Here is a 262,047-nt window from a genome sequence, read left to right on the forward strand (position 1 = left end):
TCTGCATCTCTGTCTTGGTATAACTTTTATTGTACCCTCATATATATCACAAAATTTGGCATACATCTCATTGATTTCCTTGCCTAACAAATTTTCCCAATCAACTTCATTAAAGAACTTGCAAAGTTTCCCACAGTGTCCTCTTTTTTTTTTTTTTTTTTTTAAATTTAATTTTTCCACTATGTCACTTTCTGCACTCTTTTTCTAGATAATAACACATTATATATTTGATTTCCAAAAGGACATAGTCACTCTTACCTAATGGAGAAAGGAACTGAAAAATCCAGCAACAACTGAGCATCCCCTTCTCTCACGACCCTTTTAACTTGTTCATACATAAGAAGAACATAAGAACAAAGGTAACTGCAGAAGGCCTATTGGCCCATACGAGGCAGCTCCTATTTATAACCACCCAATCCCACTCAAATACATGTCCAACCCACTTTTGAAACAATCGAGGGACCCCACCTCCACCACGTTACGCGGTAATTTGTTCCACAAATCAACAACCCTGTTACCGAACCAGTATTTACCCAGGTCTTTCCTAAATCTAAACTTATCCAATTTAAACCCATTGTTTCGTGTTCTGTCTTGTGTTGATACTTTTAATACCCTATTAATATCCCCTTTGTTATGTCCATTCATCCACTTGTAAACCTCTATCATGTCACCCCTAACTCTTTGCCTTTCCAGTGAATGCAATTTAAGCTTTGTTAATCTTTCTTCATATGACATGTTTCTAATTTGGGGGATTAACTTTGTATACTACACTAGACGTGTTCAAGTGAATTTATATCCATTCTATAATACGTTGACTAAAACTGAACTACATAATCTAAATGGGGCCTAACCAGAGCAAGATATAGCTGAATAACAACACCAGGTGTCTTGTTACTAACACTTCGATTAATAAATCCCTGTGTCCTATTATGAACATTTATGCATTGATTTTTTGGTTTTAAATTCTTACTAATCATAACTCCCAGATCCCTTTCGCAATCCGACTTTGTAATCTCAACACCATCTAGCTCGTATCTTGTAACTCTATCATCATTACCTAGCCTCAGAACTTTACATTTATCAGCATTAAACTGCATCTGCCAATCTTTTGACCATTTCAAAACCCTATTTAGATCAACTTGAAGTGATAGCGAGTCTTCTTCCGTATTAATTTCCCTACCGATTTTTGTATCATCGGCAAATTTGCAAATGTTGCTATTCAAACCTGAATCTAAATCATTTATATATATTATAAACAACAGAGGTCCCAGGACAGAGCCTTGAGGCACTCCACTTACATTTTCCCACTCTGACTTAACCCCATTTATACCAACTCTGTTTCCTTTGGTATAGCCATGCCCTAATCCAACTTAATATAGCACCCCCAATACCATGAGCTTCTATCTTTTTAATCAGTCTTTCATGTGGCACTGTATCAAAAGTTTTGCTAAAGTCAAAGTACACAACATCACAAACCCTACCACTATCAACTGCCTCAACTATGTTGGAATAAAATGATAGCAAATTTGTTAAACATGAACAGCCATTTGTAAAACCATGTTGTGAATCATTTATTAATATATGTTTTTAGAGATGAAGATGAATGGTATTTGGAATTATCGATTGAAGTAATTTTCCCACAATAGACGTTAGGCTAATTGGCTGATAGTTTGACGCAAGTGATCTATCTCTGTTCTTAAAAATTGGTACCACAATAGCAACCTTCCACAACTCTGGCACTCTGCCTGACTCGAATGATTTATTAAATATGGTAGACAGTGGCTCGCAAAGCTCCTCTTTGCATTCTTTAACCACTGCACTGCTCACCCATTTTCGGCAAAAATGTCTTGGTGCAATTCTCAAGGATATATTTGTTATTTTTATAATTGTTCAGGTAAAGTTAATGTCAAAATGTTTCCAAAGTTAACTATTTCCATTTCAAAACAGAAAGAGTAATGAAAACATTTAAAAATATTAAAATATAGCCTAATTAAAAAACAAAAAGCACAAATCTCAGAGCGCCTAAAGGCGCTTTGCGCAGTGCAGTGGTTAAGCACCCTGGCAAACACTTCATCCAGCCCTGGGGATTTGTTTGGTTTCAATTTCACTATTTGTTTAATAACATCCTCATCCTTATTAACATTTAATAACATACAGGTTTAGTCAACATTGCCATTGTTATGTTTTTTTGTTCGATTCTGGTAGCCCTTGCTCTAAATTTCCCCAGATTTGTATCTTCTTTTTTCTTCAATAATTGTATCTCTCCACCTTCTGTTACTAATCTTGGTACTGTATATTTTTAGTATTTTGGACACACTTGTGCACACCTATCCTACGCTACCTGGATAATGAGGTAATCCTCGAGCTTTGAGCTATATGTAATGAGAGTGAGTGAGGATGTGTGCGTGTGTGAATGTGTTTATATACATTTTGCAATGTAACAAAGTATATTTTTTATCCATTGATGTATCACTTAGAATGACAAAATGTAGGAAGAATGTTAAAAGTTATAAACTGGATTCATTGTAATTGTTTCTTTCTATATTTGACATTAGTGTTGAAAGTTTTTTTTTTACAAAGAATGTTTCTATGTGGAGAATTTGAAGTAATGAATGAGTATATATCCCATTACCGGTATATGAACACACACTGGAGAGTTAACAGAGTATAATCAATATATATTTCTCATTAAAGATTTTTTTTAAGCAAGTAACCATAACTTAAAACTGTATAGCAAATATAAACAAAATCAGAGATGGGCATTGGAACTGATACTGTGTAAAAGTTATTAGTGTCTCGGTTATTTAATTTTTTTAGCAAAATATTTGACTAGTTCCCATTTACAGTAAACCAAGTGGAGAGTTATGGCTCTATTTTTATGCTAGTGATCCAGAAAAAAGTTTGTATACCAGTTGAACACATTTTTATAAGTACTGTACAGTAATGAGCATTAAATATTGATCAGAAAGGTTACAGTATAAATTATAATTTTTCCTTAAAAAAATTAATATTAGTAAAATTAATGTATAATTTTCTAAAAAAAAAAAAAGTGTATCATATACATAATAAAACTATTGATTATTTTTAATTTCTTTAACAATTTACACTTCTGCGAGTAATCTGGTATAGATGTGAGTTTTGAAGTAACATAACAGTAATAACTTTGGTTATTTAGTGCCTCATTGCTTCAAGTAGTCTGGGATTACACCATACCTCAGTGTGGTGGTTGTACTCACCTAGTTGTAGACCCTGGTTTTGTGTAGTGCCTGAATGCTTGTACCCTGGGGGGGGGGGGGGGGGGGGGTCACAGTGCCTCAGTGGAAAAATATATGGATGTTCTGTTCGGACAGTCAAGGGAAGGCATTAAGTAAAATTGTCAATACACTGATAAAATAAAAGTACAACAAGGCAGTTAAGACGGTTCCGATCCAATAAGATTCTCAGATGATGAATAAGAATGTGTGGACAGGTTAAGGTATTTAGGAAATGTGTTCCAAAAGGATAATAATGGTGAAACTTAGAGGATAGAAAAGCTACATAGTACTAAATATTGGAGGGGAAACCTCAGATAGCCTTCATAAATAATGAGAGGTTTAACCACTGTGCTGCATTATAATATGACACCTCTGTGGTGTGCTTGAAAGTAAATAATTTAGTTTCTTATATTGTTAAAATGCATTCTATGTTCCCAGGAAACTAAACAAATATTGTACATGACATACTTTAGCCGTTATGGGGCAGAGAAGCTGAACAGTTTATGGACACTGAGTGAGTAGGCGCTCCGAGATGCTTGCCCCAGCAACCCCGTGTGGCGGCAGTTGTCGCGAATATAAATTTTTACCAATTTCAATTGCTCGTTAGTTTTTTCTCTACAAACTTTTGAATATTACAGAAAAAATTTAATGTGAGAAATGTATATAATCAAACGTGTGCAACATCGACTGGACTGGTTGATCAGTCCAGCAACCAGGAGGCCTGGTTGACGACCGGGCCGCGGGGACGCTAAGCCCCGGAAGCACCTCAAGGTAACCTCAAGGTAAGGTAACATTGCTATGCTAAATAATATGGTGCTCATATTGTGACACGTATATTATATTTCTAGCTCAACAGTTTTTGGTGTTAATGCACAAAACACACGTTATATATAACTATATTTTGTGCACCATAGCGAACCACTAATCTGGGTTGTTGAGAATTTATAATCTTGTAACAATTTAAGGTCGGCCTAACAACAGCGATGGGGACTGCTGCAAATACCTTATTACATAATTATTTAAATGTCTTTTTTTTCACTTTCATTTACTGTAATATTATTCAAAAGTGTGTAAATCGAGAAATTTATATATGGTAATCAAATGTGTGGAACATGGCTGTGCTCAAAAGTATGGTGCTCATATAGTGACGTGTATATTATATTCTTAGATAAAAAAAAAAACTTTCTCCTGTTACTGCACAATATTCACTATAAAATTTTGTTTGTACCATAATGAACTGAAAACCAGTTCTGGTGGATGTGGTGATGAAATCAAAACACAGCATAGAGCAAAACTATATAAGCAGATGACGCCAACAATCATGTGATGCAAGAAAATGTGCCCAATATTCTACACATCTCACTGACTAGCCACAGAACTGCTGTTATCACATTCCTGTCACAAAATCTCAAATACGAATCCATTTTCACAAGGTTATATTATGAAGGAGCACAAGGTCGTTTTATGATACGTAGAAGAAACAATAGCTGGGTGCCATCTCTCTCTACCTCATGCTGTGAATATCATAACTAACATTCTTTTCACTGATATCTGAATGTTGTACATAGTCTTAATCACAGTCGGAATCATCTATGACACTATTAATGCAAAATAATTGCAATTACATATTTTATTCATCATCAAGTGGTGCTGTGGCCCTTCTGCACAGCAGTGCCAAGAATTCCTGCTGCATGCACCAGCCTTGGTTGCCCTCGGTACCGAGGCTTTCACAGCCAGTAGATTTTTTTTTTCAAGATGGCATGTATTTACTCGAGTCCCGAGGCACAGGATACAAGTCCATTGTACCCGTGAGTTTTGAATCGTTCCCTACACCTAAAAGCATCTTAAGATGCTATGTGCAGTGGTTAAGAAAGTAGAAGCAAGATGCAGGGGTGCACACTCATTACAATTCTTTTCCATGAGCCCATCTTCTCGAGTTGTCACAATCTCATAAAAATGATGTACTAAATTAACCGATCCTCACCTAACCAAGAACTCAAGAACAGAAAATAACAGCCCATCAATTTTGCGAGCCACTATGCTCTATTATACATTATATTTTGGCCATTGGGGATTTATACGTAAAAAAAAGTGATGTATTCAAGAGGACCGGTTGTTTCTTCATATAACATTAGCTAAACTTTAATACAAAAAAGTATCAATAAAGTATTATATTAAGTATTAAATAATACTTGCTTAATAAGTTTAACACAAAATATTTGATGTATTAAAAAAATTCATATTACAGTATTAATACTTTTATTAAGTATTATTTAATACTACTTTAATTATTATTGATACTTTTTTTTATTAAAGTTTAGCTCATGTTACATGCAGAGGAAAGAACCGGTCCTCTTGAACAATAATAACACTGAAGATGAGAGTGATATCAGAAGGGAAGGAACGGAGACTCTGGATTGCACTGGTGAGAGCTTTATAAATGTAGTATGATGAGTCCCCAGTAGATTATATTGGTGATACAGTACTTTTTGTAAGACACACTAATAAACGTATAAAGTTTTTCAAGGTCTAGTAATGATCCTGCAGTTGCCTAGGAAATGGTTTGATTTTAATGTATTAGAGATGTTCCATGAGAACCAACTGAACAGTGTCTTAAAAGGCATTGTAACTATGAAGACTGTAGATGCAGACTGTAACATTAAGTTACTTGCATACAACTGAAAATGTGATTTCTTTAGAGTTTGTGTAAATTCATCTCATGTCAATATAATTTTGAAGATTAATAATAAAATATAAATTTTGAATTTCATTTTCAATTGATCCCCCAACGCTTAAGATCATATTTCTTAGCTACATAAATGTAAGAATATACAACTTGAAGTTGTGCTATTAAATATGATAACATTTCCAAAAATGTTGGCTCAATGATTCTAGCAAGAATCTTCTATATGCTATTTTTCACTTGGACCCATATCAACTTCCTTCCTGACATATTTCAAAAGCAGAAAGTTAATACCAATATGTAGAGGTGACTATATATTCCATGTAGAATGGAGGCAAGGCATTATCCTCTGTCAAGGGGACTGGGTAATCACGTCTGGCAATCTCATTGGTCAGCTAGGGCACTGTGGTGTAAATTGGTACTTCTTTCTTGGTCTTGTAGATGATAATTTACTTGCTTTGGAATATCCTATCAAAAGAAGGCACCAAGCTAGGGAGACTATGTAGCACCATCAAAATCACAGGAGATTCAAAAGGTGCTAAATATCACTAAGGATCCTAATATGAGAACAAAAGGCCCATGAGGCGAGTGATGTCGGATTCACCAAGGAGTTTATCGAAGGACAATGACTGAGGAACAGTCAGGAAGCAAGACATGAACATCCTGAAAATCAGGACATTCAACAAGATGTACGACCGTAAGAGGGACAATAAGGAGTAGGGCGTCACTCCATTAAGTGCCTGAAAGTTAAATGTGTATGGCCAATACAAAACCTTGCCAGAGCCATTTCCCACTACCTGTTAGTGTTAGGAGGAAGGCCCTGGGGACAAGCTACCCTTAGGAGCATGCAGTTTGCTACCAGTAACAGAAGATCAATGATCCTGCAAATGGGCACAGATTGAGGAATAAATGACAATGAACGGCTGTATTCTAATGATCAGAATACAGGAATCATAATGAACATTTTGTGACCAAAATTAGAAATGTACAACTTTTATCTCTAATCAAACATTAAATGCTTTTCAAGATTTTGTACTGATCACCACAAGCGTGGTGTATCAACAGTAGCCTCCAGCACTACATTCAACTATTCACAGAAAATACATTATGCAATTTGCATTTGCCTTGCACCATACAAAAAATGAATAATTGGTAAATATTTGGTAGCAATACAATACTGTAAATATAGAAAGTATTTTGGAAGGAATCTTGAAGTGAAAACGGTATAAAATATGCTTGCATCAGGGCGATGTAGGAGTGTACACGTCTCAAACCATCTATACAAATCGTCACAAAGTACATTTATAATGTAATCTGCATTTTCCTTCTAGCTTGAGGCAAACATTTAGTATCTAAATTATAAATTCTAAGTATTTCTTTCTGAATTAATGCTTAAAATTATTATGAAGGTTTCTCAACAATATCATGCTCCAGTACCATGAAACAAAACTGATAAGGGTTCAGGACGGACTGAAACATTGTCACTTTCTTTTCATTTCGTGTGTCGGTCAATTTATTTGTTTTCGGCCAATTTACTGTGACATTCTCTGAGTAGTGATCAATTTAGTTTCTAGCAGTATTGCAGTACCTTTATTTCATGTGTGGTGCATTATACAGTACAAAATTAAACAGCTTATCAAACCATAAATAATTTTAAATATAAATTTTCTAAAAATCCTTAACCTGAAGGCATGAATAAGATGGAAAATGGCTCTTGCCTGCTTAAAATGAGGTAGACAAGTATTCACATAATTCTTAGGAGTGTAATGAAGCTGCAAAATGTTGTATCAAATATATAGGGTGATTGTATACAAGAGATAAAGATAAACACAAATGAAATGCCTACAGCATCTGTCCTTGTAGTGTGTCAATCTTCTGGTTTAATTGTCATCCTTTGAGCAAAGATATTTTTGATCAAATTAATCTTCTTAATCATCAGGGAATTTCTTAACAAGATAATTGTGGACATTTTCATATACAATCATCATGATGCCAGCACCAGGTCCTAACCTCAACACCTTGGGTACCAAACCTTTATACAATGCACGGAATCTGCAAGAAATGTGAAAGTTAGTGCAAAGTATAAGTAATCAAACTGAAAGAAAATTTGTTTGGGTATATACCAGTAATATTTACAATGGTGAATGCTTTTGTGCGAGGCTACATTGTGTGCATGATGTAATTACTGAGCAAATGCCTAATGCCTCTGTTTTTTTATTATTCCCCCCCCCTCCATCAAATCCAAAAGCAGAAGATGAAATAAATATATTTACAAATAATATACAGTATCTGTTTAAAAAATGTAACTGTTCCTTCTGTTGACTTTTAAAATTAACCGAGTACCATATACTGCAATTAAAAATTAATGTTCATATGAATAATGACATGAGTGCAATACATAAAGAAATGGTTCTTCACACAAAACACCAGCGTTGAATGTAATGAAACGCCAATTTCTGGGTGAGCCCCGGAGGCTCCCTGAACCTGAAGAAGTAGGGCACTGACCAATGCCCTACCACCAGGTGCCAGGTGCCTGTCGCAGAGTTTTATTTGCCTACTGGGGACCACGAGCCAGAACCTGGCCCCTCAGAGAGGTGCTTCCTGCACCTCTGAAGGGCCAGAGAGCCCCTCAGTGGCTCTCTGGCTTATGAACACCACATTTAAAGTTAATCATACTTGCCACCAACCAGGGAAGGAACCCAGTCTATCTTTCCCTATCTTAACAGGCAAACCAAAACAGACCACTGCATGGTTAAAACCGAAACCGCAGCCCCAAAATTGCCAAAAGAACTCCAACAATGAAAATAAACCAAACTTTTGTGAAACTAGTACCCACTAGTTTACCCAACCACCCCCATTGTTTGTGGGGAGGAGGAAGGCGTACAGGGTCAGCCGGCCCGCCCCACATTCAGTTCTGATGATGATGATGATGATGATGATGACACACCAATGCCCAGGGGAGGGAGGGGTATCAGGGAGCCTCCAGGGCTCGCCCAGAAACCGGCATTTCATTACATCCACTGGTGGTTTTCTGGGGGGGAAGATTACCCCGTTGACTTACCAGGGAGGAGGCAGCACTGCAAGTATCAATTCGAAGATCAACCCATCAACCTCGACACACGTGTCGTGTGCCTAAAGGACCCCTTGGAAGCCAGCCAATTCATTCTTTGCCAGAAAGGAAGGAGCCGGCTGCAATCAAACAATATGGCCACCAGGGATAATGGAGCAAAACACCCGGCACTGGAGAAGAGCATGAAGCTCACCAACCCGACAACTGGAGGCCAAAGAAAACAAAAATAAGCCTTGAAATGAGGACCAAAGGAGCTACTATAAAATGAACAGAAGAGAGAAAAGAAAGAACCCGGTCCAGAGACCAGGCTGACTCAGGCGGCGTATTCACCTAGTTGTGCTTGCGGGGATTGAGCTCTGCTCTTTCAGCCCGCCTCTCGACTGCCATTCAATCAACTATTACTAATTTTTGTCCTTCCCCCCCTCCCCATACACACACCCAGGAAGCAGCCCGTAGCATCTGTAACTCCCAGAATTTACTGCTAGGTAACAGGAGCATCAGGGTGAAAAACTCTGCCCATTTTTGTTTCTGCCATCACCAGGAATCGAATCCGAACCCTAGGATTCGAGTCCAGAGTGCTATTCTCTCAGCTATCAGGCCCCCTCCCATATTTTGAGATAGGTGTATGAGAAGGCTGGAGGAAAAACAAAGTGCGAGAAAGTTTGCAAAATGGGGACGAAGAAGTGACAACCCTGAACGCAAGATGGAGCAGCTCTGCCAACGGCGCACAACAAGAGGCAACAGTATTCGGCATGAGCTGTCAATTGAGAAACGGCCTAGAAGCAAGTAATTATCAAAGAAGGCACCAAGCCAGGAAGGCTATGTAGCACCAAAACGGCAGAGAAAGGACAAAGCAATCAGCTTGGAAACCAAAGAACAATGACAAGGAGAAAAAATGGCGAAAAAACTGCCAAAGGACCTAATACTGTTGCCAGAAAAAATACTGCAGGTGGGACACCATCAGAATAGAACTGAATGTGGCGTGTGCCAGCTGACCCTTTATGCCTCCCTCCTACCCCCAAACAAGGAAAAAGATGGGAAACAAGCAGGCGCTAGTTTCATGAAATTCTAGTGGTTTGCTTCCATTGTTGGGGGGGAATTCTTTTGGCAATTTTGGGGTTGCAGTCTCCATTTTAACTATGCAGTAGTGTGTCTTAGTTTTGTCTATCTTTCTGCGTGCCTTTCCCGGTTGGTGGCAAGCATGTTTAACTTTAAATGTAAAGTGCTCATAGCACCTGCGCCTCTCTGAGTGGCCAGGCTCTGGCTCTTGGTCCTCAGTAGGCCAATAGAACTCTGACTAATGGCACCAAATAGTATGGCACTGATCAGTGTATGATACCTGTAGCTTACCAACATATAACCTACAATAGTCCATCATCCACTCACCCTTCTTCCCTGTAAACAATTGAAATGGATCTAAATGTTGTCCGGTACTTTATCTCTCCTGGAATAGGCTGTGGTCCTTGAATACGGCTCTTTGCTACATCAAAGGGAATGTTGATCAAGCATCCAAGTACACCGGCCACCAGCCCAATGAAGAATTTCTGAAGGTTTTGTTGCCACTTCTCCTGCAATGTTAGATTCAATTCAGAGGCAAGCTTTAAATCATAACAATAAAGATACTTGCAATAGACCTATTGACCCCTACAAGCAGCAGCAGCAGCTCATACATGTAACCTACACTTTAATCCAACAATCCCACATCCATTATGTTACTCAGTACAATAGTTTAACCCCTGCATTGCGCACCTGTTTTTGGCAAAAACTTCATGGTGCAATTGTTAAGGACATATTTTTGTTGCGTTTATAAATGTTCAGCTAAAGTTAATGTCAAAATGTTTCCAAATTCAACCATTTTCATTTCAAAACACAAAGAGTGATGAAGACATTAAAAAACATTCAAATATAGTTTAATTCAAAAAAATAGCACAACTCTCAGAACAAGATATCTTGGCCGGCGCAACACAGTGGTTAATAATATATACCTGGGAACGAATTGACAAAATATTATTTTTATGCAGGAGAGAGAGTGTTTAGTAAGCCAGAAAAGGAAATTCAATATTACAAATATGATAGCCGTATTTTTATTACCATTTGCGAATGATAACATTGAGAACACACCCAACAAGTCAGCTAGAAGGCTGCCAGGTAGGAGGGATAGCAGTGATGGTGCAGTCATATACAGTAATTACTACCTTACCTTGAGGTTGCCTTGAGGTGCTTCCGGGGCTTAGCGTCCCCGCGGCCCGGTCGTCGACCAGGCCTCCTGGTTGCCGGACTGATCAACCAGGCTGTTGGACGCGGCTGCTCGCAGCCTGACGTATGAGTCACAGCCTGGTTGATCAGGTATCCTTTGGAGGTACTATATAACAATGTTTTACCAGTGAATTGTGCATGTTAGTACTATAATGAAAACTAGGTACTGTATATCTATTACATTAACAGTAACAAGATGGCCTACCTTAGGCTGAGTTATTTTTGAGTTGACGGTGTGGAAAAACCCGAAGTACATCATATTGAAGAGGCCATTCCTTCCGATGGTGGCCGTGACACCTTTATTAAGGCCTCTAAATCCTAATCCTTGAGTCTTGACAATTTCTCGTGCAACTGCCCAGGTGCTAGGGGAAACTTTGTGCTTTGATCTGAAGACAAAAATATTTACTACATTTACAAGTAACTATTACAAAATTTATTAAGAATAACTTTTGTTAAACAAAACCTACATGGAATTTTTTGTACACAACTGGATGGGAATACAGTTCCTAATTATCTCTCTATACAACAGGATGGGAATACAGTATTACACCTGGTTATCTTGGTATACAACTGGATGGGGATACAGTACCAAATTATCTTGGTATACAACAGATGGGAATACCTAATTAACTTGGTGGAAAAGTTTAAAGATACAGTATAATAAACATTCAGACAACATTGGTTTTGTGCTTTCCTTTTGTTATATTTAACCCAATTCAAAACAGTTAATGCTGCTCTACAAAAGTTAGAATGGATAAAAGATTATTACCGATATTTGACAAATCTGCCCGAGTATAAGCAATGTCATGGGTGGAAAAGCATCACCAGTTTTTGTTCTACATTGTGGCTATTGAGCTTGAAGCTGTTACCCTGTGTGTGTGTTACACTGGACCTTTTAAAGAAGTGGCCTGGATTAGAGACATCAGCTTACTCGTGCCATGTTTGCAGAGCAGAGTCCCGAGGCCCTCAACTTTTTCTGGTGCGAGTGCTGACTTACATACAGTACTTTTATTTTCCCTTTTTTTTACCATAGTTTCTACTACTTGCTGAGCAGCTTTTTATGGCTGGTGGACCATTCATGTGAGGTCTTTTTTTCTTTTTTCAGCCTGCTGGTGTGTTCTCAACTCACATTTGGGAATTCTGGGATTGAACCCAAGGGTGGGATAAAAGTGGTTGGGTGCATTTCCTATAATCCTATAATGGCGGCCTCGTAGCCTGGTGGATAGCGCGCAGGACTCGTAATTCTGTGGCGCGGGTTCGATTCCCGCACGAGGCAGAAACAAATGGGCAAAGTTTCTTTCACCCTGAATGCCCCTGTTACCTAGCAGTAAAATAGGTACCTGGGAGTTAGTCAGCTGTCACGGGCTGCTTCCTGGGGGTGGAGGCCTGGTTGAGGACCGGGCCGCGGGGACACTAAAGCCCCGAAATCATCTCAAGATAACCTCAAGATAATCTAATTCCCGCTGTTCACCTAGCCATAAATAGGTACCCCTTGAGTTAGTCAGCTTGTTGTGGGGTTGCATTCTGGGAGGTCACAGCAGTTTGACCTGGATGGAAGGGACCTCAATATAAGCCTAACATGTATATATACACTGGCTGCCTGTCCCCCTAACACAATGAGTTATTTATTATTTTTATTTAAATTATTTTATAAGGACTTGCATTTTCAGTATAAGAGTGTACCAGTTTTTGAGACTTTATAAAAAGTTCACGAAGATAATTTTGAATCCAGTTGAAAATTAACAATTTCTGAATCCCCTTGGAGGTTAATACAACCACACAAATTTATGAAAAAAATTATTATTGGGAGAAATATTCAAAATGACTTTTTGTAAAGTGAAGTCAATACTTCACAATACAAGCACAAAACTTACTATCCTGGAGCACAATGATCTACGTCCTGAACTCGTGATGGAGGATACCAGGTTTGATCCCCCTGGGTGGGACATAAATAGTTGGGTATGTTTTCCTTCACCTGATGCTTCTGTTCACCATATATCTATTTACCATGTAGTAAAATAAGTACCTGGGAGTTTGGCAACTGTTGAGAGTTACATCCTGCAGAAGGTCAATAGGGAGGAGGTCACAAGGTCAGTAGGGGGAGGGGGACCTCGACAAGCTTAAGTAGAGGCGTCCTCTTCCTGATAGTGGGTATTGAATTTCCTGTTGGCCTCCACATTATGATAAATCTTTCATCTTCAAAACAGCATTACATACACAAAATTTACTCTAGTTAATGGTTATCTCGACCTGGCTCATCCGAGAGATTTAGTTATGGGAGCCGGTCACCCAAGCAGACAGCACGCTGGACTTGTGATCCTGTGGTCCTGGGTTCGATCCCAGGCGCCAGCAAGAAACTATGGGCAGAGTTTCTTTCACCCTATGCCCCTGTTACCTAGCAGTAAAATAGGTACCTGGGTGTTAGTGAGCTGTCACGGACTGCTTCCTGGGGGTGGAGGCCTGGTCGAGGACCAGGCCGCGGGGACACTAAAAAAGCCCCGAAATCATCTCAAGATAACCTCAAGAGATGGCCATTGAAGGCAATATTTGAAGTGAATGACTTAATTGAGGGGTTACTGTAAGCAACTGAACATGCAAGACTTACCTATTGGCTTGTTGTGCAACTTTGACAACTTCAAAAGGGTTAACTAGAATGGCTTCAGTAGTTCCGGATCCCAATCCAGCTAAGAAATACGTCTGGAAAAAATGACAATGTTATATTTTTACTCTTTCGATTGAAATATAAACATGTTATATCTATTACAAATTCCTCCTTACACCATTCCCATTTATATCTGGTAAGACTGGCAGCCTACACTATGCAGAGGTCATAACAAATAAAATATGCAGTGTACAAATGCATTGTAAAGCACTGGGTAAGACTGACAAACAGTACTAACAAATGGCACCTAACTAAGCTCCATTTATTTTTTAAACTATTACCCTTTTAAACAACTTTATCTGCATTTAGTTACCACTGTATATATTTAAGAATGACTAGCATTTTATTTTTTAATAAATATTTCAAAGATGGAAATATTACCACAAACTGATCTAACTCGGAAAATATCTCGAGATACAAATAATGGAATATGATTATGTTAGTGTTGTGTAAATGCGCACACACCATGCACACTCGTACATTTTTGGCTACCTGATGTAAACTTTATTTCACTGTACGAAGTATGTTAAATAAATTAAAAATCCTGATGCTGTACCAAATTTGGAGGGCACACATGCAAAATGTTGTAAAAAGATCCCAATTTGAGATTCAAATTAAAATTCTGCTAATAGAAACAATTGTCAATGATTAGATGCTTGGTGGCCATAGATGCTTAATGGCCATAAAATCTAGAAATTCCTGGCAGGGAAGGGAAAATCCAAGATATTAGTACTTGCACTCTAATACAGTAGTTTATAATGTACAATAAAACCATACCAAAAAATTGAAGGATTGAACTTATGCATGTGCATAAGTTCAACCCTTAGGTTATGGGGTTGAGACACACACACTCAGATGCCAATTAAGCTAGAACAGGGGACTTTTAGACCTGCAGATTTGTAAACCTCTTGCTGGAGACATTCATGTATCAAGATGTTAAACAAGCTACGAGGATGAGGGAAGGGGGATGTTCCCTCCATCCTGGATTTGGTATTCACCAGGAAAGACGGAGAGATACAGTATATGGCATTCAGTACCTTTACCCCTTGGGCAAAAGTGATCATGTCCTTTTGGGAACAAAGTAAGCAATGCACTATAATATAGGAGGGAATAATTAAGTTGAAGCAGTTGAAAAACCTGATTTCAGGAGAACCATGGGGACCTCTGAAAGTTCTTTAAGAAACTTGATTGGAAGGACTTGCTATCGGGCAAGGAAGTAAATAAGATTTGTCAAGTTTTGTGAAATATATGATAAAGGCAAATTTTTTTATATCAAAACAGATGTAGAAGTAGGAAACAGGATTGGTTCAACAGAAATTGTGAGAGGGCCAGAAACCAAAAAAACACAGTTGAATGTAATGAAACACCATTTTTTGGGCAAGACCCAGAGGCTCCCCGGAACTATCCAGACTGATATGTAACTATTAGCTTTCTGGCATCAGTCAAATTGCATGGAGTTCTTGCCTACCGGGAAAAACGAGCCAGAATCTGGCCCCCCTCAGAGAGGCACAAGGAGCGATGGTCTATAGAAACCCCCGGTGTGGTTGGGAGTATTCTATGTCTGCTATCGACCAGGTCTGGCACCCAGAAAGGTAGGCACCCCAAAACAAACCCATATTCTGGTGAAAATATTGCTACTAAAAGCCGAACGAGTGGACAGAACTCTTGAAACAAAAATTAGCAAACAAACATGACGTCACGTTGCTGCGCCACTGTCTGTGCAACCCCCCTGGGGAAGAAGGGGGAGCACCAGACCCTCGCGCCGGCAATCCAACTGGCAGTTCTTAGGCTGGATGTCAAAAACATCCGAAAACATCGTCGACCAGAGGGAGGGAGGGATACCGGGAAGCCTCCGGGTCTCACCCAGAAAATGGCATTTCATTACATTCAGCGCTGGTTTTCTGAGGAAACCCCATCGGCTCCCTGGAGCTAACTACCCAAAGACAAGGAAAAACACAGGGACTTACCCAGAGGTGGTCAGTCCTAACTCCTCAATGCGAAGTCAAGACAACTGGCTGCAACAGCTGACCCAATGTAGTGCAGGCCCTACCAGATCCTGGGACATTGACAAGGAAGCGAGTGGCCAGGATCTTGTTCGACCTCCAAAAACCCAGTGCTTGAATGTCAAATATAGACTGCAGGCTGGCTAGACTTAATAACCCTGTGGATGACCTTGAAGACCCGAGACCGGGAACATGGAAGGAGGGAAACAGGGTCAACCCAAAGTGCATCCCCAGCCACCGAAGCCATGGCTCGCAAATAATGGCGGAGAGCTGCAACTGGACACAACACATGATGCACACCCGGCCTGACTAACCAAGCATCAACAACCCAAGAACCCCACCGAAAAGCAGCAGACTCATTCTTCATCAGAAAAGAAAGATAACTTCAAACGAACAATCCTACCACCAGGACCGAAGGAGCAGAAATCCCTGCGCCGGAGGAGAGCATGAAGCTTCCCGACCCGATCCCCAGAAACCAATGCCAACAGGAAGAAAGAGCCTTAGACAAACCAATCCTGAACCGAAGGGATCACTACAAACTGAGGAGAAGAGAGCGAAGAGAGAGCTCCCCAGTACAAAGACCAGGACGGCTGAGTAGGCTGGAGGTGAAACAATGCACGAGACAGCTTGCAGGTCATGGCAGAAATAACATCAATATCGAACGCAAGCTGGAGCGGCTCTGCCAATGCCACACGATATGAGGCGACAGTCCACGGCATAAGATGATGGTCCTGGAACAACTACGAATGAAAGGACAAGACAACCCAATCAGAGACCGAAGTACATCTTTGCAATGATAGGAAAAACTGAAAGGACCACCAGGAAACTTCATACTGCTGCCGAGATGAAGCACGCAGGTGGGAGACCAACAACGAAGCCGCCTGCACCCCATACAAGTGATGATAGACTCGAGTTAGACTCGAGTGCGAAGACTCGAGGAGAAGAACTAACCAGCCTCGTACCGGGCTGGACCGATCTACTGAAAGAGGCAGTCGCAGGAAGACCCTGGGGTTCAGATACTGAGCAAGCAGCGCCTGAAACCAAGGCCGGGCCGGCCACCAAGGAGCCAGAAGGACAACTCTCCCCTGGTAAGTCTCCAGGCGAGCCAGGACCAACAGCTGAACTGAAGAGGTACAGGTAACCCCACCTCGCCCAGTCCTGCCTGAAGGCGTCAACCTCAATGGCCTCGCAGTTGGGGAAGGGCTCCACATATACCGAGAGATGCCTTGACCACGCGACATGAAGAGATCCACTTCCAGAGGCCAGAACGTCTGGCAGAGCCAACTGAACGAGTTGGCATCGGCCATTCATTCCGTGGACAGAGAAACGAACCGAGACAGGCCATCTGCCATGACATTGGACATCCCACCCGAACGTGAACTGCCAGGAGAGCCAAACCACAAGAAATCAGCCGACAAGTCACCCGAAGCAACCAGCCCCAAAGAGCCAAGAACCACATGGAACCCCCTCGGTTCAGACAATGAACCACCGGGAAACAGTCCGAACAGAGCTATATCATCGATCAGTGATCACACAGTTAATTTGTTTTCTTCAATGACTAAAGCAGACAATATGTTAAAAAAAAAAAGCCAATGATCCATAAATATTCACATAACAGTTAAAACACTGTTGAAATAACTGTCAACAAGATGATAATCACTTGACACAAGGTGCCAGAAACAGGTCACTAAGCGTACATCAGCCAGACGAGAGTGGACGTGTGGTGGTGTTGACTACACCAATATTACAAATAAAAACTATGGGTCCTATCTATTATCAAAGTTGTTTTCAGAACAATTCACTTGTTAGTACTCTACTAGCATTTTTTATGCTACTTTACTAAAAGTCGTTGACAAGTCCAACTACTAACTAACCTTGAACAGTTACTCCACAGCTACATATGTTGCATGCCGAATTCTTTAGCCTTGGTGTATCTGTTTAGTATTTCAAAACAGCTTCCTTAGCAATTATTGGGTAACATTATTAACCTTAGATGCTATTCAAACTTTTAGATATATAACCTAGACTAATAAACATTTAACACTATAAACTGCATGGTACTTTACTGATGGGAAAATATTAGCTTAAATGCTTACACTTTACAGTGAAAAACCTCTAATGTTAACATTTCAACAGAAAGCTATTAATAATACTATGACAAAGAGAAATAATGTTCATTAGTATTAGAATTCTTTAGAGGAAAACAGTGTATCACCGTACATGACGACGAACACAGCAATACTCACCGTTGGTGTTGGAGTTCCACACATCTGTTTGTAGATTTCAAATGTAAGAAACTGAAAGAAAAATAGTTTTTGACATGCTGTTGCATCACTCTTAACAACACTCAATCACTGGGTACAGTACAATACATGCATATGAATTGTTAGAGAAAATTAGTCGCCTACAGTACAATAACAAAATTCAAACCAAAACTAAATAAACTGATGGCATCTATGCCTTAGAACTTAGAACTTAGAACTTATTAGTAGTACAGTACTGTAACTAGAAGCAGTATGCTTGTACAGTACATGTTTTGAAGGTGCACACATCATCAAACTGCACAATGTTGACTCTCAGTGCAAGCAAGTGGCAACCCATTTAGCACACAGAATTTGTGTCTTGACAAGATGAATGAAATATACTGTATAGCAAAAATTCTACATGAAACTGCCCTTTCAACTTACCCAAGGCAGACACTCTGATGCAATAAGGGTATTTGCATGCTTTAATTAATTAGCAGATTATGTTAGCCATTTCATTTTGGGTACCTGGTAGGGTCTCCCATGTCAAACTGGCTGCTAGAGAGAAGCCTCACTAAGGCTTACTAATAGGACTTTCACATACATGTTGCCAGCAAAGTCTGCAAGAAGGGGTAAACTCATAGGACTGCTCCGGGTTAGATGACTGGGTTGCTGGTCAGAGGGTGTTCAAGATACGGGGATTAAACTCTAGCATAATCAAACTTTATGAGAAGGACCTTCAGTGGCTCCTTGATGGGACGAGGGAACCCCCGAGGATCATTTCAGAAAGAGGAGTTTCATTACATTCCACACTTGATTTTGTATCACAGGCCTCTACAGTATGAAAAGGTTCCTTGGGAAGAGTTACTGCATCTGATGCAGCTACCAATGTCCCCCACATCTTCTAGAAAACAGTGGCCTATAATTTCAGGGCATAACCCATGAAAAAGCCATACTACACATTCTGTTCTCAACTCCTCAAAATAATGACAACTTGGCTACTTCCACAACCCATATGAACACGAGTGCAAAATTCCCCTCCCCCTCCCCAATAAATTACTGGCATATCAATATACTGTATTCTCTACAATAGAATGAATCAATAAAGAGCACAAAACATAACCGATATATCGCTATGGTTATATATAATTGATTAATTGCCCGAGAATATCAAAACTAGAATAACATACCTTTGAACCATTTGAATATCTATAGAGAAATAAGCACAACCACAAATCTACTGAATTTCATTATGAAAACCTTCAACTGTTCAATAAGATAACAGGTTTAGCAGGACAAACTCTGAATCAAACTCAGACAAAACATGAAAATAATTGCAAAACAAACAGAAACATGAACATTTTGTAGCTTCTTCCTGATGGTGGCTCGCGTGAGAACACCTGCCTACACACAAGTACAACAACAGCAAAGACAAAGCTAGGCTGGGACTGACCCAAGGGAAGTAGGTGCCAAGACTGTATACATAAGGTACATTGGCCAATGGTAAGCTAGAGCAGGAAGAAAATAAACTGCCGGCACCCAAGTAAGGGGAACCAGAACCCCCAAAATCCTGAGGGAAGATTTTATACAGGATTTTATAAATATACATGGTGAAAGCAGAGGGTTAAGAGCACAAAGAAGCTGGAACACCACTGGCACAATGGTAGAAAGCAAGTTAGCGGACTAACCTTCACTACTCAGGAGACAAAGTGTATGACACAAGTACAGTATGTAAATAAATACGACAGCCTAAAACGGGAAATGCCAGCATCCATCTTCAAACCCACTGTTGCATGAATTGCAGCCACCAGGTATAATTATATAATAATACTCTTTATTTATATAAAATACATTTGATACATGATAGAGAAGAATGCATAGGTACACAATAATATAATGCCACTAATATGAAGAGGGCATAACTTAACATAAATACTGCAAATTATTTGTAAGTTTAACAGGGATAACACTTAATGGATGGGACCCCACAAAAAGGCAGAAGTTGACTGGCAAGGAAAATAAACCAATGCTTTAACAAAGGACTGGGAGCCGGTCGGCCGAGTGGACAGCACGCTGGACTTGTGATCCTGTGGTCCTGGGTTTGATCCCAGGCGCCGGCGAGAAACAATGGGCAGAGTTTCTTTCACCCTATGCCCCTGTTACCTAGCAGTAAAATAGGTACCTGGGTGTTAGTCAGCTGACACGGGCTGCTTCCTGGGGGTGGAGGCCTGGTCGAGGACCGGGTAGGACCACTAAAAAGCCCCGAAATCATCTCAAGATAATCTCAAGAAGATAAGAAGGAGAAGTACGTCTCCTAAACAGAATGTGAAACTCAACACAAGGAGCAGTATCAAATGACTAACAATATGGTCAGAAAACAGAACCCTCCAAAGAGGGAGCAATCTGCAAATGAGGAGAGAACAAGTCATGAACACCCAGACAAGGTGCCACCCCACCCACAGAGGAGCATGAAATGGTCCCACAAGAAGGAAAGCTCCAGCACCCAAGCCAAAAGATGAGAGGCACCTGCTCCTGGCAAAGCATGTCAGCACAAGGCAGCATCACTGACTCCAGGTGCGAAAGAAACAAAAATACATACATACGTACATTAAAATGTGATAAATTATACTGTATGAAACTGATTGGAAAAATAATAATGAAAAATTCCTTACTATGGTATTGGTCTCATGCATTTACAAAGTAATTAAAAAGAATTGATTTACGGAGTTGCACTCGAAAGCCGATTTTGCAACTGAAGCCCACATGTGTTTGAGGGTGCATTAAATAATGTCACTATGCTGTGACATTATTTATTAATTATTACACAGGCATTACAAATTAATAATATTTGTACATGTACTGGTACATAAAATTAGTAATATTATACTAACAAATTATGTTTGTACAAATTATTCATTAGCATTATATTCACACCAAAGAAAATTACATTTTCTCTTGTCTTGCTAGTTTGACTTTCAGATCCATTTATTACAGGCTCAGGTAACACGTCATAACCCGACTGCTTCTCTGTCACAGTAAAATATTGTATGCGTAACAATCGGCATTTACAACAGAAAAATCTGAATACTGCATTCTGTGTCCAGCAGTTTAAAGGTTAACTGAAGACAATGATTCTTAAGTGAAAATAAAACAAATAATAAAGAAAATGGCTTCATATATTAGTACTGTACTGTTAAAACCCCCAAACCACATAACACACCATGAACATAAAGCTTATGTACATCTTGAGGTTATCTTGAGATGATTTCGGGGCTTTTTTTAGTGTCCCCGCAGCCCGGTCCTCGACCAGGCCTCCACCCCCAGGAAGCAGCCCGTGACAGCTGACTAACACCCAGGTACCTATTTTACTGCTAGGTCACAGGGGCATAGGGTGAAAGAAACTTTGCCCATTGTTTCTCGCCGGCGCCCGGGATCGACCCTGGGACCACAGGATCACAAGTCCAGCGTGCTGTCCGCTCGGCCGACCGGCTCCCCAAAAATGCAAAAAATCAAATGCGATTTAATTATAAAAATTAAGCAAAGACATTCAAGAAAAATCCTCCATGCCCAGTACAATAAGAACAATGAACTTTAAAACTTCCAGTAGAAGTTTACAAAGCCCTAGGACAAAAATGAATTCTATGATCACCAGGTAGGCAAGTGTCAAATTTGAGGTGCAGTAATTCAGTTGATGCATTAGTAAAATATATGGAAAAAACTTGCAGCAGCAAATTTCATTCTCATTGCCAAATATTTATTCTTTCTGTGAATATAATGAACTCTAAAGTATGCAGTGCCCTGCTATGTACCAAGAAATATTTTTATACAGTACAAGTATTTATGTAAAGTGAAACCAATACATGGTAAAGATTTTTCCTTAAATAATTAATTACTCCAAAACTTGTAAAAAAAAATATCTATGAAGCTACTACTATGGTCGTACAGCACCCAAAAGCAATATGGCATGCCACATATTTGCACATCCTGTGTATATCTCAAGTCTGAAGTGAATTCACCCAGGTGTTTTTACACATACAAAACTGTTAATGATCTTCCAAATGAGGGCATTTTATTATAGTTAATATGAAGAAAATTTCACCCATAAAACCAGTTAATACAGGCAAAACATTAGCTAAGAATACTTCTGGAGCCTTGAAATTTGTTTTTCTTTTACAGCTATAGTATTTAAGTCCAATTTATTATATTAATAAAAAAGATCAAAGTTACCTTAACAGCACGCTTGGGTGTCTCGACCAAAACTGGAGGCAAGACACCTTTATAGAGAGACAAAAGCCCTTCATTCTTAGCCATCTTGCGCATGCAGTCAAACACTGAAGTGTAGTAGTTTGGGTCACCTGGAACACCTGTAGTTTGAATCTGGAACCTGGTTTTGACAACATCCAGAGGATGCATGATGCATATCTCAGTGAAGCCTGTAAGTTAAGAGACCAAAATTAGACATTTTCAAAAGGTGATTTTTAGACTAAATAGAGTTACACAGAGAAAAATGACACTAATGTGATATATACCAACGAGCAAATACACTGGGGCTGTGAGGTAATGCGAACCCACGACCAAGGCATTGCCAGCTGTATACTCTACCACTGTACTACCTCAGACTCGATAAAAGTCATAGTATAAAAACTATGACTTAACAAGTCAGCGGTGGAACAGTGTTACAGTATTCCCCTAGTTGCGCTTGCATGGGTTGAGCTCTGCTCTTTCAGCCCGCCTCTCAACTATCAATCAATCAACTGTTACTAAACCCCCCCCCCCAACACACACACACAGTATGTATGCTGGCAATGCCTTTGTCGCAGGTTCACATCGCCTCACAGCCCCAGTGGACATTCGCACTAAATACAGTAGTACTGTATTAAGAGACTGGCAACACTAGGCCACTTAAGTGTGAATTTCTATACAAAATAAGCATGCCACTACACACAGAGATCACACTAACGTGATGCATCAAATGAACAAATCCACAAGGGCCGTGACGAGGATTCGAATCTGCATCTGGGAGCATCCCAGACACTGCCTTAATCGACTGAACCCTGTCGTAGCTCAGTCAATTATGGCAGTGTCCGAGATACTCCTGGACGCAGGTTCGAATCCTCGTCACGGCCCTTGTGGATTTGTTCATAAGCATGCCACTGAATGAAGCACTTGGAACCAAGAAAGTCAGCCAGTTAAAACAATCATTCAATTTCAAATACAATACCAAAGAGAACTAATGGCCGACACTACTGTACCTGCAGATCCTCCTGCAGCCAAATTAAAGGCCACAGTCTTCAGATTCAGACTACTCTTCTTTTCCTTCGACATCCTGAGAGTTGTCACAGATACTGTATATGCTGAAAAAAAGGTTTAGGTAAATCAATTACAGTACATACTGTATAGTGTATATAATTTATGGATGTAACAAAATAGTAAGTAAAGTTAGAGATTCCTATGGCAATGGATAATTTTAAATAACAAGCTCAGGTACACACACAGCAATGACCCACTACCACATTCTGTACAATGGATTACAAAGTATAAATCAAGTGCTAGCCGAGATCTAACATGCTCATCTCACAGGATGGTTAGTCATACTGTACAAGGAATAGGGAGTAATGTTTGAGATGCAAGTTCAGGTAACTAGTCTGCATTTGCAAACTTTGGGTAGATCTCGAAAATACCTTCCAATATTCAAAAGCGCATGAAGTACAGTACGTAGTTACAAAGCTCTAAGTATCACACACCATTTTATCCAAAATCATTGTGTACTCGCCTATATGTGTGCCTGTAAGATATAATTTTAGCTCTCGGAGCCCCACCTTTCCAACCACCGGTTGTCTAATGTAATGACACCTGACATTTTCTATCATCAATTTTTAAAAATATATATGGAGTTCACTTCTACAACCTGCTTGTTTAGTTAATTTAATTAATTTTCTATTTTCTTACTACTATCAAGCTTAAAAAAATGCTATAAACCCAGAACTAAACCTCTTATCAAATATCCATGCCAATCATCACTTTAATGATCAAAATTGCAGGTATTATACAGCAAAGGATGTATTACCACAATCATAATGTTTCTGTAATTAACTTTAATGTAAGACCTCTAAGCAAACACTTTGATAATGTTAGTGCCCCAATTCAAACATTTGACAACAAATTCACCTTTATTATACTTACTGAAACATGGTTGAAAGAGGATACAACACAACTCTAACATATTGTTAGAGAGTTCAGTTGTAGTACAGTAGAGTACAATGGAGAGAGAGTAGAGTACTCTCTACTGTACTTGGCAATTCACAACTGTCGACCAAATTATAGAGGTGGTGGTACTGCTCTTCACTACCACCAAGAACTGACATGCTTAAAAGTAATTAGAACTACTTTTATCTATATCTTTGAGATATATCTTTATATATCTTTGCGCGTTTCAGAGTCAAGGGCGCCGAGGCTGACCTGACTGTGGGAGCAGTTTACAGAATTCCCAACACTGATGTTTGCTGAATTCAACTCCAACCTTAGAAATCTAATACTAGCAAACAAACTTAATAAAAACCAACTAATATTTTCAGAGGATCTTAATACTGACAACCTACCTTGAGGCTACCTAGAGGTGCTTCCGGGGCTTAGTGTCCCCGCGGCCCGGTCGTCGACCAGGCCTCCTGGTTGCTCAGGAGCTGCCCCTTGAGCCTGATAACCCTCAAGTTGCTAGTTTCCTTAACTGTATGAATTCCTACTTGCTCATAATCTTAATCACTAAACCTACTAGAATTACTGATACGACTGCCCCTTGAGCACACCTGTACTAACATAACCTCTCCACTTACTTCAGGGATAATCACTGATAGGACCACAGACCATTACCCCACATTTCTTCTAACCAACATTAATAAACCACCTCTTGATACAATGAAGATAAGCTTTAGGCTGCACAATGAAACTTCTATAGGCAACTTTAGTGCTGTTGTTGCTGTTAATATCAATATTTAGCAGTCTCCGTGGTGTAGTGGTAAGACACTCGCCTGGCGTTCCGCGAGCGCTATGTCATGGGTTCGTATCCTGGCCGGGGAGGATTTACTGGGCGCAATTCCTTAACTGTAGCCTCTGTTTAACGCAACAGTAAAATGTGTACTTGGATGAAAAAACGATTCTTCGCGGCAGGGGATCGTATTCCAGGGACCATAGGCTTAAGGACTTGCCCGAAACGCTACGCGTACTAGTGGCTGTACAAGAATGTAACAACTCTTGTATATATCTCAAAAAAAAAAAAAAAAACTGAAAGACTGAATTATGTAACATAGGGAACATCACCCTAGCAGTGCAAACATTTTTTTTCAGAAAACTCTGAACCTCTATAATATCCACTGTCCAATGCTAACAAATAGCAAGACATAATCAAATATAGCCAGACATTATCACTATAACTATAGCAAGTATGTTTATTTACCAATATGTTATAACATGCAAATATGACAGTACAATAATCATAAATAAGACATAACCAAATGCCAAAAACTTCGCTGAATTTTAAAATCCAGTTAGAAAAAATCTTCAGGGCAAATGTGGGGGGGGGGAGGACCTTTGACAAGCCGCCAGCTTCCTGTCCTAGTCAATGCCACTAGTGCCGGTCGGCCGAGCGGACAGCACGCGGGACTTGTGATCCTGTGGTCCTGGGTTCGATCCCAGGCGCCGGCGAGAAACAATGGGCAGAGTTTCTTTCACCCCATGCCCCTGTTACCTAGCAGTAAAATAGGTACCTGGGTGTTAGTCAGCTGTCACGGGCTGCTTCCTGGGGGTGGAGGCCTTGTCGAGGACCGGGCCGCGGGGACACTAAAGCCCCGAAATCATCTCAAGATAACCTCAAGATAGTGTGTTAGTAGTCCTTGGGTATATTCAGGGGAAATATATCATTAAGGTCGGGGGGCGGCGAGGTCATTTGCCCGAAACGCTGCGCGTACTAGTGGCCTTACAGGAGTGCAATTACTGTACTATGCTATGTATTCTCACAAACCCAATGTACCTTCTTGTATATAAATAAAATAAATAAAAATAAAAATAAAATTTGCAGTTACGAGAGAAAGTAGAACAGGCGAAACTTTACTCATGAATCATAATGGAATAATTATGAAGTACAAGAATGCAATAACTCTTGTATATATATATAAATAAAAAATATAATTTATTCACAAAGTACAATGGATTGGTGAGATTACACAAGATTGGTATTTTTACATTCACGTAAATGTCACAGGTGATTAATCTAACATATCAAGTAACATGAAAACGTCCATTGTAGCAAGGTGTTATATCAGACAGTCAACAACAGCTGTAACAATGTAACATTGTTACTAGTGTAACAATGTAAAAATAGCCATAAATACCTTAGAGAGAAAAGGTAGCCGTAAACAGCTAATGTCAGAGGTGTATTCTCTCACACTACAGCCCTAGCAACAGCCAGTAGCCTCCTGCTTGTCATGGTAGGGTGGGCTGGGCGTGTCGCCGGCATCATCCTCACCATACAGGTCCCTGTGAGGCCCTAGCTGGGGTAATATACTTAGTTTACGTTGAAGAAATAGTTTACATTCTGTCCCCTTTTCACGGTGGTTAAAAACCATTCACGTACCGCGTCGTCCCAAACTTCTCCCAGCAGGTGGAAAATATTTTTCCATAAGTCATTATTAATGTTTCTGGCTGCACTTTCCTATTAAAAAATACTTCATTACTATATAATTTAGTCTAAATAAAAATATCACATCGCTATAAGTATATAGATACAGGTTTATATTGAAGAAACATATTACTAAAGTTTCTATCCAAGCATCCGAACAAGCGAACAGCTGATTATTGCGTAAGTCGACCTTGAGCGTAAATGGCTATACTTAACTGTTTAACTGACACTGGATGGGTGACCATGTATACCCTATATCCCCCTCTCGTCCACTGTATTTACTATTTCTACCTGCAGGATCGACCTGTTACCTCTTGGATCCCCCATTTCTAGCTGTCGGTTGGCTAATGTTAATGTACTAAATGTCTAAATAGCTAATGTCTAAGTAACTCGCGACCTATTTTTCCCCTATCATATCTACTACATATATTTCACACACACACACACACATCCACACAACCACCACTTGGTCCGGGAGACATCTCCCGTCACGCAGGGTGCAGTCGCGCCTCCACAGATCTCCAGTATCAGCTCTTGATACTGGTAATGGCTCAAAAGGGCCACCACTTACGGGCTATTCATGCCCGTGCCACTTCTTGGGTGGCTTAATCTTCATCAATCAATCACATCCACACATCCCCAGGAAGCAGCCCGTAGCAGCTGTCTAACTCCCAGGTGCCTATTAATTGCTTGATTAATAGGGCATCAAGTGAAAGAAACTGCCCATTTGTTTTTGCCTCGACCGGGAATCGAACCCGGGCCCTTAGTACTGCATATTTACCTGAATTTACCTGAGGGCCACTAACACTCTAGTGGCCTCGACAAGGACAGGAAACCGGCGGTTTGTCAAAGGTCCCCATTTGTCCTGATGAATTTTTCCAGTTGGAAATTACAATTAAAGTGTTTTGGCATTTACAGCTTCGGCGGGTAGGCGGTTCCATGGTTTTATAACCCCGTGGGTGAAAAAGCATCTCCTGTTCTCAGTCCTACATTGTGGCTTGTTGAGCTTGAAACTGTTGCTCCTTGTTTGTGTTACATCTGACCTTTTGAAGAAATTGTCTGGATCAACATCCTCCAAATTGTTCAGTATTTTAAAAGTTTCGATGAGATCCGCCCTGTCATGTCTGGCTTGCAGTGTTAGCCCTGAGGCCCTCAACTGTTCCTGGTACGAGGGTTGACTTAGTTCTGGAATGATATTTGTTGTCCGGTGTTGAACTTTCTCAAGAACAGCTGTGTTCTTCTGAAGATGAACTCTTTGTTATGTTGTTGTTTAAGATTCTGCTACTGGGAACACAAAGTTCCAAGTAGCACGGGCTATGGTGAGCCCATGGTGGACTTACCTGGCACAGGAGCAGGGCTGTAACTTTGCAACCGATGAACTCTAGTTTTAGATTCAGCTACTTGGAACAAAAGATGAACTCTCCATGCTAAACGTTTTTATACCTTCATACCTCATCCTAAGTTTCCAGTTTTCCCACCTTGCTTTCCCCCTTTTCCCAGTTTATAAACTTTCAAACTTACCAAATTATTTTGTCCAACAAGTCTGATCGATTTTCATTAGATCGACGTCTCTCAGTGAAGACCTCTCCATTGCTCGCTTTATCAGTCAACACATAACTCTACCCAAGGTGTGCCCAACCACTTGGTGTGGACGGTACAGGGACGCTTTCGCTTTATGTAAGTCGGCGTTCAATCCCCGACCGTTCAAGTGGTTTGGGGGGTAGAAATAGCCTAAGCTACTATACTACATCCCTTTGAGATGTATTTATTGCTTATCTCAATAAACATACTTGAACTTGAACTTGTTCAAGTGGTTGGGCACCATTCCTTTCCCAGTCTCATCCCAAATCCTTATCATGATCTCTTCCAAGTGCTATATAATTGTAATGGCTTGACACACTTTCCCTGAAAATTCCTTCCCTCTCCTCTACCCAAGACGACTCTTGTGTTCCTAACATTATATTCTCCTTACCAATTCAATTTCTTTATTATGCACCCCATACCCATCCCGTGGGCGGTGGTGTAAAGGATTACAGAGGCACATAATCGGTTCAGGAACTGAACCCTCTAGTTCATTTAGCTAAGCAAATAACAATGTTCTTACCATACTTTAACTTATTAATCTCTTTGTGTCTAATCAACCAAATATTTACACGTAAACATATGTTACACATATATTGTTAATTGTTACTGTGTTTCAATTTTTATCTTTCTGGTTATTAAAAGCAAGTTATAGACTTTGGTTGATTGGGACCAGCCTATCCTGGTCCCAATATCTTAAAACAAATTATACACTATTTAAAGAGTTGTAGACAAGCTACTTAAATTTAAGCTGGAGGATGTGGACTTAAAACAATGCTGATATAACCTTTTTCAATTTTAATTAATGATCACAAATTATGGATTACATTTTCATCTTACTGTTGTAATTCTTCTAATACTGGCACTGTAACTGGCTAAACATATCTCCCAGCACGGAGGTGAGTTATAAGCTGGGATGATTTGATTTGATGAAGATTAAACCACCCAAAAGGTGGCACGGGCATGAATAGCCCGTAAGTGGTAACCTTTTGGAACCATTGCCAGTATCATGGGGGGTAGAAATAGCCTAAGCTACTCTATCCCTTTGAGATGTATTTCTTGCTTATCTCAATAAACATACTTTAACTTTAACTTGAACCAGTATCATTAGCTGATACTGGAGATCTGTGGAGGTGCGACTGCACCCTGCGAAGAGGTCGTGACCTCTCGATAAGCTGGGGGACTACTGTTGCATAAATACCTTCCTGGAGGGTGCCTTCAGCCTAGGCGGCGGGCGGTACTCTGGCTGGGCCAGAGCGACAGCCTCCCGGGGCAGGTGGACGTTACCCTGGTAGTTGAAGCACTGTCTGGTAGCCTCTTGTGTGTCGGTGTAGTGCTTCACCGGCTCCACTATGTGGTGGTCCAGGAAGGCTTGGTGGGCCAGCAGCGAGGGCAGGGCACACGATACGTCTCCTTTTTTTAGCTTGTCCAGCGCATCTCTGAAGCTGCTTAACTGTAGTTCTAATTCCTGTAGTAGCTTGGAATACTCTTGTTGGTTGCCACACATGTTGCATTTGGACCGGCTACTAGTGGAGTAGCAGCAAGAGCCGCCGCAAGATGGCGCCGGACACTTGAAGATGAGTGTCTCGGCCGGGTGGTGGGGATATAAAGGCCATATCCACCTGCACGCTTCACACATACACTTAAATTTATATTGATTAAATAGAGCTTCTTGTCTTTCATTGACAGTACTTAAGTAAAAGTGAAAACCGTAATTGTCTAAAACCTCGCTTCCACGGGAAATTGACCTGGTTGCCCTCAGTACACACTGATCACCCACGCTGTAGCGGGTGGCATTGGCGACACAAGAGTGATTGGTGAGAGAGATTGTGGTGTACAAAGCCCCTCCCACCTCAACCATCTTACCAACCGCTACGCCCTCGGGACCAACGTCAAATTCGCCGATCTCGTAAGCATTGCAAGAACCACCTTGTAAGTGTCTGAGCAGCAGACTAGCAGCAAACATGACGTCTTCTTCTTCAACGTTGTCTGAGCCGAAGTAACCAGTGAGCCTGAGACAGTGAGCCAGATACACCGCAGTGATGGCTCGCTTGAGCAGGTCGCCGAATGTCCGTTTCGTCGAGTTGGTTGCTAAATGGAGGACGGTCCTGTAGTCCCGCGGAGAGTACTTTCCTTTCCAAGTGAAGGCCCTCTGGTGTGAAGCTTCCTTGTCAGCCTCTCCAGGATGGTCCTCCCCGCAAGGCGTCTCAACCTCCCTTGGCTCGCTCTCCACCAGATTCAGTATCTCTGGTCGCCACTTCTGTAGCCCTTGCCATGTTACTGTGGTCATCACTCTGGCAAAGAAAATAAACGATGCCATTATCAACTTTCCAACATGATCTGATGGCAGCACACCAGTCAAGTTCATCTGTCGTAATAGGAAGGACAAGCTGTTCACTTGAGACAGATAAGCAAGTCCCAGCTGTGTTTGGGTACAAGTGACAGGATGAACACCCCAGCGGGTTTTCTTCCTATTGGGGAGTGTTGAACATGTTACTAGGGCGATGTGTCCACTCACAGGATGAGTGGCACTGCCCAATAACCTCGCCCTTCGGAGCAAAATTTAAAATTGAAGACATAGTATCTGTTTTTCTGTACTCCAAAATTACATTCGCACTGTTAGTTTCATAGTTCTTTAATTTGTTTACTTTAAAGAAGCAAGGACATACAAGGTTGTGAGGAGTGTATGGGAAGTAGGTGACGAGACCTATGGACTTACCTATAGGCTAGGAGGGCCATCTTGCCTATACCGGGATCCATGATGTGGTTGAGGACGCTACACTCTGAGCAATGAAGCCTACTCCAGGACGACGCCTCACACCCGTCGCTACAGTACCACACCTGCCGCCATAATAACACACTTTACATGGGTGATAGTTTTAGTTAGTTTAGTTCATTTATTATGCACCCCATACCCATCTTGTGGGCGGTAGAGAGGATTACAGAGGCACATAAGGGGCTCAGGGACTGAACCCCACAATTCATTTAGCTAAGCATGTTACAATCTTGATGAGCTAGTTACAAAATTCAATATAAGTCGTCACATCAACAATGGGTTCGAGATCGACCACAAGTACAGTTTCTAAATTAAGCAACTGACATATGTGGAGAGCCTAGTGTCACAATTGACACGTTTGTCCTGCACACCGCCCCCCATCCAGTGGGCAGCGGTGGATAGGTTACAGGCTAAAATTTCTGGTAGCAGATTATTTTGAATGAAATATTTACACATCGCTGGAACATTGGTTATAGAATTGTCTTACATTGGTGATGTGGCGACTTATACTGAATTTTGTAACTAGCTCGTCAAATAAATAAATAAATAATAAATGTTTATTTAGGTAAGGTACATACATACAAGAAATTTTTTTACAAGGATTGGTGGACTTATAGATAGAGCTAGTACATACAATGCCTAAAGCCACTATTACGCAAAGCGTTTCGGGCATATGATTGTAATTGGCTTAGCTAAATGAATTGTGGGGTTCAGTCCCTGAGCCCATTATGTGCCTCTGTAACCCTTTCCACTACCGCCCACAAGATGGGTATGGGGTGCATAATAAATGAACTAAACTAACTTTGCACCACCACCTCTTAGCTTATGTTTTAGTCACGTTGAATACATTAATTGTAAAACAAGTCTGGAAGAGAAAAGAACACAACCTATCATCCTGTTTAGGTAGTACTTAGCACATATATGAGCATACGTAGCATATACATAGTTACATACATACATACATAGCACATACATACTTACATAGCACATAACTATGTGTACCATAGTACAAATATTGACGTACTAAGCAATTAGATGGTAGAATTTGATACTATTCACTTTATAGTCCGAAAAGTAGAAGCTAAAAAACCAACTTAAATATTCCTAGGCCTAATATAGCACACATATGTACTATATGCCTCAGATAGCGTGTATTAGGCCTAAGAAGGTTAGGTAGGTTAGTTTAGTTTGACTTTGCAAAATAAATATAAACTCTTTTTCTGGATTGTCCAGATTCAATAGTACCGATTTCTACTTTCTAATTTCGTTATACGTTGGTATATGTACTGTGGTCCCCATCGTTACTATAAGTACTACCAAAACAGGAGGATATGGCTGGAAATTGAAATTGAAATAAGTTTATCGAGGTAAAATACAGACAAAGGGATGAGGTAGCTTAAGCTATTCTCACCCCGTTCAGTAGATCGTGTTAATACATACATAGACACACATCACAACAATAAACATATTACCAAACATTCTGAGAGATAAACATATACATTTCCTATATGGGCGGGAAGTTCAGTACAGTATCAAAACACAAGCTAGATTTAGGGGGTAGAAATAGCCTAATCTACTCTATCCCTTTGAGATGTACTTTATTGTCTCAATAAACGTACTTGAACAAGCTAGATAGCTACCTCCTATAACGTCTTATTTCAGTGTTACTCCGCAAGCCATAAATACCATTATTCATATTGCTTTCTATTCGCTAAACATTATTATGAGAGGCGGAGACCTTTGCGCAGGCGCGGCAGGGGACGGGGGTGGTGCAGGGGGTGTAGCAATGGAAGCAATGGGTGCTTAGGACCTCGGCGTTCACCATTGTGCAGAACGGACTGTCTACCATCAAGATGTCACCTGTTACCCAAGACAGGAATATTGTAGTGGCTTCCTCACTTAATGATTCAGTGTCATTAATTAGATTAAGGCAAAGCCCTCAACAGTAGCCTAATTTTCATCAAACTGACTACTTTATCTCTGTACATGCAATAAATGTTATTATTAATGACTTTTATTCTAAGAGATATTATATTTTAGACGCTGTTAATTGTGTATCACTAACCTGGCTTTATATCTTTCTTGGCGATGGTGCATCGACCTCTGTCTTCTGTAATAACGAAGTCGAGTACAGACGACGCACTTGGGAAATTCTTGTGTGGTCCGTAGCTGACTTGAGGCACACACTTCCTTTTCTTTGGTTCTTCCTTCGAGACTTTTTTAGACTTTTTGGTTTTGATGGTTTTAAACACCGTCATAACTCTGCCAGTAACTGCTGCTTTGATTTCATTTGTCGCGTTGCTTTTTCGCAGATGATCTAATGCTTTAAGGAAGTAGGACTCGGCTGCCTTGTTGTCGTTTATCCTTGCACTGCAGTAACCCAGGATCTCAAATGAGTTCCATAGCAGTTCCTCTGGACAGTTAAAAGACAAACTCTTCAGAGCATCAACTTTGGCGTCGTCAAAATACTCCAAGAGAAGCGACGCCCAACCTCTCTTCATATACCTGAGGGCCAGGGTGGTGGTATCCGTAACCGGAGTCTTCTGAATACATTTCTTCATCACCTCCAGAGCCTTGCTGGCGGATGCCTCGTTGGGGATGAGCATCTCGTACACCTTTTCGTAACTGATGGCATCTTCCTCACTCTTCTTGGAATAATTTTCTTCTAGTTTCATTGCCCTTATCTCATTCATCTGAGCGACATATTTCACTCTCTCTAAATCTGTTTTAAGATCCTGAAACAATTTTTTTTAACGTCAAAATTGATATAATTCGTTATAGAGATCTCTCTTGCCTTCTCCAGAATACCAAACAAAACAGAAGGGTACAACAATATATATATCGTGCTTTCAATAGAATAATAAAAAGCCCGTGGCGTAAGTCTACAAATACAAATATTTATTCAGGTAAAGTACATACATACAAGGTGAAATACAAAAGTTGATGGATTCATAGATAGAGCTAGTACATACAATGCCTAAAGCCACTATTACGCAAAGCGTTTCGGGCAGACTTTTCGGGCATTTATTTATATATACAAGAGTTCTTACATTCTTGTACAGCCCTAGTATACACAGCGTTTCGGGCAAACCCACCTTCCCTCTCAGGATAGGACTTGAAACCATGCACAATTGCTATAAGTTCATCTCATGCAGATATTCGTGATTTTGGGCGCTTGTTAGAGTTAACCGTAACTTCAAGGGTCTTAGCGCGACACGCAAGAGGCAGCAACTTCAAGCTAGCGAAATCAAAATGCAGAACAGAGAACAAGCAATTTTTCTACTAAGAGTAATAAATCTTTGCTCATCCACAGAAACCGTCAAACTTGACAGAGATTCAGTTTAAAATTCAGCTCGAAATAATAATGAGGCATGATGGGGGTGACCTCTTCAAAATCCACGAGCGTTCTGTCCCGCTAGAGACAGTGGCTAACAGGTATATTAAGAGTACTGATAGAATGCAGTCCTATCCCGCATGGGATCAAAAAACAGTTCATTCATAGTGGTGAATGAAAAACGATTTGACTCAAAACCAGGTTTTCCGGTTTGCGTTATTAAAATATTTAATTGATACAGGAAAATACATATAAAAACACGAATTTACATGTATATAGCTGAAAACGGAAGAAAGCTGTAGTTTTATTAATAAAATGGAAAAGATAGAATCTATTTGATGAAAATGTCAGGACACAACACTATGATTAAGAAACAAATCCACAAGGGAAGGAATTGTGTGAAAACCTGATTAGGCTTCGAAGAAGCTTCAGGATCCTAGTGAGGGCAGTAGCACTCCAGGATGCAATTCTTTTTACCATGTCGTGATACAGTTGACTAAGGCGCAGCTGGGAACATCCCGTGCGTAGATTTGAACCCTAATCACAGCCCTTGTGGATTTGTTCATTTGATATATCACATTAATGTGAGTGCTGTATGTACTATGATTAACATGTTTTGTCTCACTAAGTCACCTCGAAGTCTTTCATAAGGGCGTCGAGTGTGCCAGAAGAGCGAATGCGTTGGCAGATGTCATCATACAGGGCCTGGAATGATGGTGAGGGAGTGCTTTGGGTCTTCCCAAGTTCTGACTGTGAAGGTTGCTGCTGCTGCTGGTGCTGGTGCTGCTGCTGCTGCTGGTGACAGCTTGAGTCTACAGCTGGTTGTTGAGCTGCTTCCTGTTCAGCTTCTTTCAGGCGAAGCCCTTCTTGTATCTTCTTAAGGAACTGTTCATAATCATCCATGTTCCTGTTGAAGATATCTCGTGAGTTCCACCTGTTAATGACATTGTAAGTAAGATTAGGCTAGTGTCTCTCGACTCTCCAGAACATGGACATAGAACATGCTAAGGATAATATTTGTAGAAAATAAATTTTCCTTTGAAGGCAGTATTCAATACCTATTTAGCTAACAGGAAACGAGATATTTGACAGAAACAGTTTCGGCGCCATTTTTTTCAAGATAGTGGCCAAAGCTTGCTTCTCCTGAAGGTGGGGAGGTGGGGGGGGGGGGGGAACTTAGAGTATAACATGGATTTATAATAAAGTATTTAACACAGTCTTCAGGTTTCTTTGGAAGTTTGAAATGTTTAACGACTGGCGTAGGAAATAATTACCACATAACTTTAGTGATAAAATATTAAACTAAAACTTTATGTGAGTTACTCAGTTTAAGTTCCAGCTTTATGTAATTTATACTACCAGAATAAATTAGATGTATAATTTATAGCTGAATAGTTAATGAGCAGAGTTAGCCGCCAATGGGTATAAGGCGACGCCACCCTGGCGCATACCACAGTAAACAATTCAGAGACTGAATTGCTCTTTAAATATAATTTACAATCTATGCTTAGAATAAATTAACCAGTTCTTAAATACCAAACTAAATCAATATTACTGGTCCATGTTTACCAAAGGGAAGGAAGCACCTTGGGATACGTAAATTTAAATAACACGAAAATATCTCGTTCCCACTGGAGGTTGGAGAGGGAGGAAAACTGGAAGCGATTGCACTAGCGTGCAGGACTCTGGAGGGTGAGCACGCGCGCTCTGGACTACCGTAAATAGCTGTTTGCGCTTCTTCTACACATCCATGTTTAACAAAGATCACCTCCGACCCACGCTTAAGGGCAAGTGAACCTCTGTTATGAATATATAGTTCTAGCCAGTATATTGTAGTTATTTGTTGATATAAATTATGAATGAGTCCAAGACAAGCGTGTATCAGATCTTCACAAATTTAATTTAATGTATAGATTATGGTTTCAGATTTATAAACTTTCTATCCCAGAGGCATTAGGGGGTTATGTCCTGTCCCCCAGAGGCATTAGGGGGTTATGTCCTGTCCCCCAGAGGCATTAGGGGGTCGTTTCCTGTCCCCCAGAGGCATTAGGGGTCGTTTCCTGTCCCCCAGAGGCATTAGGGGGTCGTTTCCTGTCCCCCAGAGGCATTAGGGGGTCGTTTCCTGTCCCCCAGAGGCATTAGGGGGTCGTTTCCTGTCCCCCAGAGGCATTAGGGGGTCGTTTCCTGTCCCCCAGAGGCATTAGGGGGTCATTTCCTGTCCCCCAGAGGCATTAGGGGGTCGTTTCCTGTCCCCAGAGGCATTAGGGGGTTATGTCCTGTCCCCCAGAGGCATTAGGGGGTTATGTCCTGTCCCCCAGAGGCATTAGGGGGTCGTTTCCTGTCCCCCAGAGGCATTAGGGGGTCGTTTCCTGTCCCCCAGAGGCATTAGGGGGTCGTTTCCTGTCCCCCAGAGGCATTAGGGGGTCGTTTCCTGTCCCCCAGAGGCATTAGGGGGTCGTTTCCTGTCCCCCAGAGGCATTAGGGGGTCATTTCCTGTCCCCCAGAGGCATTAGGGGGTCGTTTCCTGTCCCCCAGAGGCATTAGGGGGTCGTTTCCAGTCCCCCAGAGGCATTAGGGGGTCATTTCCTGTCCCCCAGAGGCATTAGGGGGTCATTTCCTGTCCCCCAGAGGCATTAGGGGGTCATGTCCTGTCCCCCAGAGGCATTAGGGGGTCATGTCCTGTCCCCCAGAGGCATTAGGGGGTCATGTCCTGTCCCCCAGAGGCATTAGGGGGTCATGTCCTGTCCCCCAGAGGCATTAGGGGGTCATGTCCTGTCCCCCAGAGGCATTAGGGGGTCATGTCCTGTCCCCCAGAGGCATTAGGGGGTCATGTCCTGTCCCCCAGAGGCATTAGGGGGTCATGTCCTGTCCCCCAGAGGCATTAGGGGGTCATGTCCTGTCCCCCAGAGGCATTAGGGGGTCATGTCCTGTCCCCCAGAGGCATTAGGGGGTCATGTCCTGTCCCCCAGAGGCATTAGGGGGTCATGTCCTGTCCCCCAGAGGCATTAGGGGGTCATGTCCCGTCCCCCAGAGGCATTAGGGGGGTCATGTCCCGTCCCCCAGAGGCATTAGGGGGGTCATGTCCCGTCCCCCAGAGGCATTAGGGGGGTCATGTCCCGTCCCCCAGAGGCATTAGGGGGGTCATGTCCCGTCCCCCAGAGGCATTAGGGGGGTCATGTCCCGTCCCCCAGAGGCATTAGGGGGGTCATGTCCCGTCCCCCAGAGGCATTAGGGGGGTCATGTCCCGTCCCCCAGAGGCATTAGGGGGGTCATGTCCCGTCCCCCAGAGGCATTAGGGGGGTCATGTCCCGTCCCCCAGAGGCATTAGGGGGGTCATGTCCCGTCCCCCAGAGGCATTAGGGGGGTCATGTCCCGTCCCCCAGAGGCATTAGGGGGGTCATGTCCCGTCCCCCAGAGGCATTAGGGGGGTCATGTCCCGTCCCCCAGAGGCATTAGGGGGGTCATGTCCCGTCCCCCAGAGGCATTAGGGGGGTCATGTCCCGTCCCCCAGAGGCATTAGGGGGGTCATGTCCCGTCCCCCAGAGGCATTAGGGGGGTCATGTCCCGTCCCCCAGAGGCATTAGGGGGGTCATGTCCCGTCCCCCAGAGGCATTAGGGGGGTCATGTCCCGTCCCCCAGAGGCATTAGGGGGGTCATGTCCCGTCCCCCAGAGGCATTAGGGGGGTCATGTCCCGTCCCCCAGAGGCATTAGGGGGGTCATGTCCCGTCCCCCAGAGGCATTAGGGGGGTCATGTCCCGTCCCCCAGAGGCATTAGGGGGGTCATGTCCCGTCCCCCAGAGGCATTAGGGGGGTCATGTCCCGTCCCCCAGAGGCATTAGGGGGGTCATGTCCCGTCCCCCAGAGGCATTAGGGGGGTCATGTCCCGTCCCCCAGAGGCATTAGGGGGGTCATGTCCCGTCCCCCAGAGGCATTAGGGGGGTCATGTCCCGTCCCCCAGAGGCATTAGGGGGGTCATGTCCCGTCCCCCAGAGGCATTAGGGGGGTCATGTCCCGTCCCCCAGAGGCATTAGGGGGGTCATGTCCCGTCCCCCAGAGGCATTAGGGGGGTCATGTCCCGTCCCCCAGAGGCATTAGGGGGGTCATGTCCCGTCCCCCAGAGGCATTAGGGGGGTCATGTCCCGTCCCCCAGAGGCATTAGGGGGGTCATGTCCCGTCCCCCAGAGGCATTAGGGGGGTCATGTCCCGTCCCCCAGAGGCATTAGGGGGGTCATGTCCCGTCCCCCAGAGGCATTAGGGGGGTCATGTCCCGTCCCCCAGAGGCATTAGGGGGGTCATGTCCCGTCCCCCAGAGGCATTAGGGGGGTCATGTCCCGTCCCCCAGAGGCATTAGGGGGGTCATGTCCCGTCCCCCAGAGGCATTAGGGGGGTCATGTCCCGTCCCCCAGAGGCATTAGGGGGGTCATGTCCCGTCCCCCAGAGGCATTAGGGGGGTCATGTCCCGTCCCCCAGAGGCATTAGGGGGGTCATGTCCCGTCCCCCAGAGGCATTAGGGGGGTCATGTCCCGTCCCCCAGAGGCATTAGGGGGGTCATGTCCCGTCCCCCAGAGGCATTAGGGGGGTCATGTCCCGTCCCCCAGAGGCATTAGGGGGGTCATGTCCCGTCCCCCAGAGGCATTAGGGGGGTCATGTCCCGTCCCCCAGAGGCATTAGGGGGGTCATGTCCCGTCCCCCAGAGGCATTAGGGGGGTCATGTCCCGTCCCCCAGAGGCATTAGGGGGGTCATGTCCCGTCCCCCAGAGGCATTAGGGGGGTCATGTCCCGTCCCCCAGAGGCATTAGGGGGGTCATGTCCCGTCCCCCAGAGGCATTAGGGGGGTCATGTCCCGTCCCCCAGAGGCATTAGGGGGGTCATGTCCCGTCCCCCAGAGGCATTAGGGGGGTCATGTCCCGTCCCCCAGAGGCATTAGGGGGGTCATGTCCCGTCCCCCAGAGGCATTAGGGGGGTCATGTCCCGTCCCCCAGAGGCATTAGGGGGGTCATGTCCCGTCCCCCAGAGGCATTAGGGGGGTCATGTCCCGTCCCCCAGAGGCATTAGGGGGGTCATGTCCCGTCCCCCAGAGGCATTAGGGGGGTCATGTCCCGTCCCCCAGAGGCATTAGGGGGGTCATGTCCCGTCCCCCAGAGGCATTAGGGGGGTCATGTCCCGTCCCCCAGAGGCATTAGGGGGGTCATGTCCCGTCCCCCAGAGGCATTAGGGGGGTCATGTCCCGTCCCCCAGAGGCATTAGGGGGGTCATGTCCCGTCCCCCAGAGGCATTAGGGGGGTCATGTCCCGTCCCCCAGAGGCATTAGGGGGGTCATGTCCCGTCCCCCAGAGGCATTAGGGGGGTCATGTCCCGTCCCCCAGAGGCATTAGGGGGGTCATGTCCCGTCCCCCAGAGGCATTAGGGGGGTCATGTCCCGTCCCCCAGAGGCATTAGGGGGGTCATGTCCCGTCCCCCAGAGGCATTAGGGGGGTCATGTCCCGTCCCCCAGAGGCATTAGGGGGGTCATGTCCCGTCCCCCAGAGGCATTAGGGGGGTCATGTCCCGTCCCCCAGAGGCATTAGGGGGGTCATGTCCCGTCCCCCAGAGGCATTAGGGGGGTCATGTCCCGTCCCCCAGAGGCATTAGGGGGGTCATGTCCCGTCCCCCAGAGGCATTAGGGGGGTCATGTCCCGTCCCCCAGAGGCATTAGGGGGGTCATGTCCCGTCCCCCAGAGGCATTAGGGGGGTCATGTCCCGTCCCCCAGAGGCATTAGGGGGGTCATGTCCCGTCCCCCAGAGGCATTAGGGGGGTCATGTCCCGTCCCCCAGAGGCATTAGGGGGGTCATGTCCCGTCCCCCAGAGGCATTAGGGGGGTCATGTCCCGTCCCCCAGAGGCATTAGGGGGGTCATGTCCCGTCCCCCAGAGGCATTAGGGGGGTCATGTCCCGTCCCCCAGAGGCATTAGGGGGGTCATGTCCCGTCCCCCAGAGGCATTAGGGGGTCCTGTCCCGTCCCCCCAGAGGCATTAGGGGGTCCTGTCCCGTCCCCCCAGAGGCATTAGGGGGTCATGTCCCGTCCCCCAGAGGCATTAGGGGGTCATGTCCCGTCCCCCAGAGGCATTAGGGGGTCATGTCCCGTCCCCCCAGAGGCATTAGGGGGTCATGTCCCGTCCCCCAGAGGCATTAGGGAGTCATGTCCCGTCCCCCAGAGGCATTAGGGGGTCATGTCCCGTCCCCCAGAGGCATTAGGGGGTCCCGTCCCCCCAGAGGCATTAGGGGGTCCCGTCCCGTCCCCCCAGAGGCATTAGGGGGTCCCGTCCCGTCCCCCCAGAGGCATTAGGGGGTCATGTCCTGTCCCATACATGCAGCTGAGCCACTTAATTATTCACTGAGTAATCTTAGATAATTATTAATAATTCACATATTTAGCCCATTCAGTGACGATCATAAATACTCCTAGTAAATGCCAGAGCTGGTCCTTCGAGGGTTAAATAATTTGAGAATTAATTTCTGTTGAGTTGAAGTTCATTAAACAATTTAACACTAAAATACACACACTACCGCTCACAGGAATTGGGAGTGCCTAGTAGCCTAAATTAGCCGCCGCTAACAACAATAAAATCATTACGAAGTTACTAATAATTTAGTAGAGTTCAATCTACTTCTTGCTATTCTGTAGCACATAAATTTATTTACGAATTTCCACTGATAGTGAGTGCCTGTCTTTGACCTGAATTTACCTGTGGACGGCTTGTCAGACGTCATCCACCTACTGTTTCTGAGAATGTTTTCCAACTGGATTTTTGACATTTAGGCCTACGGCGGGTAGGCTGTTCGATGGGTTTATAACTCCATGGGTGAATACTGGCGGCTTAACAGTAACTGTAAACCTACTTCCAAGGCTGGACCTAGGACATGTTCTTAAAGTTGGATAACATTTGTTCATAGGGTTTTTATGCTCGTGAACGATACTCAAGTATTCATGTTCTGGAGACGAATGTATACATTTTATTCTAATGAAATCTAGGAATTGGGAGACGCACTCAAATGTTATTTTGTGTGTATGTATGTGTGTGTGTGTACTCACCTAATTGTGCTTGCGGGGGTTGAGCTTTGGCTCTTTGATCCCGCCTCTCAACTGTCAATCAACTGGTGTACAGATTCCTGAGCCTACTGGGCTCTATCATATCTACATTTGAAACTGTGTATGGAGTCAGCCTCCACCACATCACTTCCTAGTGCATTCCATTTATTAACTACTGACACTGAAAAAAATCTTTCTAACGTCTGTGGCTCATCTGGGTACTAAGTTTCCACCTGTGTCCCCTTGTTCGTGTCCCACCCGTGCTGTGTGTGTGTACTCGCCTAGTTGTGTTTGCGGGGGTTGAGCTCTGGCTCTTTGGTCCCGCCTCTCAACCGTCAATCAACAGGTGTACAGATTCCTGAGCCTATCGGGCTCTATCATATCTACACTGTATGTGTGTGTGTGTGTGTGTGTGTGTGTGTGTGTGTGTGTGTGTGTGTGTGTGTGTGTGTGTGTGTGTGTGTGTGTGATCACAAGACTGTGTAACACAGCCATCCGTGCTGTGTGTGCATTCACCAATGCATAGCCACATTTGGAATATCATTCCTACAATAATATTAAATTTTCAAAAATCATGATTATAATATTTTAACTGGGGGTAAATTTAATCGGCAGCATCAACCCCTCCCCCCCCCACCGAAACATATACATACCTTGTCTTGTCACAGCTTAGATCCCGCGCGGAATATCTAGCCTATCAAAAAATTTAACGTACAGTGTGTAAAGAGCGAAGGTGTTCCTACTACACCTTGTAGAGTACACAAGGGAGACTGATAAGACCACAAACGCGGGTTTTCATCATCTACATATATATATGGAAATTAAGTTGCAGGGGGCTAGAACTGAAGTGGAATATGTTGGTTGAAATGTAAGAGCTCAATACAATAGTTGCATTCTATACAGCAGGGATTGTGCAATGGAACATGTGCTCTGATCAGCTCTGGTAGACTCTTTTTAGTTGCTATGCATGAACAGAAATGTAGGGGGGGTGGATAAGTAATTATAATTATAGAGATATTGGCTAAATGAAACATCTTTTCATAAATCACAAGTACATGTTGATGGTTCGGCGCCATGCTAGCGGTGTAATATCTACGGGCTCACCATAGCCCGTGCTACCTGGAACTATTTGTTCCGGATAGCGAATCTTAAACAGCAGCAGCCATGCTAGCCTGCTTGACTAAAAACAGGCAGCACACCAACCCGTTCTACACAGGCAGTGGGAAGCTTTGCAGGCGATGAGTCACAATAACGTGGCTGATGTATGTTGACCAGACCACACACTAGAAAGTGAACGGACGACGTTTCGGTCCGTCCTGGACCGAAACAATCGACTTGAGAATGGTCCAGGACGGACCGAAACGTTATCGTTCCTTCACTTTCTAGTGTGTGACCTGGTCAGTGGGGGAGCTTTTCTCCCATCGTTCCTCTAACTGGTTCATCTATAATTATGTAGCTTGCTAAGCTAAACTTATATTATGGGTCACTTCCTGAGCCCCTCGTTGAGCCTACGGGATGGGTATAAATAGGTAGTAATAGTAGAAATAGGTAGAAAGTAGAAATAGGTAGAAATAGCCTAAGCTACTCTATCCCTATGAGATGTATATATTTCTTGTCTCAATAAACATACTTGAAATGGGTATATGGGGCATAGTAAATTAACTAAATCAAAATCAATCACGTGCCTCTGTAACCTCTCCATCACCGCTCACAGAATGGGTATAGGGTGCATCTTCTTATCTTGAGGTTATCTTGAGATGATTTCGGGGCTTTAGTGTCCCCGCGGCCCGGTCCTCGACCAGGCCTCCACCCCCAGGAAGCAGCCCGTGACAGCTGACTAACTCCTAGGTACCTATTTACTGCTAGGTAACAGGGGCATTCAGGGTGAAAGAAACTTTGCCCATTTGTTTCTGCCTCGTGCGGGAATCGAACCCGCGCCACAGAATCACGAGTCCTGCGCGCTATCCACCAGGCTACGAGGCCCCTTCAAAGTGAGTGCATGAGTGACCATTCCATCGCTGCTCACAGGGTTAGTTTGGACCGAATGCATTATACATTAAGCTTTTATGAAATGTTTCATATTTCCAAGTGTTAATTCAGAACAGATGACGAACCATTGTGTTACCTTTAATGTAGTCGATGTGAGCTCCGCTGTCACTTCTCTGTATAGATAACTTTATTTCCAATTGGAGTGTTCTTTGTGTTGGGAGAACAGCCGGGAAACACTATAACATTCACTGCACGTAACACAAGTATGAGGAACACATTAGTTTAACACAGCCTAGCCACTGTAGAAGACTCAACTGTGTACCGTAGAATGGTAGAGTAGTGGCAGTAGAGCTGTGAGATGTAGTCGGAGGAAGCAATGCTGGCAGCCTAGTCCTCCCCCCACCTGGCGACCAGACACTATACGAGGGAAGCTTGCTCCTCTGGCTCTGCCTATACCTGCATTTTCTCCATCCACCGATCTCAGAATAACTGCTTATGTAAAATATATATAAAACTTCATGCCACAAAATAAAAAGTAAATGTATCGTTTTCTGAGGTTTACAAAAGCATATGTTTTTGTAAACAAATATAGAGGTGTTAGGGGAATGTGGAGGTGGCAACTGGCACAGGAGTTGGCACAAGGAGACGATGCCACATGGGTGGCCGACCTGATGCCAGCACGTGCGCACGCACGCGCATACACGTACATGTGGTGGAGGCAGCTATACACAGTTTCAAATGTAGATATGATAGAGCCCAATGGGCTCGGGAATCTGTACTGTTACAGTAACTACTGTTAGGTTACCGTTTGGTATCAATAGTGTTCTGATTGAGACAGTTGGCGGTGTCCTCACTAATTTAGTATATGGCGAGTTGTACCGCCTGTTTAGTGTTAATAGTAGTCAGACAATATAGCTCACCATACAACCCGTCCTCTTAAAAATAACGTCACTTTTCGCTGGTATGCGCACTATGGCCAAATTTGGACGTAATTTGAAATGAAATTGACTCACAAAAGTGACGTTCTGTTCCGTTTTCTATTTGAGTCGTCTCGCCTACGCGCAGAGGTTATAAGAGGACACTTTAAATTAACGTTTTTCATAACGTTTTGAAACTTTGAGAATTTCCTGCCCAACTAACCTATCAGAGGACCCTTAACTTACTGTTGTTGAAAAAAAAAATCCCAAATTTATTTTCATTTTTTTTTCATTTTCAAATTACGTCCAAATTCGGCCATACGGGCAAACGGCCAAAAGCGACGTTCTTTTTAAGAGGACAGGTTGCACCATATGCTACAAGAATAAGACTGCCAACATGCTCATGAAAAGTTGCCTTTGGTGATTGGAGCACAACTTGAGGCAAATGTTGTCTATGCCTTTACTTGCCCACTTGGAGGGACTCAACCTGAACGATCTCAATATATAGGCAAGACGACAAAATCTTTCAAAGTATAGACAATGCGTAAACAATAAGGCTATATCAACATAACTAGGTAACATCTATACCCAACCAGGGTATAGGACATGTATATCCTGACTAGCAACATTAAAATAATCTACAGATACAATGACAACAGGAGATTAGATACAGCCGATGCACCTCATATCAGACACTCATTTAATTATCAACAGCCGCTTGCACTGAGCTACGTGTTGCTGTCTATAAGACCAAGAGAGAACTACCAGTTTATCTGCAACCCATTCTCCTGTTTAGATAGTAGTTTTTGTAACTATGTGCGCCATAGTACAGAGATTGTCGTTGTAAGCAATTAGATAGAACTTTGTACTATTCACTTTATAAGAATCTGAAAAAATGAATCTAAAAAACTCAAATATTCTTAGGCCTAGTATAGCGCACATATGTACTATATTACGCCTCAAATATCGTGTATTAGGCCTAGGAAGGTTAGGGTAGTTTAGTTTCACTTTACAACATAAGTAGAAAATAGTTTTCAGATTTGTCCAACTCAATAGTGGCGATTTCTACTTTCCAATTTCGTTGTACGTCGGTATATGTACTACAGTACGTCGGTATATGTACTACAGTACGTCGGTATATGTACCACAGTCTTCATCGTTACTGTAAATACTACCAAAACGGGGGGATATATGGGCTGTTATATCACATATATTGCCCCTACCGACCTATGGGAATTCACTTTCTCGCTGCATCCTGATACGCGAAGATGTGCTTTAGCATCAACGTGTTCTTCAGCGATGCGCCCATGAAAAGTGTAAAATGTACTTTAAACAGTAAATTTTTCAACTACCTTCTCAAACTATGATTTTCCTGCCTGAAACGCTTAGCGTAATAGTGACTTTAGGCATTGTATGTACTAGCTCTATCTATATATCTATAAATTTTTGTAAAACCTCTTGTATGTATGTATACTATACCTGAATAAACATTTATTTATGAAGACGAATTGAACGCCGGGTAATATTTGGTGTGCGCGCGCGCAAAGTTAATCTTGAGCGCTCTGCCGAGTAAATATTGTATTTCTGACATTTGCTTTACAAGGCATTTTGATCACTGCTGCGTCCCCCCCTAGTCCCCCCCCCTAGTCCCCCCCCCTAGTCCCCCCCTCCCTGTCACCTCTTCCCCCTCTCACATCCATCTCCCTTTCCATCCCCCCCTCCTCCTCTCTGCATCGAAACCACACATATATTAGCCACATGCAGGCGATGAGTCACAATAACGTGGCTGAAGTATGTTGACCAGACCACACACTAGAAATTGAAGGGACGACGACGTTTCGGTCCGTCCTGGACCATTCTCAAGTCGATTGTGAGACTTGAGAATGGTCCAGGACGGACCGAAACGTCGTCGTCCCTTCAATTTCTAGTGTGTGGTCTGGTCAAATATATTAGCCACATATATAAAATGCTAATAAATTCTAGCCATGGAGGCATGTGGAGAAGCAGAGGTGTGCTAGGAGGGAGAGGGAGGCGGAGGCGGAGGCGTGGAGGTACCTCGTGTATTCATGCCAGTGGCCACGCACCATTTGTTGTGACGACCGACTGGTCGCTTCGCTTCCGGAGTCGCAGCAGTGGTATTCCTGCTATTTTGTGTAATCGTCTCAGCGTTATCTTTTGATACTGATAACGAGGCGCGTACTACAGCTGATGGTCGAGAGATATTTGGTATGTTTTTTTTTCCGCACAGATAACATACGCATTGCTGAATGAAGTTTACGGAAACGTCAGTGAGAGAGTACGGTGTATGACCGGTGGTGTGTGATTTCCTCAGTGAGTGAGTGTCAATGTCTCAGCATGATGGCGCGTGAAAGCCTTAGTCAATGAGTAGTTATGTCAGTTGTTCAGTGAGTGAGTACGGTGGTTCGTCAACTTGTCTTCCAGTGAGTACGGTGGTGTCAACTCGTCTGCTAGTGAGTACGGTGGTTGCACGAATGCCTCAGCCGGCGAATACAGAGGCATGCGAGTGCTTCACTCGGCGAGTAGTGTTAACGCCCCAGTTAGTGTGTGCGGTACTGTGTCCAGAACGTCAAGCCTGATCTCGGACGTAGGTTCGAATCCTCGTCTCGGCCCTTGTGGATTTATTCATTTGATGCATACGTTATTGTGATTTCTGTGTGTAATGAAATAAGGGCGAAGAGGTAGAACGGCCTATTGACACAGCTCCAGTGTATGGGGGAATTGTGTAGAACCCTGGTTTGTCTCGGAGAGGCTGCAGGATCCAGTAAGTTCAGTAGAACTTTGGTTTCAACTCTTTTGACCATGTCATAGCTCAATCGATAAAGGCAGCGTCTGAGATGATATCGGACGAAAGCTGGCGTCTTAATTGATAATCTCCTTCACACCGCCCCCCATCCAGTGGGCAGCGATGGATAGGTTACAATCCCTCATTTACTACCTACAGTTAGCAAACTGGAGATATTTGGCTAAGATTTCTGGTAGCAGATTATTTTCAATGAAATATTTACACATCTATTGAACATCTATTGAACATTTGTTACAAAATTCTGATTCACGTGTCTGCTGTACATCACATAGTGACGGAGGGTGTGCGAATAATTGACAGTTTACATTTGGTCAGGTCTACATCAGCAGATAATGAAAATTCCCAGATATACTTATAACCGAGTCTAAGCCGAGCAGTAGTAACATCTAGAAGTCTGTCAAGAAAACGGTAATGTAAAGTTTCCTCTCCTAACCTAACAGACTAAGTCAGAGGATCCAAAACAGAAAACGGGACAGAATGTCACTTTCGCCAGCTGCTTCCATTTCCTAGTACGGCAATTTTTGGCCTTACGTAACGCATACGATCGAAAAGCGACGTTTTTTGTAAGAGGACAGGTTGCATAATAAACTAACCTCACAGGATGAGTATGGGGTGCACAATAAACATACCTGTGCCGGTGGCAGTAGCAAAGCGTGGAAGAAAGGATTCATGTATCTGAATTCATGTATCTGAATTCATGTATCTGAATTCATGTATCGGGAGTCTGGGATGCTCCCGGACGCAGGTTCGAATCCTCGTCACGGCCCTTGTGGATTTGTTGATTCGTGTACTGAAGCCTGTCTATGATTTTCTGAATGTGTTAAGTCACTGGGGCCATAAATATGTTGAAGGGATGGAGTTGGAGGCTTAAGGTGAAGTGGTGTGGGGTAGGCGGTGGAGGGGTGGTTAAACACACCGCTGGTTCGATATATTGAGTTCCAGTGGCCCTTGACGTCTCAACTCTCAAATACTGTATGCCATGAAACGATATAAGAATCTATATAGCTTTATACACAGCTGGCCTCCACATTAAACTATTTTAAATGCTTACATTTGTAGGCATATATCTGACTATACTCATGAAGTTGCCGAAACCAACAGCGAGGAAAATTATGGGAGTGAAAAGCTCAGGTGGCAGTTGTATGTTAAGTATAAATGCATTATCAAAGGGCTAGCTAGACTATACTACGTCCTCATTCAGCCCCGCTCCTGTGCCAGGTAAGTCCACTACGGGCTCACCATAGCCCGTGCTACTTGGAACTTGTTCAGAGTAGCTGAATCTATAACAGCAGCTAGACTAATCTATTGAGACTGAGGCCATAAGGGAGAAGGATAAGGCATGTTGACTACTGATGCGCTTCTGTTCAAGCCAGTAGTCGCAGTTCTTGTTCAATAACCTGAATCATTCACAGTGCAGTCCAGAGACGATTGATAAAGATTAAGCCACCCAAAAGGTGGCACGGGCATGAATAGCCCGTAAGTGGTGGCCCTTTTAAGCCATTACCAGTATCAAGAGCTGATACTGGAGATCTGTGGAGGTGCGACTGCACCCTGCGTGACGGGAGATGTCTCCCGTGGGCTTGGGCGCTTTCCTCCGAGGCTAAGGGTCCCCTTCTTCCAGCCAGAGGTGGTATTCCCTTATTTTAAGGAAGTGTTTTTCTTTACCCCGAACGGGAGACATCTCCCGTCACGCAGGGTGCAGTCGCACCTCCACAGATCTCCAGTATCAGCTCTTTATACTGGTAATGGCTCAAAAGGGCCACCACTTACGGGCTATTCATGCCCGTGCCACCTTTTGGGTGGCTTAATCTTCATCAATCAATCAATCTTTACCAGGAGTATGGGGTCTCGCCGGCCGCCGGATGGGTCGCTGGAGCTGGTGTGGGTGTTCGGGTACAATGGCCACACAGCCAGGAACAACGTCTCGGTCAACAAAGGTGGTCAGCTCGTCTACTATGTGGCTGGTGTCGGGGTCGTCCATGATATCGTTAACAAGAAACAAACATTCTACACGGGTCATAATGATGCTATTACTAGGTAGGCAACTTTTCGTTTCCCTGTCCAATAACTATAATATAATTGTAGGCGAGGAGTCACAATAACGTGGTTAAAGTATGTTGACCAGACCACACACTAGAAGGGGAAGGGACGACGACGTTTCGGTCCGTCCTGGACCATTCTCAAGTCGAAAATGTTGGCCTCCACTTGAGAATGGTCCAGGACGGACCGAAACGTCGTCGTCCCTTGACCTTCTAGTGTGGTCTGGTCAATATAATTATTTTTAGGCAAAGATCTCCCACAGCTCATTTGAATACTTATCCACTTGCGGATATGAAGAGATTTAATTCTTTTCCTATTATCACTTTGTTATTAGTCTTGCAGCGACGGGTGAGGGAAGTATGGCAGCCACTGGACAGGTGGGTAAGGATGCCTATATCACGGTCTGGGACACCACCACCTGCAGCCCCGTCAGTGTTTTGAAGGATGGCCATACTCACCGTGTCTCATCTTTAGCCTTCTCTACGGATACTCAGGTGAGACAAACCAACACTCCAGGTCAGGGGACCAGATTCACGAAGCAGTTACGCAAGCACTTGCGAACCTGGGGCCAGATTCACGAAGCAGTTACGCAAGCACTTGCGAACCTGGGGCCAGATTCACGAAGCAGTTACGCAAGCACTTGCGAACCTGGGGCCAGATTCACGAAGCAGTTACGCAAGCACTTACGAACCTGGGGCCAGATTCACGAAGCAGTTACGCCAGCACTTACGAACGTGTACATCTTCCCTCAATCTTTGACGGCTTTGGTTACATTTATTAAACAGTTTACAAGCATGAAAACTTGCCAATCAACTGTTGTTATTGTTATAAACAGCCTCCTGGTGCTTCCGAGATCATTAACTGTTTAATAATTGGAAACAAAGCCGCCAAAGATTGAGAAAAGATGTACACGTTCGTAAGTGCTCTCGTGAATCTGGCCCCAGGCACTTGGGCTGGACGGTAGAGCGACGGTTTCGCTTCATTCAGGTCGGCGTTCAATCCCCGACCGTCCACAAGTTTTTTTTTTTTTTTTTTTTTTTTTTTTTTTTTTTTTTACCACAGACGTGGCCACACATTTACAATGCTAACCAGCATATATACATTTTCTTCTGTCCTCCATGAACAGGGTTAGAGAAGTGTTAAACATATAGTTCAAGGGTTTATTGAACACTCAACCACAGAAGGTGATTCAGTGCTTTTAAAATGCTAAGCTACGCCCACAAGTGGTTGGGCACCATTCCTTTCCCCCGTCCCATCCCAAATCCTTATCCTGACCCCTTCCAAGTGCTGTGTAGTCATAATGGCTTGGCGCTTTTCCCCCTAAGGACGGGTGCAGTCGCGCCTCCACAGATCTCCAGTATCATCTCTTGATACTGGTAATGGCTCAAAAGGGCCACCACTTACGGGCTATTCATGCCCGTGCCACCACTTGGGTGGCTTAATCTTCATCAATCAATCAATCCCCCCAAGGACTAGTTACAGCCCCGCTCCTGTGCCGGGTAAGTCCACTACGGGCTCACCATAGCCCGTGCTACTTGGAACTTTTTGTTCCCAGTAACTGAATCTTAAACAACGGCGCTTTCCTCTGATAATTCCCTCCCTCCCGGGTTAGGCTAGAGGCCCTTGAGAATCCAACCCTACCACACCTTCCTGTAAACAATGTCATAGACCACCAAGTTCACCAACGAATTAACCACAATGTTAATTTCGTGAGCCGCTATCATTTTCTAGTACGACACTTTTTGGCCTTAAAGTATCCGACAAGACGCGACGTACTATGAAAAGGACAAGTTGTTGACCAGACCACACACTAGAAATTGAAGGGACGACGACGTTTCGGTCCGTCCTGGACCATTCTCAAGTCGATTGTGATGAGGAGGTAGGGACAAGTTGCACCATCTTGTGCAGGATGACCATGAGTTATCAACACTATAAACAAATCCTAGCTCATAATACCAATGTTCTTATGTTTAATGTGTGCGTAGCTGGTCGTAGTGCTGCTGTCTGACACTAGAAGTCTGTTGTTGTTATAGATTCAGCTACTCTGAACAAGCTCCAAGTAGCACGGGCTATGGTGAGCCCGTAACTTGGCACAGGAGCGGGGCAAGTAGCACGGGCTATGGTGAGCCCGTAGTGGACTTACCTGGCACAGGAGCGGGGCAAGTAGCACGGGCTATGGCGAGCCCGTAGTGGACTTACCTGGCACAGGAGCGGGGCAAGTAGCACGGGCTATGGTGAGCCCGTAGTGGACTTACCTGGCACAGGAGCGGGGCAAGTAGCACGGGCTATGGTGAGCCCGTAGTGAACTTACCTGGCACAGGAGCGGTGCCTAGAAGTCTGTTAGTGTTTTTTTATAGTTTAAGGCTGCCCCAGTGTGAGCTGCACGTAATTGACGATTGAGCAGGGCTGGGTCTATATATACAGTGCTCATGTTCTTGAACTTTTACGGGCTCACCATAGCCCGTGCTACTGGAACTTGTTGTTCTGAGTAGCGAATCTTAAACAACAACTTCTTGAACTTTACGGACGGGGAAACTTTCAATTACCGTTTTTCATGACGTTTTGAAACTTTAGGAGAACTTCCTGCCCTCCTAACCTACCAGAGGACCCTTAACTTATTGTTTTGGAAAAAAATAAAATTCCTAAATTTTTTTCATATTTTTTCATTTTCAAATTACGTCCATTTTCGGGCAAACTGACAAATTTAGACGTAATTTGTAGGACAGGCTGCGGCCGTGCCTCCACTTGGGTGGATTTAATCTTCCTTTTTGAACTATTTACAAGCCTAGTGTAAAGTACTCACCTAGTTGTGCATGCGGGGGTTGAGCTCTGGCTCTTTGGTCCCGCCTCTCAACTGTCAATCAACTGGTGTACAGGTTCCTGAGCCTATTGGGCTCTATCATGCCTATATTTGAAACTGTGTGTCAAATGTTGCTGCTTAGTCACTTTAGTGGGGGATATGTATGATACCAGCAGTATAATATAATATACTGTGCAGAGAACGTGGGGTATAATTATAATTAACAGGAATGTATAATTTGATGAGGTTGGAAACGCCTAAATATGAGGCTTGGCCAGAGACTGCACCGCGGGGACATTGATCTACGGAACTTCCCCAAGGTAACCTCAGAGAAAAGTTGCCAATTCGCTTGCCCAATCTGTTTATTTGTACGATGGTAATACTTGCTGGCCAATGGTGTCATCAGCTTGTCATAACCTATGTGTCCATAGCATCAGCTTATTGAAAGTGTGTAAGGCCGAGCACTCTTGAGGTGTGTAATTCAGGGTAATTATTATTAGAACTACTTGTATCTACATTGTAAACGACCGAGGCTACTTAAATACCCCCTGATCCATGACACCAACAACCATAGCCCGTGCTTCTTGCCCCGCTCCTGTGCCAGGTAAGTTACGGGCTCACCATAGCCCGTGCTACTTGGAACTTGTTCCGAGTAGCTTAATCTATAACAAGACACCAAAAAGGGGTTAATTGTTCTAAGACGAATTTCGTATTAGTTGTCAGAAGGGGCTTGAATATGGGTACAGTGTGTGTGTGTGTACAATGTCCCACACTGGTAAGGCACTCGATAGCTAAGCAGGTTTGAGTAATTCTTTCAGGGAGACAGCCATACAAGCTGGGCTCGAGCAAGTTGATTTGTATATATCATTAGCGTGCCGAGGACAATCCTCTTGATCTCACGCATAATGGTTATGTCTAGCCGTGACCACAGATTTCAGTCTCAGCATAATGTCCAACGTGTTGATGATTGAAGAAGTCACCCAAGAGGTGGCATGAATAGCCCGTAATGTTGATTGATTTATGAGGATTGAGCCACCCAGGAGGTGGCACGGGCATGAATAGCCCGTAATGTTGATTGATTTATGAGGATTGAGCCATCCAAGAGGTGGCACAGGCTTGAATGACCTGTAAACGTAATGTTGTTGGTAGTGTGGTTATATCTGTAGACACGGTGCCTCACTGGCCTGGTAGGGGTGGTGAAGTACGTCTGGGCTTGTTGGACCTACTCACTACATGCTTTAGCAATCATTCGTGTTGCGGGCTACTCATGCCCATGCCACCTCTTAGGTGGCTTAATCTTCATCAATAAATCACCCGTGGGGAGGTCCGTTGGAAGAATCATTAACATAGAAAAATCACTTTGGTGAACATAATTTAGGTTCAAACGTAGATTTACTATTCAGTTAATTTTCTTCTTGAATGTTAAATAGTACGCTGGTATGCAGGCGATGAGTCACAATAACGTGGCTGAAGTATGTTGACCAGACCACACACTAGAAATTGAAGGGACGACGACGTTTCGGTCCGTCCTGGACCATTCTAAAGTAGATTCGACTTGAGAATGGTCCAGGACGGACCGAAACGTCGTCGTCCCTTCAATTTCTAGTGTGGTCTGGTCAAAGTACGCTGATATGTTTGTTTTCCTGTGTGAAACAGTTGTTGGCATCGGTGGGTGGACCTGACCACAAGCAGGTGCTGATGGTGTGGGAGTGGGAGAAGGGACTACGACTTGCCCACAACGTCGCGTACTCCGGCAAGGTGAGCTCCTCTGGTGGTCACTGTTGTTCTTAAACCTATAAGGTCAACGATCATTATTATTGCTGTGAACTGTTGACATTCTGGTGTACTTACAGTATTATCTGTAGGCTTCCTCGAGCATTTTTTTCCAGTATAGTGTGCCTTAATAGTGTACAGCTTTAGAGGACAGACTGATCCCTTCTCTGATCCCAGGCCAAACCCTCCTTCCACGAATCCCTACATTAATTTATATATATAAGAAGGTACATTGGGATTGTGAGGATACATAGCATAGTAATTACATTCTTGTAAAGCCACTAGTACGCGCAGCGTTTCGGGCAGGACATAGGTTGTGTTTTACGGGGGTTGAGCTTTGCTCTTTCGGCCCGTTTCGGTTTGCCTCTCAACTGTCAATCAACTGTTTTACTAACTTTTTTTTTTTCTCTCCACACCCCACACACACACACACACCCCAGGAAGCAGCCCGTGACAGCTGACTAACTCCCAGGTACCTATTTACTGCTAGGTAGGTAGGTATTGGCTAGGTATTGGCAGGAGGCCTGGTCGACGACCGGGCCGCGGGGACACTAAGCCCCGGAAGCACCTCAAGGTAGCCTCAAGGTAGGTAACAGGGGCATTCAGGGTGAAAGAAACTTTGCCCATTTGTTTCTGCCTCGTGCAGGAATCGAACCCGCGCCACAGAATTACGAATCCTGCGCGCTATCCACCAGGCTACGAGGCCCCTAACTGTGTAGAGGCCTGTGTAGTCCCCTTCCCTTCTAAGCACACATACTGGTATGCTACGTAGTCTATCATAGCCTACCTCCCACCCATTCCCTAGCCCAATACTAAAACATTTGTACACAATAATAATTATAGTGAGAAAATCCGTAGGGGCCGTGATGAAGATTCGAACCGATGCTCTGGGGGTGTTCCCAGATTTTGTGATGCATCACGCTAATGTGATTTCTTTTTTTTTTTTTTTAGTATTGTTATACAAAAGTACATACACGATTCAGTGGAGAATTCGTGTGGCTTTAGGCATAGTATGTATGTGGCTTATACATAGTAGTATGTGGCTTTAGGTCTATTTAAAAATACAACATTGTTTGTAATTCATCTTGTATGTTTGTATGTACTTTTACCTGAATAAACCTTTTATTTTATTTGTTATAAATGGGAGCTACCATTGTACAAATGGGGCTGCCATGGTATAATAGGAGCTCCCATGGTATTAATAGGGGCTACAATGATATAAATTGGAACTCCCATGGTATAAATAAGTTGCTCGTATGGGACAGTAGGCCATTTGCAGTTTCAAATCTTAATCTCATTTTGAATTTGAATCTCAATTAAGAATTTTGATCTCATTGAACTCTACTGCATGGCAATATTCCAAAGATGCATTCATATCTATATATATATATATATATATATATATATATATCACCCTGTGCTTCTTAAAGCTAATTAGAACGACTGAGAAAAGGTTATTGATTGATCGTCTTTTACAAACCAGATATATAATTTTTCTGTGATAGTGCAATTAACAAATGTTCAAGAAATGTGTAAATATTTCACTCGTATGGGCCAACAGGCCTTCTGCAGTTGCCTTTGTTCTTATGTTCTTACACTGATCTTCTACCAGATTTGTTAACCAAATATCCGCAGTTTGCTAAATGTAGTTAGTAAATGCAAGGGATTGTAACATTGCTTGACTATTTTTACTTACATTATTTATTTATATACAAAGTACATTGGGTTTGTGAGGGTACATAGCATGCGTTTACATTCTTGTAAAGCCACTAGTACGCGCAGCGTTTCGGGCAGGTCCTTAATCTAACAGATAATTTACAATCAAACCAATTTATGACAGTAAGTCACCGCATATGTCAGTTGCTTAGCTTAGAGACTGTACTTGTAGTCGTTCTCGAACCCATTAGTGTATTGTTAATTCCTCCCCCAAATTGTGTAAGTAGCTAATCAAGACTGTGACTTGCTTAGCTTAGTTCATTTATCATGCACCCCATACCCAACTTGTGGGCGGTAGTGGAAAGGGTTAGAGGCACATAATGGGCTCAGGGACTGAACCCCACAATTCATTTAGCTAAGCAAGTTACAATCTTGATGAGCTAGTTACAAAATTCAATATAAGTCGTCACATCAACAATGGGTTCGAGATCGACCACAAGTACAGGTTCTAAATTAAGCAACTGACATATGTCGAGAGCCTAGTGTCACAATTGATATGTTTGTCCTGCACACCGCCCCCCATCCAGTGGGCGGCGGTGGAGAGGTTACAATCACTCAGTTACTACCTACAGTTAGCAAACTGGGGATATTTGGCTAAAATTTCTGGTAGCAGATCATTTTGAATGAAATATTGACACATCGTTGGTACATTGGTTATAGAATTGTCTCTGAATTCACGTATCTTTTCGCACACCATCACATAGTGACGAAGGGTGTGCGAATAATTTTGTTGACACAGTTTACATTTGGTCAGGTCTACATCGGCAGATAATGAGAATTCCCAGAGATACTTGTAACCGAGTCTAAGCCGAGCAGTAGTAACGTCTAGAAGTCTGCTGATTTTATTGGATGATCCATAGATGTGTGGCTCCTAAATGAATTTTGGGGTTGCCTCTTAATTCCTGTTTTTATAGTAACTTTTTGCACTACCCCACACAAAATAGGCATGGGGTGCATAATAAGCAAACTAAACAAATTACTCAATGCACTGGGAAAATTGGATTGAGTTGGGTAGAGGTTGAATAATTATACGTTAAATATATAGTCTTCTAATCATGGCAATAATCCAATCTTCCTGTGGGGATACATTGTGGTATAAAAATCTCGTCTTTTCTTAATACTACGAACTAGTTCAGTGTGTTACATGTATTGTTAAACAACTGAACAAAAGTTAGTTAAGCGAAAGTAAATTCTGTTGGAATCTTTTAGTGTTATAAGCAAGCGCCCGGATAGCTCAGTCGGTAGAGCATTAGGCTTTTAACCTAAGGGTCCAGGGTTCGAGTCCCTGTTCGGGCTACATGTTTAGTGATGAAACCTTTGATCAATATTTGTGAGCTTCTAGGTTGTGCTGTTATCTTAACTATTATCAAATATTCTCAGCTAAAATAATTTCAATATGAAGTGACGAAATTATGGATATTAGGCGTCAGAGAACTGGAGCGTTCACAACTGCTCTAAACTAATAACTGGGACATCACGTCAATTTTGCGAGCAGCTATGATTTTTATTTTTGGCCTAAGAGGGTTTATACCTCGAAAAAACAACGTACAGTCCGTCCTTTTGTGTTATCATCAAAACAATAATGCACTAGTTACTAAATCGGGGCTCTAATACCTCACATCTATATTATGAAGTGTTTTGTAGATGTTAGCAGTTTGAAACATTTGGATTTGCTCTCATCACCGTGACATGATTGGAGTATAATTAATTTATTTTGAATTATATCAGTGAATTGTGAATAAATATAAGTGATAGGGATGTACATTTAACACAATAGCAATGGGATATCAATAAGGTTTGAAACATTTCAACACAATAACAGAGGATATCAATAAGGTTTTAAACATTTCGGCACAATAACAATGGGGGATATCAATAAGGTTTGAAACATTTCAATACAATGACAAGGAGATATCAATAAGGTTTGAAACATTTCAACACAATAACAAAGGGGATATTAATAATGTTTTAAACATTTCCACACAAAACAAATTGGATATCAATAATGTTTTAAACATTTCAACACGATACCAAAGAGGATATCATTAAGATTTGAAACATTTCAACACAATAAAACTCCAAACAATGGATATAGACTGCTAAAGTTTAGATTGAAGAAAGACATTAGAGTTTAGACACATTAAGTTAGACATACATTTAGAGAGATTTTAGGTTAGACACATAATAATAATAATTTACTAATAAAATAGGCATAATAACCTATTAATGGTTTATTTGTAGGTTTGAAAGTTGCAAATTAAATGAAGTAACTAACATGCAAGGCATATCCAACCCGTTCTCGCAAATTTAATAAGTCAATATTGACTTATTAACTACGTGCATAGGTGATATACTAAACATAATAGATACCCTTAAAAAGATTCATAGAAAACACCGACCTTACCTAACCTACTTAGTATGTTAAGATACGCATCTTATTGCTTCGTAATTACAATTATTACCTAACCTATAATAGGTATAGGTTAAGTAATAATTGTAATTACGAAACAATAAGATGCTTATCTTAAGATACTAACAAGGTTAGGTAAGGTCGGTGTTTTCTATGAATCTTTTTAAGGGTATCTATTATGTTTAGTATATCACCTATGCACGTAGTTAATAAGTCAATATTGACTTTACGAATTTGCGAGAACGGGTTGGCATATCTGCACTATTGATCGTCTGTGGGAGTAGTTTAGTTGTTAGGAACAATGTAGTTTGTAATTGTTGAGTATGTTGTAGTAGTCTCGGTACTGTGTACATTTGGGAGGTGATCCTGGACGGCATGGGTTCGAATCCTGGTCGGGTTATTTAGAGTTCTTAGTGATCTATCCTGGTGGATAGCGCGCAGGACTCGTAATTCTGTGGCGCGGGTTCGATTCCCGCACGAGGCAGAAACAAATGGGCAAAGTTTCTTTCACCCTAAATGCCCCTGTTACCTAGCAGTAAATAGGTACCTGGGAGTTAGTCAGCTGTCACGGGCTGCTTCCTGGGGGTGGAGGCCTGGTCGAGGACCGGGCCGCGGGGACACTAAAGCCCCGAAATCATCTCAAGATAACCTCAAGAATCTATGGCTTGCGTGTTCCTGCAGCCTTTCTCACAACTGTAAGCTAGACATATATATTAGGTTAAATATATATGAAGTTAGAAATGTATATTGGGTTAAAATGTTAGCTAGACATATTAGGTTAAAACTATATAAAGCTAGACATATATTTTTAAAAATATATGAAGCATTCAAAATATAATAAGCTAGACATATATATTTAAAAATATAGTGAGCAGCAAATATATATTAAGCAAATATAAAAACATGTTAAGCTAGATATATATATTTAGAAATATATTAAGCAATGCACATTAAACAAATATTAAATATATTAAACATATTGATGTAAATATGATCATTATATTGTATATTTAATAAAGTTAAAAAAACTATATGGATAAGTTTAGGAGGATATAAATAGAAGCTACCATATATATGCCAACACACGGGAGACGTCTTCCGTCACGCAGGGTGCAGTCGCACCTCCACAGATCTCCAGTATCATCTATTGATACTGGTAATGGCTCAAAAGGGCCACCACCACTTACGGGCTATTCATGCCCGTGCCACCTTTTGGGTGGCTTAATCTTCATCAATCAATCTATATGCCAGCAGTTGCTTTACTCCCATGTTCACGGGAGACATCTCCCGTCCACGAGGCTAACCATAGCCCGTGCTTCTTGTCCCGCTCCTGTGCCAGGTAAGTTACGGGCTCACCATAGCCCGTGCTACTTGGAACTTGTTCAGAGTAGCTGAATCTATAACAACAACAACATTACTCCCATGTTAACATGTGTCCGTAGGTGGAGGCAGTAGCGTGGGAGCTTGGATCAAGGGCCAGGCTCGTCACTTGCGGCCACAACCATGTCAAGTTCTGGAAACTGAGTGGCAACGTTCTTCAGGTGAGTCCTCCCCCCTCAAGCTTGCCCCAGCCGGGGTTGCCACGGTTATATTGACCTAATAATATTAAGGTCAGAGGGTGATGACCAGACCACACACTAGAATGTGAAGGGACGACGACGTTTCTGTCCGTCCTGGACCATTCTCACAATCGACTTGAGAATGATCCTGGACGGACCGAAACGTCGTCGTCCCTTCACATTCTAGTGTGTGGTCTGGTCAACATACTTTAGCCACGTTATTGTGACTCATCGCCTGCGTCAGTTGGTCACTTGGTGGGGGGGGGGGGCAGTTGTTGTTTAAGATTCAGCTTCTAGGAACAAGTTCCATGTAGCACGGGCTATGGTGAGCCCGTAGTGGACTTACCTGGCACAGGAGCGGGGCTGTAACAGGGGGCAGTTACAGCCCCGTTCTTTTGCCGGGTAAATCCACCACGGGCTCGCCATAGCCCGTGCTACTTGGAACGTTTTGTTCACAGTAGCTGAACCTTGAACAACAACAGTCCCTTGGGCTTACTGATACGCTAAATTGCAGGCTTTTTAGGGACTTGAGAAGGCTAGCCTCAGGAAGATTCTTAAGTATTTTATAACTTTAGAATCAATATTTGAAAGGAAATGAACGATAGCGGAAATGAGATAGCATGTCAAAATGAGCGATAGCGGCATATGACACCATGTTTGACATGAGGTTTGAGTGGGTGGTATGTGTATCAGATATGTTTCTGGGACGAGGCTTTTTAACCTGCGCACATGTTATCGTACATATACACCAGACATGATTGATTGTTGCCGCCAGGGGTGGATATTTTATGCACCCCATACTCATCCTGTGAGTGGTAGTGTATTGTGCACACCATACTCATCCTGTGAGTGGTAGTGTATTGTGCACACCATACTCATCCTGTGAGTGGTAGTGTATTATACACCCCATACTCATCCTGTGAGTGGTAGTGTATTATGCATCCTATATTCATCCTGTTAGTAGTAGTTTGTGCACCCCATACTCATCCTGTGAGCAGTAACTTCCTATGCACCATCAGACCTCAGTAGACGTTTGACATTAGCTCTTACAATTAAAATTTGGCCAAATTTTCAGAGTAAGATGCCGTGCCCTAGTGTGTGTGTGTGTGTTTGTCCACACACACTGTACGCTTCAAGTCATGTACATTCCCCATCTTCGTATTACTATTTATCGGACTTTACTCTACCTGGGAATGAGGGGTGGATGACATTAGATGTTGGGGGAGGTGTAATGCATGAGAGGTGAGGTGGATGATGGCTTGGTGGTACGGCAGGGCAGCTCTGGGGTCTTCGGGGACGAGCCGACCGCCGACCAGACCAGCGTTTCGTACCTGCAGGACGCCAGAGTCGTCACCGGTACCGCCACGGGCCATCTATATGTCTGGAGCCACGCCAAGCTCCTCTCTGCCATCAAGGATGTCCACCCGGTGAGTCTCCTAGGTCTGGTGAGTCTCCTAGCAGCACCATGGAGTTTCCTAGGCCTGGTGAGTCTCCTAGCAGCACCATGGAGTTTCCTAGGCCTGGTGAGTCTCCTAGCAGCACCATTGAGTTTCCTAGGCCTGGTGAGTCTCCTAGCAGCACCATTGAGTTTCCTAGGTCTGGTGAGTCTCCTAGCAGCACCATTGAGTTTCCTAGGCCTGGTGAGTCTCCTAGCAGCACCATTGAGTTTCCTAGGCCTGGTGAGTCTCCTAGCAGCACCATGGAGTTTCCTAGGCCTGGTGAGTCTCCTAGCAGCACCATGGAGTTTCCTAGGCCTGGTGAGTCTCCTAGCAGCACCATGGAGTTTCCTAGGCCTGGTGAGTCTCCTAGCAGCACCATTGAGTTTCCTAGGTCTGGTGAGTCTCCTAGCAGCACCATGGAGTTTCCTGCGAGTGGTGAGTCTCCTAGCAGCACTATTGAGTTTCCTACGAGTGGTGCGTCTCCTAGCAGCACTATTGAGTTTCCTACGAGTGGTGAGTACTAGCAACACCCATTATTTATCCAACACCTGGCGATTTCTAAGCAACACCCGTTGAGTATATGTGGCGTGACTGAGTGAGTCAGCTGCAGCCTTGTGAGTTTCCAAACACCTGATGTGTATTCAGTGAATTTCATGCACGTGTTCCCATTGAATTTTTCAGCATCAGGGTTGTCCGTAGTGTTCAGCTTGCTTTTATTTTATCCACGTTGAGGCTCTCACACCTGATGTCTGGTGAGTTTTTATTTTTTGTTTACCACAGACGTGGCTACACATTTACAATGCTAATCCAGCAGTTATTCATTTTCTTGTCCTCTATTGACAGGGTTAGAGGTCTGTTAAACATGTAATTCAGTGATTTATTGACCAATCACAGGTGATTGTAGTGCTTTTAAAAATGCTAAACTAAGCCACAATCATAAATATACAGATTTACGTCTGTCCTACATAGTGTTCGAGGTGTCTTTTTACATAGTCATTAATGTGCGTTTACAAAGGATAAATGCAGTTCTGACCAGCTTCCACATGCCCTGTGTACATATACACACACACACACACACACACACATACATGTATACACAGTTCTTGAAGCCGTCATACTGTGGGTGTCTTCTGCAGGAAATGTGGCAAATTATACTAATATCCAAGCTCACTCGATACAAAATTTCCATCCTTACTAAGATTCACGTATCATTGTTAGTTAAGATGGAAGGTGATGAATGTAGTTGAGAAGATGGAGAGATATATATATATATATGTCGTACCTAGTAGCCAGAACACACTTCTCAGCCTACTATGCAAGGCCCGATTTGCCTAATAAGCCAAGTTTTCATGAATTAATGTTTTTTCGTCTACCTAACCTACCTAACCTAACCTAGCTTTTTTTGGCTACCTAACCTAACCTTACCTATAAATATAGGTTAGGTTAGGTAGGGTTGGTTAGGTTCGGTCATATATCTACGTTAATTTTAACTCCAATAAAAAAAAAATGACCTCATACATAGAGAAAAGGGTTGCTTTATCATTTCATAAGAAAAAAATTATAGTAAATATATTAATTCAGAAAAACTTGGCTTATTAGGCAAATCGGGCCTTGAATAGTAGGCTGAGAAGTGAGTTCTGGCTACTAGGTACGACATATATATATATATATATATATATATATATATATATATATATATATATATATATATATATATATATATATAATATGCCGATCTGACACTAGGAAGGGGTATCCGGCTGCGCCCGGGTCTCTCTCATCCCCCTCTTTCCCCACTACCTCCCCCCTCTACGAATCTCTTCCTCGCGTCCAGTTACTACCTTCACTCACCTTCACTCATCTTCACTCATCTTCACTCATCTTCACTCACACAAAGTTGTAACCAAGCAAACCATAACATTATAAATCAAATTGATTTTGCATTCTTTTCATTCTTGTCATTCCGTGTTTTTTTTTCCGTCTCGTGCCTTGTGTTGGTCCTTGGCGCCTGTGTGCCGCAGGGCGGGGTGCTGGCGACGCAGGCGTACCCTGGGGGCCTGCTCTCTGGGGGCACCGACGGGGCTATTGCCCTCTTTGATACGAAGCTTAACAGGGTCTCCACCCTCTCAGGTCAGTAGTCAGAGCTTTTCCTCGTATGGTATTTTCATTCGGTTTAATAGAGATGTATACATTATTTAATTGGATGTTTAGCGGGGAATTGAACATTGTCTTGGTTACTCTTAGCATACCTTGAGGTTATCTTGAGGTGCTTCCGGGGCTTAGCGTCCCCGCGGCCCGGTCGTCGACCAGGCCTCCTGGTTGCCGGACTGATCAACCAGGCTTCCTGGTTGCCGGACTGATCAACCAGGCTGTTGGACGCGGCTGCTCGCAGCCTGACGTATCACAGCCTGTCGCAGCATGGAACCAAACAATGTCGCTGTGGATGTGTTCAACAGGGAACTGAACATAATGACCTTGTGTGTGTTCAAAAGGGACCTAACAATACAGCACTACAATTTTTTTTAGAATCCTTGCTGGTAATATTATGTATGAACATGTACTTTTTTTTTCTACCACAGACGTGGCCACACATTTACAATGCTAATCAGCATATATACATTTTCTTCTGTCCTCCATGGACAGGGTTAGAGAAGTGTTAAACATATAGTTCAAGGGTTTATTGAACACTCAACCACAGAAGGTGATTCGGTGCTTTTAAAATGCTAAGCTAACCTACATACTTAAATACATATACACAGATTTACGTCTGCCCTACATAAAGTGTTTGATGTGTCTTTTACATAGTGTCATTAATGTACATTCACAACATGTTGAACTGAACGGGGTGAGAATAGCTTGAGCTACCTCGTCTTTGTGTGTATTTTACCTCAATAAACTTATTTCAATTCAATTTCAATATTGGTAGTACTTTTTGACTGGAAATTGATGTATACTCATGGAACATAAGTTTACCGGGAGCTGCGGAAGGTTTACTGACCCAGGGGCCTGATGGCTGAGTGGACAGCGCTCAAGGTTCGTAGTCCTGTGGTTCCGGGTTTGATCCCGGGTGGAGGCGGAAACAAATGGGCAGAGTTTCTTTCACCCTGAAGCCCCTGTTGACCTAGGAGTAAATAGGTGTCTGGGAGTTAGACAGCTGCTACGGGCTGGTTCCTGGGGATGTGTGACAAAAAGGAGGCCTGGTCGAGGACCGGGCCGCGGGGACGCTAAGCCCCGAAATCATCTCAAGATAACCTATAAGAGGCAGGTCTAATTTATCTCCCCGCCCCCCAGACTCATTCGTATACATGTGTCGCCTACGCTTGAAACAAGCAGGCGATCCTGCGTCTATAATGTTACTAGTCTCGGGCGATTGTGCAGTAACAGTTGAAAGTGATTTTGACTTGAACGATGTAAGCGCCCGGATAGCTCAGTCGGTAGAGCATTAGGCTTTTAACCTAAGGGTCCAGGGTTCGAGTCCCTGTTCGGGCTACATGTTTAGTGATGAAACCTTTGAACATATAAGTCGCTGTTATCTTAATGTAATATAGGTAATGAATTAATGGATCTCCCAATATTGAACATTCCAATTGTAAACTGTTCAACTTTCAAATGTTGAACAGGCTTAAAAATAATGTGAACAAGCTAGTACATACTCTCCAACCTATGTGATAGCCTTGAGGGCGCCTAACAGCTGGGTGGACAGCGCTTTGGATTCGTAGTGCTGAGGTTCCGGGTTCGATCCCCGGTGGAGGTGGAGACAAATGGGTAAAATGTTTTTCACCCTGATACCTCTGTTACCTAGCAGTAAATAGATACCTGAAAGTTACAGTAGCTACGGGCTGCTTCCTGGGGGTGGAGGCCTGGTCGAGGACCGGGCCGCGGGGACACTAAAGCCCCGAAATCATCTCAAGATAACCTCAAGATAGGTAATCAAAAGAATAATAGGCTTAAGAAATATATATTTTTATACATAATTGTGTTCATAATATGTATAATTATACATAATTATCTGTTCAATATATTCAATGAATATCGTTCACCTGTATGTGTAAAATTCATGTTTTAATTAAGCCTTTAATTTAGTATATTCGTTTTGTTTACGGATATTAAATTGATTTGAAAAAAATACATCACATCAATCCCCCGGATGAAAATTATTGATAACATTAATATCTGCTGAAAATAGTCTTGTATTAATGAGGTTATCTTGAGATGATTTCGGGGCTTTAGTGTCCCCGCGGCCCGGTCCTCGACCAGGACTCCACCCCCAGGAGGCTGCCCGTGACAGCTGACTAACACCCAGGTACCTATTTTACTGCTAGGTAACAGGGGCATAGGGTGAAAGAAACTCTGCCCAGTGTTTCTCGTCGGCGCCTGGGATCGAACCCAAGACCACAGGATCACAAGTCAAGCGCCTAGCCGGTCGGGGGGGGGGGACTATTATATGAGGGGGAAACTATTAATACTTAACACTATTACAACACATTTACCAACCAAAACTCTATTACCAACCGAAACACTTACAGCGATAAAACTGTTGGTATGTGATGGATTCTTCCTTTCCAGGAGGTGCAAGCTTAGTGTATAAGACGCCTGGACCAATACATTCCCTGGCTGTCTTTAATGACAAGGTAAGTACAACTTCTGTATGTAGTAAGTAATCAATATTGTTGCTGTAACACAAGGTAAGGTTATTTGAGAAGGCACTCGGCCAGTATGACTATATATTTTACTGCTAGTTATATCTTATAACTGCTAGTTATATCTTTTACTGCTTCACATATCCTATATAGCACTTGGATATGAGGACAAGGAGCTGGTATAGGATGGAGAGAGGGGGAATGGTTATCTTGAGATCTTGAGGTTATCTTGAGATGATTTCGGGGCTTTAGTGTCCCCGCGGCCCGGTCCTCGACCAGGCCTCCACCCCCAGGAAGCAGCCCGTGACAGCTGACTAACATCCAGGTACCTATTTACTGCTAGGTAACAGGGGCATTCAGGGTGAAAGAAACTTTGCCCATTTGCTTCTGCCTCGTGCGGGAATCGAACCCGCGCCACAGAATCACGAGTCCTGCGCGCTATCCACCAGGCTACGAGGCCCCCATAGGTGCTCGATGTGGGGGGGGGGGGGTTTCTTTTTTGCTTTCACGACTGCTATGCGTACGTCGCCAATGTACATGTGGCAGACGCTTCACGATACTGTCGGAATTAGCAGAATAGAAAATACGAGAGCACCCGTACACGGCCTGGGAGCAAGGTCGAGTTAGAGTCCTTGAGGGCCTCTTCTCAGACTAGTCTCACCTGGTCCTGCTCCACGTTGATCGTTGGAATCTCCTCAATGATTTAACACTAAGGGACTCCTAGGGTCCTCATTAATTTTTTTTTTTTTTTTTTTTTTTTTTTTTTTTTTTTTTTTTTTTTTTTTTTTTTTTTTTTTTTTTTTTTTTTTTTTTTGATATATACAAGTTGAGATAAATACAAGTTGTATTTATTGGTTGTATTAATTGGTTAATTGGTTTTGAGATAAATTAATGAATTAATTGAGATAAATTAATGTATTAATTGGTTTTGAGATAAATACAAGTTGTTACATTCTTGTAGAGCCACTAGTACGCGTAGCGTTTCGGGCAAGTCCTTAATCCTATGGTCCCTGGAATACGATCCCCTGCCGCGAAGAATCGTTTTTTCATCCAAGTACACATTTTACTGTTGCGTTAAACAGAGGCTACAGTTAAGGAATTGCGCCCAGTAAATCCTCCCCGGCCAGGATACGAACCCATGACATAGCGCTCGCGGAACGCCAGGCGAGTGTCTTACCACTACACCACATTACATTTATAGTTCAATGAATTAGGCAACTCGGTGTTGAAGACACGTAGAGCTGAAGGCTTGAGTAATGTTGGCAGTATTCAGAAGTGGTTCAACGGAAACACCACATAAAGCTTAACAGTAGTTTATTAACTAACTTAACCACTAATACAAAGGGTGCTTGATTTACTTTAACTTGGCGTCATGCTATGGCCTTTCTGAAGTAAATAAAGTAATTCTTTACTTCTACTTCTTTACTTTATTCTTTACTTTTAATTCTTTACTTTATTACTTGTCTGAAGTAATAGTCTTCGTCTTTAGCGAGATTCTTGACGTCTGACTAATCGACTCGTATCCACTCGTGGAAAAACTTAACACAGTTGACAGCCAATCGTTAACACGGCAAACCTAACTGCCGGTATATCTTGAGGTTATCTTGAGATGATTTCGGGGCTTTTTAGTGTCCCCGGTCCTCGACCAGGCCTCCACCCACAGGAAGCAGCCCGTGACAGCTGACTAACACCCAGGTACCTATTTTACTGCTAGGTAACAGGGGCATAGGGTGAAAGAAACTCTGCCCATTGTTTCTCGCCGGCGCCTGGGATCGAACCCAGGACCACAGGATCACAAGTCCAGCGTGCTGTCCGCTCGGCCGACCGGCTCCCACGCTCGGCCGACCGGCTCCCACGGTATGCAAAGGAATCACAAGAGTTCCAACCGGATACTCGGTAATGATATGCAATAAATCAGAAATACACTGTCAATGGGACATGCAATAACATGCACAATAATATCACACAATAACTAAATGTGTGGTGTATGTGAAGCTCACATTCACAGGCGAGTGAAATGCCGTGATACCACACAGATAACCAACCACGCATACACCGTCGATTCACCTATAACCTGTGACAGGTATGAGAAGGTGAGAAGTGTGGTTGATACCTCACGGGAGACATCTCCCGTCACGCAGGGTGCCGTCGCACCTCCACAGATCTCCAGTATCAGCTCTTGATACTGGTAATGGCTCAAAAGGGCCACCACTTACGGGCTATTCATGCCCGTGCCACCTTTTGGGTGGCTTAATCTTAATCAATCATCGGTTGATACCTCAGATCAACACGCAATACAACAATGACAAGATCTTGTACTTACAGATGGGGGTACCTCTTATTTACTCACTCACTCAGTACGTGCACGTGTTACGGGCTATTCATGCCCGTGCCACCTCTTGGGTGGCTTAATCTTTATCAATCAATCACGTGCACGTGCGTCAGGGGTGTGAGAGGTCGGAACGAGCACCATGCTGTGGGGCTCGGTCTTTTGTTGCGGGGTGGTCAGATAATGGTCTCTCAAGATTCTCCCACAGCTGACTTGAATGGCATTGCAGAGCACAGTGCACAGACCTTCGTGCACAAGCCCATCTCTCTTAACCCTGGAAAGTCGTCCCTTCACCTTCTAGTGTGTGGTCTGGTCAACTTACTTTAGCCACGTTATTGTGACTCGTCACCCTATTCTGCATGAAAGATTGCACACTGTAGATCAAAAAATTGCTACAAGTTCATCTAACCATTAGTAAAATTTGGGTACAGCACAAGAATATCTTCTAATATTGCCGTGTGTATGAAGTAATTACAGAGCTCAAAGTACCTCATACCATTTGGTATGAAATCACTGATAACATGTTGTTGTTTAAGATTCGCTACTTGGAACAAAAAGTTCCAAGTAGCACGGGCTATGGTGAGCCCGTAGTCACTGATAACAGGGCAATCACAGATAGGTTTGAGGGTATATATTAGCTCTTGGTTTACATTTTTTTTCAACCTGTTCAACATTTGAAACTTGTTTAACAGTTTACAATTGGAATGTTAACCATTGGGAGATTCATTACCTATTACATTAAGATAACAGCGATCTAGAAGCTCTCAAACATTGATCAAAGGTTTCATCACTAAACATGTAGCCCGAACAGGGACTCGAACCCTGGACCCTTAGGTTAAAAGCCTAATGCTCTACCGACTGAGCTATCCGGGCGCTTGCTTATAACACTAAAAGTCACTTTATGGTCATCCCCTTGAATACAAATATTCCGCGAAGCTTTTGGGGTAATTCCTTGACACTCGTTTGTCTTGGTCTCCCCATATCTCTTACCTCCGTGTTGAGTGCTCTAAGGCCCTTACCCTCCTTCGGGTCTTGTCCCATACTTCTTGGGGGGCAGATAGGCGCACTCTCCTTGCTTTACATTCCTCTCTCGTCCTGTCTAAGCTCGATTATGGGTGTCCTGCTTACTCGTCTGCTTCTCCTTCTACTCTTCGCCGTCTTGATGCTTTGCACCATACTGGGTTGCGCCTCAGTTCTGGTGCCTTTCGTTCGACTCCCGTCCTTAGCTTGTATGTTGACACTGGCTTCCTGTCTCTCCAGGACCGCCGTGATCGCTACTGTCTTCGCTATCTTGCGCGGTCCTTGCAACATCCTTCCTCTCGTCTCTGTCGTGCTTTAACTTTTACCCCTCCTGCGGTTCCTGTTCCTCTTCACCACCTCCCTCTTTCTGTCAGGTTATCTCGCCTGCAGGATTCTCTTTCCGTTCGTATTTCTGATGTTTCTCCTCGTGTTCCTTCTTTGCCCCCGTGGAGGGTCCCTCTTCCGCGGTTTTGTACATCCTTGACCCGTATCACTAAAGCTTTTACCCCTCCTACGGTTCTAAAACGCCTTTTCCTCGAGCACTTTTCTTCTCACTCCCGCTCCATTTCTGTCTTCACCGATGGGTCTAAGTCAGCGGACGGTGTTGGCTACTCTGTTGTTTTTCCTGATCGCACGTATATGTGTCGCTTACCTCCGGAGACTAGCATCTTTACAGCGGAACTTTATGCTATTCTCTTTGCTCTTCGTCTCCTGCTTTCTCGTTGTCAGTCTTCCTTTGTGGTTGTTGTTGACTCTCGTAGTGCCCTCATGGCTCTCGGGTCCTTTAATCCGGTTCATCCAGTAGTTGTCGAGATCCAGCATTGGCTGTTTCTCGTTCACAGTAAATTTAAGTCGGTTGAGTTTTGTTGGGTTCCCAGCCATATTGGCGTGTCTTTAAATGAGCGTGCGGATGCTGCCGCCAAGGAAGCTGTCCGCTCTTGTCCCATCTCTCGTAAAGGCATTCCGTATTCCGACTTTTACCCGGTTATCCATTCCTCAGTCCTTACCCGTTGGCAGGCTTCTTGGTTGTCTGTTACTGGTAACAAGCTACGTACTCTTAAATGTTGTTTCCTCGTGGCCGTCCTCCTTCCACCGTAACCGGCGATGGGAAACAGCTCTGGCGAGGTTGCGTATTGGCCATACTCGCTTAACCCATGGTCACTTGATGGAGCGCCGCCCTGCTCCTTATTGTCCTAGTTGCATTGTCCCTCTTACGGTCGTGCATGTCCTTCTTGAATGTCCTGACTTCCAGGACGAGCGTGTGTCTTGCTTTCCGACCGCCCCTCGCGGTCACCTGTCCCTCAATAGAATTCTTGGTGACTCGGATACTTTTGATATCGTTCGCCTTATGCGTTTTTGTTCTCGTATTGGCATCCTTGGTGATATTTAGCGCCCTCTGATTATCCCGCACATTTGATGGTGCTACATAGCCTTCCCGGTTTGGTGCCTTCTGTTGATAATTACTTGCTTACCTAAATAAACATTTTATTTTATTTTTTATTGAGTTATCTGATTGTTGTTTAGACCCTAGGATGTTAGAGATGGCTATCCATTATGGCAAGGAGTTTTGGGGTTGCCCCTATTTCTGTTCCTACTAACTTTTTCCACTACCCCACACAGGATAGGCATGGGGTGCATAATAAGCAAACGAAACAAACTACTAAACTGGTTTCTGCCCGAAACGCTGCGTGTACTAGTGGCTTTACAAGATTGTAAATACTATGCTATGTATTCTCACAAACCCAATGTACCTTCTCGTATATAAATAAATACAACTTAATGCACTGGGAAAATGGATTGAGTTGGGTAGAGGTTGAATAATTATACGGATAATATATAGTCTTCTAATCATGGCAATAATCCAATCTTCCTGTGGGGATACATTATGGTATAAAAATCTCGTCTTTTCTTAGTACTACGAACTAGTTCAGTGTTACATGTATTGTTAAACAACTGAACAAAAGTTAGTTAAGCGAAAGTAAATGCTGTTGGAATCTTTTAGTGTTATAAGCAAGCGCCCGGATAGCTCAGTCGGTAGAGCATTAGGCTTTTAACCTAAGGGTCCAGGGTTCGAGTCCCTGTTCGGGCTACATGTTTAGTGATGAAACCTTTGATGAAATTTGTGTGAGCTTGTAGTTTGTGCTGTTATCTTAACTATTATCAAATATTCTCAACTAAAATAATTTCAATATGAAGTGACGAAATTATGGATATTAGGCGTCAGTGAAAACAATTGCCGCCTTATACAGCCCATCGTCCTCTGGAGCGTTCACAACAGCTCTAATGTACCAACCCGTTCTCGCAAATTAAATAAGTCAATATTGACTTATTAAATATGTGCATAGGTGACATACTTAACATAATAGTTTCCCTTGAAAAGCTTCATAGAAAACACCGACCTTACCTAAACCTTAGTATGTTAAGATAAGCATCTTATTGCTTCATAATTACAATTATTACCTAACCTATAATAGGTATAGGTTAAGTAATAATTGTAATTACGAAGCAATAAGATGCTTATCTTAAGATACTAACAAGGTTAGGTAAGGTCGGTGTTTTCTATGAATAATGTACACAGATCACACTAACGTGATGCATCAAATGAACAAATCCACAAGGGCCGTGATTAAGGCAGTGTCTGGGATGCTCCTGGACGCAGGTTCGAATCCTCGTCACGGCCCTTGTGGATTTGTTCATTTAAACTAATGTACTAAATTGCCCGACCCTAACAGAGGACCCACGAATGGAAACTGGGACATCACGTCAATTTTGCGAGCCGCTATGATTTTTATTTTTGCCCCAAGAGGATTTTTACGTCAAAAAACGTATGCGACAGTAATCACACGCATAAGGGAGTATCTAAGCAACAGGAAACAGTGAGTAACGGTGAGGGGGGAGATGTCACCAGCGGAGTCCCACAGGGCTCTGTACTTGGACCCATCCTGTTTCTAATATATGTCAACGATCTTCCAGAATGTATAAACTCATTCCTCTCAATGTTTCCTGATGCAAAAATTGAGAAGAATCAAGACAGATGAAGACACAGACTACGGGATGACCAGGACAAACTGGTGGAATAGTCTAGAAAATGGCTACTAACGACATTTATGCAGGTTTCCCATACTTGAGGTCGATCTCGAACCCATTGTTGTGACGACTTATATTGAATTTTGTAACTAGCTCATCAAGACTGTAACTTGCTTAGCTAAATGAATTGTGGGGTTCAGTCCCTGAGCCCCTTATGTGCCTCTGTAACCCTTTCCACTACCGCCCACAAGATGGGTATGGGGTGCATAATAAGTGAACTAAACTAACTACCCATACTCTATGGGGGTTTAGTTCGTCAGGAGCTAGATCCCCATCTCGTAGGATTGCCACATAATGCAAACTTCTTATATATAATAACTAGGATATCCTCAAGAACACGAAAGTCAATGAAGCCATTACAAACTTCACGGAACATCATACTGGCAGGTCTAATCAATAGGTATTCATTAGTGTAATGTTAGTGACCTAGTTCCTACTTTGAGAGTTTACTTATAGAATGTTTCATGATTTGGAGAGTTGTCACTTGCAACCACCTGTCATAGGTATCTGTAGCACAAGCTGGTCTTGGCAATTACTGTCTTACTCTGTCTAGACTAGAGGAAGTCTGTCTTGCTCTGTCTAGACTAGAGGAAGTCTGTCTTGTTCTGTCTAGACTAGAGGAAGTCTGTCTTGCTCTGTCTAGACTAGAGGAAGTCTGTCTTGCTCTGTCTAGACAGAGGAAGTCTGTCTTGCTCTGTCTAGACTAGAGGAAGTCTGTCTTGCTCTGTCTAGACTAGAGGAAGTCTGCCTTGCTCTGTCTAGACTAGAGGAAGTCTGCCTTGCTCTGTCTAGACTAGAGGAAGTCTGCCTTGCTCTGTCTAGACTAGAGGAAGTCTGCCTTGCTCTGTCTAGACTAGAGGAAGTCTGCCTTGCTCTGTCTAGACTAGAGGAAGTCTGCCTTGCTCTGTCTAGACTAGAGGAAGTCTGCCTTGCTCTGTCTAGACTAGAGGAAGTCTGCCTTGCTCTGTCTAGACTAGAGGAAGTCTGCCTTGCTCTGTCTAGACTAGAGGAAGTCTGCCTTGCTCTGTCTAGACTAGAGGAAGTCTGCCTTGCTCTGTCTAGACTAGAGGAAGTCTGCCTTGCTCTGTCTAGACTAGAGGAAGTCTGCCTTGCTCTGTCTAGACTAGAGGAAGTCTGCCTTGCTCTGTCTAGACTAGAGGAAGTCTGCCTTGCTCTGTCTAGACTAGAGGAAGTCTGCCTTGCTCTGTCTAGACTAGAGGAAGTCTGCCTTGCTCTGTCTAGACTAGAGGAAGTCTGCCTTGCTCTGTCTAGACTAGAGGAAGTCTGCCTTGCTCTGTCTAGACTAGAGGAAGTCTGCCTTGCTCTGTCTAGACTAGAGGAAGTCTGCCTTGCTCTGTCTAGACTAGAGGAAGTCTGCCTTGCTCTGTCTAGACTAGAGGAAGTCTGCCTTGCTCTGTCTAGACTAGAGGAAGTCTGCCTTGCTCTGTCTAGACTAGAGGAAGTCTGCCTTGCTCTGTCTAGACTAGAGGAAGTCTGCCTTGCTCTGTCTAGACTAGAGGAAGTCTGCCTTGCTCTGTCTAGACTAGAGGAAGTCTGCCTTGCTCTGTCTAGACTAGAGGAAGTCTGCCTTGCTCTGTCTAGACTAGAGGAAGTCTGCCTTGCTCTGTCTAGACTAGAGGAAGTCTGCCTTGCTCTGTCTAGACTAGAGGAAGTCTGCCTTGCTCTGTCTAGACTAGAGGAAGTCTGCCTTGCTCTGTCTAGACTAGAGGAAGTCTGCCTTGCTCTGTCTAGACTAGAGGAAGTCTGCCTTGCTCTGTCTAGACTAGAGGAAGTCTGCCTTGCTCTGTCTAGACTAGAGGAAGTCTGCCTTGCTCTGTCTAGACTAGAGGAAGTCTGCCTTGCTCTGTCTAGACTAGAGGAAGTCTGCCTTGCTCTGTCTAGACTAGAGGAAGTCTGCCTTGCTCTGTCTAGACTAGAGGAAGTCTGCCTTGCTCTGTCTAGACTAGAGGAAGTCTGCCTTGCTCTGTCTAGACTAGAGGAAGTCTGCCTTGCTCTGTCTAGACTAGAGGAAGTCTGCCTTGCTCTGTCTAGACTAGAGGAAGTCTGCCTTGCTCTGTCTAGACTAGAGGAAGTCTGCCTTGCTCTGTCTAGACTAGAGGAAGTCTGCCTTGCTCTGTCTAGACTAGAGGAAGTCTGCCTTGCTCTGTCTAGACTAGAGGAAGTCTGCCTTGCTCTGTCTAGACTAGAGGAAGTCTGCCTTGCTCTGTCTAGACTAGAGGAAGTCTGCCTTGCTCTGTCTAGACTAGAGGAAGTCTGCCTTGCTCTGTCTAGACTAGAGGAAGTCTGCCTTGCTCTGTCTAGACTAGAGGAAGTCTGCCTTGCTCTGTCTAGACTAGAGGAAGTCTGCCTTGCTCTGTCTAGACTAGAGGAAGTCTGCCTTGCTCTGTCTAGACTAGAGGAAGTCTGCCTTGCTCTGTCTAGACTAGAGGAAGTCTGCCTTGCTCTGTCTAGACTAGAGGAAGTCTGCCTTGCTCTGTCTAGACTAGAGGAAGTCTGCCTTGCTCTGTCTAGACTAGAGGAAGTCTGTCTTGCTCTGTCTAGAGGAAGTTTCTGTCAGCAGGTCATAGTTGGGACGGAGAGGAACGAGGTATGGACAGTGTTCTTGCCGGGTGACGGAGGACAGGAGCCCGGCTTGGCGGCTGCCAGAGAGGAGAGCGAGTGCGAGGTGCAGGGGCACGGCCTAGGCGAGGTGTGGGGCTTGGCGACGCATCCCACCTTGCCCATAGCAGTCACCACCTCAGACGACCGCACTGTCAGGTTAGTACGGGGCCCAGATTCACGAAGCAATTACGCAAGTACTTACGAACCTGGGGCCAGATTCACGAAGCAGTTACGCAAGTACTTGCGAACCTGGGGCCAGATTCACGAAGCAGTTACGCAAGTACTTACGAACCTGGGGCCAGATTCACGAAGCAGTTACGCAAGTACTTACGAACCTGGGGCCAGATTCACGAAGCAGTTACGCAAGTACTTACGAACCTGGGGCCATATTCACGAAGCAGTTACGCAAGTACTTACGAACCTGGGGTCAGATTCACGAAGCAGTTTCGCAAGTACTTACGAACCTGTACATCTTTCCTTGATCTTTGATGGCTTTGGTTACATTTATTAAACAGTTTACAAGCATGAAAACTTGCCAATCAACTGTTGTTATTGTTATAAACAGCCTCCTGGTGCTTCCGAGCTCATTAACTGTTTAATAATTGTAAACAAAGCCGCCAAAGATTGAGAAAAGATGTACTGGTTCGTAAGTGCTTGCGTAACTGCTTTATGAATCCGAATTGCTTAAGTGTTGGTAAACAGAGCAGCGCATGGATGTAAGTAGTGCTCATGATGTCTGCTAATAATGCTCGTGTGCATGTTGCTTAGTATTATGCCCGAAACGCTGTACGTATTAGTGTTGATGTGTTAGATTCAGCTACTCTGAACCCGTAGTGGACTTACCTGGCACAGGAGCGGGGCAAGTAGCACGGGCTATGGTGAGCCCGTAGTGGACTTACCTGGCACAGGAGCGGGGCAAGTAGCACGGGCTATGGTGAGCCCGTAGTGGACTTACCTGGCACAGGAGCGGGGCAAGTAGCACTGGCTATGGTGAGCCCGTAGTGGACTTACCTGGCACAGGAGCGGGGCAAGTAGCACGGGCTATGGTGAGCCCGTAGTGGACTTACCTGGCACAGGAGCGGGGCAAGTAGCACGGGCTATGGTGAGCCCGTAGTGGACTTACCTGGCACAGGAGCGGGGCAAGCAGCACGGGCTATGGTGAGCCCGTAGTGGACTTACCTGGCACAGGAGCGGGGCAAGTAGCACGGGCTATGGTGAGCCCGTAGTGGACTTACCTGGCACAGGAGCGGGGCAAGTAGCACGGTCTATGGTGAGCCCGTAGTGGACTTACCTGGCACAGAAGCGAGGCCTATATTAGTGGCTTTAGGCATAGTATATACTAACTCTAGAACTCCAACATTGTTTGTAACTCATTTTGTATATAAACTTTTACCTGAATAATCATTAATAATATTATTATGACAGAACTCAAATTATCATGATATATTAATTAAATAATCAATTCATATATTGAATATTGAAATATTCAGGTTGCATTTTTTTTACCATGTCATGACGCAGTGGGCTAGAGCACGCCTGGGAATACCCAGCACATCGGTTCGAGCCCTCGTCACAGCTCCTATTGTTGTTGTTGTTAAAGATTCGCTACTTGGAACAAGCAGTTCCAAGTAGCACGGGCTATGGTGAGCCCGTAGAGCTCCTATTGATTTATTCAATATTATTATTAAACAGAGTATCAAGCGTTGTACACAAGTTGACAATAAGTTGAGGTGTTGGTGTACAATTGTCAAGAACAGGAATCCAATTGGACTTAACAAGGTCCACTTAGCAGAGAGGGAGAGGGGGAGAGAGGGGGACGGGGGGGAGGGAGAAGGGGAGAGGGGGACGGGGGAGAGGGAGGGAGGGAGAGTGGGAGAGTGGGAGGGGGACGGGGGGGAGAGGGAGGGAGCTGTCTCGGTCAACTAACCGGTCACAACTGGTTAAGGGAGTTTGTTTGTTGCCGGCGATGGCGGCTAGTTTATTGTGCACCTCATACCCATCCTGTGAGCGGTAGTTTATTGTGCACCTCATACCCATCCTGTGAGCGGTAGCGCAAAAAGCATTACAGAGGGCACAATATCAGACCTCATCTTAGATTATTACATAAACAATTTCATCTATCTTTCACACCTTATAGTTACAATGTCAGCTAGTTACAGAGAAAGTGCTATTTCAAGAGCTATATATTTACAGTAAGTCGTCATACATTAATGGTAGGTCTTATCGCTAATACGGTACATAATAGTTTGACCAATGGAGATAGTCATAGGGTATTTGACCAGACCACACACTAGAAATTGAAGGGACGACGACGTTTCGGTCCGTCCTGGACCATTCTCAAGTCGATTGTGTGTGGTCTGGTCAACATACTTCAGCCACGTTATTGTGACTCATCGCCTGCATAGTCATAGGGTAGCTTCGTTTATTATTAGTCTTCACAATACACTATTTGTTTCTTAATCTCATATGTCGTTTATCTACTGGAAGCGAAATATGGATACAGTGCAAGGATTTCAGGTAATTTATCCATGGTAATAAGATAGGTTGCCATATCATACAGTGAGAGCTTAGATTTATCTCTAAATGACTCAATTTTACTACAATCCAAGATATAGTGTTCGAGTGTGTGTCCCTGTCTTTGTCCACACTTACTTCATCTAGATCCCTATACAAGCCGAACTGCCAGAGATACTTGTAGCCAAGTCTTATACGAGCTGTGACATCTGTGTGCAGTGGATTTGCCCTTGAGGATTTGTTCATTTGATGCATCACGTTAGTGTGATCTGTGTAGGTTGTAACGGTTCTATTGTTACGTAAAGTATGGTGACAAATAAACACAGACACTAAGATACTATATATATATTTGGTCGAATATACAGAAGTACACAGGTGATACTTTGGTGTGAGTTGAGCGCACTGAGCGTCGGTACAGTATCTCGCAAGTGTCTGCTCTAGACCACACTTGAAAGTAAACTCTGGTTAATGTTTGCTATTCTGCTGCTTATATGCTCGGGCAACACCTCACCTCATTCATCTCCAAAGGTTGACAGGAATATTAACAATGCATTTGGAGCGAGAATATTATTGGGATAATCTACTCGCTACAAGGTGTTAACATTAATCCTGAATCAGGGGCGGGTTGTATCCTGTGAGAGAGACTTCCACAATATAACTGGCGTACTATTCTATGGTGTATGGTGTGTACTATGGTGTACTAGTATGTATTGTACTATTCTCCAAGCACGTCGTCTGCATCTTGCCGCTCCCACTCTTGTCAGCATGAGGCTAGTACACTTATATTGCACCACAAACGTAGTGTCCCCCCCAGTGGCCGCCCTCCTACCACCGTAAACGGCGGTGGGAAACTGCTTTGGCACGGCTGCGGGTTGGCCATACTCGCTTAACCCACGGTCACTTAATGGAGCGCCGCCCTGCTCCTTATTGTCCAAATTGCGTTGTCCCTCTTACAGTTGTGCACATTCTTGTTGAATGTCCTGACTTCCAGGACGAGCGTGTGTCTTGCTTTCCGACCATCCCTCGCGGTCACTTGTCCCTCCATAGAATTCTAGGTGAATCGGATATCGTTCGCCTTGTGCGTTTTTGTTCTCGTATTGGCATTCTTGGTGAGATTTAGCGCCCTCTGATTATTTCGCTCTTTGATGGTGCTACATAACCTTCCCGGTTTGGTGCCTTCTTTTGATAATTACCTTCTTATCTTGAGGTTATCTTGATGATTTCGGGGCTTTTTCTAGTGTCCCCGCGGCCCGGTCCTCGACCAGGCCTCCACCCCCAGGAAGCAGCCCGTGACAGCTGACTAACTCCCAGGTACCTATTTACTGCTAGGTAACAGGGGCATTTAGGGTGAAAGAAACTTTGCCCTTTTGTTTCTGCCTCGTGCGGGAATCGAACCCGCGCCACAGAATTAAGAGTCCTGAGCACTATCCACCAGGCTACGAGGCCCCCCCCTCTTACCTTATGTTGCACCAGACTCACCAGCATGAGGCTATTGCTCTCATATTGGACCTTTACAATCTGTGAGTAGGCTGCCCGTACAGCCATAGAACTGACCACTTCTAGATGTGACCAAGCATGGCTATGGCCTGTCCTGCAGCTGAGCACGTCTACTTGTTAACATACAGACTTGGACCACAGTACAGGTATACTGCACCGACATGAGTACGAGAGGTCACGACCTCTCCGTAGGGTGCAGTCGCACCTCCACAGATCTCCAGTATCAGCTGACGATACTGGTAATGGCTCCAAAGGGCCAACACTTATGGGCTATTCATGCCCGTGCCACCTTTTGGGTGGCTTAATCAATCAATCGACATGAGTAATCACATTTCTTTGGGGCTGTGAACTCGTCCACAGGCTGAGTAGGGCCCCAGCCTGTGAACTCGTCCACAGGCTGAGTAGGGCCCCAGCCTGTGAACTCGTCCACAGGCTGAGTAGGGCCCCAGCCTGTGAACTCGTCCACAGGCTGAGTAGGGCCCCAGCCTGTGAACTCGTCCACAGGCTGAGTAGGGCCCCAGCCTGTGAACTCGTCCACAGGCTGAGTAGGGCCCCAGCCTGTGAACTCGTCCACAGGCTGAGTAGGGCCCCAGCATGCTCTTCCCAGCTTTTGTCATGCTGGGACTTGATTTATTAAACGTCTCCGTGGCGTAGTGGTAAGACTACGAACCCAAGCAAGTAGCAAGTAACCGATTACGGGCTCACCATAGCCCGTGCTACATGGACATTTCGTTCTGAGTAGCTATATCTAAAACAATACAATAATACAATACAATAATACAATACAATACAATTTTATTTAGGTAAGGTACATACATACAATAAATATTTACAAGGATTGTTTGACTTATAGGTAGAGCTAGTACATACAATGCCTAAAGCCACTATTACGCAAAGCGTTTCGGGCATGATAAACTTAAACGATAAACTTAAACGATAAACTTAAACGTTGTTCGTAAAACAACAACAAAGTAACCGATGCAGAGAAAACGCTAGTATTACGATACTAGACTTTTGACTAATACAGCATACGTTTAACGGATTGTAGATTACGAAAAGCATGCGACATATTAGGTGAGAGGCCGGATCGATACCCCTCGCTTTGAGTGGATATAGCTCCTGAAATAGCACTTTCTCTAACTAGCTGACATTGTAACTATAAGGTGTGAAGGATAGATGAAATTGTTTGTAATTATCTAAGATGAGGTCTGATAAAGACCTTTTGTGCCCTCTGTAATGCCTTTTGCGCTACCGCTCACAGGAAGAGTATGGGGTGCACAATAAACTAGCCGCCTTCGGCGACAACAATCAATCAAATCAGAGTGCCGATCCTCGTACATTAACAAGCGAATAAGGCATTGTGTGTGTTTAACCAATGTAAACAAGAATCGCGATATTTCCAGACAAAACTCACGAAGCTTTATTCGTGTAAATTCGTGGCAGCCAGAGAATAGTCTTCGTGGTGTAGTGGTAAGACACTCGCCTGGCGTTCCGCGAGCGCTTTGTCATGGGTTCGTATCCTGGCCGGGGGAGGATTTACTGGGCGCAAATCCTTAACTGTAGCCTCTGTTTAACTCAACAGTAAAATGTGTACTTGGTTGTAAAAGCGATTCTTCGCGGCGGGGATCGTATTCCAGGGACCTGCCCGAAACGCTACGCGTACTAGTGGCTCTACAAGAATGTAACAACTCTTGTATATATCTCAAAAAAAAGTCATAGCTATAACATTTAAATAGTATAAACACCAGATTCTACAAATATGTAAAATTGTCATAGACGCAGACCTGATATTTCCTTATCGTCACATGTTTGCAGGAATTAATACAAATATCTTTCGCAGACTGTGGGACTTGGAGGAGAGGCGGCCAATGGCGACCACTGTGCTGGAACATGCGGGGCGAGCAGCGGCCTTTAGTCCAGATGGTCTGTTTGTGGCAGTGGGCCTGATGCAGGGCACCTTTGTCATCCTCCAGGCAGAGTGAGTCCTTCCATACTTCATCCTCCTCCAGGCAGAGTGAGTCCTTCCATACTTCATCCTCCTCCAGGCAGAGTGAGTCCTTATATACGTCATCCTCGTCCAGGCAGAGTGAGTCCTTATATACGTCATCCTCGTCCAGGCAGAGTGAGTCCTTATGTAGGTCATCCTAGTCCAGGCAGAGTGAGTCCTTCCATACTTCATCCTCCTCCAGGCAGAGCGAGTCCTTGTATAGGTCATCCTCCTCCAGGCAGAGTGAGGTCTTGGACACTATGAACACACAACAAAGCTGGATACAGCCGCCGGACTTGATCTAAGTAAACACAGTTGGTAACCAAGTACCAAAATGAGTGACAGGTACTACGTGTTAATTGTTGTTTAGTATCAGGGTACACGAGTGCCGTGAAGGGTGAGAGCTTACTCAACTTCCTCCAGTTCAAGTAAGTTTATTGAGAAAAGTACGTACGTCTCAAAAGGATAGAGTAGCTTAGGCTATTTCTTCCCTTGATTTCCTCCAGGACAGTTACCCGAGTGCATTAAATCACTGTCTCTGCTTGCTTCTTGCCTCAATTTTGTCCCTGCTTTTTATGAAGACCACACCAGCCATTTTCTTCTCGGGGCCAAACAGTGGGACTGAACCAATTCCACATCTTCAATATTTTCTCATAAAACATCACGTTCTTGTGATTTTAATGTGCACTTTCTTCATTTCATATTGTGGTTAATTGAATGGACGTGAAAGAGAGCTGGAGGTGAAGCATAGCGTGAGTGACCGCCAGGAGCAGCGGAGTGACCTCAAGTATTCGCCCAGTGGCCTCTTCCTCGCTGTTGCTTCTAATGATAACTTTGTAAGTCTCAGTCGTCTCTATAAGACACTCAAAGCTGACAAGTGATGAAACCACCAATTGCCTGGGAGGCCTGGTCGACGACCGGGCCGCGGGGACACTAAGCCCCGGAAGCACCTCAAGGTAGTCTCTTATGGTTTGGTTGGGTATTCCTGGTACGACTTGCAGACGAGGAGTCACAACGTGGCTGAAAAATATGTTGACCAGACGACACACTACCCGCCAAACACACACCGAAACTACGACGTTGGTACAACGATCGAACAAGTTTTAACACCTCCTAACCAGTTATAACAACCAATATATCAAGTTGTAACAACGTTCTAATACGTCATAAACACGTTAAGCCAAGATGTAACAACTTTATTACAAGTTGTAACAAGCGGAAAATAGAGACAGTTTCGGTTTGTGTTTCCAGGGTAGAAAGTGAAGGGACGACGACGTTTCGGTCCGTCCTGGACCATTCTCAAGTCGATTGTTAGACTTGAGAATGGTTCAGGATGGACCGAAACGTCGTCGTCCCTTCACTTTCTAGTGTGTGGTTTAGTCAACGTGTACGACTTTTTTTTTTAAAGTCGTAGGTTCGGGGTTCAGGTTGTAAGTTAAGTTCGTAGGCTCAGGTCAGTTTCAGGTAGGTTCAGGTCACAGGTTCGGGTTGTAGGCTGAGGTTGTAGAGCAGCAGTTTATCAAGGTGAATCAAGATTGGAGAGAAATGTCAATAATTATGACAAGAAAGTGATAAGCTTGGACAAGAGAGGTTATCTTGAGATGATTTCGGGGCTTTAGTGTCCCCGCGGCCCGGTCCTCGACCAGGCCTCCACCCCCAGGAAGCAGCCCGTGACAGCTGACTAACACCCAGGTACCTATTTTACTGCTAGGTAACAGGGACATAGGGTGAAAGAAACTCTGCCCATTGTTTCTCGCCGGCGCCTGGGATCGAACCCAGGACCACAGGATCACAAGTCCAGCGTGCTGTCCGCTCGGCCGACCGGCTTCCCCCAGGAAGCAGCCCGTGACAGCTGACTAACACCCAGGTACCTATTTTACTGCTAGGTAACAGGGGCATAGGGTGAAAGAAATTCTGCCCATTATTTCTCGCCGGCGCCTGGGATCGAACCCAGGACCACAGGATCACAAATCCAGCGTGCTGTCCGCTCGGCCGACCGGCTCCCCCCAAGAGGTGCCAAGAGATAATAACCGCACCTTGTGTAGTACTAGGTGAGTACTAGGTGAGTAATCAAAGTGTACCTTGTCTCAGATACACTGAGTACTCACCTAGTTGTATTCGCCGAGTTGTACTTGCTCTTGGTCTCACCTCTCAACCGTCAATCAACTGGTGTACAGGTTCCTGAGCCTATTGGGCTCTCTCATATCTACACTTGAAACTGTGTATGGAGTCAGCCTCCACCACATCACTGCCTAATGCATTCCATCTGTTAACTACTCTGACACTAAGAAAAAATTGCTTGTAATGTCCCAGTGGCTCAATTGGGTCAATTGTCATAAGTTTCCACCTGTGTCCGTGTTCCTCACGTGATAGTTTTTGTCCACCCTGTCTATTTCCCTGAGAATCTTGCAGGTGGTTATGTCTCCCCTTACTCTTCTGTCTTCCAGCAGGGACGTGAGGTTCAGCTCCCTTAGCCACTAAATATGTAGCCCGAACAGGGACTCGAACCCTGGACCCTTAGGTTAAAAGCCTAATGCTCTACCGACTGAGCTATCCGGGCGCTTGATGGGGTTGTGTGATGTGTTATCTTGTCTCAAGTGCTCCTTGTGTGGGGTGTGTGATGTTAAAATGTCTCGGGTGCAACATGAGTGAAGTTAGTGATGTGTTATCTTTTGTCAGGTGCACCTTAAGTGGGGTTATTGATGTTATCTTGTCTCGGGTGCACCTTGTGTGGGGTATGTTATCTTGTCTCAGGTGCACCTTGTGTGGGTTATGTTATCTTCTCAGGTGCACCTTGTGTGGGGTATGTTATCTTGTCTCAGGTGCACCTTGCGTGGGGTTATTGGTGTTATCTTATCTCAAGTACACTTTGAGTACTCACCTAGTTGTGCTTGGGGTGGGGGGTTGAGCTTTGGCTCTCTGGTCCCGCCTCTCAACTGTCAATCAACTAGTGTACAGGTTCCTAAGCCTATTGGGCTATATCATATTTACTTTTGAAACTGTGTATGGAGTCGGCCTCTACCACATCACTGCCTCATGCATTCCATTTGTTAACTACTGACACTGAAAAAGTTCTTTCTAATGTCTCTGTGGCTCATTTGGGTACTACTTTTCAACCTGTGTCCATGTTCTACCCGTGGTAGAGAGTTTGTCTTTGTTCACCCTGTCTATTCCCCTGAGAATTTTGTAGGTGGTTATCATGTCTCACCTTACTCTTCTGTTTTCCAGCAGGGACGTGAGTTTCAGCTCACCAACCCGTTCTCTACTCAAGTCCATTCCATGCAGCGATCGACCTCACAAACGCATTCATAATTTTTTTCATGCTGTTCATTCAAAACGGGAACATTCTCAGATATAAATTGATATTATAGTATATTAGCATAGTGTGCATATATAGACAAAGGTTAGGTGTTTAGGTTCTGTTAGCGATTATTTGTATTTGTAGTACGTGGGTGAAGCATTTACAGCGTTGTGGTTCAAAGAAAGTTGGTCAGTGAAGCACTTGTTCCGGAAGTGTTCGAACGTTATTAGTCGAGTCGTGTGTAAACCGTTTTTCATTCATGTACTTTCATGAGCTTTGGCTCTTTGGTCCTGCCTCTCAACTGTCAATCATCTGGTGTACAGGTTCCTGAGCCTATTTTGCTTTATCATATTTACATTTGAAACTGTGTATGGAGTTAGCCTCCTACATTTCATAAACAGGAGGTGCATGGATTCACTTTTGGGTCTTTGTTTGGAGGACGGGCTGCATGCAGCTAGTTCCCTTAGCCACTAAATATGTAGCCCGAACAGGGACTCGAACCCTGGACCCTTAGGTTAAAAGCCTAATGCTCTACCGACTGAGCTATCCGGGCGCTTGACGGGGGTATGTGCCATGTGTTATCTTGTCTCAGGTGCTCAATGAGTGGGCTATGTCATGTGTTATCTTGTCTCAGGTGTTCCTTAGTGGGCTATGTCATGTGTTATCTTGTCTCAGGTGCACCATGAGTGAATTTAGTTATATGTTAATCTTGATGATGTGATCTTTAACCAAACTAGAAATGCTCTACAAATCAAGGGACCCAGAATGTGGAATCACCTCCCCAATCATGTCAAAGGCTGTACCCCTCTCAACCAGTTAAGGAGTAGAACTAAGTACTACCTAATTAACTCCCATGTAACCTACCTTACCCCTAAATGTCAACCCATGTCTTGCTTTTGTTAAACAATGCTGTTTCTTCTCCAACTTGTACAATTGCTGATTTCTGTCATGTTTCCCTTCTTTCTTATTCATTTTTTCAACACAATTTATACCTAATCCCAATTACTATTATATTTTAGTCTAAGTGGGGTTTTTCCCCACACCTTGCCCAAATCGCTATGCGTATTAGTGGCTTTAGGTATTGTGTGTACTAGCTCTATATATAAATCAAACATTGTTTGCAAATCAACTATGTATGTACTCTTCCTGAATAAAAATTTATTGTCTTAGGTGGACCTTGGATTGGGTTATTAATGTGTTATCATGTTTCAGATGGACCTTGGATTGGGTTATTGACGTTATCTTCTCAGGTGCACTTTGAGTGGGGTATGTTATCTTGTCTCAGTTGCACCTTGTCTCGGGTGCACCTTGTGTGGGGGTTACTGATGTGTTATCTTGTCTCAGATACACTTTGAGTACTCACCTAGTTGTGCTTGGGGTGGGAGTTGAGCTTTGGCTCTCTGGTCCCGCCTCTCAACTGTCAATCAACAGGTGTACAGGTTCCTGAGCCTATTGGGCTCTATCATATCTACACTTGAAACTGTGTATGGAGTCAGCCTCCACCACATCACTGCCTAATGCATTCCACCTGTTAACTACTCTGACACTGAAAAAATATATTTCTAACGTCCCTGTGGCTCATTTGGGTACTCCACTTGTCCCCCCTTGTTCGCGTACCACCAGTGTTAGTTTCTTTGTCCACCCTGTTTATTTCCCTGAGAATATTGTAGGTGGTTATCATGTCTCCCCTTACTCTTTTGTTTTCCAGCAGGGACGTTTTCAGTTCCTTAGCCATTAAATATGTAGCCCGAACAGGGACTCGAACCCTGGACCCTTAGGTTAAAAGCCTAATGCTCTACCGACTGAGCTATCCGGGCGCTTGATGGGGGTGTGTGTGATGTGTTATCTTGTCTCAGGTGCTCAATGAGTGTACTCGCCTATTTGTGCTTGCGGGGGTTGAGCTTTGGCTCTTTGGTCCCGCCTCTCAACTGTCAATTAGTAATTGTGGTATATGTCATGTGTTATCTTGTCTCTGGTGCTCCTTGTGTGGGGTGTGCGATGTGTTGTCTTATCTCAGGTGCACCTTGAGTGGGGTATGTGTGATGTGTTATTATGTCTGAGGTGCAGCTTGAGTGAGGTTAGTGAAGTGTTACCTTACAACAGGTGGACATCTACAAGGCGGACGCCGGGTACGAGAGGTGCCAGGTGCTGAAGGGCGCCTCCTCCTTCATCACACACCTCGACTGGTCGACAGACTCCGCCTACCTTCAGCTCAACTCCGGCGCAGGAGAGAGACTTATCTTCCATGTTCAAAGTTAGTAACTTCAGTGCAAAAACTAATATAGCGTTAAGAAGGTATGTATATACAAATAATTACCGTGAAATATTTCTTGTACAAATTTAATAATGTATATGTCGACTCTACATATCAGTCGTATCTTAAACTTATTTATAATATTAGCCTCATCTACAGTACTTTCTCCTCTGGTTCATAACATGCACTCACTATCCGCTTAAGACTAAACAGTGTTGTCTTATGGCCATATGACTTATGACTTAAGTTGTAAGTAAGTTATGACTTATGACTGACTTGTCTTTAGCTTCCATCCGTCCCCTCTTGTTCTGCTGTTGCACCTATGAAACATTTCGTCTTTATCTACTTGATCAATACCATTTAGAATCCTATATGTCATAATCATGTCTCCCCTTTCTTGTCTCTTACATAATGTAGTAAGATACAGTTTTCTCAGTATTTCCTCGTTCTTCAATCCGCTCAGTTCTGGGACCAGTCTTACGGCCTCACTCTGGCCTTTCCTGGTTTCATCTTGTGGTTTTGCAGATAGAAGCCCGCCAAACACACAGCGAAACGACGACGTTGGTACAACGTTGGAACAAGTTTTAACACCTCCTAACCAGTTATAACAACCAATATAGCAAGTTGTAACAACGTTCTAATACGTCATAAACATGTTAAGCCAAAATGTAACAACTTTATTACAAGTTGTAACAAGCGGAAAATAGACAGTTTCGGTTTGTGTTTCCAGGGAGCTTCATCACACACAGAGATCACACTAACGTGATGCATCAAATGAACAAATCCACAAGGGCCGTGACGAGGATTCGAACCTGCATCCAGGAGCATCTGGCCTATTGACATAACTCGGGTGCAGGGGGGATTGATTGATTGTTGCCGCCGAAGGCGGCTAGTTTATTGTGCACCCCATACTCATCCTGTGAGCGGTAGCGCAAAAGCATTACAGAGGGCACAAAAGGTCTTTATCAGACCTCATCTTAGATTATTACATAAACAATTTCTTCAATCCTTCACACCTTATAGATACAATGTCAGCTAGTTACAGAGAAAGTGCTATTACAAGAGCTACATATTTACAGTAAGTCATCATACATTAATGGTAGGTCTTGTCGTTAATACATAATAGTTTGGCCAATGGGGATATTACAGAGTCATAGGGGAGCTTCTGTTTATTATTAGTCCTCACAATACACTACTTGTTTCTGAATCTCATATGTCGTTCATCTACTAGAAGCAAAATGTGGGTACAGTGCAAGGATTTCAGGTAATTTATCCATGGTAATAAGATAGGTTGCCATATCATACAGAGTGAGCTTAGATTTATCTCTAAAAGGCTCAATTTTACAACAATCCATGATATAGTGTTCGAGTGTGTGTCCCTGCTTATGTCCACACACTTTACACTTTACTTCATCTAGATCCCTATACAAGCCGAACTGCCAGAGATACTTGTAGCCAAGTCTTATACGAGCTGTGACAACATCTGTTAGTCTACTGACTTTGTTACTTGCCCCATACACATGTTTTACTTCACACATTTCATTGTGATGAACAATGGACCTACTAGTTCCAGTTTGCACTGTTCTACTTTCTTCAAATCCATCTAGGAATTCTCGTCTAATGACACTTTTAAGGGACCTATTTGATAACTCAAGATTCCATTCAATACTGTCTTTATTTACTGCAGGGGGGAGTTGTGTAAAATCCTGGTTTGTGCCTCGGAGTGGCTACGGGATCCAGTAAGTTCAGTAGAATCGTAGCTCAGTCGATTAAGGCAGTGTCGAATCCTCGTCACAACCCTTGTGGATTTATTCAATATTGAGGTATATTATCTTGCGTGTGTCAGAGGAGTGTGTGGTTGACGAGAGCAGCCTGCCAGGGGTGGAGTGGTGGTCGTGGACAGGTGTGCTGGGGACGCAGGTGGCTGGCATCTGGCACAAGTACGCCGACACCTCTGATGTTAACACCTGTGACGCCAACTTCCGTCGTGCCATTATGGTGACTGGAGACGACCATGGCTTTGTCAAACTGTTCCGGTTCCCCTGCACGAAGCGAGGTAAGTCAGGTTCATCCAGCTTTTCAATGATAAAATTCAGCAGTTGTGTGAATACATTGTACGAATAGGAAATGTAAATATGATGCTAACTTTCCGTTTAATCTGGTTGAGTGTAGGATCGAAGAGTCGTATCGCCGTGGGTCACAGCGAACACGTGACCAACGTCCGGTGGACCTGCGACGCTGAACATGTTGTGTCTGTGGGCGGCGCCGACCACGCTGTCTTCCTCTGGAGGCTGGGGCCCTCGCGCCAGACCTCGGCGCCTGAACAAACAGGTTACTCAGCCTAAACCAAGTATTCACTTCTAAAGTAACAGATAAAATAATGACAAAACTAGACGCAACAATGAAGTCAGAATCGAGCCTTGCAAATTGAGTATTCACTTCTAAAGTAACAGATAAAATAATGACAAAACTAGATGCAACAATGAAGTCAGAATCGAGCCTTGCAAATTGCCGCCTTATATAATACATACAAACTTAACCCTGGAAACACAAGCCGTAACTGTCTCTTATTTTCCGCTTGTTACAACTTGTAATAAAGTTGTTACATCTTGGCTTAACGTGTTTATGACGTATTAGAACGTTGTTACAACTTGCTATATTGGTTGTTATAACTGGTTAGGAGGTGTTAAAACTTGTTCGAACGTTGCAGCAACGTCGTAGTTTCGGTGTGTGTTTGGCAGGTTTTAGCTAAATATCAATGTATTGTGACAGTGTCAGACCACGAAGGAAGAATTGAAACGAATTTCCTTAAGTACTTTCGTATTTAATAATACATCATCAGAAGGGTCATTCGTATTTATTAAATACGAAAGTACTTAAGGAAATTCTTGTTTGAATTCTTCCTTCGTGGTCTGACACTGTCACATTTTTCATCACGGGTTAATTTTCGTGATTTACACATATCTATGTATTGTAATATAAAGTAAATTAACTTTTTCACCAGTAACTAAGATACTGTGCAGTACATAGTGACTCTTTTTTTTCTACCACAGACGTGGCCACACATTTACAATGCTAACCAGCATATATACATTTTCTTCTGTCCTCCATGGACAGGGTTAGAGATGTGTTAAACATATAGTTCAGGGATTTATTGAACAAACAACAGAAGGTGATTCGGTACTTTTTAAATAAATAAAAAAATGTTTATTTAGGTAAGGTGCATACATACAAGAGATTTTACAAAGAATGATGGATTTATAGATAGGGCTAGTACATACAATGCCTAAAGCCACTATTACGCAAAGCGTTTCGGCCATGAACAACTTAATTGACTAAAGCTTAATACTAATTGAGCATAAAGAATAAAATGTGTTGAGAACAAATAAAAATAGATAAAAAGGGGGGAACATGGCTGAAAAAGCAGCACAAATACAATTAGGTCGACAAACAGCGTCGTTTAAAAAAAAAAAAAAGGACATGGGTTGACAATAGAAGGGTAAGGTAGGTTACAGGGAATTTATTAGGTAGAGCTTCGTTTTTATCTTAAACTGGTTGAGAGAGGTACAATCTTTAACATGGTTTGGAAGGTCTAAGGTTTAAAATGCTAAGCTAACGAGTTTTGCTTTCCGCCCCCCACACACTCCTCACAGTTAGGCTGCCATCTGCCGTGGAAAAGCAGTCAGACGAGGACACCCTGGACACTGAAGACGAGTTGGAGGGCATCCCGGAACTGACCCAGGAACTGGAGGAGGACCTGGCCGTGAACACAGCCAGCGCCAGGTCAACTATACATGTTCTTACCTTGTAACTGCAGGCGAGGAGTCACAATAACGTGGCTGAAGTATGTTGACCAGACCACACACTAAAAGGTGAATGGACGACGACGTTTCGGTCCGTCCTGGACCATTCTCAAGTAGATTGGGAATGGTCCAGGACGGACCGAAACGTCATCGTCGCTTCACCTTCTAGTGTGTGGTCTGGTCAACATACCTTGTAACTGCTTATCTATATGGTCAAATTTCAATTCACTCTGTATCTCTGCATAGCATACAAATTTACATCAAAGTCTCACTTTCGAACTAGCATATATGACTTCTGACTATCTCGTATACTAGTTTTTATGACTTCTGACTATTTCTTATACTAGTTTGACTTCTGACTATGTCTTATACTAGTTTATATGAAATCTCACCATCTCTCATACTAGTATTAATATCAGTTCCCTGTTCCTTGCAAGCTAGGCTTCATGCGATGGTTACGATGTCAATAGCCAGATATATTTGTAAACATTTAAAGAAAATATGTATTGAGAATGGCCTAGAGCCACCAAATTAGTACAAGATGATGTAAGACTTACTAAAGACAAGTACCGAAGAACTTAACAGTTGGGCGCTGGACTGACACAGATCAACATCCTTCCACCATAGAACATAACATAACAAAGGTAACTGCAGAAGGCCTATTGGCCCATACGAGGCAGCTCCTATCTATAACCACCCAATCCCACTCATATACATGTCCAACCCGCGCTTGAAACAATCGAGCGACCCCACCTCCACCACGTTACGTGGCAATTGGTTCCACAAATCAACAACCCTGTTATCGAACCGGTATTTACCCAAGTCTTTCCTAAATCTAAACTAAACTAATAGGCTTCCAGGCGTGCTTGCTAGACGATGTTTTCTGTTATCTTGAGATAATTTCGGGTATTTAGTGTCCCCGCGGCCCGGTCCTCGACCAGGCCTCCACCCCCAGGAAGCAGCCCGTGACAGCTGACTAACACCCAAGTACCTATTTTACTGCTAAGTAACAGGGGCATAGGGTGAAAGAAACTCTGCCCAGTAACTGCCCAGAAACTCTGAAAGTAACTGTTACTCGCCGGCGCCTGGGATCGAACCCAGGATCACTAGTCCAGCGTGCTGTCCGCTCGGCCGACCGGCTCCCTGATAATTAACTATAGTTACAAAATGTTAATAATAATAATAATAATAATTTTTATTTAGGTAAAGGTACATACATAGAGATTTTACAAAGTTTGTTGGCTTTATAGATAGAGCTAGTACATACAATGCCTAAAGCCACTATTACGCAAAGCGTTTCGGGCAGATATTTAATTTTAAGATAAAATTAGAACTTGGAAATATTAATAAGAACTAATTTCCACTTGTAGACAGCGACGGAAAAAGAAGAAAAGCCGAGACAGTTACATGCCAGGTGTTGAGATAGCTGAAGACTCCACCTTCGCCAAACGTCGTAATGCTACAAGTAGAAAATCTCAAGAAAATATTCAGCCCAATGAGAGTCTTCGTTTGCAACACGTATTTGGGTATGTTTAACTCCATTAATATGTTTAGCTATAAAGTTTGTTGAATTTATAAACAGTTCTCTCAATTTATTAATTTATCGTTTATTATGCAGCTACTGCAAACAAAAAGTTTCAAGTAGCACGGGCTATGGTGAGCCCGTAGTGGACTTGCCTGGCACAGGAGCGGGGCAAGTAGCACGGGCTATGGTGAGCCCGTAGTGGACTTGCCTGGCACAGGAGCGGGGCAAGTAGCACGGGCTATGGTGAGCCCGTAGTGGGCTTACCTGGCACAGGAGCGGGGCCAGTAGCACGGGCTATGGTGAGCCCGTAGTGGACTTACCTGGCACAGGAGCGGGGCCAGTAGCACGGGCTATGGTGAGCCCGTAGTGGACTTACCTGGCACAGGAGCGGGGCCAGTAGCACGGGCTATGGTGAGCCCGTAGTGGACTTACCTGGCACAGGAGCGGGGCAAGTAGCACGGGCTATGGTGAGCCCGTAGTGGACTTACCTGGCACAGGAGCGGGGCTGTAACTGTCATTTTAATGTCATGGTGGAGTTGTTGACGCTGAAAACCTGCCTTTATTTAGCCTATATTAATAACCCCAATCACCCCAGAAGCTCCAGTCATATACCTGCACAGTATTTCCTTGTTCCAGAATCCATGCCCACGAATGTCGAAACAATGCCCACTGGCTCAAGACGAGGCAGGTTGTGTACCACGTTGCTGCCATAGGTGTGGTGTGCGAACCGACCACCGGGGCCCAGCGCCACTACCTCCACCACACTGATGACATTCTCTGTCTCGCTGTTCACCCTGAAGGCACCCTGGTCGCTTCAGGTCAGGTAAGACTCGAGTTTGTTGTGTTGGGAGGTGGGGGGTGGAGAGTTCTTCAGTTACCTGATCAACCAGGTTGACTCATACGTCAGGTTGCGAGCAGCCGCGTCCAACAGCCTGGTTGATTAGTCCAGCAACCAGGAGGCCTGGTCGACGACCGGGCCGCGGGGACGCTAAGCTCCGGAAGCACCTCAAGGTAAGGTACCTTAATTCCGCGAGCTTCCCCTTAAAACTCATTTCTTCATGTGAAGAGTGAGTTTAGTTCTTGAAGTGCAGAATTTAATCTTGTATTTTACCTCTTGTTACTAATTGACAGTTGTTACATATGTGTGTTCTATGGGGGGAGTAGTATAACCTGGGTGTAGGGGCAGTAGTTAGCATTAAGAGTTATCAAATATGGGAGATCTCAAAGGCCCGGCCCCCACTAAATATAGATAAATAGCTTGTAGTGGCTTATTACAGCAATAGTCAGCCTAGAGGTTGATCATAGATCTCCCACACAGGAAAAATGGATACTCCTTTAACTAACTTACTTATTTATTAACCCCTTAACAACCCCCCATATACATTCACACCAATAACAATAATAATTACTTTACCACACTATCTTACGTTAAAAAGCCTTGGTCCACATAGGCAGGCTACAAGGTTTACACTGAGAACAAGCTAGGGTAAAGTACTACTGGTTAAGAACTGAAGCTTGATGCAGTCTCCGTGGTGTAGCGGTAAGACACTCGCCTGGCTTTCCGCGAGCGCTATGTCATGGGTTCGTATCCTGGCCGGGGAGGATTTACTGGGCGCAATTCCTTAACTGTAGCCTCTGTTTAACGCAACAGTAAAATGTGTACTTGGATGAAAAAACGATTCTTCGCGGCAGGGGATCGTATTCCAGGGACCATAGGATTAAGGACTTGCCCGAAACGCTACGCGTACTAGTGGCTCTACAAGAATGTAACAACTCTTGTATATATCTCAAAAAAAAAAAAAAAAAAAAAAAAAAAAAAAACTTAGGGTAGTGAGACCACGTGGTACCCTAATACAACACAACACTTAATCTTACTACCAGAGTAGGCACACTTACAACACAGGATATACTTAAGGGAAATAAGTAAGAGGAAAGGTAGAAGAGGAGAGGTGCAGCCACAGAGTAGATCTCGACACCACGAACGCCAGCCAGAGAGAGAGAGCGCGAGCATCTCCACTCATTTTCCCTCCGTTCACTCGCTGCCAGCAGACTACTCAACTAATCGTACATCATTCCTATCCCAAGTTTACTCAGGTTTACTTTACAAATGATTAGAAAGTATTAGTAAACATAGTTGGTGCCTATTTTATTATTTAATAATCAACCCCAAGCTCAGTCTTTAATTGCTCTTTGAGAAACAAGAATAGTCTTACGTCTGGCAGGGAAGATACAAACAAATGCACCTCGTGATGCGTTTCCCTACTATAAGGCAGTTTATTTAGCTCAATTTTGACCTCTGGTTTCCACTGAGGAACCCAGGGTCGTAACAACAGTATTAGATCAAAATTCACAATATTAATGAATATCGACGATTAGTCTGTTAGTAGTCGATAACAGATTAATAAAACACTTTTAGTAGTCTGTTTCCCCCACAACTTAACTAAAAAGTTACCTGTTTCCCCCACAACTTAACTAAAAAGTTACCTGTTTCCCCCACAACTTAACTAAAAAGTTACCTGTTTCCCCCACAACTTAACTAAAAAGTTACCTGTTTCCCCCCACAACTTAACTAAAAAGTTACCCGTTTCCCCCACAACTTAACTAAAAAGTTACCTGTTTTCCCCACAACTTAACTAAAAAGTTACCTGTTTCCCCCACAACTTAACTAAAAAGTTACCTGTTTCCCCCACAACTTAACTAACAAGTTACCTGTTTCCCCCACAACTTAACTTAAAAGTTACCTGTTTCCCCCACAACTTAACTAAAAAGTTACCTGTTTCCCCCCACAACTTAACTAAAAAGTTACCTGTTTCCCCCACAACTTAACTAAAAAGTTACCTGTTTCCCCCACAACTTAACTAAAAAGTTACCTGTTTCCCCCACAACTTAACTAAAAAGTTACCTGTTTCCCCCCACAACTTAACTAAAAAGTTACCCGTTTCCCCCACAACTTAACTAAAAAGTTACCTGTTTTCCCCACAACTTAACTAAAAAGTTACCTGTTTCCCCCACAACTTAACTAAAAAGTTACCTGTTTCCCCCACAACTTAACTAACAAGTTACCTGTTTCCCCCACAACTTAACTTAAAAGTTACCTGTTTCCCCCCACAACTTAACTAACAAGTTACCTGTTTCCCCCACAACTTAACTTAAAAGTTACCTGTTTCCCCCCACAACTTAACTAACAAGTTACCTGTTTCCCCCACAACTTAACTTAAAAGTTACCTGTTTCCCCCCACAACTTAACAAGTTACCTGTTTCCCCCACAACTTAACTTAAAAGTTACCTGTTTCCCCCCACAACTTAACTAACAAGTTACCTGTTTCCCCCCACAACTTAACTAACAAGTTACCTGTTTCCCCCACAACTTAACTAACAAGTTACCTGTTTCCCCCCACAACTTAACTAAAAAGTTACCTGTTTCCCCCCACAACTTAACAAGTTACCTGTTTCCCCCACAACTTAACTAACAAGTTACCTGTTTCCCCCACAACTTAACTAAAAAGTTACCTGTTTCCCCCACAACTTAACTAACAAGTTATGTTTTCCCCGCTACAAGATAGGACGGGAGACCACTGTGCACGTGTGGGACACAGAGGACATGGGTGTTGTATCGCTGTTGCAAAGTGGTCACACGAGGGGCGTGGTGAATGTTAACTTCAGCCAGGACGGTGAGCGGGTCGCTTCCGTGGGCCTCGACGACTACCACACCGTCGTCGTCTGGAACTGGCGTAAGGGGTACAAGCTGGCTTCAGCCAGGTGAGGGGTACAGGCTGGCTTCAGCCTGGTGAGGGGTACAGGCTGGCTTCAGCCAGGTGAGGGGTACAGGCTGGCTTCAGCCAGGTGAGGGGTACAGGCTGGCTTCAGCCGGGTCAGGGGGGTACAGGCTGGCTTCAGCCGGGTCAGGGGGGTACAGGCTGGCTTCAGCCGGGTCAGGGGGGTAGAGGCTGGCTTCAGCCGGGTCAGGGGGGTAGAGGCTGGCTTCAGCCGGGTCAGGGGGGTAGAGGCTGGCTTCAGCCGGGTCAGGGGGGTAGAGGCTGGCTTCAGCCGGGTCAGGGGGGTAGAGGCTGGCTTCAGCCGGGTCAGGGGGGTAGAGGCTGGCTTCAGCCGGGTCAGGGGGGTAGAGGCTGGCTTCAGCCGGGTCAGGGGGGTACAGGCTGGCTTCAGCCGGGTCAGGGGGGGGTACAGGCTGGCTTCAGCCGGGTCAGGGGGGGGTACAGGCTGGCTTCAGCCGGGTCAGGGGGGGGTACAGGCTGGCTTCAGCCGGGTCAGGGGGGGGTACAGGCTGGCTTCAGCCGGGTCAGGGGGGGGTACAGGCTGGCTTCAGCCGGGTCAGGGGGGGTACAGGCTGGCTTCAGCCGGGTCAGGGGGGGGTACAGGCTGGCTTCAGCCGGGTCAGGGGGGGGTACAGGCTGGCTTCAGCCGGGTCAGGGGGGGTTACAGGCTGGCTTCAGCCGGGTCAGGGGGGGGGTACAGGCTGGCTTCAGCCGGGTCAGGGGGGGGGGTACAGGCTGGCTTCAGCCGGGTCAGGGGGGGTACAGGCTGGCTTCAGCCGGGTCAGGGGGGGTACAGGCTGGCTTCAGCCGGGTCAGGGGGGGGTACAGGCTGGCTTCAGCCGGGTCAGGGGGGGGTACAGGCTGGCTTCAGGGGGGTACAGGCTGGCTTCAGCCGGGTCAGGGGGGGGGGTACAGGCTGGCTTCAGCCGGGTCAGGGGGGTACAGGCTGGCTGTACCGTTATTGTGGCTGAAGCTGGCTGCCCACCTGGCTGAAGCTGGCTGCAGCCAGGTGGGTCTTATAGGAACATAAGATTAATGTCAACTAAAGAAGGCCTATTTCCCACACGAGGCAGCTCTTTCATAGCCCTCCTGATGTTTTCACGTGTATGTCTAACCTACAGTTGAAACAATAGTGATCCAGAGTCTTATTATGCCCAACCACTTGGGCTGGACGGTAGAGCGACGGTCTCGCTTCATGCAGGTCGGCGTTCAATCCCCGACCGTCCACAAGTGGTTGGGCACCATTTCTTTCTCCCCGTCCCATCCCAAGTCCTATCCTGACCCCTTCCAAGTGCTATATAGGCGTAAAGGCTTGGCGCCTTTCCCTGATAACTCTCTTCACAAGTTTATTATATTACCCGATAATTTGATCTATAAATCAACCCCATTTCGAAACCAGTATTTACCCCGGGTCTTTCCTGAATGTAAACTTATTCCGTAGTTACCTTTAAGCTGGCAATAATTTGTGTAATGTGCATATTATTAACGTTACAACTGATATTTTTCCATGATAAATGAGGTTTGCAAAATGATAGCATGGAGTATATAAGTTGACCAGACCACACACTAGAAGGTGAAGGGACGACGACGTTTCGGTCCGTCCTGGACCATTCTGAAGTCGATTGTCAAGTCGACAATCGACTTGAGAATGGTCCAGGACGGACCGAAACGTCGTCGTCCCTTCACCTTCTAGTGTGTGGTCTGGTCAACACACTTTAGCCACGTTATTGTGACTCCTCGTCTGCATATGGAGTATATAACATGTGGTGTATTGCTGGTGTTACATGTTTGTGACGCGTTACACTGGTTGATGACACAGGGGCCACAGTGACAAGGTGTTTGGGGTGAAGTTTAGTCCAAGTAACAACAATCATCTAGTGACCCATGGCGTCAAGCACATAAAGTTCTGGTCGCAAGCTGGAGGAGGCCTCACTTACCGCCAAGTCGTGCTCGGCCAGAAATTCAGACAGGTGAGAAAAGCTTCGAACTCAGTTCACGATATTCAGACAGGTGAGAAAAGCTTCGAACTCGGTTCACGAAATTCAGACAGGTGAGAAAAGCTTCGAACTCGGTTCACGAAATTTAGACAGGTAAGGAAAGCTTCGAACTCAGTTCACGAAATTCAGACAGGTGAGGAAAGCTTCGAACTCAGTTCACGAAATTCAGACAGGTGAGGAAAGCTTCGAACTCAGTTCACGAAATTCAGACAGGTGAGGAAAGCTTCGAACTCAGTTCACGAAATTCAGACAGGTGAGGAAAGCTTCGAACTCAGTTCACGAAATTCAGACAGGTGAGGAAAGCTTCGAACTCAGTTCACGAAATTCAGACAGGTGAGAAAAGCTTCGAACTCGGTTCATGTCGAAGAATTCGGCTCAGAAATGTCAGTATGTGATGAATAAATCAAATTATTGATAAAAAATTAGGTAAACACATTCAGAGATTAGCTAAGTGATAAGAATGTTTGTGTGATAGTAGTTTTGTGTGCTCGTATATCCGTCTCTCTCTTTTTGGTGACCTTTTTTACTTATGTGGATAAAGTCTTTCCGCCTCACAAGCTTGTGGAAATCATCTTAATCTTTCCATCTTATCTTAAGTGTTGCAGATATATTAAAATGTTTAATTAGTATTTCTTTCATTTCAACGTACATCAAAATATATGGTTATTGGAGTTCATTGTGTAAATATAATATTATAAATAAGCTAGTTTTAATTATTGGTAGTTCGGTCCTGTATTTTTACATTAATAATCGTTGTAGAGCAACGTTCTGTAGCCTATTACGGGCTATTCATGCCCGTGCCACCTCTTGGGCGGCTTAATCTTCATTAATCTGTAGTCTACGATACCTTGACGACCATTTGGTCACCACTTGGTCCGGGAGACATCTCCCGTCACGCAGGGTGCAGTTGCGCCTCCACAGATCTCCAGTATCATCTTTTGATACTGGTAATGGCTCGAAAGGGCCACCACTTACGGGCTATTCATGCCCGTGCCACCTCTTGGGTGGCTTAATCTTCATCAATCAATCGATACCTTGACATCACGGGGGAGATCTCCCGTCACGCAGGGTGCAGTCGCACCTCCACAGATCTCCAGTATCAGCTCTTGATACTGGTAATGGCTCAAAAGCGCCACCACTTACGGGCTATTCATGCCTGTGCCACCTCTTGGGTGGCTTAATCTTCATCAATCATCAATCTGTAGCCTACTATACCTTGACATGCCTCTGGCTCTTCGTTTTCAGCGATTATAACGTGACATATTTCTTTGTCTCTGGCCAAGAAAGATGGTTACTGCTCACTGGCAACTTTCAGACTACGGTTCTGTGTAGTGCTGTGGGCGGGGGCGAGGGCGCGTCTGAGTGGTGGCTCCTGGGACTGTCGTCAGGCACTGTACTCGTCGTGAGAGATGCCAAGGTGGAGAGGACGGTTAAAGCCCACAAATTACCAATATACACCATACTTGTAACACAAAAGGTAAGATGCCTGTGGCGTCCATAATGTATTTGAACTTGCTTGCTTTAAATATTTTGTTTAATCGAAAATAAATATTTAAATATAGTCCTCTTGTGCAGACGAGGAGTCACAATAACGTGGCTGAAGTATGTTGACCAGACCACACTAGAAGGTGAAGGGACGACGATGTTTCGGTCCGTCCTGGACCATTCTCAAGTCGATTGTTGATTCTCACGATCGACTTGAGAATGGTCCAGGACGGACAGAAACGTCGTCGACCCTTCACCTTCTAGCGCATGGTCTGGTCAACATAGTCCTCTGGTAATATCTACTCTTGTACTTCGTGGTTAACCTCGTCTGTGGTTAGTTTGTATAATTAACATCAATGTGTTGTGGTATTACATGTACCAGAACGTGTGGACAGCTGGCCAGGGAGGCTACGTATGCAAGTGGGACTCTGAGATGAAGCAGTGCGAGAAGGTGTTGCCGGCCACAGACCATTTCCTGGAGGACGCCGCCTGCGTTGGCCTCAGCTCCTCTCAGCCGGGACTACGAAGTCTCTCCGCGGCCCCGGACACACTGATGCCTCTTCTCGTTGCCACACAGCATGCTGAACTCTTACTTATGGACGCCAATGGAAAGTTCACTATGCTAGTGAAGGTTAGAATATTTTTTTTGGCATCTCTTTTTATCGCAACTGACCTTTTTGCATAAGAACATAAGAACAGAGGTAACTGCAGATGGCCTATTGGCCCATACGAGGCAGCTCCTATCTATAACCACCCAATCCCATTCATATACATGTCCAACCCGCGCTTGAAACAATCGAGGGACCCCACCTCCACCACATTACGTGGTAATTGGATCCACAAATCAACAACCCTGTTACCGAACCAGTATTTACCAAAGTCTTTCCTAAATCTAAACTTATCCAATTTATACCCATTGTTTCGTGTTCTGTCTTGTGTTGATACTTTTAATATCCTATTAATATCTCCATTATGTCAAAATATTTGTATTATATTAAATCATAGCAAAATAGGAGCTATACTTTCTCCTGTGCCCAGCCTGGCTGCTTCCATCGTTTTCTTTCTTCCCAGTTCTGCCACTCTCTCATATTCCCCCAAATTTCCACTGATAAAAATGCAGTTCTTTTGCCTAACCAGAAACATGCAAACAGCCTAACCTATCAACCTCGTTGAACAGAAAATGTAAATTTTTACAAAGCATTCATTTTTATTAAGTCGCATTTTAATGGAGTGTTAGATTCCGCAAAAGTTGTCTATTAGGATAAAATGTGTATAGGGCGATGGTAGGGATTATATTTTTAGTATGAAGAAGAGTAGTTTAAATAACAAACTTTTCCCAGTCATCAGCTTCTTTGCCCCCTCTTGACGAAATTGAAATAAGTTTATTGAGGTAAAATACACACAAAGGGATGAGGTAGCTCAAGCTATTCTCACCCCGTTCAGTACATCGTGTTAATACATACATAGACACACATCACAATAAACATATTACCAAACATTCTGAGAGATAAACATCTACATTTCCTCCTTTACACCTCTTGACGAGGCTGTTGAATACAAGCCCCTGGATGTGTGACTCGCAGGTAGATTGATTTTAATTGTTTACCCCCCCCCCCCCCCGGGAGGTGGCTAGTTTATTGTGCACCCCATACTCATCCTGTGAGCGGTAGCACAAAAAGCATTACAGAGGGCACAAAAGGTCTAACCTCATCTTAAATGAGGTCTGATAAAGACATCTTACATAAACAATTTCATCTATCCTTCACACCGTATAGTTACATGTCAGCTAGTTAAAGTTCTATTTCTAGAGCTATATATTTACAGTAAGTCATTATACATTTATGGTGGGTCTTATCGCTAATACATAATAGTTTGACTAATGGAGATATTAGTCATAAGGGAGCTTCTGTTTATTATTAGTCTTCACAATACACTACTCTCCCATCTTGTCCATCACCCACATAATTCATCATAATTCATCAGTTCCCCCCTCTTTTACCTCTATTTTTATTTGTACTCAACACATTTTATTCTTTTTACCCATTAGTTTTAAGCTTTAGTCATTAGTGTTTTTTCCTGCCCGAAACGCTTTGCGTAATAGTGGCTTTAGGCATTGTATGTACTAGCTCTATCTATAAAGCCAACAAACTTTGTAAAATCTCAATGTATGTACCTTTACCTAAATAAAAATTTATATTATATAGTACTCTGCTCATTTGTTTCTATATATTACTTGAATATCGGGAAAACGGTGCGTTTATGCAGGCGATGAGTCACAATAACGTGGCTGAAGAATGTTGACCAGACCACACACTAGAATGTGAAGGGACGACGACGTTTCGGTCCGTCCTGGACCATTCTCAAGTTGATTGTCTTAAGAATGGTCCATTCTTACAATCGACTTGAGAATGGTCCAGGACGGACCGAAACGTCGTCGTCCCTTCACCTTCTAGTGTGTGGTCTGGTCAACAGTGCGTGTATGTTAAATTAAAGAAACCTCTCATTTAATTAGTTTGCTAAATGCACTACAATTCCTGTTCTCGTCTTCACTCTCATTTACTGTAACATTTACTAATAGTGTAAATTGTCATCCACACTAATGTGGAAACAAACATTTCATTCACCTTCGTCCTCACACGAGTGGGGTCTGCGGTTCGAGTCTCCTAGAACCCAGGTGAATGGAGTACTAATAGTGTATTTTATATTAGTCTTTAGTTCCACTAATTTTAGCAGCATGCTTGTCAGCACTAGATGACCTAATAATACTAGCTTACCCATGTGAGGGGACATAGCAAGGGTGATAGCATTCACCCTCATAGCATTCATAAACAATAATACAAGCTTACATTGTGTAGGGACATAGCAAGGGTGATAGCATTCACCCTCATAGCATTCATGAACAATAATACAAGCTTACATTGTAAAGGGACATAGCAAGGGTGATAGCATTCACCCTCATAGCATTCATGAACAATAATACAAGCTTACATTGTGAGGGGACATAGCAAGGGTGATAGCATTCACCCTCATAGCATTCATGAACAATAATACAAGCTTACATTGTGAGGGGACATAGCAAGGGTGATAGCATTCACCCTCATAGCATTCATGAACAATAATACAAGCTTACATTGTGAGGGGACATAGCAAGGGTGATAGCATTCACCCTCATAGCATTCATGAACAATAATACAAGCTTACATTGTGAGGGGACATAGCAAGGGTGATAGCATTCACCCTCATAGCATTCATGAACAATAATACAAGCTTACCCATGTGAGGGGACATAGCAAGAGTGATAGCATTCACCCTCATAGCATTCATGAACAATAATACAAGCTTACATTGTGTAGGGACATAGCAAGGGTGATAGCATTCACCCTCATAGCATTCATGAACAATAACACAAGCTTACATTGTGAGGGGACATAGCAAGGGTGATAGCATTCACCCTCATAGCATTCATGAACAATAATACAAGCTTACATTGTGTAGGGACAGAGCAAGGGTGATAGCATTCACCCTCATAGCATTCATGAACAATAATACAAGCTTACATTGTGAAGGGACATAGCAAGGGTGATAGCATTCACCCTCATAGCATTCATGAACAATAATACAAGCTTACATTGTGAGGGGACATAGCAAGGGTGATAGCATTCACCCTCATAGCATTCATGAACAATAATACAAGCTTACATTGTGTAGGGACATAGCAAGGGTGATAGCATTCACCCTCATAGCATTCATGAACAATAACACAAGCTTACATTGTGAGGGGACATAGCAAGGGTGATAGCATTCACCCTCATAGCATTCATGAACAATAATACAAGCTTACATTGTGCAGGGACATAGCAAGGGTGATAGCATTCACCCTCATAGCATTCATAAACAATAATACAAGCTTACATTGTGAGGGGACATAGCAAGGGTGATAGCATTCACACTCATAGCATTCATGAACAATAATACAAGCTTACATTGTGTAGGGACATAGCAAGGGTGATAGCATTCACCCTCATAGCATTCATAAACAATAATACAAGCTTACATTGTGTAGGGACATAGCAAGGGTGATAGCATTCACCCTCATAGCATTCATAAACAATAATACAAGCTTACATTGTGTAGGGACATAGCAAGGGTGATAGCATTCACCCTCATAGCATTCATGAACAATAATACAAGCTTACATTGTGTAGGGACATAGCAAGGGTGATAGCATTCACCCTCATAGCATTCATGAACAATAACACAAGCTTACATTGTGAGGGGACATAGCAAGGGTGATAGCATTCACCCTCATAGCATTCATGAACAATAATACAAGCTTACATTGTGTAGGGACAGAGCAAGGGTGATAGCATTCACCCTCATAGCATTCATGAACAATAATACAAGCTTACATTGTGTAGGGACATAGCAAGGGTGATAGCATTCACCCTCATAGCATTCATGAACAATAATACAAGCTTACATTGTGTAGGGACATAGCAAGGGTGATAGCATTCACCCTCATAGCATTCATGAACAATAACACAAGCTTACATTGTGAGGGGACATAGCAAGGGTGATAGCATTCACCCTCATAGCATTCATGAACAATAATACAAGCTTACATTGTGTAGGGACAGAGCAAGGGTGATAGCATTCACCCTCATAGCATTCATGAACAATAATACAAGCTTACATTGTGTAGGGACATAGCAAGGGTGATAGCATTCACCCTCATAGCATTCATGAACAATAATACAAGCTTACATTGAGGGGACATAGCAAAGGTGATAGCATTCACCCTCATAGCATTCATGAACAATAATACAAGCTTACATTGTGCAGGGACATAGCAAGGGTGAAGTGTGGGGTCTGGATACACACCCGCGCCTCAACGAAGCAGTGACAGTAGGCGGCGACAACACCCTCCGACGCTGGGGCCTGGAGGGCCGGGCTCTGGCCTGTGTCACCCTCAGGAAAACTGCACGGTGTCTACACTATCACCCCACTGCCGACCTCCTGGCCGTTGGCTACTTGGATGGTTAGTGTTCCTTCGCTCTCTGCTCACTTAAATTTAATTTTTTTAATTTTGCCCCGAGGGGCGAGTTTATTGGGCAGCGTCACTCATCTTGTGAGTGGACACACCGTCATAGTGACAGTATTGGGCAGCGTCACTCATCCTGTGAGTGGACACACCGTCATAGTGACAGTATTGGGCAGCGTCACTCATCTTGTGAGTGGACACACCGTCATAGTGACAGTATTGGGCAGCGCCACTCATCCTGTGAGTGGACACACCGCCATAGTGACAGTATTGGGCAGCTCCACTCATCCTGTGAGTGGACACACCGTCATAGTGACAGTATTGGGCAGCGCCACTCATCCTGTGAGTGGACACACCGCCATAGTGACAGTATTGGGCAGCGCCACTCATCCTGTGAGTGGACACACCTTGTGCTCACTTTAAGTGGTATTACTCGGTATTTACTAATGTTATCCATTCAATAGTTTCAGGAGATAAATCTTCCTCTTATGCCACTTGCCAGGTGGTGGATAAATTACAATAGGTACATCACTACATGGGTGTTATGCAAATTGTTAGCTTAGCAGATATCTTTTATATAAAATGACACAAAAAGAAAACACTTGTTTCTTTCAAGTGAATGCAGATCAAATTGCACCATAGGATTTTGCTCACAGTTGGATTCCGTAGTACATTTCAAACTTTCTCTTATACGGCCACTGTATATTTTGAACTTCTCTTACAGGAAGTGTTGCGCTGTACCTGTATCCTAGCCTGCAGAAACATGCCGGAGTTCACCATAGATCTGAGGGCATCTCTGACCTGAAGTTCTCTCCTGACGGTCGCTTTCTTGCTGTCGGGTCACACGAGAGCCTCGTTGATATTTATGTAGTGGAGACTGACGCGGAGAGTGGGAGTAAGGAAGGGTCAGGTCTGCGCAGAGTTGGGCTGTGTCGCGGAGCTTCCTCCTGGGTCACTCATCTCACCTGGCATAAGGATTCGCGACTCATCCAGATCAATACGGGTCAGACTTGCTCTATATTTACTGTAGATATTATGTAGATATTCATTTACGGGCTCACCATAGCCCGTGCTACATGGACACCTTGTTCTGAGTAGCCAAATCTGAAACATGTAGATATGATAGAGCCCAGTAGACTCGGGAACCTGTACATCAGTTGAGAGTCGGGGCCAAAGAGCCAGAGCTCAACCCCTGCAAGCATAACTTCGTTAGAGCTTGCAATAAATTAATGTTGATAGCTGAAAGAACATTACGGGCTATTCATGCCCGTGCCACCTCTTGGATGGCTTAATCTTCACCAATCAGTATGAAAGAACAGCTTTCAAACAGTTGACATAAAGGGATTCAAGAAAATAGTCGGTGCAATTTTAAACAAATAATTTTATATTTGGAAAACACAGGTGCGGGAGAACAGCTGTACTACGAAGCTCCACACGGGACCCGTCAGTTAATTCCTGATTCCACCGCCTCTGAATTGGCCTGGGCCTCTCCGATGACGTGCCCACTGGACGCCACCGTCGAGGGTATCTGGGCACCACACATGGACCTAACAGACATTAATGCCATTGCTCCAGCCCATAAGCTGCCTGTAGTGGCTACCGCTGCAGATGACCACGGCCTTGTCAGGCTCTTCAGATTCCCGTGTCAGGTATGTGGAGCAGTGAACCTCTTTCATAAATCCACAAGGGCCGTTGCCAAAAAACTGGCAACTATTTAGGTGTACTAGAGCTGCTGAGTGAATTTGACCCTTATCTTGAGGTTATCTTGAGATGATTTCGGGGCGTTAGTGTCCCCGCGGCACGGTCCTCGACCAGGCCTCCACCCCCAGGAAGTAGCCCGTGACAGCTGACTAACACCCAGGTACCTATTTTACTGCTAGGTAACAGGGGCATAGAGTGAAAGAAACTCTGCCCATTGTTTCTCACCGGCGCCTGGGATCGAACCCAGGACCACAGGATCACAAGTCCAGCGTGCTGTCCGCTCGGCCGACCGGCTCCCCGAGCCGTGATGAGGGTTCGAACCTACGTCCGGGATGATCCCAGACGCGTCTTAGCCGACATGGTAAAAGAATTGCAACCGGGAGTGCTACTGACTTCACACGGATTCGGCCCTTGTGGATTTGTTCATCTGATGTTGACCAGACCACACACTAGAAGTTGAAGGGACGACGACGTTTCGGTCCGTCCTGGACCATTATCAAGTCGATTGTTCAATTGATGTATCACGCTATTGTGATCTGTGTGTGACCCTTTCATCTATCAATAGACCCATATTATGAAGTGCCCTTCTGAAGTTCAGTTGTTATTTTAGGTCTTTGTAATGCTTGTTCTAGATAAGAATTTCTAGTTTGATAATAAATTATTGTTGCAAGGGTAACTGTACTGTTGAAAAGTAATTTCCTTTGAGTGGATAGGTAAGGTAATTATTAGCAGAAAGTACAAAGCAACTGCCACTACATACCACTTGTAAGGAATATGAGGATACGGGTTTAGGATCAGACGGAGGAAAGGAATGGTGCCCAACCACTTGGGCGGTCGGGGATTGAACGCCGACCTGCACGAGTTGTTATAAATTCAGCTACTCGGAACAAGTACCAAGTAGCACGGGCTATGGTGAGCCCGTAGTGGACTTACCTGCCAAAGGAGCGGTGCTGTGACTGCGTGAGGCGAGACCGTCGCTCTACCGTCCAACCCAAGTAGTCGAGTGGAGAGAGAGAGGAATTGTTGCCTAATAAGACCAGCTGTGTTTTCTTTCCGGATAATTTTAACACTCGACGACAGTTGTCACATTTACAAACAGGCACAGAGCTTTATAGATATGCACCCATGCAGGGAGAAGCTGTTACCCATGCAGGGAGAAGCTGTTACCCATGCAGGGAGAAGCTGTTACCCATGCAGGGAGAAGCTGTTACCCATGCAGGGAGAAGCTGTTACCCATGCAGGGAGAAGCTGTTACCCATGCAGGGAGAAGCTGTTACCCATGCAGGGAGAAGCTGTTACCCATGCAGGGAGAAGCTGTTACCCATGCGGGGAGAAGCTAGTTTAGCTTCTAAAAGCGAAGTTGAGACCCTACAATGTTAAATAATGTCGAGTGATGCAATGTGGCTAATTTATGGTACCTCGTAGATTAAGATTTGGCTTTATCTTGCAATATTATAACCGCCAATATGTTATGTTTTTGTATGATATATACGAGAGAAAATTATGAGCACAGTAGTTAGTGCATCAGGGAGCTCCGCCCCCCCCCTCCTGGCGTCTGCACTTGTAACTGCTTATCCAGATCCTAAAAGAGCCGAAATCCGTATCCTCATATCCCTTCCAAGCGCTATATAGTCGTATTGGCTTAGTGCTTCCTCCTGATAATTACCTGTTTTATATAACCGGCAAGTACAATATTGTACAATCATAGGGTACAAAATGTAACGGGGAGAGAGTACAGCCTAATGGAATTGAAATTGAAATAAGTTTATTGAAGTACAAAATCCACACAAAGGGAGGAGGTAGATCAAGCTATTCTCACCCCGTTCAGTACAACGTGTTCATATATGTATATAGACTCATATCACAAACAATAAACATTACCGAACATTTTGAGTGATAAACTATATACATATATGTATATGCTTATTGTTTGCTTATTTATATACTTAATAATACATCTTCAATCTTCTGAAGTTGTATTATTAAATACGAAAGTAATTAAGGTATTTCCCGTCTTAATCCTTCTTCCTTCGTGGTCTGACACTGTCATGTGTATATGCGTGTGATAAACCTAAACAGCGTAAGTGTCACCATTTGGTCCGGGAGACATCTCCCGTCACGCAGGGTGCAGTTGCGCCTCCACAGATCTCTAGTATCATCTTTTGATACTGGTAATGGCTCAAAAGGGCCACCACTTACGGGCTATTCATGCCCGTGCCACCTCTTGGGTGGCTTAATCTTCATCAATCAGCGTAAGTGTGTGACACTGATTGATTGATTGATAAAGATTAAGCCGCCCAAAAGGTGGCACGAGCATGAATAGCCCGTAAGTGGTGGCCCTTTTGAACCATTACCAGTATCAAGAGTTGATACTGGAGTTCTGTGGAGGTGCGACTGCACCCTGCGTGACGGGAGATGTCTCCCGTGGTCTCTCCCTCGATTGATTGTGTACCACTCTCGGTAGGGAGGACTGAAGAAGCACCGCCAGTACCGCGGCCACAGTGCGCACGTCACCAATGTGTGCTGGTCGTACGACGACTCCCTGCTGGTGACGACGGGCGGGGCAGACACCTCCGTCATCGTCTGGCGGGTGACGGAGGAGCCGCCCGGCCACGATGACGAAGGCACAGTACCTGATCCTCAGAGCCAGGAACGTGCTATTGACGATCTGCCTGATGGAGGTAACCAAGAAGTTCTTGTTTGATTTTTATATTTATTTATTTACTAGGAGAAAAGCACAAACTGTGTTGAAGGGGACCTAAACATTCCCTCTAATGCGTTGTGTGTGATTTCCTCCGAGGCTAAGGGTCCCCCTTCTTCCAGCCAGAGGTGGTACCCCCTTCTTTATTTTTACGAAAATAAAGTGCTTGGGTGACAGATTCACGAAGCAGTTCCGCAAGCACTTACGAACGTGTACATCTTTCCTCAATCTTTGACGGCTTTGGTTACATTTATTAAACAGTTTACAAGCATGAAAACTTGCCAATCAACTGTTGTTATTGTTATAAACAGCCTCCTGGTGCTTCGGAGCTCATGAACTGTTTAATAATTGGAAACAAAACCGCCAAAGTTTAAGAAAAGATGGACAGGTTCGTAAGTGATTGCGTAACTGCTTCGTGAATGTGGCCCCAGGTTACCTTCCCGTATTAACGTTAAGTCTAGTTGTCAACTCATTTCCCACCTTAAAGTTCCTTGAAGTATCCTTTGCTCCCACCTTGAAGTTCCTTTACTCCCACCTGGGAATTTCTTTGCTCCCACCTTAGAGTTCCTTTATGCCCACCTTGAAATTCCTTTACTCCCATCTGGGAGTTTCCTTTCATCTTGGAGTTTCTTTGCCCCCACCTTGGAATTTCCTTGCTTACAAAAAAAAATATCTCGTATAGCGTCATTTTTGTCTTTCCCTTTAACGGTGAAAGGAAGCAGATTACATGTAACAGTGACTCGGTAAGATATCTCAGTATTTCCTCATGATCTGTGTCTGCAGAGTTGGCGGTAACGGACTTGGAAGCAGCAGGTCAGGAGGAGGATCTGGTGGTGAGCGTTACCAGGGAGAGCAAACGGTCTAAGACCCCAGGTAAGCCCACGTCGTCGAAGACGCCGGGCAAGCCTTCATCGTCGAAGACGTCGAGCAAGCCTTCATCTTCAAAGACGCCAGACAAGCCCCCGACGTCAAAGGCGCCAAGCAAGCCTTCTCCTTCACAGACGCCAAACAAGCCTCCGCCTTCAGAGAGCTCTACTACGGCCATCTCTGCTACCCACCTCAGGTCCCTGCCAACCCCAGACCCTGATGACAAAACAGTGTTTTACTGCAGCGGCTCCATTGTGGGTCGGATAAATGTAACCCAAGGTAATTGTAGTTGTGACACTTGATATTACAACCTATCCACATTTTATCAACTCGCAATGTCACGTTTTCCCCTTGGCACACTTACTAGGGAGACCGCAGTCTCCTGAGACCGCAGTCTCCTGAGACCGCAGTCTCCTGAGACCGCAGTCTCCTGAGACCGCAGTCTCCTGAGACCGCAGTCTCCTGAGACCGCAGTCTCCTGAGACCGCAGTCTCCTGAGACCGCAGTCTCCTGAGACCGCAGTCTCCTGAGACCGCAGTCTCCTGAGACCGCAGTCTCCTGAGACCGCAGTCTCCTGAGACCGCAGTCTCCTGAGACCGCAGTCTCCTGAGACCGCAGACCACCTTCAAGGAGGTCCCAGCTCACCGTTGGTCCAAGAGAAGAGAATTAGTTGTTGGACGCTCATCTCACGGCCCTGGTGGCCTACTATCGGGTCTCCGGTCTCCACTACAGCCGTAGACAGAAGTCGCTAGTACCAACTCAACAGGAAATAACTCGGGGAACCTCTCCCTCCGTCATTGACCCATTTAACTTGATATTAAACATAGACGAGATCTGGCTGTGACTGCCGCGACTTGGAATAGGGTGTGTACTTCCACTGAGAAGCCAGTAACTTTCAGCGTTGCTCCTGGGAATGAGCCGTAGACACTCCACACCATGGGTATAACCTTGGTCTTCCTCTTGACAGGCCTATTGTCCAGTGACACACTGGAGAAGCTGACCCACTGCCCGAGACGAACTCGGTAAGAACAGCCTGGTTGATCAGACCAACACCCGGATTCACAAACTAGTTACGCAAGTACTTACGAACGTGTACACCTTTCCTCAATCTTTGACGGCTTTGGTTACATTTATTAAACAGTTTACAAGCATGACAACTTTCCAATCAACTGTTATTGTTATAAACAGCCTCCTGGTGCTTCGGGGCTCATTAACTGTTTAATAATTGTAAACAAAGCCGCCAAAGATTGAAAAAGGATGGGGGTTCGTTAATGCTTGCGTAACTGCTTCCTGAATCTGGCCCCAGAGGAAGCCAGGTCATATACCGGGTCGCAGGCACGTTGATCCTCATAATCATCTACAAGTAATCAACAGATAGGTACTCCCTGAAATTCCCAATGTATCATGTAATATGGACATGAGACATGGATCACACTTCTTCCATGTGACAGCTACGGACATAAATAGCTGGGCACTTTTCCTATCACTTAATGCGTTTGTTCACCTAGCAGTAAATAGGTGCTCAGGAGTTAATCAGCTTATTCTATTCACCTAGTTGTACTTGCGGGGACTGAGCTTCATTACAGCTTGCAGTTGCATCCTGGAGGGTCAATAATTCGACCTTCGGTTGGGGGGGGGGACCTCTATGTGAGCCTAACGTGTATACACACTGGCTGCCTGTCCCCCGACACAAAGAATTAAAATCCTGTAACTACACACGCAAACATAGTTCGCTATTGCCTGTTAACCCTTTCCACTCGTATAATGCCTGTTAACCCTTTCCACTCGTATAAAACCATTGTGTTACTTGGTTGTATTCATTCTTCAGCACCGCTCCTGTGCCAGGTAAGTTACGGGCTCACCATAGCCCGTGCTACTTGGAACTTGTTCCGAGTAGCTGAATCTATAACAACAACAACTTGGTTGTGTTTCAGAAGGCGCAGTGGAGAGTCAGCACGTCGGGTATGGGGAGCACAAGTCCTTCGTCACCGCCCTGGCGGTCTCTTGTGCGGAGCCTCGCATGATCGCAACGGCCCAGGTAACCCCTCCACCTCACTCCTACACTAGTACAACCCGTTCTCGCACTTACCGTCAATATTGACTTAGCCTCGCATGATCGCAACGGCCCAGGTAACCCCCCCCCCCACCTCACTCCTACACTAGTACAACCCGTTCTCGCACTTACCGTCAATATTGACTTAGCCTCGCATGATCGCAACGGCCCAGGTAACCCCCCCCCCCCCAACCTCACTCCTACACTAGTACAACCCGTTCTCGCACTTATCGTCAATATTGACTTATTAAATATGTGCATGTGAGACATACTAATTTATTGTGAATAGTTTACCTTGAAAAGCTTCATAGAAAACACCGACCTTACCTAACCTTCTTAGTAGGTTAAGATAAGCGTCTTATTGCTTCATAAATACAATTATTACTTAACCAATTATAGGTATAGGTTAAGAAATAATTGTAATTACTAAGCAATAAGATGCTTATCTTAACATACTAAGAAGGTTAGGTAAGGTCGGTGTTTTCTATGAAGCTTTTCAAGGTAAACTAAAATATTCACAATAAATTAGTATGTCACATAAGCACTTATTTAATAAGTCAATATTGACTTAAAGATTGCGAGAACAGGTTGCAACGTGGCATGCCTTCCCTCATTTTATACTGCTTCAATTTTGGGTATATGGGGTACGATGCCCAGAAAGACGAACGCCCTCGGGGAAAGAGGCACGTTCAAATCTGGTTCAAACCCGGGCTCTGTCAATAAGCTGTTCTACCTCTTCGCCCTTCATTACACACAGAAATCACAATAGCGTGATGCATCAAATGAACAAATCCACAAGGGCCGTGATGAGGGTTCTCGAACCTATGTCCGAGAGGATCCCAGACGCGCCTTAATCGATTATGCCACGACATAGTAAAAAGAGTTGCAACCGGAAGAGGTAGAACAGCTTATTGACAGAGCCCGGGTGTATGGGGGAATTGTGTAAAACCCTGGGGCCAGATTCACGAAAGCACTTACGCAAGCACTTACGAACCTGGGGCCAGATTCACGAAAGCACTTACGCAAGCACTTACGAACGTGTACATCTTTCCTCAATCTTTGACGGCTTTGGTTACATTTATTAAACAGTTTATAAGCATGAAAACTTGCCAATCAACTGTTGTTATTGTTATAAACAGCCTCCTGGTGCTTCGGAGCTCATTAACTGTTTAATAATTGTAAACAAAGCCGCCAAAGATCGAGAAAAGATGTATAGGTTCGTAAGTGTTTGCGTAAGTGCTTTCGTGAATCTGGCCCCTGGTCTGTCTCTCTGAGAGACTGTCGGATCCGTGTGAGGGCAGATGAACTCCCGGTTGCAATTCTTTTTACCGTGTCGTCGTACAGTCGATTATGACGCGTCTGGGATCCTCTCGGAAGTAGGTTCGAACCCTCATCACGGCCCTTGTGGATTTGTTCACTTACATAACACAGAAAGACTCACACCAATGCATTAGGCAGTGATGTGGTGGAGGCTGACTCCATACACAGTTTCAAATGTAGATATGATAGAGCCCAATAGGCTCAGGAATCTGTACACACCTGTTTGACAGTTGAGAGGCGGGACCAAAGAGCCAAAGCTCAACCCCCGCAAGCACAAATAGGTGAGTACACCAGGGTGACACACTAAAGGCAATGTGATTCATTGTAACGTTTCTCATTCAAATACTCACACTTCAGTAGCTAATTCTTGAGCGAGTTCTCTCAGCAAAGTTTGCATATTTTTTCTTGTTAAGGAACTTTACAGCCTAATGTCAATGCCAAAATATCTAGTTTTCATAATTGCTCTTCTGTAGCGTAATTTTGTCTTCGATGTGTTTAATGCCTTTGATGTTTAATATGTATAATAGGATATATCAGTTAGTGGTTTACAGATGAAGAGGCACAACAACGTGGCTGAAAAATGTTGACCAAACCACACACTAGAAAGTGGAGGCGATGACGTTTCGGTCCGTTCTGGATCATTATCAATTCGGTTGAACCATTGTGACAATTGACTTGCTAATGGTCCAGGACGGACCGAAACGTCGTCTCTTCACTTTCTAGTGTGTGGTCTGGTCAACAGTTATAGTGGTTTAATACTTGGTTTATGACTTATTATTTTATTATTATTATTATTATTATTATTGATACAATTACAATTTTGCCTAATCCGAGGAATTCAATTAAGTCTTAATAAAGTGAAGATAATGCTGGTATTCACTGTCGCGCAGGACAGAGGGTCATACACAAGACAATAGGCCTAAACTGTAGGCTGAAGCACATATATATCATGGTTACAATCAATGTTTTTATGTATGAATATGTGAAAACAACTTTCTATTGTGCACTGCCACACAAGGGCAGGGATGGGGTCATAAGTGATACAGCTTAGAATATAAATAAAATTGTTCTTCATTCCTTAAAATGGAGAAGCAAATTTTGGATAAATTGTTAAAATGTCGTCCAGAACACCTGAGTCAATGAAATAGTTACACAGTTGGTGGTACAAGAGGCCAGAAGGTCTACAGTCTTTTACGGTTTCACATTCAACAATATAATGTTCTAGTGAATGCACTAAAGGTTTGTCAGAGTTTACAATCTGAATATTCTGGTAGTGGCTCAGCCTCACTAACCTGCCAGATGTGTCTATAGCCAAGACGAATTCGTGCAATGACTACATCACATTGCCTGGTCCGGTTACTGTGCTGACCATACAAATACCTATTATTACAAAACTTGTCATAACTTTTAATACTGCAGCTTTCAGGTCTGTGGGCATTTTAGTTCATCTAAAATTGAATTAATTTCTTTAATTTGTATGTTTCTAATAATTACATTAGATAGTCCAAAGTCATAATCAGTGTTTTCTTTCCTGCAAGCCTCATTGGCCAATCGATCTACAAAGTCATGTTTTCCAATTCCAACATGGAATGGGATCTCTTGAGGTTATCTTGAGATGAGATGATTTCGGGGCTTTTAGTGTCCCCGCGGCCAGGCCTCCCCCCCAGGAAGCAGCCCGTGACAGCTGACTAACACCCAGGTACCTATTTTACTGCTAGGTAACAGGGGCATAGGGTGAAAGAAACTGCCCATTGTTTCTCGCCGGCGCCTGGGATCGAACCCAGGATCACAAGTCCAGCGTGCTGTCCGCTCGGCCGACCGGCTCCACACAAATTTTATACAATAGTTATCATTGGCAAAAATTCCATTGCGTTTAATATTACAAGCTACTTCAGATATACATTATGACTGGCAGTTGGGGATGGTGGAGGACACGACGGAGGAGAACGGGGACTACGCCCTGGTGCACGTGTGGCGCCCTAGCGACGGTACCACTACGGCTGTGTTGAGGGGCGGCCCGGAGACCCTCGTGTCTGCCTTGAGCTTCTCCCCCAGCGGCAGGTTCCTCGCCTCTCTGGCTGATGCATCTGTTGTACACATCTTTAACTGGATTAAAGGTAACATTCGCGTATTTTTCTGGATACCTTAGACGGTACAGTAGCAAATTTTGTCAGAATTGTTTACAGTGTCCTTCCTCTCATTGTTTACAGCCATATACTCTACTTGTTTTCCAAAGAATACGACCTTTCCAATAGTTTTATATCCAGGTTCCCAATTAATGCTGGGCGTCCACGGGGAGCAGTGAATGAACTATGTCCATTGATTGATAAAGATAAAGCCACCCAAGAGGTGGCTTTATCCGGCCCCAGGCCAGACTTGCCTTAATAAATCTAGTTTCCTCTTGAAAATGTCCACGGTTCGTGTGCTACCCACTCTCTCAGTATATATGTGCCTCGGCCATTCAACTTTACCACCATCTGGCCACCACTTGGTCCGGGAGACATCTCCCGTCACGCAGGGTGCAGTCGCGCCTCCACAGATCTCCAGTATCAGCTCTTGATACTGGTAATGGCTCAAAAGCGCCACCACTTACGGGCTATTCATGCCCGTGCCACCTCTTGGGTGGCTTAATCTTCATCAATCAATCAATCAACTTTACCATTGTAATCACTGCTGTCATTTTTATCATGGTTGTTCTATTGAACGCATATTTTACTACCTTATTCCTATAAATAATCCTCAAATTAAGCTACAATGTACCTGTTGATAATCCTCAAATTATGCTACAATGTTGATAATCCTCAAATTATGCTACAATGTTGATAATCCTCAAATTATGCTACAATGTTGATAATCCTCAAATTTTACTATAATGTACCTACTGATCTCCGTCAAATTTTCTTACAATGAACCTGTTAACATTTTTTAAATTTTGCTAGAAATGACCTACTTAAATTATCTGTTAGATTAAAGACCTGCCCGAAACGTTATTCGTGTTAGTAGCTTCACAAGAATGTAAAAACATCAATGCTATGTACTCTCATAAACCCAATGTACCTTCTTATATATACATATATAAATATACACACATACATACACACGACACACTTGCATTAAACCACAAGTTATATGTAACCAGAGAACTCTTCCTCGTGAAGGATTCGAACCTTAGTCATGGGCCATCACACACACTAGCATAAGCAGGGGTAACTAGCTTAATTCCCCTTCAAGGCCTGGTTACACTCAAGGTCATAAGCCACCAACTAAAGTAAAACAAACTATCTTTTCAATGTCAATATAATAAACTAATAAGGAAAATGCTGTAATGCATAACATAACTCTTCTATTGAACGTTGTTCTATTGAACGTGGCTGTGTAGTTCAATTAAATGTGCGGTGGAAACTAACTAATGTAGTCCCTATGGTTCCGGGGTAGCTGTTATGAACAATGGTAAACCAGTTTACCAATGGTAAACCAAAGGGGTAACCAGACAGTCTGGTTACCCCTAGACTTTGTGGTAAAGAGTATGGGTACAGTCTCGTAAATCACTTAACCTCAGTACGAGTTTGTGTACATGTATATATAACATTAATAATTTTGTAACTAGTGTCAAAAGATTGTTATTTGCTTAGCTAAACGACCTAGAGGGTTCAGTTCCTGAACCGATTATGTGCCTCTGTAATCCTTTACACCAACGCCCACGGGATGGGTATGGGGCGCATAATAAAGAAATTGAATCAGTACGTCAATCACGGGGGTGAAACACACGAGGTGTTATCATATCTGCGTATAACATCTCACGGTTAAATCACTTAGAGCTGGACACACTCCTTAATCTTAATATATATTTAACTTTACATGTAATACAATCATTGCCAGATAAGAAACTCAGCCTAAGGCCTAGGAAAATAAATTTTACTTTCAAGAGTAGCCATCCTTTCCCCTCCACTGTCCAAGCCACTGAGGGTGGCGAGACCTGCCTGCCATACCGGCAAACTCACTTCTACCAGCAATACCCAACCCTTAACAAGACTCACTATATACACAGATACTCTCCCGCGGCCGAGTTGGTAGAGCGACGGGGTTCCGTCTCCCCCCAAGGCAGAAATTCACTATATATACAACTGCCCTAAGTATAGCCACATAGACTGTATAAAATTCACTTAATACAGGAATCTGACATATAAATACTCCAAATTGGTAAGTAACGCAAAGAAATTAATATTACCGCCATAGTAATATCTATAGTTAGTAGTATTGTCTGTCCAGCCAACAAAAGCATGTAGTAAACGTGTCTAATACTGTATCGCCCACCTCTTAACACACACGTATGTATGTGATACAAGAGTATGCAGCTTCCTGCGACATAATTACTTATATAGCATCAAAATAACACTATACTTACTGTAATTCTCAGTAGAATAACACTTTATTTTCATTATTAATGCAGATTAAAATTCAAGAGCTACCCTAACCCTGGCTGTGCAGTACAAGTTTGGAAATTTATGGGTTAATGTCTTCAATTGTTCATAACAGCTACCCCGGTACCATAGGGACTACATTAGTTAGTTTCCACCGCACATTTAATTGAACTATACAGTCATTCTTAATGTGCAGATGAAGTCACAATAACGTGGCTAAAAAATGTTGACCAAACCACACACTAGATGGGAAGAGTCGACGACGTTTTGATCCGTCCTGGACCATTTATTTATATACGAGAAGGTATATTGGGTTTGTGAGAATACATAGCATAGTATTTACAATCTTGTAAAGCCACTAGTACGCGCAGCGTTTCGGGCAGGTCCTTAATCTAACAGATAATTTTAAGTGGGTAAATTCTAGCAGAATTAATAAAATAACAAATACATTGCAAGAAAAAAATGATAGAGATATTAAAGCACATTGGTATATTAAAGCTCTGTTTGATTACATTGACAGCTTGATTGTTAATTTAAACAAGATTAATAGACACCATACAGCAGATTGATAGCACATTATCAAGTCGATTACAATAGACTTGATAATGATCCAAGACGGATAGAAACGTCGTCGTCTCTTCACTTTTTAGTGTGTGGTTTGGTCAATATTCTTAATGTGACATGCATCGCAGGTGTACACGTCGGTCACATCGAACTGAAGGCTGGCATGGTGATAGCGATGGCGCACTCGAGTGAGACGACGCTGGTAGTGTTGACGCCCGGCTCGCTTCTCTTCCTGGATCTGGTGGGCAACTCCCTGGTGTCAACACGCGGCCATATTGCTCCAGATCTTCTCCCACCTGACATTGCCTTCAATGGACTGGATGTATCTCTTGTGCGTATCCTGTTCTATCACTTAGATATAATGAACAGGCATTTCTGTGATTAGTATACAACCCGTCCTCTTAAAAATAACGATACTTTTCGCTCGTATGCGCACTGGCCAAATTTGGACGTAATTTGAAATGAAATCGATTCACGAAAGTGACGTACTGTTCCGTTTTCTGTTTGAGTCGTCCGGCTTACTCGGCAAGCTTAGAAGAGGATTCTTTCCTTTAACGTTTTTCATACCGTTTTGAAACTTTGAGAATTTCCTGCCCACCTAACTTATCAGAGGACCCTTGTCTTATTGTTGTTGACAAAAGAATCCCAAATTTATATTCATTTTTTTTTTCATTTTCAAATTACGTCCATATTCGGCCATACGGGCAAACGTCCAAATGCGACGTTCTTTTTAAGAAGACAGGTTGCGTAATATTATAACTTTATTGTATTTGTGATTATTACTGGAAGTATGAAATGGTTTCACCCTTTTATGTAGATAATACTTTAAAGGACGAAATATTTTAATATAGAAAGTTTCCTGCAGTTTCGAATTGCTGCCTAACGAGCAAAGTTTGCAGCATGTTTGCATCGAAGTTCCGACCGCCCCTCACGGTCACCTGTCCCTCACGGTCACCTGTCCCTCACGGTCGCCTGTCCCTCACGGTCGCCTGTCCCTCACGGTCGCCTGTCCCTCACGGTCACCTGTCCCTCACGGTCGCCTGTCCCTCAATAGAATTCTTGGTGACTCGGATACTTTTGATATCGTTCGCCTTATGCGTTTTTGTTCTCGTGTTGGCATCCTTGGTGATATTTAGCGCCCTCTGATTATCCCGCACATTTGATGGTGCTACATAGCCTTCCCGGTTTGGTGCATTCTTTTGATAATTACTTACTTCCCACAGAATGGTCAGGTTTATCTAGGGTGCAATGACGGCAGTGTCGTGGAGTGGAAAGGTCGCGTAGCAGCCCGCCGTATTGCTCCGCCTGATGACTCTGAAACCATATCCCCAGTCCGGATGTCCATTGCAGCTGGACAGGGAGCTGTATTCACCGCCTGCAGGTACAGTACTGGGCTCATGGTTTGAAATTGAAATAAGTTTATTGAGGTAAAATACACACAAAGGGATGAGGTAGCTTAAGCTATTCTCACCCCGTTCAGTACATCGTGTTAATACATACACACATATTACAAGCAATAAACGTATTACCGAACATTCTGAAAGATAAACATGTACGTTTCCTGGGCTCAAGGTGTACATGGCAAACGCATAGCAAGCAAATATTTGAGTGAAGATCGCAATACCGTCACGGGTACTGGAATGATGTACAGCTTTCAGCTTTGATCTCCAAAGGGTTTGGAAAGGATGGGGGAGGTAGAGGGATGGGGAGGTAAAATTCTGAGAGAGAGAGAGAGAGAGAGAGAGAGAGAGATATGTAGGGGAGAGAGAGATGTAGGGGAGAGAGGGAGGGAGAGATGTAGGGGAGAGAGAGAGAGAGAGATGTAGGGGAGAGAGAGAGAGATGTAGGGGAGAGAGAGAGAGAGAGAGATGTAGGGGAGAGAGAGAGAGAGAGATGTAGGGGAGAGAGAGAGAGAGAGATGTAGGGGAGAGAGAGAGAGATGTAGGGGAGAGAGAGAGAGAGAGATGTAGGGGAGAGAGAGAGAGGGAGGTAGGGGGGAGAGGGAGGGAGAGAGAGAGAGATGTAGGGGAGAGAGAGAGATGGAGAGAGGGAGGGAGAGGGGGGGTAGGAAGGTAGGTAGGTTTGAAAGTTCGGTGGCCATATTCCTTTTTATAATAGGTATGGACACGTGTGGTCCATGTGGTCCACAACTAGTTGCAGAAGTGGGCAGTGGGCGTCCATGTCGTCACTGAGATCCTCACCCTCGGAATTCCCTATTATATGTTTGACCACACTAATTTTATACATTGATTTGCCCATTTTAAGTTATTCCCAAAACGCTGTGCGTAATTATTGGTTTTAAAAATAGATACAAATACAAATTATAATAACACTAAAAGATGTATTTTATTTTGTATCCATGGTAGCTTGTGTTATTTTCCAAATGTTTATGCCTTCAAAGGATAGAAAATAGTTATTATTCTCCTCAAACTTTGTTTTTAGGGAAATAAGAGCTTGGGGAAGACGTTCTGATGGTACAAGAAGGCTGCCGACTTATAAATTTATCACAGGTCTAGATAAGGAGTCGACAACCTTAAAGTACCTACAAGACGCCTTCCCTAAGCTGACGTTGACAAAATAACACTTACTACCCAGGAAGAAAAATTATAAAATTGTGTAATCATTGTAACTGATCCTTCATATATCTCATAAACAAAATAGTAACACTATTATTAATGTATTAATAATATTAATCTTTATAGTCGTGTAACTATTGTTTACATACCAGATGAGCAGACGTTATGGCACTCGATGATAACCGGTCTTTTGATTGTTTACTGACGCTATCTCTTTATCAGTTAGGACAAGTACCTCAAGCTTCACGTGAGCTCCAGTACCATTATTGCCAACCTGTGTCGAGTGAGCTAAATTGAAGCTCTAAACGTTATTAACTCGACTCTCTTAAGTTACTAATACAAGTCATTTCTCCAGTTGCTCATCATTCTCCATTCTTGTGGTCCACTGTATTACCTGAATTTACCTGAGGGTCACTAATACTAGTGGAGGCGCACACAGCACCACTCCTGTGCCAGGTAAGTCCACTACGGGCTCACCATAGCCCGTGCTGCTTGGAACTTGTTCCGAGTAGCTGAATTATGTTGTCTATAACAACAACAATACTAGTGGCCTCTATGAGGACAGTAAGCCGGCGGCTTGTCAACGGTCCCCTCAGTCACACTCTCAGGTGTCGCATATCTCTACACTGGACTCTGTTATTGTCTTATTGCTCTGAGAGACTTAACGCTACTTAAGGTCATGGGTCACTGACGTGTTCTAAACCTCGCTTCTCCCTTCACGTGATATGTTGTTCATCACGTGTCCTTGTCACTTTAACATCCGGGATCCCGCCAAACACACACAGAGACTACGACGTTGGTACAACGTTCGAACAAGTTTTACCACCACCTAACCAGTTATAACAACCAATATAGCAAGTTGTAGCAACGTTCTAATACGTCATAAACACGTTAAGCCAAGTTGTAACAACTTTATTACAAGTTGTAGCAAGCGGGAATCTTCTTGAGATGATTTGATTTGAGATGATTTCGGGGCTTTAGTGTCCCCGCGGCCCGGTCCTCGACCAGGCCTCCACCCCCAGGAAGCAGCCCGTGACAGCTGACTAACTCCCAGGTACCTATTTACTGCTAGGTAACAGGGGCATTCAGGGTGAAAGAAACTTTGCCCATTTGTTTCTGCCTCGTGCGGGAATCGAACCCGCGCCACAGAATTACGAGTCCTGCGCGCTATCCACCAGGCTACGAGGCCCCTTAATAGGGGAAATAAACAGTTACGGTTTCTTTCCAGGGATACATCTGTTTGTGTTGCCTTATGTTTCAAAACAAGCTCCAGTGCATGTTTCAGTTCACGCAAGTACCAATGTAACGGTTCTATTGTTACGTAAAGTATGGTGACAAATAAACACAGACACTAAGATACTATATATATATATTTGGTCGCATATACAGAAGTACACAGGTGATACGTTGGTGTGAGTTGAGCGCACTGAGCGTTGGTACAGTATCTCGCAAGTGTCTGCTCTAGACCACACTTGAAAGTAGAAATTCTTTAATATTAAGAGATACTTTATATGTTAATAAGTTGAAACATTTCTCCAGCAGGAATAGTTTGCCGTATAAACATATCAAATATATATACATTTAGACTTTAACAAGTTTCGTTTTGTTTTCCTGGCTAGACTGGAGTCTGTAATCGTGGTCCGGTGTTACACATTTAGACTTATACAGGTTTATACATTTAGACTTTAACGAGTTTCGTTTTGTTTTCCTGGATAGACTGGAGTCTGTGATCGTGGTCCGGTGTTACACAACAGATGAGAACGAGCTGCGGTTCTTCTCCGACTCTCAGATCACAGCGCCTGAGGACAACTGGACGCCCATCACCGCTAGATTAGGGACAACTCTGCTCGTTCTTGGCTCTCGAAGAAACCACCCTTTTATTATTTTGGATCTCAAGTCTGGAAAATTTACTATGATAGAAAATGCTTAGATGATACAAATGTTATTTTGAATTGATAAATGTTTCCTCTCGCAGTGAGAAAAGTATAGACTGTATCGTATATATAGATTGTATATCTGTATAGACTGCCGTCTATAAACGTCTGTATATCTGTATAGACTGCCGTCTATAAACGTCTGTATATCTGTATAGACTGCCGTCTATAAACGTCTGTATATCTGTATAGACTGCCGTCTATAAACGTCTGTATATCTGTATAGACTGCCGTCTATAAACGTCTATAAACGTCTGTATAGACTGCCGTCTATAAACGTCTGTATAGACTGCCGTCTATAAACGTCTGTATAGACTGCCGTCTATAAACGTCTGTATAGACTGCCGTCTATAAAAGTCTGTATAGACTGCCGTCTATAAACGTCTGTATAGACTGCCGTCTATAAACGTCTGTATAGACTGCCGTCTATAAACGTCTGTATAGACTGCCGTCTATAAACGTCTGTATAGACTGCCGTCTATAAACGTCTGTATAGACTGCCGTCTATAAACGTCTGTATAGACTGCCGTCTATAAAAGTCTGTATAGACTGCCGTCTATAAAAGTCTGTATAGACTGCCGTCTATAAAAGTCTGTATAGACTGCCGTCTATAAAAGTCTGTATAGACTGCCGTCTATAAAAGTCTGTATAGACTGCCGTCTATAAACGTCTGTATAGACTGCCGTCTATAAACGTCTGTATAGACTGCCGTCTATACAGACTCTGCCGTGTCTTTGAACCCCAATCAGTTATAACATATATAATGACAGCCTCGAAATATGTTTTTCACTTAGCATATTTCTCTGAATATTAACACATTGAAATGATTTAAAGTAAAATAGTCTTTTACTTTTACTTAAAGTAAAATAGGCTACGAGAATAAATGTTTTTGAATACAGTACTAGTCTTCAGAATGATTGTGTAATAAGGATTACCGGTAAAGGGTGTTTTTTTTTACAAGCTCAGGTTATATAGTTACATCATATACATACATTGTATAATTGATATATTACATGGTCAATCTTGGGTACAAGTCCAATATATCAAGTGTTCCAGTACTCGTATAGTAATTACAGGGTTCAGCATACCTTAGCCCAGGAGGGCGAAAGTCAGTCAGTATGGGACATTCTACAATATAATGTTCAAGAGAGTGCATATGCAGGCGATGAGTCACAATAACGTGGCTGAAGTATGTTGACCAGACCACACACTAGAAGTTGAAGGGACGACGACGTTTCGGTCCGTCCTGGACCATTCTCAAGTCGATTGTCGTCGTCGATTGAAACGTCGTCGTCCCTTCAACTTCTAGTGTGTGGTCTGGTCAAGAGTGCATGTTTTCTCTTTCACAAAGTTGACACATTGTGTACTCGACATTTGGGTTTTGAGAAAGCTGCCAGATACGTCTATATCCCACGGTCAAGGGTATGAGTGAGACTACACTGAGCGGAATCGGACACAATTTACATTAACCCAACACTAATGTTATGAAAAATTTATCAAAGTTACAATGATCTGTCCCTCGCGGTCACTTGTCCCTCGATAGAATTCTAGGTGAATCGGATACTTTTGATATCGTTCGCCTTATGCGTTTTTGTTCTCGTATTGGCATCCTTGGTGATATTTAGCGCCCTCTGATTATTCTGCACATTTGATGGTGCTACATAGCCTTCCCGGTTTGGTGCCTTCTTTTGATAATTACTTACTTGAGCCATCACCAGTATCAATAGATGATACTGGAGATCTGTGGAGGTGCGACTGCACCCTGCGTGACGGGAGGTGTCTCCCGTGCGCGTCTTAGGTGGTACCAGATTCAAATATACAGCCCTCACCTGCCACGGAACCGGAAACTCCTGCCTCACAGCGCTCTGATCGATTATACTTTTTACGCTAATGTACATGCCACACCTCAATTTGTCAACAATGTTTTTAAAATAGATTCAAAATTTGAGAAAATCGAATACATATCAATGTAAGTTTATACAAGTTCGTATCATTTTTAAGCGTCATTTTCTTGCTAATATATGTTTTGCGGTTTTTATTTTCATGATTAATGTTCCTTGTTATTCATAGGCCATGCAAATTACTACAAATTAATGTGATATTTAGCAAGTGTAAGTTTTATAATTCTTTATGATAATATAAATCTCATCCCTTATTCTTAGTTATAAGTTTATGTGAATCCCTGTTTAGTCCAACGATAACTAATGATTTTATGAATCATTTACTAATTAAATCAATCATTCGGTCAATGACTTAGTGTAATAAGAGGTGGAGCTTCACCGTATCAAAAAAACACCATTTGGTCACCACTTGGTCCGGGAGACATCTCCCGTCACGCAGGGTGCAGTTGCACCTCCACAGATCTCCAGTTTCAGCTCTTGATACTGGTAATGGCTCAAAAGGGCCACCACTTACGGGCTATTCATGCCCGTGCCACCTTTTCGATGGTTTAATCGTCTTGGACCGTATCAAAATAAACACAGCCTCTTAAACTTTATTTACAGCGTTAATTTATTTACATTCCGTCCAATTTTCGCAGCTGCGTAAGCTCAGAATAACATTCAGCTGATTCTGTTAATAATAATGCCAAATATATATGGAAATACGTAACAAAATGTAAGCCAACAAATTTCCAATGTGTGATATTTCAAATAAATGTCCAAGAGAAATTAAAAAGGTTTCTCTTTGGCTTTTGTGATTAACATGATTGTGTCGAGATAAACGAATATATTCAGGCTAATATGTGTATGAATTACAGTAGACACACGAGGCTCTTTGGCTGTTGCATCAGTAATGTAGATAATTACTACAGCCGAACATGAACGTAGTCTGGGAGTGTAAGATCAGACGGGAGCGACGTAGGCGATGAGAGTAATGACGAAGGCGGCGACGAAGGTGATGGCGGCGAGGCGGTCGAGGGTGGCGGCCACCAGCAGCCACTCATGGAGGTAGGATGCAGGACGGGTCTCCTCCAGGACCTCTCCGTCCTCAGCCCCGCCTCCGCTCAGACCAACCTGTACCGCAGACAGTCGTATTATACATCATGGTATATGTGGGTGGGCATCATGGCAGTTTTGGAATCATGCTGTACAAATGGAGATGTTCAAATTATCCCATAATTTGGTTTTGTTGTAGTCTAAAGGCCTATCAACCGCGGGGTGGGGGGGAATTGATAGAGCTTAATTAGCCGTACAAATATTCAATATTTGTACGGCTAAACGGTTGGGTATTTAGAAATTGCATGGTTATACAATTGTATATACAGTATTAGCAATAACATGAATAGTGGGAGCATGACAGAGAGTTTAGAATGTATTACCTTCTCAGCGTAATGCTGTAGACAGAGGACAGAGGCGAGGGGACCAGTGAGGATATTCTTGAGCAGTGCCGGTGGTGGCGTCGAAGTGACGGAAGGCTGACGACCGTCCGTCAGACGCAGGAGGCCGGCGTTCACCCCAACGCTCACCACAATCACCGCTAGAGTCTGCCCGTAGAACTTCACTGCAACACACATTGCCTAGTGATCAGCGCTCAGAGGCGAGCTAGCCAACCCACAGTTTACTGATCCACGTTTCAACAAAAATGTAAAAACTTCAACGACATTAATTAAAGAAAACAAGAAATGTGTCTTGCCTTTTGAGAGGCCCTAGGAAAAGATCAATTACCATACGAACTTTTCCTAGCCTAGTATAACACACAAATGTACTAGATTAGGTCTAAAATTACATATATTAGGCTTAGGATTCCTAACTAGGACAAATGCCTAGGACAGGTGGAATTAGTTAAGCTGTTTCAATTATTGTTATACCGTTTAGAATGCCAATAGGACAAAACGTGGACTTGTTTTAGTACGAGTTTATATTTTGTAGACTCCATATTAGCTATGGGTGATAGAATTCTTAGATGATGGGTTGCGGAGTATAGCGTAAATGTTGACACACTGTAAATACAGTATTATTGTACATATAGCAGTGTTGTAAATACTTGAATACCATAACAAAGCAATATATTGCGTAAATATACTTTATGTATAATTAATGATACAATGTATATAGTGTTGACCGAAATTATGAGATATTCTAACGAAATAAAAGTACGGAAATATATGTTACAAATACAGAAATGTACATAATAATGATGCATAATACTAAAGTTTGAGGTACAGGTGTGATGAGTGACAAGCATGTGCAGCCCGTCCTCTTGAGCAACCCTCTCCAGAGGACGGGCGATAATCCTGGGAACCAGTCGCACCGTCAGGTTCTATTGTCGAGGTAGGGAGGACCTACCAATAATGGGGACGGAGTGAGGGAGGACCTACCAATAATGGGGACGGAGTGAGGGAGGACCTACCAATAATGGGGACGGAGTGAGGGAGGACCTACCAATAATGGGGAGGGAGTGAGGGAGGACCTACCAATAATGGGGAGGGAGTGAGGGAGGACCTACCAATAATGGGGAGGGAGTGAGGGAGAACGTACCAATAATGGGGACGGAGAAGGCGAGGTGAGGAAGGGAGATGGCCAGGTAGAGGAGGACGATCAGTGTCAGCAGCAGACTGACACACCCCAACGTCAGCCTCCGTGGTTCTCGCAGGGGAAGCAGGAACTGCACCAGCGTCAGCACAGAGATCACTGCCGGAAGCCAACACACCCAGACTCTCAGTGTAAATAACACTAAACATATTATATTCCCGTGGAAAACTGGCTTTTATTAGCAGTTTAAATGATATCAACACTGGAACATAACAGAGGGGACCCACCGCAGGCCGGGATGACGACGGTGGAGGTGAAGCTTGGGAAGACTCTGGACATGGTGATCTCCATCTGGAGCATGACGTAGGGCTGGGGGCAGCAAGATAAGGTATGCTGCGTCCGCTTAATGCTGCCTTTGTCGAAGTGCCACGCGTGGCCGGAGTTCATGAGAAAGCTGGGTATTATCTGCAATAATAGAGTAGTGTTGTACTAAACACTCACTCGTCAAGATGCGGTCGTCAGTACTGCTATAGTCATGACATCCCACGTCCTAATACATGCAAGGGTACCTGTAAAAGTTTCGCAACTTCCAATATCACAATTCTGAATGATGAGAGAGAGAGAGAGAAGATTAAGCCACCCAAAAGGTGTCTTGGGCATGAATAGCTCATAAGTGGTGGCCCTTTTGAGCCATTTCCAGTATCAATAGATGATACTGGAGATCTGTGGAGGTGCGACTGCACCCTGCGTGACGGGAGATGTCTCCCGTGTCTGAATGATAAAACTACAATGCTTATATTAGACATGTATGTATGGTATTCATTAAGCTGGCATGCATTCTTGGAAGAATATGGGAAAATGTATAATCTTTTTAAGGGCGAGAATGATATAATTGGATTGCCGTGTCATTTATCTTGCATGATATTTGATAATTTTAAAAACTGTGGCTTGTGCGCATGCTTACGGTTCAGTTTAATTTAAACATTTTGATTATATGGTAATCTTGCAACCCGTTCTCGCAAATTCGTATAGTCAATATTGACTTTTTAACTACGTGCATAGGTGATATACTAAACGTAATAGATACCCTTTAAAAAGCTTCATAGAAAACAACCAACCTTACCTGACCTTGTTAGTATGTTAAGATAAGCATCTTATTGCTTTGCAATTACAATTGTTACTTAACCTATTATAGGTATAGGTTAAGTAATAATTGTAATTGCGAAGCAATAAGATGCTCATCTTAACATACTAACAAGGTCAGGTAAGGTTGGTTGTTTTCTATGAAGCTTTTTAAAGGGTATCTATTACGTTTAGTATGTCACCTGTGCACTTATTTAATAAGTCAATATTGACTATACGAATTTGCGAGAACGGGTTGATCAGTTTAAAACAGAAGTTTGAGTAGTTTTTCTAAGCAAACATAAGAGTCATGGTTAAGGGCATAAATCTAAAATTTACTAACCTGTGTTTTATTCTTAGACAGCTGTAAGTCGACTTGCCATCCATGGTAGGTCCAGGCGCCGAAGAAGAGCTCGCAAGTCTGAGTGCCGTAGGGCCAGTGAGTGGCGTCTAGGGGGCACTCTGACTTATAGGCACCTGTGCCAATCCATGACACTGTTCCATTGCTGTTTACAATGGACCCAATACTGCTATAGTGGGCAACCTCAGTGACGTATGCGCTGTAAAAACCATACCATAATATATTAAATACATCTTCAGAAGGTCCTTCTGAAGATGTATTTAATATACGAAAGTACTTAAGGAAATTTCCTGTTTCATTTTTCCTCCGTGGTCTGACATTGTCACATTCTTAATCACGTGTTTATTTTCGTGATATACACACACCATACCATAAGAATAAAGGCAACTGCAGAAGGCCTATTGGCCCATACGAGGCAGCTCTTATTTATAACCACCCAATCCTACTCATATACTTGTCCAACCCGCGCTTGAAACAATCGAGGGACCCCACCTCCAGCACGTTACGCGGTAATTGGTTCCACAAATCAACAACCCTGTTACTGAACCAGTATTTACCCTGGTTACCTTACTGCCACTAGTTTGAGACGTGTGCATGTTAAGATCTGAGGCGTCAGAAACTTTAAGATACACCCAGGTCCTCAGTGCGAGCGTCTTAAGTAATGTTAAAAAACGCGTTAAAAAACGATTCTTCGCGGCAGGGGATCGTATTCCAGGGACCTGCCCGAAACGCTACGCGTACTAGTGGCTCTACAAGAATGTAACAACTCTTGTATATATCTCAAAAAAACAAAAAAACAAAAAAAAAAATGTTGCCAACGTAAATAGCAAGTGACGAGTTTTACATCAAATTTTGATCAAAGAAAATAATGGCCTAATGACACAGGAATGGAACTATCAGGGGGGAAGTGCCAAGCCATTACGACTATATAGCACTTGTAAGGGGTCAGGATAAGGATTAGGGATGGGACGGGAGGCAGGAATGGTGTCCAACCACTTGGACGGTCGGGGATTGAACGCCGACCTTCATGAAGCGAAACCGTCGCTCTACCGTCCAGCCCAAGTGGTTGGACCTAATGACACAGGATACATTACAACAATTTATGAGGTAGCATCATCAATGTCCATCCCTATGATAATGAGCCTTCCTCGTTAGTTCAGATTAGTAAGTGCAAACCGGCTGATTTGATTGATTGAAGCCACCCAAGAGGTGGCACGGGCATGAATAGCCCGTAAGTGGTGGCCCTTTTGAGCCATTACCAGTATCAAAAGATGATACTGGAGATCTGTGGAGGCGCGACTGCACCCTGCGTGACGGGAGATGTCTCCCGGACCAAATGGTGACCTTTTGGTGGTCTTGCAAACCGGCTTCATGGTTGGGTAAGTACCGCCAAAGGATACCTGATCAACCAGGCTGTGACTCGTACGTCAGGCTGCGAGCAGCTGCGTCCAACAGCCTGGTTGATCAGTCCGGCAACCAGGAGGCCTGGTCGACGACCGGGCCGCGGGGACGCTAAGCCCCGGAAGCACCTCAAGGTAACCTCAAGGTAAGGTTGGGCATAAATTAGCAGGGTGTGCCGTTAGACCTGGCAGAATGAGGTGCACTAATAGCCAGCTGAAAGAATCTTATGTAAATGCCCGTTCTCACACTTTCGTATAGTCAATATTGACTTATTAAATACGTGCATGTGTGACATACTAATTTATTGTGAATATTTTAGTTTACCTTGAAAAGCTTCATAGAAAACACCGACCTTACCTAACCACCTTAGTATGTTAAGATAAGCATCTTATTGCTTTGTAATTACAATTATTACTTAACCTATTACAGGTATTGGTTAAGTAATAATTGTAATTATGAAGCAATAAGATGCTTATCTTAACATACTAAGAAGGTTAGGTAAGGTCGGTGTTTTCTATGAAGCTTTTCCAGGTAAACTAGTATGTCACATATGCACGTATTTAATAAGTCAATATTGACTGTAAGAAAGTGCGAGAACGGGGTGGTAAATGTAGGAGTGATGCTGATTCCCAATACTAGCTAGAGCGAACAGCGCGTGTGACGTCTGGGTGCATCAAGAGGTCCAGATTTAAGTGACCTAACATGTGTCTTTGTTAATACAGTAGGCAAAATGTAATTTGAAACTGACATCTTAAAGGTACAGTTTGTTACCCCTTACCCAGTGATCTACCAGAGAATGTTTGAGTGTATGATTAAACGTGGCACAGATAAGCTCTCTCCGTTTTATTTCTTCTCTCTAATTAAAAATCAATTTACTACTTCGTGCAAAACCATAAAAAAGGGATGTGAACGCACAACGGTGACGTCACTGGAAGCTTTCTTCAAATTCATCTAAGACTCCTTGCGTAATGACACTTTTAAGGGACTTATTTGATAAATCAACATTCAGTTCATCATTGTCTTTATTTACTGCAATCTTAGGAAAGGTGTCGACTATATCATGTTCCTTCAGTCCAATGTAAGAGGGGAATCCAAAACATTCCTACATTTACCCCGTATTAAGTATGCGTATACAAGAGTTGTTACATTCTTGTACAGCCACTAGTACGCGTAGCGTTTCGGGCAAGTCCTTAATCCTATGGTCCCTGGAATACGATCCACTGCCGCGAAGAATCGTTTTTTCATCCAAGTACACATTTTACTGTTGCGTTAAACAGAGGCTACAGTTAAGGAATTGCGCCCAGTAAATCCTCCCCGGCCAGGATACGAACCCATGACATAGCGCTCGCGGAACGCCAGGAGAGTGTCTTACCACTACACCACGGAGACCACTACCACTACACCACGGAGACCATATATTTCTGTCCGACTTCAGATACGAGTACGTTATTTGATTGTAAACTATTTAATGCTTGTAGTGAGGAAAGGGAGTCTGAAATAATTAAGCTTCTACTTCAGTGTTGTCAATAATTTTGAGTATTACCAGATCAACTTGCAAGGTGGTGGCCCAGTTAGTAACTTATATCCTTGTGCTTCCATCGGCTGATGAACAATACGAACACGCCCCGCCCTCCCTATAGACGAGAACTTACTTTGTTCAAGACGAAAGTATGCTTTTGTCCTGAACTGTTGGTTAGCAAGTTAGAGCCAGAGCAGGAGGCTCTGGCTCTAACCTCCTGCTGTTGACCCTGCTGCTCAACCCTCAACCTCAACCCTCCTGCTGTTGACAGGCCTTAAGTTCAACACCAAACCAAATTTAACGGGCCGGGAACACTATATATAAATCAACAAGTGTACCCCCACTTCTCTGTGAATAAGCACTGGGAGTTTACTGTAATCATAAACTGTGTTCAGGACTAATATACTTGCTGGTTGGTAAGATATTGTCACGGCTTTAATAACCCTCCAGAGGTTGATAGGCCTTTAGTCCAACACCATTCATCTAACGGTCTTTGTGGATGTATGACACGATTCACCAAGTACTTGAGTCAATTTACGAAACCTGTACATCTTTCCTAGATAATGGCAGCTTAGTCTATATTTAGTAATATACGAGCTTAAAACGCTGCAAGGTGGTTAAGACTCGTCCTCTTAAAATAACGTTTTTCAGTCTTATGTACGCTATAGCCAAAAATGGACGTAATTTGAAATGAAATCGGCTCACGAAAGTGATGTACTGTTCCATTTTCTGTCTTGGGTCCTCTGGCTTAGGCTGTTAGGTTAGGAGAGGAAACTTTCAATTAAGTTTTCATAACGTTTTGAAACTTTAGGAGAACTTCCTAACCTACCAGAGGACCCTTAACTTGCTGTTGAAAAAAAAAAATCCAAAATTTATTTTCAATTATTTTTCCTTTTCAAATTACGTCCATTTTCGGGCAAACGGTCAAATTCAGACTTAATTTGTAAGCCGTTTTTGTTATGTATATATACACCCTCACAGCGCTTCGGAGCTCACAAACTCCAATAAGCCGCCATGACTTAAAAAAAGATGTTTGTGTTAGTTATTAGTGCACTCACTTGTTGTAGAGGTAGACTTCTGGGTGCCAGAGCTCGTCCTCGGCAAAGTGAATTTCTTTCGTGTTACCATAGTCCTTGTAGTCCCAGGTGAGGCGCGGGTCTTGCCAAGCCTGCCCCAAACATTATTATAATCCACTCAGCTAAATATCAATGATATTTACTTTAAAAAATGTTATTTCCTCATAGGTAGTGTCTCACAGACAATAGAACTAATGAGTATAATTACAAATAATTTAAAGAATAATAGGATGTCTGAAATACGAAAGGTAGCAATATTATCCATCTAAAAAGAAATGGTTATGTAACAATGTTAAGGGACCTACAGCTACGATCCCCCGTCTACCCCAGTACATGAGACAACCCGCCAAATACACACCGAAACTACGACGTTGGTACAACGTTCGAACAAGTTTTAACACCACCTAACCAGTTATAACAACCAATATATCAAGTTGTAACAACGTTCTAATACGTCATAAACACGTTAAGCCAAGATGTAACAACTTTATTACAAGTTGTAACAAGCGGAAAATAGAGACAGTTTCGGTTTGTGTTTCCAGGGAAGTCATGTATGTTACCATGTTTAATGTAACACATGTCATGTCTGGTATAATGTTATATGTGACACTTCAAGTCTAGTACAAATGTACAAAAAAATAGGTAAACCAGACTGGAACCCACTATGCACCTCATGTATAGTCTAGGCAAACCTGCCTCCATGGAGAGTTTTTGACGTGTAACTGGCACGCTGAATTTGAATGACAGTGACTGACTCCCAGAAGCAGAGTAGTTCAATTATGTTTATTGAGACAAGAAAAAAATACATCTCAAAGGGATAGAGTAGCTTAGGCTATTTCTACCCCCCCCCTCCCCCCTCCCCAGAAGCAGAGTAGTAACATATATTGACTGTATGTAGTAGGCTATACCAACCATTTCAATCCAGGCGTTCATTTGGAATACTTGCTTGTCCTCTTCGATCCACATGGCCAGAGGTATCAAGTCGAAGTAGGCGGTGGTGGTGCCGTTAGTGTCACGCTGAGGAAGGGCGTACTTGTCATAGTTCTTCAGAAGCTTCTGTCGTAGCTCCTCCGTCTTGCTCAAGATGGGAGAATCTGTCGGGGGAAGAACACCTTGTAACTGTTGCTCACAAATACAGACCCCATTATACATTTATCGCCACAATGAACTAACTTGAAACATGTGTTTTATAGATGTTTTAAATAAAGCTAATAGGAGAAACTTGACAGGTGGTTAGATAATGTGAAGCGCTTGGAGAGAGGTGGACAGCAAAAGATGGCGAGAGCTTGACAGGTTGTGAGTTTGGTGGATAATGGTGGAAAGAGTGAGGGCGCGTGAGAGGATACGACCACTGAATTGCTACGCTTAGCTGATATGGATTTTGGTGTACCTGCTTGGGCACTTGTAATGGCCAGGAGAACTGTCGTTGCCTCCACCAGCCACGCCATCTTCCACACGTTCCTGTTTCTTCTTGTAGTATACTTTATAGTAGGTTCTGAGAGCTCTTCTACTTCACAATCCTGGGGCTAGGCTTGTCTTCTGATGATCTAAAGGGCTGTTGCTTGATGCTGTCTTCGTCGTCATGTCCTCTGTACCTCTCGTCTCTATGTATAATTTCTCTTGTACTGCCACGAAATTTAGTTATTCAGTGCACAATTTATGTAGAGATTCCAAAAAACACCAAAACGGTTCACAGTCCTGCGCGCATTCATTACTTTTTCGATGAGTGTTATAACTACCTAGTGACACGAGGACCACTGTTTACGGCCTGAAGTTCATGAGAACAATGCATGCAAGCAGTGTTATAGTTGAGACCCGAGAGGACTGAAGTGCCAGGCAACATGGGCAGCCCCGCCTCCTGCAGTGTTCAGGGCAGCTAGGCTCATGTGTCGGGGGCGACGCAGTGCTTGTTCTCACTCGTGGTGGCTGAAACTATTCAGTACTACAATCACTCACAAGGTTATTTATATCTCTGTTTCTAGATGCTTCAAAAAAAGCTTTTGTCAAAGTATAACACACCAAACTTTTGTTGAAAATTTTGTAGCTTAACTTTTACTGTCAACTAAATCTGCCATCTGGTAGAATGTCCTGATTTTCAGATAATTGGAAAACTTGCTTTACTGTGGTTCATTGTATTTTTGTCCCTTACTGAAATCTTTGGTGAAGCTGATACATCATTCGTCTTATGTCATTTTGCTCATGTATTTCATGCAACTTTCAGTTGCAAATATTTGATTATTAATATGTAAAATTAATACAAATTTATATCGCCTACGGTGTTTCGTCTCACCCGACGCACAAAATGACGTATTATCGAAATAAGAACAATAACCAGCCATTTGTCGTTGTAGTTAGTTTATAAATACTAGTTGGTCTGATGTACTATTTTGATTTACATTAAATATTTTGATTTATATACAATTGATTTATATTAAATGTTTTGATTTATATTAAATTGTACTGTAAAGTCCTTATATAGCTACTCAAAATACTAAAATGAAGAGAATTTGTTATGAATATAAAGGAACCATCAGCCCAGTTGTTTACAACAGCAGCGGGTCGTCAGCTGACAGTGTTGTGTCTGTCTCTTAGACGTGAGCACGTGTTGCTACACTCCTTATTCCACACCTGAAGTAAGTGCACCCATCAACTACCAGATGATCACCCCCAAACCTGCCCTTAAATATCCTGCTAGACTCATAGAGGTAAGATTCATTCTCTTCTACTTTTGCAGGCGAATGAGAGGTTAAAGGTAAACATTCCCCCACCAGACAAGCCATAAATATACACCATGACTGGGTCATACTCGCCTTAGACACGCTCCTCTTTATCACCATGCCTTTATTATTCTCCTTTACTACACTCCTCCTTCGTTCTCGGTGTAAAATAAGTAAGAAACACAAATGGAAACGTTGGAACGTAAGGAGCTGTTAGCTCGGCGTGATGTCACGTCTTCCTGCAAGATTCATTGTATTTCCAGATCAACCAGGCTGTGACTCATACGTCAGGCTGCGAGCAGCCGCGTCCAACAGCCTGGTTGATCAGTCCGGCAACCAGGAGGCCTGGTTGACGACCGGGCCGCGGGGACACTAAGCCCCGGAAGCACCTCAAGGTAACCTCAAGGTAACCAAGGTTTCCTCATTGTATCTCTGTCTCCCTGTCAATTCCCGTCAGTTGTACTGGTCCGGGTTGGATTAATATAAAACTTTTGAGTAAATGCTGAATTTCATTGTTGACCAAACCACACACTGGAAAGTGAAGTGACGACGACATTGTCAAGGTGAGAATTATACTAATGTAGTATTGCCTTGTAAAACGTATGTTTATATGATTTATATTGTATTTTATTAAATAAAGATAAAAAAAATCATTGTCAGGAGGTAGAAATAGCCTAAGCTACTCTATCCCTTTGAGATGTATTTCTTTCTTATTGACAAAATTAATTACAATTTTGCCTAATCTGAGGATTTCAATTACGTCTAATTAAAGTGAGGATAATGCTGGTATTCACTGTCACGCAGGACAGAGGGTCATACACAAGACAATAGGTCTAAACTTAGCACATATATATATCATGGTTACAAGTGTTTGGGGTGAGGCTATTTATGGGAGTCACCATCTTCTTGAGTTTATCTTGAGATGATTTCGGGGCTTTAGTGTCCCCGCGGCCCGGTCCTCGACCAGGCCTCCACTCCCAGGAAGCAGCCCGTGACAGCTGACTAACACCCAGGTACCTATTTTACTGCTAGGTAACAGGGGCATAGGGTGAAAGAAACTGCCCATTGTTTCTCGCCGGCGCCCGGGATCTAACCCGGGACCACTGGAACACAAGTCCAGTGTGCTGTCTGCTCGGCCGACCGGCTCGACCGACCGAACCATGGCGGGTTCGTGGTGCTGGGGCGGATATCAGTGGTGTGCTGGGGCGGATATCAGTGGTGTGCTGGGGCGCATATCAGTGGTGTACTGGGGCGGATATCAGTGGTGTACTGGGGCGGATATCAGTGGTGTACTGGGGCGGATATCAGTGGTGTACTGGGGCGGATATCAGTGGTGTGCTGGGGCGCATATCAGCGGTGTACTGGGGCGGATATCAGTGGTGTACTGGGGCGGATATCAGTGGTGTGCTGGGGCGCATATCAGTGGTGTACTGGGGCGGATATCAGTGGTGTGCTGGGGCGGATATCAGTGGTGTGCTGGGGCGGATATCAGTGGTGTAGTGGGGCGGATATCAGTGGTGTACTGGGGCGGATATCAGTGGTGTACTGGGGCGGATATCAGTGGTGTACTGGGGCGGATATCAGTGGTGTACTGGGGCGGATATCAGTGGTGTGCTGGGGCGGATATCAGTGGTGTGCTGGGGGTGGAGGTCATCTCATTGAGGATTCCTGGGGTATGGTGTGGAAGGGGCGGGGTAATGGGCAGAAAACCAGACGCCGGCCTGATGGCTCTCGTGTTACACTATGGCGAAGCAAATACACACCGGCGGGTTCAGGCACGGTTTACATATGCGTGTTTCCCTCCATGGCTTTAGCGACGTAGCCTTAGCTAGCCACCAACGAGGTAGCCCTGGCTAGCCACCAACGAGGTGGCCTTAGCTAGCCACCAACGAGGTGGCCTTAACTAGCCACCCAACGACGTAACCTTAGCTAGCCACCAACGAGGTAGCCTTAACTAGCCACCAACGACGTAACCTTAACTAGCTACCAACGACGTAGCCTTAGCTAGCCACCAACGACGTAACCTTAGCTAGCCACCAACGAGGTAGCCTTAACTAGCCACCAACGACGTAGCCTTAGCTAGCCACCAACGACGTAACCTTAGCTAGCCACCAACGAGGTAGCCTTAACTAGCCACCAACGACGTAACCTTAGCTAGCCACCAACGAGATAGCCTTAACTAGCCACCAACGACGTAACCTTAGCTAGCCACCAACGAGGTAGCCTTAGCTAGCCACCAACGACGTAGCCTTAGCTAGCCACCAACGAGGTAGCCTTAGCTAGCCACCAACGAGGTAGCCTTAGCTAGCCACCAACGAGGTAGCCTTAGCTAGCCATCAACGAGGTAGCCTTAACTAGCCACCAACGACGTAACCTTAGCTAGCCACCAACGAGGTAGCCTTAACTAGCCACCAACGACGTAACCTTAGCTAGCCACCAACGAGATAGCCTTAGCTAGCCACCAACGACGTAACCTTAGCTAGCCACCAACGAGGTAGCCTTAGCCACCAACGACGTAGCCTTAGCTAGCCACCAACGAGGTAGCCTTAGCTATCCACCAACGAGGTAGCCTTAGCTAGCCACCAACGAGGTAGCCTTAGCTAGCCACCAACGACGTAGCCTTAACTAGCTACCAACGAAGTAGCCTTAGCTTGAACTTGGATGTCCGAAGGGTTTCGAAAGAATGAGGGAGGAAGGGGGATGGGAGGGATGAAATTCTGGAAGAGGATGTGGGTGTAGAGAGAGAGAGGAAGTTTGAAAGTACGTTGGCCTAACCTTGAGATGGTTTCGGGGCTTAGCGTTCCCGCGGCCCGGTCGTCGACCAGGCTTCCTAGAATCCTATCCCCACCAGTGCAGATCCCTAGAAATGTAGTTTAGGTAGCCCACAACCAAGCCTGTATCGCTTGGTTATGAACTACTTGGTTCACCGCTTGCCCGTCAAATGCCAAGACATTAATGCCGTTCAAAATCCAGTTGGACAAAATTATCAGGAAAATAGAAGGGTGGGCCTTTGACAAGCCTCTGTCTTTCTATCCCCGTCGTGGCCACTAAGTATATCGTGAGCCCTCAGGTAAATTCCGGTAAGATAAATGCCATAGTCACTGCCATCTTGACTTTGAATGAACTTTGTTGCAATATGAAAATGTCAAGATTCAAATCTTGATTTAATTAAAAATTTAAAGACTGTACCTCTCTCAACCAGTTTAAGATAAAAACGAAGCACTACCTAATAAATTCCCTGTAACCTACCTTACCCCTATATTGTCAACCCATGTCTCTTTATAAACAACGCTGTTTGTCGACCTAATTGTATTAATTGTATTTGTGCTGCTTTTTCTGCCATGTTACCCCCTTTTTTATTTTTATTTTTATTTTTAATTGTTCTCAACACATTTTATACTTTAATCTCAATTAGTATTAAGTTTTAGTCTTTAATGTTTTTCCTGCCAGAAACGCTTCGCGTAATAGTGGCTTTAGGCATTGTATGTACTAGCTCTATCTATAAATCTATCAAATTTTGTAAAACCTCGTTTGTATATACCTTACCTGAATAAACATTTATTTATTTATTTATTTATTTATTTATTATTATTTATTTAAATCAGAAATATATGGTGTTTCACTCGCAAATTACACGATACTCAATTCTTTTTTTGTAGATACACCAAACAAACTAAATTAACCAAGGAAATAACATTTTACTTAATACTTCATTTTACCTAAAATAACATTACATTAAGTTAATAAATTAACACTAGGAGTATGTTTCCTTACTCCTAATGCACCTATTCTACTCCTAATGCTCTCGACAAGCCTAACAGACTTTCAGGCCACGACAATGGGACCAAATGTAGTCAATTGAGCACGAAAGAGGCAGAATATTGCCTGATTTATTCATTAAACTATGGCGATAAACGTTGGCTTTGTTTGACTGAAACGGAAAACAACAAAGTCCTACACGATAAAGTAGTTATACAGAATAGGTTACTGCCTAGTATCCTTGTAGCCTAGGCGCAGTTGTTGTTAATCCTATGACAGGTAGCCCCGATTCCGTAACGTCAGTTTTTTAGCCACAGCCACGTAGCCCCAGGATGGTAATCCTAATAGCTTAGTGCTAGATGATGAGCCAGAGTTTTGTAGCCTCAGGTAGGCAGCCTCATTTAAGTAGCCTTGATCTCGTTATCTAATCACATAGCCTCGTGTGGGTAGCCTTAGTCACATAGCTTCGAAAACTTCGAATATCAGTGTTATTATTATATAATTATTTACATAATTACTTATTTTTCGCAGCTGATTATATATTAATAAGTTCAGTACACACTGTAGAGCGGCCAGTTAATTACTACAGGCGGGTGCTTTCATCCCGACGTCTGTCCGTACAGGAGCGAAGACCTATTCATTAGAAAACATAAATCCTTCTCAAGACGTCACACAGAAACCTCACAGACATAAAAACTAGAAAACCATAAGGTATTCCTACTGGGGGGGGGGGGTAAATAATACTAGTCCACAGAGAAATCACACTAACGTGATATATATCAATGAGAAAAATCAACTGGAGCTCTAAGGCGACTCGAACCCGCGACCGAGAGAACCTCAGCCTCTGACGCTAACCACTGGACCACCCAAACTTGGCAAAAAGTCATACAACTGGTTTTCTGTTGAACTATGAACTATGTTGCCTACACCCGGGTACTTGGGGGTAATACGTAAAAGGTGGACTGGCTTCAGTAGGGGCCCTATAAACTTCTTGTGATTTCAACAGAAAACCGGTTGTATATGACTTTTGCAAGTCAGAGTGGTCCAGTGGTTAGAGTCAGCAGCTGGGATTCTCTCGATTGCGGGTTCGAGTCACCTCAGAGCTCCAGTTGATTTTCTCAGTATACTAGTATTCAGGAAATGAATTGAAGCCATGAGAAGGATTCGAACCTGCAACCTGGGTACTCCCAAGCACACGCTGGACTATGTCACACTAAAAGAAATGCAACCTGTGATTCAGCTGAATCCTTTTCGGGTCCTGAGGCATCAACCGGATACCAAATCAAGGCTTCACACATTTCCCGACTACACTCTGGTGTGGTACAGGAGTTCCACTCTCCAACTCCAGCCAAGTTACATTACTTTTAGCATATCATTGTCCAGTGGATTAATTCTGCTAGAATTATCTGTTAGATTAAGGACCTGCCCAAAACGCTACGCGTACTAGTGGCTTTACAACATTGTAAATACTGTACTATGCTATGTATTCTCACAAACCCAATGTACCTTCTCGTATATAAATAAATAAATAAATAAATAAATAAGGCGTGTGCTTGGGAGGACACAGGGTGCAGGTTCGAATCCTTCTCATGGCTCCTTCTGATTTTCTCATTGATTCATCACTTTAATGTGATTTGTTTGAGCCATACTTGTACTATTAATAATATTTGTCATTGCATTTATTTAATACAAACGTTGTATTATGATAAGTATCTGTAGGTAATAAGTATTTGGTAATGTAGTTTATAGTAATGAAACGCTATGATTTACAACAGTTTTATTTTTAGTAGAATGCAATACACTTAGAATTATATATATATAACTATCATTAAAAACATGAACAGTGAAACGTTCATCAAATTTAGGTGTATATGAAACTAGAAGAGTTTCAATAGATACTCAACTAAATAATGTTGATAAGAAGCCTTTTGAAATCAGTACAGATGAATGTTTCAGTAGATATTAATATGCCAACCCTTTCTCCAAAAATTATACTACCTATTATACTACTATGGATGGAAAGTACAAAATATGAACTATTGTACAAAAAAAAATCCACAATTTGTACTATTGGAATTCAAAAAGAGTATAATTTAAAAGGTGACAGATTAACCATGAACTTAACATAATTTGTTCGAGGCCTAAATTAAAATCCTAACTTTAACAAACACAATCTCAAGATAAATTTAGTCAATTTATATACTAAGCTTAGGAAAAGTTCAGTTTGGTTGTCGCTTTCTTTTTCTACAGAATTATCAGTACAAAACATAGACATCTTGGGTGCTACAGACCTTGTTTTGTACAGTCCATGTTTGGTTCAGTCCATGTTTGGTACAGTCCAAGTTTGGTACAGTCTATGTTTGGTACAGTCCAAGTTTGGTACAGTCTATGTTTGGTACAGTCCAAGTTTGGTACAGTCCAAGTTTGGTACAGTCTATGTTTGGTACAGTCCAAGTTTGGTACAGTCTATGTTTGGTACAGTCCAAGTTTGGTACAGTCCAAGTTTGGTACAGTCTATGTTTGGTACAGTCCATGTTTTGTACAGTCCATGTTTGGTACAGTCCATGTTTGGTACAGTCCAAGTTTGGTACAGTCCATGTTTAGTACAGTCTATGTTTGGTACAGTTCATGTTTGGTACAGTTCATGTTTGGTTCAGTCTATGTTTGGTACAGTCTCTGTTTGGTACAGTCCATGTTTGGTACAGTCCAAGTTTGGTACAGTCCAAGTTTGGTACAGTCCAAGTTTGGTACAGTCCATGTTTGGTACAGTCCATGTTTGGTACAGTCCAAGTTTGGTACAGTCTATGTTTGGTACAGTCCATGTTTGGTACAGTCCGTGTTTGGTACAGTCCGTGTTTGGTACAGTCCGTGTTTGGTACAGTTCATGTTTGGTACAGTCTATGTTTGGTACAGTCCATGTTTGGTACAGTTCATGTTTGGTACAGTTCATGTTTGATACAGTCCATGTTTGGTACAGTCCATGTTTGGTACAGTCCATGTTTGGTACAGTCCATGTTTGGTACAGTCCATGTTTGGTACAGTTCATGTTTGGTACAGTCCATGTTTGGTACAGTCCATGTTTGGTACAGTCCATGTTTGGTACAGTTCATGTTTGGTACAGTCCATGTTTGGTACAGTTCATGTTTGGTACAGTCCATGTTTGGTACAGTCCGTGTTTGGTACAGTCCGTGTTTGGTACAGTCCATGTTTGGTACAGTCCATGTTTGGTACAGTCCATGTTTGGTACAGTCCATGTTTGGTACAATCCATGTTTGGTACAGTCCATGTTTGGTACAATCCATGTTTGGTACAGTCCATGTTTGGTACAATCCATGTTTGGTACAGTCCATCCATAGTCCATATGTTTACTGTACTTTTGAATGACAGCTTGGAATATTTACACAAAATATATATCTCCTACGGACTACAGTAAACACAGGTCATATGAATTACAGTAGACACACGAGGCTCTTTGGCTGTTGCATCAGTAATGTAGATAATTACTACAGCCGAACATGAACGTAGTCGGGGAGTGTAAGATCAGACGGGAGCGACGTAGGCGATGAGAGTAATGACGAAGGCGGCGACGAAGGTGATGGCGGCGAGGCGGTCGAGGGCGGCGGCCACCAGCAGCCACTCATGGAGGTAGGACGCAGGACGGGTCTCCTCCAGGACCTCTCCGTCCTCAGCCCCGCCTCCGCTCAGACCAACCTGTACCGCAGACAGTCGTATTATACATCATGGTATATGTGGGTGGGCATCATTTTAATTTGTTTAAATTTTGCCCCGAGGGGCGATTTTATTGGGCGGCGTCACTCATCCTGTGAGTGGACCGCCATAGTGACAGTATTGGGCAGCGCCACTCATCCTGTGAGTGGACACACCGCCATAGTGACAGTATTGGGCAGCGTCACTCATCCTGTGAGTGGACACACCGCCATAGTGACAGTATTGGGCAGCGCCACTCATCTTATGAGTGGACACCCCGCAATAGCAACATGTACAACACTCCCCAATAGAAAAAAACCCCGCTGGGTTGTTCATCCTGTCACAGACACAACTGGGACTTGCTTAACTGTCTCAAGTGAACAGCTCCTAAAAGAAGAAGATTAACATCTGTCAACCCTTAAAATCTAACGTTATCATGGCAGGGTTTTGGAATTATGCTCGAGGTGTACATTACCCCAAAATTTGGTTTTGTAGTAGTCTTAAGGCCTATCAACCGCGGGTGAATTGATAGAGCTTAATTAGCCGTATAAATACTCAATATTTGTAAGGGTAAACAGTTGGGTATTTAGAAATTGCATGGCTATTCAATTGTATGTACAGTATTACAATAACATGAATAGTGGGAGCATGACGGAGAGTTTAGAATGTATTACCTTCTCGGCGTAGCGCTGTAGACAGAGGACAGAGGCGAGGGGACCAGTGAGGATGTTCTTGAGCAGTGCCGGTGGTGGCGTCGAGGTGACGGAAGGCTGGCGACCGTCCGTCAGACGCAGGAGGCCGGCGTTCACCCCAACGCTCACCACAATCACCGCTAGAGTCTGCCCGTAGAACTTCACTGCAACACACATTGTCAAGTGATCAGCAGCCCAACCTGTCCTCTAAAAAAAAACGTCGCTCTTGGCCGTTTGCCCGTATGGCCGAATATGGACGTAATTTGAAAATGAAAAAATAAATAAATATAAATTTGGATTTTTTTTTTCAACAACAGTAAGTTAAGGGTCCTCTGATAGGTTAGGTGGGCAGGAAATTCTCATAAAGTTTCAAAATGGTATGAAAAACGTTAATGGAAAGAATGCTTTTCTAAGCTTGCCGAGTAAGCCGGACGACTCAAACAGAAAACGGAACAGTACGTCACTTTTGTGAGTCGATTTCATTTCAAATTACGTCCAAATTTGGCCATAGTGCGCATACCAGCCAAAAGTGACGTTATTTTTAAGAGGACGGGTTGCTCAGAGGCGAGCTAACCAACCCACAATTTACTGATCCACGGCGTCAGAGAAATAATAAAGTATTAGTGTCATCATTAAGTTCTATAAATCTTCAACAAGATGAGGCTTTGATTTAACATGTGATGATTTGGCCTTCAAGAGGAAGTTGTTGAAGGATTTTGCCTCCTGCAACTTACAAAATCCACCGTACATACATTAAATGGTGTATTAAAATGTATTATGAGAATATAGTGACAGTAAATATAGTGATATAGTAGTATAAATATAGTGATTAATGACACGGTCGTGTGACTATAGTGTTTTAATAGTGTAAATATAGTGATATAATTGTTTAAATATCGTGATGTAGTAGTGTAAATATAGCGATATAATTGTTGAAATATATTGATATAGTAGTGTAAATATTGATATACAGTAGTTTAAATGTAGTGATGTAGTAGTGTAAATATAGTTATATAAAAAGTGAGGCATAGAGTAGAGGTAAAGAGGGAGGACCTACCAATAATGGGGACGGAGTGAGGGAGGACCTACCAATAATGGGGAGGGAGTGAAGGAGGACCTACCAATAATGGGGAGGGAGTGAGGGAGGACCTACCAATAATGGTGAGGGAGGACCTACCAATAATGGTGAGGGAGGACCTACCAATAATGGTGAGGGAGGACCTACCAATAATGGGGAGGGAGGACCTACCAATAATGGGGAGGGAGGACCTACCAATAATGGGGACGGAGTGAGGGAGGACCTACCAATAATGGGGAGGGAGTGAGGGAGGACCTACCAATAATGGTGAGGGAGTGAGGGAGAACGTACCAATAATGGGGAGGGAGAAGGCGAGGTGAGGGAGGGAGATGGCCAGGTAGAGGAGGACGATCAGTGTCAGCAGCAGACTGACACACCCCAACGTCAGCCTCCGTGGTTCTCGCAGGGGAAGCAGGAACTGCACCAGCGTCAGCACAGAGATCACTGCCGGAAGCCAACACACCCAGACTCTCAGTGTAAATAACACCAAATATATTATATTCCCGTGGAAAACTGGCTTTTATTAGCAGTTTAAGTGATATAAACTCTATGAACACTGGAACATAACAGAGAGGACCCACCGCAGGCCGGGATGACGACGGTGGAGGTGAAGATTGGAGAGACTCTGGACATGGTGATCTCCACCCTAATCATGACGTAGGGCTCGGGGCAGCAAGAATAGGTTGTCTGTATGCGTTCTATGCTGCCTTTTACATACTGCCACGAGTGTGAAAACTTCATAAACCAACCGGGTAACACCTGTAATATCACCCACACTGTTACAACTCTCTCACTTTAAGACAATGGAAAAATATTTGGTCTATCTTAACAACCTGTTCTCTTAAAAAGAACGTCGCTTTTGGCCGTTTGCCCGTATGGCCGAATATGGATGTAATTTGAAAATTAAAAAATATTGAAAATAAATTGGGGATTTATTTTTTATTTTAGGTTAGGTGGGCAGGAAATTCTCATAAAAACGTTAATTGAAAGTTCCTCTTCTAAGCTGTCCGAGGGGGGCCGGACGCCTCAAACAGAAAACGGAACAGTACGTCCTTTTGTGAGTCGATTTCATTTCAAATTACGTCCAAATTTGGCCATAGTGCGCATACCAGCCAAAAGTGACGTTATTTTTAAGAGGACGGGTTGTATAACCATTTCTCATAAATCTCAAATACATAGCAGACAGCCAATGAGCATTGTAGAAGAGCAGCAGTCATATTCGTGCCTTTGACAGCCTAGGGTTATAGGCTGATGGTTCAAGTACGTTTATTGAGACAATAAAATACCAACCCGTTCTCGCACTTGCTTATAGTCAATATTGGCTTATTTAATAAGTGCATATGTGAGATACTAATTGATTGTGAATATTTTAGTTTACCTTGAAAAGCTTCATAGAAAACACCGACCTCACCTAACCTTCTTAGTATGTTAAGATAAGCATCTTATTGCTTCTCAATTACAATTAGTACTTAACCTATAGCTGTATTGATATTAGTTTTATAAAAGTAATAGAACAAAACTAAAATATTTCAATAAATTGTAAAGTAACTCAGGATATTTTGAACTTGGGCTGATCCTCGCATGTCTAGTTTTACCGATAAACCTTTCCTCATATGTCGCTAGGAACTCATCTGTTCCAGTAATGTTATGACAAGTCAATACTATTACTCGCTTCGATTGATTGATTGATGAAGATTAAGCCACCCAAGAGGTGGCACGGGCATGAATAGCCCGTAAGTGGTGGCCCTTTTGAGCCATTACCAGTATCAAAAGATGATACTGGAGATCTGTGGAGGCGCAACTGCACCCTGCATGACGGGAGATGTCTCCCGGACCAAGTGGTGACCAAATGGTGTACTCGCTTCGTATTCATTATTAGAATTGTTGTACTTCGTTGTGAGACCCATTGTAACGTCTTATAAATAAACATTATCATTATTATTATTATTATTATTATTATTATTATTATTATTATTATTATTATTATTAAATTCTGTTCGTTAGAAGAGCCAGGCGCGAGGAGATTATCGCGCTTAAAGCGAAATTTTAGTAATGTTATTTACAGTTTATGCTATATACTTGCGAGTTAATATAAATTTAATTTTAAAATCTTGATAATGTAGTCATAAATGTTTTAAAATGTATCAATATATTTTACTAAACGATAATACTGATCATGGAGCGACTACAGAACGAACCTAAAGTATCTCTGCTAATAGTTCCCGAAACGCAGCGTTTACTAGTGGCTTATCTTGAGGTTATCTTGAGATGATTTCGGGGCTTTAGTGTCCCCGCGGCCCGGTCCTCGACCAGGCCTCCACCCCCCAGGAAGCAGCCCGTGACAGCTGACTAACACCCAGGTACCTATTTTACTGCTAGGTAACAGGGGCATAGGGTGAAAGAAACTCTGCCCATTGTTTCTCGCCGGCGCCCGGGATCGAACCCGGGACCATAGGATCACAAGTCCAGCGTGCTGTCCGCTCGGCCGACCGGCTTTACAAGAGTGCAATTACTGTACCATGCTATGTATTCTCACAAACCCAATGTACCTTCTTGTATATAAATAAATAATAAATAGTTTCATACCTTGCTGGCATTATGAAACAGCTGCAAGTCGACATGCCAGCCATGGTAGGCCCAGGCGCCGATGTAGAGTTCGCAAGTCTGAGTGTCGTAGGGCCAGTGAGTGGCGTCTAGGGGGCACTCTGACCTGAAGAGGCCCGGGGGCACCCACAGCACCATCCCATCACTGTACACCAAGGACTTGACGCTGCCGTAGTGGTTGACGTCGGTGATGTCCGCGCTGCAAGAATCATGCCACATGTGTGAGAAAAGTGTATCTACTGTATGCACACTCTGCAAGGCTTCTGAAAATGGGCCCAGCCACTTTGGACTGGATGGTAGAGCGACGGTCTCGCTTCATGCAGGTCGGAGTTCAATCCCCGACCGTCCAAGTGGTTGGGCACCATTCCTTTTCCCCCGTCCCATCCCAAATCCTTATCCTGATTCCTTCCCAGTGCTATATAGTCGTAATGGCTATAGATCCCCCTAGCCAACAATTTTTTTTAATTATTAGGGGAAAGCACCAAGCCATTACGACTTTATAACACTTGGAAGGGGTCAAGATAAGGATTTGGGATGGGACGGGGGAAAGGAATGGTGCTTGAACGGTCGGGGATTGAACACCGACCCGCATGAGGCGAGACCGTCGCTCTACCGTCTAGTCAAAGTAGCTGAGTATTAATTAATAAAATAATTAAATACTCCCTGAATATTTAATTAAAATATTAATTTTGCTTTTATTATTATTATTTTTTAATTATTATTATTATTATTATTATTATTACAGTCTCCGTGGTGTAGTGGTAAGACACTCGCCTGGCGTTCCGCGAGCGCTATGTCATGGGTTCGTATCCTGGCCGGGGAGGATTTATTGGGCGCAATTCCTTAACTGTAGCCTCTGTTTAACGCAAGAGTAAAATGTGTACTTGGTTGTAACAACGATTCTTCGCGGCGGGGAACGTATTCCAGGGACCATAGGATTAAGGACTTGCCCGAAACGCTACGCGTACTAGTGGCTCTACAAGAATGTAACAACTCTTGTACATATCTCAAAAAAAAAGTATATCCTAGCTCTTGTTCACATAGTTTGCAAATTGGAATGTTTACCAAATAGGGAACATTTGAATGGATAGGTAAACATTGGAATGTTTACCAAATAGGGAACATTTGAATGGATAGGTAAACATTGGAATGTTTACCAAATAGGGAACATTTGAATGGATAGGTAAACATTGGAATGTTTACCAAATAGGGAACATTCCAATTGCAGGTAATGAATCCCTATTTTGTAATGAATTGGGGACTCATTATCTGCAACCACCTGCCATAAATATTGGTATAAGAACATAAGAACAAAGGTAACTGCAGAAGGCCTATTGGCCCATACGAGGCAGCTCCTATTTATAACCATCCAATCCCACTCATATACATGTTTATCCCAGACTAGTTCTGGCAATTGCAATATCACACTATATAGTGGATGTTTTGTGCTCTCTGTACATATATTTCTCGGTTCTAAATCAAATTTTATAACTTTTTATACGAGCTTTCGTGTCATGACTGCTCTTCTGCCATAATTGAGGGGCTGGTCCCAAACCTGCACACAGAAATAACACCACATGAGACCAGAAGACATGGCAGGATGTGCAGAATACCCCCGTTGAAAAGCAGAGGTGCAACAGGTACTCTGAGAGAGAACTCTATCAACATCAGAGGCCCGAGACTGTTCAACACGCTTCCACTACACATAAGGGGCATAACTGGCCGACCCCTCACAGGGTTCAAGAGAGAACTATCAACATCAGAGGCCCGAGACTGTTCAACACGCTTCCACTACACATAAGGGACATAACTGGCCGACCCCTCACAGTGTTCAAGAGAGAACTATCAACATCAGAGGCCCGAGACTGTTCAACACGCTTCCACTACACATAAGGGACATAACTGGCCGACCCCTCACAGGGTTCAAGAGAGAACTATCAACATCAGAGGCCCGAGACTGTTCAACACGCTTCCACTACACATAAGGGGCATAACTGGCAAACCCCTCACAGTGTTCAAGAGAGAACTGGATAAGCACCTCCAAAGGATACCTGATCAACCAGGCTGTGACTCATACGTCAGGCTGCGAGCAGCCGCGTCTAACAGCCTGGTTGATCAGTCCAGCAACCAGGAGGCCTGGTCGACGACCGGGCCGCGGGGACACTAAGCCCCGGAAGCACCTCAAGGTAGCCTCAAGGTATCCCTAATTTTCTGAATTTCTGCGGTTTTACACGAAAAACACGAAACAATAGGTGTAAATTGGATAAGTTTAGATTTAGGAAAGACTTGGGTAAATACTGGTTCAGTAACAGGGTTGTTGATTTGTGGAATCAATTGCCGCGTAACATTGTGGAGGTGGGGTCCCTCGATTGTTTCAAGCGTGGGTTGGACATGTATATGAGTGGGATTGGGTGGTTATAAATAGGAGCTGCCTCGTATGGGCCAATAGGCCTTCTGCAGTTGCCTTTGTTCTTATGTTACAACGGAGATTAGGATGCCTAGATGTAACTCAATTTCAGACTTATCACATGCAGTTTTAGCTGAATTGAACAAATCAACAAGGGCCGTGACGAGGATTCGAACCTGCGTCCGGGAGCATCCCAGACACTGCCTTAATCGACTGAGCTACGACAGGGTAAACGGGTTGACAGGTTCAACCCTTTTACCCTGTCGTAGCTCAGTCGATTAAGGATGCTCCAGGAAGCAGGTTCGAATCCTCGTCACAGACCTTGTGGATCTGTTCATTTGATGCATCACGCAATTGTGATTTCTGTGTGTAATGTTTATAATGGATATTAAAACATTCCTAGTATGTTAAATACTGGTTCGGTAACAGGGTTGTTGAGTTGTGGAACCAATTACCGCGTAACGTGGTGGAGGTGGGGTCCCTCGATTGTTTCAAGCGCGGGTTGGACAAGTATATGAGTGGGATTGGGTGGTTATAGATAGGAGCTGCCTCGTATGGGCCAATAGGCCTTCTGCAGTTACCTTTGTTCTTATGTTCTTATGTATCTAGCCTTAGTCTACACAGGTGTTTATGGGTGTGTTTACTAGTGCAAACTTACTTGTTATAGAGGTGAGCTTCAGGGTGCCAGAGCTCACTGTCGTCAAAGTGAACTGATTTGATTCCGGCGAAGTCTTTGTAGTCCCAAGCGAGACGCGGGTCCTTCCAAGTCTGACACAAGAAAGCTATCACAACCTTCTCGTATCTTTACACATAAGATTTATGAAACAAACTGAATTTTATCATATTAACAGCGTTTGAAACATAAAATAATTAAGTTTCTTATGGATAGTGGACAGCTTTCTGTACGAGTTCCTGACCTTAGGCTAACTGGCCACCACGTGCTAGGGACCTGTACAGTGATACAAGTCGACCCGTCGAGTGAACCATGATAGACTTAAGACTTGCAGGTCCCTGACCATGATACACCAAGACTTACAGCTTCCTGACTATGATATACCAAGACTTGCAGCTTCCTGACCATGATACGTCAAGACTTACAGCTCCCTCACCATGATACACCAAGACTTACAGCTTCCTCACCATGATACACCAAGACTTACAGCTCCCTGACCATGATACATCAAGACTTACAGCTCCCTCACCATGATACACCAAGACTTACAGCTTCCTGATCATGATACACCAAGACTTACAGCTCCCTGACCATGATACATCAAGACTTACAGCTCCCTCACCATGATACACCAAGACTTACAGCTTCCTGACCATGATACACCAAGACTTACAGCTTCCTCACCATGATACACCAAGACTTACAGCTTCCTGACCATGATACACCAAGACTTACAGCTCCCTCACCATGATACACCAAGACTTACAGCTCCCTCACCATGATACACCAAGACTTACAGCTCCCTGACCATGATACACCAAGACTTACAGCTTCCTGACCATGATACACCAAGACTTACAGCTCCCTCACCATGATACACCAAGACTTACAGCTTCCTGACCATGATACATCAAGACTTACAGCTCCCTCACCATGATACACCAAGACTTACAGCTTCCTGACCATGATACACCAAGACTTACAGCTCCCTCACCATGATACATCAAGACTTGCAGGTTCCTGACCATGATACACCAAGACTTAAAGCTTCCTCACCATGATACACCAAGACTTACAGCTCCCTGACCATGATACACCAAGACTTAAAGCTTCCTCACCATGATACACCAAGACTTACAGCTCCCTCACCATGATACACCAAGACTTACAGCTCCCTGACCATGATACACCAAGACTTACAGCTCCCTCACCATAATACACCAAGACTTACAGCTCCCTCACCATGATACACCAAGACTTACAGCTCCCTCACCATGATACACCAAGACTTACAGCTTCCTCACCATGATACACCAAGACTTACAGCTCCATGACCATGATACACCAAGACTTACAGCTCCCTGACCATGATACACCAAGACTTACAGCTCCCTCACCATGATACACCAAGACTTACAGCTCCCTCACCATGATACACCAAGACTTACAGCTCCCTCACCATGATACACCAAGACTTACAGCTCCCTCACCATGATACACCAAGACTTACAGCTCCCTCACCATGATACACCAAGACTTACAGCTCCCTCACCATGATACACCAAGACTTACAGCTCCCTCACCATGATACACCAAGACTTACAGCTCCCTGACCATGATACATCAAGACTTACAGCTCCCTGACCATGATACACCAAGACTTACAGCTCCCTGACCATGATACATCAAGACTTACAGCTCCCTCACCATGATACACCAAGACTTACAGCTCCCTGACCATGATACATCAAGACTTACAGCTCCCTCACCATGATACAACAATAATACTCGTATACTGACACGAGTGACTGACTCACTGGAGTATACTGTTAAAAGTTTAGGCTGCATGTAGTAGATTATACCAACCATTCTAAGCCAGGCATTCAGGTTGAATACTTGCTTGTCCTCTTCGATCCACATGCCCATGGGTATGATCCCGAAGTAGGCGGTGGTGGTGCCGTTAGTGTCACGTTGAGGAAGGGCGTTCTTGTCATAGTTCTTCAGAAGCTTCTGTCGTAGCTCCTCCGTCTTGCTCAAGATGGGCGAGTCTGTCGGGGAAGAACACCTTGTAACTGCTGCTCACGAAGACAGTCCCCATTGTACATTTATCGTCACAATGAACTTGAAATATGTGAGTTTTGTAGGTGCTTGAAATATAGCTGAAGGGAGAAATTTGGCAGGTGGTTAGATAATGAGAAGCGCTTGGTGAGAGGTGGATAGGTTGTGAGTTTGATGGATAATGGCGGAAGCAGTGAGGCCGCGTGAGAGGATACTACCACTGAATTGATAAGATGATGAGTGTGGATGGTGTATGTACCTGCTAGGACGCTTCTAACACCCAGAAGTGCTGTCATTGTCACCACCAGCCACGCCATCTTCAACCAACGCTTCTGTTTCTTCCACTGTCTTTGTCGGTGTCCAAGCGCAGGTTAGGTCCTCCCGTCTCTATGCAGAATTTCCTTTGTATTGGCACGATTCTTAATTATACTTAACACAGGCCTCTAAGACGCCAACAGCTCGACTCGTACACAACGTAACAATTCCAATTACTATGTATTAAAGAGAATTCAAGTGTCTATGGTGGCAGCGCTGGAGAGAGCGACGCCTGGAATTGGTGTTATGGTTGAGGGAGCCGAGAGGACTGTAGGGCCAGCTAGCCTGCGTGGGCAGCCCCGCCTCCTGCAGCCCCGTCCAGGGCAGCTAGGCTCAGGTGTCGGGGGCGAGGCATTGACCTGGCACAGCCTTGCCCTCTCCCGTCTCGTTCACTTTTCTTTTTACGTAGGCGAGTACAGGAACAGACGACTGCTGACTCCTGTTAGCAGGCTGAGAGCTTTGCCCTACCATAGCTCATGGTAAGCCTTACCCACTAGTTATCCTAGAATACGACCCGCCAATTAACAACCAAATACCCAATCACTGCTGGGTGAACAGAGACGTTCAGTTAGGAATTGGCGCCTAATCAATTCTTCACTGTTTTCCGCCTCTCATTTGATTTATTAATTACTCAGTAAACTTCGATTGCCCACGGTGTCAACAATTCAAAGTACTGGAAAGGTATTTAAGATTAATAACCATTCCAGTGTTTATTTGACTTCCACCCTCCTTTTACTCTAAGTCATCTGTTTACTAGCATCCTACTTGAGTAAGATCATACATGTTTACAACCCCTACACCCCTGAAGGTAGTTTGGTGGCTAAGGTCACTGTAGTAGCCTCTGTTATGAAGCAGTCACTCTCAATATCAATGTCGATGGTTTGCCAAGAATGTAAAAACTACTCATTAAAATTTGTAAAATATAAACCATTTTATAATATAAATTATAAAATATAAAAAATACGGTAATAAATAAATAATTATATAAGTAAATTAAGTATTAGAGTCTACTGTAATACCCAATTTAAGGAGTCATTAGTTCCAAATTTAAAAAAAAAAAATGCATTAAATGAAAACTAGTTCGATTTCAGTCAAACTTTTTTGGCTAGTTGTATATGAAATTTGGTTCAACTGGCCCAAGTCTCAGCATCGTAGCATAAATAGGAAGAGAGAAAAAAATATTGAATTATGTGTGAAAAATTTTCCAAAATGGTAAAACATTAAACACAAGTGTCAACTGAAATCAGGTCTATGACTCTCAGCTATCACAATAACATATATTAAAAAAAAATTGTAATTAGTTTTATTAAAAAAAATTAAGTTAAACAAAAATTGATTTTTTTTTTTCAATTTTATTTGTTTATCGGACGATTTACATGAAACTTATACACCTGACTGCACGTAAGCCTATCTATAAGGGTGCCAATTTTGGAGGAAATTGGTTGATGTCAACTTCAGCCACAGATGGCAGCACAAAGGGGCCTCGTAGCCTGGTGGATATCGCGCAGGACTCGTAATTCTGTGGCGCGGGTTCGATTCTCGCACGAGGCAGAAACAAATGGGCAAAGTTTCTTTCACCCTGAATGCCCCTGTTACCTAGCAGTAAATAGGTACCTGGGAGTTAGTCAGCTGTCACGGGCTGCTTCCTGGGGGTGGAGGCCTGGTCGAGGACCGGGCCGCGGGGACACTAAAGCCCCGAAATCATCTCAAGATAACCTCAAGATAACCTTAGACTTTATTATTTTTAATGATTTATATTTCAAGTAAGATGTATGAGTTGGTACTTGTCATGTTCACAGAAAATGGTACCATCCGTTTTCTATGTGCGGCGGCTGGGACGCCAGAGAGAGAGAAGGTAAACAAGAGAGCGTACAGGACGCCCGCCAAGCTTGGTAGCTACTAGTCATGTAATCATATTAAGTATTAAACTCAGTAACCAAGTCATGACTTTACATCAACCCTACAACCAAGACTTCCTCAGTAACACACAAACACCACAGTACTCTTTCATTTTTATTCAATTTACATGAAACTTACACCTTATATGTAAAGTTTTTGTCTCTACAATCTGAAGGAAGCGTTTTTTTCTAAGTTCATTTATTGATTTTATAAATAACAATAAACATGATATATTTGCATAATTTTTTTTTGGGGGGGGAACTTTGACTATTTGTATTAGGACAACTAAATATGTTTTGGAAAATCCCTTCCTACAGATCCTTTATTATTCATTATGCCCGAAACGCTTTGCGTAATAGTGGCTTTAGGCATTGTATGTACTAGCTCTACCTATAAGTCAACCAATCTTTGTAAAAATTTATTGTATGTATGTACCTTACCTAAATAAACATTTTATTTTATTTTTTGCTAATGTGTCAGAAAAGTCCCATAGAATGATTATATCTAAAAAGGGGAAAAGTTTGAACTCGCTTGAAAATGTGTAATATTTTTGAAAAAACAGAATAAAAATTAAATTTCTCTTTCTATTTAGGCTGCAGTACTGAAACTTGAAACAATTGCAGCCCTTTTCATATACAACTTGTCAAAAAATTTTCTTTGACATTGAACAACTTTTAAGAAACTAATATAAGAGCCCCATTTAATATATTAAAATTATTATTGAATGTGATGAATTGTCTGCTAATTACCTCCTTTGTAAATATGTCTTATGAAATCTATGGTAAATTAATTATAATTATTATTTAATAAATATTTAATACTTAGTCTAGGGGTTGTTTATAAGAATAATTAGAGTAAGAAGAGCCAGGGACATTGAAACTATAATATAGCATGTTTATAAGATATAATATATAGCATGTTTATAAGATATAATATATAGCAAGTTACAGCATAAATAATACATTATAATAGTAGAGTGCAGAGAATAAGTCACAATATAAATGTTCAATTAAAATTTAATTAAAATAACGCCAATTAATTAATATTTTCATTAATATGTCCATACATGGCTCTATAAAAGTTGGGACCAAAACGTCGACTCTTTCTTGTTACTTAATGTTACGTGTGGGCTGGAGTGGTAGTGGTGGTAGTGGTAGTGGTGGTAGTAGTGGTAGTGGTGGTAGTAGTGGTAGTAGGCTTAAAACATGTTATCTCAAAATCTTTACCATATTGTGAAATAAATTTGAGTGTTGAGAAATGCCGCCGAAGGCGGCTAGTTTATTGTGCACCCCATACTCACCCTGTGAGTGGTAGCGCAAAAATGCATTACAAAGGGCACAAATATGCATGTATTTTACATTTCATTTACAAAATGTATTTTGTAATACTCAAAATATATTTTGAATATTACAAAACAATACACACACCCCATACTCAACTCACAGGATGAGTATGGGGTGCACAATAGAGTACAACTCACAGGATGAGTATGGGGTGCACAATAAACTAGCGGAACATGGCGGCCAGGCGTCAACATAGGGGGCGGAGTAACCAGCTTATACAATGGGTCGCGTTACACAGACGTAATGATACTGGAGACCCTTGTCCTGGGGAAAGGGGGAGGGTACGCCCTTTTGCATCAGGACACCTGTGTCCTGGTGGTGGGAGAGGTGTCCTGGTGGTGAGGGAGGTGTCCTGGTGGTGGGGGAGGTGTCCTGGTGGTGGGAGAGGTGTCCTGGTGGAGGGGGAGGTGTCCTGGTGGTGGGGGAGGTGTCCTGGTGGTGGGGGAGGTGTCCTGGTGGTGGGGGAGGTGTCCTGGTGGTGGGGAAGGTGTCCTGGTGGTGGGGGAGGTGTCCTGGTGGTGGGGGGAGGTGTCCTGGTGGTGGGGGAGGTGTCCTGGTGGTGGGGGAAGGTGTCCTGGTGGTGGGGGAAGGTGTCCTGGTGGTGGGGGAGGTGTCCTGGTGGTGGAGGAGGTGTCCTGGTGGTGGGGGGAGGTGTCCTGGTGGTGGGGGGAGGTGTCCTGGTGGTGGGGGGAGGTGTCCTGGTGGTGGGGGGAGGTGTCCTGGTGGTGGGGGGAGGTGTCCTGGTGGTGGGGGAAGTGTCCTAGTGGTGGGGGAAGGTGTCCTGGTGGTGGAGGAGGTGTTCTGGTGGTGGCGGACCAACACTACCTCCAGAAGCACACATAAACAGGATAACATCAGCAGCATATGGGACGCTGGTAAACGTATAAGAACTCCAGTCGTCATAGGTTGTACAACAGCTTCTCCCGTTTTCTCTCGCATGAGAGGGGAGACTCAGACGGGAGCGACGTAGGCGATGAGAGTAATGACGAAGGCGGCGACGAAGGTGATGGCGGCGAGGCGGTCGAGGGCGGCGGCCACCAGCAGCCACTCATGGAGGTAGGATGCAGGACGGGTCTCCTCCAGGACCTCTCCGTCCTCAGCCCCGCCTCCGCTCAGACCAACCTGTATATGTTTTTATAAATAATAAATAACGAGGATTTTACACATTTCTCCAGTTTGTGTTTACTAATACTGCATCTACTACTTACGACAATATATTCAACCCGTCCTCATACAAATAACGTAGTTTTTCGCCCGTATGCGCGCTATGGCCAAAAACTGACTTAATTTGAAATGAAATCGGCTCACGAAAGTGATGTACTGTCCCGTTTTCTGTTTGAGTCCTCCGGCTTACTTGGTTAGGTTAGGAGAGGAAACTAATTAACTCGGTTAGGTTAGGAGAGGAAACTAATTAACTTGGTTAGGTTAGGAGAGGAAACTAATTAACTCGGTTAGGTTAGGAGAGAAAACTAATTAACTCGGTTAGGTTAGGAGAGAAAACTAATTAACTCGGTTAGGTTAGGAGAGGAAACTAATTAACTCGGTTAGGTTAGGAGAGAAAACTAATTAACTCGGTTAGGTTAGGAGAGGAAACTAATTAACTCGGTTAGGTTAGGAGACGAAACTAATTAACTCGGTTAGGTTAGGAGAGGAAACTAATTAACTCGGTTAGGTTAGGAGAGGAAACTAATTAACTCGGTTAGGTTAGGAGAGGAAACTAATTAACTCGGTTAGGTTAGGAGAGGAAACTAATTAACTCGGTTAGGTTAGGAGAGGAAACTAATTAACTCGGTTAGGTTAGGAGAGGAAACTAATTAACTCGGTTAGGTTAGGAGAGGAAACTAATTAACTCGGTTAGGTTAGGAGAGGAAACTAATTAATGTATACAAATACTTGATCCTGTATGACTTTCCACTCTACTAATAATGTCGATATGTAATACAAATTTTATGAATTTTATTTTCCAATTTAAAAAAGTGACAATGGTTTATGACTTAATTATGACTTAGGTTTTAATTTTTAAGTGCTAAAGCGTCGTAATGGCTTGGCTATCTTTAGGATATCTTGAGATGATTTCGGGGCTTACCGTCCCTGCGGCCCAGTCCTCGACTAAGCCTGTTTTTTTTTGTTACACATCCCCAAGAAGCAGCCCGTAGCAGCTGTCTAACTTCCGGATACCTATTTACTGCTAGGTGAACAGACGCATCATGATGAAAGAAACTGCTTATTTGTTTCCGCCTCCATTGGGGATCGAACCCAAGACCTTAGGCCTTCGAATCCCGAGCGCTGTCCACACAGCCATCAGGCTGAGTGGACAGCGCTCGGGATTCGGGCTCGGGATTCAGTGGACAGCGCTCGGATTCGGGATTCGCCCCCTTTTCCCTTGATAAATATTCAGTGGACAGCGCTCGGATTCGGGATTCGCCCCCTTTTCCCTTGATAAATATTCAGTGGACAGCGCTCGGATTCGGGATTCGCCCCCTTTTCCCTTGATAAATATTCAGTGGACAGCGCTCGGATTCGGGATTCGCCCCCTTTTCCCTTGATAAATATTCAGTGGACAGCGCTCGGATTCGGGATTCGCCCCCTTTTCCCTTGATAAATATTCAGTGGACAGCGCTCGGATTCGGGATTCGCCCCCTTTTCCCTTGATAAATATTCAGTGGACAGCGCTCGGATTCGGGATTCGCCCCCTTTTCCCTTGATAAATATTCAGTGGACAGCGCTCGGATTCGGGATTCGCCCCCTTTTCCCTTGATAAATATCTTGGTGTGTTTAGGTTAGATTGATGCAGCTGGAGTATGAGCTTGGAGTGAAGCACACCTCGAGTCATAGCTTCAACTGAGCTTAACAGCTACTTACTACAAAATAAGCATTTTGAAGTTGTACAATATAAAAACTTGGTAATGACGATGCGCCAGTTTTTGTACTTAGCTGTAGTCACTAAGCCCAATTTATTATTTAAATTGACATTAGTACTGTAAAAGAGTCTGCTACAGGCGATGAGTCACAATAACGTGGCTGAAGTATGTTGACCAGACCACACACTAGAAAGTGAAGGGACGACGACGTTTCGGTCCGTCCTGGACCATTCTCAAGTCGATTCTCACAATCGACTTGAGAATGGTCCTGGACGGACCGATACGTCATCGTCCCTTCACCTTCTAGTGTGTGGTCTGGTCAACAAGAGTCTGCTCTTTTGACAGTCGGAAAAGAATGATGGTCCCGTTGTCATCAAAAAAAAAAAAAAACGCTTGCTGGCTGATGACCCTACAGTACTCATCGAAATAAAAAAATGCCCAAACTCCATTTATTGTCAGATAATTATGAGACTTGTTTTAAAATGCGTGTCATTCTATTGCGAATAATTCGACACTAAAATGAATGCCGTAGCACGAAAATAACATCAGAAAACGGGAAAAAATGTAAACATTGGAGTGTGGCGGAGCGCCCGGCCAACCTTGGGAGTTTGGCGGGAAAGGGGGTGTGGGCCGAGCAGACCAAAGTGTTAAATTTACATATATCAGTTTCAGCTTTCTACTTCGGATATGCCGTTAGTGTCAATATCCGCTAGGCAACATATGTTGCAATTATTTTGCGATTTTCAGCATTGACGTAGATGATTGAGTTAGTAATTATTGAATATTAGATATTAATTAGATCTTAAGTCATTGCACATCCTCTCCTGCGTACTCTATATATTTAAAACTCTGAACTGCAATGTCAATCCTGACCTTAGAAGCTTCCTAGAAGGTTGTAACAGATCCCATGAGCACCACACCAGAAACAAATACCTATTTGATATTCCAAGAGTACGACTTAACCAAACTAGAAATGCTCTACAAATCAAGGGACCCAGAATATGGAATGACCTTCCCAATCATGTCAAAGGCTGTACCTCTCTCAACCAGTTTAAGAGTAGAACTAAGTACTACTTAATTAACTCCATGTAATCTACCTTACCTGGGCAGAGTTTCTTTCACCCTATGCCCCTGTTACCTAGCAGTAAAATAGGTACCTGGGTGTTAGTCAGCTGTCACGGGCTGCTTCCTAGGGGTGGAGGCCTGGTCGAGGACCGGGCCACGGGGGACACTAAAGCCCCGAAATCATCTCAAGATAACCTCAAGATATGGCTTGATAATGGTCCAAGATGGACAGAAACGTATGAACACATGGCTTGATAATGGTCCAAGATGGACAGAAACGTCGTCGTTTCTGTCCATCTTCTGAAGTATGGTTTGGTCATCACTGTCTGAACTTATCATGCCTTCTAAAGTTCCACCTCTAAGACTTGTGTAGGGAAAAGTTAGGTATGCAGACGATGAGTCACAATAACGTGGCTAAAGTAAGTTGGCCAGACCACACACTAGAAGGTGAAGGGACGACGACGTTTCGGTCCGTCCTGGACCATTCTCATGTCACAATCGACTTGAGAATGGTCCAGGACGGACCGAAACGTCGTCGTCCCTTCACCTTCTAGTGTGTGGTCTCGTCAAAGTTAGGTATGTTTAACCCAGCAAACACACAGCGAAACTACGACGTTGGTACTACGTTCGAACAAGTTTTTAACACCTAACCAGTTATAGCAACCAATATAGCACGTTGTAACAGCGTTCTAATACGTCATAAACACGTTAAGCCAAGATGTAACAACTTTATTACAAGTTGTAACAAGCGGAAAAAAGGGACTGTTACGGTGTGTGTTTCCAGGGTTAAGTCATCTGTGACGACCTCCGCCAGCTTATTAACTGTTATTAACGCTAACATTGGTCTAACTCCCAGGTACATATTTGCTTCTAGGTGAACAGAGGCATCGGGTGTAAGGAAAAGTGCCTAAACAACTCGCCAACATTGCCCTGCCCGGGAATCGAACCCGGAACTAGTCAGTTATGAGGTGACTGCACTAACAACTGAACTAGAGCCAAGGTAGCAGGCATACAACCATACGACAGAGGTAACAGAGCCACTCACCTTCTCTGTGTAGTCGTGAAGGAAGAGTATGTTAGCGAGGGGTCCCGTGAGCAGCTTCTTGAGGCTGAGCGGCGGAGGTTGGGCGAGGTGCGGCCCTTGGGTCAGGCGCAGGAGACCCCCACTCACCACTAGACTCGTCACCACCACCACCAACGTCTGTCCGTAGAACCGCACTGTCCGAACACATACCATAATCAAGTACAATCTTTGAAATATGTAAATGGAGTCACAGACATTAACCTGACCGATGGATAGCGGGTTTTATTCCTATTGGGGGGTGTTGTACATGCTGCTATGGCGGTGTGTCCACTCACAGGATGAGTGGAGCGACCCAATACTGTCACTATGGCGGTGTGTCCACTCACAGGATGAGTGGAGCGACCCAATACTGTCACTATGACGGTGTGTCCACTCACAGGATGAGTGGTGCTGCCCAATACTGTCACTATGGCGGTGTGTCCACTCACAGGATGAGTGACGCTGCCCAATACTGTCACTATGGCGGTGTGTCCACTCACAGGATGAGTGGCGCTGCCCAATACTGTCACTATGGCGGTGTGTCCACTCACAGGATGAGTGGCGCTGACCAATACTGTCACTATGGCGGTGTGTCCACTCACAGAATGAGTGACGCTGCCCAATACTGTCACTATGGCGGTGTGTCCACTCACAGGATGAGTGGCGCTGTCCAATACTGTCACTATGGCGGTGTGTCCACTCACAGGATGAGTGACGCTGCCCAATACTGTCACTATGGCGGTGTATCCACTCACAGGATGAGTGGCGCTGCCCAATACTGTCACTATGGCGGTGTGTCCACTCACAGGATGAGTGGCGCTGTCCAATACTGTCACTATGGCGGTGTGTCCACTCACAGGATGAGTGACGCTGCCCAATACTGTCACTATGGCGGTGTGTCCACTCACAGGATGAGTGGCGCTGCCCAATACTGTCACTATGGCGGTGTGTCCACTCACAGGATGAGTGGCGCTGCCCAATACTGTCACTATGGCGGTCCACTCACAGGATGAGTGGTGCTGCCCAATACTGTCACTATGGCGGTGTGTCCACTCACAGGATGAGTGACGCTGTCCAATACTGTCACTATGGCGGTGTGTCCACTCACAGGATGAGTGGCGCTGCCCAATACTGTCACTATGGCGGTCCACTCACAGGATGAGTGGTGCTGCCCAATACTGTCACTATGGCGGTGTGTCCACTCACAGGATGAGTGACGCTGTCCAATACTGTCACTATGGCGGTGTGTCCACTCACAGGATGAGTGACGCTGCCCAATACTGTCACTATGGCGGTGTATCCACTCACAGGATGAGTGACGCTGCCCAATACTGTCACTATGGCGGTGTGTCCACTCACAGGATGAGTGACGCTGCCCAATACTGTCACTATGGCGGTGTGTCCACTCACAGGATGAGTGACGCTGCCCAATACTGTCACTATGGCGGTGTATCCACTCACAGGATGAGTGGCGCTGCCCAATACTGTCACTATGGCGGTGTGTCCACTCACAAGATGAGTGACGCTGCCCAATACTGTCACTATGGCGGTGTGTCCACTCACAGGATGAGTGGCGCTGCCCAATACTGTCACTATGGCGGTGTGTCCACTCACAGGATGAGTGGCGCTGCCCAATACTGTCACTATGGCGGTGTGTCCACTCACAGGATGAGTGACGCTGCCCAATACTGTCACTATGGCGGTGTATCCACTCACAGGATGAGTGGCGCTGCCCAATACTGTCACTATGGCGGTGTGTCCACTCACAGGATGAGTGGCGCTGCCCAATACTGTCACTATGGCGGTGTGTCCACTCACAGGATGAGTGGCGCTGCCCAATACTGTCACTATGGCGGTGTGTCCACTCACAGGATGAGTGGCGCTGCCCAATACTGTCACTATGGCGGTGTGTCCACTCACAGGATGAGTGACGCTGCCCAATACTGTCACTATGGCGGTGTGTCCACTCACAGGATGAGTGACGCTGCCCAATACTGTCACTATGGCGGTGTGTCCACTCACAGGATGAGTGGCGCTGCCCAATACTGTCACTATGGCGGTGTGTCCACTCACAGGATGAGTGGCGCTGCCCAATACTGTCACTATGGCGGAGTGTCCACTCACAGGATGAGTGGCGCTGCCCAATACTGTCACTATGGCGGTGTGTCCACTCACAGGATGAGTGGCGCTGCCCAATACTGTCACTATGGCGGAGTGTCCACTCACAGGATGAGTGGCGCTGCCCAATACTGTCACTATGGCGGAGTGTCCACTCACAGGATGAGTGGCGCTGCCCAATACTGTCACTATGGCGGTGTGTCCACTCACAGGATGAGTGGCGCTGCCCAATACTGTCACTATGGCGGTGTGTCCACTCACAAGATGAGTGGCGCTGCCCAATACTGTCACTATGGCGGTGTGTCCACTCACAGGATGAGTGGCGCTGCCCAATACTGTCACTATGGCGGTGTGTCCACTCACAGGATGAGTGGCGCTGCCCAATACTGTCACTATGGCGGTGTGTCCACTCACAGGATGAGTGGCGCTGCCCAATACTGTCACTATGGCGGTGTGTCCACTCACAGGATGAGTGGCGCTGCCCAATACTGTCACTATGGCGGTGTGTCCACTCACAGGATGAGTGGCGCTGCCCAATACTGTCACTATGGCGGTGTGTCCACTCACAGGATGAGTGACGCTGCCCAATACTGTCACTATGGCGGTGTGTCCACTCACAGGATGAGTGGCGCTGCCCAATACTGTCACTATGGCGGTGTGTCCACTCACAGGATGAGTGGCGCTGCCCAATACTGTCACTATGGCGGTGTGTCCACTCACAGGATGAGTGGCGCTGCCCAATACTGTCACTATGGCGGTGTGTCCACTCACAGGATGAGTGACGCTGCCCAATACTGTCACTATGGCGGTGTGTCCACTCACAGGATGAGTGGCGCTGCCCAATACTGTCACTATGGCGGTGTGTCCACTCACAGGATGAGTGGCGCTGCCCAATACTGTCACTATGGCGGTGTGTCCACTCACAGGATGAGTGGCGCTGCCCAATAAACTCGACCCTCGGGGCAAGATTATAAAAAAAATCAACAATTGTCTAATTCCTGGCATAACACGTCCTCCAAGCTATGCTCGTCCATGGAACAGCCTACCCTAAAAACACCCTCATCAGTTAAAGTACTGAGCATTAAATGAACAAATCCACAAGGGCCGTGACGAGGATTCGAACCTGCGTCCGAGAGCATCCCAGACGCTGCCTTAATCGACTGAGCTACGACATGGTCAAAAGAGTTGAAACCGAAGTTCTACTGAACTTACATTAAAGTTGCATTAAAACATTAAAAACTGAGCATTAAAACAACATTCCCATGAGTAAATTAATAATATTATATATTAGAATTTGGTGTATAGTTAGGAGTTAATTAGATTAACAGTCTCCGTGGTGTAGTGGTAAGACACTCGCCTGGTGTTCCGCGAGCGCTATGTCATGGGTTCGTATCCTGGCCGGGGGAGGATTTACTGGGCGCAATTCCTTAACTGTAGCCTCTGTTTAACGCAACAGTAAAATGTGTACTTGGATGAAAAAACGATTCTTCGCGGCGGGGATCGTATTCCAGGGACCATAGGATTAAGGACTTGCCCGAAACGCTACGCGTACTAGTGGCTCTACAAGAATGTAACAACTCTTGTATATATCTCCAAAAAAAAAAAAAAAAAAAAAAAAAGATTCTGGTGACAATTATTGGTATTTCAACCTGTGCTAGTGTAGATTAGACAGGTCTTGATCTATACTTTGTAATCTGTGATATAGAATAGGGGAGCACAGTGTGGTGTGTGTGTGTGTACTTATTGTTGTTATTTAAGATTCGCTACTGGGAACAAAAAGCTCCCAGTAGCACGGGCTATGGTGAGCCCGTAGTGGACTTACCTGGCACAGGAGCGGGGCAAGTAGCACGGGCTATGGTGAGCCCGTAGTGGACTTACCTGGCACAGGAGCGGGGCAAGTAGCACGGGCTATGGTGAGCCCGTAGTGGACTTACCTGGCACAGGAGCGGGGCAAGTAGCACGGGCTATGGTGAGCCCGTAACTTACCTGGCACAGGAGCGGGGCAAGTAGCACGGGCTATGGTGAGCCCGTAACTTACCTGGCACAGGAGCGGAGCTGTAACTGTCGTGGTGTGTACCTAACCTTGCTAACAATAAATACAAGGTTGGGGGAGCTCACCAATGATGGGGATGGAGGTGCCGAGGGGAGGGATGGCGTGGGCGAGGTAGAGGAGCTGGAGGAGGGTGAGGAGGACGGCCGTGCACCCCACTGTCACCCTCTTGCTGTGGCTCACTGGCAGCAGGAACTGCACCAGCGTCGCCACCGACACAACTGTGATAATGACACAGAAATTACATTAATGTGATCAGTGAGGAAATCCATTAGGGCTGTAAGGTGGGCTCGAACCTACGGCCGGGGCGGTGCCAAGCCGCATATACTCTACCAAGTTCAAGTATGTTTATTGAGACCAGAAAATCATACTCTGCCATTAGTTGTTGAGGAGTAAGGTGTAGGATCACTTTGCCCTTCCACCAGAGGCCTCGTAGCCTGGTGGATAGCGCGCAGGACTCGTAATTCTGTGGCGCGGGTTCGATTCCCGCACGAGGCAGAAACAAATGGGCAAAGTGTCTTTCACCCTGAATGCCCCTGTTACCTAGCAGTAAATAGGTACCTGGGTGTTAGTCAGCTGTCACGGGCTGCTTCCTGGGAGTGGAGGCCTGGTCGAGGACCGGGCCGCGGGGACACTAAAGCCCCGAAATCATCTCAAGATAACCTCAAGAAGGCCTTGTGGGTCATATGTAAAACCTGGACTGGCTCCAGTAGGGGCCTCCAGACTTCCTGTGATTTCAGTAGGAATCCGGTTGTATGACTTTTTTACAAGTTACGGTGGTCTAGTGGTAGAGTATGCGGCTGGGCATTGCCTTGGTCCTAGGTTCGTACCCTCCTCACTGGCCTAGTGGATTTTCTCAATAATAATAATAATAATAATTGTATTCATTAAAAATATATAAGAACATATTTTAGTTTATTTCTAGGTAGAGAGGAACCATATTAAGTAAAGACAATTTTAAACAAAACGTTTCTGACATAATTTAATAGGAAGCTAACGTATATGATTTGTTCAAAAAATTTATCAAATGAGACACAATATATATATATATTTTTTTTTTTTTTGAGATATATACAAGAGTTGTTACATTCTTGTACAGCCACTAGTACGCGTAGCGTTTCGGGCAGGTCCTTAATCCTATGGTCCCTGGAATACGATCCCCTGCCGCGAAGAATCGTTGTTACAACCAAGTACACATTTTACTGTTGAGTTAAACAGAGGCTACAGTTAAGGATTTGCGCCCAGTAAATCCTCTCCGGCCAGGATACGAACCCATGACATAGCGCTCGCGGAACGCCAGGCGAGTGTCTTACCACTACACCACGGAGACTTAATCACAAAATTGGCTTATTTTGGATGAGGAAATGTAAGTGAAATTTGTTACATGATGTCAATTAGATATTCCTTCAACCTGTCTTCTTACAAGTTACGTCTGAATTTGGCCGTTTGTTGACCAGACCACACACTAGAAGGTGAAGGGACGACGACGACGTTTCGGTCCGTCCTGGACCATTCTCAAGTCGATTGGCCGTTTGCCCGTATGGCCGAAAATGGACGTAATTTGAAAATGAAAAAAATTGAAAATAAATTTCGGATTTTTTTTTCCGAAACAGTAAGTTAAAGGTCCTCTGGTAGGTTAGGTGGGCAGGAAATTCTTCTAAAGTTTCAAAACGTCGTGAAAAACGTTAATGGAAAGTTTCCTCTCTCAACCTTTCCGAGTAAGCCGGAGGACTCAAACAGAAAACGGGACAGTACGTCACTTTCGTAAGCCGATTTCATTTCAAATTATGTCCATTTTTGGCCTATTTGGTATTTGGTATTTTTGGCCCATTTTGGCATACCAGCGAAAAGTGATGTTATTTTTAAGAGGACGGGTTATCTTGAGATGATTTCGGGGCTTTTTAGTGTCCCCGCGGCCCGGTCCTCGACCAGGCCTCCACCCCCAGGAAGCAGCCCGTGACAGCTGACTAACACCCAGGCCCCTATTTTACTGCTAGGTAACAGGGCATAAGGTGAAAGAAACTGCCCATTGTTTCTCGCCGGCGGCCTGGATCGAACCCGGGACCACAGGATCACAAGTCCAGCGTGCTGTCCGCTCGGCCGACCGGCTCCCACACCATTCTCAAATCAAAGGCACAATCGACTTGAGAATGGTCTAGGACGGACCGAAACGTCGTCGTCCCTTCACCTTCTAGTGTGTGGTCTGGTAAACATACTTCAGCCACGTTATTGTGACTCATCGCCTGTATGTTCTTACACTTTCGAAAGAAGTCTTAGATGAGGAACTTTTAATCAAATACCTTCAGAAATGTTAGGTATTTTTCGGTCACTGCCTCGCTTTTTCGTAGTTTAATTCATACAGTTAGTTTCATGCAGGTCGGCGTTCAATCCCCTCGACCGTCCACAAGTGGTTGGGCACCATTCCTTTCCCCCGTCCCATCCCAAATCCTTATCCTGACCCCTTCCCAGGTGCTATATAGTCGTAATGGCTTGGCGCTTTCCCCTCTGATAATTCCCTCCCTCATTTAATATGCACTCCGTACCCATCCTGTGAGTGACAGACTACACAGGCACTTAATGGCCCCGGGCAGAGCAGAAGAAGTTGTTAAACACATATGGCAAAATCTTACTAAAGCGACCATACGAGTCATAAATACTCATACTCCGCCCAAGTAAAACAGAAACAAGCAACACTTAGTGGGCCAGCCAGAGGCTTAGGGCCCGCCCAGTGGGCCAGCCAGAGGCTTAGGGCCCGCCCAGTGGGCCAGCCAGAGGCTTAGGGCCCGCCCAGTGGGCCAGCCAGAGGCTTAGGGCCCGCCCAGTGGGCCAGCCAGAGGCTTAGGGCCCGCCCAGTGGGCCAGCCAGAGGCTTAGGGCCCGCCCAGTGGGCCAGCCAGAGGCTTAGGGCCCGCCCAGTGGGCCAGCCAGAGGCTTAGGGCCCGCCCAGTGGGCCAGCCAGAGGCTTAGGGCCCGCCCAGTGGGCCAGCCAGAGGCTTAGGGCCCGCCCAGTGGGCCAGCCAGAGGCTTAGGGCCCGCCCAGTGGGCCAGCCAGAGGCTTAGGGCCCGCCCAGTGGGCCAGCCAGAGGCTTAGGGCCCGTCCAGTGGGCCAGCCAGAGGCTTAGGGCCCGCGCAGGAATATCCCTGAAAAAAAAAATGGCTCCGGGAACTCAATCTCCAAATTCGTTTAGCTAGGCAGTTTAAAGCATTGTTTATAATTCTCTATAAATGGGCGTTTAAACATTATAATGGGCGAGGGTGGAAAGGCTAAAACCACGTGTATGTATTTCCTTCACAGCAAATCGGATATTTGACTAAGATTTTCGGTTGTTCATTTCGAATGATATACTTAAATATTTCATGAACAGAGTAACAGAGCTATCGCAGGATGGGTATGGGGTCCACCTCCGCCCACAAGATGGGTATGGAGTCCACCTCTGCCCACAAGATGGGTATGGAGTCCACCTCCGCCCACAAGATGGGTATGGGGGTCCCACCTCCGCCCACAAGATGGGTATGGAGTCCACCTCCGCCCACAAGATGGGTATGGGGGTCCACCTCCGCCCACAAGATGGGTATGGAGTCCACCTCCGCCCACAAGATAGGTATGGAGTTCACCTCCGCCCACAAGATGGGTATGGAGTCCAATTCCGCCCACAAGATGGGTATGGAGTCCACCTCCGCCCACAAGATGGGTATGGAGTCCACCTCCGCCCACAAGATAGGTATGGAGTCCACCTCTGCCCACAAGATGGGAATGGAGTCCACCTCCGCCCACAAGATGGGTATGGAGTCCACCTCCGCCCACAAGATGGGTATGGAGTCCACCTCCGCCCACAAGATGGGTATGGGGGTCCACCTCCGCCCACAAGATGGGAATGGAGTCCACCTCCGACCACAAGATGGGTATGGGGGTCCACCTCCGCCCACAAGATGGGTATGGGGTCCACCTCCTCCCACAACATGGGAATGGAGTCCACCTCCGCCCACAACATGGGTATGGGGGTCCACCTCCGCCCACAAGATGGGTATGGGGTCCACCTCCGCCCACAAGATTGGTATGGGGGTCCACCTACACCCACGAGATGGGTATGGAGTCCACCTCCGCCCACAAGATGGGTATGGAGTCCACCTCCGCCCACAAGATGGGTATGGAGTCCACCTCCGCCCACATGATGGGTATGGAGTCCACCTCCGCCCACAATATAGGTATGGAGTCCACCTCTGCCCACAAGATGGGTATGGAGTCCACCTCCGCCCACAAGATAGGTATGGAGTTCACCTCCGCCCACAAGATGGGTATGGAGTCCAATTCCGCCCACAAGATGGGTATGGAGTCCACCTCCGCCCACAAGATGGGTATGGAGTCCACCTCCGCCCACAAGATAGGTATGGAGTCCACCTCTGCCCACAAGATGGGAATGGAGTCCACCTCCGCCCACAAGATGGGTATGGAGTCCACCTCCGCCCACAAGATGGGTATGGAGTCCACCTCCGCCCACAAGATGGGTATGGGGGTCCATCTCCACCCCACAAGATGGGAATGAAGTCCACCTCCACCCACAAAATGGGAATGGAGTCCACCTCCGCCCACAAGATGGGAATGGAGTTCACCTCCGCCCACAAGATGGGAATGGAGTTCACCTCCGCCCACAAGATGGGAATGGGGTCCACATCCGCCCACAAGATGGGTATGGGGTCCACATCCGCCCACAAGATGGGTATGGAGTCCACCTCCGCCCACAAGATGGGTATGGGGGTCCACCTCCGCCCACAAGATGGGTATGTAGCCCACCTCCGCCCACAAGATGGGTATGGGGGTCCACCTCCGCCCACAAGATGGGTATGTAGCCCACCTACACCCACAAGATGGGTATGGGGGTCCACCTCTACCCACAAGATGGGTATGGGGGTCCACCTACACCCACAAGATGGGTATGGGGGTCCACCTCTACCCACAAGATGGGTATGGGGGTCCACCTACACCCACAAGATGGGTATGGGGGTCCACCTCTACCCACAAGATGGGTATGGGAGTCCCACCTTCGCCCACAAGATGGGTATGGGGGTCCACCTCTACCCACAAGATGGGTATGGAGTCCACCTACACCCACAAGATGGGTATGGGGCTCATAATAAATGAACAACAAATAACATTAACTTAATTCTTGACATTCCTAAGACAGTAGCTCGGGTTCATGTAGCTGAAGAGAGTCACTATACTTACATCACTATAGTACAATAACTAGAAGAGTAGACTGACCGCAGGCCGGGAGGACTACGGTAGAGACGAAGGACGGAGAGTTACGGGTGATGGTGAACTCGGCGTGCATGGTGTAGTAAGGCTCGGGCACGTCTTCGTACCAGAAGTCGAGGCGTCGCAGGGTCCCGCCGTTCACATGCCAATGGGACGACGTCTTCAGGTTGTACCGGTTGGTTAGCTGAAGCGGTAACATGTAATGCTTAGTTAGTTCTTAGCCCATAACACCGGCATTATCTTCTCTGACACTCAGTAGCTGCCCCGAAGATCTGGGGCCAGATTCATGAAGCAGTTATGTAAGCACTTACGAACCTGTACACCTTTTCTCAATCTTTGGCGGCGTTGTTTACAATTATTAAACAGTTAATGAGCTCCGAAGCACCAGGAGGCTGTTTATAACAATAACAACAGTTGATTGGCAAGTTTTCATGCTTGTAAACTGTTTAATAAATGTAACCAAAGCCGTCAAAGATTGAGGAAAGATGTACACGTTCGTAAGTACTTGCGTAACTGCTTCGTGAATCTGGGCTCTGTACATCTTTTCTCAACCTTTGGCGGCTTTGTTTACAATTATTAAACAGTTAATGAGCTCCGAAGCACCAGGAGGCTGTTTATAACAATAACAACAGTTGATTGGCAAGTTTTCATGCTTGTAAACTGTTTAATAAATGTAACCAAAGCCGTCAAAGATTGAGGAAAGATGGACACGTTCGTAAGTACTTGCGTAACTTCATCGTGAATCTGGCCCCTGTTTATCGCACCCGAAGTGCCAAGTTACAGTACCCATTTGAACCTCGTTAGTGCCCTAAGGTATCATACCATGGGATGTTACATGTTGGTAGTGAGCCGGGTTAAGGTACCATTCTGGGGAGTACTACTGGTACCTTTTGGTCCCCGTGAATGGCTAAAAGAGATACAGGATTGTAGATAGTCTCTCCCTACCTTGTGTGGGTTAGACCCTTGATAGTCTCTCCCTACCTTGTGTGGGTTAGACCCTTGATAGTCTCTCCCTACCTTGTGTGGGTTAGACCCATGATAGTCTCTCCCTACCTTGTGTGGGTTAGACCCTTGATAGTCTCTCCCTACCTTGTGTGGGTTAGACCCTTGATAGTCTCTCCCTACCTTGTGTGGGTTAGACCCATGATAGTCTCTCCCTACCTTGTGTGGGTTAGACCCTTGATAGTCTCTCCCTACCTTGTGTGGGTTAGACCCATGCAGAGATACAACCCGTTCTCGCAAATTCGTAAAGTCAATATTGACTTATTAACTACGTGCATAGGTGATATACTAAACCTAATAGATACCCTTAAAAAGATTCATAGAAAACACCGACCTTACCTAACCTTGTTAGTATCTTAAGATAAGCATCTTATTGCTTCGTAATTACAATTATTACTTAACTTATACCTATTATAGGTTAGGTAATAATTGTAATTACGAAGCAACAAGATGCTTATCTTAACATACTAAGTAGGTTAGGTAAGGTTGGTGTTTTCTATGAAGCTTTTCAAGGGAAACTATTATGCTAAGTATGTCACCTATGCACATATTTAATAAGTCAATATTGACTTATTAAATTTGCGAGAACGGGTTGCGAGATACCAGCCCTACGGTTCCTGGACCAGTAGGGTTGTGATATTTACCTGAGGGTAAATATCTCTTTTGTACTAACAAGTTTAGAATTCAATAAATTTCGTTTAGCTGGAGAATAGGCCAACCCGTTCTCGCACTTTCGTATAGTCAATATTGACTTATTAAATACGTGCATATGTGACATACTAAACATACTAGTTTACCTTGAAAAGCTTCATAGAAAACACCGACCTTACCTAACCTTCTTAGTATGTTAAGATAAGCATCTTATTGCTTCGTAATTACAATTATTGCTTAACCTATTATAGGTATAGGTTAAGTAATAATTGTAATTATTACTTAACCTATTATAGGTTATTACTTAACCTATTATAGGTATAGGTTAAGTAATAATTGTAATTACGAAGCAATAAGATGCTTATCTTAACATACTAAGAAGGTTAGGTAAGGTCAGTGTTTTCTATGAAGCTTTTCAAGGTAAACTAGTGTGTTTAGTATGTCACATATGCACGTATTTAATAAGTCAATATTGACTGTAAGAAAGTGCGAGAACGGGTTGAATAGACACAGTTGATCAAATGTAAGGGGTAACCAAGGCGCGAGAAATTTGTAAATAAAAGAAATTACATAAGAAACTGACACACTTATAGATATTCTTACACGACTATGGTTTGGGTGGAAGAAGGGGACCCATAGCCCTGGAGGAAAAAAAAGCACATACAATCTTGAGATCTTGAGATGATTTCGGGGCTTTAGTGTCCCCGCGGCCCGGTCCTCGACCAGGCCTCCACCCCCAGGAAGCAGCCCGTGACAGCTGACTAACTCCCAGGTACCTATTTACTGCTAGGTAACAGGGGCATTCAGGGTGAAAGAAACTTTGCCCATTTGTTTCTGCCTCGTGCGGGAATCGAACCCGCGCCACAGAATTACGAGTCCTGCGCGCTATCCACCAGGCTACGAGGCCCCTACAAGGCATAATCTATTTCATATTTTGGATTTTTATTTAATCTTGATCTCTCATTTCACACGCAATCTAATATAAAAAATTAGGTAGCAGTATAGGTCTTTATACACGTGGTTTTTCTTAATATAAAACTGTTGGTTCACAGACTGTTAATTTTAAATATAAGTGACTATCCACGCGAATCAATGTTTTTATTCTATGTAGTCTATTGAGAGTGTAATGTTGTGCTTTAAATTTTTAAATTTTAAATTTTGCCCCGAGGGGCGAGTTTATTGGGCAGCGCCACTCATCTTGTGAGTGGACACACCGCCATAGTGACAGTATTGGGCAGCGCCACTCATCCTGTGAGTGGACACACCGCCATAGTGACAGTATTGGGCAGCGCCACTCATCCTGTGAGTGGACACACCGCCATAGTGACAGTATTGGGCAGCGTCACTCATCCTGTGAGTGGACACACCGCCATAGTGACAGTATTGGGCAGCGCCACTCATCTTGTGAGTGGACACACCGCCATAGTGACAGTATTGGGCAGCGCCACTCATCCTGTGAGTGGACACACCGCCATAGTGACAGTATTGGGCAGCGTCACTCATCTTGTGAGTGGACACACCGCCATAGTGACAGTATTGGGCAGCGCCACTCATCCTGTGAGTGGACACACCACCATAGTGACAGTATTGGGCAGCGCCACTCATCTTGTGAGGGAACACACCGCCATAGTGACAGTATTGGGCAGCGCCACTCATCCTGTGAGTGGACACACCGCCATAGTGACAGTATTGGGCAGCGCCACTCATCTTGTGAGTGAACACACCGCCATAGTGACAGTATTGGGCAGCGCCACTCATCTTGTGAGTGGACACACCGCCATAGTGACAGTATTGGGCAGCGCCACTCATCCTGTGAGTGGACACACCGCCATAGTGACAGTATTGGGCAGCGCCACTCATCTTGTGAGGGAACACACCGCCATAGTGACAGTATTGGGCAGCGCCACTCATCCTGTGAGTGGACACACCGCCATAGTGACAGTATTGGGCAGCGCCACTCATCTTGTGAGTGAACACACCGCCATAGTGACAGTATTGGGCAGCGCCACTCATCTTGTGAGTGGACACACCGCCATAGTGACAGTATTGGGCAGCGCCACTCATCCTGTGAGTGGACACACCGCCATAGTGACAGTATTGGGCAGCGCCACTCATCTTGTGAGTGGACACACCGCCATAGTGACAGTATTGGGCAGCGCCACTCATCTTGTGAGTGGACACACCGCCATAGTGACAGTATTGGGCAGCGCCACTCATCTTGTGAGTGGACACACCGCCATAGTGACAGTATTGGGCAGCGCCACTCATCCTGTGAGTGGACACACCGCCATAGTGACAGTATTGGGCAGCGCCACTCATCTTGTGAGTGGACACACCGCCATAGCAGAATGTACAACACTCCCCAATAGGTAGAAAACCCGCTCTGTTGTTCATCCTGTCACTTGTACCCAGACACAGCTGGGACTTGCTTAATTGTGTTCTTGTATGTTATGTAAGGCCATTAACTCCTTTCCAACGACCGTAACCGTTTGGCAACTGCCAGGCAACACTCCGTCCTCAGACCAGGTCCATTCCATCCAGCGGTCGACCCCCCAAAGATACATTCATAAATTTTAACATGCAGTTCATTCAAAATTGGAATTTTTTCAAATATAAATTAATATTATTATATATTAGCATATTTAGGCATTAGTTAGGTCAGGTTTGTTGGTGGTTATTTGTATTTGTAATACGTGGGTGAAGCATTTACTGCAACCCGTCCTCGACTCAAGTCCATTCCATCCAGCGGTCGACCCCACAGACGCATTCATAAATTTTACCATGCTGTTCATTCAAAACGGGAATTTTCTCAAGTATAAATTAATATTATAATTTATTGGCATATTGTGCATCTATAGGCATAGGTTAGGTTAGGTTAGGTTAGGTTAGGTTAGGTTAGGTGTTTAGGTTCTGTTGGCGATTATTTGTATTTGTAGTCCGTGGGTGAAGCATTTACAGCGTTGTGGTTCGAACACAAGTCGTCAGTGAAGCACTTGTTCCGGAAGTGTTCGAACGAAATCAGTTGCGAGTCGTGTGTAAACTGTTTTTCATTCATAAACAGGGGGTTTGGCGGGTGCATTGAATCACTTTTGGATCTTTGTTTGGAGGACGGGCTGTTTGTGGTTCGAACAAAATTCGTAAGTAAAGCACTTGTTCCGGAAGTGTTCGGCCGTCATCAGTTGAGACCAGCCCGTCCTCCAAACAAAGACCCAAAAGTGTTTCCATCCACCCGCCAAACCCCCGTTTTTATGAATGAAAAGCGGTTTACACACGACTCACAACTGCTGACGTTCGAACATATCCGGAACAAGTGCTTCACTGACGAATTTGGTTCGAATCACAACGCTGTAAATGCTTCACCCACGTACTACAAATACCAATAATCGCCAACAGAACCTAAACACCTAACCTAACCTAACCTAACCTAACCTAACCTAACCTAACCTAACCTAAACACCTAACCTAACCTATCCTATGCCTATATATACACAATATGCCAATATATTATAATATTAATTTATACTTGAGAAAATTCCCGTTTTGAATGAACAGCATGTTAAAATTTATGAATGCGTCTGTGGGGTCGACCGCTGGATGTAATGGACTTGAGTCGAGGACGGGTTGGTGAGTCGTGTGTAAACCGTTTTTCATTCATAAACAGGGGGTTTGGCGGGTGGATGGAATGGCCTTTGTCCTTTGCTTATGAGGACGGGCAGCACGAATTGGAAGACGCAGAATCGTGAGCTGCTCACCGGTTTAGTGAAGTTAGGGTAGCTGAGCTCGATCTGCCAACCGTGCGTGGTCCAGGAGCCGAAGTAGATGTGACAGGTCTGAGTGTCGTAGGGCCAGTGAGAGATGTCCATGGGGCACTCGACGGAGATGTGGGCGGGCGGGAACCACACCACCCACCCGTTGTACACCACCAGGTGGGTGTTGCCGTAGTGGTCCACTTCAGTGATGTCTGCGCTGGTAGTTAGTGGCGGGAGGAAGTTGGTATTATACAGTTGACCAGACCACACTCTAGAAGGTGAAGGGACGACGACGTTTCGGTCCGTCCTGAACCATACTCAAGTCGACTTGAGAATGGTCCAGGACGGACCGAAACGTCGTCGTCCCTTCACCTTCTAGTGTGTGGTCTGGTCAATAAATGTAAGGGGTAACCAAGGCCAGAGAAATTTGTAAAAAAAAGAAATTTCATAGTCAAGAAACTGAGGGTCATAATCAAATTTCTGAATTTGATTATGACATTTCATAACCGAGAATGCGTAGAGCCCAGAGGAAGAGACACAGACACGAGTAATCTAAGATGAGGTCTGATAAAGACCTTTTGTGCCCTCTGTAATGCTTTTGCGCTACCGCTCACAGGATGAGTATGGGGTGCACAATAAACTAGCCGCCTTCGGCGGCAACAATCAAACAATCGAGACACGAGAACACTTTAATTATCGGAAGGGGGATGGTAGGAAAAGAAGTGAATATACATACCACTATGCAAAGACTTGCGGTACACAGAGAAAGAAAAACCAGGCATCAGAGCCGTGTAGACGAGACCACACACTAGAAGTTGAAGGGACGACGACAATCGACTTGAGAATGGTCCAGGACGGGCCGAAACGTCGTCGTCCCTTCAACTTCTAGTGTGTGGTCTGGTCTACATACTTCAGCCACGTTATTGTGACTCATCGAATGCGTCAGAGCCGTGAATATGAACGTCTAAAAACAGAAGGAGGGAATTAGATTACCTAAGATTAGTTAGGTAATCTAATCCTTTACTTAGATTAAAAGGGAGCTGGTCGGCCGAGCGGACAGCACCCTGGACTTGTGATCCTGTGTTCCCGGGTTCGATCCCGTGCGCCAGCTAGAAACGATGGGCAGAGTTTCTTTCACCCTATGCCCCTGTTACCTAGTAGTAAATAGGTACCTGGGAGTTAGTCAGGTGTCACGGGCTGCTTCCTGGGGGGTGGAGGCCTGGTCGAGGACCGGGCCGCGGGGACACTAAAGCCCCGAAATCATCTCAAGATAACCTCAAGATAACCTCAAGATAACCTTTCAACTTTGAAACTGATAGGAGCCATGGGTTAGATTCACGAAGCAGTTACACAAGCACTTACGAACCTGTCCATCTTTTCTCAATCTTTGGCGGCTTTGTTTACAATTATTAAACAGTTAATGAGCTGGGAAGCACCAGGAGGCTGTTTATAACAATAACAACAGTTGATTGGCAAGTTTTCATGCTTGTGAACTGTTTAATAAATGTAACCAAAGCCGTCAGTGATTGAGGAAAGATGTACACGTTCGTAAGTGCTTGCGTAACTGCTTCGTGAATCTGGCCCCAGGTTCGTAAGTGCTTGCGTAACTGCTTCGTGAATCTGGCCCCAGGTTCGTAAGTGCTTGCGTAACTGCTTCGTGAATCTGGCCCCAGGTTCGTAAGTGCTTGCGTAACTGCTTCGTTAATCTGGCCCCAGGTTCGTAAGTGCTTGCGTAACTGCTTCGTGAATCTGGCCCCAGGTTCGTAAGTGCTTGCGTAACTGCTTCGTGAATCTGGCCCCAGGTTCGTAAGTGCTTGCGTAACTGCTTCGTGAATCTGGCCCCAGGTTCGTAGGTGCTTGCGTAACTGCTTCGTGAATCTGGCCCCAGGTTCGTAAGTGCTTGCGTAACTGCTTCGTGAATCTGGCCCCAGGTTCGTAAGTGCTTGCGTAACTGCTTCGTGAATCTGGCCCCAGGTTCGTAAGTGCTTGCGTAACTGCTTCGTGAATCTGGCCCCAGGTTCGTAAGTGCTTGCGTAACTATTGATAAGACTTGAGAGAAAAGGCTGGTAAATAATATAGTCATAATATCATCAACACAGCGATGCCAGAGAGAAGGGAAGTATCAGGAGAGAGCGATGATTGATTGATTGATTGATTAAGATTAAGCCACCCAAGAGGTGGCACGGGCATGAATAGCCCGTAAGTGGTGGCCCTTTCAAGCCATTACCAGTATCAAAAGATGGTACTGGAGATCTCTGGAGGCGCAACTGCACCCTGCGTGACGGAAGATGTCTCCCGGACCAAGTGGTGACCAAATGGTGAGGAGAGAGCGCCTAGCCATTACGACTATATAACACTGGGAAGGTGTCAGGATAAGGATTTGGGATGAGACGGGGGGAAGGAATGGTGCCCCAATCACTTGGACGGTCGGGGATTGAACACCGACCTGCATGACGCGAGACCGTCGCTCTACCGTCCAGCCCAGAGAGAGACCGATGCCAGAGAGAGACACGAGAATCAATAGTGGGAAGAACTGTTTAATAGTTTGCGGATTTTGCAACATTGATTGGAATGCCTAGATCTAACTTGAGGCTTATCACAGGCAGTGGAGGTCGGCCTTAAGTCCTTCCCGCTAAACACACACCGAAACTACGACGTTGGTACAACGTTCAAACACGTTTTAACAGCTCCTAACCAGTTATAACAACCAATATATCAAGTTGTAACAACGTTCTAATACGTCATAAACACGTTAAACGAACATGTAAAAACGTTATTACAAGTTGTAACAAGCGGAAAATACAGACAATTTTGGTTTGTTTTTCCAGGGTTGTACTGTCCTCAAGCAGGGGGGGGGGCAAGGAGGGGGGGGGGGAGGGCAAGCAGGGGGGGGGGGCAAGCAGGGGGGGGGGCAAGCAGGGGGGGGGGCAAGCAGGGGGGGGGGCAAGCAGGGGGGGGGGGCAAGCAGGGGGGGGGGCAAGCAGGGGGGGGCAAGCAGGGGGGGGGCAAGCAGGGGGGGGGCAAGCAGGGGGGGGGGCAAGCAGGGGGGGGGGGGCAAGCAGGGGGGGGGCAAGCAGGGGGGGGCAAGCAGGGGGGGGGCAAGGAGGGGGGGGCAAGCAGGGGGGGGGGGCAAGGAGGGGGGGGGGCAAGGAGGGGGGGGAGGGCAAGCAGGGGGGGGGGCAAGCAGGGGGGGCAAGCAGGGGGGGGCAAGCAGGGGGGGGCAAGCAGGGGGGGGGGCAAGCAGGGGGGGGGCAAGGAGGGGGTACTGCTTCATATTTTTATTTTTATTTTATACTTAATCGTTGCAGTAGAAGTATGATTGATGTATGATTGATGTATGATTGATGTATGATTGATATGATTGATGTATGATTGATATGATTGATGTATGATTGATGTATGATTGATATGATTGATGTATGATTGATATGATTGATGTATGATTGATATGATTGATGTATGATTGATATGATTGATGTATGATTGATGTATGATTGATATGATTGATGTATGATTGATATGATTGATGTATGATTGATATGATTGATGTATGATTGATATGATTGATGTATGATTGATGTATGATTGATGTATGATTGATATGATTGATGTATGATTGATGTATGATTGATGTATGATTGATGTATGATTGATATGATTGATGTATGATTGATATGATTGATGTATGATTGATATGATTGATGTATGATTGATGTATGATTGATGTATGATTGATATGATTGATGTATGATTGATGTATGATTGATGTATGATTGATATGATTGATGTATGATTGATATGATTGATGTATGATTGATGTATGATTGATGTATGATTGATATGATTGATGTATGATTGATATGATTGATGTATGATTGATGTATGATTGATATGATTGATGTATGATTGATATGATTGATGTATGATTGATGTATGATTGATATGATTGATGTATGATTGATGCAGTTGAAATGATTGATTGCACTTAATTGTATATGTATAATGGGTTACTTAGTTGTAAGGTGCGTGTCGATTATTGTCCTCTGATGTAGTGACACTCTAAGGTTTCAAAACGTCATGAAAACTTTTAATTAAAAGTTTCCTCTCCTAACCTAACAGCCTAAGCCAGAGAACCCAAAACAGAAAACGGAACAATACGTTAGTTTCGTGAGCCGATTTCATTTTAAATCACGTCAATTTTGAGCCTGAGTGCGCATATGAACGCAAAGGGACGTAGTTTGTAAGAGAACGAGTAGGTGGGAGAGAGAGGATGGTTGTGTTTAGATTCAGCTACTCGGAACAGAAAGTTGCAAGTAGCACGGGCTATGGTGAGCCCGCATGGGAGAGAGGAGTGACAAGCACCGCCAGTCACCTACTTGTTGTAGACGGTAATGTCAGGGGTCCAGAGCTCGTCGTGACCGAAGTGTAGGACATCCAGTCCGCCATAGTCCTTGGGGTCCCACCTCACCCGCTTGTCCTTCCACACCTGCCGTAAGAATAGTAATAATTAAATGAACAAATCCACAAGGGCCGTGACGAGGATTCGAACCTGCGTCCGGGAGCATCCCAGACACTGCCTTAATCGACTGAGCTATCCACAAGGGCCGTGACGAGGATTCGAACCTGCGTCCGGAAGCATCCCAGACACTGCCTTAATCGACTGGGCTACGACAGGGTATGCAGGCGATGAGTCACAATAACGTGGCTGAAGCATGTTGACCAGACCACACACTAGAAATTGAAGGGACGACGACGTTTCGGTCCGTCCTGGACCATTCTCAAGTCGAATCGACTTGAGAATGGTCCAGGACGGACCGAAACGTCGTCGTCCCTTCAATTTCTAGTGTGTGGTCTGGTCAAAATACGACAGGGTAGCTCAGTCGATTAGCTTTGTGGATTTGTTCATTTGATGCATCACGTTAGTGTGATCTCTGTGTGTGTAGTAATAATTATATTATTTATATACAAGAAGGTTCATTGGGTTAAGTAGTGGGGATCCTTCAGTCTCGGGAGACTATGGAGCTGCGGTTTGATTGCTCTCCAGGGCGCAAAGGTAGGTCGATATGGAGAAGCTGTTACCCATGCAGCAGGTCCCCTACCCCTCTCCACGTTGCTGAAATTATTCAATGGAAATGCAAATACCAATACACATGGTTCCAATTTTGTAACTAGCTCATCAAGATTGTAACTTGCTTAGCTAAATGAATTGTGGGGTTCAGTCCCTGAGCCCATTATGTGCCTCTGTAACCCTCTCCTCTACCGCCCACAAGATGGGTATGGGGCGCATAATAAATGAACTAAACTAACATGGTTCCAGCACATTGGGTATATGAGAGTACATAGCATAGATGTTTTTACATACAAAGCCATTAACACTCGCAGCGTTTCGGGCAAGTCCTTAATCCTATGGTCCCTGGAATACGATCCCCTGCCGCGAAGAATCGTTTTTTCATCCAAGTACACATTTTACTGTTGAGTTAAACAGAGGCTACAGTTAAGGAATTGCGCCCAGTAAATCCTCCCCGGCCAGGATACGAACCCATGACATAGCGCTCGCGGAACGCCAGGCGAGTGTCTTACCACTACACCACGGAGACTGCTAAATCTAATCTAATCTAACAGATAATTTTAAGTAGGTAAATTTGAGCAAAATTGAAAACATGTTTACAGGTACAGTGTAAGAAAATTTGACAAAGATTAGTAAAATATACTTAGGAATATGGTACAGTGATTAATTAGATACTGTAATTGCATGTTATACTAGCGCGTACTAGTGGCTTTACAAGAATGTAATTACTATGCTATGTATCCTCACAATCCCAATGTACCTTCTTGTATATGCATAAATAAATAAATAAATATAGATTTAAAGAGTATCGTGGTCTTTAAACTCTTCTTCATGCTTTCAAGTCATATATACGCCCTTATAAACACGCCAGACTGCCCAAGGTAACTTTAGTTCACATTAGATATAGATAGGATGTATAACTACTGTGCAATTATTATATTTGTGCATGTTCGGGGCAGCCTGAGGCTCGTGATAGCTGAGGAACAGTCCCAGTTGTTGTTGTTTAAGTTAAGAAACTTAGCAGTCTCCGTGGTGTAGTGGTAAGACACTCGCCTGGCGTTCCGCGAGCGCTATGTCATGGGTTCGTATCCTGGCCGGGGAGGATTTACTGGGTGCAAATCCTTAACTGTAGCCTCTGTTTAACTCAACAGTAAAATGTGTACTTGGTTGTAACAACGATTCTTCGCGGCAGGGGATCGTATTCCAGGGACCATAGGATTAAGGACTTGCCCGAAACGCTACGCGTACTAGTGGCTGTACAAGAATGTAACAACTCTTGTATATATCTCAAAAAAAAACTGATTTACAACATGCAGACGACGAGTCACAATAACGTGGCTAAAGTATGTTGACCAGACCACACACTAGAAGGTGAAGGGACGACGACGTTTCGGTCCGTCCTGGACCATTCTCACAATCGACTTGAGAATGGTCCAGGACGGACCGAAACGTGGTCCTCCCTTCACCTTCTAGTGTGTGGTCTGGTCAACATTCACAACCTTAAACTTTACACTGTAGTCACTAATTTGCAATTTATAATCTTATATAATGTATAATAATGTGACATCAAAGCATAATAAGGAAAATGGAGGGAAAAGGGAACATGGAACTTACATTGGCGGGGCCTTCAAAATCCCCTTTTAAGACGTCGTATATACCTTCCTCCAGGCTATGGGTCCCCTTTCCAAACAGAAGCGGGGATACCTCACAATAATATATATATATATATATATATATATATATATATATATATATATATATATATATATATATATATATATATATATATATATATATATATATATATATATGACCTTCTGAAGATGTATTTAATATACGAAAGTACTTAAGGAAATTTCCTGTTTCATTTTTCCTCCGTGGTCTGACATTGTCACATTCTTAATCACGTTGTTTATTTTCGTGATATACACATATATATATATATATATATATATATATATATATATATATATATATATATATATATATATATATAGCTTTGACAATCGCCTCCTTATGTCCGGTCGAGATGGACAAGTGGATTAAGGCATCCTGTACATACCAGTTGCGTTGCTCCTGGCAGTATGGGTTCGAGTCACTTCTGGGGTGTGAGTTTTCAGTTTATATATATTATATATATAAATATGGAAAGGAGTACCACCTCTAGCTGGAAGAAGGGGGACCCATAGCCTCGGAGGAAACCACGCATAACGCATTTTACCTTCCTTTTATATATATATATATATATATATATATATATATATATATATATATATATATATATATATATATATATATATATATGGGATAAATGGGGGACGAAGCACATACAAAGATTAATCAAGTGCAATTGGCTTGTTATGTTGAACAGTGTCTTCTGTGTTGACATCGTTATGTTCTTGTCTTGTCCTTACTCTCATGGTGGGTAGAGTAAATAGTTCCGTGATTTGGGTGTTCATGGTAGGTTGTTCTATTCTTATGTGAATTGCTTCAAGAATTTGTTATCTTCTTACACCTTGGGTTTTGTCTATTATACAGGTATTTTTGTTCAACATTTCTCTTGTTAGGGTGATGTCATGGGCTTGTCTCATGTGATTCCTGGGGGCACCGGATTGAAGATGGCATGTCAAACGCCTCGTCAGCTTGGTCGACGTCATACCTGTGTACTTAGATTGAAGGTTACATCCTTTGTGGGGGCAAGTGTACATGTATACAACGCTTGACTGCTGTAGAGGGTTCTCCGTCGGCTTCGGCTTCTCCGTCGTTCTCCTGAAGTAGCGAATTTTTTGAGATATATACAAGAGTTGTTACATTCTTGTACAGCCACTAGTACGCGTAGCGTTTCGGGCAAGTCCTTAATCCTATGGTCCCTGGAATACGATCCCCTGCCGCGAAGAATCGTTTTTTCATCCAAGTACACATTTTACTGTTGCGTTAAACAGAGGCTACAGTTAAGGAATTGCGCCCAGTAAATCCTCCCCGGCCAGGATACGAACCCATGACATAGCGCTCGCGGAACGCCATGCGAGTGTCTTACCACTACACTACGTCTCCGTCTTTGACAGTCTCTGTCAAAGACGGAGACTTGGAGCTCCTCAGCTTTCTGGCAAGAAACAAGGACACAGTACACATTGTCTCTCTGGATCGCCACATTGAGGCGCTGAAAGCTGGCATCTCTAGGATCTCTAGTAGTGTCAATGAGCCTAAAACTAGTTCCTTGAGGAATATCATGGACCCTCCTTGCCTCAGGGGCCAAGCGTCTTGGATACTATGGAAACAAATGGATACTGATGTTCCGATGACTGTACTGTATAGATTTTACTGCTTCACTATGATTGGTCGCGTCAGATGTATGATCAACCCGTAAGTGTATATAGGGGTTAACCAGGAGGAATATACATGTGTAGTCCCACACCAGAGAGAGAGGAGGGGTTATCTTGAGAAGGGGTGGGGAAGGACTTTTTATTATTATTATTATTATTATTATTATTATTATTATTATTATTATTATATTCTATCACAGACGTGGCCACACATTTACAATGCTAAACAACATATATATTTTTTCTTCTGTCCTCCATGGACTGATATTTTGGCGGGCAAGACTCACTCAACAGAAAATGGATGAAAGGGCAGACTAAAGGAACCAATAATTGTTTTTATTAATGGAGGTAAAAGGTCGACACATCACCAGTGAGCAACGAACAGCTAGATCTAGAAGGACTAGGAACATTTATCTCATGGAGTCATATAAAATCCATCGTGAACACGACATAAGGACGTTTGCGTGCATTCAGTGGACCTACCATGACGTAGGGAGAACCTACCATGACGTAGGTACCACCTACCATGACGTAGGTACCACCTACCATGACGTAGGTACCACCTACCATGACGTAGGGACCACCTACCATGACGTAGGGACCACCTACCATGACGTAGGGACCACCTACCATGACGTAGGGACCACCTACCATGACGTAGGTACCACCTACCATGACGTAGGGACCACCTACCATGACGTAGGTACCACCTACCATGACATAGGGAGAACCTACCATGACGTAGGTACCACCTACCATGACGTAGAGACCACCTACCATGACGTAGAGACCACCTACCATGACGTAGAGACCACCTACCATGACGTAGGTACCACCTACCATGACGTAGAGACCACCTACCATGACGTAGAGACCACCTACCATGACGTAGGTACCACCTACCATGACGTAGGGACCACCTACCATGACGTAGGTACCACCTACCATGACGTAGGGACCACCTACCATGACGTAGGTACCACCTACCATGACGTAGGGACCACCTACCATGACGTACCACCTACCATAAGTATCCAGGCGTTGAGGTGAAGGACCTGACTGGTCTCGTCGAACCAAAGACCACGTAGGACGAAATCGAAGTAGACCCAGGTGGTGCCATTGTGGGTACGCTGAGGCATAGTGCGCTTGTCGTAAGTCTTCAGCACCTCCTTCCTGACCCTCTCGTTCAGGCTCCACCAGTCCGTGTCTGAGGAGGAAATTGAAATTGAAATAAGTTTATTGAGGTAAAATACACACAAAGGGATGAGGTAGCTCAAGCTATTCTCACCCCGTTCAGTACAACGTGTTAATATATACATATACACACATCACAAACATATTACCAAACATTTTGAGAGATAAACATATACATTTCCTCCTTCACAAGTAGTATGTTATCAGACGTACACACAAATACTTTTATGACCTAGGTATACTGTATAGACAATTTGCAAGACACATGCAGATAATTCAACAAAATATTACAATCTTGGTGCAGAAGGTACACACACACAGGCTCAGTCGAGGCCAAGAAATGTAAACCCTAGAAACACAAACCGAAACTGTCTCTATTTTCCGCTTATTACAACTTATAATAAAGTTGTTACATCTTGGCTTAACGTGTTTATGACGTATTAGAACGTTGTTACAACTTGCTATATTGGTTGTTATAACTGGTTAGGTGGTGTTAAAACTTGTTCGAACGTCGTAGTTTCGGTGTGTGTTTGACGGGTAGGAGCTTAATAAGAGCTGCCTCGTATGGGCCAATAGGCCTTCTGCAGTTGCCTTTGTTCTTATGTTCTTAAAGAAATTACTCGTACCCTGTACGGAAGATCAGCAAGTTCAATGCACTGACGGTAATATAAATAAATATGTATTCAAGTAAAAGTATATACATTTGTTGTATGTTGTGGAAGCCACCTCCATCCACAACTTGAAGGCCAGATTCGGCAAGGAATTCGAATGTCAGAAGAGTTAAATTGTAATGCAACAGGTACAAGACCAATGGGTTTGTGAGGGGTGACCCACTTCCAGCAGCTGGGGTTGTGAGGGGTGACCCACTTCCAGCAGCTGGGGTTGTGAGGGCTGACCCACTTCCAGCAGCTGGGGTTGTGAGGGGTGACCCACTTCCAGCAGCTGGGGTTGTGAGGGGTGACCCACTTCCAGCAGCTGGGGTTGTGAGGGGTGACCCACTTCCAGCAGCTGGGGTTGTGAGGGCTGACTAACCTCCCAGCAGCTGGGGTTGTGAGGGCTGACTAACCTCCAGCAGCTGGGGTTGTGAGGGCTGACTAACCTCCAGCAGCTGGGGTTGTGAGGGCTGACTAACCTCCAGCAGCTGGGGTTGTGAGGGCTGACTAACCTCCCAGCAGCTGGGGTTGTGAGGGCTGACTCACTTCCAGCAGCTGGGGTTGTGAGGGCTGACTCACCTGCACCAGCTGGGGTTGTGAGGGCTGACTCACCTGCACCAGCTGGGGTTGTGAGGGCTGACTCACCTGCACCAGCTGGGGTTGTGAGGGCTGACTCACCTGCACCAGCTGGGGTTGTGAGGGCTGACTCACCTGCACCAGCTGGGGTTGTGAGGGCTGACTAACCTCCCAGCAGCTGGGGTTGTGAGGGCTGACTCACCTGCACCAGCTGGGGTTGTGAGGGCTGACTCACCTCCCAGCAGCTGGGGTTGTGAGGGCCGACTAACCTCCCAGCAGCTGGGGTTGTGAGGGCTGACTCACTTCCAGCAGCTGGGGTTGTGAGGGCTGACTCACCTGCACCAGCTGGGGTTGTGAGGGCTGACTCACCTGCACCAGCTGGGGTTGTGAGGGCTGACTCACCTGCACCAGCTGGGGTTGTGAGGGCTGACTCACCTGCACCAGCTGGGGTTGTGAGGGCTGACTCACCTGCACCAGCTGGGGTTGTGAGGGCTACAGCAACAAGCAGGGGTCCCAAGAAGAGTGGGAGTCCGGTGGTTCTCATAATGTCTTGCCTCACAGAACTTCCTGTTTCCGGCTCATTAACGACTCTGAAAGAAACAAATATTACCAGACAGCTAATATAAAGCTATTTTATAGATATTAGCTAATATAAAAGCTAATATCTTCCTAGATATTAGCTTTAGGAGTTGTGGAATGTTTCGGTTGTAACACAAACGCCGGATTCATTGACCAGTGAGCGAAATTTGAATTTTGAATTTGAAATGTATCGTTAAGTAAAGTTTTTGTGAAAGACATTATGCTGTTAACATTGTCATGAAGATTGCGTAAATTTTGGAGATTATGAATTCGTATCCATGCATCTGGTCCAGTTCTGGCTGAAGATAAGGACCCGGATTCACGAAGCCGTTACGCAAATACTTACGAACGTGTACATCTTTTCTCAATCTTTGGCGGCTTTGGTTACATTTTTTTAAACAGTTTACAAGAATGAAAACTTGCCAATCAACTGTTGTTATTGTTATAAACAGCCTCCTGGTGCTTCCGAGCTCATTAACTGTTTAATAATTGTAAACAAAGCCGCCAAAGATTGAGAAAAGATGTACAGGTTCGTAAGTGTTTGCGTAACTGCTTCGTGAATCTGGCCCAAGATTCGGATAGTTAGTTTAAACAAGTACTGACACTGAATGAAGCCTCAGTTGTGCTCTAGGGTAGAAATAGCCTAAGCTACTCTATCCCTTTGAAATGCATTTCTTTCTTGTCTCAATAAACATATTTGAACATGTATGTTCCAAGTCACCAATATGTCCCAAAGATTTAGAGAACTGTTATGAGTTACAATGTGTAAAGTCAGTATAATAGGCCTATCGGGAACCATACAAGGCGGGAAACCAAAACAAAGCCTACTTCAGCATTAGATTAATTCTCTTGACAAACGCAGTCATATATATATATATATATATATATATATATATATATATATATATATATATATATATATATATAAACTGACGTTAGATGTTATTCTTAAGGTCAAAATTACGCTGAGGTTTGAATAGCTGGCTTTTGTGCCCTCTGCAATACTTTATGCGCTTTCGCTCACAAGATGAGTATGGGGTGCACAATAAACTACCCCTCACAGGATGAGTATGGGGTGCACAATAAACTACCGCTCACAAGATGAGTATGGGGTGCACAATAAACTACCCCTCACAGGATGAGTATGGGGTACACAATAAACTACCACTCACAGGATGAGTATGGGGTACACAATAAACTACCACTCACAGGATGAGTATGGGGTACACAATAATCTACCACTCACAGGATGAGTATGGGGTGCACAATAAACTACCACTCACAGGATGAGTATGGGGTGCACAATAAACTACCACTCACAGGATGAGTATGGGGTGCACAATAAACTACCCCTCACAGGATGAGTATGGGGTGCACAATAAACTACCACTCACAGGATGAGTATGGGGTGCACAAACTACCACTCACAGGATGAGTATGGGGTGCACAAACTACCACTCACAGGATGAGTATGGGGTGCACAATAAACTACCCCTCACAGGATGAGTATGGGGTGCACAATAAACTACCGCTCACAAGATGAGTATGGGGTGCACAATAAACTACCCCTCACAGGATGAGTATGGGGTACACAATAAACTACCACTCACAGGATGAGTATGGGGTGCACAATAAACTACCCCTCACAGGATGAGTATGGGGTGCACAATAAACTACCGCTCACAAGATGAGTATGGGGTGCACAATAAACTACCCCTCACAGGATGAGTATGGGGTACACAATAAACTACCACTCACAGGATGAGTATGGGGTACACAATAAACTACCACTCACAGGATGAGTATGGGGTACACAATAATCTACCACTCACAGGATGAGTATGGGGTGCACAATAAACTACCACTCACAGGATGAGTATGGGGTGCACAATAAACTACCACTCACAGGATGAGTATGGGGTGCACAATAAACTACCGCTCACAGGATGAGTATGGGGTGCACAATAAACTACCCCTCACAGGATGAGTATGGGGTGCACAATAAACTACCACTCACAGGATGAGTATGGGGTGCACAAACTACCACTCACAGGATGAGTATGGGGTGCACAAACTACCACTCACAGGATGAGTATGGGGTGCACAATAAACTACCACTCACAGGATGAGTATGGGGTGCACAATAAACTACCACTCACAGGATGAGTATGGGGTGCACAATAAACTACCACTCACAGGATGAGTATGGGGTACACAAACTACCACTCACAGGATGAGTATGGGGTACACAAACTACCACTCACAGGATGAGTATGGGGTACACAAAAAACTACCACTCACAGGATGAGTATGGGGTGCACAATAAACTACCACTCACAGGATGAGTATGGGGTGCACAATAAACTACCACTCACAGGATGAGTATGGGGTACACAAAAAACTACCACTCACAGGATGAGTATGGGGTGCACAATAAACTACCACTCACAGGATGAGTATGGGGTGCACAATAAACTACCCCTCACAGGATGAGTATGGGGTGCACAATAAACTACCGCTCACAGGATGAGTATGGGGTGCACAATAAACTACCCCTCACAGGATGAGTATGGGGTGCACAATAAACTACCACTCACAGGATGAGTATGGGGTACACAAAAAACTACCCCTCACAGGATGAGTATGGGGTACACAATAAACTACCACTCACAGGATGAGTATGGGGTGCACAATAAACTACCACTCACAGGATGAGTATGGGGTACACAATAAACTACCACTCAGAAGAGTATGGGGTGCACAATAAACTACCACTCACAGGATGAGTATGGGGTACACAAACTACCACTCACAGGATGAGTATGGGGTGCACAATAAACTACCACTCACAGGATGAGTATGGGGTACAGAATAAACTACCACTCAGAAGAGTATGGGGTGCACAATAAACTACCACTCACAGGATGAGTATGGGGTACACAAACTACCACTCACAGGATGAGTATGGGGTACACAATAAACAACCCCTCACAGGATGAGTATGGGGTACACAATAAACTACCACTCACAGGATGAGTATGGGGTACACAATAAACTACCACTCACAGGATGAGTATGGGGTACACAATAAACTACCACTCACAGGATGAGTATGGGCTACACAATAAACTACCACTCACAGGATGAGTATGGGGTGCACAAACTACCACTCACAGGATTAGTATGGGGTGCACAATAAACTACCACTCACAGGATGAGTATGGGGTACACAATAAACTACCATTCACAGGATGAGTATGGGGTGCACAAACTACCACTCACAGGATGAGTATGGGGTACACAATAAACTACCACTCAGAAGAGTATGGGGTACACAAACTACCACTCACAGGATGAGTATGGGGTACACAATAAACAACCCCTCACAGGATGAGTATGGGGTGCACAAACTACCACTCAGAAGAGTATGGGGTACACAAACTACCACTCACAGGAAGAGTATGGGGTGCACAAACTACCACTCAGAAGAGTATGGGGTGCACAATAAACTAACCGCGCGTCCTGCAGGAACAAACAAGCTGCTCGCCGCCGAACAGTTCAACAGTCAGGGTGTCGAGGCGTCATCTCCTTATATACGTTGAGCGTCGTGGACTATAGGGGCGGGGCCAGTCTGTCTCATGTTGTGAGGTCCTTATACCCTGTAGGTGGTGACGGGCGCCCATGGACGGGGTGGGCCCTACAGGTGTTGACGGGTGTTTAAGGCGGGAGGGGACGTTGTTCTACACGTGTTGAGGGAGGGGGAGGTCGTGGCACTACAGGTGTTGACGGGTGTTTAAGGCGGGAGGGGACGTTGTTCTACACGTGTTGAGGGAGGGGGAGGTCGTGGCCCTACAGGTGTTGACGGGTGTTTAAGGCGGGAGGGGACGTTGTTCTACACGTGTTTAGGGAGGGGGAGGTCGTGGCCCTACAGGTGTTGACGGGTGTCTAGGGAGGGGAAGGGCTTGGCACTGGAGGTGTTGGGGTATGAGTAGGAAGGAGGAGGTCATATCACTACAGGTGTTTAGGGCCGGGGGAGAGATGACAATGCAGGTGTTGAGAGGTGTCTGGGGAGGAGAAGAGGAACCACTACAGGTGTTGTGGGGTTATCTTGAGATGATTTCGGGGCTTTAGTGTCCCCGCGGCCCAGTCCTCGACCAGGCCTCCACCCCCAGGAAGCAGCCCGTGACAGCTGACTAACTCCCAGGTACCTATTTACTGCTAGGTAACAGGGGCATTCAGGGTGAAAGAAACTTTGCCCATTTGTTTCTGCCTCGTGCGGGAATCGAACCCGCGCCACAGAATTACGAGTCCTGCGCGCTATCCACCAGGCTACGAGGCCCCTTCGAGGGTGAGGGTTAGTGACAACACCATGACACTTGACAGACACAGGGGCGGACCCCGCAACACTTGTCCACTCCACTAAATGTAGTCAATTTTACTTCTAAACACTTATCAACATGTGTGAATGTAGGAGAGGAAATATTGAGTATACTGTTGCAGCCTACACAGTAAGCCTAGTTTTGCATAGACGGGTAGGCGGTTCCATGGGTTTATAAACCTGTGGGGTGAAAAAACCTCTCATGGTTTCAGTCCTGCATTGTTGGGCTTGAAGCCGTTCCTCCTTGTTTGTGTTATATCTGACTTTTTGATGAATTTGTCCGGATCAACATCCTTCAAAATGTTCATTGTTTTAAAGGTTTTGATGAGATCCGCCCTGTCATGTCTGGTTTGCAGTGTTAGCCCTGCATGAGGTCCTCGTACGAGAGTTGACTTAGTTCTGCAATGATTTTTTGTCGCCTGATGCTTTACTTTCTCCAGCACAGTTATTTCTTTCTGAAGATGGGGTCTCCATGCTTGGAGACTCCATCTTCAGGTCTTCTTGGAGACCCCATCTTCAGGTCTTCTTGGAGACCCCATCTTCAGGTCTTCTTGGAGACCCCATCTTCAGGTCTTCTTGGAGACCCCATCTTCAGGTCTTCTTGGAGACCCCATCTTCAGGTCTTCTTGGAGACCCCATCTTCAGGTCTTCTTGGAGACCCCATCTTCAGGTCTTCTTGGAGACCCCATCTTCAGGTTTTCTTGGAGACCCCATCTTCAGGTCTTCTTGGAGACCCCATCTTCAGGTCTTCTTGGAGACCCCATCTTCAGGTCTTCTTGGAGACCCCCATCTTCAGGTCTTCTTGGAGACCCCATCTTCAGGTCTTCTTGGAGACCCCATCTTCAGGTCTTCTTGGAGACCCCATCTTCAGGTCTTCTTGGAGACCCCATCTTCAGGTCTTCTTGGAGACCCCATCTTCAGGTCTTCTTGGAGACCCCATCTTCAGGTCTTCTTGGAGACCCCATTTGGATAACTGTAGTAATCCAAATGGGGGCGCGCGCCAGAGTTGAATACGGTTCTTTTCCTTAAAGTCAAAGGTACGCTTGAGTATTCGAAGGGTTGGGTTAGCTTTTTTCACTGCTGCTCCTACCTGTTGTGCAGCTTTCAGTGAATGGTGGATTTTGACTCCAAGGTACTTTTCTTCGTCAATCTTCTTGGTCTTCAGGTAACATCAGTACTGGTGCAGTCATCGGGAGGACAAACCCTTCATGCAAACTGCACCTACTATCAACAAGAAGATTAAGGACCTGCCCGAAACGCTGCGCGTACTAGTGGCTTTACAAGAATGTAAATACTGTACTATCCAATGTATTCTCACAAACCCAATGTCCCTTCTTGTATATATATAAATAAATAAAATAAAATAAAATAAAATAAAATAAAATCTGGTGAAAGGTAATGTTATTAATCTGGTAATTGTGACATGGGTTGTTATGCCCCACTTGCAAGGTCTTGCATTTTTCGACATTATAAAGCATTTTGCCAATCTTCTCACCATTGATGGAGTTCACGTTTTTATTTTCATGTTGTGTAGTGTTTATTTTAAAAAAATTTCTAAGAAAACTTTTCATTTTTAAAAACTAATCTTTATCATTGTGTTCATTGCTGTTTTTTTTATGTGCTAGCCATATGGTGTATTGTGCCTGCTAAGTTTTGTTAAACTACCATTCAAGCTGTCATTGCAATCACTCTGAGCTACCTATGTGCTTATATACTTACAATTTTTCTCTTATCTTTTATTTTGTTATGCTATGTAACTGTTATCATTTTTATAAATTTTGTAAGTATTTACCAACTCATAAGTTTCTTAGATTAAGGACCTGCTCGAAACGCTGCGCGTACTAGTGGCTTTACAAGAATGTAATTACTATGCTATGTATCCTCATAATCCCAACGTACCTTCTTGTATATATATAAATAAAATAAAAAATAAAATTGTATTTTTGCTCTGTGAATTACTCGTGGACACAGTGACTCAGCACCACAATAGGCCATTTGACAATTCTTATCAGACTTTCAATAATGGTAATGAAGCAAAATAGGGTTCCAACTATTGTTATTCAAGTTGTCTAATGATTTCATGTATGAATAAGTAATTATCAAAAGAAGGCACCAAACCGGGAAGGCTATGGCCCTGGAAACACAAACCGAAACTGTCTCTATTTTCCGCTTATTACAACTTGTAATAAAGTTGTTACATCTTGGCTTAACGTGTTTATGACGTATTAGAACGTTGTTACAACTTGCTATATTGGTTGTTATAACTGGTTAGGTGGTGTTAAAACTTGTTCGAACGTTGTACCAACGTCGTAGTTTCGGTGTGTGTTTGGCGGGGCAGCACCTCATGTAGGAATAACTATCCTGTGACGTAGGAATGTTAGATGAACTCATAGCAAGTTTTTTTTTGGTCTACACTGTGTAAACTTTCATATAGAATAGGATAGCAGCCGTACATTGCTGTGTATACCTAAGCTTGTTAATAAAAAAATTAATGTGTTCCTTGCTGACGAAGTAAATCATGCTTATTTTGACTTGTCGTTGACTTGACAACAAATCTATCACATATAGATTTATCTTGAGGTTATCTTGAGATGATTTCGAGGCTTTAGTGTCCCCGCGGCCCGGTCTTTGACCAGGCCTCCACCCCCAGGAAGCAGCCCGTGACAGCTGATCAACACCCAGGTACCTATTTTACTGCTAGGTAACAGGGGCATAGGGTGAAAGAAACTTTGTCCATTGTTTCTCGCCGGCGCCTGGGATTGAACCCAGGACCACAGGATCACAAGTCCAGTGTGCTGTCCGCTCGGCCGACCGGCTCCCCTTTATAATAGATTTATTATAATACTGAAAAAATGCCCAGTAACATCGATATTTGTAGAAAGAGGAGTTTCAAGTTTGAGTATTATGCACTCGAGATCACATAATTTCAGTGATGATAAGATCTTATTTCGTCTTCTAATGTTTTGAAGAGTGATTAAAAATAGTTTTCAATAAATTTAAATTTTTTTCTCATATTAGTTTTATACAAAAGTTAATGAAACGCTGATGATTTTTTTTCCTCTTGACCACGTTATTTGCTTATATATATATATATATATATATATATATATATATATATATATATATATATATATATATATATTTATATTTATATATATATACTGTAATTGTGTGTTATGGCGTGAGGGAAACTGAGTTTGTAATATTTTATTTCACCCCTGAGCACTTATTGTCACCCCTGAGCACTCATTAAGTCACCCCTGAGCACTCATTAAGTCACCCCTGAGCACTCATTAAGCACCCCTGAGCACTCATTAAGTCACCCCTGAGCACTCATTAAGTCACCCCTGAGCACTCATTAAGTCACCCCTGAGCACTCATTAAGCACCCCTGAGCACTCATTAAGTCACCCCTGAGCACTCATTAAGCACCCCTGAGCACTCATTAAGCACCCCTGAGCACTCATTAAGCACCCCTGAGCACTCATTAAGTCACCCCTGAGCACTCATTAAGCACCCCTGAGCACTCATTAAGCACCCCTGAGCACTCATTAAGCACCCCTGAGCACTCATTAAGCACCCCTGAGCACTCATTAAGCACCCCTGAGCACTCATTAAGTCACCCCTGAGCACTCATTAAGCACACCTGAGCACTCATTAAGTCACCCCTGAGCACTCATTAAGCACCCCTGAGCACTCATTAAGCACCCCTGAGCACTCATTAAGTCACCCCTGAGCACTCATTAAGCACTCATCACTCAGTCCGGGTCTGGTGATGGGTGAGTGACGTGGTGTGTGGGTGTGGCAGATCACATGACTCAGGCAGCTTAATGTGTCTCACAGCAACAGTAATAATGATTGATAGGTACAGAATGTGTGTGCGTGTCATTCATGTATACTGCACAGAGACAATGAAACCTAGTGTGTGCCAACCCGTTCTCGCAAATTTAATAAGTCAATATTGACTTATTAAATATGTGCATAGGTGACATACTTAACATAATAGATACCCTTAAAAAGATTCATAGAAAACACCGACCTTACCTAACCTTGTTAGTATCTTAAGATAAGCATCTTATAGCTTCGTAATTACAATGTGTTCAGCAAGGGCAACTTAACCCACAACTTCATGCCAAGTTGTGTATCAAAGTTTAGTTTCAAAATTATGAAAATCTATTTATTACCTGAATTTATTGTAACACCGTATGTATCAATGATTTATGCAAGTTATATATAATGGTAATTTTTCTTTTATGAGTTGATTTGATGATTGGTGAAGATTAAGCCACCCAAGAGGTGGCACGGGCATGAATAGCCCGTAAGTGGTAGATTTGTGTTTTTTTGGGAGCGAGTGTATACTGTCTGCTGAGGTTGCATTTTAAATCGTCAGGTTGCTATCACGGGGTTATCTTGATGATTTCGGGGCTTTAGTGTCCCGGCGGCCCGGTCCTCGACTAGGCCTCCACCCCCAGGAAGCAGCCCGTGACAGCTGACTAACACCCAGGTACCAATTTTACTGCTAGGTAACAGGGGCATAGGGTGAAAGAAACTCTGCCCATTGTTTCTCGCCGGCACCTGGGATCGAACCCAGGACCACAGGATCACAAGTCCAGCGTGCTGTCCGCTCGGCCGACCGGCTCCCAATGATTTATGGGGGGAGGATACTGGTTGACCACTTCTATGAGATTTGTTGTTATAGATTCAGCTACTTGGAACAAGTTCCAAGTAGCACGGGCTATGGTGAGCCCGTAGTGGACTTACCTGGCACAGGAGCGGGGCAAGTAGCACGGTCTATGGTGATCCCGTAGTGGACTTACCTGGCACAGGAGCGGGGCAAGTAGCACGGGCTATGGTGAGCCCGTAGTGGACTTACCTGGCACAGGAGCGGGGCAAGTAGCACGGGCTATGGTGAGCCCGTAGTGGACTTACCTGGCACAGGAGCAGGATAAGTAGCACGGGCTATGGTGAGCCCGTAGTGGACTTACCTGGCACAGGAGCGGGGCAAGTAGCACGGGCTATGGTGAGCCCGTAGTGGACTTACCTGGCACAGGAGCGGTGCTGTGTGTACCTCTTGAGTGCAGTTTCTGTGAATATAGATTCACCGAAACGCTTTGCGTAATAGTGGCTTTAGGCATTGTATGTACTAGCTCTACCTATAAGTCAACCAATCCTTGTAAAAATTTATTGTATGTATGTACCTTACCTAAATAAAATTGTATTGTAATTGTATTGTAATATATAAGGGAGCTGGTCATGCCTTAAGGGGGGTAGAAAAAGCCTAAGCTACTCTATCCCTTTGAGATGTATTTTTTCTTGTCTCAATAAACATACTTGAACTTGAACTTGAACTGGTCATGCCGGGTGTGGTGGACACAGAAGTTACAAAATGGTCGACTGGTAGATAGGTTCATATCCCTTATGTTTGAGGAGAGAGGCAGGGGGGGGAGAGATAAATGGTTGTAAAGCATTTGGTGGATTAAGTTGCAAGGAAAATTAATAGGAGCCAAAGCCCTTTACCTCTATTTTTACACAAGTTTTTTTACTGGCCGACATAAGAACTGTCGTTAGAAACTTGTATAAGGAATCATTTAGAACTTTGTATACCACTTATGTCAAACCAATCCTGGAGTATGCAGCTCTAGCCTGGAGTTCATACCTAGTTAAACACAAGACAAAGTTAGAAAAGGTTTAGAGGTATGCCATCAGCCTAGTCCCAGAATTGAGAGGTAGGAGTTACAAGGATAGGCTACCGGAATTAGAATTCTTGTCTCTGGAAGACAGAAATGTTAAAGGAAACATGATCACCACCCACAAAATTCTCAGAGGAATTGACAGCGTGGACAAAGACAAAATATTAGCATGGGTAGAAAACGAACGCGGAGACACAGGGGGGGGGAGAAACTTGGTACCCAAATGACCCACTGAGAAATTAGAATTTTTTTAGCTAGTTAACAGGTAGAATATTAAGAGTAGTTAAGTGATGTGGTGGAGGACAGACTCTATACATAGGTTCAAATGTAGATATGATAGAGCTCAGTAGGCTCAGGAATCTGTACATCAGTTGATTGACAGTTGAGAGGCGGGACCAAAGAGCCAGAGCTCAATCCCCGCAAGCACAACTAGGTGAGTACAAGATAATAATTTAATATTAGTAGCAGATGGAGTAGAGGATAAAATCTTTCACCCCCCCCCTCCTAGAACCTTTAGTATCTCGCATATACCGGACATGGGCTAAGCAAATGCAAGTCACTGGTTATAACACATCTTGAGGTTATCTTGAGATGATTTCGGGGCTTTAGTGTCCCCGCGGCCCGGTCCTCGACCAGGCCTCCACCCCCAGGAAGCAGCCCGTGACAGCTGACTAACACCCAGGTACCTATTTTACTGCTAGGTAACAGGGGCATAGGGTGAAAGAAACTCTGCCCATTGTTTCTCACCGGTGCCTGGGATCGAACCTATGATCACAAGTCCAGCGTGCTGTCCGCTCGGCCGACCGGCTCCCTGTACATACATACTGTACGGTATTCTGGACAAACCCAAAGATGGAGCAAGAATGCCAAATCTCGTCCTTACCTGCTTGCAGCGTGCTATTTTTTTCTACCACAGATGTGGCCACACATTTAGAATGCTAACCACCATATATATACATTTTATTCTGTCCTCCATGGACAGGGCAAGAGATGTGCTAAACATATTGTTCTGTAATTTATTGAACAATCAACCTCAGATGGTGATTGTAGCACTTTAAAAATGCTCATCTAACCTACATAAATACACAGATTTACATCTGCCTTGCATAAACAGTGTTGGAGGTATGCTTTTTACATCATGTTATTAATGTGCATTTTCTGAGGTTGGAAGAAAACGTGCTCAGATTGGGGACTTGTTTATTTTAATGGTAAATAATAAATTAATTTATTATATAAATTAATAAATAATAAAATTATTATTATATAATAAATAATAATAATAACAAATAGTATAATGATAAGCAATTACTTTTAATGAATCAAATAGCTAATTAGGATGAATGATAAATAATTATTGACTAGTGAGAGATGAAATCTTTTCAGAGATGAAATTCTGACCAGCTTACACATACCCTATATTTACATATACCGGTGTATATATATTCACATATACATACAAGTACACAGTATATTTATATCTCTCCTACTTTGACAGGGTAAGATATAGAAACTCATGTGTTATTAAGCACTTAACTACTGAAGGTGATTAAGGTGCATTTATAAGCTTAAGTTATAGTTACATCACATACATTGTATAACTGATGCATTGCAGTACATAGTTAATCTTGGGTAAAGTTTTGGCCGCTTCGTGTCGGCTCTTTTTGCTATTTTCCTGACCTCTGCCATGCTGTAAAGGAGGGAGGTGAACCCAAGTCACTGCTATCTTGAGGTTATCTTGAGATGATTTCGGGACTTTTTTAGTGTCCCCGCGGCCCGGTCCTCAACCAGGCCTCCACCCCCAGGAAGCAGCTCGTGACAGCTGACTAACACCCAGGTACCTATTTTACTGCTAGGTAACAGAGGCACAGGGTGAAAGAAACTGCTGACCAATGTCACAAATTTAAATTGCTTTTCTACACAAATGCAATTAGTCTAGAAGATATATTTGATGCATTGTGTGCATACAATGAGGTTGAGAATCCTGACATCATTGGGATCGACGAAACATTGGGACGAGAAGACATAACTGAAGGGATAGTCCATCATCCAGGATACCATCCATCTTTCAGATCAGACAGAACAACTGGAACTGATGGTGAGAATAAAGTTGTGATGTGATACTATATATAAAAGAGGACTTGACTATAACTAGCAACGAGGAACTAAGCGTCATAGGATTCTTGAAATCTATAATCTGTATAGTGCAATATACTAGCTCAAAATGGGAGCAAACTGACAGTGGGAATATGCCACAAGGTAGTCACAGCAACAGTACAAGTTACCTATCTTTATAATGTGATAAATCCATCAGTCATTGAAGATTGCACAAGAAGTGGGTGCTGCACTAAGAAGATCAAACTTTAGGAATAGTCAAGCAAACCTTTGACTTTTAATGAAAAGAAAGTACTGTAGTCATTCAACTGTACAGGTCTCTGGTGCACCCCTATTTGGAATACTAGCTCCAGCAAGGAGACTTATCTTCAGCATGATATCTCTGCTTTGGAGGAAGTTCAACATTCAAAGTTCTCAGAGAAAGTTCTGAGATTCAAAAAAAACTTGTAACAAAGTCCTTTCGCACCAGGAATGATTGAGGACCAGAGGACTAACCCCATCATAGCTCAAAAAAACATCTCGGTCCTTGCAGAGCTGGTGAGTGGATGGTACCAGATGCAAATGAGGCAAAGAGGCAGGTTGAATCCTTGGGTGACTTGAGCTCTTACCTAGTGGTGTATTTGGATACTTGCACCATGGTGTGTTGGCACTGGGCAAAGTACCGCTTCCCTTCTATCTTTTCACTTTCATCAAGATACCTAGATTGTTTAGCTAAGTCTGTTCTTTCTAGGGGGTTTTTGCTCAATTAGGAGGTTGATCTAGACTCCCCACATGCTCCCCCTTGCTTCTATGAAGACACCAGATTCTGCTCCTGGAGTTTGGTGAGCTTGTGTTAGCAGTGACTGACCTACAATTTCTGGGGCCCTGAAGCCTCAACTATTATTGGAGCCCCTTACAACTAGGAACAAAGTCTGGGTATAATCACTTACCTTTTCCAATGGGGGTCGTTCCACTACATCTCAGATTTTGATTAAATCTGAGATGCAGACCCAAAAGTTTTAGGCAATGTGAGCTAAAGTTGTTTCTGAGGTCCCTCTGGGATAAGGGGTTCTGAAGCTTGGGCTTCATGAGTTTCATAGTAAATCCACCCCATGTGTCAGTTCTGAGACCTTGGAGCTTTGTGGATGTCCAGAAAAAATGCACTGGGTAGGAGCTGAGGCCAGTCCAGAAACACTAAACCAAAGATGTGATAAATCAATACATTACTGCAACATACAAATTATTTTATACTTTTACTCTTAAGAGTTCTAAAAGCATTTGATTTGTATCTTTGTATCCATAGTTTACAAATATAATGCATTTCGTATGAGGACATGTAAAATTTGGCAGGTTAGACTCTTTCAGGTCATTTTAAAGCCAGCCTGCATGCAGGTTAACTCTGGACCCACAATATTTGTTAAGTTTGTGGCCTTGGCAGCTGTGTTTGCTAGCATGTCGTGGGCCAGTATTCAGGAGGCGCAGGGGTTATGGAGAATTAACAGTCCTGATGGTTCAGTATCTAAGTTTTCCTGGTCCCAGATGGGCTTATGCTGCCTTGGGTCAGGTATAATGGCCCAGGCTTTTATCTTTGGGTGTGTGTAGCTGTCACTCTCCTCCATGGTAAAACCATAGTTTCTATGTTTTCTGTTGCTCTGTAGCATCAGGAGAGCCACCAAGGGGCTCCTACAGAAAACCAGCAGTAACATAATAAAATGTCTCTTTCTGGTAGAGCCCCGGTGGCTTCCCTGTCCCCCTACAAGGTGCATCAGCTTGTGTTCTATCACCTTTGGACTGACTCATTGCTGACCTGGAAGGCCTGAGCTTGCAGAGTGCCACCTGTTAGCGGCTTTGCACACTATGGGGGGGTTCAAACTAGTGTCGGCTGAACTATTTGGTTTTGAGTGAATTGTTTGTGCAGTTGGTTGCCTATTTCGATGCTTCGTTGTATGTAAACCTTGCACAGTTGTTTATATTGCTTCACTTACTTTCTGATTCCTTGCTCAGTGTGGGTGGTCAAAACAATCCCCAGCTCCCTCTACCTCTGTGATGGGGCTAGGTCCTGGCTCTGGTCCTCAGTATGCTAACAGGACTCCTGTGGCTGATGGGACTCAGTAGGGGGAGTCATTGTAGTGAGATGAAAAGAAGAACTTCCAGAAAGAAGTACAGTGGCACCTTGACATATGATTGCCCCTACTTACAATAATTTTGAGTTATGATGTAAATTTCATCGAAAAATGAGACTCGACATCCGATGGTGTCGTCGACTTCCGATATTTGTTGGTACACGTTCGGGTCGACCGAGCGCGTGGTTCCCGGTCACGCGGCCAACCTGCCTCAGTTTACTACAGCTGCCCGCTTAGTGACGATTGCGCCTATAAGAAATTCCACTTTTGTGGTGATTTTTTGCATTTTGAACATTAAAGTAATTATTATATATCATGCCATGAGTCCCAGGAAAGACAGTGGTAAGGCTCAACATATGAAAACCCATGTAAGGATGACCATAGAGCAGAAACAAGAGTACAGAATGTCTCTTCCTCAACAATTAAGAAAATGTGTGCAGCATGGAAAGAATTGCAAACCTTTGCTGAAACGACTGGCCCAAATCAAGCTGCAGTAGGTCGTTGCCTTAACCTATTCAATGACACTGTGATGCATCATTACAGACAAATGTTATAACAAAGGGAAAAACAAATGTGTCTTGACAAATTTGTAGTGAGACAAACAAGCACTGAACCACAACCAGGTCCTAGTGGTATTCAGGCAAAACGTAGGAGAGAGAGTACCCCAGAGAAAACATCACTGCCTGATGTGATAATGGAAGGGGGACTCCCCTTCCAAACATGAACAACTCTCTTCCTCCCCCTCATCACCATCTTCCATACGCCATCAAAAGCCCTCCATAAAGGTAAGAGAAACTTTGGTACTGTATTGTAATTAGAAAAAAAACATTGTATTCAGTATAAAATGTATTTGTATGTTAATATTTTAGAGGGTGGGGAACGGATTAATTCAATTCCTTTATTTCTTATGGGAAAAATCGCTTCGACTTACGATATTTCGACTTACGATCCGTCTCTGGGAACGGATTAGCATCGTAAGTCAAGGCCCCATTGTATTTCAATACTGTACATTCAACTCTGGGTGTTTTAGAGGGTTGAGGAGTTGTATTTGTCTTAATGATATTCAGCTTAATGAAATTATAAAGATTGTGATGTAGGACACCAGAAACACATCTGTCACACTGAACTATGTCCACAAAATATACTGAACATTATTTAATTCCAAAGAAAATAAATTATAGAACAACAAATTTAACAAACACATGAATGCTAATGCATAGATATGAATGGAAACCTATTAAAACATGCATACAACCACATATCCATTAACTTTTGGCAGTCCGGCCTCTCCACACATTTCTGACTGTAAACATTAGGTTGCTCACCTATGCAATTTTTTTTTTACAATAATTTTATGTTTTCAAAGTTACTTGTTGGGTTGTAACTCTAAGTTTGTTGTCAAAATGTTTGCCAATGAATTCTCCACTGAACATAAACAAAAATAAAACTGTATTCATGATAGATTATACACAACAGCGATGAATACATGAGTGCTCATGAATGCCAATTGGATGATGATTTAGCGTCATTGGAATATTTACTGCCGGAGTTCAGATGATGTATTTTAGCATCATCAGAATGCGAAAGTAATAAGGTGCAGTTATTCTAATACATAATAACAATAACACACACAGACCTACGCTCCACCTCTATACGTATTCTCTTGACTTGTCATTACTGTATTACCCATATTTTAGTTTCATGGATTAAGGAGGCATTTGTATGAAAAAAAGATCAATACTCTATAAGAAAAGGGTAAAAGATGTTATTTATAGTATTTATATTTATTTAAGTACTGTACTGTATTTACAAAAAAGTACAACTGCTTATTTTGTATAATGTTAGTGTGTAAACAGTATCAAAATTCAAAATTATTGTATGCATTATGAAATCTTTATTAATCAACAAAAACAATTATGATTTATGTGTAACAAAGATGCATTGTCATTTCACAATGTCTTCATTCTACAGCTTGGACTTGTGAGAATCCAAATTAAATTTTCCATGTCGACCAATTCCATCAACAAATTTTTGTGCTCCTTCAACAGATTCCTGAGAAAAGATTCAAGAAATGAGGTACAATATGTAATTTCTAAATTATACTTAAGTACTGTACTATATAAAATGGTTAAGAACAATAACACTGTTCAAATATAATGCATTATATTTTGCCATTACTCCTAAGCAGCAAAACTATTGTAAACTATTCAGGATATTAAAAATGCCAAGCTACAGTATTTTATGAAAACAAAAAACCAGCATTGAATGTAATGAAACACCATTTTCTGGATGAGCCCCAGAGGCTTCCTGGAGCTATTTGGCTGATGTGTTACCTTGAGGTGCTTCCGGGGCTTAGCGTCCCCGCGGCCCGGTCGTCGACCAGGCCTCCTGTTATATTATATTATATTATATAATGTTATAGTGTTATATTAGTCTGGGGCATCAGTCAATTGGAGTTCAGCCTACTGGGGACCATGAGCCAGAACCTGACCCCCCTCAGAGAAGGGAGCAATTCCCTTTGCTCCCTTTGCCTTCCCTTCTCTCAATGGCTTACAGAAGCCATGATATGGTTGGGGCGTATTCCATGTCTGCCATCGAACGGGGTTGGCACCCAGTAAGGTAGGCATAACAAAACAAACCCTACTTGGTAAGAAATTGCGATTGAAAACCGAACAGTGAGGCAGAACTCGCCCAACTTAAGGAAACAAGCAAACGTCACACCTCACCGCTGCACCACCTGTCCGTGCCCCCTCCCCCATGTCTAAGATGCGTGAATACGCAACATGCCAGATTCAAGCTAAAAGGAACGCAACGAAAGCAGTAAACCTGATGCCCTACCATGGTCAAAATAATTACAACCTGGAGTGCTACTGCCCTCACAAGGATCCCGCAAGTGCATGGGGGGAATTGTGTGAAACCCTGTTAGTAAAATCCCAAGGCTTCAGTAGAAGCCTCGGGATCCTCGTGAGGGCAGTAGCACTTCAGGTTGCAATTTTTTTTACCATGTCCTGGTACAGTTGACTAAGACATGTCTGGCAACACTCAGCGCATAGGTTCAAACCCCCATCAAGGCCCTATCTTGAGGTTATCTTGAGATGATTTCGGGGCTTTAGTGTCCCCGCGGCCCGGTCCTTGACCAGGCCTCCACCCCCAGGAAGCAGCCCGTGACAGCTGACTAACACCCAGGTACCTATTTTACTGCTAGGTAACAGGGGCATAGGGTGAAAGAAACTCTGCCCATTGTTTCTCGCCGGCGCCTGGGATCGAACCCAGGACCACAGGATCACAAGTCCCGCGTGCTGTCCGCTCGGCCGACCGGCCCTAGTGGATTTGTTCGTTTAATATATTGCGTTATTGTGATTTCTGTGTGTATTATTTATTGTGCTATAGGCTGGACATAATGGGATTCTCAGGGAGTTGTATGAGGTTTATGCAGTCAAATTGTAGTTTTGTTATAGAATGCCTAAATACTCCACACTCTGGCATCCCTGCATACACTAATGAAAGGTTGGGCACCATTTCATTCCCCTGTCCCATCCCAAATCCTCATCCTGACCCCTTCTAAATGGTATATAGTTGTAATGGCTTGGCACTTTCTCCTGATAGTTCCCTTCCTGACTATGTAGGACAGAAGCACAGACAAAAAAGGAACGGGGAAGGAGTGGTGGACTAGGGACCACCAGAATACCTTGCTTGTCTTTTCATTAGCTATTAAGATAGCAAAACCGTGACATCAGAGTTGAAGCACTGACCACCTACAGTAATTTCTCAACAATGTACAGTAATTTGATCACATATCTTGGGTGCAGCAAAACAGCTTGCCCAGATTTTTTTTTTTTTTTTTTAGATATATACAAGAGTTGTTACATTCTTGTAGAGCCACTAGTACGCGTAGCGTTTCAGGCAGGTCCTTGGAATACGATCCTCGCCGCGAAGATTCGTTGTTACAACCAAGTACACATTTTACTGTTGCGTTAGACAGAGGCTACAGTTAAGGATTTGCACCCAGTAAATCCTCCCCGGCCAGGATACGAACCCATGACAAAGCGCTCGCGGAACGCCAGGCAAGTGTCTTACCACTACACAACGGAGACTGTTTAAGTCTCTGATAGTAGCTTTTAACACTTTCGCCCGGGCATGACGCAGCATTGCGTCATCCGTTTACTGTCGGTAATACCGGGGATGACGCAGCATTGCGTCATCCACTTTAAATAACCGCCAAAAATCAGGTTTTTATCCAATTTTTTTGGGACTGGTTTTAAAATGCGCGCCGATGTCTTCCCATTTTCTTTGTTGAGCCTCGTGGCCCTCAGGCGGCTTGGCACACGCCGTGGGCCCATTGTTTTCACTCCACTGTTGTAACCAATGTTGCCTCCCTCGCATCTCAAACATGTGTACATTTCGGCTATTTTCCGTGGCTATATTTCTTACTGCGGCTTTAGAAACTATCTACGCTTACTCCACGATGGATAGTGATCATGAACAAGGCCCTTCCAGGAAGAAAATTGCAAAAGAAAGGCTTGAAAAGGGCGGGAATTGGGAGTGTAGCTGGAAGGCGTCTGAGCGCTCACTTGCGGCTAACGCGTGGCCCATCTTCAACTCGTCGGCGGTTGGAGCATGACCAGGTGTTTTATTTTATATGCTAATGTTCCTCTAGAGAATTCAATTGCGAACCCATTGAGACCAAAATGAAAGACCTAGGACGAAAATTGAGGTGACCAGAGTGAAAATAGTGAAAACATTTTATCGCATTTGCGCGCTCCTGGGTAACTCGTTCGTTTGCTGCGGGTAATTAGCCGGGCTTTTGGAGTTTATATGCATTTAGTGCTGTAGAGAATTCTATTGCGAACATAATGATACAAAATTTAATCTCGTAGGACGAGACACCCTGGGTCCCATATCGCACAGTTGAGGGGTGGCGCGCGGGGTACGCCAAAGTGTTAACAAGTCCAAAGCATGCTTTATATTTTTCTCTAGTTTTTTAGGTTTCATATTCAGTAATTTGTTTTGAGCATATTCTTTGGCCTAACAAATTTATTTAATCTTCAGTGGTTTACTTTTCACACAATTTGGCAAAATGACAACTTTACTTACCTCCATAATTACTGATATTCCATTTTCATGTTCAAATTTTAGAGCTTCTTGCAAAGATTTCGCTGCAAATGTGGCATTTAGGGCAGAGGTTCGGTCAGCCAGCATACATTTCTGTGGATACTTGACCAGGGATTGAGCCAGGTTAAGTGCTTGTCCAACAGCTGTATAAAAGAAATGAACAGTTTTAAAAGTTTAAATAACATAATTTTCCTTTTTACAAATTAAAATAATTATACATGAAAACTTGCCCATCACTTAAGTAATTATTTTATTACTTTCTCATCCAAGGGTTTATGACATTTTCCACAAACATTTACTTCTACAGGTTCCAAATCTTCTAATTACTGCGAGTAAAAACAAAATAACTAATTTAGCTTGCTTACTCTAGTTTATATTTAACCCTTGCAAGGGAGCCGGTCGGCCGAGCGGACAGCACCCTGGACTTGTGATCCTGTGGTCCCGGGTTCGATCCCGGGTGCCGGCGAGAAACAATGGGCAGAGTTTCTTTCACCCTATTCCCCTGTTACCTAGCAGTAAAATAGGTACCTGGGTGTTAGTCAGCAGCTGTCACGGGCTGCTTCCTAAGGGTGGAGGCCTGGTTAACGACCGGGCCGCGGGGACACTAAAGCCCCGAAATCATCTCAAGATAACCCTTTCTAGACAGTGCAGTACTGGAACTATACAGTAGAGGGTCCCAGTAGTACAATCGAATTTGTTCTCAACACACAATCGAGAATTCTGGGTTCAAATCCCGGACGGGACAGAAATGGGACAGAATTTCCCTTCACCTAATGCCTCTGTTCACCTAGCAGTAAGTAGGTACCCAGGCGTTAGTCAGCTTGTTGTGGGGTTGCATCCTGGGGAGGGTCAGTAATTCGACCCTGAGTGGGACTTCGATACAAGCTTAACACGTACAAGTACTTTATGTCTTTATGTCTTTTATTTTTATCATTACTGGTATCTGCCATGCGAGCATCCTGGGCGAACTACCAGTTGACCTGCATGGATATCTTGGTTGACTTCCACTAGGTGGCAGTATCACACATACACCTCATAAGTCCCCCTTCAGCCCCCCTCCCCCCTCAATATATCCTAATGCCAAAAACCCTCTTTGATCAATGATAAAGAGGGACAACAGACCAGAAATGCCAGCATTTTCTGATCAAAAATGGTCTTTTCATATTACTCAAAGGCTGTTTCCTGAGTCTATCAAATTCTGCTGCTCCTTCAAGTAAGAATGAAGACTTGGAAGATAAGGAATAATAAACATTTTGGGTACTCTCCTATGCTGCAGAATGATGTTCAATGTAAGATAAAGGTTACAGAAGATGCAACCTGGTAGTTGGAAGAAACCAGGGCATAACAGCACTGCAGCCACAGCAAGTTTAGATTAGGAGACAGAGGCAATTTAAACCAACATACTAGTGGCCTCGGCATGGACTCTGGGAAATACTGTTCTGAACATTTAGTTTGTCCTCAAGAAGTCATGTTCCCAAAATTCCTACAAGACATAGAAAAGAAGGCCTTAAGGATAGCAAATTTCTTAAGATCATGGCTCTAGCTTAGGTCTGGGGCTTGCGGAGCTATGCCAATATCTAAATCAGCCTGGATCAGCAAACCCTGAAGTGGTATATGTGCTATCATCTGGCGGCAATTAGTAAGATTGATTAACCAGACCAGCTATTAGTTTGTGAAAGATCTCATTTGGTAGTCTAATGTTATCGTAATTAATGACTTGGTACGACTTTGATTTTTTCGTGAAAGCCAAGTCATTTCTTGGTTGAAGTGATAAAATCTTCAATATGGCACAATATGGTCTTGCAGAAATGCTTAAATATTTCCTGTGCCACCTTGCTGTATGTCACCCTATCTAACTGCATGAATTTTATTCAAGAAAACAGTGGGATATTACTTGATGGAGCAGCTGTATGTGAGCTCAGAGAACAGTACAGTAGTTGCCAGAGAACTAGAGAACTCAATATCAATAGGAGTTATACATTTTTATACACAATTAAAACAGCTTTAAGGGTTTTAAGCAAATACAATCATGTACTTAAGATACTGAATGGAAACTAGTCAGGAGAATCAAAATAAAGAAAAAAACACCGCTGAATGTAATGAAATGCCATTTTCTGGGTGAGCCCCGGAGGCTCCCTAAAGCTATCTGAACTGATATACTGCTTTATTAGTTTGGGGTCGTCAGTTACAGGAGTCCTTATGCTTACCGGGGACTACGAGTCAGAACCTGGCCCCCTCAGAGAGGCGCAGGGAACAATGCCTCTGAGCACTTTACATTTAAAGTATGTCATATTTTGCCATTGACTGTGGAAGGCACCCAGAAAGATAGGCAAAACAAAACAAACTACAGTCTGGTGAAAATTGCTACTTACATCCAGAAAGAGCAAAAGAACTTCCCCAGAAAGAAGACAAACAAGCAACACATCATGCAACTAGCACTCCCACTTGTTAGTAACCCCCCCCCAAAGGAAGGGGGGGGGGATACACAGGAGGAAGCCAAGTACCCAAACGATCCACAGAAAAAGATGGAAGAATCAACACAGGTGGTACACCCATAATGGGACACAGGAGGAAGCCAAGTGCACAAAAGAGCCACAGAGACATCAGAAAAAACTTGTTCAGTGGCATAGTAGTAACAAAATGGAATGCAAGAGGCAGTGATGTGGTGGAGGCTAACCCTTACACAAGATCAAACGTGGAGATGAAAAAGCTTGAGAAGCTCAGGAACGTGTACACCAATAGAATAATGGATGAGAGGCGGGCCCAAAGAGTCAAAGCGCAACCCCTTGCAAACACAACTGGAAGAGTACTACAAGGCGAGTACAAACTTGCCAAACCTACTGACGGCGCAATGGCAGTGATGAAGGAAGCTCACACCAATTCATGGACCTCACCACCCCTTTCATAGCAAAAACAAAGCCCCCGAAATCATACCAATAGCAACCGGAGAGAAACATCGGCCGCCGCGTTGGAATTAAAGCTGACTGCGCCAGCCACAGTGCACCCCAACTCAGGAAAAACACTCCCCTACCTGCGCATGTTGGCAAACCCCAAGACCCCTGACACACTTCAAGGTCGAAGACAACCTCAAGCAAGGAAGTCTTCAATGGGAAGCGAGTCCCAAATGCCCCCCGGGAAGATAACCCTGAAATGCATGTGTAGTACTTACAGAGCACCTAGGGAAGACAACCCTAGGTGCGTGCTGCTCCTGTACATGTAAGACACCTGGCCACCTTACCACACACACACACACAGCTGGAACTGCCACACAGAGCAAACATCCAGAACAGGAACTTGAGGCTAGAGGTGACCGAACTGGCCACCACCACATCGGTTCAAGAACTGGAGTGGTGGGCTGCCGGCTCTCCCTCCCCCCTTTTGGGGGAGGTAGCACTAACAACCGGAAGTGCTAGTTGCATGGCGTTTTGCTCGTTTGTTTTCTTTCTTGGAGAGTTCTTTTGCTCTTTCCAGATAGATAGCAATTTTCACCAGACTGTAGTTTTTGTTTCACCTATCTTTCAGAGTACTTTCCTGGTAATGGCAAAATATGGCATACTTAAATGTAAAGTGCTCGTAGGCCATTGCTCCCTGTGCCTCAGAGGTTCTGGTCAGGTTCTGGCTCGTGGTCTCCAGTAGGCAAAGGACAACTGTGACTGATGACCCCAAACTAATAAAGCACTACCCTATATATCAGTTCGTATAGCTTCAGGAAGCCGACGGGGCTCCCCACAGAAATTGAGGATGTCAGAGCCTTACCAGTACCACATGCAACAATTCGGTTAGCAAGTCCCCACTCAAATGCTTCTTTTCCTTTTATCGCCCTGCCAGTAAGAATCAGATCAAGTGCACGTCCAAGACCAACAATAGCTGGAAGTCGAACCGTGCCACCGTCAATTAAAGGAACACCAAACCTATTAAATATGAGTAAAACTCATTAAATCCATAATAACCATGCTAACTCTACTTTTTCAATACACACATTTGTATGTATTGAAAAAGTACACTTTTTAAATATAAAAGCGAAAATATTTCACTTTAAATATTTTTTACCTTAATTTTTTTTAGATATTGTAGGTTTTAACTTTCAAAAACACAAGGAATAAGAATATAGGAAGCGGCACATTGAAATACTGCATTGTAAAAATATAGTTGGGCAAGTAGACATTATTCAAAAGTGTATACTGTATATACAAGTACAGTATACTGTATACACAATATATATACAAATATTAAATATATCATGGACTCTATATTTTAAACTTATAAATATACAAGCTGTATATTTACCTAAGGGCATAAATTTATATCGGTGTTTAATGATACAATATCTTTGGTTTTACTTATACAGGTGTATTGCAAGATATCTATCATTTATTCAGTAACTATTGGAAACTAATTATCACCATCATCTTTACACTAAAATTAGTTAAAACCAACCAGGAAGTGCAAAGTACAGTATTTAACAGCAACTTGGGACTAGATGAAGGATTCATCAACTGCTAAAACTTGTCTGCTTATATTCACATATTCACCATAAGTGGCGGGAAGAAAGAGATACACTGTACAGTACATACAGCATATAAATATATATACAGTACTATGTAAAACTATGCACTACTGAGACAGGGTCCCGGTAGTACAGTCGGGTTCGTTCTTGATGCACAATCAAGAATTCCGGGTTCGAATCCCGGGCGGGACAGAAATGGTTGGGCACATTTCCTGTCGCCTAAGGTCGCTGTTCACCTAGCAGTGAGTAGGTACTCAGTTAACTTGTTGTGGGGTTGCATCCTGGGTGGGATCAGTAATTCGGCCTTGAGCGGGAACTTTGATAAAAGCCAAACGTGTACGAATACACTCTGGCTTCCTGTTCCCCGACACAATGAATTAGATATAATTTTAATACTTAATTATATCACAAAGATGAAGATACAGGAGGCACGAGAAAATTAAATGTTTTAACTGGTTAGTGAGAAGGCGAGTGAAGCCTAAATATGACTACTACAGCACTCGAATGTTAAAGAATGCTTTCCTCTTATCTTGATGTTATCTCGAGATGATTTCGGGGCTTAGTGTCCCCGCGGCCCGGTCCTCGACCACGCCTCCACCCCCAGGTAGCAGCCCGTGACAGCTGACTAACACCCAGGTACCTATTTACTGCTAAGTAACAGGGGCATCAGGGTGAAAGAAACTCTGCCCATTGTCTCTTGCCGGCACCCGGGATCGAACCTGGGATCGAACCCAGGACCACAAGATCACGCGTACAGTGTTTTGTCCCCTCAGCCACCGGCTCCCTGGTGCTTTAGCAGCAATCACTGGGAGTTTTGAAACTAAGGAATAACTTTGTAAATGTATGGTTCACATGATTATCAAAATAGTGAAGGTTTTCACTAGTGCAATAATTATCTTAACCTTCTACAGAAGACTCCCATTACTGCTGTTTCTTCCACCACTCTCAGGTCGCACCACAAAGCTAATTCAAGCCCACCAGCTACTGCAAAGCCTTCCACAGCAGCAATCACAGGTTTTTTGGTCTCATATCGTGATGGGCCCTGTGTCCAACAAAAAATATTGAAAGTACTGCATTGTTCTTAAAACTTAATGACTCATATAAATCTCTTGGATATAACAATAAACAAAAAAATCTGTCTATATAAGGTTATTTTTCAAAACTTGCAAGAATGCTTTAGAAGCCTTCATTAGTTGTCAGAATCTAAGGCAAGAGTCCAATACTTCTTATGGAACATTTGTAAATGTTAAACATTAGCAATTTTTATAAGTCTGTTCACTTGCTTTAAAAAGTAAGATCTTAACAGATTTTTCACAATCCATGCTTATCACTTAACATAATTACAAAGTTATTAAGGTATTGAAAACTATATACAATGTGTGTTGATTGTGACTAATCAAGTTGAGGTTGGGTTGATTGTGACTAATCAAGTTGAGGTTGGGTTGATTGTGACTAATCAAGTTGAGGTTGGGTTGATTGTGACTAATCAAGTTGAGGTTGGGTTGATTGTGACTAATCAAGTTGAGGTTGGGTTGATTGTGACTAATCAAGTTGAGGTTGGGTTGATTGTGACTAATCAAGTTGAGGTTGGGTTGATTGTGACTAATCAAGTTGAGGTTGGGTTGATTGTGACTAATCAAGTTGAGGTTGGGTTGATTGTGACTAATCAAGTTGAGGTTGGGTTGATTGTGACTAATCAAGTTGAGGTTGGGTTGATTGTGACTAATCAAGTTGAGGTTGGGTTGATTGTGACTAATCAAGTTGAGGTTGGGTTGATTGTGACTAATCAAGTTGAGGTTGGGTTGATTGTGACTAATCAAGTTGAGGTTGGGTTGATTGTGACTAATCAAGTTGAGGTTGGGTTGATTGTGACTAATCAATTATTCCTGGTCTGTGACAGGAATAATCACAAATACTTCAAAAATCTGCACTACAATATAGCACAAACATAAAAAATTCAGAAGGATTTTGCTGTTGGAATTTCCCAAACTTTAATTTCTTGCTCGGATTTCTACCCTTTCATTCACAATGCAAACTGGAACCGCTGGAGAGAAAGATGGTTAGCTATTCTCAATAGTCATACTATACTATCAAATGTAACCAATCACTGTTGCTTCCTCCTGTCACCAGAAAATTGAAGTGGAAAACGTCTTTGGCTAGGTTATATAGTGGCCCCAAACAATTGCCCGAAACGCTATGCGTACTAGTGGCACACTTTATTTATAAAGAAATAAAGAAAATAAATTAACACTTAATGGAATAAAGACCTACACCATACTGTCTAAACAGCACTGTTCAACTAACAGCCGTGAACCTTCTCCTAAAAATGTTCCAATTTTCAAGATCAGAAATTTTGCTCTTCCACTTTTTTTGGTATTTATGAGCCCCTCGATACAATTACTGGCGAATCTAAATGGTGGTGAATTAAACATTTTTTGCATCGCTTCTTTTGTCTTTCTGCTCTCATATCAGCACCCTGAATGATGTATACAAACTCTTGAATAGTATTCTATAATACAGAAAGTACTATGTAGCTTACAGCCTTAGCTATTTCTTTTGATAATCACATAAAATATATTACTCTCATTGGCCTAAACTCCTAGATAATGTAAGCTGTTAGTTTAAAATCTACAGTGAGGCTTTCAGATTCAGATTCAGATGTTTATTCAGGTAAGGTATATACATACAAGTGATGTTACATTAATGGATTGATATATAGATAGAGCTAGTACATACAATGCCTAAAGCCACTATTACGCAATGCGTTTCGGGCAAAAATCTATAAAAATCTATTCATATAATACTTCATTGAAAAAAAAAAAAATACCAAATTAAACAACTCTTAAATTCTATTAAAACAATCATGAAGCAAAGCTGGAAAAAAAGGTGGAAAAATGAATTGATAGGTACAACTTCCACATATGGTATTGTATAAAAGGATTTTGTCAGTAGCGACAAAAGTACAGTATCACATTACATAATGTTGATATTATTCAAAATATATATACAGTATGCAATTGACGATCACAAAACACTGATCATTTTATGCGGAAAATCCACAGAGAAATATGAAATGAGGTGAACGTTTCGGCTTTGTTAAAGCCTTTGTCAACACCAGACTGACTGGTGTTGAGTCTGGTGTTGACAAAGGCTTTAACAAAGCCGAAACGTTCACCTCATTTCATATTTCTCTGTGGATTTTCCGTATATATACAGTATATCAAGCCTGTAGTTTTTAATCAATTCTAAAGTTCTAAAACTGTAATCAAAGGGAATTGGAATATCTTTAGATTCCCATTTTTTAGCCATACTCACCATAGGTCCTCGATCATAAGCAGAAAGTGCCACAGGAGGGCAATCGCTCAGTTCCTTCAAGTCAAAACCAGCACAAAAATTACCGCCCACACCATACAACACAGCAACCTTTGAAGAATCATCGTTGTCAAAATCTTGAAAGGCTGTAGAAAAAATAATTACTATTCACATGACTAAATGGTGGAAGCTCAATATTTTAGCAACATATTAGAAATCCATACAGCATAGCAAGAAGGTATATATTTATTACACAGTTATTTTAAGAGTTAGAAAGAGTTAATACACAAAGCATTAATGTGCAGACTAAAATTTTCGGATACTTTTGTACACATTATATTTTCATTATTTGTATAAAATACCTTTTAGAAGAGCTGCTGCTGTTGGAGAGTTTATACAGTTTCTTTTTTCTGGTCTGTTGATGCCAATCATTGTTATTTCTGGATGACGTTCAACAATAACAGTGCCTGAAATATTAAGCAAGTTACGTTTGCAACTACAGTACTGTGCTTTCTATGGGTGACAAATTATTTATGTGCAAATATGTGTTAAAGCTTCCAACATAAAATATCTTAAATAATTCCCCCCAATCACAAAATACATTAGTAAACTTGAGCTAGCTTCCATTCTTAAGCGTAAGGATTTACCACAATAGAGAGAGAAATGGGTGTCTCTCCCCCCCCCCCACAACACCTATGTAGATAATTGTGTAATGGAGAAAAGGAAATAAGAGATGGTACTGATAGATCTTAAGAAAAAGTAACACTAACTAGGGTTAAAAGAAACTAACAATTCCCTTATTTTTTTTCTTATTTACAGAGTCACATACCAATGCATCCTCCTGTTTAAATAATGCTTTTTGTATCTATGTGGAACATCGTACATACATAGACATATGTAATTGACAATAAGATAGTATAATTTTGTACACTTCACTTTATAGTCCAAAAAAATAAAGCTAAAAACGACACTTACCGGGTAAATATTCCTAGACCTAGTATAGCACATACTGTATATGTACTACGTATATTAGGCCTCAGATAACCTTCCTAGGCCTAATACATGCTAAGTTAGGTTAGTACAAAAACTTTTCCGGTTTGTCCAATTTCAAACGATTTCTGCTTTCTAATTGCCTTTTACACTAATATACAGTATGTACAGTACGATGGTCCTCATCATTACTATAAGTACTACCTAAACAGGAGGATGGGCTGCACATACACAGATTAGCAAGTCACAAATCAATAGGATTTGATACCTTCTTCAGCGCAGGTGTCAGTCTTTCCCAATGTGGACATCGTCTTGGGTTTAACTCTTGAGTTTAGCAAACATCTGTGTAAAAATCTGCTACCTCTCCCCAGTGATGCAATCATCACTGGTTTTTCGATCCTCTTTGTTAGGAGTATTAGTTTCAATTTAGTCTTGAACTATGCACTTTCAAATTCTGAAAAATATAATAACTACAGTTACATAACTGGTTCACAACTGTATATAAATTTATAATAGTGATTAACCTTCAACCTTTTGCACATGTATAAAACATATTTTTTAAATAACTTAAAAACCTTCCACATATTCTCTGTTCCCAAAGTGTTTTGCTAATTTTAAAAATCGAATTTCCATAAAAAGTCCAACATGTCCTCATGTTGAAATGTTGGATGGAAACATAGTTGATTCACTTTCAGAATCATTTTAACAAAATAAAGAATTGTGGATACATTGGAAATAGGCCATGTGGTAATTTGCTAGGTGGATATACTTATGGTCAAATTATGCATAGTTTACCAGAATTGTCAGATAAATTATAATTTTTAACCTATACAGTACTCGGACAGTGAAACATCCCATGCAGTTATTTCCACAATTCTTAGGTTAGACAAAGGTAAATTGTTCAGATGATTAGAACATGGTTAAAAGATCTGCAGCTTTCCATCTACCATTTCAAAATGGGTTCTTACAAAGTGCTATACACTGTGTGAACGAATTTTACTCGAGATAGACCACAAACGTATGAAGAAGACGGAAACAGACCACAGCGCACATCACAGGTCAGCTTACAGGTTACAAGTCACTTCATACCCATGACAGTTTACCAGCGAATTAAAAAAAATACCCCTGACCTAACTTAACCTAGCCTTATAATATTTTTTTTTTTTTTTTTTTTTTTTTTTGAGATATATACAAGAGTTGTTACATTCTTGTACAGCCAATAGTACGCGTAGCGTTTCGGGCAGGTCCCTGGAATACGATTCCCTGCCGCGAAGAATCGTTTTTTCATCCAAGTACACATTTTACTGTTGCGTTAAACAGAGGCTACAGTTAAGGAATTGCGCCCAGTAAATCCTCCCCGGCCAGGATACGAACCCATGACATAGCGCTCGCGGAACGCCAGGCGATTTTTAGCCTAATATAGCCTAACGCCTAATTCTACGAAGCCTAATTTAATAATACACAGTTTTAACAATTAGAAAATGCTTGGCAACAATGTACAGTACTATTCACTCACCAGCATATACAGTTTAACAACCCACTGTATCTTCTTATAAATCAATAAATAAATAAATAAAATAAATAACTTTGTCAAAACATGTGTTTAGGGCTTGCCCGTATCACAGCTCTACTGCCATCACAATTACCATGATCTATGGTTAGTGTAGAATATTCTTCTTTTCTCAAACTTAATACTAGTACAATAAACTAGCCCCATGTAGAAGCCTCACCCTTGCTTCTGGGATAGTAAACCATGAAGTAACCTGCACAAATTAAGATATAGATCTTGTGTGAAATACTGTGCATATTAATGGTGTTATGCATAGTAAATACAGTACTAGCTCTAACTAGAAATCAAACATTCTGTTTGTAACTCATTTTGTATGTACAGTATATACTTTTACCCGAATAAACATTATTATTATTATTATTATAGGAGAAATTAGTTGTTTAGTAAACCATTTGTTGGTGGTGGTGTTGAAGGGGTTAAGAAGGGCTACAGCGACGTACCCGTGAGCCAGGGAAAAAAAAACAGCAAATCCCAAAGGCGAAACGGTACAACACCAGACAGCTGAAAAAATAAAAATTGCACCCTACAGCAGACAAATGCACCAATCGGTGGGTACTCTGTGACACACAATTGTCGATTCAGTAATTGATAATTAAAAGCAATTCAGAGTTGCTTTTAAATACATCGATGATGAAATACTAAAGAAATTGTTCAAGACTTTTGTTAGACCAAAGCTGGAACATGAAGCAGTTGTATGGTGCCCATATCTTAAGCCCATGAACAAACAGGAAAAGGTGCAAAGACATGCAACTAAATGGCTCCCAGAACTGAAGGACAAGAGCTATAAGGAGAGGTTAGAGGCATTGAATATGCTAGAACTAGAAGATAGAAGAAAAAAAAAGAGGCAATATGATCACTACGTACAAAATAGTAACGGGAATCGATAAAATTGATAGGGAAGAATTTCTGATACATGGAACTTCAAGAACAGGAGGTCATAGATTTAAAGTATCTAAACAAAGCTGCCGAATATAAGAAAATTCCTTTTCAGAAACAAGTTTTCATCTACCATTTCAAGGTAGATGAGGTGGTGGTAGAGGCCAAAACCGTCAGTAGTTGCAAAGCGTTATACAGTATGGCGAAGAGTGCTGGGAAGACGGGACACCACGAGAATTACTCTCATCATGTAACTGCACTAAGTAATTACTCAAGCATTTCCTGAGGAGGAAAGAACCAGCACCTGTCCCACACAAGAGGGAAAACTGGAAGACGGTATCGACACACTGTGACCCCAGACGACAAAGCATCAAGCATCCACTGGGTAGCCGATTAAGTCGAAGCCAAACAGCGAGAAGACGAAAGTGGTCTAAACACTAATGGGCATCATTGTTTCCCCTTCCCTCAATGTAGAATGGGCAACATTGTTGCCAAGGTGTACCTCAGGGTACCTTGGAGGACACCTAAGGAGGCATGCGCCAAGGTGCCAAGAAGCAACATTGTTGGGCCCACCCTCAACGTGGGCCCCAATGCTTACATTGTTGCCCCAACCTTCAATGTCAAACAGAAAACAGATGTTTTTTTCACCCATTGGGTTGTAAACCCGTGGAACCGCCTACCCGCCGAAGCCGTAAACGCCAAAACCCTACTTTTATCAGAGCAAATGATAATTAACAAGCCGCCGGCCACCAAATGACAATTGACAAGCCACCTTTGAGAAGCCGCCGGCTTCCTTTATCGTCGAGACAACAAGTACTAGTGGTCCTCAGGTAAATTTACTGGTGCAGAAGTACCACAGACTGTGACTGGTCACCAAAACTTACTCTTCTTCTTCTTGTTGATAGTAGGTGCAGTTTGCATGAAGGGTTTGTCCTCCCGATGACTGCACCAGTACTGATGTTGTTGGACGCTTTTATGTTGAAGACGATCGGAGCTACCAAGGTGCTTGTTGCTTTGTGCTGTAGATAGAGGAACGGTGATTAAAACAGAGGTGTGTGTTAGAGGGAGACTTGCCGCACCGTAGGGCGGTGTGTTGTGTTTATGGCGTCAGCTGATCCTTGGTGTTGCGACGAGGTAGTTGTTTTCTGTGTTTAGCTGTTGGTGGCGCCAGGTATAAATGTGGCGCGGGTCAGATGTGACCCAATTTGTTGGTCGATTGGAGATATTTAGCCAGTGCTCTGACTATTTGGTATTTTTCTTGTGACGAGTGGTCACCGCCTCCTAATATATGCTCGATGGTAAAGGGTATTTTAAGTGCGATAAAGACTTGTTTGAAATTTACTCTGGCACTATAATGTCGGAAGCAGTGCAGGAGATAGTGTTCGACTGTTTCAGGCACCTGACAGTGAGTACAGAGTTCGTTGATGTCTGTTCTGTACTTAGAGCTGTGTGCTGCTAGTTTGGTGTGTCCCAGCCTTAATCTGGTCATCGTTACATCAATTTCTCTGCTTTTATATCGGACATGTTTCCAAGTTTCCCATTTCTTTTTAATGGACCCATAGTGCAAAGGTGAGCATAACGTTTTCCAGTTTGTTGCAAAATCCTGGGAGATGGTATCTTTGAAGGCTCCTTTACGTGCAACATGGGGAATTGGATGACGGGTGAGGTGAGGCGTGTCGTGCATTGCTTTGGCTAGTTGGTCTACCAGTTCATTATGGAGAATACCACAATGTGCTGGGACCCATTGGATAGAGGTGTCATAACCGTTCAATTGATGTTTGTGAAGAAGTTGAAGGCATGGGTAGACAATCTCCTTGCATGTTTTCGAAGAGTACGAAATTGCTTGAATCGCGCTCTTGGAGTCACTACAGATTGTATATATCCCAACTGGTAATGTTGTGATGATTTGGAGAGCTTGATACAAGGCATATAATTCCGCTGTGAAAATAGATAGTTGGTTTGGTAACCGCCATCCCTGCTTGAGATGGTATTCCGGTATCCATACAGCGCAAGTGACCGAGGGTACGTTGTTCGTGAAGATGCGAGACCCATCTGTGTAAATCTCTGTGGTATTTGGGTAGCAATTTTTCATTGTTGAGACAAAGACTGAGGCTATGGCTGAGTTTGGTGCAGATTTTGGAATGTTGTCCTCGAGTTGTATTGCTGTATTAGGAGTTGTATAAAGCCAAGGTGGAATGGGGGGAACAGGAGGTTGGGTTTCACAGTTTTGAAGTAGGGAGAGGTCTATATTGAGGTTATTTGTAGCCCGTGTGAGGAAAGGTTGCGAGTGAATGGTTGGGGAGCGGGGGTTATATGGGTTAACTGTTGGGTTAATTTTTGATCTGTATGGGTGTGTCTGGTGAGCAGTGGTGCAGAGTGACAGATAGTTGGCACACATAATGTCTCGTCTGGTGGTTAGGCTTGTGAGGCCTGTTTCCCCGTAAAGTCCGAGGATTGGAGTTGAACGCATTGCGCCACATATAAGTCGCATGGCATTATTTTGTATGACCTCGAGGCTCTGTAGGTTAGTGGGCGCCGCCGACGCATATGCCTGGCAACAATAGTCTAGTTGGCTGCGAATGTAGGTTGTATAGAAACGGAGCAAGATTTTATGGTGTGCTCCCCAGGTGGTGCCAGTGAGGGCTTTAAGTATGGCGAGTCGAGGTTGTGTCGTCTGTTTAAGGTGTTGAATGTGTGCTTTCCAGGTAAGTAAGGGGGAGTCTAAGCGCATGCCAAGATATTTATGTTCTCGTACGTGTTGGATGGGAGTGTTGTGTATTGTGAGGGTGGGTAGATGAAGTAGTCTTTTTTTAGTGAAAATCTGATAGCAGGTTTTGGTAGTACTGACTTGAAGGCCCCATTGTTGTGTCCAATCTATGAGGTGGTCCAGTGCTGTTTGCATTGTAGAGACTGTATTTGGTAGGGCATTGTCTGAATAATACAATGTTAAATCGTCGGCGTACGCCGAGAGGTGAACAGGATGGGTGTTAGGCAAATCTGCTAAGAATGCGGCAAATAGGGTTGGGCTTAGTATGGAGCCTTGTGGGACACCTGTTTGTATTGGGATGCCATCGGAAAACTCGCCTTGTATAAAGACTTTGGAGGTCCGGTTTGTGAGATAGGACTGTAACCATAAAAGTAATCTTCCCTGTACGCCTAAACGTGCAAGCTTTGCGAGGAGGCAAGTATGAGGAATGCTATCAAAAGCTCCTTTGAGGTCTAGGTAGACAACAAGACAATATTTACTGCTTCTGAGAGAGGTGCGGATTTCATGTTCAAGGCAGAGTATTTGATCTAGCGTGGAGCATTGCGGTCGAAATCCAGCTTGGAGTGAAGGTATAATATTGTTATACTCTAGGTACCATTGGAGGCGAGTATGTACTAGCCTTTCCATGACTTTACTGAGGCATGATAGTAGGGAGATAGGTCTGTATGACGCAGGTTGGGATGGGTCTTTTCCTGGTTTAAGGAACGGAAGAATAATGCTGGTCTGCCATTGTGAAGGAATATTTCCGTGAGTCCAGCATAGATTGTAATAGTTTAGAAGAGTGCTGTGTGCAGTCGGTGGAAGATATTTGATGAGCTCATATGGAATTCCATCCTCTCCAGGTGCCTTGCCAAGAGGTAGGCGGTTTAAGGCCAATCGTAGCTCGCTTAAGGTGTACACGTTGTCGACGCCGAGCATGGGCAGCGGTATGGCACGGTCAATTTCTTGTCTGAGAGAGAGTTCTTGGGCATGAAGGAAGGGTGTTGAGAGGGTAACTTTAAGGCATTCAGCGAGAACACTTGCACGCTCCTGAGGTGTTTGACAGAGTGAACCGTTGATCATCAGGGGGAACGAAGGGAATGTTGGGCGACCTTTAATGCTGTTAAAAGTAGCCCAGACTTTTGAGTGCGGCGTTGTGGGTGTGAGGCTATCACAGAATGTTGCCCATGATGCTCGTTTTGCTGATAGTATGGTTTTTTTGGCCGCTGCTGTAGCCCGCCGGAGATTGACCCAGTTCTGTAGGGAGGGTTGACGTCTTTGTTTTTGAATGGCTCGTCGGCGTAAAGCGACTGTTCGTGCACATTCCGCGTTCCACCACGGTTTAAGTGGTTTGTTGGACCTATGTCCTGAAGTTTTCTTAAGCATTTGGGTGGCTGCAGAATTTATGGCCGAGGTGATTGTGGACAGGCGCTTGTTAGGGTCTACTTCATCTGTGTCTGGGAGGCGGACAATATCAGCCCATTTTTTCTTGTCTAGGTACTTTATGTTCCACTTGGGAAGCGTAAGCGGGTGGGTTGGTGGGTGAAAGTTAGTAAATTTTATTATGAGGGGTTTGTGGTCACTACCAATATCTGGTCCAGTATGAAACTGTAGTTCATGTTGAAAGTGTGCAGAGCCAAAGCAGATGTCCAGTGAGGCTTCATAATTGGTTCTGTAGTTAAAGTAGGTTGCAAGGTAGGGCGGCGAAAGAAGAGTATATGGTGTAGTGTCCAAGTAGTTGTACAAATCGGTGCCTGCAGTATTTTGGGTACCTCTACTCCATGTGGGGTGGTTAGCATTGAGATCACCTGTAACAATGATCGGGTGTCGTAATTGGTTAAGATAAAATTCCAGTTCATTTGAGTTTATGGTGCCTCCAGGGTTGTATATACCCAGAAAGGATATGTGTGTACCATTATAAGGTATTAGGCATGCTAGAACTTCTAATTTACCGTTCACAAAATACGTTAGTGTTACAGGTTTACATGTCATATTACTTCGTGTTAGAAGGAAAATACCACCCCCCATACGGTTGGGTCTGTCCAGTCTCTGCATCTGAAAGTTTTTAAATACGGGATTTTGTTTGGGAGTGAGCCAGGATTCGGTGATGAATGCTAAGTCCGGTTTGGATGAGTAGAGGAATTGTTTAAGTTCTGTGAGGGATGTTTTGATGCTTTTTGCGTTCCAAGTCATGAAGGTTAGGGGAGCCATTTAGGATGTTTGGGTTGTGGATGTGTCTGTTTTCTTTGGTGCGCTCATAGTGGTACGAGTTGGATACCTAGATGTGGATGGGGGCTGTGTCTTACTCTTGGTACTGGTGGTTGGGGTTTGTGGCACGTCAGCCTGGGGAGTGGTTTTGGTGAGGCGCGCTAAGGAGGTAATTAGGAGTTTTTCCATCATCTGATCAAACAATGTGTGTCCAGCATTGGTAGCTTTATTTGGGCGGATGTCAGTGTCCGTAACTGTTGATGGGGGGTCTGTTGGGTCAGCCTCAGGGGTGGGTTGTGGTACTTGGGCAAAAAATTTTGTTAGGAGTCGGTCCAGGGTCTTTTCCAGTGCATTTTCGATGCGAGTGACGATCGTTTCAATAAGATCATTTTCGAGGCGAGTGACGAGAGTTTCAACTAAATCAGGATTCAGTTGCGCGTTTTGTGAGAGGTGGTTGGACCCTGGGGTTGCGGGATTGTCGGAGACAGGGATATCCGGTACAAGCGAAGGTTGTGGTTGAGTGTGAGGTAGAGGTTGGTGATGAGCTGAGGAAGGTTTTTTTAATGCGCTGCTGTATAGCAGGTTGGTGGTAGGGGGAACCTTCATTTTCGCTGCTGCTGCTACGTAAGAGGGACATTGTTTAAATGTGATGTCATGCTCGCCACCACAGTTTGAGCAGGTGAGTGTATCCGATGCACAGGTTTGTGTGTAGTGGGAACCAGAGCATTTCCCACATTTGATATCTTTAGTGCAGCCCTTCGAGGTATGGTTAAAACCCTTGCATTTAAAACATTGGGTGGGACGCGGAACATACACCTCTAGTTTGTGGAGGAAGCCGTTTAACCAAATCCTATCAGGGGGAACGTAGTCCAGAAAAGTAAGCAGGGCGGTGCCTGTATCACTCAGTTCTCCGTTCGTTCGTCGCATAAATTTTTTTATTTCATAGAGTGGGATGCCATTTGTGTCGAGTTGTGCCTTAATGTCTTCTGCGCTGATGTCTACAACATGCCGGATTACATATTTCACTAATCTGTCTCCTAGTGGTTTATAGCACCTAACTTTGTAACCACAGATGTCAGTAATGTTTGAAATCTCCAGTTCCGCGCTGTGTTTGTGATCCACTGCGATCAGGTTCTTTAGTTTGTTTGGTCTGATATCGTGCACGTCGATTCCGAATTTGTGGGGAATGGCATTATATAGGATGCTTTGTGCCCTACTATTTCGGAAAATATTCTCATTTTCGCCCTCAAAAGCAATGATAAAGGTTTGTAACTCCGAAGAGCTTGGCCTACCTTGGTTGAGCGGTGGGTGTGGATATTGAGGCCGCGTGGCGTCGGCCTCATTTCTGTTTACCTCTGATAAATGGCGGCGCTTTGCCTCCAGTCTGTTTGCCTTACTATGGTGTTTGCTGTCTATGAATTCTCCTTCGGGGTCCTCTTCTATGACCGGGTGACGTTCAGGATTCAATTTTGTGGTATGCAGTAATGGTTTTCCAACATCTTCTAAGGTATCGTCGATGGTTGTACGAGAGACGCCATGTGCGCCTCCAGCCGCCGCCATGACACCGGCCACCTCCAAACTTACTCTTCTTCACAATACTGCAGACTTACCATGTTGTTGTTTATCAAACTTTGCACGGGGTCACTATTCAAACCAAATCAAATTTATTTATTTATTTATTTATTTATATACAAGAAGGTTCATTGGGTTTATGAGAGTACAGAGCATTGAAGTTAGTAATTCTTGTAAAGCCACTAGCACACTTAGTGTTTCGGGCACATCCTTAATCTAACATATACTGTAATTTTAATAAGGTAATTTCTAGTAAAATTAAAAAGAAATTTACATGTACATTGTAAGAAAGTATACAAATACATTGTAAAAAGTATAAAAATGCATTGAAATTTAAATAAGTTTATTGAGGTAAAATACACACAAAGGGATAAGGTAGCTCAAGCTATTCTCACCCCGTTCAGTACATCGTGTTAATACATACATATCAGACGTACACATAAATACTTTTATGACCTAGGTATACTGTATAGACAAAAAAATGCATTGTAAGAAAGTGCAAACAGAAAAGCAAATACAATGTTTATTCAGGTAATAGTACTGTACATGCAAGATGAGTTACAAACATAATGTTGGATTTCTAGAAAGAGATAGTTAATACAATGTCTAAAGCCACTAATAAGCACATCGTTTCGGGCAAGGTGTGGTAAAAAAAAACACTTAAGAACATAAGAATAAAGGTAACTGCAGAGGGCCTATTGGCCCATACGAGGCAGCTCCTATTTATAACCACTCAATCCCACTCACATACGTGTCCAACCCACGTTTGAAACAATCAAGGGGCCCCACCTCCACTACGCTACGCGTTAATTGGTTCCACAAATCAACAACCCTGTTACCAAACCAGTATTTACCCAGATCTTTCCTAAATCTAAACTTATCCAATTTATATGCCTGTTTTCGTTTTCTGTCGTGTGTTGATAGTTTTAATACCCTAAGAACATAAGAACTTAGACTAAAACTTATACTAATTGAGATCAAAGCATAAATTGAGTTGGAAAAAAGGAGGGGAAACATGGCAGAAATCAGTAGGTATACAAGTTGGTCAACAAACAGTATTGTTTGAAATTTTATCATCAACCTTCCATCGATTTCCTAGGGTCGCCATGGATAAAAACCTTTCAGTAGGAGTAGGAGGAAATGTATATGTTTATCTCTCAGAATGTTTAGTAATATGTTTATTGTTTGTGATGTGTGTCTATGTATGTATTAACACGATGTACTGAACGGGGTGAGAATAGCTTGAGCTACCTCATCCCTTTGTGTGTATTTTACCTCAATAAACTTATTTCAATTTCAATTTCAATTCAGTAGGAGTAATGGGACCTCCCCCAATCCCCCCATTTTCGTCACCTACCACTCAGCAATCATTCTGCAATGTAGGTTGAAGCTTCCCCTCATGTGTCTGGCCTCCACCCTCATAAAAACAATTATATTTTCTCTTACTGATATAAATTGCAACATATGTGACGATGTACATATGTACATCGCTAGAGATGAATGTCGACGTACGTAGCTCCTTAGTAATCCACGTTTCCACTTTACAGTTAGGTTAGTTAGATCCTATACATGCTGAATGACAAGAGCTTCGTCAAATGAAGCATTTGAACTCGCGAAAAGGTATGATAATTAATTGATATATGTAACAGGCTGTGACAAATATTAAAGAAAAACATGCTGCACATTGCTTTAAAAATTACGCATTCACAAAATATAAATATCAACCTAAACTCATGTAAGAATGTTGACCAGACCACACACTAGAAGGTGAAGGGACGACGATTTTTCGGTCCGTCCTGGACTATTCTCAAGTTTATTTATTTATTTTATTTATTTATATACAAGAAGGTACATTGGGTTAGAGAGAATACATAGCATAGTATTTACAATATTGTAAAGCCACTAGTACGCGCAGCGTTTCGGGCAGGTCCTTAATCTAACAGATAATTTTAAGTAGGTAAATTCTAGCAGAATTAATAAAATGATAATATATACATTGCAAGAAAAAATGAGATGAGAGAGATTAGTAAGTATATTAAAGCACATTGGTATATTAAAGCTCTGATTGATTATATTGACAGTTGATTGGTAATTTAAACAAGATTAATAGACACCATACAGCAGATTGATAGCACATATAAGAAGACAGCAATGATCAAGTCGACAGGGGGGGGGGGAAGAAATAGCCTAAGCTACTCTATCCCTTTGAGATGTATTTCTTGCTTATCTCAATAAACATACTTGAACTTGATCAAGTCGATTCATTGTAAGATTCTTTATTTTATTAAGTGATAAAAGCACAATACCCTTAAATGTTAAGGCCACCGTTAAAAATCGTTAAACTGTCAAAGGGTTTCAAATTAAGGCGGGAGCGTGGCGGTGAGGTCTGCCAGGCGTCGTGTGTGTATAGTTTGGTTGAGGGGAGTTGTGTGTCCTCGGCGGGATGCTGCTTTATAACGTTAGCAATAAAAGCTAAGCATATCCCATTTTCGGGTAATCTGTAACCCCTCCACGGTATGCACGGATGATAGCAGAACTGGATAACAAAGGTATGAGTAGGCTGCTGGTTTAAAATTGTTCTATATACAGTTATCTGTTGGCGTTTGTAGGGCTGGTTCCCGATCAGATAAAGAAGATGTCGAGTTTTACATGCTTTTATCGTCAGCATAGCTGCTGTTCACACTATTTTCCAACACATTTCTCATAGGAGGATACGTTTAATCAGGACTGTTAAATGTCTTGTGACCTAGCTATATGGGGGGCGGTGTGCAGGACAAACATATCAATTATTACACCAGCTCTCCACATATGTCAGTTGCTTAATTAATTTAGAAACTGTACATGTGGTCGATCTTGAACCCATTGATGATGTGACTACTTATACTGAATTTTGTAACTAGCTTGTCAAGACTGTAACATGCTTAGCTAAATGAATTGTGGGGTTCAGTCCCTGAGCCCATTATGTGCCTCTGTAACCCTTTCCACTACCGCCCACAAGATGGGTATGGGGTGCATAATAAATGAACTAAACTAAAAAAGTGACCTAGCTGTTTATGGCATCTGCAGCCTGGTGCTGATGCCATAATATATATATATATATATATATATATATATATATATATATATATATATATATATATATATATATATATATATATGAATATATATATATATATATATATATATATATATATATATATATATATATATATATATATATATATATATATATATATATATATATATATATGTCGTACCTAGTAGCCAGAACGCACTTCTCAGCCTACTATGCAAGGCCCGATTTGCCTAATATGCCAAGTTTTCCTGAATTAATATATTTTCTCTAATTTTTTTCTTATGAAATGATAAAGCTACCCATTTCATTATGTATGAGGTCAATTTTTTTTATTGGAGTTAAAATTAACGTAGATATATGACCGAACCTAACCAACCCTACCTAACCTAACCTAACCTATCTTTATAGGTTAGGTTAGTTTAGGTAGCCGAAAAAGTTAGGGTAGGTTAGGTAGTCGAAAAACAATTAATTCATGAAAACTTGGCTTATTAGGCAAATCGGGCCTTGCATAGTAGGCTGAGAATTGCGTTCTGGCTACTAGGTACATATATATATATATATATATATATATATATATATATATATATATATATATATATATATATATATATATATATATATATATATATATATATATGACTGGGGTGTGAGTTTTCAGTCGCATATAGTCCTGGGGACCATTCAGGCTTGTTTGCATATATATATATATATATATATATATATATATATATATATATATATATATATATATATATATATAATATATATATAATATATATATAATATATAAAGTTGTCAAGTTCCTCCAGCTCCTCAGATGGCGGGCAGGAACCCAGAATGCAGTGTGCATTCTGTATATACCCCTCTGTATCGCCACGCTGAGGCGCTGGAAAAGGAAGCTGGCAGCTCTAGAGTTTCTTGTTGTTTCAATTAGCTTAGAACCCAGTTCCTTAAAAAAAACTGGGGGCACTCTTACCCCAGGCGCCGAGTGTCTCAGAAGCAATGGGGACAAAATTGTAGTGGCGATCCAGTGCTCTGTACTTACGGGACTTGGCTGATTCCTTGTGAGTGGCAGCACCACCCGGATGTGCAACACTGAAGTCAGTATAGGTGTTAGCCAGGGTTAATACGCACGTGTAGTCCCATACCAACTGCTTGCCATTCTTCCAGGGGATCACTGTGATACCATCTGGGCGACCAATAAGAGCATCAGTTACGGGGCGTTAGGTAACGGGGCTCTCTTTCAGCTGGGCATCCAGCTGTGGTGAGGCTCCTCTTGATGATGTCGTTAACTTCAATGTGCCTCGAGTGCTATACCCCTGTGCTTTGGCAGAGTAGGGCATGTTGGCCGTACCTGTCGGCCACAATGATAATACTGGTGGATGTAATAGACAGAAGTGATGGGTTGAATGTGTTGGGAGGTGTAGTGTGGTGAGAGGTGTAATGTGGTGGGAGCTGTAGTGGGGAGGGATGTGTAGTGAGGTGGGAGCTGTAATGAGGTGGGAGGTGGTGTTGTCGGAGCTGTAATGTGGTGGGAGGTGTAGTGGGGTGGGAGGTGGTGTTGTGGGAGGTGTAGTGGGGTGGGAGGTGTAGTGGGGTGGGAGGTGTAGTGTGGTGGGAGGTGTAGAGGGGTGTAGTGTAATGGGTGGCTAAGCTTCCACTCCCAGGTTCAGACGACTAGCCTCTTTAAAATCAATAGCTCCCCCCTCCGGAACCCAAGACCTCCCGTATCCCCCTTCCCCACCCACCCTGTGCCCTCCCCAACAGCGTGCTGCGCCCAACACTCCCATACTGGTTACTGCTGTTGACTGGTCCTGGGTTCGAGGCTACGGCGGAACGTTTCAGCCTAGGCCAGATTCACGAAGCAGTTACGTAAGCACTTACGACCGTGTACATCTTTCCTCAATCTTTGACGGCTTTGGTTACATTTATTAAACAGTTTACAAGCATGAAAACTTGCCAATCAACTGTTGTTATTGTTATAAACAGCCTCCTGGTGCTTCCGAGCTCATTAACTGTTTAATAATTGTAAACAAAGCCGCCAAAGATTGAGGAAAGATGTACAGGTTCGTAAGTGTTTGCGTAAGTGCTTTCGTGAATCTGGCTCATGCTCGATGCCTTTGTTTACCTCGCAAAGATCACCTCGCTAGGAATTAGGTGATTGTTGTCGGTGTTCCTTGCAAACATGTCTTACTGAATGTTGCCGAAAGGTAAATTATTCTTGCACTAAACTTTTCTATATATATATATATATATATATTATGTCCTGCTACACTTGTAAAGAAAGTCGACAAACTAATTCTCATACTCGTTTTACAATATTATTAGGCTAGTTACAAGAGTTGTTACATTCATGTACAGCCACTAGTACGCGTAGCGTTTCGGGCAGGTCCTTAATCCTATGGTCCCTGGAATACGATCCCCGCCGCGAAGAATCGTTTTTTCATCCAAGTACACATTTTACTGTTGCATTAAACAGAGGCTACAGTTAAGGAATTGCGCCCAGTAAATCCTCCCCGGCCAGGATACGAACCCATGACATAGCGCTCGCGGAACGCCAGGCGGGTGTCTTACCACTACACCACGGAGACTGTAAAGTTGTAGTTGTGTGTCGCTGAAGCTCTCATCGTATGTGGCCGAGGGAAAACTAATATAACTATTAGCACGTTTGACCTTGTATACCACATGTAGGATGAGTTAAGGTGTTACTCTGTTTAGTTCAGTTATTATGCACCCCATACCCATCTTGTGGGCGGTAGTGGAGAGGGTTGTAGAGGCACGTAATGGGCTCAGGGACTCAACCCCACAATTCATTTAGCTAAGCAAGATTTGTGGGGTTCAGTCCTTGAGCTCATTAGGTGCCTTTAATTGCTCTGAAGTCTCATTGTTCTGCTGGGGCATTAGGTGTGGTATGAAGCAGCAGTTATGTTGGTCTTGTAGCAATTATGAAGCAATAACATGCTATCTTAACATACTAAGAAGGTTAGGTAAGGTCGGTGTTTTCTATGAAGCTTTTCAAGGTAAACTAGTATGTTTAGTATGTCACATATGCACATATTAAATAAGTCAATATTGACTGTAAGAAAGTGCGAGAACGGGTTGCTTGTAGAGAGTAGGACTAAGCGTATTCTGGCTATCGATACTTAGATGAGTGTGTGTAACAAATAGTGATTCTGCGATGGTTAATCAACCTATTGGTGTATCTTGATTAATTCAGAGTTGTTTGTCAATTTATCTCCGGTGATTACTTGCATGTAAAAATTATATGATTTTTGAAGGCGCCTTTGTTGTTTGTGCATTTTTCAGTCACCTTGAAAGAGGTGTCGTCTTGCCTGTATATTGAAATCGTTGGGGACTCTTCCCTGGAAACACAAACCGAAACTGTCTCTATTTTCCGCTTGTTACAACTTGTAATAAAGTTGTTACATCTTGGCTTAACGTGTTTATGACGTATTAGAACGTTGTTACAACTTGCTATATTGGTTGTTATAACTGGTTAGGTGGTGTTAAAACTTGTTCCAACGTTGCACCAATCTTGAGGTTATCTTGAGATGATTTCGGGGCTTTTTAGTGTCCCCGCGGCCCGGTCCTCGACCAGGCCTCCACCCCAAGGAAGCAGCCCGTGACAGCTGACTAACACCCAGGTACCTATTTTACTGCTAGGTAACAGGGGCATAGGGTAAAAGAAACTCTGCCCAATGTTTCTCGCCGGCGCCTGGGATCGAACCCAGGACCACAGGATCACAAGTCCAGCGTGCTGTCCGCTCGGCCGACCGGCTCTCCGCGACCGTAACGTCGTAGTTACGGTGTGTGTTTGGCAGGTTTGTCCCTAATCAAATTTTTTTTTTTTTTTTGAGATATATACAAGAGTTGTTACATTCTTGTAGAGCCACTAGTACGCGTAGCGTTTCGGGCAAGTCCTTAATCCTATGGTCTCTGGAATACGATCCCCGCCGCGAAGAATCGTTTTTTCATCCAAGTACACATTTTACTGTTGCGTTAAACAGAGGCTACAGTTAAGGAATTGCGCCCAGTAAATCCTCCCCGGCCAGGATACGAACCCATGACATAGCGCTCGCGGAACGCCAGGCGAGTGTCTTACCACTACACCACGGAGACTGGTAATTAGTTTTAGTTTTACCGTGTTCTTTTGTGTTAATGGTTTGCTCTAGCTGACTGATAATATATCTGATAAGACTCGGCTAGGAGGATATATATTGTAAACACTGAATGTAAGATAATTGTATAAGTGAAAATCATAAGAATTATAGAGAAAATTCCTGCAAGAACCACAAATCTAACCCTTTTGGGCATATTCATTAACACATGCATACGAACAAGGGGACACAGGTGGAGACTTAGTAACCAAATGAGCCACAGATATATTAGAAAGAATTGTTTCAGTGTCAGAGTAGTTAACAAATGGAATGCATTAGGCAGTGATGTGGTGGAGGCTGACTCCATACACAGTTTCAAGTGTAGATATGATAGAGCCCAATAGGCTCAGGAACCTGTACATCAGTTGATTGACAGTTGAGAGGCGGGACCAAAGAGCCAAAGCTCAACCCCCCCCCCCCCCGCAAGCACAATTAGGTGAGTACAGCGGAGTTAAAGGGCCTCGTGGCCGAATATATATATATATATATATATATATATATATATATATATATATATATATATATATATATATATATATATATATATATATATATATATATATATATATATATATATATAAAACTAGTCCGATAGTCAATACAGTAGACAACCGAGGGTTAGAAAGGCGGGGTCCAAGAGCTAAGAGCTGGATCCTGCAGTCACAAATAGTAAATACACGCAGAGAGCGAGACCCCACTCTCAACTTTAAACACCTTGAAGGACACCTCCGTAGGCATGGTGAGGTGACCCTACCTACACCCCCTGGCCTCCTGTCCCCCTGCCACCTTCCCCCACCTGTCACCTGTCACCTGTCACCTCCACCCCAACTGTCACCTCCGCCCCCAACTGTCACTTCCACCCCCAACTGTCACTTCCACCCCCAACTGTCACCTCTGCTCCGACTGTCACATCTCACACATTACCACCTCCCGTAGCCAGTGAAGAGGAGGGATTTATTGATTGCTCGTACGAGCATTTGGTTAATTTATACAACCTTAGTTTAGTTTCAGACAATCCCCCATTTGGTGGTGTGGAAGCGGGCGAGCGTTGGAGAGCGCCCCGTCAGCCGTTACCGACCTCACGTGTTCAAATTCAAATTCAAATTCAAATGTTTATTCACGTTTATTCTACATGCATAGAAGATGAGTTACAAACATATTGTTGGATTTATAGATAGAGCTAGTACATATAATGCCTAAAGCCACTTAATACGCACAGCGTTTCGGGTAAATATGTACTTATATGTATTTATTTAGTGTGGAGTCTGCAGTAGTCCATAACCGTAACACATTGATGTCTGGGCATGTTCCGGGTACTTACAGTGCTGCTGGAGGTACACTATTTGTTCAGTGGAAGGATATGTGAGTAATGTTTCTGTACACCCACTAGGTACCTGTGTACACCTGTACACCCCCTAGGTACCTGTGTACACCTGTACACCCCCTAGGTACCTGTGTACACCTGTACACCCCCTAGGTACCTGTGTACACCTGTACACCCCTAGGTACCTGTGTACACCCCCTAGGTACCTGTGTACACCTGTATATCCCCTAGGTACCTGTGTACACCCCCTAGGTACCTGTGTACACCTGTATATCCCCTAGGTACCTGTGTACACCCCCTAGGTACCTGTGTACACCTGCACACCCCCTAGGTACCTGTGTACACCTGTACACCCCCTAGGTACCTGTGTACACCTGTACACCCCCTAGGTACCTGTGTACACCTGCACACCCCCTAGGTACCTGTGTACACCTGTACACCCCCTAGGTACCTGTGTACACCTGTACACCCCCTAGGTACCTGTGTACACCTGCACACCCCCTAGGTACCTGTGTACACCTGCACACCCCCTAGGTACCTGTGTACACCTGCACACCCCCTAGGTACCTGTGTACACCTGTACACCCCCTAGGTACCTGTGTACACCTGCACACCCCCTAGGTACCTGTGTACACCCCCTAGGTACCTGTGTACACCTGTATATCCCCTAGGTACCTGTGTACACCCCCTAGGTACCTGTGTACACCTGCACACCCCCTAGGTACCTGTGTACACCCCCTAGGTACCTGTGTACACCTGCACACCCCCTAGGTACCTGTGTACACCTGCACACCCCCTAGGTACCTGTGTACACCTGTGTGGGGGGAACATATTGTTTGACAACATTTTTGACGTGATTAGTTTGGTGTTAGGCTTAAAGCCTGTCAAGCGCTCCAGGCTGTCAGGTCACCATACTGCCAAACCAGTCAAGTGCTTTTTTTCCCTCTCAATATTGTCCAGAACTGAAGTAAACTCGTGGTATACCCACGCCGAAAAGTACGGTACACCTCTGTATTAGTTACCTGTATAGTAATCCATCTAACCCCCTTAAAAAGGACAAGCTCACACACCTGTGTTCATTATTTACTAAAAAAAAACTGTCATGTGTGTACAGGTGTGCCAGCAACTTGTGCTCCTCAGCAGCAGCAACACAACAAGGAACAGTGCCAAACCTGTTAACAAGGGCACCCCAACACTGCCAGAAGCGACAACAGCAGCCCTGAAGGGCATTACAACACTGCCAAGAACTCTGAACAAAGGCATGTGTGTTGGCTCGGGGGCACTACTGCGCCCGTGACGTCAGGTGTATCTGGCTCAGGTGTGTGTTTACTAGTCGGGATGGCAGGTGTGTACATGGGTATACCTGCCGTGGGGTTTGATGGATGTACTGGTACATGTGGTGTGGCGTGGAGTGTACCTGTGTATACCTGTACACCCCTAGGTACATGGGTACACCTGGACACCCCCCCTAGGTACCTGTGTACACCTGTACACCCCTTAGGTACCTGTGTACACCCCTAGGTACCTGTGTACACCTGTACACCCCAAGGTACCTGTGTACACCTGTACACCCCAAGGTACCTGTGTACACCAGTACACCCCTAGGTACCTGTGGACACATGCACACCCCCTTAGCTACCTGTGTACACCTGTACACCCCCTAGGTACCTGTATACACCTGTACACCCCCTAGGTACCTGTATACACCTGTACACCCCCTAGGTACCTGTATACACCTGTACACCCCCTAGGTACCTGTATACACCTGTACACCCCCTAGGTACTTGTATACACCTGTACACCCCCTAGGTACTTGTGTACACCTGTACACCCCCTAGGTACCTGTGTACACCTGTACACCCCCTAGGTACTTGTGTACACCTGTACACCCCCTAGGTACTTGTGTACACCTGTACACCCCCTAGGTACTTGTGTACACCTGTACACCCCCTAGGTACCTGTGTACACCCCCTAGGTACCTGTGTACACCCCCTAGGTACCTGTATACACCTGTACACCCCCTAGGTACTTGTGTACACCTGTACACCCCCTAGGTACCTGTGTACACCTGTACACCCCCTAGGTACCTGTGTACACCTGTACACCCCCTAGGTACCTGTGTACACCCCCTAGGTACCTGTGTACACCTGCACACCCCCTAGGTACCTGTGTACACCTGTACACCCCCTAGGTACCTGTGTACACCCCCTAGGTACCTGTGTACACCTGTACACCCCCTAGGTACCTGTGTACACCTGCACACCCCCTAGGTACATGGGTACACCTGGACACCCCCCCTAGGTACCTGTGTACACCTGTACACCCCTTAGGTACCTGTGTACACCCCTAGGTACCTGTGTACACCTGTACACCCCCTAGGTACCTGTATACACCTGTACACCCCCTAGGTACTTGTATACACCTGTACACCCCCTAGGTACTTGTATACACCTGTACACCCCCTAGGTACTTGTATACACCTGTACACCCCCTAGGTACCTGTATACACCTGTACACCCCCTAGGTACTTGTATACACCTGTACACCCCCTAGGTACCACAGGTGTAACTGTGATGAGCTTGAAACATACGAATCTCCCTTTGTACTTATATTAAAATATACACAAACAAATAAATGAGCCCACGTTAACACAAAATAAAAGTGAAACCGTTAAACCATCTTATTAATTGTCACATTAAACAAAAACAGCTGATCTTTGTGTTTTTTTTTCGTCTGCAACGTTGTAAAAACTATTTCAAATGAGTTGCAATCTTTGCAAGGACTTGGCGCAGCTGCGACCAGTCCTCAGGGCACACTAACTCATGCTGTGGTGTTCAGAGTGTAATGTCGACACTGCTTCAGGTCAGGAAAATCTATATAATATAGAATGACTATCCGTTTGTCTGTCCAAGGTTAGAAGAGGACAGACGCTTGCGGCTAGCCTCATTAAATATTTCAAAGTGATTGGTGGATGTTAGGGAACTTGTCATAAGTAGGTCGGGGGATTGGCCGCATTGTTCTTCTTTAAGGGGATTTGGCTCGTATGGTGACGCCCCATAAGGTCTGAGGTGATTAAATGGTGGCTACTAAGTCCATATTGCGATATCTGTTTATAATATCACAGATATCAGATACTGATATGCAGACATGTTACTATGGTGTTATCTGGGGATAGGGTGGTGGGCTACATTACCTAGATGGCGCAAAATGCTTTTCGTATTGACCCAAAACAATGATTTAAGGGGTGTGCCAAAGGTTTACCCTAACCCTAGTTTTCTTCCCTCTCTCTCTCTCTCTTCCTCCTTCATTCCCTTCCCTTGCTTTCTCCCCTCGTCTCCCCTCCCTCACCGGCTAAGAAACCGGTGTAGAAACCATCCACAGTGTATGAAGTTATGCCATTGTTGGGCTTCACGGTAGCGTAGCCTAACCCAGTCTGGAGTTTTTTCTCTCAGCTGAGTGACAAAAGCCTCGCCCTGGGTCAGCCGAGTCTGATAGGGTGCATGTACAGTAACCCAAAATTATATATAACTAACTCGTTACTAATGTTAATGCTTTGAGACTTGTGGATTAGTTATTGAACCCATTTTGCTGTGAAAGACTGTTGATATTACTAGTTTTGACGGAGAAAAACCACCCACAGGATGGGTATGGGGTCCACTATCACCCACAGCATGGGTATGGGGGTCTACTACCACCCACAGGATGGGTATGGGGGTCTACTACCACCCACAGGATGGGTATGGGGTCCACTACCACCCACAGGATGGGTATGGGGTCCACTACCACCCACAGGATGGGTATGGGGTCCACTACCACCCATAGGATGGGTATGGGGTCCACTACCACCCACAGGATGGGTATGGGGTCCACTACCACTCACAGGATGGGTATGGGGTCCACTACCACCCCACAGAATGGGTATGGGGTCCACTACCACCCATAGGATGGGTATGGAGTCCACTACCACCCACAGGATGGGTATGGGGTCCACTACCGCCGACAGGATGGGTATGGGGTCCACTACCACCCACAGGATGGGTATGGGGTCCACTACCGCCCACAGGATGGGTATGGGGTCCACTACCACCCACAGGATGGGTATGGAGTCCACTACCACCCACAGGATGGGTATGGGGTCCACTACCGCCCACAGGATGGGTATGGGGTCCACTACCACCCACAGGATGGGTATGGGGTCCACTACCGCCCACAGGATGGGTATGGGGTCCACTACCACCCACAGGATGGGTATGGAGTCCACTACCACCCACAGGATGGGTATGGGGTCCACTACCGCCCACAGGATGGGTATGGGGTCCACTACCACCCACAGGATGGGTATGGGGTCCACTACCGCCCACAGGATGGGTATGGGGTCCACTACCACCCACAGGATGGGTATGGAGTCCACTACCACCCACAGGATGGGTATGGGGTCCACTATCACCCACAGGATGGGTATGGAGTCTACTACCACCCACAGGATGGGTATGGAGTCCACTACCACCCACAGGATGGGTATGGGGTCCACTACCACCCACAGGATGGGTATGGGGTCCACTGCCACCCACAGGATGGGTATGGGGTCTACTACCACCCACAGGATGGGCATGGGATCCACTACCACCCACAGGATGGGTATGGGGTCCACTACCACCCACAGGATGGGTATGGAGTCCACTACCACCCACAGGATGGGTATGGGGTCCACTACCACCCACAGGATGGGTATGGGGTCCACTACCACCCACAGGATGGGTATGGGGTCCACTACCACCCACAGGATGGGTATGGGGCCCACTACCACCCACAGGATGGGTATGGGGCCCACTACCACCCACAGGATGGGTATGGGGCCCACTACCACCCACAGGATGGGTATGGGGCCCACTACCACCCACAGGATGGGTATGGAGTCCACTACCACCCACAGGATGGGTATGGAGTCCACTACCACCCACAGGATGGGTATGGGGTCCACTACCACCCACAGGATGGGTATGGGGTCCACTGCCACCCACAGGATGGGTATGGGGTCTACTACCACCCACAGGATGGGCATGGGATCCACTACCACCCACAGGATGGGTATGGGGTCCACTACCACCCACAGAATGGGTATGGAGTCCACTACCACCCACAGGATGGGTATGGGGTCCACTACCACCCACAGGATGGGTATGGGGTCCACTACCACCCACAGGATGGGTATGGGGTCCACTACCACCCACAGGATGGGTATGGGGCCCACTACCACCCACAGGATGGGTATGGGGTCCACTACCACCCACAGGATGGGTATGGGGTCCACTACCACCCACAGGATGGGTATGGGGTCCACTACCACCCACAGGATACATATCAAGCTTGGTGAGGTGGATTGACCCAGTGAACCTCCTCCCCCCCTCTTAATCCTCCTCCCCACGTAAGGGCCTCGTAGCCTGGTGGATAGCGCGCAGGACTCGTAATTCTGTGGCGCGGGTTCGATTCCCGCACGAGGCAGAAACAAATGGGCAAAGTTTCTTTCACCCTGAATGCCCCTGTTACCTAGCAGTAAATAGGTACCTGGGTGTTAGTCAGCTGTCACGGGCTGCTTCCTGGGGGTGGAGGCCTGGTCGAGGACCGGGCCGCGGGGACACTAAAGCCCCGAAATCAACTCAAGATAATCTCCCCCCTCATCCTCCACCCCCCACCTCATCCTCCACCCCCCCCCACCTCATCCTCCGAGGGGCTGCACCCATTCAGTCTTTGAGGTCTTGATGGAAGCTGAATGGTGAACCTTGATTACCTTAATATTTTCAAGTGTGGTCCAAGTTGCTCTTCCCCATGCCCCAGAGGCCATCCCCATGCCCCAGAGGCCTTCCCCATGCCCCAGAGGCCATCCCCATGCCCCCAGAGGCCATCCCCATGCCCCAAGAGGCCATCCCCATGCCCCCAGAGGCCATCCCCATGCCCCCAGAGGCCTCCCCCATGCCCCAGAGGCCATCCCCATGCCCCAGAGGCCTTCCCCATGCCCCAGAGGCCTTCCCCATGCCCCAGAGGCCTTCCCCATGCCCAGAGGCCTTCCCATGCCCCAGAGGCCATCCCCATGCCCCAGAGGCCATCCCCATACCCCCAGAGGCCATCCCCATGCCCCAGAGGCCTCCCCCATGCCCCCAGTGGCCTCCCCCATGCCCCCAGAGGCCTCCCCCATGCCCCCAGAGGCCTCCCCCGTGCCCCCAGAGGCCTCCCCATGCCCCAGAGACCACCCCCACACCCCAGAGACCACCCCCACACCCCAGAGACCTCCCCCACACCCCAGAGACCTCCCCCACACCCCAGAGACCACCCCCACACCCCAGAGACCTCCCCCACACCCCAGAGACCTCCCCCACACCCCAGAAACCACCCCCACACCCCAGAGACCTCCCCCACACCCTAGAGACCTCCCCCACACCCCAGAGACCACCCCCACACCCCAGAGACCACCCCCACACCCCAGAGACCACCCCCACACCCCAGAGACCTCCCCCACACCCCAGAGACCACCCCCACACCCCAGAGACCACCCCCACACCCCAGAGACCACCCCCACACCCCAGAGACCACCCCCACACCCCAGAGACCACCCCCACACTCCAGAGACCTCCTCCACACCCCAGAGACCACCCCCACACTCCAGAGACCACCCCCACACCCCAGAGACCACCCCCACACTCCAGAGACCTCCTCCACACCCCAGAGACCACCCCCACACCCCAGAGACCACCCCCACACCCCAGAGACCACCCCCACACCCTAGAGACCATCCCCACACCCCAGAGACCATCCCCACACCCCAGAGACCACCCCCACACCCCAGAGACCACCCCCACACCCCAGAGACCACCCCCACACCCCAGAGACCACCCCCACACCCTAGAGACCATCCCCACACCCCAGAGACCATCCCCACACCCCAGAGACCACCCCCACACCCCAGAGACCACCCCCACACCCCAGAGACCACCCCCACACCCCAGAGACCACCCCCACACCCTAGAGACCATCCCCACACCCCAGAGACCACCCCCACACCCCAGAGACCACCCCCACACCCCAGAGACCATCCCCACACCCCAGAGACCTCCCCCACACCCCAGAGACCACCCCCACACCCCAGAGACCACCCCCACACCCCAGAGACCGCCCCCACACCCCAGAGACCACCCCCACACCCCAGAGACCGCCCCCACACCCCAGAGACCACCCCCAGAGACCACCCCCCCACCCCAGAGACCACCCCCACACCCCAGAGACCTCCTCCACACCCCAGAGACCACCCCCACACCCCAGAGACCACCCCCACACCCCAGAGACCGCCCCCCCACCCCAGAGACCACCCCCACACCCCAGAGACCACCCCAACACCCCAGAGACCACCCTCACACCCCAGAGACCACCCCAACACCCCAGAGACCACCCCCACACCCCAGAGACCACCCCCACACCCCAGAGACCACCCCCACACCCCAGAGACCACCCCCACACCCCAGAGACCACCCCCACACCCCAGAGACCACCCCCACACCCCAGAGACCACCCCCACACCCCAGAGACCACCCCCACACCCCAGAGACCGCCCCCACACCCCAGAGACCATCCCCACACCCCAGAGACCTCCTCCACACCCCAGAGACCACCCTCACACCCCAGAGACCACCCCCCCCACCCCAGAGACCACCCCCCCACCCCAGAGACCACCCCCACACCCCAGAGACCACCCCCACACCCCAGAGACCATCCCCACACCCCAGAGACCACCCTCACACCCCAGAGACCACCCCCCCACCCCAGAGACCACCCCCAGAGACCACCCCCCACCCCAGAGACCACCCCCCCACCCCAGAGACCACCCCCACACCCCAGAGACCACCCCCACACCCCAGAGACCATCCCCACACCCCAGAGACCACCCTCACACCCCAGAGACCACCCCCCCACCCCAGAGACCACCCCCCCACCCCAGAGACCACCCCCACACCCCAGAGACCACCCCCACACACAAGCTAGGTGCCAGCGGCGGACACAGTGACCACCTCACCCAGCGACCACTTATCCAGCTAGCCTCAGTGTGGCTGTTTACCCCGTTATGAGGGGGCTTAATGGTTCAGAAACGTTTGGGCTCTCAACGGCATCGTTGCTCTTTAAAACACCTAACCTAACCTAACCTAACCTAACACAGCCCAACATAACAATAGGTACCTGGGTGTTAGTCAGCTGTCACGGGCTGCTTCCTGGGGGTGGAGGCCTGGTCGAGGACCGGGCCGCGGGGACACTAAAGCCCCGAAATCATCTCAAGATAACCTCAAGAGATGCTTAACTTAATCTAACGTAGCCTAACCTAACCTAACCTAACACAGCCCAAGATAACCTATCTAAACCTAACATTATCTACCTCGGGGGGCCTCGTAGTAGGCCTCGGATGTAGGGGCCTCGTAGCCTGGTGGATAGCGCACAGGACTCGTAATTCTGTGGCGCGGGTTCGATTCCCGCACGAGGCAGAAACAAATGGGCAAAGTTTCTTTCACCCTGAATGCCCCTGTTACCTAGCAGTAAATAGGTACCTGGGAGTTAGTCAGCTGTCACGGGCTGCTTCCTGGGGGTGGAGGCCTGGTCGAGGACCGGGCCGCGGGGACACTAAAAAGCCCCGAAATCATCTCAAGATAAACGTAGCCTAACCTAACTTGACCATGCTGTTAAAGACAGCGTTCAGAAGTGAATTCAGGCAACGAAGCTTGCGTGAAGAATTAATCTCTTGGAGATGTTGTTGTACTCAGACCCCTCCACTGTTGCCACGTTTCGTAGAGTATCCTCAGTACTCACCTAGTGCTTGTACTCATCTGTGGTTGTGTGTGTGTGTGAACCTTACGGGGCCAGATTCAGGAAGCAGTTATGCAAGCACTTACGAACCTGTACATCTTTTCTCAATCTTTGGCGGCTTTGTTTACAATTATTAAACAGTTAATGAGCTTGGAAGCACCAGGAGGCTGTTTATAACAATAACAACAGTTGATTGGCAAGTTTTCATGCTTGTAAACTGTTTAATAAATGTAACCAAAGCCGTCAAAGATTGAGGAAAGATGTACATGGTTCGTAAGTACTTGCGTAACTGCTTCGTGAATCTGGACCCAGGTTCGTAAGTGCTTGCGTAACTGCTTCGTGAATCTGGACCCAGGTTCGTAAGTGCTTGCGTAACTGCTTCGTGAATTTGGCCCATGACAGACCCCTGAAAGCCTTGACCACCTCAGTATCTAGACCGCTGGAAGCCTTGACTATTCTCTCATAAACAGAGTATTCGTTGTTCCTTTGTTATTGTTTAGGAGAAACTCTAACAATATGTAAGGCATAACAATCAACTAATACAGGCAAGATAAAAGCTACGAACACATGTTAATGCTAAATCCTTTGCTCACAAGAGTTTTGAGTGGTTAAAGTCGGTCAATAAGCTTTTTGCGAAGGTTGCTGATAAGATTTGTATCATTCTCAGGAAATCTTCCCTATCGATTTTATCAATTCCTGTTACTATTTTGTATGTAGTGATCATATCTCCATCACATCGTATTGGGTGAGTGTAATGTCACGGTTGCATAAGATAGGGATCCACTGATTTTAATTTTTTTAAAATTTGCCCCGAGGGGCGAGTTTATTGGGCAGCGCCACTCATCGTGTGAGTGGACACACCGCCACAGTGACAGTATTGGGCAGCGCCACTCATCCTGTGAGTGGACACACCGCCATAGTGACAGTATTGGGCAGCGTCACTCATCCTGTGAGTGGACACACCGCCATAGTGACAGTATTCGTCAGCGCCACTCATCCTGTGAGCGGACACACCGCCATAGTGACAGTATTGGGCAGCGTCACTCATCCTGTGAGTGGACACACCGCCATAGTGACAGTATTGGGCAGCGCCACTCATCCTGTGAGTGGACACACCGCCATAGCAGCATGTACAACACTCCCCAATAGGAAGAAAACCCGCTGGGTTGTTCATCCTGTCACTTGTACCCAGACACAGCTGGGACTTGCTTAACTATCTCAAGTGAACAGCTCCTCAAAGTACACACAAGATGAATGTCATAAGAATGTACTTAAACTTGCTTTTTTCCCCCTATGCTGTTCCCTTTTTGTTACATTATCCATCACTGGTTTAAATTCCAGTGTTCTGATATAAAGTTTATATGTGTGATGTTTTTGCAGTCATCTTTCTTCCAAAATGTTATTCCAGATTTTCTTATGTTTTATCAAACTCTGTGAATGTATTATTAATAAATATGCCGACTTTGACATAATGCTTGTCGAAGATAGCAGTGCTTGCAGAAGCCACCTTGCACTAGTGGTTAATAAACAAGACCATTATATTTGTGGTAACAGCAGAGTTGATAGCCTAGTGGGGGCCGGTCGGCCGAGCGGACAGCACGCTGGGCTTGTGATCCTGTGGTCCTGGGTTTGATCCCAGGCGCCGGTGAGAAACAATGGGCAGAGTTTCTTTCACCCTATGCCCCTGTTACCTAGCAGTAAAATAGGTACCTGGGTGTTAGTCAGCTGTCACGGGCTGCTTCCTGGGGGTGGAGGCCTGGTCGAGGACCGGGCCGCGGGGACACTAAAAAGCCCCGAAATCATCTCAAGATAGTGTTATACTCTTGTCAACCTTTGGAAGGTGTTCCCAAGGGGGGTAGAAATAGCCTAAGCTACTAAGCTAAGCTAATAACCTAAGCTAAGCTACTCCATCCCTTTAAGATGTATTTCTTTCTTGTCTCAATAGACAGTTGAACTTGAACTTGGAAGGTGTAGTAATTGCCAAGGTGATTGAGTTAATTACCACGGCAATAACTAACTGCTGAACTGTCACACACTCAATGTCTGAGTGTTTTACTTAATTTTAGAAGCTTTCCTAAATTTTTAACAATTTTCTTAAGTGATAAGAACGTGTAAGAAACTTCAATTGTTATCTACACACAGAAATCACAATAGCGTGATGGATCAAATGAACAAATCCACAAGGGTCGTTATCTTCTTATCTTGGCCGTGACGAGGGTTCGAACCTGCGTCACTGTGCAGAGTGCATGGAGGAATTGTGTAAAATCCTGGTTTGTGTCTCTGAGAGGCTGCAGGATCCAAGTAAGTTCAGTAGAACTTCTGGTTGCAATTCTTTTTACCATGTCGTAGCTCAGTCGATTAAGGCAGCGTCTGAGATGCTCTCGGACGTAGGTTCGAACCCTCGTCACGGCCCTTGTGGAGTTGTTCAATTGTTAACTGTTTCTTGACTCTACCTCACCACTGCCCTCCTAGAGGTCACGTGCCTAGGAGGTGGCGATAGTAGAGGGCACACACACACACACACACACACACACACACACACACACACACACACACACACACACACACACACACACACACACACACAAGAGGTCATAGATTTAAACTAGCTAAACACAGATGCCGAAGAAATATAAGAAAATTCACCTTCGCAAATAGAGTGGTAGACGGTTGGAACAAGTTAGGTGAGAAGGTGGTGGAGGCCAAGACCGTCAGTAGTTTCAAAGCGTTATATGACAAAGAGTGCTGGGAAGACGGGACACCACGAGCGTAGCTCTCATCCTGTAACTACACTTAGGTAATTACACTTAGGTAATTACACACACACACACACACACACACACACACACACACACACACACACAACCCCCCAGCCCCTATAGATGCGTTCTTAAGTTATGTAAACAACAAAAAGAAAGTACAATAGATCATAAGAATATAGTAATTCTAAGAAAACATTTTCACTGGAGAATCGCAAGTTCAATCCCAACATACGGGAAATATTTCCCCAATAGAGAAAAAAAAACAAAGAGAGCATTACAATCATTAACTAGAACAAGAATAACATTGGCAGCAGGACACGTAGCCTAAGCAGCAGCAGCAAGAGATCTGCTGCTGCTGCTGCTGCTGCTGGCCAAGCTTGGGTCGCAGTTATATATATAATGTGTGTGCAGATAAAGCCCACATCAGGGCTATTAAAACACCTGGCTCCGGCCCCTGCCTGCATTGTTTCCGTGTTGATTGTGTTTGGGCTGGTCAGCTTGTGGCACAAGTTACCTCAGCTGTGTTGCACATTCATGGGTTGAGGGGTAAATAAACTCGGTTAACTCAGGTTAACTAAACAGAGTGAAAAGGGATACCGGCCTAAGGATTGGTAGGATAACGTAATGGGGTGAGGTGACCATGTATATATGCTTGCCTAACACAGCCTAGCGTCACACTAATGATGACAGCCTAGCCTCACAATAATAATGACAGCCTAGCGTCACAATAATGATGACAGCCTAGCGTCACAATAATGATGACAGCCTAGCCTCACAATAATGATGACAGCCTAGCGTCACAATAATGATGACAGCCTAGCGTCACAATAATGATGACAGCCTAGCGTCACAATAATGATGACAGCCTAGCCTCACAATAATGATGACAGCCTACCGTCACAATAATGATGACAGCCTAGCGTCACAATAATGATGACAGCCTAGCGTCACAATAATGATGACAGCCTAGCCTCACAATAATAATGACAGCCTAGCGTCACAATAATGATGACAGCCTAGCGTCACAATAATGATGACAGCCTAGCCTCACAATAATAATGACAGCCTAGCGTCACAATAATAATGACAGCCTAGCGTCACACTAATAATGACAGCCTAGCGTCACAATAATGATGACAGCCTAGCCTCACACTAATAATGACACAGCCTAGCGTAACACTAATAATACACATGTGTATTATTAGCCATTCATTGCCAAGATATTTCCAAGGTGTCTTGAAGTCAGTGTGTTAAGATCACCAACGTCTTATCATAACATGTCCCATACGAGAATGTATACTGTGAGCTTCGTAAAACACCCTCGTGTATTTGAGAGACTTCTATGTACGATAGTGAATCGGCTTCATTAATAGTAATTCCCGTATTCCGGGACAGGAAGCCTGTATTTAGACTCGTCTAGGTTCCCCCGAGGTCAGGTACTGACCCTTACCAGGATGCAAACTTTAACAGCTATCTTGAGGTTATCTTGAGATGATTTCGGGGCTTTAGTGTCCCCGCGGCCCGGTCCTCGACCAGGCCTCCACCCCCAGGAAGCAGCCCGTGACAGCTGACTAACACCCAGGTACCTATTTTACTGCTAGGTAACAGGGGCATAGGGTGAAAGAAACTTTGCCCATTGTTTCTCACCGGCGCCCGGGATCGAACCCAGGACCACAGGATCACAAGTCCAGCGTGCTGTCCGCTCGGCCGACCGGCTCCCCCAGCTGCCTGACTTCCGGGTACCTATTTTCTGCTAAGTGAACAGCGGCATTAGGTGAAAGGAAACATGCACAGTCATTTCTGTTATTACCGAATATTGAACCAGGGTTCCTAGAATATGACCTGAGGCGTTGGACCAGTTTGGTACAGAACCCATTAAGGTTCCTGTATTGATGGTACACCATTATTTGACTTAATTACGGGTTATTCATGCCCGTGCCACCTGTTGAGTGGCATAATCTTCATCAATCAGTCAATTGACTCAAGTTCCCGCCAAACACACACCGAAACAACGACGTTGGTACAACGTTCGAACACGTTTTAACACCTCCTAACCAGTTATAACATCCAATATAGCAAGTTGTAACAACGTTCTAATACGTCATAAACACGTTCAGCCAAGTTGTAACAACTTTATTACAAGTTGTAACAAGCGGAAAAGAGAGAGAGAGTTACAATTTGTGTTTCCAGGGTTATGAGTTGTAAAGTGTTGTACAACCCGAAGCTTAGTGTTGTTAAAAAGAGTTTTCTGCTCTTCAGCGAATGTCCATCTATGTCCCTTCATCCCAATATTTGTAAATTCACATTTTATTAAATAACTCAAATCTATATTTACAATTTGAAGTAATGTTGTAGAAATATACCAGGAAAACATATACAATATATCTGTAAGTTTCCTAATAGAATTTTATTTCTGAGTTTTTTGGTAAATATAATGAAATAATAGTTTAATAGTAAATGGTTTATAACGACCATTAATCAAAGTAATGTACATTTTCTGAGCAAAGAACGGACAGCTTTCAACTTTGAAAGCGCTTTCAAATTGCTTTCAAAGTTGAAAGCAAAAGCGCTTTCAACTTTTTGCGATATAGGATCAAAGACCTAAAGAAACATTAGACCTGCCTACGTCACCGCTACTCATTTTTAACAAACCTAACCTATCCTAACCTATCTCATCCTAACCCAGCCTGTCCTTTTCTATTTTAACTTATCCTACCCTAACCTAACGAAAATAAGTAATACAATGCCGTGTTTTATATAAAGTGTACACGAGGTATAATTACCTAAGTGTAATTAATTACCTAAGTGTAATTACCTAAGTGTAGTTACAGGATGAGAGCTACGCTCGTGGTGTCCCGTCTTCCCAGCACTCTTTGTCATATAACGCTTTGAAACCACTGACGGTCTTGGCCTCCAACACACCTAACTTGTTCCAACCCTCTACCACCCTTAGCCAAAATGAGTTTTCTTATGTTTCTTCGACAGCTTTTGGTCACAATTTTAATATAACACAGGCTTCGGAGGCTTGTGACTGAAGAATCTTCCTGTGCCCGGCCCAGGAGCTACACTGTAGACTAAACAATGGACATAAGTACCCACACAACCCCCTGCAAGTTCGACAACCTTATTAGAGTGTAGCCAAAGCATTGGACATTGTGCAACCCTTATGAACACATTATAAACATATGCAAATTGCTGTGGATATTTATTTAATTACGACATTTTTATACATGGTTAGTATTTGACAAATTTATGTAAAATGTCTACTGTGATTGGTGATTGGTAAAGATTAAGCCACCCAAGAGGTGGCACGGGCATGAATAACCCGTAATTTTTTACTGTATTAATTGCTAAATTATATATTATATTGTTCGTGTGTAATTTTCTGATAGGAGGGGGATATATAATGTCTGTATGGTGAGATAGGATTATCTTGAGATGATTTCGAGGCTTTAGTGTCCCCGCGGCCCGGTCCTCGACCAGGCCTCCACCCCCAGGAAGCAGCCCGTGACAGCTGACTAACACCCAGGTACCTATTTTACTGCTAGGTAACAGGGGCATAGGGTGAAAGAAACTTTGCCCATTGTTTCTCGCCGGCGCCCGGGATCGAACCCAGGACCACAGGATCACAAGTCCCGCGTGCTGTCCGCTCGTCAGATCTGTCACTTATATATGAATATTATTAATGCTGTTATCACTGTTCATATTTTTGTTGTCGGGTTTATTTTGGTTTTTAGTTATTAAACTAATCAGTGATTATAATTTAAGGTAGCTATAATTGCTTATCATTATTTAATTAATGTTTGTATTTGTATATTAGTGCTTTATTTTTGTATTTATATCATAATAATGTTATATTTATAAGCATAAACAAATGTATTGTAATATTTTCGGTGCGTTTGTACAAAAAAGTACATACAATGTATTGATTAATATAGGCTTGTGACGTCACACTCAGCTGATGGCTGAACAGCTGATCACTGTTAACAACTGAGCGTTGCTTGTGTATGAAAATTTAGATATAATATTGACAAGTAAAGGCATAAAAATAAAGCGCGAGTAATATACGCCAATTTGTCACTTGGTATCAAGTACGTTGCAAGCGAACATTAATGATCTGGGAATGATACATAAGATTTTTATATATAAGCGAGAAGCGCGCAGGTTTCGGACACAATTACACTTTCTGGGTTACCTAACGTCATAGAGAAACGTTTGTCGTGCATTAACCTTCATAAATGTCACGGTAGCTGCGCCAACACGGAGATTTCACTCGCGTTATCGTCATTTTTATAAAGTCTCAGCGATAAGGAAAGCGTAAGCTGTTTGGGGTTAAGATAAGAGGAGAATAGGATTAATTAGAGATTTCCGCTGAGGGTTTGTGGCAACTTTGCGTGTGGTGAGTGAGTGAGTCCCAAGAGAAACTCTTCAGTTGTTCTTGTGGCTCGGGAGTGGGTAGACGTGCGGCTGGCCCGGGGTACGGCTGTGCTTTGTGCTGTGTAACATTATCCGCTCTTTACTTAACGCTTGTAACTGTAACGTGACTTTATTTATGCGTATAATACTCGCCGTTACAAAACAAAGCGTATGTGTACAAGGGAAAAATACCCAGTAGAATACAGAAATGATTGTTTCAGAGAAAATGATTGCCCAGATAGTTAATTTTTTTTTGTTCTTGATATTAATGGTCTACGGTAGTAAAAATGTCCCCGAGGTGCTGAAAATAATACTTTGTTGACGGGTCATTTTGTATTTATATTTATTAATCCCGGAATGTTTTGGATATTGTAACTTATATTTGGGTAGTTTTCCATAATGCTCCACCAGCACTGCGTCTAAGTTACGTCATAGTATCATACCACAATCATCACGCTTCCACCCACAGTACCACTAGCCATACCATCCCCTTCACTGCCCCTCATCACCCCATCATTCACACCAGTAACCCCCCCCCCTTCCACTGCCCCACATCACCCCATCATTCACACCCCATCAACTCCCCCCCCCCTTCCACTGCCCCACATTACCCCCCCCCCTTCCACTGCCCCACATCACCCCATCATTCACACCCCATCAACACCCCCCCCCTTCCACTGCCCCACATCACCCCATCATTCACACCCCATCAACACCCCCCCCCCTTCCACTGCCCCACATCACCCCCCCTTCCACTGCCCCACATCACCCCATCAACACACTATATCATGCACCTCACCCCCATCATACACCCCCACCCCATCATACACGCCCTCACCCCATCATACACCCCCCTCACCCCATCATACACCCCCCTCACCCCATCATACACCCCCCTCACCCCATCATACACCCTCCTCACCCCATCATACACCCCCCTCACCCCATCATACCCCCCTCACCCCATCATACACCCCCCTCACCCCATCATACACCCCCCTCACCCCATCATACACCCCCCTCACCCCATCATACACCCCCCTCACCCCATCATACACCCCCCTCACCCCATCATACCCCCCCTCACCCCATCATACACCCCCCTCACCCCATCATACACCCCCCTCACCCCATCATACACCCCCCTCACCCCATCATACACCCCCCTCACCCCATCATACACCCCCCTCACCCCATCATACACCCCCCTCACCCCATCATACACCCCCCTCACCCCATCATACACCCCCCTCACCCCATCATACACCCCCCTCACCCCATCATACACCCCCCTCACCCCATCATACACCCCCCTCACCCCATCATACACCCCCCTCACCCCATCATACACCCCCCTCACCCCATCATACACCCCCCTCACCCCATCATACACCCCCCTCACCCCATCATACACCCCACTCACCCCATCATACACCCCCCTCACCCCATCATACACCCCATCATACACCCCCCTCACCCCATCATACACCCCCCCTGGTTAATCCTTGTAATTCAGCTTTATGGAATATGATAACTAATTGCGAGTTAGGCTCGAAGTGTTGTCAAATCATCCACCTAGGCTTATCTCTGTTATCTCCTCTTCAATAGGTGTGATAGTCGCGTTAGTTGGAATCTGGTGTACATTGTACAGTTACACAAGTTTCCAAGTGCTTGTTAAGTGTAGAGATATTAAAGTGTTTAAGGAAAATTATCTTGGTGAGTGAGGCCTTTTAACGGTGAATCTATGCAAGGGAGACTATGCAACAGCCACTGAGCTGTTTAGGTGGATGTTCCTACTGTAAGGTACTGTCTTCCTCACCTCTACTGCCTCGTCGCGTTTATGGCGTGCTCATCTACACCCTTCACCTCAAGGTAAGCTTGTGTGCTGGTTGTGTAAACAGGTAGTAGATATAGCCGCTATAGTGATAGCAACAGATGTGTTATATCTCGATATCCTGGCCACAGGTCGCGTCACTCGACCCGGATTTTGATTGTGATGCTATCTTATCTTGAGATGATTTCGGGGCTTTAGTGTCCCCGCGGCCCGGTCCTCGACCAGGCCTCCACCCCCCAGGAAGCAGCCCGTGACAGCTGACTAACTCCCAGGTACCTATTTTACTGCTAGGTAATACCCCTCTGCTTATTGTCGCAGTTGGTGAACCAGGCTTGATTTATGCCACTTCTCGAGTAAGGAAAATATTTTAGGAACTCTGTATAGTGTACTAAATGTGGCCCTTGTCAAGCTGCGATGTTAATTTAATTTAAGAATAATTTAAAAACTTTAGGCATTGTATGCTTAAAGATAATCATCTCAAGATAATTGTATGCCAAGATAATCATCTCAAGATAACCTCAAGATATTGTATGTACTTTACCTGAATAAGTATTTGTAATGAAGTGTTCATCTCCGCAAAATGGTTTGCTTTTGCGTTGCTTTGTTGTTTGTAAACATTCGCCTGTTAAGCACTTGCCACGTGAATGGAGTTTTCCAGATTACAACAGAAATTGTTTGCGGTTAAGTAGGAACGCCCTCGGAATAGGAAATATATGCATTTGTGTATTAATATTATCATATTATCAGCAGTCTCCGTGGTGTAGTGGTAAGACACTCGCCTGGCGTTCCGCGAGAGCTATGTCATGGGTTCGTATCCTGGCCGGGGAGGATTTACTGGGCGCAAATCCTTAACTGTAGCCTCTGTTTAACGCAACAGTAAAATGTGTACTTGGTTGTAAAAACGATTCTTCGCGGCGGGGATCGTATTCCAGGGACCTGCCCGAAACGCTACGCGTACTAGTGGCTCTACAAGAATGTAACAACTCTTGTATATATCTCAAAAAAAAAAAAAAAAAAAGTGTATTTTCCATTTGTGTATTGCCTCCTTGGAAGACGCCCGGGTAATACAGGTTGATTTAAACAAGATTGATTTCTGAAATACCTTTGGTTTCTAAAATTTCCTTTCTGAAAAGGTAAAATACGTTTATACAGTTAAGGGTTTTGGGCATTAAAAGAAGACCGTTAAGGGTAGATTACCAAATAGAAAATTATTGTAGACGTTCCCCAAGCTATTACGAGGCTGTTCATGTGATCACTCATCCACTTTCTGACCAAACCGATGGTGATTTAACTTGACTGATCGATCGATGTACGCACAACACCAAACCAATGAATTAATTTATTTATTGTCTTGTAAGACTGTATACAGTTAATTTTAATAGTTAAAGTTCTTAGTAACAAAAGTAACTTGATAAGGATAAGTCAAGGTTAATATTCGTTTTATAAATAATTGAATCTTGACAGCCTCGCTGCACCATTCTTACCGTGGAAAGTACTGTTAACTTTCATCTATACAGTTGCTGGAACTTTAAAACTGCATGAACAGAGTAAGGAAAATTTTTGCAAGTTAATGCATATAGTGGAGCCGGTTGGACACGGGAGCCGGTCGGCCGAGCGTACAGCACACTGGACTTGTGATCCTGTAGTTCCGGGTTCGATCCCGGGCGCCGGCGAGAAACAATGGGCAGAGTGTCTTTCACCCTATGCCCCTGTTACCTAGCAGTAAAATAGGTACCTGGGTGTTAATCAGCTGTCACGGGCTGCTTCCTGGGGGTGGAGGCCTGGTCGAGGACCGGGCCGCGGGGACACTAAAGCCCCGAAATCATCTCAAGATAACCAAGATAGTGCAAATAGTGTGCAAATATATATAATGTATAATATGCCTATGGGAATTTTGTAGATGCAAATGGATTTATTTACTTGTTTGTTTCATCGCTGGGTATAGTACCCGGCATATCTACTCAAGCCGTCCTCTTAAAAATAACGTCACTTTTCGCCCGTATGCGCGCTATGGTCAAAAGTGGACGTAATTTGAAATGAAATAGACTCAAAAGTAATGTACTGTCCCGTTTTCTGTTTGAGTCGTCCGGCCTACTCGGACACGTTAGGAGAGGAAACTTTCAATTAATGTTTTTCATAACGTTTTGAAACTGAGAATTTCCTGCCCTCCTAATCTACCAGAGGACCCTTAACTTACTGTTGTTGAAAACAAAATTCCCAAATTTATTTTCATTTTTGTTTCATTTTCAAATTACGTCCACTTTCGGCCATACGGGAAAACGGCCAAAAGCGACGTTATTTTTAAGAGGACAGGTTGCCAGGCGGGCGACGTTCTCCTGGCCGGTGTCTGCTGTAGCTGCCAGGCTACAGCAGATTGATTGATTGATGAAGATTAAGCCACCCAAAAGGTGGCACGGGCATGAATAGCCCGTAAGTGGTGGCCCTTTTGAGCCATCTGTGGAGATCTGTGGAGGTGCGACTGCACCCTGCGTGACGGGAGATGTCTCCCGTAGGCTACAGCAGACTGCTGCTGACTGTTATACCTAGAGAGGGTTATGGGAGTAGTTCTACTCCCCGAGCCCGGCCTGAGGCCAGGCTTGGCTTGATAATTTGGTCCACCAGGCTGTTGCTTGGAGCGGCCCGCAGGCCCACATACCCACCTCAGCCCGGTTGGTCCGGCACTTCTTATCGCTCTAAGTATTAGGTGAAGGTCAAAGAACTCTGTAGTTACATCAGACAGCTGCAGCGTCAACCATTATGCACTTGATAGAAGACACTGGTTATCTTGAGGTTATCTTGAGATGATTTCGGGGCTTTAGTGTCCCCGCGGCCCGGTCCTCGACCAGGCCTCCACCCCCAGGAAGCAGCCCGTGACAGCTGACTAACACCCAGGTACCTATTTTACTGCTAGGTAACAGGGGCATAGAAAGAAACTCTGCCCATTGTTTCTCGCCGGCGCCTGGGATCGAACCCAGGACCACAGGATCACAAGTCCAGTGTGCTGTCCGCTCGGCCGACCGGTAGTAGATGCAACCCGGATAGTTTTTTTTAAACCTTCCCTGAAGCCTCATGACTAAGGTATGCGCTGGTCCCATAATCCGCCTCTTGGATGATTTTATGTATATTGGTATATTTTCGATAAGCATATCCACAAGTCTTTAATAATGTTATCTCGATTGCTTTAGAGATAACGCAAGGTTTTGATATTTTTTGTACCCAACCTGTTATCACACTTTGGTTAAACAAAACTTCATTAAATTTATATACTTCAAATATTTTAAGCATTGAAGTCATAGCTCACGTGTCCCCCGAGGTGTTTAAAACTCCCACCTGTTTCCTGTCAAATTAACCAGTAAAGTTACTATTATAAAATATAGTTTGATTTAACCAATTCGAAGAAACATCTCGCCACATACTTGGCAATAAACAGTTCTCATAACTTGGGATTTAAGCTAAATATAGTGCTTTTGCCAGAAGAGGTGTGAAGCAACCTGATAACTCACTATTGGCTGCCTGAATTAGGGTTATCTTGAGGTTATCTTGAGATGATTTCGGGGCTTTTAGTGTCCCCGCGGCCCGGTCCTCGACCAGGCCTCCACCCCCAGGAAGCAGCCCGTGACAGCTGACTAACACCAAGGTACCTATTTTACTGCTAGGTAACAGGGGCATAGGGTGAAGAAACTCTGCCCATTGTTTCTCGCCGGCGCCTGGGATTGAACCCAGGACCACAGGATCACAAGTCCAGTGTGCTGTCCGCTCGGCCGACCGGCTCCCTTAACCCGGGAAGCACCGGGTTAAAAATGAAATGTTTTGTTTTAGCCTAACGAATGTGTGAGAACATTAATTATCTGAGGTTTTCTCCCTCGATTGTGGACAAGATTGCTGGGGGCTTTACACACATTTTGATCAGTGTCTCAGCACTGTAACTTAGGCAGTGATTAGCGAACTAATAGGCTAGAATGAGATCAGTATTATTGTTAATGGTCTAATGCATAAAATTATGTAACACTCCCCCCCCCCTCTTTCCTCCAAACCCCCTCCCCCCCCCTCTTTCCTCCAAACCCCCTCCCCCCTCTTTTCTTCACACCCCCTCCCCCCCTCTTTCCTTCACACCCCTCCCCCCTCTTCCCTTCACACCCCTCCCCCCCTCTTTCCTCCACACCCCTCCCCCCCTCTTCCCTTCACACCCCTCCCCCCCTCTTCCCTTCCTGTCCCTCGATAATGAGGAATGTAAACAGAGGAATGCGAATGTTACAGGAAGACCTTGACAATCTCCACCAGTGGGGGGGGGGGGGGAATGATTGGTGGAATTCAATCCTAATGTTTAAGGTAATGATGTTGGGGCGGAGGACAGAGATGACCTGAAAGTGTCTGGGGGGGGGGAGGGGAGATTTCCAATCTTATTTCGAAGTTTTCTTGATATGATTTCGGGACTTGGCCCTCCTGTAGGAGGAGGGTAGGTGACTACAGTGTTCCAGCAGCCATGGTAGTGTGTTCCAGCGCCTTCCTGACCCTTCCAGTGCCTTCCTGACCCTTCCAGTGCCTTCCTGACCCTTCCAGTGCCTTCCTGACCCTTCCAGTGCCTTCCTGACCCTTCCAGTGCCTTCCTGACCCTTCCAGTGCCTTCCTGACCCTTCCAGTGCCTTCCTGACCCTTCCAGTGCCTTCCTGACCCTTCCAGTGCCTTCCTGACCCTTCCAGTGCCTTCCTGACCCTTCCAGTGCCTTCCTGACCCTTCCAGTGCCTTCCTGACCCAGTGCCTTCCTGACCCTTCCAGTGGCTGTTCTTCCACGCCAAGTATTTATCTAACTGTATATTGAAGCACACATGTCACCGGACGCGATGACTCGCCCTGATAGCCTATCTTGCATGCAAGATTCACAGAGCACAAAACAACGACTGGTCGGATTCTTGGAAGGTTATTCTGGGTTTTTGCCTGAACAAGTTTCACTTGTTGCAAGAAACCCGGAAGCTCTAATGCCGCCAAATTGAAACCTTTGTTACTTATGCCTTCATGTTTCAGAGTTGGTCAGTTGTGTGCAATGATACACCTGGTTGATTACCTGGTTGATGGGGTTCTGGGAGTTCTTCTACTCCCCCAAGCCCGGCCCGTAGGCCAGGCTTGACTTGTGAGAGTTTGGTCCACCAGGCTGTTGCTTGGAGCGGCCCGCAGGCCAGGCTTGACTTGTGAGAGTTTGGTCCACCAGGCTGTTGCTTGGAGCGGCCCGAGGCCAGGCTTGACTTGTGAGAGTTTGGTCCACCAGGCTGTTGCTTGGAGCGGCCCGCAGACCAGGCTTGACTTGTGAGAGTTTGGTCCAACAGGCTGTTGCTTGGAGCGGCCCGCAGGCCAGGCTTGACTTGTGAGAGTTTGGTCCAACAGGCTGTTGCTTGGAGCGGCCCGCAGGCCAGGCTTGACTTGTGAGAGTTTGGTCCACCAGGCTGTTGCTTGGAGCGGCCCGCAGGCCAGGCTTGACTTGTGAGAGTTTGGTCCAACAGGCTGTTGCTTGGAGCGGCCCGCAGGCCAGGCTTGACTTGTGAGAGTTTGGTCCAACAGGCTGTTGCTTGGAGCGGCCCGCAGGCCAGGCTTGACTTGTGAGAGTTTGGTCCACCAGGCTGTTACTTGGAGCGGCCCGCAGACCAACATACCACAGCTCAGTTGGGCCGGCACTTCTGTTAGAAAACAATCCAATTTTCTCTTGAAGATGTCCACAGTTGTTCCCATAATACCGGCATTCACAAGCCCATTATAAGTCTGGACTAAATGTATATTGCATCAACTCTCACGGCTAGACTAAGATCAGCGGCCACCTTGAACTGGGGGCCGCATCACTCAAGGGCAGGAAGACTTTCGTCCGGGTTCAATTTGGTATATTAAGGTGTTATTGAGCCCTCTATTGAGGTCTGCTTGAAAATCCTGTTGGCTCCATTCTAACTTCTTAAGACCTTTTACAAGCCTGTTTTTGCTCCATTTGGACCGGTATGAAAATTTGGGTTGCATCAGAGGCCATGGGAGAAAATGTCCTTGAGGAGTAGTTTAGAGTCCATTTAGACACTTTAGAGGTAGTTTAGGATGCTGCCACCACTTAGCAGGTTTCGAACAGTCCAGTCCTGTTGAACCTTGAGTATGCACGCTCGCACGCTCGCACGCTCGCACGCTCGCTGGCACGCTCGCTGGCACGCTCGCTCGCACGCTCACTCACTCACTCACTCACTCACTCACTCACTCACTCACTCACTCACTCACTCACTCACTCACTCACTCACTCACTCACTCACTCACTCACTCACTCACTCACTCACTCACTCACTCACTCACTCACTCACTCACTCACTCACTCACTCACTCACTCACTCACTCACTCACTCACTCACTCACTCACTCACTCACACTCGGGGGAGGTCGTAGTGCTAAGACCCCGGATTCGATTCCTGGCCGAGGTAGAAACAAATTGACAGTTTCTTTCTCCCTTATGCCCCTATTCGCCTAGCAGTAAATAGGTACCTGGGAGTTGGACAGCTGCTACGGGCTGCTTCCTGTGTGGGTGGGTGTGGGTGTGTGTGTGTGAGAGAAATATATGTAGTAGACATAAGAGGAAAAATATTAGTTAGAAAGGCGGGGTCCAAGAGCTAATAGCTAGATTCTGCAGAAATAAATAGTAAATACACATTTACAGAGTGGGACGTGAAAGAAATAATACAGTACATACATATACATACATACATATACATACATACATATACATACATACATATACATACATATACATACATACATGGGTTCCCGTAGGGCAGTGGTCTACAACAGAATAAGAGGCGTTAGTTCAAAGTTTTCTTTCACCTGATATGTCTGTTCACCCAGCAGTGTATAGGTACGTGGGAGTTGGGCATCTGTTGTGAGATACATCCTGGGAAAGGTCAGTCGTTTACCCTGGGGGGAAACGTCGGTTACCCTAACCTAACCTAACAGTCTTCATCTCGCCGAAAATGGGAACTATTCATACATATATACATGAGCCTATATGGGAAGGGAATTATCAAGGGAAAGGGGCAAGCCATTACGACTAAATATCACGTGAAAAGGGATACGGATTTGGGATGGGACGGAGGAAGGTTATCTTGAGGTTATCTTGAGATGATTTCGGGGCTTTAAGTGTCCACCCCGAGGAAGCAGTCCGTGACAGCTGACTAACACCCAGGTACCTATTTTACTGCTAGGTAACAGGGGCATAGGGTGAAAGAAACTCTGCCCATTGGTTCTCGCCGGCGCCTGGGATCGAACCCGGGGCCACAGGATGACAAGTCCAGCGTGCTGTCCGCTCGGCCCCCAAACGGTGACAGTTTGGACAAGATAAGGCGGCACTTATCAGTAAGTGATAAGCCTGAATGACTATATAAAGCACTGATAAGAGGACAAGGAACTGGAATACGAGGTCGGAGTAATAGTGTCATCCCACAACTGATTCTTGGGGATGTATAACAGAACGGAAGCCTGGTCGAGGACCGGGCCGCGGGGACAGTTAAGCCCCGAAATCATCTCCAAGATAACCTCCAGGGGCCAGATTCACGAAGCAGTTACGCAAGCACTTACGACCGTGTACATCTTTCCTCAATCTTTGACGGCTTTGGTTACATTTATTAAACAGTTTACAAGCATGAAAACTTGCCAATCAACTGTTATTGTTATAAACAGCCTCCTGGTGCTTCCGAGCTCATTAACTGTTTAATAATTGTAAACAAAGCCGCCAAAGATTGAGAAAAGATGGACAGGTTCGTAAGTGCTTTCGTGAATCTGGCCCCAGATAACCAACTACCGTAGATTACCTTGTGGTGGTTTCTGGGGTGAAGATCTCCGCGGCCCGGTCTCTGACCAGTTCAAGGAAATATCTAAGAGTAGCATATCTACTACCCTCGTCTGCTTAAGGTCCCTTATAGTTCATATAAGGGTCATATAAGTCATATAAGGGTCATATAAGGGTCATATAAGGGGCATATAAGGGTTCATATAAGGGTAGACAAATGTTTATCATATTGTACACGTCATCTTCCAGTTGTTGCTAAAGATTCGCTACCTGGAACAAAAAGTTCCAAGTAGCACGGGCTATGGTGAGCCCGTAGAATATTCCAGTATTAACTACATGGTATATTGTGATAACTTATGGTCACTCTCCCCTGTTTATGCTCACACCACCACACACACAAATGGAATGCATTAGGCAGTGATGTGGTGGAGGCTGACTCCATACACAGTTTCAAGTGTAGATATGATAGAGCCCAATAGGCTCAGGAACCTGTACACCAGTTGATTGACGGTTGAGAGGCGGGACCAAAGAGCCAGAGCTCAACCCCCGCAAACACAACTAGGTGAGTACACACTCCTGTTTAACGATGTTGAGAGCTCTGACCTTTAGAGAGCCTTGTTTTCACCTCCACTACGATAAGATATCATACCTCCAGTACGATAAGATATCAGTGTTGCATCACACCAGATATCCATAACTGGTGTGATGCAACTCTGTGGCTGGGTCTTGAACAGCACCGGTTATCTTGAGGTTATCTTGAGTTGATTTCGGGGCTTTAGTGTCCCCGCGGCCCGGTCCTTGACCAGGCCTCCACCCCCAGGCAGCAGTCCGTGACAGCTGACTAACACCCAGGTACCTATTTACTGCTAGGTAACAGGGGCATTGAGGGTGAAAGAAACTTTGCCCATTTGTTTCTGCCTCGTGCGGGAATCGAACCCGCGCCACAGAATTACGAGTTCTGCGCGCTATCCACCAGGCTACGAGGCCGGTGACCGGTCCAAAAAATTATCATGTTATTGTAGGCCTATCTCCTGAGACTGATGGATGCCTACTACTGCTATCTTGAGTGTATTCCATCGTGAGATAGTACAGGAGCTGTAACGTCTTTATTCTGCTCCATCTCGTCTTGAACGACCTTGTTCAATTTATTGTGTTGGGTAATTAAGATGTAATTACGAGTGAAGAATGATTGTGTTGGCTGTAAGTGTCGTTTAAACATGTCATGATCACCTAACAACAACAGAAAAACTGACAAAAATATATACATGTATACATACAGATGACGTTATGTATTAATGTATTTCATGTGTATATAGGTTTTTTTAAGTGACCCCGCGGCGTAACTTGGTATACAAGGCGTTCACGTTTTCTATCCCAATAATATGTAAATAATACTAAAGGTACAATAATTGTCGGTCACACTCTTGTATTGACTTAACGAGTGAAGGTTATGTCGTGGAGTCCCTCCAGATTAATATGAAGTGTATGAGTTCACTTAAGTCTCCTATATTGAGTTTACAGAAGCTTTGGGTCTTATCAGTGGTTAAGATCAGTGTAGACAACAAGGGCAGATTCACAAAGCAGTTACGCAAGTACTTACGAACGTGTACATCTTTCCTCAATCTTTGACGGCTTTGGTTACATTTATTAAACAGTTTACAAGCATGAAAACTTGCCAATCAACTGTTGTTATTGTTATAAACAGCCTCCTGGGGCTTCCGAGCTCATTAACTGTTTAATAATTGTAAACAAAGCCGCCAAAGATTGAGAAAAGATGTACAGGTTCGCAAGTGCTTGCGTAACTGCTTCGTGAATCTGGGTCCCAGGTGTGTACTATCTTTACTTGAACTTAGTTTAGTTAAACTGAATTCCTTTAGGCCCATTATGTACTCTACCAGCGCTGTGGTCACTAGCTCCTCAAGCATCTCTATCTCCTCGACATCTCTCTCTCTCTCACTTTGGGTAAACAGCTGAACCAAGGGTCATTAGCATTTAGAGATACCAGCATACGAAATCAGTACATCTTTTATCAAGCATGGCAGCTTAGTTTGCTTCTATTTAAGAAATGAGTTTCAAGGGTGTCTGTCGAGAAAGGCGCTTCCAAGCACGTAAACTGATTAAGAAACGCAGACTCAGCCCAGATTATGGAGAAAATGTACAGGTATTGTAAGAGGACATGTGAATGCTTGATGAATACTGAGCCTATTGGGCTCTGTTATATCTATATTTGAAACTGTGTATGGAGTCAGCCTCCACCACATCACTGCCTAATGCATTCCATTTACTAATTACTCTGACACTGAAAAAGTTCTTTCTAATGTCTCTGTGGCTCATTTGGGTACTCAGCTTCCACCTGTGTCCCCTTGTGCGTGTGGTCCGTGTTAAATAATCCATCCTTGTCCACCCTGTCAATTCCCCTGAGAATTTTGTATGTGGTGATCATGTCTTCCGTAGCTCTTCTGTCTTCCAGCGACGTGAGGTGCAGTTCAAGTAGTCTGTCCTCATAACTCATGCCTCTTCGTTCTGGGCCTAGCCTAGTGGCATACTCCTGTCACCCCGTGTACACGAAGGTGATATTCCCTACTGAAGGACTTAGCACGGTGTGTACTAAGTGACATTTACAGCAGTTACCGGTAGAGGGCAGCCACGTTGGCCCACATTACTTTTTTGACAGATCTGGGTCTTGAGGAGGTCTTACCACCACCTTGATCCAGCATGACTTGTCTGAAAGTGTTCGTATGGAATAGTGAAAAGCTGTACATTTCTCGAGCATAGAGGTATGGACCCCCTGCCCCCTCCTAGACCTCCTGAGACGCCTTAGGAGGTCTAGGAGGGGGCAGGGGGGTCCTGGAGGCGAGAGTGGTCCTTATGGAGGGGGGGGGGGGTAGCTAGGCCTGCTATCACCCGGACACAATTACACCTCCCAGGATCCTGTTATCTGCGCGCCGCGTGGAGCCTGAAACACAGGAGAGGTGCGGACAGAGGTGTGAGGTGTGACACAGGTGTTAGTGTAGTGGGTGTACCTGCTGTAGGAAGCGGTTGTGCCAGGTGGCCTGCCGACCCCCAGTGTGACGAGTCACGGCACTGTTCATCCCAGGAGACCTGTTGTTCCTTATTCCAGCACTACCAGGGCGCGCGCTCACAACCTTGGGACCGGTTTTTTGTTCTTGAGCCGGTGTCGCAAGTGATGACCCTGCAAGTTGCTCGTACCCGGGCCATCATTCCTCTCTCCTTTGTCGCTCTTGCTTCTTTGTTTCTCTCCTGCCCCCGCCCCCCCCTCTCTGGCTCCGTGGCCCTCCCTCCCCCCCTCCCTCTCTGGCTCCGTGGCCCTCCCTCCCCCCTCCCTCTCTGGCTCCGTGGCCCTCCCTCCCCCCTCCCTCTCTGGCTCCGTGGCCCTCCCTCCCCCCTCCATCTCTGGCTCCGTGGCCCTCCTCCCCCCTCCCTCCCTGGCTCCGTGGCCCTCCCTCCCCCCTCCCTCTCTGGCTCCGTGGCCCTCCCTCCCCCCCTCCCTCTCTGGCTCCGTGGCCCTCCCTCCCCCCTCCCTCTCTGGCTCCGTGGCCCTCCCTCCCCCCTCCCTCTCTGGCTCCGTGGCCCTCCCTCCCCCCTCCATCTCTGGCTCCGTGGCCCTCCCTCCCCCCTCCCTCCCTGGCTCCGTGGCCCTCCCTCCCCCCTCCCTCTCTGGCTCCGTGGCCCTCCCTCCCCCCTCCCTCTCTGGCTCCGTGGCCCTCCCTCCCCCCTCCCTCTCCTGGCTCCGTGGCCCTCCCTCCCCCTCCCTCTCTGGCTCCGTGGCCCTCCCTCCCCCCTCCCTCTCTGGCTCCGTGGCCCTCCCTCCCCCCTCCCTCTCTGGCTCCGTGGCCTCCCTCCCCCCTCCCTCCCTGGCTCGTGGCCCTCCCTCCCCCCTCCCTCTCTGGCCTCCGTTGCCCTCCCTCCCCCCTCCCCTCCTCTGGCTCCGTGGCCCTCCCCTCCCCCCTCCCTCTCTGGCTCCGTGGCCCTCCCTCCCCCCTCCCCTCTCTGGCCTCCGTGGCCCTCCCTTCCCCCCTCCCTCTCTGGCTCCGTGGCCTCCCTCCCTCCCCCCTCCCTCTCTGGCTCCGTGGCCCTCCCTCCCCCCTCCCTCTCTGGCTCCGTGGCCCTCCCTCCCCCCTCCCTCCCTGCTCCGTGGCCCTCCCTCCCC

The 262,047-nt window shown here is 44.4% G+C and overlaps 7 protein-coding genes and 7 non-coding genes across 26 annotated transcripts; 4 read left to right on the forward strand and 10 right to left on the reverse strand.

The window, feature by feature from the left end:
- Positions 1-7,513: 7,513 nt before the first annotated feature.
- LOC123746680 (mitochondrial 2-oxodicarboxylate carrier) lies at positions 7,514-26,795 on the reverse strand. The gene is made up of 8 exons (XM_045728352.2): positions 26,556-26,795; positions 23,424-23,525; positions 22,399-22,604; positions 18,175-18,225; positions 13,869-13,960; positions 11,469-11,649; positions 10,394-10,575; positions 7,514-7,989 (listed from the first exon to the last, which is right to left on the reverse strand). Exons 2-8 carry the CDS (start codon positions 23,494-23,496, stop codon positions 7,866-7,868), a joined length of 909 nt encoding a protein of 302 aa, XP_045584308.1. The 5' UTR covers positions 23,497-23,525; positions 26,556-26,795; the 3' UTR covers positions 7,514-7,865.
- A 2,411-nt stretch (positions 26,796-29,206) lies between these two features.
- On the reverse strand, positions 29,207-44,063 carry LOC123746683 (SET and MYND domain-containing protein 4). 6 transcript variants are annotated; one of them, XM_045728357.2, is made up of 6 exons: positions 43,915-44,063; positions 35,167-35,440; positions 33,265-33,934; positions 32,938-33,059; positions 31,143-31,264; positions 29,207-30,717 (listed from the first exon to the last, which is right to left on the reverse strand). In XM_045728357.2, exons 2-6 carry the CDS (start codon positions 35,434-35,436, stop codon positions 29,607-29,609), a joined length of 2,295 nt encoding a protein of 764 aa, XP_045584313.2. In that variant the 5' UTR covers positions 35,437-35,440; positions 43,915-44,063; the 3' UTR covers positions 29,207-29,606. The 6 variants fall into 6 exon arrangements, with proteins under 6 accessions (XP_045584313.2, XP_045584312.2, XP_045584314.2 ...); XM_045728356.2 differs by having other exon boundaries at positions 43,908-44,042; XM_045728358.2 differs by having other exon boundaries at positions 35,167-35,467; positions 43,908-44,014.
- LOC123746682 (echinoderm microtubule-associated protein-like 5) lies at positions 36,212-124,246 on the forward strand. 5 transcript variants are annotated; one of them, XM_069316765.1, is made up of 31 exons: positions 36,212-36,320; positions 49,170-49,370; positions 49,708-49,867; positions 53,830-53,931; positions 59,515-59,613; positions 60,906-61,058; positions 63,092-63,200; positions 65,637-65,701; positions 74,728-74,924; positions 80,620-80,757; positions 81,497-81,602; positions 86,171-86,321; positions 88,168-88,377; positions 88,494-88,652; positions 89,975-90,104; positions 91,495-91,650; positions 92,286-92,472; positions 95,209-95,408; positions 97,245-97,395; positions 98,738-98,899; positions 99,290-99,538; positions 103,750-103,945; positions 104,673-104,951; positions 105,350-105,597; positions 108,114-108,330; positions 109,134-109,496; positions 111,152-111,255; positions 114,506-114,707; positions 117,704-117,906; positions 118,799-118,956; positions 121,868-124,246. In XM_069316765.1, the coding sequence occupies exons 2-31, from the start codon at positions 49,174-49,176 to the stop codon at positions 122,079-122,081; spliced, it is 5,265 nt and encodes a 1,754-aa protein (XP_069172866.1). In that variant the 5' UTR covers positions 36,212-36,320; positions 49,170-49,173; the 3' UTR covers positions 122,082-124,246. The 5 variants fall into 5 exon arrangements, with proteins under 5 accessions (XP_069172866.1, XP_069172867.1, XP_069172868.1 ...); XM_069316766.1 differs by having other exon boundaries at positions 60,969-61,058; XM_069316769.1 differs by lacking the exon at positions 36,212-36,320 and having other exon boundaries at positions 49,231-49,370; positions 49,716-49,867.
- Positions 56,886-56,958, forward strand: TRNAK-UUU (transfer RNA lysine (anticodon UUU)). Its single transcript has one exon. It is a non-coding gene; the product is annotated as a tRNA-Lys (tRNA).
- On the forward strand, positions 64,487-64,559 carry TRNAK-UUU (transfer RNA lysine (anticodon UUU)). The gene has a single exon. It is a non-coding gene; the product is annotated as a tRNA-Lys (tRNA).
- TRNAK-UUU (transfer RNA lysine (anticodon UUU)) lies at positions 68,840-68,912 on the reverse strand. Its single transcript has one exon. It is a non-coding gene; the product is annotated as a tRNA-Lys (tRNA).
- On the forward strand, positions 71,076-71,148 carry TRNAK-UUU (transfer RNA lysine (anticodon UUU)). Its single transcript has one exon. It is a non-coding gene; the product is annotated as a tRNA-Lys (tRNA).
- Positions 83,254-83,326, reverse strand: TRNAK-UUU (transfer RNA lysine (anticodon UUU)). The gene has a single exon. It is a non-coding gene; the product is annotated as a tRNA-Lys (tRNA).
- TRNAK-UUU (transfer RNA lysine (anticodon UUU)) lies at positions 84,548-84,620 on the reverse strand. The gene has a single exon. It is a non-coding gene; the product is annotated as a tRNA-Lys (tRNA).
- Positions 85,812-85,884, reverse strand: TRNAK-UUU (transfer RNA lysine (anticodon UUU)). Its single transcript has one exon. It is a non-coding gene; the product is annotated as a tRNA-Lys (tRNA).
- A 319-nt stretch (positions 124,247-124,565) lies between the features above and the next one.
- Positions 124,566-134,541, reverse strand: LOC123746685 (neuronal acetylcholine receptor subunit alpha-7). The gene is made up of 8 exons (XM_069316770.1): positions 133,427-134,541; positions 132,949-133,130; positions 132,019-132,128; positions 128,023-128,239; positions 126,845-127,022; positions 126,564-126,716; positions 125,405-125,586; positions 124,566-125,099 (listed from the first exon to the last, which is right to left on the reverse strand). Exons 1-8 carry the CDS (start codon positions 133,482-133,484, stop codon positions 124,929-124,931), a joined length of 1,251 nt encoding a protein of 416 aa, XP_069172871.1. The 5' UTR covers positions 133,485-134,541; the 3' UTR covers positions 124,566-124,928.
- Positions 134,542-140,276: 5,735 nt separating this feature from the next.
- On the reverse strand, positions 140,277-152,049 carry LOC123746686 (neuronal acetylcholine receptor subunit alpha-7). The gene is made up of 8 exons (XM_069316889.1): positions 151,992-152,049; positions 151,541-151,749; positions 149,660-149,769; positions 146,577-146,793; positions 144,572-144,749; positions 144,282-144,434; positions 142,895-143,076; positions 140,277-142,223 (listed from the first exon to the last, which is right to left on the reverse strand). The coding sequence occupies exons 1-8, from the start codon at positions 152,047-152,049 to the stop codon at positions 142,053-142,055; spliced, it is 1,278 nt and encodes a 425-aa protein (XP_069172990.1). The 3' UTR covers positions 140,277-142,052.
- Positions 152,050-156,025: 3,976 nt separating this feature from the next.
- Positions 156,026-190,091, reverse strand: LOC123746632 (acetylcholine receptor subunit alpha-type acr-16). 3 transcript variants are annotated; one of them, XM_069316771.1, is made up of 9 exons: positions 190,009-190,091; positions 186,384-186,505; positions 184,518-184,699; positions 179,478-179,587; positions 175,105-175,318; positions 169,706-169,883; positions 164,515-164,667; positions 160,261-160,433; positions 156,026-156,411 (listed from the first exon to the last, which is right to left on the reverse strand). In XM_069316771.1, exons 2-9 carry the CDS (start codon positions 186,457-186,459, stop codon positions 156,241-156,243), a joined length of 1,257 nt encoding a protein of 418 aa, XP_069172872.1. In that variant the 5' UTR covers positions 186,460-186,505; positions 190,009-190,091; the 3' UTR covers positions 156,026-156,240. The 3 variants fall into 3 exon arrangements, with proteins under 3 accessions (XP_069172872.1, XP_069172873.1, XP_069172874.1); XM_069316772.1 differs by having other exon boundaries at positions 189,947-190,043; XM_069316773.1 differs by having other exon boundaries at positions 156,278-156,411; positions 160,261-160,416.
- A 12,449-nt stretch (positions 190,092-202,540) lies between these two features.
- On the reverse strand, positions 202,541-218,580 carry LOC123746687 (enoyl-CoA hydratase EchA19). Of its 2 annotated transcripts, none has more exons than XM_069316774.1 (8): positions 218,027-218,580; positions 214,965-215,150; positions 214,069-214,173; positions 213,710-213,852; positions 211,297-211,436; positions 209,644-209,798; positions 205,870-206,030; positions 202,541-202,827 (listed from the first exon to the last, which is right to left on the reverse strand). In XM_069316774.1, exons 2-8 carry the CDS (start codon positions 215,077-215,079, stop codon positions 202,741-202,743), a joined length of 906 nt encoding a protein of 301 aa, XP_069172875.1. In that variant the 5' UTR covers positions 215,080-215,150; positions 218,027-218,580; the 3' UTR covers positions 202,541-202,740. The 2 variants fall into 2 exon arrangements, with proteins under 2 accessions (XP_069172875.1, XP_045584321.2); XM_045728365.2 differs by having other exon boundaries at positions 217,915-218,034.
- Between the last annotated feature and the right edge of the window lie 43,467 nt (positions 218,581-262,047).

The sequence above is a fragment of the Procambarus clarkii genome, chromosome 85 (genome assembly GCF_040958095.1).
Source record: "Procambarus clarkii isolate CNS0578487 chromosome 85, FALCON_Pclarkii_2.0, whole genome shotgun sequence".
Classification (NCBI taxonomy): Eukaryota; Metazoa; Arthropoda; class Malacostraca; order Decapoda; family Cambaridae; genus Procambarus; species Procambarus clarkii.

Bases quoted from the DNA above. Each gene is read 5' to 3' on its own strand.
- LOC123746686 (XM_069316889.1), bottom strand. From the start codon at position 152,049: ATGGCGTGGCTGGTGGTGACAATGACAGCACTTCTGGGTGTTAGAAGC. The intron at 144,750-146,576 runs GTATGAAACTAT...GTGATATTACAG, and splicing joins TGTTTCATAATGCCAGCAAG to GTGTTACCCGGTTGGTTTAT. The intron at 144,435-144,571 runs GTGGGTCCTCTC...GGCTTCCGGCAG, and splicing joins CGTCGTCATCCCGGCCTGCG to TGATCTCTGTGCTGACGCTG.
- LOC123746683 (XM_045728357.2), bottom strand. From the start codon at position 35,436: ATGGATGATTATGAACAGTTCCTTAAGAAGATACAAGAAGGGCTTCGC. The intron at 33,935-35,166 runs GTGACTTAGTGA...AAATTGTTTCAG, and splicing joins CCCTTATGAAAGACTTCGAG to GATCTTAAAACAGATTTAGA. The intron at 31,265-32,937 runs GTCTCCGCCTCT...TTATGGCGGCAG, and splicing joins CCTGCCGCGCCTGCGCAAAG to GTGTGGTACTGTAGCGACGG.
- LOC123746682 (XM_069316765.1), top strand. From the start codon at position 49,174: ATGGGGTCTCGCCGGCCGCCGGATGGGTCGCTGGAGCTGGTGTGGGTG. The intron at 98,900-99,289 runs GTAAGATGCCTG...TACATGTACCAG, and splicing joins CCATACTTGTAACACAAAAG to AACGTGTGGACAGCTGGCCA. The intron at 117,907-118,798 runs GTGCGTATCCTG...TACTTCCCACAG, and splicing joins ATGGACTGGATGTATCTCTT to AATGGTCAGGTTTATCTAGG.
- LOC123746680 (XM_045728352.2), bottom strand. From the start codon at position 23,496: ATGTCGAAGGAAAAGAAGAGTAGTCTGAATCTGAAGACTGTGGCCTTT. The intron at 13,961-18,174 runs GTGAGTATTGCT...CATTTTTTCCAG, and splicing joins GTGGAACTCCAACACCAACG to ACGTATTTCTTAGCTGGATT. The intron at 7,990-10,393 runs GTGAGTGGATGA...CATTTCTTGCAG, and splicing joins ATTGTTTACAGGGAAGAAGG to ATTCCGTGCATTGTATAAAG.
- LOC123746632 (XM_069316771.1), bottom strand. From the start codon at position 186,459: ATGAGAACCACCGGACTCCCACTCTTCTTGGGACCCCTGCTTGTTGCT. The intron at 175,319-179,477 runs GTAGGTGACTGG...ACTAACTACCAG, and splicing joins GACATTACCGTCTACAACAA to CGCAGACATCACTGAAGTGG. The intron at 169,884-175,104 runs GTGAGCAGCTCA...TTACCGCTTCAG, and splicing joins ACCCTAACTTCACTAAACCG to CTAACCAACCGGTACAACCT.
- LOC123746687 (XM_069316774.1), bottom strand. From the start codon at position 215,079: ATGATTGCATCACTGGGGAGAGGTAGCAGATTTTTACACAGATGTTTG. The intron at 214,174-214,964 runs GTATCAAATCCT...TTAATATTTCAG, and splicing joins TGACACCTGCGCTGAAGAAG to GCACTGTTATTGTTGAACGT. The intron at 209,799-211,296 runs GTTAAGATAATT...CATATTTAATAG, and splicing joins ATGGGAGTCTTCTGTAGAAG to GTTTGGTGTTCCTTTAATTG.
- LOC123746685 (XM_069316770.1), bottom strand. From the start codon at position 133,484: ATGGCGTGGCTGGTGGAGGCAACGACAGTTCTCCTGGCCATTACAAGT. The intron at 127,023-128,022 runs GTTAGTAAATTT...CTATTATTGCAG, and splicing joins TGTCTAAGAATAAAACACAG to ATAATACCCAGCTTTCTCAT. The intron at 126,717-126,844 runs GTGGGTCCCCTC...GGCTTCCGGCAG, and splicing joins CGTCGTCATCCCGGCCTGCG to TGATCTCTGTGCTGACGCTG.